Source organism: Gopherus flavomarginatus, chromosome 11, assembly GCF_025201925.1.
Source record: "Gopherus flavomarginatus isolate rGopFla2 chromosome 11, rGopFla2.mat.asm, whole genome shotgun sequence".
Lineage (NCBI taxonomy): Eukaryota > Metazoa > Chordata > Testudines > Testudinidae > Gopherus > Gopherus flavomarginatus.
This window is the reverse complement of record NC_066627.1, coordinates 48,729,865-49,018,222: the sequence shown is the minus strand read 5'-3', so window position 1 is coordinate 49,018,222 and position 288,358 is coordinate 48,729,865. Positions and strand designations below refer to the sequence as shown.

Genomic DNA, 288,358 nt, shown 5'->3' with positions numbered 1-288,358 from the left:
CCACCCTTCATCTGCTCTCTTTGCTTCAACTGTAAGCTCTTTGGGGAAGGGACACAGCCTCTCATTACATATTTGTGCAACAGCTAAAACAGCATGGCCCCAGTTCTGGTTAGGGACCCAGGCACTATAACAACTTGTTTGGGGTCCCCAGGCGACATAAATAATTACTAAAAACAGACAGCTGGAAATCAACTAATTTTAGATAAAAGTAAGAATTCTTGTAGCACAAATCAAGTGTACATAACAGACTTCTTTCTTCTTTTGGTGCTTTCTAAATTAACTGTCTGTAATCAGTACAGCTGGTACCATGGCTAAATGCACACAAGAGGGGGTGAACTGCCCACACTCTTGCTGTCTTCAGGAGATGATGCTAGCTGTGCTGGCAGGATTGAGAACTGTGACTAGGTCTGAATCCCCAAATATATGTAATTTCCTATCTCAGCTCAAAGAAAAGGGGTTTCCTGAATAATTCTCATCCACTGTAATGCAGCTGACCACCACCACTAAGGCATTTGAGCAGATAGAAACTGTGGGAATGTAACGCCAGACTCAACAAAAAATTCTCTCGAAACTTTATATCTAAGAGCAACACTTCCTCACAGTCAAGCACTCCACTCCAGCGGCACTAAGCTCTCTGATGATTTCTGTTTCTCAAAGTCCAAGGCAGCTGGGAGTATCAAGAACACAATGCTTCTAGTCTCAGAGTTAGGGTGTTTGAACAGACTGTAGTCATTCTGTTTAGCAACACTTACGGATTATGTTAGGTTTCCCGACTTGGGTAAGGTGCATGAGAGGAGCAATGGAGTAATTAAAGCAGGACCAATTTCTCACTGCAAACATGCTGCTAGGGGTAAAGAAGTGGGCAGCCTCTCTGGCCCTGTGATGGGCCCTTATAAAGCTGCCAAGAGATACAGCTCATGGGTGGGGAGTGCAGGCTCAGAAAGCAGCTTGCTGGTCCAATCTGTGCGTGTCGCCCCTCGCAACACACAGCTCAGTTGTGAGAACAGGCGCGTTGGCCACATGAAAGCAGTCAATATTCACCTCCATCACAGGCAGCGTGTAGCTTTCTGGTCATTGATGGAAAAGACAATGGGAACAAGGGGAAGGGAGAGAAAAAACCAAGAGAGCAAAAACTAATAAAAATGGACAGGAAAAAGGAGGAATGGGAGTAACAGGAGGAATATAAAACAGAAACAGACAAAAAAGAAGAGCAAAGTGAGCAAACAGAAAGGTTAGAAGCACAGTAACTCAATCAGAAGATAGCATGGAGACATAGGGAGGAACTGCCCATATACTGTGTGTGCTCTTGACATAGTTGCATATAAGATATAGCTACTGAAAGGGGGACACAGTGGCCCAAAAACTTGTAGCAAGGACAAGCATAATCACACCTTGGGAAGTTGAGATCCCTTGAGAAAAAGTTGGCTGAGGACCATGGACCACTTTTAATTGTCTGCTAGCAGTTCTCACGGTGCTGGCTCCACTTCCTTGCTCCCAAAGGCATTTGGGCTCATCAACGTAAAAAATTGTTTTTACTCAGAAAGGCGGCCAATTAAGCACATTATTAACTGAGTCACAGAAGATCTACATTTCCTGGATCTGATCACCAAACCAGTTGTTCTATGGCAATTCCTATGTTCCTAAAGGTATCTGGAGAGAGAAGAAACTGACCAACTTCACCCACTCAACATACTGCTAACGAAAAGTTAGGGCTTGTCTACACTTACCGGGGGTTCGATGACCGCTGATCGCTTTCCCATCGACATCGCGTAGTGTGGACCCCGCAGTAAGTAGATCTAAGTTAGTCATCTTCAGCTACATTAGTCACGTAGCTGAAGTTGCATAACTTAGCTTGAGCTCTCCCCATAATGTAGACAAGACGTTAGTCATGCTTCTGCTTTGATCAGCACTGAGTTCACCAAAGCCGGTGCATTCTTACTCCTATCAAATCACACGTTATTCCATGCTCTGAAATATTTTTCAAGATGGGTTCTTGAAAACTATTTGAAATACTACTGTATTTATTACCATAGGTATATGAAGCAAACTTTTTTTTTTAAGTTGGATAGTAAACCCCTGCTAAAGAAGGGATCTTAAAAGCCATTTAAAATAATCTATGCTGCATCCATGTATGCCAGTCTGTGTTACTGAAAAGATTTTCAGGAGTTAAAACATCAGCACCGTCTCGGGAGAGGGCAAAATAGGTGGATGAGGTCAGGGCCTCGAGGCCAAGAGAGCATGAGTCAGAAGTGACATAATATGCACCAAAAATGAACCATAACTTCAAACAGAAAACTGACCAGCAGCCCAAACTTTTAAATGATTCTTCTTCTCGTTCCCCCCCCCCCACTCCTTTTCTACATGAGATAGTCCAACTGGAATACTCAAAGTGACCCACCCTAATGGATTTTGCCATCAAAACATACTATTTCCATTCCCCCAGTTAACTCAAAAGATGTACTTTCTAAAACAAAGGCAGATATGCTGCTTGTCTTCACTATTTGAAATTGACCACTTTCCTGATAGACAGACTCTATTCTTATTGTATTTGATAAATGATATTGGAGGAAGGGATAGCTCAGTGGTTTGAGCAATGGCCTTTTAAACCCAGGATTGTGAGTTCAATCCTTGAGGGGGCCACTTAGGGATCTCAGGCAAAAATCAGTACTTGGTCCTGCTGGTGAAGGCAGGGGGCTGGACTTGATGACTTTTCAAGGTCCCTTCCAATTCTATGAGATAGGTATATCTCCATATATTATGATAAGGATATTCACCAATATTTCAAAGGGGAATAACTGCCCTGGCTGCAACTTCACCAAATCCTAGTGTGAAAAAGAAATCTTTTCCCCCACAGAACTAAAAAGATCCAGGGAACCAGCTGGTATGACAAGGTGTCTACAATGGCAAAACTAACAACAGACCTTGAAATCTTTGTGTCTGCAGGGGACAGAGCCAACTGCTTGGATGTACCTACTGAACACCAGAAGACTAATGCCCAAAGGAAATAATAAAGGGACATCTCAGGGAGCAGTTGGTCCCAAGGCCAGATGGCTGGGCACTCATCTGAATGGACACATACTCATGGAAGGAAGTAAAAAATGGCAGGGTTTTTGATACCACAGCAACTGATAACATAAGTCCCGATCGTTCTGGTTTAAGTGGTATGGGCTAACTGCCACTCTGTGTATAAACACCACCATTTGGCAAGCTAAGACAGGACACTGGCATCTGCTGTAGACAGACAACTGCCTACCAACTGACTACATACAACTCTTCCCAGAAAAAGGAACTGAACATTGTTTCAGAATGCATGTGTGAACCAATCAAGCTGCATTCACAATGTAATTTCTATACTAAAAATGTCATATTTATATTTTTAAAAAGCTCTAGCTTCTACAAGGAGTTGGGTGCTCAGCAACAAGGGAAACTGTTATTTTTCATTCACAAAGCCACTAGATTTAAGTAATTTCCGGTCACTATGGACACTGCAACTAGCAGGGGTCAGAAAATGTTAGCAAACACGGGGACAATCCAAAGGGAAAAACAACAAAACAAAAACCCCAAGAGCAAACAACAGCAGATCAATACTTTTTGCTGAAGCCGTTTAAAAATAGGATTATAGGACTTCACCTTTTCCTTCCAAGGTGGACATCCATTTTTGGATACACAATGTGCATTGCAACCTCAAGGAAAGCGAGTGATAATGTAATGTTAACTGATACCACATTATCCACTGGTTACTTTTGCTATTACATCTAAGCTCTCCAAAGTAAATGGTCGTTTAAAAATAAAATAAATGAACCTCATTTAGAGTATGTATTTCTCAGTACACATGTGTAAATCAAATAGAAGAAAGGAAATATCAAAGAGTTATTTGCCATCTGAGGTCATTTGTGTGTTTTTCAGAAGCACAGCTGCTGATTTAACTCCTCTTTAGACAGAAATCACACTGGTAAAACTAACTTTTTATAGACAGTGTTTTAAAGAGACAATATCTGATTTAAAACCATATTTTTAAAAATTAATGTCCTTACCTATGTTAACATTGCACACATTACTAAAACTAGAATCTGTGCTATTCACACAGTTTGTATTTCTCTCAACCTGGACAATGAAAATATATCTGTCATTTCTGTTTCTAGTTAATTTCACTTTCAGCTTCTTATGCTCTAATACAGGAGTAGGCAACCTATGGCAGGCGTGCCGAAGGCAGCATGTGAGCTGATTTTCAGTGGCACTCACACTGCCCGGGTCCTGGCCATCAATCTGGGGGGCTCTGCATTTTAATTTAATTTTAAATGAAGCTTCTTAAACATTTTAAAAACCTTATTTACTTTACATACAACAATAGTTTAGTTATATATTATAGACTTATAGAAAGAGACCTTCTAAAAACATTAAAATGTATGACTGGCACGTGAAACCTTAAATTAGAGTGAATAAATGAAGACCCGGCACGCCACTTCTGAAAGGTCGCCAACTCCTGCTCTAATACAATGGAAAAGTAGCTGAGAAGCAAGAAATGAAGGGAAAATCTTATTTGTTTAAAAACTTGCTCTGGATTTTAAAAAGCTACAGCATAGAAACATTTCTATAGACCTGAGGTTATGTAAAAGCTTTTTTTTTTTTTAAATCTTTTTAAAGCAAAAAATTGGGCTAAACGTAAGCTAACCCAGGCCCTTTAAACCTTGCCCATTGATTGAGGAACTGAAAGAAGCAAAGGCTTTGGTGGTTTAAACACATTTCCTTTTCTCTATTTCAACTTTTTACTCTGAAATGTATGTCTGGAAGTTATTTTTATAACAGGTGCAGTCTGCATTTGATGCACATCCACATTCATCTCCACAGTTCTACCTGAAAACTGGCACTAAGAAGCACAAATGTCTGAAATACCAGGAGAATAATGTTACAAGACAAATAAGCACAAGGCACAAGATCCCATGGGTTTCCCTACCCATATTCAATTCACACAACCCACAACACCTCCATGTAAGTGAAGATCAAGATACTGATTGAACTAGTAGCCTGTGGAAAGGGATGCTGTGCTAACTGGAAAAAAAATCCGATGAACATAAAACTATCCATTTTCTTGAGTCTTATATACGATCCTTCCCTGTAGGGCTCCCACTTTTGTGAAAATATTCAGTCAGTGGGTTCTTCTATGGAGATTTTTCTCAGAATACCTGATGGGTCCATATTGTAACATCCAAAAAACAAAGTGCACCTACTTATTGCCTCTTCATAGAAGGAACTATGGTCTGAACACAGAACCAATTATGATTTTTAATTTATTTTAATTGTGATTTTCACTGTCCAGTTCGGGGCACCACACCTTAGGGAAGATATGGATAAACTGGAGAGACTTCAGAGCAGAGCAACAAAAATAATAAAAGGTTTAGAAAACCTGACCTATGATGAAAGGTTAGAAAAACTGGACATGTTTAGTCGTGAAAAAAGAAGACTGAGGGGGAACCTGATAAGCTTCAAGTACGTTAAGGGTTGTTCTAAACAGGACAGTGATCAACTGTTCTCCATACCCACTGAAAGTATGACAAGAAGTAAACCGTTTAATCTGTAGTAAGGGAGATTTAGGTTAGATATTAGGATAAACTTCCTAACTATAAATGTAGTTAAATTATGGAATAGGCTTCCAAGCGAGGTTGTGGAATCCCCTTCATTGGAGGTTTTTTAAGAACAGGTTGGACAGACATCTGGCGGGGATGGTCCAAGTTTACTTGGTCCTGCCTCAGGCTGGAGGCTGGACTTGATCTCTCGAGGTACCTTGCAGCCCAACATTTCTATGATTGTTAACTCAACCTTTAACTGATTTATAACTAAACTGATAAATTCTTTGGAATAACTTTGATAAGTAGTAATGTATTTTTATTCCAATGTGACACTTTTTCAGGACTTTATTCCTTGCCCTACAAATCTGCACACACAGTTGGTACTTTCAAAACAAGCCATAACTGAATTCCGAGGGACAGATTCAACTGCACATGAAGAAAAGTTCTAGATCTCACAGAGATGTCTGATACACCTCCCAATGTATATACTAAAATCATTTAAACTCCATTTCAGTAGACCATGGTAGTGACCTGAATGGTCCTTCCTTATAGCAAAAATGGCGATCTAAGATGGATTTGTACAAAACTACCTCAATTTCACCTCTAAAAGACAATGTAGTTTGCTTCCTGTGCAAGAGAAAATAAAAATATGCTACATTTAACCTGTTTAAAACTATCCATTACAACAGGAAAAAAAACTTTGCAGGATATTTCAGGATATTCAAATGTGTTATATTTAATTTAAACTATAATTTTAAATCACCTTTTCAAAACTTGGTGACGGGAGAGAGGACTCTTTTGTGGATATCTGCCGTTTGAATTAAAACCAGTAAAACATAAATCAGTCTCAATTTATCTTTTATGATACCTTAATTTACATGTACTTCACATGGAATCCACAACATCCAAAAGGAAAAACTGTCTCCAGCTCCAAGCTGTCAAAACACATTAAGGTAAGGGTCTTTCTTAGCCTGGAAGATTTTAGTCAGGCTTATAGCCCACAATCAAGAACTATTGTTTCTGAAGGCAATATATTCCATTGAATTCTCTAGTAGTTCTATCTATTTGCAAATTAAAAATTAAAAAGGTGATAAAAGGTAAAAACAAACAAGTTATTGAACAGAGTCTAATAATTTTTTTCAGTGATTTATCAGCCCAGCACTCTTTTTCCCTTTCTCTCCCACAGTGTTACAAACCAGTTGATGTATGAGAAAGTATTACTATGAAGCCGCTACCATCCCTAAAATTAAAGCAGAAACTGGTGTTTGTGCTACAGACCTGATTTAAGAGGGAGACGGACAGTGCTTGTCTTGGCTGTTGAAACTATTGTGCTAGAAGTTGACATAAAATTTGTTCTTTTTAAACTAAAACTATTTCAAGGGTTTCTTGTTGTTGGAGAAAAATGTGAGTTAGTTTTACATTCCTTTGTGTCAAATTCTAGCCCATTCTGCTTAAAAATAAAATAAAAAATAAACTTGGCAAGTGTTAGATTCTAGCACTTCTAGTTTGCGTGTACTGAATTTATGATAATAAACAGAAATTGCCAGGATATTAAGGTTTTGAAAAAGTAGCTAGTGAGTATGAACAACAGTTATTTGCCTCAATGATATCTAATTTCACTATCACCAGATGGGACTTCATGTCATCTGTACTATCCCACAATATCACCCCACACCATCAAGGTGAAGGCCTGTCAAGTGCAAGTCTATAGAAATGATGCTAACAAATACATGGAAGGGAAAATATTACCACCTAAGAAGGAAATTTGACAAAAAACCACACAGACAATGTCGTGTGTTATAACCACACTGCAGTTGAGACAAGCCAGCAAGTTACAACAGCACACATTGACCTTCTAGCATAGGGATCGGCAACCTTTGGCACGCGGCTTGCCAGGGCCGGGTCAGTTTGTTTACCTGCTGTGTCCGCAGGTTCGGCCGATCGCAGCTCCCACTGGCTGTGTTTCGCTGCTCCAGGCCAACGGGGGCTGCGTGAAGCGGTGCAAGCCGAGGGATGTGCTGGCCACGGCTTCCCGCAGCCCCCATTGGCCTGGAGCAGCGAACCGCTGCTAGTGGGAGCCGCAGCTGGCTGAACCTCTGGATGTCGCAGGTAAACAAACTGGCCTGGCCCACCAGGATGCTTCCCCAGTGAGTCGCGTGTCAATGGTTGCTGATCCCTGTTCTAGCAGCTCTCTGAACAGCAAGCAATTTTTAATGAAATTATGTATTAAATGATAATTAAGCACAACAGGATAGTGGTAGGCCTGGAACAGAATTTCCTTGCTTTTACTGGGTGGTGTATTACTTCGAAAAAATTTGTTCCTAATTATTCAGCCTTTAGGCCAACGATCCTAAAGATAACATTGCCTCTTGTGGCTTGAAGCACCAAAGCCTAATAGGTCCTCCACAGCAGTCTATGTTGCATTAAAAAGCAGTTTAGTGCACTAGGAAGTGAGGTTTGAGATTCCAGCTCAGTCCCTCACCTTGGGGCCAGGAGCACTAAACAGGCCACTTCAAATAGTTCTTCAGCAACTCCTCTGGCTGAGTTGGAGGACCTGTTGTTGAATAACTCCAGAGGAATAATAAGCAAGACACTGGGACTTTTAAAGGTGGAGAAAACCGTAGAGAGATCTTCTGCATTCCATAAAAGACTCAGAAGAGCACCAGGGGAAAAACAGAACACAAATTTAAGTCAGGTGAAGTTCCTTTTCTCCTTAATCACAACAAACCATCTTTCTGTTTTCCAACTACTTCAAATACTCCTACTTACCAAGGTGTGCCGTTTCATGTGCTCCCTGCGTGTGAATTTTTTCCCACAGATTTCACAAGGATAGGGTCTTTCTCCTGTATGGGATCGCATGTGTCTCTTCAGGATACACTGATGCATGGCTGAGAAACTGCAGTATGGGCACTTGAATTTTTTTCTGATGACTGTGAATTCATTTACTGAAAAAGAGCAACCCAAGAAAGCAGGTTACAACTTAAAACATTTCAAATAATCCATTTTCTTGCTTAATTTTCATTAATGTTTTTGCTGTCAGACCACATTCCCACTGTTTTACGCTCTGCATAAGGAAAACATTTAACAAGTTCAATTATGTTACACTGTCTTTCTAATGTCTGCCTTATTAAGCGGCAGATTTTAACTAGGGTACTTATACTGTGTCAACACAGCTGGGAACTTCAAGTATTTTCCCCAGAGAAACTTGTTGATAAGATAGTACACCAGGCTGTCAAATGTTTAGCAACAGCAAAAGAATGACCCAATTTCCTTAATGTCTGTTAAAGTACAAAACAAAAGGGGACTATAATCTGGTATAATGCTAAATTATTTTTAGGAATTAGTTGGCCAACAGAGAGAGCTGTGAAATTCAAGCATAGTTCTAGTTAGTGACAATGCCCTGATGTACTGAAACAGCTACATGCAGAATCAGGTCAGAAATAACTAGCTGTGAAGAGAGGATCACAAATGTGACCTGTTGATAGCAGTATGTAGAATTTCTCTTTAAACTCCTAAGTAAAACAAATGAGTGAAATGCAGTTTATAATAAACCAGGTGCCATGGCAGTATTTCCATTGATGTTCAAAGATTGAGGGGCATCTTGAACAAATACAGAGTTCACCATGCAAGCATTTAACAGTAACCATCTTTAAAGTGGTATTACTATAGCTGCAAGTATAGAGAATCACAGAAAGCAAATACAAAATGTTGAATTAAAGCACAGTTCTTGAAAGAGTGTTCACAGTCCAAATTGTATAATCTTTGCTAGATTAATTTTCTTATCACATTCTCCTGAATGATTTGGAAGAGAAAGAATTTTTATAAGCTATTCCTGTGCTGCCAATATTTCTCCTTTTGCCATCCTTTTAGAAGTGAAGTGCACTCAAACTGGACTCCAGGGATACATACAGTATTGACAGCCTACGGGTCTAATTTGCCAGCAGAATGCACACAGAAGCTGTGTTGATGTTTTGCCCTCCCAATAAAAATGAAAGTGGAACGTGCAAAACAAAGCAGGGAAGACAGAAGATCTGCTACTCCTTAATGGAACCCACCCATTATACATTTGGAGGTCTTCGTTCTTGTGTCTGTAGTGTTTGATATCTTCCCACTAGTAATTCTCTTAGTTGCCATTACTATATGTTAAATATTACCCACTTCAATGATCATCTTTGCCCCAATGAGCATCTTTTATTGCTGGCAAGGACCTGGATTCTTAATCTTAAGGATACTGCTTTGCATTCAATAAAAGTAATTTCTAGTTGACATCTTAAACCCTGGTGGGCTTAAAATATGCTATTGTTCTAGGTAGATGGCAAACCACCGTTGTGTTTTGAAATGAAGCGCTGCATGTAGGAGAGTGAAGGAAACAAGGGAAGTCTAGTGTCTATTATGGTCTTATGTCATTGAAGGTACCGAGTTAAATTATAGGCTACTAACTCAAATATTACATCCTGCAAAGATCCCACTAGCTATGTCAACATTGAGAGCTCTCAGCATCTTACAGACTCACGCCCTTCAAGTGCAATTGTACTCTGAACAATGATCTATTTTAAAATGCCTTTTTTTTTTTTAAACTCATCGGCTTACTCTGGTGACCAGTTGTTTTTAAAGATTTACTTTTATTTGCATTGCAGAACAAACGCAACGAGAGGGGGGAACTAGGTTTGACTCCTCATGCAAACAGAGTGATGACAATCCCGTGAAACCCCATTGATTAGTATGGGGTTGCACAAGTGTAACTGAAGGCTTAATTTGAAGATTGTGGAGTTGCACAGGAACACATGGGAACAATTTTGGCAGAATTTTTATTACTGGAACTGATACAAAAGAAGAATAGAATTTAACTTGACTGTCTCATTGTTAAATTTCTAGGGCTAGTAATTGGAGAACCAGTCTTCTTAGTTGTAAAGTGTGAAATTCAAAGTAAACATCAATTAAACAAACATGGAACCACAGTGGGTTGTTTCCCCCGCCAACAGAGAGACTTTTTAGGCTAGAACCATACTCACATGCAGATGGTTACTTACAATCTATGTAACTTATTTCTAAGCATATAGATGGAAAATCCTTCACTTGTTTTGGTCCACATTTAACTATTTAAGTGCTGTGCCCTTGATGACTGAGGAAGAATCATATATCCAGCAGAACAGCAGCAGTTGTGCTATTCAACATAAAAAGATATGTCTTGATGTTCCATTAATTTCAATGGAATAATTGAAGAGTAATGCAATTTTCTCCTCTTCTTCTTTTTAAAAGCATACATAATAAGATTATAACTGGGCCATTTGTTATATCCTTGTAACTAAATCTGATATGTTATGGTTTCCTATACATTTAAATGTTACTCATTGGTTACATTCTTATCTCTAGGCCTGAAGGTTGTGGATTCAAATAAAACTCAAAGATGGAGGCACCTCCCAGTGTTGCAATACACTGTAGGATTAGAGAAGGAAGTACTATTAGAAACATTATCCCTTAGGGGATCATTCAGCAACCCTTTCTAACTTTTGCTGACCGCCCAGGTAGAAGTTAGAACGCACAACACTTTAAATAAAAGAGTAGGAAATGAACATATTTCATCAGATGCCAAAAGCTAAGCAAGGTCACGTTTGTCCAATACGTGAACAGGAGACTAAGCAAAATACTGAATTCTGTAAATTTTGGTGATTCAAAACATTGAACATTTTTTGAAATTAAATGAAAAAATTGGCATTTTTTTTTGATAAAAGGGATTTGGATGAAAAATTTAGTCCCACTCTCGTCCTAACTGATGGAGAAAAAATCTTCTCTGGGCCAGTACTGAAAAAAAATGCCCCAGAAATGTGCTAGGGGAGCTGGGCTACCACATGCCATTTTCCAGATAATGCACAAAAGTGGTCCTAACAAGAAGTGGTTGGAACATTTTTGACTAAATGTATTTTCGTTATCAGAGACCTAACAGTTTTCTAAGATTTCTAAGGTCCAGGGCTTTCTGGTAATTTCTGATGAGAGAGAGAGAGATGCCCAAACTGAAAATCTGATCTCTTCGATAAAAAAAATGGACATTTCAACACAATTCCATTTTGTGGACACATCTGGAAATTTTTCTTTTTACTCTAACATGGACATGGAATGAAATCAGATTTCAACAACTCAAATATTGCCATGAAACAGAATTGTCATCCTCTGGCTGGCTCTAGTCCCGACCACTTAGAGAGACAATCCAAAGTATAGTTTCCTGCTCCAGCAAATGGGGCAGTTATTTTTAAATCTACCTCAATCTCCTCAAATCAGCACTTTGAACTTAATAGTCTCCATATCTTGCCCTAAACTGTTGCTCTGTTGTGTTCTACAGCTTGTGTGTTCCACTCTGAAGTTATTTAAAGCAGCTCTGGAAAACTATCATGAAAATTTACCAATCCAAGCACAAAACTTATTCACCTACCTGTACCATGGTGACTATAATAATAATGAAAAAACAAAAGACTATTTTATTCATTTGTCAGAAAAGATTACCCGCTCCAGTCAAGCAGAATTCCCTAAGGTTAGTTTAAAGGGATTACACACATGCATGCAAACTGCTTTGGGAACCTATGGGACGAAAAGTGCAAAATAAATGAAAGATTAACACTGAGTTCCCAGCACAATTCATTCTCAATAAAACATGTTCTAATATCCATTGCTCTACGCCAGCTATTGTTGACAAAACAATAGCAACAGCTTGCTTGCACAGTCACTGTGCTACCAGTATTTAACTTCTTACTTGTAAAGCACTGTTGAAATAAACTAGAGAATGAAAAGATATTCTACTCTATTTTATTTTTCCAACTTGCCTGGGAGAACTTAAAGTAGATGAAAAATATTTTGCCTTTGCATCATATCTAACCCATTTCCCAGTCTATTTCTTTTATGAGCAATCTTTAGCAAGTTTGAATATTGTGAAGGACAAAGATATTTATGATAATCTGTTACCAATTTGAACAGGGGATAAGATCTCTCAGCTGCTTGACCACTAACAAGAGGTTATACAAACAAAACATCTGCACGCCACAGGATCACCATAACCCAAATACTACAGAATCTAGACAAGGTAAGCAAGCTATAAGCAGATCAGGTAAGATCAGCTAAGGTCATCTAAGCCTCCCACAGCTCCAAGGCTATTTTCAGTATTGTCTAACAATTTAAACATAACATATATAACTTAATAAAATCCTTATGTAGTTCTCAGCTATGCAGCTCTGTTGGATTCCTTCAGAGGTGGTTATTTACAGGAATCAAAATAGTCAGAGGTGCAGTCAACAAGGCTCCTGCAGGGCCAACTTTGTGAACAGGAGATGTTCCTTCTCATGTACAGTTAACCAAATCAGTTAAAAAAAAAAATGCTGCCCTAGCATGGCATACTAATTCAAAACAAACTGGGTCCTTTCAATGAAAATGCCTCCAATTAACAGCAAATTTGTGATATTTTGGATTAGCTTTCACCACCACCTAAAAAAATAATTAATAGTAATCTACTGGTGAAATACACTATAAATAAATGCAGGACTTGATCCTCTCACCAATGGGGTGCAGGAAATTTTCCCCTGTGGCTGTGTGAAGGAGTGATGAAGCTATCCATTTCTGCAGAATTTAAGATGTTCTTAAGAAAAATCAAGTGTAATCCTTGAAGTTGCAAAGAGAATCTTCCAAATGAGAACTGATACAGTACTGCCCTTCCTGAGGACTTGTCTATATTATCTGCTGGATCGACGGGCAGCGACCGATCCAGCGGGGGTCAATTTATCATGTCCAGTATAGCTGAGCGTTCTCTCATCGACTCTGGTACTCCACCGGAGCAAGAGGAGTGAAGATACCGCGGTGAGTAGATCTAAGTACGTTGACTTCAGCTATGTTATTCATGTTGCTGAAGTTGCATAACTTAGACTGATCCCCAGCTAGTGTAGACCAGACCTGAGTCTGCAAAGACAGACAGTTCTAAGCACCTTTGCTGCTGCTGCTGCTGCTGGCATTACCAATTTAAGTGGAGACAAGCTGACAAGACTATGGTTAGTTTCACTATTGCTATTCAGAATCCTGACAACAATAATGAAACTGTGTATCAGTTTCACACTGTCGACCAAGAAACCTCTTACCAGCAACAGAAATAGGTACTGGAGCTATTCAGAAGAGGTAACAGAGAACAGAAATTGAAAGACTGGAGTAAGTCACAACAACAGTACGTGGCTGTTTAGAACAGCAAATGAAGAAAAAATTGCTGGTGTTTCAACTACAGAACTTCACGTAAGCAGAATATAGTTAACAGAGTTACAATTAGCCAGGATGCCACCTATACTTAGTGCCATGGGAGTACTCACAGAAATTAGGTGCCCCCATCGCCATTCTGCAATACGGTTTCAATTCTGATTTGTAGATTACAAAGGCAAGAAAAGAAAGGATTATTGTGATCCTTTTGGCTGACCTCCTGTATAATTCAAACCATAGGGCTTCCCTGAATTAATTCCCATTTGAGCTACAGCAGATCTTTTAGAAAAACATCCAGTCTTGATTTTGAAATTTCCATTGATGGATAATTCATTACAACTCACTAAGTTGTTCCACTGGTTAATTACTCTCACTCTTAAAGATTTATGCCTTATTTACAGTTTGATTTTGACTAGCTTCAACATCCAGCCATTGGATTTTGTTATACTCTTTTCTATTAGACTGAAGAGCCCTCTATAATCCAATTTTTGTTCCCCATGTAGTTACACCTCTACCTTGATATAACGCTGTCCTTGGCAGCCAAAAAATCTTACCGCATTATAGATGAAACCGTGTTATATTGAACTTGCTTTGATTCACCGGAGTGCACAGCCCCTCCCTCCCCCCCCCAGAGCACTGCTTTACTGAGTTATATCCAAATTCGTGTTATACCGGGTAGCGTTATATCGAGATAGCGGTGTACTTATAAACTGTGATTAAGTCACCCTTAATCTTTGCTTTTGTTAAACTAATTGAGCTCCTACAGTCTCTCACTCTAAGGTATATTTTCCAATCCTTTAATCATTCTTGTGGCTCTGTCTTGAAACTTCTACAACTGATCATCATCCTTCTTGAACTGTGGACACCAGAACTGGACACAGTATTCCAGTAATGGTTTCATGCGTCCCAGATACAGAGTAATATAACCTCTACTCCTACTTCAGATTTCCCTGTTCAGACATCCAAGATTCTCAGTCTTTTTGGCCACAGCCTCACACTGGGAACTCAAGCCCAGCTGATTATCCACCAGGACCAGCAACACTTTTTCAGAGCCATCATTTCCCATGATAGAGTCCCCTCTCCTGTAAGTGTGGTACATTCCTTGTTCCTAGATATAGGTCTTTACATTTGGTCATATTAAAACTGCTCTGTTTCAGTGACTTTTCCCATTTTACTATTCCTCCAAACTTTGTACCATCTGCAAACTTTATCAGTGACGATTTTATCTTTCCTTCCAGATCCTTGATAAAAAACTAAATGTTAAGCGCAGTAGGGCTAAGAACCGATCCTTGCATGTCTCCACTAGAAACATACCAACTCAATAATTTCCCTTTTACAATTACATTTCGAGACCTGTCAGTTAGCCAGTTTTTAATCCATTTTATGTGTGCCATATTCAAAAACAAAACAACAACAACAACAACTAGATGCAAAATTATTGAAATGTTATGTGGTACCAAGTCAAATCTCTTACCAATATCTAGGGTATATTCCACCAACACTATTATAATCTTTATCAACCAAACTTGTAACCTCTTTTAAAATACAGATATCAAATTTGACTGGATTTGTTTTCTGTTAACCAAAGCTGACTGACAATTATATTATTCTTCTTTAACTCTTGATTAATCAAGTCCCATAACAGCTATTCCATTAGTTTCTTGGGATAGACATCAAGCTGACAGGCCTATAGCTACCCACATCATCCTGCTTACCCTTGAAAATATTAGCATCACATATGTTTTCTTCCAGTGTTCCAGAACTTCCCCAGTGTTCCAAAAATTATTTTAAAAAATCCATGTGAATGGTTCAGAAAACTCAGAGGTAAGAATACCACTTACTGTACACATTACTTCCTCCAACACTAAGATGCCCCCTGGAGGTCTTCCCTCAACTTATTGTCCAGACAACATATGGTTTAAGTTTGTGAAGCTAAATAAACTACAGTGAAACGTTGCATGTGTTATTGCAGACATAAAAGTCCCCAATTTGAAAGCCAAGGTATACATTTGCAGGAGTTAACCAGGCAAACCCATGTACAAATGTTCATTTACCCCACTTTGGGTGCACTATCATAGCAAATTCATGCAAATAATGTGTGTATTTGGATACCTAAACAGTATGAAAAAATCAGGCACAAAAGCTTTAAAAGAATGGTTAAAAAAGATTAAACCATTTTAACTATTTCTGCTTACCAAGAGAAAGACATGAACGTTTTATGTTAAATTCAGTTACAAACTGTTTTAAATAACAGATACAGAACATTTTATGATAAATGTCCCTCAAATTTACAGCTTTGGGTAGTACAATGAATCTCAGTGTAGATGACGTTTTTTCAGCTAAGAAACTCTGTTTACTTAAGTTTGAACAGACACAAGACAATAAATTTGTGCAGTTATAATTTTATTAAAAACTAAATATTTTGTCAAATATCCACATTTTTATTTCTGCATCTATAAAACTAAAAACTTGAAAAATAAAAGCATCATCAGAAATACAGTTTCATGTTAGTGTTTCACAGCACTCTCTGTTAAACACATATGCCTATACGCATGTATATTTAGTCAACAATATATTAACCTTGGTATGGACAGACAAAGCTTTTTTTGTCTAAATGACAAAGTTTAAATGTATAGACTATTTGCCCTAAATAAAAAGGCTAATATTAAACATTTACAACACTTAGAAATAGCAGTATCTGTAAACAAGGAAATGATCATTGACCAGATTACCAAGATCATTACCAGCAGCGATACATGGCAAATCTCTAGATGAGGAATAGCACCAAGAAGTGAAATATGCATTATGAACAGAGCTGTATTTTTAAACAAAAACAAATAATTTTATAAATATATTTATATAAAATGAGTATTTTTTTAAAAAGTATCCAGCAACACTACAAAAACTTTGGCATTACTGTCTTAAGTTATCTATCTTGTTTCACTGAGGTAGATTTTAATTGTTTTAGAGTTTTAGAATTCTCTCCTTGCTAATACGTCAGCTCCCCTACCGCTTTCCCACCTGAAAAAGTGATGTATAGGTTTAACAGTATGCTAGTTGTACATGCATTTCTTGCATACAATCTTTAAAAAAATCTGTTTGCAAATCTAAATAAACGCCAAACAAATCTGGTCTGTCGACTGTCACTGTTAAACACTGACAAATGCATAGATGATTTAGGAAAAAAACCTGTTGTGCAAAGTTATGCATTAGTCCTATCATGTAACATATTCACATCAACTGTTATTTCCAAGCTAGTTTAGAATATGCACTTCAAGTCAGTGATAAAGGGAACCCATTTCATTTAGCATCACATTGTCTACAGAAGAAATTTTATTATAAGGTTTGTCTGCAGTTTGGAAGATTTGTAGACAACTCCCTCCCCTCACCAACCCCAACAAAAAACCCCACAGCTAAATTTATGCTTTCTTAATATCTTGCTTATCTCGTTTGCAACAATTATTCATAATTATTTCTCTTTTTTGCTGATTGCTACCATCAGGACTCCCAAAAAGATATGTTCATAATTCAAAGCCCAAATTGCAGAGACAGCATTTCTGGAATCCTGAGCAGTAACTAGATCACTTCTGTGCCATATATTGTTTGGCATTCCCCTGCTTCAGTTGTCCACCCAATCTCAGTCTCATTACTGTAAGACGTCACTGTATTATTCCATTTGGTGTGTTATTAGAATTGCCATCCTTAAGACAAGATGTTAAACCAAAAGCCATTAATTTCCATAGAATCAGGAGTAAAGAGAAAACTTGTTTCCTGACCAAAATTCTCCCTCTCAGGGCTTGTCTACATTACCCGCTGGATTGATGGGCAGCGATCGATCCAGCAAGGGTCGACTTATCGCGTCTAGTCTAGATGCGATAAATCAGCCGCCGAGTGCTTTCCCATCAGCTACTCCACCAGGGCGAGAGGCGCAGGTGGAGTCGACGGGGGAATGTCAGCTGTCAACTTACCACAGTGAAGACACTGCGGTGAGTAGATCTAAGTACGTCGACTTCAGCTATGTTATTCGCATAGCTGAAGCTGCGTAACTTGGACTGACCCCACCCAAGCGTAGACCAGGCCTCAGAAACAGTTGCTACATTTCCTACACAATTACATCAATACGAGTAGCTGTTTGTACAACACCGCATAACTATTGCATAAAGGTGCTATATAAAACTACATTTTAGTCTATAAATCTGTAATTTATGCATATGCTGTGTTACTGCATGACAATACTGACTCTTTTGGATGCCAAGAAGTATTTCACAAAATAACTTGAGGCAAGTTTTTTCCCCTTCATTTTTTACACATTAGATTGCATTTTATATTTTTAAAATCAAACTGCAATTTTATTTATATGGTAAAACCAATCATCCCTATCACATCTTCTCCTACTTCTGAATTTAAAAACATAAGTTTAAGAAAGTTTTCTATTACAACTATATAAACATCTATTATATTGTTCCCTGAAAGTCTAATGTTTGTAGTTTTTTAAATTAATTTGCTCCTATCCGTGAAGACAAGAACTTGCAAGTCACTCAAGAAATTTAATAAGTATTTGCACAGGTGTCAGGAATCAATACCATCGGTATTAACTGTACATATTACAATAAAATGCCTACGTAACCTGTCTAATAGAAAATAATTTCTTACACACTTCTGTGATCTCATTTGGATGTTAAATCAATTCAATTAAGTCCCTTAAACATCAGGGAAAGGAGAGGGCTAATCTAGTTGAAAGAATATTATCTAGACACTTTCACAAAGAACACCACAAAATAATAAAGGACAAACTTAAAAATCTCAAAACAACAAACTCTGCAGAAAATGCTAACAGAAAACAGTAACAAAATCAGAGAACCAACAGGGGCGTTGGTTAGAATGAGAAAAAAGAGGAAGCAATGATCAAGGGTCCTCTTTCATGATCCACCTACTTCTTCTATTTATAAGATGTATTCAGTGACCTTAACAGTTTCATATGTGTTTCACTACATTTATTATCACTGTGGCAATTTGAGTTCTAATGAATGTTCCTAGTAACAGGGAGAAACCCCTACCCCCAATAAGTATTTAATATGGCCATTATATCTGTCTGTGGCACATAACAGTCTAACTTCCGATGGGTTGTAATACTTTGGGTTAGTTGGGATTAGCGTGAGGGTCACTGCGATAAAGAGGTCAGACCCTTTAGTATCCCCCTGATGCCTTAAACTCTATAACTATGACTCTGTCATGAGACAACAGTCCTTTTAGGTATGCTGTGGTTACTCATGCTCCCTTTCTGATATGGTCTAGATAAGCCCTCATTTGCTGCTTCCATAATGCCATAGAGAGATTTTTCATGGGGGCAGAGAGATTTTTCACAGTTCCCTCTCACTGCTCAGTTCCTTCCCACCTCCTCTCCCATCTGCCAAAGAGCACAGTAAATTTACTTAGCAATTGCCAAACATCAAATAGGCAGATTAGTCATGTGCATAACAGGAGGAGCAGGTTGATTCCAAGGCATATTCATACATATATCAATAATCAATAAAGGGAAAGCACTATATGGACAAAAGAGTGTTTAATATGACTTTCTTGCTATATCAATTAACAAGATATGTGCTATAATAGTTACATAGGAACAGACTCTCAAACTGTGATCTGCTCAGACACAGTGGGGGTGGGGGTGAGGTTGGTGGTGTTTGTGGCTTCCTGGCCCTAAGCCACCTAGCTCTGGTGCAAATCAGAGCTGCAGTGAAGCAGATTTATTTTAGACAAAAGGAAGACTGTGTGTAGTGGGTCAGTGCTCAAGTGCCACTTCCCCTCCATGCTGGGGGTGGTAGAGCCACTTCTTCCAGCTTTTCATTGGTAGACAGTTCCTTTGCATGAGAAATTCTCCACTGGCCATCTCCAGCTGTTTTATGCCCACTTTGTGCAGCATGCAAAGTGGATTTAGCAGGCTAAAGAATCTGGCCCTTAATGTTTAATCATCCTACAAGTATACAATATTGTTTGTGCAAAACTAAGCATTTCCCTGCTTTGTTTTCCTGAGGTATGGGCATGCTACGAGAGAACTACTTTGGCAAAATCACAAGACTACTTCTAAAAGTTTTGTTATTGTTTCCTAGTTATGTTGTCACACACATCAAAAGAACCAATATACAAATTAACCCTAACACAGTACATAACACTTAAGCACCAGACCAAGTTGCTGACAACTTGTGCATTGTGCACAGAGTATTTGAAAAGCACTACTCACTCTTAAACTACAGCAATTGTTAGAGTAATTAAATTAATATGTATTTGTATGAAAATAAATTGGAAACTGTGAGTTAAACAGTTCACAGCTTTCAAATAATTGAACCAAAGTAATTAAATGAGAACTATAGTTGGATTTCAACCTTCCAGTAACAGAGTCTGATGGTCAAGCTCCACTGTCTCCACTATATAGTATTAGGCTTTTTGGAGCAAGAGGATATATTTTTATGTACATTCAATTTGGCTAGCTCAACCACAATGTAGAGACCAAATTGATGGAGTTAAAAGACTTGAAGAAACTTAGTTTTTGAATGCCACACTCTTACTCATAAATATAGAAAATAACTCCAGGTAACATTCAGCAGCATACTAAATAATCACATGTTCTTAACCCTGCAGCAATTTCTAAAAAATCCTAGTATAGAACATATGCCCACATAGCACAGAGCTTCTAAATATGATACAGAAAACTGGACTTTATAAATAGCTTGTGGCATTTGGTGATAGCAAAGTACTTTCATTCACTGGTAGTTTGGGCCACAGATGAAACTAGCCACTCAGTCCCACAGTTGTGCAATTGCAAAGCTCAGGTCTTTTGTTATTCTGTTTCTTTTATAATTTCTTTGATGCAATATAAATGTAAGTCTTTGTCCAATAGCATTCCAGAAGTTTTGCATGGTTTTTAAAACTAGTATAAATGGAGACATCATTAAGCAAAGCAGAAATACTTGTCACAGCGGTTCAATAGAGTTTCTCACCTAATACAGGCAACAATCAGAATATTTTAAGGAAGAGGAGGTGGCTGAGTGCACATACATGATACATTGGCAGGACGCCAGAGGAAGTTTAAAAAAAAAAAACAAAACTCAAAATGCCATAGTCAAATTGTATTAAACAGCAGGCCAGCTTCACCTTTTCTAGTAGGACTAAAATCCTCTTCCCATAGGACATCTGCTGGAATTTGTACTTCTCAGAACAGATTCACTTCAGCTGCAGTACAGAACAAGCTTATAGTTTAACTGTGTAATGCCTAACATCAGAGGGGGAAATCTTCAATGACAAAGTTGACACAGAGACACACCCTCTTCCACTCCCAAATGCAGTTATCCTGTATACTTCTCAATAATCCCTTTGAGACTATTTTAAACCAAGGAAATGTTTACAATCACTGATCATTTCCATTCATACAGATCCTCACAGTACATAGGGACAGCAAATAACATATTGCCATAAATTGCTATGTTTACAAAAGAATCTTTGAAAACTGCTTTTAAAAATAAATAAATTAATTATCTTTAAAACCATTATCTCTATATAACAAATTAAATCTTCTTTAAAGGCTTAAGCTTATATTAAAAAAATACACAAACCAAAAGTTCTTAATCATGACATGTAAAAATGTAAAAGGAATGCAACCTCTAATCATGAGTAATCCAAAATACCATTATATTATCTATCAAAAATATTCTAAACACAAAATTGCATCTTGATTCTAATTAGAGATTTTAGTTTACAAAATCTAGAACTGAAATAATGACTGACCAATCTGTCCAATATCTGGGAATTATTATAGTGTTATAGCTTATCCAATGGTAAACCCATTTTCAGCAAGTAACAATGCAGCAATATACTCCTCTTAATTTATGGATTTAATAAAAAATAAATGCCGAAAATGTGATCCCATCTCCCTCCAATCTCATGATTTTCTCGTTTCCTTAATACAGCTTTGATAGACCTCCTCAGGTTCCTGATTTTGATCCACACTATCCAGAACTTCACCGATTGGCTGGGCAGAGACCAGGTAACACACTTTCATATGAGTAGTGAGATTCTTTTGTGTACCAAAACCTTTGCTGCAAAAGAGACACACAAAGGTACGTTCATCTGAGTGCACAGACATTAGATGCCGATTCAGATCTGTCTTGTCTCTAAAGAGTTTTAAGCAGTCAGGACACTGCATCTTCTTGTGGTTAAAGTGGATTGTCTTTTCATGCCTATCCATATTTGATTTTAGTGTGAAGCTTGCAGGACACTTAGAACATTGGAAACGGGCAAGCTGATCCTGGGACACATGATCAGTGAGGCCAATGAGCACAGGTCTGGCACAGTCAATTAAGTCAAAAGGAAGAATCATGGAAAAAGCATGCTTGTGTATGTGCTCCTTCAACTTTTCAGTGCACTCAAAAACCCTCCTGCAGAAACCACAAGTCAGTCTCTTGGTTAAGGTTGAATCCAAGAACAGGCCTTCATTCATTAAGTCCATATCTTCAGATCTTGAAATGTTTATATCTAAAACAGAAACATACACACGCACATTAATGACTTTAAGCAGAAAATAATTTTTAATTAAAGGTATTGTTCTCTCCATTTACCTGTGTCAGAGCTGTCAAACTGCCACAGTGCTAAAAATCCATCATAGGGGGCCTGTAAATGAAAAGTGTAATTAAGTTAAAATAAACACACAAAGAAAAATATTTCTCACCCACCCACCCTCCACTTCTTTAACAGAGATCCAGCATTCTATTCAGCAATACTTAATTTCTCTTCTACAAACTTTTCATTATTAACAACATTTAGAGATTGCGGTCATAATTTTCAAGTTTGGAGCACAAAGAGGGGAACCTAGATAGGAATTTAAAAATTCCTATTTGGGCTCGTAAGTAAATGTGGTTCCATCTTCAGAGTTGCCTAGCACACACAGCTCCCTTCAACTTAATGGGAACCAGGGGTGCCGAGCAATTCTGAAAGTCAGGCTACTTTTATTTAGGAGCTGGCATATGGATCCAGGTACCTAACTTTGCCCTTAACTCTTTTCTGCTATTTTTCTTTCCATAGAGAAATATCCGTACCAAGCAAAAGCATGCTCTCCTCCGTTTCTTTTATGTTAAGACTACATGATATTACTGATTTGAATTACAAATACAAGCTGATTTTTGCACACGCAGTTTGCACTATGCCATTGCATGGCAGATGGTGACCCTGTTTATGGAACAGAGCGGATGTTGTAGTCTGGGCAGGTTTCTCAGAGACTGGGGACAGGATGGGATGGTTAATTAACCTTTCTTACCATGTGATTTTTTTCTAAGGTGACTGCAAAAGAAGAGCTGTATTTTCCTCCATTTGTTTAATAAGGAGGCAAATATCTCATTCAAAAATATTTAAAAATGTAACTCATTACTGAGAGCTACATATTTTAGTTCAGAAACTTTTCCATTATGGAAAGCAATCCCTGCTTCTATCCATGTTTAAGTATTGAGTAAAAAAGCACACTGGACACCTGTGTATTCAAGCATCCGTATATTGTATTATAAAACTCTTAATGGTTTTTAGAATAAAAAGCACACATGCCATTTTTGTAAAAAACACTCATTACTTTCGGATGTATGTTCCATTGCGGAAAGAAAGAAAAGGGAAAGGGAGCTGCAAAATTAGGGAAATATTAGCTCTTAACCCAGCTCAGGAGCAAATCTGGATTTTTTTTTCTGAAGTTTTAAATTAACTATATTTTGAAAATGTAATTCTCTAGTGTGACATGGCAAAAGTATAAAATACGATGGTCACTGCACATTTTTCTACTAAGGAGAATGTGTGTTAACACCCCTAACATTTACAAATTTTTGCAGCTATCTCTTGATCTTACCTGAGCCGAGGAAGACAGCTTTCCTTTTATCATGGTTTCTGGTGACATTTCACCAGAACAGGAGATCACAGGGGGGCTCTGAGTGGCAAGGTGTGATGAAGGCAGCAGGGGAGATGGTGCTTCCACTTTGCCATCAAATTCGCCCCTTGAACGATTCAAGTTGGCACCAGGCCCTGGGGAACACAGGAAACGAGTCTCACCCACGTGAACTAGCACCAGCTGGTGGTTTTAAAAAAGGCCCTGAAAAGGCAGTGAATGAGCACTTGCAGTTTATCTTCTGTCAGTGGGAGGGAACGCAGCAGTGTAGTGATGCCAGGCCTTTTGTGTTTTTAAAACCAGCCTCCCCACCCAAAATGTCAGTTGCCTGCATGCGATGTATGTGGTGGGGGTTATATCTCAGAGCAGCAAAATGATCACTAAAGAGTCACATGGGAGAAAGAAGCAAAAGGTAGCACAAATATTCCAAACAATTACACTTCTGAAATACATTGCTTTAACAAGTACTATTTCAAACATATAGCTCTAAATTTTCCATGAACATATACAAAAATTATTTATCCATTATCCTTATAATTGTCTTTGAGAATTCTGTCAAAGTCTTAAGCCCAACATTTAACCATAATAAATAAATAAAATAATTTGTTTTATATAGTATCCTTAATCCCAGATCTCAAAGTGCTTTACAAAGGTGAGAAAGTATTACCTACATTTTATGATTGGGAAAGCAGAGAGCTTAAGAGACTTGTACAAGATTGAACAATTAAACCCTAAAAAGAGTTACATTCTAAACCTCTACTAAAGTTTAAGGGAAAAGAAAATGACTGGCCACTAAAAGGCCAACTTATTTTTGCTGTGCCAGACAAAAAGTAAAGTGTATTCCTTTGTTCATGTTGTGACAGCAGCTAAGTGGTATACAGTACTCAGAAAGTATGTTCACAATCAATGGTGAAAATATAATGTTTTGACTAAGATAAATTGCTATACAAGTTTTAAATTGTTAATTAAACCTTAACAGTCATCTTAATTGTTGCCTCATTTCAACCTCACAAACAACTGCTTGTGAAAAGAAAGTGGACAAAATCATCAGGAACAAATACTGTATATGCATTGTTAAATATGGTATTTGTAAACTAAGCTGTAAAAAAAGCACAATTTAAAATACTTCACATCCTTTCAAAGGCTTTTCATTCTTATTACAAGAGTACAATAATTTGCTTGCAAGATAGCAAACAAGCTGTATAAAAACTTAGCATAATTTTAATCAAATTATTAAATACGTGCAAATGTTAAGTCACATGGCATGAACAATTATTTCACAAAAGATACAACTTAATCAAAATTACAATGGAGCATTCCACTGAAACGTAAACCACCCACCCAACATTTTATTAAATACCAAAAAAGATTAAAGTGACTTTAAGATGCCTTGTAACAAGGATTCCCCATTACTTCCTCAGTTCATTTAAAACACCAGTGCTACTCTTGCACTTCTTACTATCTTCCAGTTTGGTCTCCTCTGTTTTGGTCTTCTGTATTAGAGTTACTCTCACAGTTTAGTGAGTTACGTTCAGGAGCAATGGGAAGAGAATATTTTCAAGCTTGCCTTCTATTTAACAATAAACATTGCAGGGCAGTGGAGAATGCCAAAAAAACCCTAAATGTAGGGAGTAATGAGGCAAAATTAAATTAAGTTACTATCTCCAGTTATAAACAGGTGGATTTCTTGTCTTAATTTACCATTACAACGTATGCGATTTCCTTGTGAATAGGCAATGATCTGTGCCCGGTTCAAGAACACATGGAGAGTACATACAAATGTAAGAACGGCCACACTGGATCAGATCAATGGTCCATCCTGCCCAGTATCCTGTTTTCTGACAGTGGCCAATGCCAGATACCTCAGAGAGAATACACAGAACTGGTAATCATCGAATGATTCGTCCCTGTTGTCCAGTGCCAGCTCTGGCACCCAGATGCTAGGGACATCTAGAGCATGGGGTTGCATCCCTCACCTTCTTGGCTAATAGCCATTGATGGACCTACCCTCTGTGAACTTATCTAATTCTTACCTGAACCCTGTTATAGGTCTGGCCTTCACAACAGCCCCTGGCAATGAGTTCCACAGGTGACTGTGCACTGTGTGAAGAACTTCCTTATGTTTGTTTTAAACCTGATGCCTATTAATTTCACTGGGTGACCCAATTCTTGTGGTATGTGAAGGAGTAAACAACACTTCCTTATTCACTTTATCCACACCATTTATTATTTTATAGACCTCCCTCATATCCCTTAGTAATCTCTTTTCCAAGCTGAAAAGTCCCAGTCTTTTTACTCTCTCATCATATGGAAGCTGTTCCATACTATTAATCATTTTTGTTGCCCATCTCTGTACCTTTTCCAATTCTAATACATCTTCTTTGAGATACAGAGTAAAAAAATATTTTCAACATTCAAATTAATCGAGGGGAAAAAAATCAGGTTTATAGTATTACACCACTTTAGGTAATTGCACAATCACTGTCCACCTACACAGATATGAGATTAACTGGTGTTCTGATTAAATCTACCATACTGATGCAGATTGCCCTGTTTACATTGCAGCTCTGTATTGTGACTCTAGAGAATTTACATACGGAGTCCAATTCAGGCTAGATGTAGTCTGAACTTTGGCAAGGTAAGAAACAATGGTTTAGCTTTTGGAATTCCCTTGCTAGGTCCATTAGTAAGCTATACTTGGTAATAAATATTACGGAAACAGCTGCCCACTTATTAAACCAACAGCAAAGGCTGATGGAATGGGCAATTTTTTGGAGCATGAGGGGAAACAATATGCCACTCCTGAAAATGGAATGGAAAGATATGCAGCATAAAATAGATATTAATTATTGTTATGTGTCTACTTGTTTGTTTCCACCAATTGCAAGTATCAAATTAAGGTATATTATTGATGTTTTGTACTATGCATGTAAGTAAATAGTGTCTGAGTTTAGGTTTTAATCCATTCTGATTAATATAATAAGAAATATTAAGATTATTTTTTTCCTTAAATTCTTTCATGGAAGCAAGACAATTTTCTTAATCAGAAGTTAAAACTATCAATTGTCCTGTAGTCCACACTGTTCACGGAAAAATATGCACAGAAGTTCTCAGTGATAGCTACCTGAAAATAGTATCCTCCATTGCCAAGAACACTAACAGCTTTAACAGTAAACTCCTGTAGAAAACTTAAATTGAAATGCCAAGATCATTATGAGATGCTTAAAATGACATCAACTCTCCTCTAAATCTTGTAAGAAAACATTCGTGCCTACATGAATACCACTTGGGAAAACTGACCACTGTGTAAATGTATTCCTTTAACTTTTTGTTAAAGTATAAATTATTGGATTAAATGAATATCTAAAAATAAAATATTAATTGGTTAGCTCAAGAGAAAAAGGGCCATTTGTACCATGGAATTTGTTGTGTAACATGCTTCATAGGAATTGCTTCTATAAACAAACAGAGAGTAAACAGGAAGAGCTGAACAGACATATGAAAAACTTTATAACAGACTAATCCGAAAACATGATAGGAGTCTTTTTTTTTTTTTTTAAAATGAGAGTTGACTTCAAGCACCAGAAAACTGAAAACTTAACTGACTTTTTAACTATGGAAAATATGGATGAAGTAATCAGATAAAGTTATTTCCTATAGCATTACCTGAAGAGCAAGAAATGAAAATTTTTTTATTACTTTTATTTTTAAGCTGATTCGAATTGGTTAAGTTTAAAAGTACTGCATTACCTTCTGCTCAGTTGTTCTAAACACAATATATGAATATCCACTGAAACAAGAATCATCCTGTATTTCCATTGTCCATTAACTGAGTATTAGGAATTTCATGCCTCTCTTTCAGTGTCATAATTACAAAAGGTACAATGCTTTAAAATTAATGCTCATTTACACATAACTTTTTACTTTGTTTTGTTAGCTTAATGTTTACAAAACAGAACCACATTAAAGTTGACATGAAACTAACCCTTTTAGTAATCAGCAGTTCCCTTTACTCACCACGCACAAAGATTTCTTAGGTTTAAAATCCATTAGAAAAATCAGCAAAGGTTTGATGAGCACCTTTAGGTATTCTCAATTAGCTTCTTACAACAGTATAAACTATGCCAGAGAAAAACTAAAGAAGCCCTGTATTTCTACAGCAAACAGGAGTGCAACCAGAAATGTCCTAAGGAGGGAGCCCGAGAGGTGCATTTGTATGTATGCATCCCCCACTCTGCACTGTCATGACCTCTTCCCACTCTCCTCCCACAGGAGAGACTGACTGACTGAAACACTTTCCCCTCCTCGCATCACCCAGAGAGTTGGGACCCCTGTCCTCTCCCCATCTATGGCCGAGGGCAGGGGGGAAACCCTGGGCCCCCTGATTCTCTGCCCTCATTGCATCCCTAACAGTGACAAAGTTATAACCCCGTTAGAAACCTCATGAGTATGTCAAACAAAGAAAATACACTCTTACAACCTGTTCCTCCTTACCTCAACCTTACTCAGAAAATGGACAGCAAATATTACCAACACTATTTAGGTAATCTTCTTACAATACTATTTTCTGGGTCAGGAAGACAACTGAATCAACAGATGGTTAAGATCCAACACACTTTCTTTTCTTTTTTTAAAGCTTCAGGATGAAAACCATTTAGAAATGCTCGGTGTTACTGCATGTCATTTTCAGATTTGACAAAACAGAAAACAAAACTACAATAAATAATTTTTTTAAAAAGAACTTTGTTCATTGCCTTTTTTTTTAAATTTAAGTTCCAAAGATTTAAATGGCAAAATCCTCGACTCATGGGTTTAAGAAAGAAAGTAAAGAACTGAAATAATGGGAAGGGGAAAAAATCCAAAGATCAACTACTAACCTAAATTGCATGTTCTGAATGTATTAGCAGTGCCCTAATCACTTGATACATTATAACTTACGAGTTTAATCCTAAACACGGATTTAGAAACAAGTTATCACTTATGGCTTTTTAACAAAAACAACAGGATATAAAGTTTAATGAGAAATTTTAGTGTATAGAGTTAAATATCACTAAAGAATTAACATTAAAAAGATACTCAAAGTGAAGGGACCATTATAAAACAAGTACACTCAAAATTATGACAGCAGCTCCTAGTGATACATTAACAAACAGCAAGGAGCCTAATCAAATATAAAGAGGAGATTCCCCCTCTCCCCCAATTCCCTGCTTCAATCAGCTGTAAAATGAGTCTCCCCAGGCTTTTGGGCATAGTTGTGGCAAGAACTATAGACCAATTATCTTTTGCTTGTAACTCCAGAAGAAATTCATTTCACCTGCATGAAGACCAAGTAATTAGGGACTATGTGGGTGAATTTCATGTGCTGGTGAAAGCGCCAGGATGTGAAATCAAATACCTGCCAATCTAGGGCCAAGATGAAGGGCTGCAGTGTGGCATCCTCCCAGAGCTGTTACTCTTGCCCATGAAGGCAGAAACTGCTTCATCACGCTATTACTCCTAGAAGCAGTGGCCATGACATATTGTCCACGTAACACTGATCCCAGGTCCCCTCCCTTGACCTGCCCTATTCCTAGCCTCCACCCACCTGTAGGCCTGGTGAGGAGACCCTTCCTACAGAATGTAAGGAGGGCAAAAACTCCCCTGTGCAAAACACTCTGCCTACAGGTTCCTCCACACAGTTGCAACAAGAGTTTAGGTGGTACAAAGGGCCATGTGCTGCTTCATTGCAATGGGGCCATCTGCATTCTAGGAGTAGTCTGAACAACAGAATATTCTAGCTATTTACTTAGAGAGATTATCAAAGTAAAGAAACTACTCTAGCAATTAAAAAAAAAAGCGAAACGTCACCCCCAAAACAAAAACAAATGAAACACAACTCCAAGTTGCAAACAAACAAATGAACAACAACAAAAAGATTACAACCGCCAACCCCCTTCAGTTTTTTCACTTTTAAAACCAGACTAACTTCAACAAAAAATTAAATTATTTTCATTTTGGGAATGAGAAGGAATATTAAGATTTGCCATTATGTTATTTTTAATTGCATTGCCACTGCACTGTAATTCATCATGCAATTCGGGTGATTGATTGTTAGCTTAAAGGTGAACTAAACATTCTGGCCTTCAAAAATAAAAATAAATAAAAATCAAATGTGCTAAATGTTCTTTTTGCTTTGTTTATTTGAGTCATTCGCTGCCTTAATGATGGTTTTTTCCTCCCCCTTTCTGGAAGTCTGAACTGCATATACTGCTAATGGCCATCTTTTGCTTTGTACGATGCCCCAGGCAGCGTTCTGCTCCCCAACTACTGAAAATACCATCTCAGTACAGCACATATGGTTGTTATTTCTATTTTCTTCAGCCTACCAAAAGTTTTATTTAAAACACTTTACAAAAGACTTATGCATAGAAGAAACTATAGAACTACCTTACAACACAGGAAAGCATATATACTCAAGTTCTTATTAACGGTGTGTACACATAACTAGTAGAGCATAACCTGAAGCAACCAGGAAATCATCCTATGAACTATGATGTTCCCACATACTTCAGACTAGAAGAAAGTATGTTTTAATTTATGAACAAACAGAATGATCACTTTTATCCTGAAAATGAGCATGGTGTAAGCTCAAAAGCTTGTCTCTTTCACTAACAAAAGTTGGACCTATAAAAGGTATTATCTCACCTACCTTGTCTCTACCATCCAGGGATCAGCACGGCTACAGCAACACTGTAAACGCTTTAACCCTGATTATTTGCAGATACTTAGCAAATGTGCAAGTGACTAGTTGCAAGATGCTATCAAGAATTTCCCTTCCTTCCTCAATTCCAGTTTTTGTAATCATCAAATATTTAGTCCGAAAATAAACCCTCCGAAACAAACAAGAAGTATCACTCTTTGTGCATAAGCATAGTGGAAGTCAGTATGGCTATAGAAACTGTATTCGTTCATTATCAAATACAGAAAATCGAAAGGAAGAAGCAAAAAAGGATTAGGCTTGTTGGGTCTACAAACAACTCTCATTTTATTTTTAAAATTTACTGGAGTGGCAGTTCCTTCCCATCTGGATTTAAGATTGATTCATTTTTTATCCACATCCTACACAGCATCCCTTCTTTAACTGAAAAAGTCAAATATTCCATATTCTCTAAATACGTAAAACCATGCTAGTGATTTGTCAATAAGCACAATGTCCAAATCAATGTAATAAATATCTCCTTAATACCTTTTGTATTTCCAACAATGGGTACTAGAGCTATGCTGCGTAACACTACAGACAACAGGATTCTAAACCTCGTGGGATGTGCATTTATACAGAAGTTTAACATAGATATAAATAGTAAAGGAGTAATAAATTTAGAGTGACCTGAATTTCCTCCTTTTTCCATAATTAGTTTTTAAATTAATCTTTAAGCAAAAATATAAAAGTATAAAAACTTACGAGATAAAGAATGTGTGCCTTTGGGTAAGTACTCGAATAGCAGAGAACTGTCCTCTCCCAGCATGTCAGCTTTCAGAGATAACAAGCTGTTCTTACTCATGAGGGCTGCGCGCAGATTAGCAACTGTCGCAGCCTGAAGTGCATCATCCTTCTCCGGGGTAAGAGGCTGAGATAGGTAGCTAGCATCACCTCCTAGGAGTGCTTCATCAACATTTGCATAAAGGTCTGATCTCTCCACTCGGCTGTCTGAATTGCTGGGTTCTGTCACATCAGCACCTATGTAAATAAAAACACCATTAGAGAAACATACAAAGAATTCAAACTTTCAAGGTGAGATATCTACCGCGCGCATTTCTAATCTTAAGACTAAACAGCTAGGCAACAATAGTACATAGGAAGAGGACCTATTGGTTTTGCTTTCATAAGTAGATGGTACAGAGTTCTGGTTTGGGTCTCAACTTTTATTGTCCGTTACATATTTTAATTTAAAACAGTTACACATTTTACTCAACCCAAAACATGCAACTCACATGCTTCTAATGTCCAGACTACACAAAGATTAAAGCAAAAACTCTTAACATTTTCTGTTGCCAATCACTAAAGACTTATTCTAATACGTGGTGAGAAACAAATTTAGTGTGAGTAACTCTTCCATCCCTTGAGAAAGCCTGAAGGTGAACTGCAATATTATACGACCCATAATCTTGAAACAGAAATTGTGTACACGCTACAAATTACAAGAGATACATCAGAACCAGTTCAGTTAAGGTTCTCCACCAGATCCTACCAACTTGGATTGTAGTCTTCACTGTTGTCCTATGAAGCAGCTGGTTATATCACAGCTATCACAAACAATGTAGATGGATAGGCAAATATAAGATAATAAATGTAACTCACTGGATTATACTGAGCAATTCATATTTTGTACTACAGCAAGAGTTTCACAGACTATGACAGTTAAGATTTTATCATAGCAGGCTAGTACAGAAACTGTTTTCAACCACTTTAAATTGTGGCTTTCCAGCTGAAATTTTCCAGGCTTGGTCTTTTCCCCAAGATGAAGATTTTGGAAAATCTGAGCAACAACAGGTCTACTACAATTCCATGTGGTCCCTGACATCATTCACATTAAAAGAATACCATAGACTACAGTTGCACTTCTATTATAAATGAAGTTTAACATGAGTACTTGTGAAAAAACTCTGACAGAACAGATCACCTGACATAGTTAATTGCCTCAGAAGTAAAAAATATAATGGACTATTACAACAATTAGCATAAGTGCAGAAGAACGAAAATAATATTAGAAAATAATACACATGTATGTAAAGTTGTAACTATTACATTTGCATGTTTTTTATTCTACTAAAAATGACATCCATACCTTTAGGCATCATGATAATTATTTAAAATATTCCACAAAGGAATAATCACCCAACAGAGCAACAGTGACCACACACACAACAAAATTAACTAGCCATCAATTCAAAATAGCCAAACATACCCAACAAACCTAAAACCCAATCTCTCACACACAGCCATTGCCAAAATCCTGAGCAAATGGACAGTCGGTGCAGCATTTCCTAAAAGTCAACAGATTACGGCTATTTTCGAAAGCCAGCAGGACATCTCTGAGAATGCCCCATCCAGGGGATTCTGTATCTCCGCAGAGTGCACGTGTGGCTGGATCATATAGGGAGAGAGGCAGTTTTTCCAGTAGACAGGTCCCAAACGATTTATTACTTTATAGGTCAAAACCAATTCTTTAAAATTCACTCAAACCAATAGGCAGCCAATGCAAATCAGAGTGCTGATGCTGTGTGCTCCCCTGCAAGATATACCATTTAACAAGTGAGTTGTAGCATTCTACACCAACTTCAGTTTTCAAATGGATTTAATGTGTAGCCCCATAGAGAGCATATTATAATTTATATAGCAATTTCCATCACTACATCTCAAAGTGCTTTACAAAGGAGGTCAATCTTTATCCTCATTTTACAGATAGGGAAACTGAGCACAAAGGTGAAGTGGCTTGCCCAAGGTCACAGAGTAGGCTAACGGTAGAGCTAGGAATAGAATCCAGCTCTAGAATTGCAATCTACTGTTCTATCCACTAGACCACACTGCTCTACATTACTGTAATATAATTTTGAGGTGACAATGCTATGAATAACAGCAGCAAGATCCAAATCGGAGATCAAAGGTTGCAATCTCCCGTCTGGGAGAAGACCAGAAAATGACATATTGGTCACTGCTGTAATATGGAGTGTCTAAAAGCCACTGTGTTTTAAATGATGGTCTAAGACCATTCCAAAATTAAGAAACTAAGGACAGATGAATACTGTGACACTGTAACCCTGTAACCCCCATATTCATTTGTACATAATTTTGATGTTGCATACAAGGTATCCCTTGAAAGGTATCATGGGAAAAGTTACGATCTGCTGAAACCCATTGTTACATCTAAATATATATTATTAATGCATATGAAGTTATGAGAGTTGTGTTGTATGATTGTCACTAAAATATGCTATGGGTTTGGGAAGTGCCCAGATACTAGTGCCTCCAAAGACAACAACCAGGGAGACAACCAACGCCTAGGCAAGTGTAGAACAACTATCAACAGCCATTGTCCAGCAAGGGAGCTACAATGCAATGACTCACTTGCACAAGGCCACACCAGGGGAATTGCTCAACCTTGCCTGGGGACTCAGCAGTGATCATGAGACATGCCTGGATTTGTCTTCTCCAAGCACATAGGACTAGGGATACAAAACAGAACAGAGTCACCCCATGCTGGGCCCTTTTTCCTCCCCCACCTATGCTGCAAGCAACAAGGATGTTGAGAAGACGGAAGATTTCAACAGAGGAGACCGGCCCATGTTTAAGGGACAAACTTGTATATTAAGGACTGTAAGAGCCAGTGGAATGAGAACAGCGCTTGATCTAAATACTGCCTAATGTGATAAGGGTTAAAGTTTAGACTGCGTGCTTATATTTTATTTTGGTAACCACTCTGACTTTCTGCCGATCACTTATAATCATTTAAAAATCTATCTTCTGTAATCAAGAAACTTGTTTTACTGTTTATCTTTACCAGTGAGTTTGCTTGAAGTGCTTGGTAAATATGCTCAAGTTACCAAAACTCATGTATGTCCACTTTCCATTCATGAAGTGGTGAACCAATAAATAAACTTGCATTGCTCAAGAAAGGGTCCTGAGCAGTGCAAGACGATATATGTCTGAGGTACAAGGCTGGGAGCTCGGGGGATTTGGCGGGTGCCTTTCTCTGTGTGATTCATGAACGGCTCTGGGAGCATTCATGCAATTTAGCTGGGTGTGGGGCACCACGTGCGGTTGTACTGAGTGGTAACAGCACCTGCAGGGGTTTGCTGCTTGCCACTAGTAAGGCATTGTGAGAGACAACCCAGAATAGGGAGTAAAGAGGGCACAGCAGTTCCACAGTTCCAGGCTGCATCCCAAGGATTCCGTCACAAATACCTTCAACCAAAGGGGCTTATGTTATTTCTCCATATCATCCTAAACTGGACATCCTACAATTTAGCACCACCTGAGGTTTGTCTAGTTTGAGCTTTAACTCACCTGCCCTCCTCTATGACCTCTCATCTCAACCTGACTAAAACTGGCTAGAAGTGTTCAACAGCATTGTCCAGAGAAGGGGTTCTCAGCCTTTTTCTTTCCGAGCCCTCCCCCCCCAACATACTATAAAAAAAACTCCATGCCCCACTTATGCCACAACAACTGTTTTTCTGCATATAAAAGCCAGAACCAACATCAGTGGGTAGCAAGCAGGGCAACTGCTCGGCCCCATGTCACAGAGAGTCTTGTGAAGCTAAGTTGCGCAGGCTTCAACTTCAGCCCCGAGTGGCAGGGCTCGGGGCCCCAGGCCACAGCCCCATGCGGTGGGGCTTCAGCTTCTTGTCACGGGTCCCAGAAAGTATAATGCCGTCCCTGCTTGGTGGACCCCTTGAAACCTGCTCAAGGCCCCTTTGGGGGCCCCGGACCCCTGTTGAGACCCACTGGTCCAGAACACACAAGACAAAGCTGGCTTTCACCCTCATAAAAAATACTTAAAATACTGTACTCCATGCCATCTTCATGGCCTTCCTAATGGCCACATGAATAAGAGGGGTGAAAGAGGAAACGCTGCAATACCCTACACTTGAGAGCCCTATCTGAGAAACACTGTGATCATGAGACTAAAGACTATTCCAAAACATCTGCATAACAGCAGCAGAATTAAGGTTAATCATATGGATATCTTGGCTTTTAAGTGCTTAACTATGCAACTTGAAGTTTCTCTTAACAGTTTTTTAAACAGAAGTGTATCTGAAGTTAGTTATTTGTGATATGCTCTGATCTTATATTTACCTCTCAGGGCACTTTAGATTCCTTATCATACTTTGAGGTTTATTCTGTTAAACTGGATTGCATATATGAAGAAAGAACAATGGCCTGCTGTTGTCCCATACCTACATCTTCCACTTCCCTCAAAAATGACAACTATTCACTACTCTGTAGTACTCAATCAACACTGTTGGAGATTTAGGGGAAATTAAAGGATGGCAATGCAAGTTTTGCAACAAACATGACAGCAGTGTTTAGATTCAGCTGGCAGATATTCTCTCTCTCCCTCTGTAAAGCAGAACTATTTCTGATTATTCCCTCCCTCCCTCTCCATATTTTATTTCTGGAGAGTCAGCTCAACAGTCTTAGTTTCTTTTAGAAAAAAGTATTTTAAAAATTAGTTTTCCAAATTTAAAATGTTAATATTTAGCCACATTTTTATTAGTGTTTATAATTAGAGGATAAAAGCATTTTTTAAAATGTCCCTTTAATCAAAATGATTAAAAAATCAAGTATCGCATGAAGAGATAAAGAAATGAAGAGAATTATGGCTAATTAAAAAGGCAATTTAACAAACATCTTTAAAACCTATTACTCCTACCAGCATTGTTTGCAGTGCATTTTGCATGAGGTGGCAAAGAATTCAGGCCTGAACGGATGTTTGACAACGATTGTTGCCAAATATTGGGCAGTAAAACATTTCCAGTTTTCTCACTTCTTTTCCATAGCTAATTACAGATGCTGACTGACAGTTTCCAGAATGTGTTGCTGCATGCTGCACATAAACACTAATTGCCAAAACACAGGCAGATTAATTGTAACCACAAAAAGATATTAAGTATTCATAAAAAGCCAAGATTACAGGCAGCCAATGAAATAGTGACTTTAGGGCTTCCAGTATTTATAGTTGAAATGACCTAATCAAATATACATTAAGGCAAAATAACTAATCACACTAACGTAATTACTAAAAAAATATAAAATAAAAATACACAACAAGAAACCCCCCCACACACAAAGTCCCTCTTAATTAAGTTTGCAAAATCCCTCTCCCATCTGATGTAACAGTTCTTCTAATCTGCTAGCAAAGAATCATATGAACCTAAAGTATCCATCGCTGCCCAATTAACTAAGGCAGGGGTGGAGAACTTATGGGAGGCAGCCCAGATCCAGCAAGCTGCTGCATTTCATCTAGCCCGCGGCTAGTCTCCACACTGCAGGCCAGAAGCCTTGGGTCTCGGTGCCCCCCCGGGGGTCTGGAGCAACGAGCACCAGCTCACCCAGCTGCATGGGGAAGCTGGGGTTGCCAGGCCATTAAAAGTACGGTCGGCTCCGCACAGCTCCCAGAATGTCCCTGCGACCCCTAGGAGCAGGGGCTATCAGGGAAGCTCCACATGCTGCCCCCGCCCCCAGTGCCGGCTCTGCAGCTCCCATTGGCTGGGAACTGTGACCAATAGGAGCTGTGGGAGCTATGCCTGCAGGCAGCACGCACAGCTCCCTGGCCCCTCCGCCTAGGGTCTGGACATGGCGGCCACTTCTGGGAGCATCACGGAGGCAGGAAGCCTGCCTTAGCCCTGCTGCACTGCCATAAACATCTGCACCCTGAACCCCCTGCCCCAGGTCTGAACCCCCTTCCACACCCTGATTCCCTCCCAGACCCTGCACCCCCACCTGCACTCCAACCTCCTGTCCTGAGCCGTCTCCTGCACCCAAAGTCCCCCTGCAGCCCACACCCCAACCTCCTGCCCCAACCCTGAGCCTGCTCCCGCACTTCAAACCCCTTGACCCCAACTCTATCCAAGCCCACATCCCCAGCCGGAGCCCTCACCCCCTCCCACACTCTGGGCTCCTCATTTCTGGGCCCACCCCTGAGCCCAGGGGAAGCCACAAGCCTCCGCACCCCCCGCAAGGCTGGAACTGCAAGCACTGGCTTGCCCTGCTACAGAGGAAAGCCCTGAGCCTCCATGACCCCTCCCCTTCCTTCCCCCCCCTCCCCTGCAGGGCTGTGTGTGGCCCACAACTGATTTTTCCTGTGTGTCAGTGGCCCTGATAGAAAAAGAGTTCCCAACCCCTGAACTAATGAGTTCATCAGGGCCCTTCAAATTCAAGTCAACCAAATTCCAGTAAATGTTGGTTGTTTTTTTTAAATTATCCAAGGAGAGGAGGAATGTAATAAGCCTTAATTCACCTAATGTTTATGGTATGTGTATGCTGCAGGTGAAGGTGTGACTAAGCATACCACGCTAGCTTTTATCTAGCTAGTACTGCTGATAATAGTCATGTAGATGTGGCAGCAAGGACTTCAGCATAGGCTAACAACCTGACTACAACACATCAGGAAACCTGGGTACATACTTGAGTTAGTAGCTTGAGTTGCCATGTCTTCACTATTATGGTTATCCATGCAAACTAGATTAAATCTAGCACAGATATGCGACTCTATACTTTGATCTTAGCTCTGACACTCACACCTTCACTTATAACGTAGACACTCCCTCAATGAGAGCTTAAATGACATTTGCGTGCCAAAGAGGCATTTCTCTGCATCTTTTTGTATTATTCACAGGAAATCCTGGTTAGCACCAGCAAATTACACAGGGAATTAAAATGCTATTCTGAAAAACTGAGCTCATTAGTATCTGCTAATAATTCTCCCACAATTATTCCACTGCCCCACCCTCGTTTCCAGACACTAAAGCTTTCAGAAAATCTTTATTAGGAAATTCAGTCTGCTCAAAGATTTTTTTTAAGCATAAGGTTCCTTTTAACAGCTTCTGCTATACTGTAGGTGATACACTCCTGAAATTCCAAAAGCAGTGTTTAACTGGGAAAATCCTTATTTACACAGGAAGCCCAATTACATGCATCTTGTTTGGAGACAAGACCACACATTCTAGCTGAATAGTGCACGACACACACACTTCATCCCTAATTATGCTGACCACGGTAAGCATTAGGACAATTCTAGAAACAGTGTTTAAGCAGTTTAACAGAGTGGCTGGAGTAGCAGTTTCCTAAACCAACACAGACAAAGCCCTCTGCATATACATTTCTACTTGGATAGAAGTGAACTAGACACTATTTTTGCTGAGGAGTACAAGTGACAAGAAACCAGTTTTTTGTTCTTTGGTAGGTACATACTGCACACTGAGTGGATGTTTTTAGAGAACTATCCCCAATGACTCCAAGATCTCTTTGAGTGTTAACAGTTAATTTAGACCTCATACTTTTATATGTATAGTTGGTATTATGTTTTCCAATATGCATTACTCTACATTTATCAGGGACGCCCAGAGGATTCAGGGGGCTGGAGGTAAAGCAATTTCGGGGGCCCCTTCCATAAAAAAAAGTTGCAATACTATATTTTTTACATTTCCAAATACATGATACTAACCAGTGAAATACATTCAAAAATTAATTTTAATCATTTGAAAATACACAAAATACATTATTTAAAAGATTAAATGCTTTAATGGTATGTATACATTTGCAATTACATAATGGGCTGTCGCTGGGTGATGGTTGGTGCCAATGGGCTGTTGCTGCCTGGGGGTGGCAATGTTGTTGCCCAGGGCTGGGTGGGGAGCTGGGCTCTGGGTTGGGGGGGGTGCCCGGTTCACAGGGGCTGGGCTCAGAGCTGTGGGTCAGGGTTGGTGGGGAGGTGCCCGGCTCAGAAGGGCTGGGCTCAGAGCTGGGGGTCAGGGTTGGTGGGGAGGTGTCCGGCTCAGAAGGGCTGGGCTCAGAGCTGGGGGTCAGGGTTGGTGGGGAGGTGTCCGGCTCAGAAGGGCTGGGCTCAGAGCTGGGGGTCAGGGAAGCGTCCAGCTCAGAGGGGCTTACCATGCTGCTTACTCTCACCTCCCCACTCTCCCTGCGCCTCAGCGTGCTGCGTCCAGAAGCGGCCCTGGACAGAGCTAAAGCGGCGTGGCTTCATGGGACTTGAGCTCCCACCACTCAGCTGCAGTTCGCAGCCCACATGGCTCCGAGTGGGAGAAGCTCAGGCCCCAGGGGAGCCATGCCACTTTAGTTCTGTCCAGGGCCGCTTCTGGTGCCGCCGGCGCGCTGAGACACCAGGGGATGGGGGAAGGCAGAGGCGGGCGGGAGCCTCCGACATTCTCGTGGGGGCCCCTGCAGGGCCTGGGGCAAATTGCCCCCACCCCCACGCACCCCTGACATTTATCAACACTGAATTTCATCTGCCATTTTGTTGCCCAGTGACCCAGTTTTGTAAGATCCCTTTGTAACTCTTCGCAGTGATCTTTGGATTTAACTGTCTTGAGATACAGCGCCCTAGGGGTACTGTATCTCAGCAGCATGCCACTGCTGTAACAAGGGTTTTATTTGAAACTACTACTAAACTGGAAATTCCTACAAAACTTAGGGAGGACAAAAAATTAAAACAAAAGAAGATGGAGAAGTTACAAATACAAACACAAATTAAATACCCAAAACAGAAAAACGTAAGGCAACCTTCTGTGTGCGGAAAATAATCCAAAATTGTTATGTGAGTGACATACTTGGAAGGCATGAATGCAGCAAACTACAAAGAACTATAATAAAAACATACTAGCCCTGGCAATATAACCATTTATCCACTCTTTACACCATGACAATTAATTATAATTTTAAAAAACCTGTATTTTATTCATCTGCCATAAAGCTTGTCTAAGTCAAGAAGAATTTGTCATAGTTGGCTAAAACACACCTGGGGAGGAGGCAGAAGTCTATAGGCAGATAGATATTACTTTGTTCTGTGGCATGTGACAATTTTAGGTTGTATAATCAGAAACAACATACACTAGGAAAATAATCCTTCTATATTGCATTATTTACACTAGGAAACATACCAGTCATTGACATTATGTGTCACCAATGGGGGTAATTAAACTAGAGCTGAAAATAACTACAAATGTACACAGAACAAAAAAAACCACATTCATCACCGTTTCATAAACAGTGGTTGAGCACCACTTGGTGCAAAGTTCAGCTACTATTTCTGAAACTGTTATGACACATTTGGTTCTGTTGTTGGTTACTAATTTGGAAGTCCATGTCTGAAGTCTGACCGTTTACCAACTCCAGGTAAATCACAGAATGATATGAATGTTGGGCTGGAAACAATCTTAAGAGGTCACCTGTCCATCTCCCACACTGAGGCAGGATTACATATACCTAAGAAATCCCTGACAGATGATTGTCTAACTTGTTCTTTAAAACTTCCAGTGACAGGATTCCAACGCCTCCACAGGTAACCTGTTCCAGTGGTTAACTAACCTTATAATTAGAAAGTTTTTTTTCTAATATCTAACCTAAACCTCCCTTGCTACAAACTAAGCCAATTACTTCTTTTCCTACCCTTGGTGGACATGGAGAACAATTGATCACTGTCCTCTTTATAACAATCTTTTCTGAGGAGTTGTGTCACAGCCATGTGATTCAAGATGCCATATAACTGAGATCTCAGAATATTTTGAGTGTATTATGCAAAAGGATACCACAAGAACAACAAATGCTGTAGTGACTATTAGGTTATAATTCTCAGTATGGTTGTTGCAAATATCTTCTAGCTGTTCTTTCAGCATTCCAGCCAAGTAGATCTGAGCTCTTTGGACTGAGCTATGTCTAGAAGGGCTGTAATGTAACGTTTCAAAGGAGCAAGCTTACACTTTGAATAACTTCCCTAGAAAACCTAGTGTCGCTACTGAATCCTTTTCCACAGGGATATTTGATCAGCTAATCTCCAGATAGAACACACAATTCTCATTCTGTGCAGCTTATATAGTTATCTTGAACACTTAGCATGACATGTTCTTGATAACTGTAGCATGAAAGAAGCAAGAGCCATGTCAGAACACATTACTCAGGTGTCACATCAGGTCAGACTGAGAACACTATTGGGATTTGGTACCTCAAGAAAATGTAGCTGATTCAAAATGGAGTATGGTCTTAACAATCACTAAGGCTGTGTCTACACTGCCACTTCCAGCGCTAAAACTTTAGTAGTTCAGGGGTGTGAAAGACGACACCTCTGAGTGACAAAAGTTTTAGCTCTGAAAAGCGCCAGTATAGACAGTGCTTGCTCCCAACGATAAAGCTACCACCCCTCATTCAGGGTGGTTTTTAATTGCCAGGAGAGCTCTCCCCCCGGTGATAAAGCGTGACGACATGTCAGTGAGGCCACGTGTACGGTGTAGACATACCCTAAACCTCTCCCTATATTCTGCACAAGTCCAACCACCAAACTGAAGGTTTAGAGCCATAATGGAATGGCACTGAAATGCAGCTGATACGTTTGACTTGAAAGGCAAGGAGCTCAATGACCACTTCAAAACTCTCAAGTTGCTAATTTGGGACCCAATGCAAAAGATCCTACACTAAAAGAGGATGATTCCAATGGAGAAAGTCTAAATACAGTCACTAACCTTTTAAGAATTTCTTTGCAGACTTCCATGTTAACTTCAGAATAAGTCTAATGGGAAGCTATGGAGGATGACAGGTATAACTTAACTTAAGCCTCCTGGGACCTGATAGCTTGAGTGACATCTGTGAGCAGACAGTAATGTATTTACGTCAATCATGCTACTTTGAAAGAAGACAGGTAGTGCTCATGTCTGTCCATGATTGACATCAAGATGACACTTGGGTTAGAGCATGTAGCTGTTGGGTTGCTTCAAGTCTTCGGACAGCTTATAATAATTGTAATTAATAAAATATACAGGTTTAGAACCCTTAAAAAACGCAAATTCCAAATATCACATCAATTTTTAAAGGATCAGAAACTCAGCATTAAACACTGCAGACCACACGTGAGATGCAAATTTATTTAAAACATTTTGCTCCAAAAAAAATCGCAACTTGACCTTCGACATGCATTTCTCACTCAAGCCATATAAAAAGTCATTACTTTTCCCCCCTCTCTTTGTTTTATAATCACTGCCTACATATTTGGATCAGAAAATGGTATTACTATGCTCCATGCCAAAAAAAAAAGGGGGGGGGCATGCTAATATTTCTGGACCATATACAAAAGAATGCTACAGGAGAACAGAATATTTTTAGTTTAGTTATCCTGTCTCAATAATCATCCATCAAACCTATGTCATGTAACCAATGAACCAAAAATTGTTCTGTCCTTGATTAAAATTTACTGCTGCAATAAGGAGAAGAGCAAGTCCATGAACTATGTTACAAGGCTGATAGAAGTTGACAAAGATAAATGAAAAATTTAATTAAACTGTGGGAGCGGTATCTGTGAGAGCGAGCATTTAAAACCCACCTCCATCAACTAAAACATATTAGCATCATGGACAATTATTTGAAGCAGAAGTCAGATTTAATAAGTTTTTTAGATAAGGCTCTATTTATAAAAAGAATGTACTGTCCAGAAAAACATGAAGTATTTACCCCTTGAAGTTTCCAGTGAAGAATTAAAACAAAAATAAGATGTGATAAAGTGACCTTAAAAATATCAGAACAAAAAACAAGAAGGATATGTAATTCCAATCTTCAAGAGCCTGAAAAATGTACCTGATGCTTTTAAAATAACTAAACCTATTACCCTGGATGAAAAATACTTGTGCCACCACCTCTCAGATGCAGATCATATGCCCTAAGAAACAGCTCCTGCAATTTAAACGTTGAATACAAATCGTGTACTGTAATTAACTAACTTATTTCATTTAAGACATTTTAAAAAATCCAGTTCTTGCTTTTGTTATACATTTATCTTGTCATGGCTTCACTCCACTTTTTGTTTTTCTTTCCTATCATGGTTCAAGGTATATCAGTATCATGTTCTATTCAGCACCTGTTTCTTCTTTTTCTTCTCTCTACACCAATTTCTCTCTTCCCTACCCTGTGTTCTTTAACTCCTCCTAAACATTTTTCTATCACGCTTTTCTTTTTTCCCAGGCTCCTAGTACCATTCTTCTCTCTCTTTTTTAAATTTGTTCCATCAATTTCTTCTCTCTCCCTCCTGAATATTGACTTTCTGGAAAATTTTCAAGCCATGTGTGTGAGAAGGTAGGATATTGATATACTAGGAACCAGCAAAAGGGAGTTTGATCCCTCTCCTGTAAGTCCCTCTTTGGCTGCCTGAATGAGAAAGAATAACTGTTTCCCCATCTCAGTCTTCAAAGACTCCTAGATGATGAGACTGAAGACAGACTGAAGATAAAACTCCACTGGAAGCTGAAGCTAGACAAAATTCAGGCTGGAAATAAGGTGTAAATTTTTAACAGGAGGGTAACTAACCATTGGAACAGCTGATCAAGGACTGTGCTGAATTCTCCATCACTAACCATTTTTAAATCACTATTGGATATTGTTCTAAAAGATATGTTCTAGGAATTATTTTGGAGAAGTTCTATGACCTGTGTAATGCAGGTCAGACTAAATTATCACAATGGTCCCTTCTAATCCTGGAAACTATAAATCTGTGAATAAATTACCTGATCATTTTCTCTGCTTGATTTTTGGGTTCCTAAGTCAGTAACTCCAGTGCCTCGGCTTTTACACCAAAACTTTAGGTGCCGCGGCAGAATGAAAGCACCCCATCACCTTGGCAATTTTATTGCTACTCTTAGGGTTCTGATAAGTAACATAAAAACTGACATGACTTTGGTCACTTTCATTCTGCTGAGGTCTGGCAAAGCTATAAGCAACACCAAAGTCACTGGAACTGCCTGCAGACTCAGTAAGATGGAACTGCATCACTTAATACTCTGTTCATATTTGGAAGGTATTCTTCAGCATAAGAGCTAGAAACTACATTTCTTTTAATTTAAAGTTTTGATTCTCCAGAAGCTGGAGGCTAATCACCCAAGTAAATGAATTTATCAACTTCTATGTATCATATGCATTTGTAACACAGCCACTACCACAATATCTGGACATCTAATAAAGATATTCAGAAGAACCTTTAATAACTGATTGTGAATGGACAACTAATCCCACTTCTCCTAATAAAGAAAGAGCGTCTTATAACATGTGTAATATGGGAGGGAGACTAGGAATTTTGATTTTGTGGGACTGGGTGTGCCTCTGAACCATACAAAACAAATGGTGAAAATAGCTTTTTGTTCAGAAGTTGTTGGAGTCAATATTTCTGTGGTATCATATTTTATTGAAATGTCTTTTTTCTAGGTACAATCATGTTTTAGAAAAGTATAAGAAAGTCTAACGTACAAGATGACAGGAGTGTATAGTCTAATATCTGGAAACTAGTTGTAATTACATGTGCAGTTTTATATAAAGAGGCTAGATGAGTACCTAGCACACAGTGGGTACTACTGGAAATAAATATTTGGCACAGCAACAAAACAGGCATCTGATTTGTATTTTACAGTTAATTTCTAATGTAGATATTTATCATTTAAAAATCCATTGTTACATTTAAGAGTTAACTGAGTTATTCATAAAATGTTGCTGTGCGCTGTAACAGTGAATAATCTATAGAGTACCTCTCTTACATCTGTATGTGATCCACAGATAACATATTAAGTGGCATATTATACCTTGAGGGGAGGTGGGAACCCACAGGGGGTAGGTATTTTAAAAAAATATTCTAGAAACACTATCAATAATATTTAACTTTGCATTTTAAATGCAAGTCACATTTATAAATTACTGTTGTGTTGTGTGTGTGTAACCCAAAATTAAGTATATAACCATCCAGTGCTAAGGGGACATTAACTTCACAAGCATGCATTGCAGCTGCCACAATTGCCTGCATCCACCCACCTTCAGAACAAAATAAACCAAAGTTTTTATATTTATCGTGTTCTAGTGGATCCTGGCCTTCTACTTTGTCTCCCACTCAGAGTGCAGGAGCTCAGGTTTGCACATTGGGGAAACAAGTATTAGAAAGCTGTCAGTGCCACATCAAAGATATAAACACAAACCCTTCTCTAATGAACATTTTAAAACAAGACTGAAGGAAATTATTGTTTAAAATGGGGCTGTTAAAAGCACATTACCTCCAGACAAGTTTAAGTGGTCAGAGTAGACATGGAATATTTTAGTTACCAGCATATATATTCTTGGGCGCTTTATATCTGGTAGAATACGAGACCTATAGACAACTTCAGACAAATAAGCTTACAGAACTTTAAAGAAAAAAGGGGGAAAAAGATAAAGGTGGGCACTTTAAATAAACGGAAGGTACTGAAACACTAAGTTATAATTCACTGCAAAAAAAAAAAAAAAGTCATGTATTTATATAGCACTCCCCCCACAGAAAGACCGAAGCTACTTTAGAGCTATAGACCAGTATAAAGATAGGGCCCATATGCACATTCTCGAGTAAATAAATAAGAGTTCAATATAAACTTAACTTTTGTGTCAACCTCTGTTTTAACACTTATGTAAGAAAATAACTTGGACAGTCTACAACTCTGTTTTATCTTCAGCCCACAGCTGAATAATAATAATAAAAAAAGATAGGATTCCATAATAAAAAAGGTCCAAAATCCAAGACATTTTCTTTCAAATACTTTCCCTAATAAGATGCACAATTATCATAGTATTATATTAAGAAGTTCCATACCTAGTATTCATGGCCAGCCTATTGTTGCTGGAAAGTCAAGCAAGTTCTAAAATATTTAGGCCCCAAGTCTGTGAACACATACATGTTTAACATTATGAAAGTGAAGTCAATGAATGGGATTGATGTCAGGGAGTCTACTAATGCGCATAAAACTCTACCACATGCAAAAATATTTGCAGGATTGAGACCTTCTGATTGTATGGTTCATTATTTGTAATACAACATTTTTTACACTGTTATAACATGTTATTTATAAAACATTCTTACCATTTTATTGCATGTTCTTTAAAAACAGACAAGTCTAGAAGAACTACTAGAGAACTTAGATTGTAAATGCTAGTTTAAAGATAGGTGACATTAACAGATGACAGTTTAACAGATGACATTGGACTGATATTTAGAGTACAAGCCTTATTGTATCTTGATAAATTCATCTCATTTTGGGGTTTTCTGATATGTAAGCCAATTTACAGAAAGGGACATGTCCTTTTCATCCACTCCCAATGCTCTCTATATAATTATCTGAAGGCAATTTACAAACTTGTGTGGGAGTGGGAAGTGAAAATACATTGGGAGGCAGGGGGAACATATCTGGACTGCCAAAGTCAGACTTTCAGTGTATGAATAAATCAAAAAGATTAAAAATGACCTCTGCATAATCGTACTTGCAAGATGCTAGCAAGCAGCACCCAGGAAGTTGGACGGAGGAATTCTAACACTATAAGGATTGTAAAACTGCCCTCAAAGGGTCAGATTCTGATATCCTTCACCATGTTGAATAGTCATTTATTCTAAGGTAGCCCTACTGAAGTTAATGGTACTTTTTGTGGAGTAAGGCATTACTCAACATAACGGAGGGTATCAGAATCTGGCCCAAAGTCAGCATCAAAGCTGGATGCCAAGTGAACTGTGACAAACACTGTCAAAAATGAATACCCTTGATGTTGGAAAAAGACAAAGGACAGCTCTTTGTACTTATAATGGTAATTCTGCAGACAAAAACAGGAGGTATTTTATGGGAGCCAGTCTGATAACTATATGAAAGTAGCATCCTTTAAGGTGCCTTTCAAGTCCAAAGCCCCAAATCAGTTGAGAGAGAAAGGGCAGGAAAGACAAGAATTAAAATTAGTCTTTCAGAACTAGAACTTTCTGATAAAGCTGTTTGATGTCTGGAGGTCTGCAATGGGATGAAGACAGTCTTTTGGTATGATTCTGAGACATTGCCATATTAATTTACTATCACCAACCTACTTATGGGTACATGATGAAATCTTAATAGCATGGGTAACACGATGGAGAAGTTCTCTCTCTCAGTTATATGACCCAGCTACATTACATGGTCTAATGCCACTAGGAGAAAGTTTCATCTTCTGATTCAGTGAGGTTTCCTGATCAATTAAGAAAACTGGTAAAACCTCAATGAACAAAATTATGTCTTCACAAAATAAAGAGTCTTCACATTAAATCTGATATTTTTGATATTAAACGGTGATGCATCCAACTCTCAGATGACAGACTGAAGGTGGGCATGGGAAAGGGAGAGTGTTGTCTGTGGGTATGTTAAAAGCTTTGAAGAAATTTGACTGAATTACAAACTCAGGAAGAGAGCTGAAAACCCCTTCATAAAATGCCTAAAAAGCATAACATTGTTACACCAGAAGATATAGACCCTGGAAAATAATCTTAAATGCTGTAATCTTAGAGAGACTTAAAGAAGTGAGGGATAGCAAGCGTGTAAAGTTTTACCTCATTTGACAGAAATGTCCTTTTGATAAAAAGCTCTGGCTCCCTTTGCAAATAACAAATGCATTTAGAATGCCTTATAAATTTATAAATTTTATAAATTACTGTTAGGTACTTCATCTAAACCAGCTTTATGCCACACCTTTAAACTTAGTTATAACTGTGGTTTTGGATAAGTGCCATATTACAAGTGATATTTGGAAGTACTGGGGACATATTTTGTATCAAGGGAAGAAAATACATATTTTCCCAATACTGTTTGGAAAGTGCAAACCCAAAGGAAAAGAGTTAATATTCTTGAAATCAGTTTGTTTCTTTGAGGATTGATGCTAAGGCTTTGTTTCCTACTAAACTGCAATGGTAGTTGGAGGAGGTAAAATTAGATTTAGACACTAGAATTTTTTTTAATCTGCACAATCCAAGCAACACCACCAAGAAAAGACAAGTATAAGACTTAGATTAAGAGTCTAATCAAAACCAGGAATGACAAACTAAAAATATGATTTGTGTGTGCATCTGATGTATAGTTATTTCTCATGTTAAAATAATATATGATACCCTGTAGATCTGAGACTAAATTAATATTACTTTTTTCTATTTCTGGTTAACTGAATTATTTTGGTATATTGATGAATACCTTAGACAGAGGTGTGGACTTTTCCCATCTTTTTTAATCAATGTGCACACTGTATTAATTTATTTTAGCTATAATAAAAATAAAACTTTTTTAAAATAATGTTCTCTATATTTTGGAGAAATGGAGGGGAAAGATGATAAACAATAAACAAGCTTTACAGAAAAAATAAAGCATTAATATGGACTCCTTTTATGGCTAAAACTGTTGCCACATCCAACTCTCAAAATCAAGGTTAGACCCCAAATATGCTCACCCTGATATGTAAGGCTCCTCATTATAACTTGACTGTTTAAAAATGACATCATGCCACTTAGTAATAAGGAAACATGTGCCATTGTCCAGCGTCTGCTAATTTACAAATAGAAGTCCTTTGATTGGCCAGTGAGCATCCAATGTTACCATAAAGGAGACTGACTGCTGTCAGTGGAGAGCAAACACAATCCTACCACATGTGCTGTATGAAAGTCTTTGTTGAAAGTTCATGTGGATCCTGATTGAGACCAGACAACAGAACGGATATTGAAGGTGTGTGTTGAGTTCTGAATTTTATTTCTGTTAAGTTTCTTGGAAAAGTCAACGTCTATAAAATCCTCATGTTTGCGTAAAACAGAACTTTAAATTGGAATTTAATGTCAGTTCTACAGGTCTTAAGCAAAGTTTCAAAAACCCATTTATTTATTTATGTATAGATACATACATACTAGCAAACCTAAATTTGGGATTTATATTGGCGTCATGTCCCTTTAAAAGCATCAGAACATATATTTTGGGGGTGTATTTATGTTGTTACCTCAACCAAATTCAAGAAGCAGAAGAAACCCCCTTTAATTGTTCCAAAATGCACTTAACTGCTTATTTTAAATCTGTCAAGTTTTAGGAGAACAAACTGTCCAGAACTGGTGAAAATCTGCAAGATACTAGACTTATTCAAGGTGCCGAAGATGAAGCCGGTCTGGAAAAACATGCACTCACATTTCCACTTTTAATCTACTCAAGAAGAACAAACTGCAAAAAGAGCTAAATTGATATAAGGCAAGACTGATTTGCAAACAGCCAGAAATCAGTTTTTGATTTGCAAGTGCTTTTTGTTTCTTTGACTCCCCACCGCACCTTTTTTAAAGGGGATTGGGCAGGGTGTGTGTGTGTGTGGGGGGGGGGGGGATGACACAGTAACTCCTCACTTAAAGTCATCTGGGTTAACATTGTTATGTTGCTGATCAATTAGGGACCATGCTCATTTCAAGTTGTGCAATGCTCCCTTCTAATGTTGTTTGGCAGCTGCCTGCCTCCCCGCTCCCCTAAGTTCCCTGTGCTGCAGCCGCCAGGAAGCTAGCAATTGCAGCTATCCCTCTCCCCACTGCCATGTGCTGCTCCTGCCCTCTGCCTTGGAGCTGCTCCCTGAGCCTCCTCCTTGCTGTGTGCAGGCAGGGGAGAGGTGGGCTAATGTCAGGTTGTCCCCCTCCCCCCTGCTCATACACCCCGCTTACCCCTTCTTCTCCATGTATAGCAGGGTGGGGACAGGGATGGAGAGAGAGAGAGCGAGCCTGAGGCAGCAGCCGCTGTCTCAACTTCCTGATCCACTTAAGAAGCCAATGTACTTAAGAGTGAGTCAACTTCCTTAAAGGGGCAGTGTGCATTTCTCTTTCTCTTCCACACAAGGTGTGTCTCTGTCTGATATGCTATCTCCCTCCCTGAATTCCTGCTGCCTTGTAGAGTGAGAGGCTACATTAATGTGTTAACCCTTGAGGGCTCAGCCCAGAGCTAGTTCATCATTTAGCACAGGGGTACTCAAACTGGGGATCGGGACCCCTCAGGGGGTCACGAGCTGTCAGCCTCCACCTCAAACCCTGCTTTGCCTCCAGCATTTATAATGGTGTTAAATATATAAAGAATTATTTTTAATTTATAAGGGGGAGGGCTGCACTCAGAGGCTTGCTATGTGAAAGGTGTCACCAGTACAAAAGTTTAAGAACCACTGATTTAGCAGCAAGGCATTCCCAGGGAAATATCCCATCTGCTTCCATCCTCTAACTTCACCACCTCAACCAAGTTTCACAATCATCATAGCGATGAACAGTATTAAATTGTTTGTTTAAAATGTATACTGTGCGTATATCTATATAATATATATGTTTTTGTCTGGTGAAAATTTTTTTCCTGGAACCTAACCCCCCCAATTTACATTAATTCTTACGGGGAAATTGGATTTGCTTAATATCATTGTGCTTAAAGTCGCATTTTCCAGGAACATAACAACAACGTTAAATGAGGAGTTACTGTATTTCACCTCAGGATGGCTCTCCAGGGTGAGGCAGCAAATAATCCTTAGTTGACAAAAATGAAAACTCCTAGCAGACATAACTTTTCTACAGGTCACTATTTATTAAGCAAAGCTACTAATTTCATTTACTGCAGTTTATTTGTGTGACAGAATTCAGGCACATCCTTATGCTGGATTCTTGGTTATCACACTTTTGAGTTTTGTTGGCTTAAAGTGTGTGTGTGTATATATGTATATATACATACATACATACACACACACACACTTAAAGAGTTGCGAATAGGATAAAAATGTGCAATATGTTCTATAAAGATATATTCCTGGTTATTAAAGGAAAGCAACAAAAGCCTATTTGCATATCAATTCACAGCTCTATTACAGAAAGGCCCAAGCCAACATGAATATTCAAGCACAAATTTATTCTACAAACCTCTTTTAAACATGATATATCTTCTGAAGTACGACTACATTTAACTGAAAGAGTAATTTGACTAAGTTATCTCCTTGGGGCTGTACTTCACTTTTCACTAGGTTATGGGTTCTACAGAAACTTTTTACTGTGGTCCATGCTGGGATGTGGTGCACTCTCTCATCTGCACCGCAGGCTGGCTTTGGATAATCCACTAAGTATCATTTTGGAAAATGTAGCTAATAGCTTTTGAAATCTGCCATCTATTGCTGGGGACCCAGAGGGAAAACATCAAAGCTTGTTAGGCCAGCTACTCCATTTATTTTGTCTTCGCTAGAAATTTCTAGAGTGTCCTTTGAATAAATTGAGAATGCACTGTAGTACCATCTCCCTGAGTATTTGAACAACTGAACTTCTAGAATACAAGTAGTTCAAAGTGCATGTCATTTGAAAGGTAAAGTTCTGCTCTATTTGCAATAAGGTCTTGAATATGGTCTATGAATTGGCTGCCATAGGTCATTAATTTCCGTATTACCTATGCAACAAATATATTTTTATTAGAAAATCTAAAATCCTATTCAATTTCTAAAATGAAAGGTGTTCATGTGGAATATACTTATTATTTCAATACACAGCTCCAGATGTCTGAATGAACACAAAAGCAAGACAAGACAATTTCAACAACTCTCCAAAATCTAGATTTGTAGAGTATCTGAAAACAGTATTTCAAATTCTAACAAATTTTAACACTAAGCCTTTTTGAAGCATGCTAAAAAGATTTGGGTTTGCCCCTAGACTGGGCATGTTCTAGCAGAACTTTAGTTTTTAAAGGATATTCATTTTAATATAAGATGCATATTTTAGGACAGATCACTTAAATACCAAGTACTTTAGCCCATCTGAGGATAAGCTGATTCCCCCTATAGACACATTACAGAGCAGCTCAAATATTGGCAGGAATTATATTTTCACATGCAGAATCACAGAAATGTTGGGCTGGAAGGGACCTCAAGAGGTTATCTTCTAGTCCAGGGATAGGAAACCTATGGCATGGGTGCTGAAGGCAGCACACAAGCTGACTTTCAGTGGCACTCAAACTGACTGGGTCCTGGCCACCAGTCTGGAGGTCTCTGCATTTTAATTTAATTTCAAATGAAGCTTCTTAAACACTTTAAAAGCCTTTTTTACTTTACATACAACAATAGTTTAGTTATATAGACTTATAGAAAGAAACCTTCCAAAAAAGTTCAAATGTATGACTGGCACACGAAACCTTAAATTAGAGTGAATAAATGAAGATTCGGCACACCACTTCTGAAAGGTTGCCCATCTCTGCCATCTCCTTACACTGAGGAAGGATTAAGTAAACCTAGACCTAGATATTTATCTAACCAGTTCTTAAAAATCTTCAATGGTGGAATTCCAGCACCTCCCTTAGAAGCCCATTCCAGTGCTTAACTACACTTATAGTTAGATAGTTTTTCCTAATATCTAACCTAAATCTCACTTGGTGCAAACTAAGAAGCTTACTTCTTTTCCTACCCTTTGGTAGCCAAGAAGAACAGGTTATTCTGCTCTTTACAACAACCCTTTACGTATTTGAAGAAATCTCCCCTTAATCTTATCTAGACTAAACATGACCATTTCTTTCAATCTTTCCTCAGATATTCTGTTTTCTAACCTTTTATTTTTGTTGCTATTCTCTAGACTATCTCCAATTTCTTCAAGGGTGGTGCTCAAAACTGGACACAATACTGCAGCTGAGGCATCACCAGTGCCAATTAGAGCAGAACTATTACCTCCTGTGTCTTACAATACAACACTCCTGTTAAAACGTCTCATAAACTCTAGTCTTTTTTGCAACAGCACCATATTGTTAACTCTCATTCAATATGAGATCCACTAAAACAGATAGATCCTTGTCTGCAGTACTGCTGCCTAGCCAGGTATTCTCCATTTTGTATTTCTGCATTTGATTTTTTTGTCCTAAATACATTACTTTATACTTGTCTTTACTGAATTTCATCTTGTTGATTTCAGACTAATTCTCCAATTTATCAAGATCACTCTGAATTATACTCCCAGCCACCAAAGCATTTGCAACTCCTTCCAGATTGGTATCATCCGCAAATTTTACAAGTCAAGTATCAGAGAGGTGGCCGTGTTATTCTGGATCGGTAAAAGCAGCAGAGTGTCCTGTGGCACCTTATAGACTAAGTTCATGCTCCAGTACGTCTGTTAGTCTATAAGGTGCCACAGGACTCTTTGCTGCTTTTACAAATTTTACAAGTGTGCTTTCTACTCCATCATCCAAGTTGTTAATGAAAATATTGAATAGGATTGGACACAGGACAGCCCCCTGTGGGACCTCTCTTGATATGTCCTCACAGTTTGAAAGAGAACCATTGATAACTACTCTCTGATTATGTCTTTTCAGTCGGTTGCACATTCACTTTATAGTACCGTATATACTCACTCATAAGCCCAATTTCTGTAGTGAAAAAGGGAAGCACCGGAGAAGGGGGTCGGCCTATAAAAAGGTCTAGAGAGGGAGAGGTGGGACACAGCCTCTCCCCGCAACAAAGGGAGCAAGGAGAGGCAGGACAGCCAGCAGAGACAGAAGGGAAGAGGTGGGGCCAGAGTCTCTCCACTTCTGGCCACGCTGCTCTGCCCCCAGCCTCCAAAACAGCTGCAGCTCCAAGGCTGGCAGGCTGCAACCATGCCAGTCAGCCCCACCCCCCAGAGCAGGCTGTGGCCATGCCACCTGTCCCGCTGGAGCACGCTACGGCCGTGCCGCCTGGCCCAGCCCACTGAAACATGCTGCGACTGCACCACTTGGTCTGGCCCACTGAAGCAGGCTGCGGCTGTGCTGCCCAGCCTGCCGAAGCAGCTCCAGCCAGGTCAGAGGCATCCTCCCCTGACCCTCCCCAGATAAGGTGGGAAGGGATGGGATGGGGAGAGTGTGGGGGTCCTGGGCTAGAGGTGGGGTCATGTGGGCGGTGGTCACAGGGGTTACTCCCCTGACTCCCAGCTTCTCCCCCCCCCAAATTTCCCCACCAGTTGCTGTCCCGGCCCATCAGGGAAAGCAGCTGGCGTGCTGGGTCACTTCGTTTACTTAGGTTTACCTCCGTGCCTGCGGATTCTCAAGGTAAACAAACCATCTTGGCCCCCCACCAGCTTACCCTGATGGCCCAGGAGCCAAAGTTTGCGGACTCCTGAATTATAGGGTCATCTTATGAAAGGGTTATAAAAAATTTCCAGTTTTACTTATCTATCTTTGGGGGGGGGGTCATCTTATAAACGAACCGGCTTATGATCAAGTATATACGGTATTTATCTGGACCGTATCTCCCTAATTTGTTTATGAGAATGTCATGTGTAAAAGCTAATGTCTTTTAACACAGTCCATGATTATTATTACATATAATAATCTATTATAATTACATGTTTCGTACATATAATATCTGAAAAATAAATTTGGTCAGACACACAAGTCTCTTTCCACACTACAAAACTAAATTATGAAAAAAATTTATTACCGGTCAAGTACCAATGATAGCTTGATTGGCTTTCAAAAGGAAGACTCCACGTTACAGACCACAGACCTTTTCACCAAATTAGAAAACTTCCTTCAAGACTCTCACAAGACAGAAAATTTAAATTCTGGTTTAACAGATTAACAAATAATCCATAGGAATTTAAGGATAATTCACCCTCCTTTAACATGACATGGTACCATTCTGCAATATTGCAAATGCTAGTTTACTACTGTATGTTTATTTAATCCCTTGACTCTTAAATATTTCCTAAAATTCTAGAGAAAGTGTATTATATTATAAGTTTCTAAGTGTTGAGACCTTGTCTGCCTTTATTTTTGCACAGGACCGCACAAAGCTATGATAAAATATAAATAAATGATATTACCACTGAATGACAGATGCACTAGGGCTAACGGCCCCCACTGGATTAGCATTTTATCTCAGAATGTTGAGATTTTCAAAATCCTTTTTCAAATAATTATTTTGTTTTAAGAAGTGATCAAAACTCAGAAAAAGCAGTAGTAACTACACTGTACTTATAGATGTCAGATTTTTTTCAGATTGCAGACCACTGAATTAAAAAAAAATGAACTCCTACATATCATAAATAAATGCAAAATTGCCCCTTCCATTATAAAGATGAAAATACTGAACAGTTTACAGGAATGTGTGATTCACAAAACATGAGAAAATACTTTAACAGTCTGAACACTTGACTCACATTTTAAAATATTCTCTATTCATTCAATATTCAAAAAAGGTTATAACTAAGAGAAAAGGCTGGATTCAAAGATTAAAATGGTAATATAATTTTTGTTTAAAAGTTGGATAAGTATAGATTAGGGAATGGTATAGCCTCAACTCAAGAGGCAAATACATTAAAATTGCAATAAAGACACTCAGAAGGGAAGTGCTCTCTGATCTGTGGAGTTAAAGCAGATTAGCAGAAACATGGCTGTTATTATAGGGGGAAGGAGGAGAGCTTTGGAGCCTGGGGAAAAAAGAATGCAGGGAGGGGAAGGGAAAGGGACAGATCTTTGAACTAAAGCTGGTTTAGGGTGGAGCCATTTTAAAGCCAGGGTGTAGCCAGGGAAAGAAAGTCTGAGTTTAACAGTTTCCAGACACTTGAAAATAACCTGACCTAACTCTTTAATAATGGAAACTTGAAACTGCTATTCCTGTAAAAAGATTGAATCTCATTAATTTCATAAATTTATAACTATAGTTAAGTGAAGTATCTGAACTCTTCCCTGAACGTTCTAGGATGAACTATTCATTGAACATTCTTCAGACCAATATAGGATTCATTGTATTTCCTTTGTTTTGCTGCTACTAGCAGCTATTTAAAGCCAATTTCCTTGCATATATTAACATTATACATTTTATACATTTAAAACAGAGCGTGTACCAAAAGAATTTAAAAATCTGGGCATTTTCCTAATTCAGTGGAATGCAGAACATGGACTAAACTGATTTAGATTTCAGGAAAAGAATTCTGGGAGTGGTACTGGAGCACTGAAACTGTAAACCCTACAGGTCTGGTTTTAAAGAGAGCCTAGCTCTCCAGTGTATCGCCACCTATCCTCTGGTGTCACAAAATGCACAATTGTTTCACAAGTTGATTAATCGTATTGCCAAACACATCTAAATAGTAGCAAGGTAACCATAATACCCTGTATCATAACCCTGGCTTAACTGCTAAATTGCCAATCTGTTTTTAATTAAGTTACTTTTTTGAGGCGGCATCTTGTTTGAAGCTCAAACTGGAGCAAAACTATTACTTTGTTCTTCAATATAAGTATACACACACACACACACCCTGAAAAATTCTGATATCTTTGCAAGATTCTTAACCTCTAAGTTTCCCAAGAACCACCTTGCACCATAATTCTGTCTATCCAACTTAAAACAAGAACTGTTGTGATCTTTCACAAATTGAGTGTAAAAGCGGCATAAAAGCAGTCTAAATAATGAGGCTCTAATCTACTTAAAATTTGAGCCCAAATGTTGCTTTTATAATCTAAAACATTCCAGATTACTCTAACAGCTCAACTTTTCACTAAACCAGTTTTAAATTAACTAAATGTAGCAATACTCAAACACTAATGTTCAATTTTATATTTAACACTGGAACTAAAAAAATAAAAAGGAAACTGATGGGTTGCAGCTTCATCCTGCTCCAGTAACACTGAGCATTACTGTTGCAGATACTTGTGTCTTGGACCAGATATTTTCTGTCCTCCTTTTCCACATCTGTGCAACAGCAGTGCTAAACAAAAATAATGGATCTACAACAAAGAAAGTATACAACCTACAACATCTGTAAGGGGTGCAAAAACCTCAAAATACTATATTACAAATTTTATTAAAAATTCTAATAAAGCCTGTTCTCCATCTCATTAGACACAATGTCCTTTGACATTCATTGGACAGATAATTGTACATCAAAGTCTACTTAATAAAATCTACAACAGAATGACTGAGGCTTTGGTTTCCTTTAAGGAGTCCACACAAAATACAAAAAGGATAGAGTCTTAGGATCTTTTCAAATAAAACTTGACAGAACTAACAGCATAAACCTCTTTTGTTAGCTAATTTATAGAAAATTACTCTGGAAAGCAATCAATCAGTCTCTTCCAAATTTCAGTTGGTTCGACTGGATAGAATTGTATTTTATAAACTCCTTGTAAAAATTTATTTACATAAAAAATACATTATATAAACCTAGAAGACTTCACTGAAACTTATGGGCCCACTCAAAACCCACCACAACTGCCATCTTGATGGTTAGAAAGAGAGACCAAAAACAAAGGTCCAAAGGGTCCCTTTGAGCATAAATATATATTTCAAAAGCCCCTTTCATACAAAGACTTTATTAGGCCAATACTAAAAAAGTAAGTGACAAGAGGATGGGAATTCACAACTCCATTAACGGCAGAAACCTCATGGGGCCATTGGTACAAACAAACCCTGTCTACACTACAGAGTTAGGTGGACATAAGGCAATTTAACTGTGTAAGTGTCTACACTAAAATGTAGCTCCCATCAATGTAACTAGAATAGCTCAGTGTTTTGAGCATTGGCCTGCTAAACCCAGAGTTGTGAGTTTGATCCTTGAGGGGACCATTTAGGGATCTGGGGCAAAAATCTGTCTGGGGATTGGTCCTGCTTTGAGCAGTGGGTTGGACTAGATGACCTCCTGAGGTCCCTTCCAACCCTGTTATTCTATGAAATGTAGTGAACTAGCCCACTACATTGACTTAATAACTCTACCTTCACAAGAGGAGTAGCATAAGGCTTAGGTTGATATAGTTAAGTAAACACAGTGTTAGTGTGACAATGTGTTACTTACATCAACTGTTGCTGCCTTTCTGAGCTGTCCCACAATGCCCCTTCCTTATAGTTAAATGAGTGGAAGTTCTCCACGAAAGGATGCAAACCACCAACACAAGAAGAGTAGTGTGGACATGAAAAACAATTTAATTACTGTGGAGGCAATACTTCACCATAACTTAGAGTTGACTTAATTTTGTAGGGTAGATTTGCTCTAAGTAACGGGTGAGACGCTAGTACCTCTACAATTACAATGTCAGTGAAACAAAACACTACTATCTGCCTGTGACATAACGAGGCCTCAGCTGATGATGGCTTGCACCTTCTTTTTCTACATTTTACATACTACTGTATATTTTGGTGGCTTGCTGGAAAATAGGTATTTTTGGGAGAACCAATGTTTAAAATTTTATAAGAATTCAAAATGGATACTTACCATCAGCAAACAGGCAATCTCCTCCACTCACTAATTTTTAAGTTAATCCAGATATATTCAGGGGGACTGATTCAGTTTACTTCTTCCAAGCAACATCCAAGGAGCACAGACTCTTCAGTAATTGTCCTTGAATACCAAATATGAACTACTGAACCCTTAAGTATTCCTGTTAAATGGCCCTCCACCCTCAAATTTGTTTCCCCAGAGCAGACTCTAGAGAAGCTTCACTCTCCACGATGATATGTGCCAGTTAGACTACCAGTTCTGCAGACAGATGCCCGCCATCCACATTCTACAGGGGAAGTGTCCCTTTGGTGTCCCACTCACTAAACAGAGTGTTCTGCTGACTAAGGTTAACAATCCATATTATGAAGGGTTAGATGAAGTGCATCCCACTCAGATATACAGAAGACAGGAAGTCATATAAAGGAAAATTATCTTACACAAAGATCTCAAAATAACTTTCTTGCAGAAGAATTTCATATACAAGGCCTACTTAATTTGCAATATTGCAGATCCCACAATATTAGGCTTCCACTGCAATTTTGATTTTAATAAGCTTACTTTGCACAATTTAAATACATTTTAAGGTTTGCAACACACTTTTTTCCCCATTAGTACAGTAGAACCCCATTTCTCTGAGGGGTTCTACTGTACTAAATAAATAATTTCTAACCTTCAAGGAGGCAGGGACAGAAGGCTTAAGTAGCAGCTTTAACACTAGGTCAAAAAAGGTTGCTTATTCCCTTAACTAACTTAGGCAAGAGGTTAGAAAAGGGATAGGGGGGCATTATTATTTTTCAAACTTCTGCAGTACTGTACAAATTCTTTTAAGTTGATCTGCAAATATTTAAGAAAGAGTGGAAGCTTATTTATGATGGAGAGTACATGGAATAAGGTTAATTTTTCTGCTGTAAAATCTCATACTTTTGAAGTTTGCATCTTGATCAGACGGAAAAAGTATCTTAGCCATCTTAGCCATCTCATCCACGTACAGACTGAATCTCTCTGGTTCATTTTCAAAAATTTCAGACACTTTGAAAACATTATCTAAAATGGGATTTTAATGCATATTACTAGCTCTTCTTCCTTGCAGATACACTTCTTATATCCTACGGTGATGGATTACGTTATTACAGAAGGGTTGCATACCCATTTGTGTGGCTGTAATGGGATGTGGGACTACAGAAAAATTTAGTAGCAGAGTTGGAAAGAGGGATAGCTGTTTGGAAGGATGGGCGAGTAATAGCTTGGAGAGATTTTGAAAGGCTAGCACGCCTGGGCATTTTTAGTAGAGCTGCTGTTACTGTGGAGGGGTAAGAATAGCTTGCAGGTAGGAGACTTCATATCTGGGAAGAGGGAAAATAATGAACAGAAAAGGATTTCAGTGGGGTTTTTTTGTACTACAACAGCTGTTAGGGTAAGTATACACTACAATCAGAAGTGTGACTGCACGTGTGATGAAGTTATCTTGAACAACTATAGCAACAAAGAAGAAACAGCTGTAAATGCCTATCCAAGGACCTTGGGCGGGTACATATTCTGGCAAAGAACAGAGACCATTTGTCCTTGATAGCAAAAAGGTCCATCACAGAAAGCTCCATTTGCTGGAATATAAGCTTGAGAACACAGGTCCTTCTAGGACCACTCATGGTTGGCAGTTTACCTCAGTAAATAGTATTCGGCAAGATCATTGTTCCTGAAAGGTCACTAGAAATGACCTGTTGCCATATTCATCAGTGGTCACAGACTCCCTAAGGCAGCAGTTTTCAAACTGTGGGTTGTGACCCCAAAGTGAGCTGTGACCCCATTTTAATAGGGTCGACAGGGCCAGTGTTAGACTTGGTGATGCCCAAGGGCTCCAGCCTGGGGCAGCAGTACTTGGGCTCCACTCCAGCTTCGTCCATCCCCCCCCCCCCCCGCCCAGTCACAGTCACTTTTGTTGTCAGAAGGGGGTCATAGTGCAACGAAGTTTGAGAACCGCTGCAAGGGAAGAAAACCAAATATTAAATTCCACTTGGACTTGCAGTGTAAATGCAGTTGGTACATAGGCTATCGTCAGCTAAGGCCCCATCTGTGAAGGGAAAAATTGTGGCTTCCACCTGAGCAGAGGTAGACACTTGATGGGGTACACTCAGAAACCAGAAAGGAGACAGAGGTGCATCTATCCTTGTAACCATGACAGACCTGTCTGTCAGGATCTGAAGGCTTTGGATATCAAGGTCAACGTGTGATGGGAATCCTGACAACCTGTAGAAAGACATTCTTGCAAGCCCCGAAAAATACTGAGAAAATGTTGTGAACTAGGAACCTAAGCGGGGTTTAAACAAGGTTGCTCTGTATTATGACAAAGTATTTTAATTTTCAGAGATCTCATTCCTTCACGCATCTAGTGTACTATCAAAGGTATTCAAGTTTTATTCTTCAGTTCAGCCAGTCCACCCTTCACTCCAACGTCATGGAACAGAACCTATACATTGCTCTATTCACTCTCTTTCTACTCCTATAGCTATCTTAAAATATCTTCAAGTAGTGTTCAAGGTAATGTGCAAAATAAGAAAGTTAGTACGGTACTGCCCTTCCAATTATTAAAATCTTTTAGGTAAATAAGTTTGACATTTGTATTCAATAGCAGTTTTGCTCAGAAGTGCTACACTAATTTTTTGTTGTTAGCTTGATAAAGAAATACTTCTTGAGTTTTTTTTAAACATACTCAAACACTCTGAACAACATTTCATAGACTATTTCGCAGTTATACATACCACTCCCCACAGAGACCAAACTGAACATTTACTTCAGAACCAAGGTTGTCTTTGTTTAGTAAATATTACCTTAGTAGCTTAAATGAATTAAAACTGTTTTTTTCCTAGGGTTTCTCTTTTCACTTTATGTGAAAATGGAAATAGTTTGTTGACATTTTGACACTTTAGTTTGAAAACACACCAAATTCTTGCACTGCTCTGGTAGCCTACAGGCACTTTCTCCTCCACTCTTTAAAGAAACATATTTAAATAGTGAAGTTGATGCTCTATGCTTAGAGATAAAATATTGTATGAAAATATTAGAGAATGAAGAGACTGCACGTTTTCTCTTGCTTTTATTCTTGTTCAATTTTACAGACACCCCTTTGAATCTTTTAGCATTCTTGCTTTCTCTTCAAAATAGAGCGTGCAGCCAGCTGAATTCTCCACCAGGATTACAGACGACAGTCCTCCAATAGCAGGCAGCAGGATTGTGTGAAGTTCTAATCAAACTATGTGGCTGAGCCTTCCGTGCCATTGGCAACAGTTGATGTTTCACAGCATAAAGGGTTTTGACTGGAGAGTGTTTGGGTTTCTCAGGTCCCAACCATTTTAAGGCATTTTAATATTAATTAGATAATAAATGCACAACATATATCTTGAAAATATGACTCAGTTGTGATGGTAGATTACTGTGGCCACAAAAGGTAGCAATATCCCTTTAAACCCCCATAAAATTAATCTAACAACCAGAGCCTCTCATTCAAAACACAGCTATTACTTGTGCTAGCTGCTGAAACTTTGTTATAAGTTCCACAGACTCTGTATCTTGGAAAATGAATGTATTCAGTTTTGGTTTGAAAAATTATCTAATGCTACATGACTTATTTATTTTAAACTATTAACAATCATTCCATGCTTTTGGGAGCAAAGATTCAAAAGATGAATGGGAGTGTTTCCTTAGAAATAAATTTCTGAACCAGAATTACTGTGCTTGAGTTGACATGTATTAGCAAAACCATTAATAAATTTCTCAAACACACACAGAAAGAGTGGCAGAAGTTTCCATTATATGAGAAAAGGAACACATCTGTTTTACAAGGCTAACAGCATTTCCTGAGAAGATAACTGACCTCTGTGAGGCCAACCTTTAATACCATCAAATCCTATAGTCCAGAGTCTGACTCTATTTAATCCTCAGAGGGGTAGCCGTGTTAGTCTGGATCTGTAAAAGCAGCAAAGAATCCTGTGGCACCTTATAGACTAACAGACGTTTTGGAGCATGAGCTTTCGTGGGTGAATACCCACTTCTTCAGATGCATGTGGTGGAAATATCTAGGGGCAGGTATATATATGCTATCAAGCAAGCTAGAGATAACGAGGTCAGTTCAATCAGGGAGGATGAGGCCCTGTTCTAGCAGTTGAGATGTGAAAAGCAAGAGAGGAGAAACTGGTTCTGTAGTTGGCAAGCCATTCACAGTCTTTGTTGAATCCTGAGCTGATGGTGTCAAATTTGCAGATGAACTGAAGCTCAGCAGTTTCTCTCTGAAGTCTGGTCCTGAAGTTTTTTTGCTGCAGGATGGCCACCTTAAGGTCTGCTATAGTGTGGCCAGGGAGGTTGAAGTGCTCTCCTACAGGTTTTTGTATATTGCCATTCCTAATGTCTGATTTGTGTCCATTTATCCTTTTCCGTAGAGACTGGCCAGTTTGGCCAATGTACATAGCAGAAGGGCATTGCTGGCATATGATGGCGTATATTACATTGGTGGATGTGCAGGTGAATGAACCGGTGATGGTGTGGCTGATCTGGTTAGGTCCTGTGATGGTGTCGCTGGTGTAGATATGTGGGCAGAGTTGGCATCGAGGTTTGTTGCATGGATTGGTTCCTGAGCTAGAGTTATTATGGTGCGGTGTGCAGTTACTGGTGAGAATATGTTTCAGGTTGGCAGGTTGTCTGTGGGCAAGGACTGGCCTGCCACCCAAGGCCTGTGAAAGTGTGGGATCATTGTCCAGGATGGGTTGTAGATCCTTGATGATGCGTTGGAGGGGTTTTAGCTGGGGGCTGTATGTGATGGCCAGTGGAGTCCTGTTGGTTTCTTTCTTGGGTTTGTCTTGCAGTAAGAGGCTTCTGGGTACACGTCTGGCTCTGTTGATCTGTTTCCTTATTTCCTCGTGCGGGTATTGTAGTTTTGAGAATGCTTGGTGGAGATTTTGTAGGTGTTGGTCTCTGTCTGAGGGGTTAGAGCAGATGCGGTTGTACCTCAGTGCTTGGCTGTAGACAATGGATCGTCTGATGTGTCCGGGATGGAAGCTGGAGGCATGAAGGTAGGCATAGCGGTCGGTAGGTTTTCGATATAGGGTGGTGTTAATGTGACCATCACTTATTTGCACCGTGGTGTCAAGAAAGTGGACCTCCCGTGTAGATTGGTCCAGGCTGAGGTTGATGGTGGGGTGGAAGCTGTTGAAATCATGGTGGAATTTTTCCAGAGTCTCCTTCCCATGGGTCCAGATGATGAAGATGTCATCAATGTAGCGTAGGTAGAGAAGGGGCGTGAGTGGACGAGAGCCGAGGAAGCGTTGTTCCAGGTCGGCCATAAAGATATTGGCATATTGTGGGGCCATGCGGGTGCCCATAGCGGTGCCACTGATCTGGAGATATATATTGTCATCAAATTTGAAATAGTTGTGTGTAAGTATAAAGGCACAGAGCTCAGCAGCCAGTTGTGCTGTGGCATCATCAGGGATAGTGTTCCTGACAGCTTGTATTCCATCTGTGTGTGGGATGTTTGTGTAGAGAGCCTCTACATCCATGGTGGCTAGGATGGTGTTTTCTGGGAGGTGACCAATGCATTGTAGTTTCCTCAGGAAATCAGTGGTGTCACGGAGATAGCTGGGAGTGCTGGTGGCATAGGGTCTGAGTAGAGAGTCCATATATCCAGACAGTCCTTCAGTGAGAGTGCCAATGCCCGAGATGATGGGGCATCCAGGATTTCCGGGTTTGTGGATCTTGGGTAGTAGATAGAATAACCCTGGTCGGGGCTCTAGGGGTATGTTGATTTCTTCTGGTGTTAGTGTAGGGAGTGTCCTGAGTAGATGCTGTAGTTTCTTAGTGTATTCCTCAGTGGGATCTGAGGGAAGTGGCCTGTAGAATTTGGTATTGGAGAGTTGTCTGGCGGCCTCCTTTTGGTAGTCAGACCTGTTCATGAGGACAACGGCACCTCCTTTATCAGCCTCTTTGATGATAATGTCAGGGTGGTTTCTGAGGCTGTGGATGGCATTGCGTTCTGCACGACTTAGGTTGTGAGGCAAGCGATGTTGTTGTTCCACGATTTCTGCCTGTGCACGCCGGCGGAAGCATTCAATGTATAGGTCCAGACTGTCATTTCGACCCTCAGGAGGAGTCCATGTGGAGTTCTTCTTCTTGTGCTGTTGGTGGGCGGGCACCTGTGTATCAGTGCACTGTTCAGTGTTGTCCTGGAAGTATTCTTTGTGTCGGAGACGGCGAAAGTAGGCTTCCAGATCGCCACAGAACTGTATCATGTTGGTGGGGGTGACAGGGCAGAAAGAGAGTCCCCGAGATAGGACAGACTTTTCTTCTGGGCTGAGTGTGTAGTTGGATATATTGACGATATTGCTGGGTGGGTTAGGAGTACCATGGTTGTGGCCCCCTGTGGCAGGTAGGAGTTTTAATCCTATTTAATCCTGTAAAGGGAATATTCCTAACACTAACTGAATAGTCTAAAAAATAAACAAGACCTTGTCTGAAACTTCAGATGCTTTTTTTATATTCAGAATAATCCAAGAAGCAGTATTTTAATTCTTTACTAATGCTAAAGGGTTTATAACAAGAAGTTGAAAAATAAGCCAGCCAAGTTCTTAAGCTAAATCTCTGTAAAAAGCTTCTTCTTGTTTAAACAATTGTACAAAAAAGTTGCAATGTGAAAATACATTTCTCAATTTACCTTTTAAAAGTTGCGATTCTAGTAAATTTTGTCAGAAAAGACTTAAAGGAGCATACATCTTTCCACAAGTCTCAATACTTTCTTAAAGGAAGAGCGGAGTACTTTATTTCTAATAAATGACTTGCAGAAAAGAAACTAGAGGATTAACCAGGTGAAGATCTAGTAATCATGTGAAGGTGGTTGCTCCTATTAGATATCCTATACAGATATGAATACAGTGTAGAGACGTCAGTAAACAAGAACATCCCTTGAACCTTACCCCCTTTGCTCTGCCTAGCTACAAGAATAACTAGAACAACTAAATAGCATACACTTAAAAACACAGAGCAAATAGTATAGTGTTTTTTTCCCCAAACCAAAAAAAGGAGGGGTGCATTGACAGGCACCTCATAGGAAAGCAACTGACAGGTAAGGCAATTAAAGTATCCTAAATTATGAGAAAAAAATCCAGCATATCCCAGATATGAGGAAAGGGAAAGAGACTGGCAAGACAGTAATCCAAATAGCAATGGGATAAGAAACACAGCAAAAGCACTAAAGAAATCTGCATGAAAGACCCTTTCAGCTAAATAAAGTGTCCACAGATGCCAGGAAACAAACTGGACCACACAACTGACCTAGCATAATTCACCAAGCTAGAACCTTTTTCACCCCTTGGATACCACCAAAGAGCTCCATGAGAGGGGATGCACAAACATTTTGTGCAATTAAGGCCATCCTTCAGAAACTGCAACTTATCTGATTCTGACTATGACACAGTTGTCACATTCTCAGCAGTCTAGAATCTCAATTTACTCCAGATTCTTTTACAAATCCTGTTTCTGCATTCCTTCCTGGAGAAAGTGGATCCAGACTTCACTGCAAACAGTAAGAATCCTTTTCCCCCATTTGCTATTTCTATGGTAACCAAGTACCATGGTGCCCGTGGCCAATACAATGGTATCACAATTACTCCACACCTTTGCTTTATTTATTTAACTGGCCTGTGGTGTAGTGGAATTCAGGGAATCAAAGCAGTGTCTCTATTCACCTCTGGGATCAGGAGCCAACAGATCCATGGATAATTCTCTTAGCCTTTTCACCAAGAAACTGAATATTTTGGGGTTTGAGGCTCCACTCAATGGGTTTAAATACAGCCCGCTATGGTATTTAGGACCCTTCTGTCATAAACAGATAGCTAAGGGTTAATGTCTCTTTCACCTGAAGCACCTGACCAGAGGACCAATCAGGAAACTGGATTTTTTCAACTTTGGGTGGAGGGAATTGAGTGTCTGTGTCTTTGTCTTTTTTCTTTTGTCTGCCTGCCTGCTTTCTCTGAGCTTTGGAGAAGTAGTTCTATTTTCTAGTCTTCTGTTTCCAAGTGTAAGGACAAAGAGATCAGATAGTAAGTTATATGGTTTCTTTTCTTTGGTATTTGCATGAATATAAGTGCTGGAGTGCTTTGATTTGTATTCTTTTTGAATAAGGCTGTTTATTCAATATTCTTTTAAGCAATTGACCCGGTGTTGTATCATCTAATACAGAGAGAACATTTGTACTTATTTTTCTTTCTTTTTATATAAAGCTTTCTTTTAAGACCTGTTGGAGTTTTTCTTTACTTCAGGGAAATTGAGTCTGTACTCACCAGGGAATTGGTGGGAGGAAGAAATCAAGGGGAGATTTGTGTGTTGGATTGCTAGCCTGACTTTGCATTCCCTCTGGGGGAATAGGAAAGTACTTTTTGTTTCCAGGACTGGAAGCAGAGAGGGGGAGTCACTCTGTGTAGTTTCACAGAGCTTGTGTCTGTGTATCTCTCCAGGAGCATCTGGAGGGGGGAAGGGAAAAAGGATTATTTCCCTTTGTTGTGAGACTCAAGGGACTTGGGTCTTGGGGTCCCCAGGGAAGGTTTTTCAGAGGGACCAGAGTGCCCCAAAACACTCTAATTTTTTGGGTGGTGGCAGCAGGTACCAGGTCCAAGCTGGTAACTAAGCTTGGAGGTTTTCATGCTAACCCCCATATTTTGGACGCTAAGGTCCAAATCTGGGACTAAGGTTATTACACCTTCTAATATGCAGCGCCTGTATTGACAAAATGTATGTTTCCCACTGAAATAAGCTCCATTACCCTGAAGGACTGGTATCTCCTTTACAGTTCAGTTGTGTACACTAGCAAAGAATTTCAGAAAATAACTTACTATATAATCAACTCCATAACAGCATCAAAGTTTTAATACATGAATTATTTCTGCAAAACACATGAGGGGTTTCTGGGCTAGCACTTATTACTTCAATTCCTAACAAGAAAGACAATTACTTTCATTCTTTTCCTATGTCAACCCAGCAACTCTAAAATACCCACCTGTCAAAAGTTACCAATAAATTAAGGGGACTTAGCAATGACAGTGAAACCCTGTATTACTCTCCTCCCACTCCAAAATCCACACAAAATCATGCTTCTTTCTATTTCTATAGGGTCTAGAGAAAATTCTAGGGAAGAACAAGTGCAAGGTATCAACACTTTCAGACTATAAACCTGTAATGGCCTTCAGGGAATCATCATTTTAGGCTGCCAGAAGGTCTACACTAACCCATGGCTTGACATTATTTGCAAATATTGTTCTAAAAGACCTGATTCCAGGACAAATCAGATGTCTCAAGATACTTACAGTCAGATTTGAACAAGATGAAGAGGAGATGGGGCCTCAAAATCTGTAGCAAGTTTAAAATTTTTTTTTCTTCTAGGTATCCCAAACACACACACGACGATGGTATATCAAGCACCAATTCCCTCAATATTGAGGTAGTACTTTTCCCACCTTGGCTATGGACTGAATAGGTAAGACCACTTCCAGATTAGCGAAGAGGACAGAGAACCTTACATAAAAAGCTAGGGACAGTTGGAAAAGATTTTCATTAGGGTGGAGACTATTAAATTCACAGTAAGGAGGGGGCTGGAATTTGTTAAAAGGTAATGGTAACAGAACAAGCTAAACATTACCTCTAACACTTTGCTTGCATATGGCATGCATTTGCCATCATCACTTGTTTTTAATCTATTTAGATGATCAGTTCTCTGGGGCTGGGGCATATCTATTACAGCTTTGTGAGGTGCTTAGCATATTTTTGGACACTAAATAAATAGGTAATTAAGAAGCTAAAGAAACCAAAAAATATCAGTGACTAACCTAAGCTCAGCTCTGAAGCCTAGCAGTTTATTAAATTTAGTAGCTAGCAAGAGGGTTGCTTCCACCTGCTGGAGATGGAAAAAATTAATTTGAGGCAGAAAGCCCTGTTACTCATAGGAGTGGAGGAAGAGGTCAACTAAACTCTGATTTTTTCCTATCTCCACCCACTGGAATGGTGAAGTGAACTCATATGCATAGCCTATTTAATTAGATTTCATTTCATCTAATGTACCTGCAGAGTTGGGCACAGGAAGGAAATTTGCAACTGGCAAGCATCCTAAGTATCAAATATTAAGTTGTAACCAGAAACAGAAAGCAAATACATAAGGTGTGAAACAGAAAAACAGTATCTCTCAGTCACTTAAAACACTTTTCGGGAATGATTCTGGCACTATAGCAGATCACAGAGTGCTCTCGCAGAAGTGTGCCAAGCAGCATTCAACACAAGCCCACTCTTGTGGCAGGGAACAGAGTCTTGTGGAGAGGTGGTACATATGCTGCAAAGGAGCAACATCACTCTGCAACAGTAAAGGAGAGGAGAATTCTGTCTCTGATCAATTCTCCAGCTGGCTTAAGTAGGAATACCACAAGCTGGCCAGCCTTCAGATACCTCCCTTCTTCAATAAGATTGCTTGTATTCAGGACCATAGTGTTTGTGGTGCAGCAGACAGATCTCTGTAGGTCCCTATCTGTGCTGGCATCACCCTGTTTGTTTATTTCTGGTATTTCACTCAATTTCAACAGTGAACAATTAGTAAGAGTGTTTCTAAATAGTTTCTCTTTCTGATCTACTGGCATTACTGGAACGTTTAGGTTTTGTTTTTTTTTTTTAAAAAGATCTAATGAAACAAGTTCTAGTGATTAGGGTCTGTGTGTGTTTTAACTAGAGCTGTCAGTTAATCGCAGTTAACTGATGCGATTAACTCAAAAAAATTAAATGTGATTAAAAACTAATTGTGACTAATCACACTGTTAAACAATACCTACTGAAATTTATTAAATATTTTTGATGTTTTTCTACATTTTTAAATATATTGATTTCTATAACATAGAATACAAAGCGCACACTTTATATTTTTTATTACAAATATTTGCACTGTAAATAGCATTTTTCAATTCACCTCATACAAATACTGTTGTACAATTTCTTTATCTTGAAAGAGGAAAACACAACAAAAAAAAAAAATCTACATTGTAAGTTTCTCTTCATTGTGAAAGAGATTGCACAACAGTACCTATATGAGGTGAACTGAAAAATACTATTTCTTTTATCATTTTTACAGTGCAAATATTTGTAATAAAAATAAAGTGAGCACTGGGTACACTTCGTATTCTGTGTTGTAACTGAAAACAATATATTTGAAAATGTACAAAACATCCACAAATATTTAAATAAGTAGTATTCTATTATTGTTTTACAGCATGATTAATCATGACTAATTTTTTTAAATCACTTGACAGCCCTAGTTTTCAACACAAAATGTAGATTTAAGGCCATCCTAAACTATTTGATAGTGTCCACTGAAGCAGATGTCTGAAGACTGCACTGAATCAATGCTGGAAATCTCTTTTGGGTGGGAGTGGGGTGTTTTTTGTGACCATTTTCAAGTTAATACTGTGCAGTACCTTAATAATTAGGAATTCAGTGACAAGATCCCATTAATTCCAACAGCAGAATCTCCTGTATTATGCCACTGAATATCTCTGACATATGTTTTAAGAAACTATACTTTTAAAACAATCCTCGAACATATCCCTGCAATTAGTTTTGTAGTTCCATTTTTGCAGCCATTCCAGCATACTTGTATTTTACTCTATAAACCAGTCCAAAAATGTCCGCAGTGTGAATAATATAAATGCTTGAGTGGTTTTTATGGGGTGGTGTGCAAGTCAGAAATACTTATGCTTGAACAACATCACTTAGCTGGGAACAACAGGCTTTATTCAAGTATACTCTGAAGTTTGAGAACTATAAATCCAAAATTCATTATAAGCCATTATCATCATTTGGCATTGTTGGTTTTAAATTAAAATTGTTTAGGTTTTTATCATTAACTAATATGGATGATCAAAATTATATGCAAGCTTTTTGCTACACACAACAAATTAAATCCAAAAATATTTCTAGACTGTTACTCTTTCCATCTAATTTGACTTTCCATGACATTTAACATTCAAATTCCAGACCACAAATATTTCACTAATACTGCCCTTCAACTTCAAATAGTATCAATTATGTAGCACTTTTTCCTCACATTATAGTTCTGTTTCTTACAAGATACATGAAAACATATAACAGTATTTACTTTATACATTACACCTCTCTCTCACACACATCCCCCTCCCACTTTCCTGCCTTTATGTACCAGCATGCAGTAATGTAGATTTGGTTAATAACTCATGACAGGCTGGGATTTCCAAAGAAGGCCAAGGGAGTTGAGCACCTTGTACTCACTGAAATTCAATGGCAGTTGGCACTTAACACTTAACACACTCAGGCTCCTTTGAAAATCTCAGGCATAATTTTGACAGGCAAATATTTATTCTTGAACCTAAATAACTGGTGGATAAAGTGAATATAGCTAGACAATTTTCATATTATTTTAAAGATAAACAATGATGAAGATTCAAAAGAGTTGAAGAATGTGTTTGTCTCCCTTGCAATGCATTTAAAGCTGCTCATCTGAAAGACTGCAGACATTCATAATAAACTAATAGATGGTCTAAACCATAAAACTACATGAGGACTTTCATTCTCAAAGTCACTAAACACTTGGCTGACAGTTGATTAAGGAGGAACGTGGATGCTACGTTGTCCTTAATTGCCCCCTCTGTCAACACCATAGCTGTTCCTCCATTGAGCAGTGATTTAAGTAGGCCATACCAGTGAAACTGGTGCTCCTGTAGGTACTAGAAAGGAGTGTTAAAAACAGTAGTCTCATTAAGATGCAGCGATTAGAGCACATGCAGTAGCAATTAAAAGAGTCCTTTCTCTATATAACCAGTGCTCCTCAGCCCTGACCTGAAATGATTATTCTAGCACAGTGGTTCCCAAACTGGGGTTCATGAACCCCTGGGGGTTCACGAAATGTCACAGGGGGTTCTTGGGAAAAAATTCTCTAATGGTGGACAGAGCTGTCCCTAGGGATCCCAGGCACCACAGGGCCAGCCCAGACCCCAGGGACTTCCAAGACCTATGCAGATCAAAGCAAGCATATCTATCACACTGAGGAGATTTAAACTTTAAGACTCCTTATAAGAAACTGAAAGGGAGGTGGATTTTTTTTTGTGGTTTTTAAAATTAAATAGGCTGCCAGTATTGTTTTTTTAATTATGATGAAGAACAAGTTTAAGCTTTGTGTAACTTGTGTCGTTTGCCTGGACTGCTCAAGACCTGAATGTTGTGTAGGAGGAACTCTGAGCTGGCTTTTTAAATACCTTCATGCTGTTTCACTCTGATACTCCTTGATGAAACCTAGAAGCTTTGTCTTATAATAGGCTTAATCAAAGTGATACAAGCTGTCAAAGTGACATCTTAGAAGAGTGTTGCCATTTTCATAATGTAATAAAATATTGTAATGATAAATAATAAATAATAGCGTGTAATAAGCATATCATAAAAACAAATTTTATACTTCCAAGATCACTGCTTTTATACTTTATTCTTAGGTAATGGAGAAAATCCCTGAAAATATTCATTTTTGGGAGGGGGTTCACGAGACTGACATTTTAGTGAAAGGGGTTCACGCTTTGTTAAAGTTTGGGAACCACTGTTCTAGCAGATGGTCAAGTCCAATTTCAATCCTTTACCAACACTGCTAGTAAGAATGGCAGTTTTGGTGGCGGACAATTGTACATCAAGGACCTGACTTAAGCCACTATTTTATTCACAAATTAATATCTATCAGATGACTATGACTTCAGTGCTCTACTATCCAGAGATAAGTTTGGATAAATGACCTAAAGATATAAGGTTCTATATTCCATTATCAATCCCCAGAAGTTCTTAATATTTTTATTTCAGTTAATGACAGTGTGCTATAAGTAAAATACTGTTTATATTTGCATTACTACAGCTACTCATTGCTGAAAATCAAAAGACAAAAAAAAACCTTACTTGGGTCACGACTGTTGTATGGCCACCCTGAGGCAGATAAAAAAGATGGCACTGGAGAGCTTGCCCTGCTGTCAGTCTCTACTTGCTGTGTAATATGACGCACAGTTTCTTTATTTTTTCTGTTCTTTCTGCGTCCAGTGGGTTGCCAGCCATCCCCTGCTCCTTGTTCTGAGAAAGTGTTCTGTATTGCACTATCCTTGGCAGAACGCAATTCATTCCCTCCATAGTGAGATGGTGAAATTTGCTCCTCTTTGATACGCAAAGACCCATAGCTCATGTCACTGGACCAAAGAGACTGGGATGAAATGTCATCGTGGCTATCTGGTTTTGGTTCTTGATCCTCTTTTCCATAACTGCTCCCTCCTTCATGACAGCTAGCAATGGCCGAATCTCCAGAAGAGTTCGCTGGACTTGTTCGTCGAGCTAACCACGGAGAAATACTCCTACCAGCCACCACTGCTGAAATCAAAGCATCTGTACTACTGCTGGAAGCGGCCCCAAGTTCATAATCAACTAGATCATCTGAGGCATCAGACTTTATACTTATGTCAAGAGCCGCTTTTATGAAATTGTGACAAGCTTGTACAATATCAGTCATTTGAAGATAGCTAGCAGCTGACATCACTTCAATGACATTTCTGCTCGTCAACGCTAAGTGTGCAGAATACATAAAGTCAATGATGGCTTTAAAGCCCTGTGCAGTTACAATGTCTAAATGAGTGACTGTGGCCTGGTCAGATGTCTTCTGCACCTGGCAGTAAAGAGTCTTGAAGTAGCGGCTGCTCCCGAGCAGAACATTTTTGTGAGCCTTAAAGATCTTCCCCTCCACTATAATGCAAACATCACAGAGGATGCCATGCTGTCTCTGCTCATTGAGCTCACGAAGCAGATGACGGTAATGGGAGGCAATCTCCATATCTTCCTTTCGGTTATTCATTTGGGAATCTTTGTGTTTTCTCGTACACAGACTCTGGAGGAAGAAAGGAAAAAAAGTGTTACCTCAAAATGCAAAACAAACATAAAAATGTATTTTGTCAATAGCACTGGTGAAATGAAATGAAGCTGCACCACACTAAATGCTCTTCTAGGATTATCTTGTCACCATAAAACAAAAATTATTGCCTAGCACAGACTGTGCGTTCCTTATGTGATTAATCTTATTCATAATGCTAGTATTCAAATAATTCACAATATTAAGAGTAATCAGAGTGGAAGTTCAATCTCAAATATACAGGAACATCTCAGACATTATTTTACATGTACCATTGATTATACTTTAAATTAACACAGGATTATGGTGGAAAAGTTTGTCAATAAGGGCTTGTCTACACAGTGGGATAATGCACACTATGAGGTGTGATTTCTGAAGTGCAGTAACATGTTGTGCATAAACTATTGCGTGAATACCCTGCTGGTGTGCACTAAAGGTTCCCTATTGTGCTTTAACATAGTACTGTTTCAAGCAGCACTGAGTCAGAGAACACTAGGGTATCTTTAGTGCACACCAGCAGTCAGTATGGTCCAATTAATGTGAAACACATTAGTGTTGTAGACAAGCTTTGTGTTATTAAAATGGTCCGGGTAAAATACGTCAGTTTTTCATCATTTAAGTTTTGATAAAGAAGAAGAAGAGTTGAAACTATGCTAATGGATGCAAACCACTGAATAGTATCCTGTAGCATTAATATTTCCTTGGGTTGGGGTGGGGGGTTGGAAACTTATGTATAGCACACTAAATATTCTAAATCCTTAAACAGTAAAAACCAATTGAAAGTAGCCATTTATTTTGCTATATTGTTGCTTTGGGGCTATAATTCTGTTACGGTGTCAGAGAAAAATCACACAAAGATCTGAAACGACATTTCGGAAAATTTTAAATCCCCATTCAATCAAGTTGTAATGTATGAAGACTATCAAATTAATTTCATCTGAACTTTAACTCCTTTTCTATTTACGATCAAAACATTTTTAGTGACATGATAAATAGTATTGTATACAATTTATCTGCCAGGCATACTTTTTGAACTAATGGATTTGATTTATTCTCTATATAACCACCCTTTTTTCAATCAAGGGCCCCTAAAACACTATTTGTCTCCAAATACTGTGGATGTATGCATAGTAAGGGTTCTCCGACTCCCAAAACAGTATCTGTTGCGTCAGACTTGGACTTTTACCCACCAATTCAGAAGACCCTCACAGCAGCTTCCTGCCAAGACTGGATGACGTTAACTAGCTTCGCCAACATCAGTATATTTTCCCTGACTATCTTTAATTAAAAAAAAAACAAAAAAAAAAAAAAAAAAAAAACTAACTGCCAGCAGAAGTCTCCCCTCAAAGCCGCTAAATGTTCAAGCTTGTTTCTTCTAAAGAAATTCTTAAAACAAGGTTTGTTAAGGTTAACATTTTATCCATAATGCGAGTAGGATCAAATTCACAAGTGAAGTGATAAACTACTATTTAATTTTCCAATATCAGCATGAACATAGTCCATATATGATTTCCATATTGCATTAAAGAAGTCACTTCTGTCTTATAGTCTGATTGATTTTTCTTCTGTGATGCCAGGAATTAAGCTCATTATCCATTTAGCTTCTATCAGATGTGTGTGTTGTCCTTCCAGGGTCTTGAGAGAATTATTTCTGTTGACATTATGCACATTATCTCTGTCTCTCAGGTGAAGTAATTCCATCTTCAGAAAAATTATTTTGAATGCTGAGCTGACAGAGCCAAGACAATCTCCTGAAGCACTCCTCTCCAATACCATACCTCAGAATTCACTAGTTTTTCCAAAATCTCAATTGTATGTGTAATTAGTTCCATACTTATTTGAAGGCTTCTCCATCTCATGAAAGCAGCTAGTATGCAAAACGAAGTCATCTCCGATTACTTTCAGAAATTGGGATGTGGAGGTATTCTAGATCAATAGATGTATATTATGCTATAAGACCTCTCCATTTCAGGGACCACTCTAATGACTTCAAACTTCAGCAGGTGAGCTACTGTTTCACACATTGCTTTGTCTGCAGAGGTTCCTTGAGGTCTGCAAGAATATAACTGTCTCGTCAGGAATATGAAAATCCCATGGTGTAGTATCTTCTGGTACCAGTCAGATGATCTTTGACCAGTGATGCTTGAAAATAGTACCCTCTTCCAAGGGCAGAGGAATCCTTGGACAGGTAAAACTGGTAGCCATGTGTTATTTTCTGTGTTTAAATTCCAGATGGAGTAAGCCCTAGATTTTCCTCCTTGGGAATATCTATCCTCTTCCTTGGGAGTAGCCAGAAGCTCTTTTAAAGAAGCAACGGGGAAAACAAGACCTATAAGAGGGCTAGCCTTTCTGGCATGAATTAGAAAAGGCTGATGCTATGTACCTGCAGAATATCTGGTTGACATCACTGCAGATAGATTTCCAAAATCTTAGCCCATGTCTACCCTACCATGGTAAGTCAACTTAAATTACACAACTCCCGCTACGTGAACAACATAGCTGGAGTCGATGTAGCTTAGGTCAACGTAGGGGTTGACAGGAGACACTCTCCCATCGACTTATCTTGCTCCTCTTGTTCCCGGTAGAGTACCGGGTCAACCAGAGAGCGCTCTGCTATCGATCTAGCGGGTCTTCACTAGACCCGCTAAAATCGACCCCCGGTGCATTGATCGCCAGACCATCGATCTGGCTGTAGCGCAGACATAGCCTTAGAGACCCTATACAAGAATTAGACAGAGTCTTCTCTCATTAAAGTGAGAGAATATTTGAAAATCAGTTCTTCCAATGTTTGGACTTGGAAGGAACAAAAACTGTTTGATCTGTCTAGGCTAGAAATACTACGATTGATGATTTGAACATGACTGCCACAGCTTCAGAATTTTGTACCAGTGGGCTCCTGAAACCCCCTTCTGAAATGGAAGGACAGTATTTTTCATTAAAGAGGCAACTGCTGCATCTACTTTTAGAGGCTGTAGAAGTCAGCTTTGCCTTTTAGGAAATTGGAACAACCATATAGGATCAGATGAGTGGTCCATCATCCATCCATTCATTCAAAGGAAGATGCAAGAAATCTCAGTTATGAAGTGAACAGGGTTTTTTTTTTGTTCTTGTTTTTTAATGTGTCTTCTTTCCTTTTGGTGTTCCCATTCCAACATGAAAGTTTACATGAAAGGGAGCAACTTCTTGGACTTCGCTGGAAACAGGCTCCCCTTGGAGTTATTATCCATAGCAAAATGAGAAAAAGTATCAAGAGTATTTAGCAACATTTTCACCCATCTTGAAGAATTTAGGCAGCAGCAGCCGCCTTTCTTGGGTTTCTTCTTCAATGCCTTCAATCTGAAGTTCAGATAATTTCCCTAGCATTTGATAAGGAAGACCTCTGTCACTACTTGTGTTTCCTTCAGCTTATTTTGGCTATATGTATGTTTTTCTTTGTGTGTTGTCTGCCTTCTGGATATACATCTCATTACTAGTTATCTTACATCAGAGAAAAGCCATTTGTACCACAGTGATGAAATCAGTGTAAGGGTCTAGATTGAAGATGGCTAGGATAAAGGAACCTGTGCTAGCTTGTGACGTGAATCTCCTGCTGCTTTTCTTCATTTTGTGTGTTTGTTTTAAATTCAAGCAGGGCTTCTTTGACTAGACCCTTTTGAGGCTGAGCCCCTGGAGATACCCTGAATCAATCTTTACTAGCCTTGTCCTTACAGACAGAGCACTTACTAGTCTCACTGGATGAGCAGAGCTTCTCATCTCACTGGATTTGGCTATTTCCTGTTCGGTATATTCTTACCAGATTCTAGAGTCTAGCAATAAAGGACCAAGTATTGCCTTCCCTCCCACTCACCAAGACCTTGGCAGAAGATGCAGCCTCTGGGCAGGATGAAAGAATCTCTAACCAAAGAAGGGCAGGAGTTGAATGATCCTAGTTTGCTTGCCCATATTTCTAAGGGCACTCAAGAGGAAGAAGGTTGAAGGATACATGGGGGGGGGGATGAAACGCTGGACTCTCCCCCAAAATATTTCCCTATGGGGCAGGGTCTTTGGAGTGTAGGCCATGCAAATCTTCCAGGAATCCTGAGGCACAGGGCTGACAGTAAGTAGCTGTGGTATTGTCAGACAAGATAGATGCAGACTGCATGAGAACTAAAGCCAGTTTGGAGTGAGGACTGGCCCAAAGAAAGTTGGGGAGCTCAATTTTCCTGCTCTGAGTTCAGGCTCAACTAACATATTAAGTACAAGAGTGGTAAGAGTACTGGAAATCAGGCTTTGCAGGGCCATGAAAAGTGGCTTACTGCAAAAGCACCGTAGTTGTATTACTGTAGCACCTAAAAGCATTAGTCATGGACCAACATCCCACTATGGTAGAACAAACGAACAAAAAGACAGCCCTGTCCCACAAAGCTTACAATCTAAGGGTAACCCAAGAGACAAAACAGAGTAAAAGTAAACAATGAGACAATATTGGTCAGCATAACAGACAATGGTCTCAGCACTTAGACCACTGCTGTGCTATCAACTTTTTCTAGGTATCATGGAAAAATAAAAGTTTAAGGATCGTTTTGAAGGAGCATCTTTCGATAACTTTGCAGATGTTTGGGGGGGGGCAGGCTCCTCCCAAGTGTGATGGACAGCATAGGAGAAAACATAAAAGTGCTTGTTTAAAAGTTTAATAAGTAGGAAATGGAGGGTGGCATCAGTAACCAATCAGAGGCGGGAGTCAACTTCCCAATAGACAACGACATAACAAGTAGGGTGGAGATAGGCCGTGAAGGGCCTTGAAAGCGAAGACAAGTCTGATGCAAAGAGATGTGCTGCGTGCTGAGAATTTTCTAATCTTTGGGTTCTGAGATTCATCTACTTGAGAGAAGGGGAGGAAGCTAGCTCTGAGACTAACAAAAATCACTCAACAGTAAATCTGAATCTGGCAGAATAGCTGCAAAAGAAAAGTGGAAAAAACTAATAACACCTCGCTACTGGAAAGAAAGACTGAAGTTCTCATTCTTGTCTCCCTAAATTGAAGAAAGTCTGGAGACTGGTATTTTAAGTCTTTGGAAAGACCCACAAGAAGTTTCTCCAGATGGAGTGATAGGCAGGAGGAGACAATAAAATTATATATATATATATACACACACACATACACACACACACACACACACACACTCTTTCTAACATCAATTTGCAAGGTGGTGAAAATATTTGTGAGGACTAGTGGCCATCGCACCAAGAGAATTCCACATTATCTGTCACCTTCAAATTTGTTGGCAATAATAAGAACATTGTGTTCAGTTTGATTAATAAAGTTTAACATCTTCCAATTTGAGAGAAACAGTTATAAATTACTTGATCTGTGTCACAGAACCGGTCACTTTATATACTTTGTTCCACATTCACCATGTTTGTAACATCATTGTACTTTTTATATAAGAGGTCTTTGGGGGAGAAAATTAAATATGCCTCAAATTCAGAAGAATTTGTTAGTTTTTTGTCTACCTATGTCAAACTAGAGCATCTGTTTTATGTCAAGGATCACTAGGGAATTAGCACAAGTTAAAATTAAGGCAATTTGCTAGTAGTTAATTCAGTAAGCTCCAAAATCCTCCTCTCCCGTGTTCCAGTTTTACACACTGCTTTGTGGTTTTAAGATTTTGGGTTTCTATCCTCCTTTGTGGTTAAATATAGCTATTTATGAGAAATAATGGGGAGTTCTATAGAAATGTAGCCCCTCCAATGACTAATGAAAGCACCGGAGACTAAAGAAATATAAATTGTGGAGCAGACGTCAATTTTAGAAAAACGGATCATCACATAGACAAAACTATTAAACTGTGAGCTTATCAAAGCTCTTTTTAATACTCTGAACAAGATCTCAATTAACTCGGATTGGATTATTTAGGCCTGAGTTCTACTTAGTATTTAAATGTAACGTGGCTCTTGAAAGACTTAAATAGAACTATTTAATAAGAAGAGTCCTAGTTTTGAAGAAAATAGCATTTTTTAAAAAATGAAAATATTTACCAGATGAAGTCATACATGTCCCCAACACAGTTCTACTAACCCAGATGAAAGATTTCAAAAAATAAAATAATCAATAACTGACAACTTCCAGAATGATTTCATTAACAATAATAGGGTCATTAATAGATGAACAAAACTAAATGAACATAGCATCAGAGTATTAAAATTCAGGTCTCAATTAAATTAACAAATTTTGAAGTTTTACTATAAAGTGTATGGATTAGCATTACTCTAACTTTGCACCATGAGCAGTTTTAGTTTTATATTTTGAAATATCTACTGCATGGTCTCCACATCTCTGTGTGTGTGTGTGTGTCTCTCACACACACACACCGAACGATCTCTCTGACATGCTTTAATTCTCCAAACTCTAATGTTAGTAAGACTCTTGAAAATGTATCTCTTTTTGTTTAATCGGAAGTTATCCACAGCTTCGTTTATTCTTCACTAAGCCTTTACGTGTATCCTGCATATTTCAAAGATGCCTTACTACTTTTAAATTTGTCCCAAATTTGGAATACATGCATGTGTGCATAACTTTACACGTGGTTAGTAGCCCCATTACAGTCAATATGTAACCAAGTTACCCGCACACGCAGTCTTTGGTTATCAGAGATTAAGGCCTCATTTTACAAACAGGATCCATCTATAACCAAACTTTAGTATAGCTACCTTCCTATCAAGATACCCATAAACACATAAGGAAGCAGCCTTTAAAGAAAGCATGTGAAAAGTACAAAGAGTTGCTGAGTTTGGAGAGAATACATGATTTAAGATTTAGCCTGTATCTCAGACAAAAAATAGAATACCAAGAACGGATAAGTTCCAGTTTTGGATCAGAACAGTCTGCACAGTTATTAAAAGCAAAATGTAAGTAAGAGCTGTATTGGCTTTTTTGGCAGACATTCTGTTACCAATATTTCACTCATCGCAAAATAGTATTATCTACTTATATAATTACTGATGTCATTAGAAATATTTTCTGAAGCTATATTTAGGAAGTTAACCTCTTTACAAATCCTTGCTATGTAAATATCAGGAGACAAAACAATCATTACAACAATGAGCTTTAGAGAAACTTAAGGTAATAAAATAAAGATCTGATGATTAAATAAGGTGTTACCATATTACACAGTGAGCATCTTCATACTACCATAACATCATGTTTTGGTGATTTTATAAAACTGAGAGAAACTTCTGATTACACATTTAACAAGTCAAGCAGGTCTATCAGTTGTTAATATTCAAAGAAGTGCTTTTCTTTTTTCTTCTTTTGGTGGGAGGGGAAGAGGCGAGTATACTCTGAGTACTGAATAATTCACAACCAAATAGCTAAGTAACTAGAGTATTTGTCCTCTGCCTATAGTGTTGGGTACACAATTGGTGCATCAAATTTTATTTAACAGCTTCTCACATTTTTGAATGATTCCTCTAGTGTTGGACTATTTATCTTTTTCCAAGGCTACCAGTAACCTTGCAGCTACTAGCAGATGACAGATTAACTCTTTACTTCCTTGTGTGCGACCATTTCTGATAGAAAGCCCAGGAGGATTACCAAAGGATTATTTGGTTATAAATATCCAACAATTGTGGTATTTGGTAATAAGCTGCATCCTAATACTCTCTAATGAGTGGATATGTCCACCATATATGCATAAATCTTCTCTCACTGCACAATTTCTTCCAATATGAGGTACCCTTGAAAAAGCATCTTCGTCTAAATCTCAGATTGAGAATGCTGGTCCTCTTTTCCAGATCAAATCCCATTTTTCTTGGGTAACGTGTCTACCCAGCTCCTTTCACCAGTATCTCATATGTGATGTCACTAAAATTTTAGTTTCATAAATTCTACCTTTGCGCTGCTATGTATTCCTCCTTAATTCCACGGAATTTTACTTTACGCAACCCGTTTCCAATACACAACTATCACATGCAAACTTCCAGCCTTTAGGAAAAACTTCAAATAGAATGTATCCAAGTTTAAAGTGTTGTATATTTTCCTACTTGGAAAGTATTCATTGGGGTCACAACAGAAACAGAGATTCCTCAAAAAAAAATAGATATTAGCAACACATTTATAAAATATCCAACAATGTGATATGAATCGAGGTTGAAAAAGTAGGGCACCACCAACCCAGATCTCCATCTACAACAGTCTGCCTGATTTCCTATGGTAGTTACATAAATACTAACAACCAACCCACTGCTTACCTTTACTGTAGTGTTAGCTTGCGTTAACTGCACTCAGGTTAGCCTAGTTCACATGGCAGCGGTCACACCACAAAATATTTGAGCTGCACAGAGTGTATTAGCAGCACAGAATAGCTGAGCTCCCACTCCATTATTAGCTAAACCCACACCTCCTGCCCCGACTGGCCAGCTAGCTACAGTTTAAAGCACCACTTCACTCAGTCTAGAGCAGGGGTCGGCAACCTTTCAGAAGTGGTGCGCCAAGTCTTCATTTATTCATGCTAATGAAAGGTTTCGCGTGCTAGTAATACATTTTAACATTTTTAGATGGTCTCTTTCTATAAGCCTTTAATATATAACTAAACTATTGTTGTATGTAAAGTAAACAAGGTTTTCAAAATGTTTAAGAAGCTTCATTTAAAATTAAATTAAAATGCAATTGTCTACCACTTTGACAGTGTTATATAACAGATACTATGGTGATCAGGCTATTTATAGTTTTTTGATACCACTTTTATTGTACAAGTGAATAAATTATTCTGCTACTCAATCTGAGCAGAGAATATTTTAATTGATAAAAACAGCTAACAAACCTTGGAGAGTTCATTTCCAATGGTTTAGAAAATGTACGTTAAATATACCATTCAAAGGCTTTAGTATTTTACCAGGCTGAACTTTGAAATATGGTCAATTCCACCACTGCTCTGCATTACTATGCCCAATTACCACATTAGTTTCCCAAGTACAGCCTCTCACTTTCCAGGGAACAAAGGAATAAGGACCCTGCAGAGACAGCATCCCCAGTCTCTGACACAGAAAGTCTCTCTAGTCTACAGGATCTTTCTGATTGATCTATCAGTTATTATAACACCCTCCAGAGGGAGGAAACATCTGTACTCTGGTGAAGGAAGGTTGCCACAACACTGCCTTCCAAGAGGCCAGTGAACCATGAAAGCTCATCTGTAGGGACACTGACAAATCCTCCCCCACCCAAACAATAAACTGTAGTCTGAACATATTTTCTCCACAAGCTAATGTGCAAATATAGTAATTTGATTCTACTGAAAGCATATTGATTAATGGACTGCAAAAATAGTATAGAAATTGTTTCTAAACAAAAATGCACTTACACATAGTAGTAAAACTATTTAGTTTTCAGACTGAATTAGTATCTGAAATTTAGAACCTTAAGGGCACAACCCTGCACTAATCTTATCTCCACTGTGCTAAGTACTCTAAGCAATTCAGAAATTGTTGATTTTACACCATCAATACCTAGGCATACAGGTATGCCCTCAGGACAGAGTAGCAGCCTTACCAAAACTCAAGAATCATCAGTTAAGTTAGAACAGTCCTTCAAAAAAGGAAATGGTTATAGGATTATCCTGTCAATGTTACATGAGTAGTCCCAAGATTAAGATTTAACCCAACTAAAATTAAAGTGTTCCAAACAAAAAAAAACCCAGCTACATAGTATTTTAGTCATGAATAAAATGAGAGGCAGAAAACGCACTTCATGGTTGCAAGGTAAGTCTACAGAACTGTCCCCCATAAAAATCCTGGAGACAAACAACAATTCTCAAGTATTTTGTTTCTTTTGCTCAGAAGGAAAACAGCAACAAAAACACAGATTATAAAATTCTTTGATCAATCCAAAGCATCATCCAGGAGAAAGATTTTTTTAGGACAAAAACCAACCAAAAAAGTGTACAAATAATTTAGCTTGTGTAAAATTAAGTAGTACATAGCCTTGAGAGTGAAAAAACAAACTAAGGACATATTTTATAGTAGCCTATTATTTATAAGAAAACAACATAAAAACGGCCATACTGGGTCAGATCAAAGGTCTGTCTAGCCCAGTATCCTGTCTTCCGACAGTGGCCTATGCCAGGTGCCCCAAAGGGAATGAACAGAACAGATAATCATCAATTGATCTAACCCCTATTGTCCATTCCGAACTTCTGGCAAACAGAGGCTAGGGACACCACCCCGTATTCATGTATGTATTATATGCCATACTAAGAACAACCTACCATTCCATACTACCCTGGGGGAAAAGCTTAACTGGACTATAGACAAAAAAAATTCAAGTGTTGCTCACAGACATCAAGATAAAACAGATTCAGCTAACAGATTAAGGAAGAACTGAAACTCAGTCCAAAAGTTCACTATATAAAATTAAATGAATGCATCCCATGTTTCTCTTTCCCTTATCACCTGCCCATGTCCTCACACACACACACAGACACCCATCCCCCAGCATTCCAACATTTTTAAAATTCCAGTGCAGACGAACTTTGCTAGGTTGGGTCACACTTTCAACTCTGCTGCTTGCAGAATAGGACACAGGATGCTTGTCAATTTCACTTGGCTCTAGCTGAGAACACTGGAAAAATAAAATGTACAGGAAGGCAGGCATAGGTGTGTTCTTACACTACTACAAATTAATTGGAAAACAGAAAAACAGAAGAGGATTGTGTCTGTGCTTGGATTACTCCACCTACTTAATGGGTCTGAAAAAGCAGTAGAAGGAAAGCGCTAATGGATGATGATTCCCAGTAATCACTCTCTGTTACTCATGCTTGCAATGGAAGAGCTCACTCTCCAGAAGCAGAGCCTACTTCTGTAAGGATGTATTTCGGAGGGGGGGCGGGGAATGTACGGAAGGGATCTGTATTGATTGCTCCAACTTATTTGAGTTCTGGCTGTTGGGGTTTTAACGTGTTTTTGTTTATCTCCAGCACTGCAGTATCATGGTCTAAAGAATATAAGTATTTCTGGCCTAGCAGACACCTTCAGCTCTCCTCCTAGAAGAGGTCATCTTCTAACTGTAGACTCCACTGATGTCTAAGCTCTCATCTTCTACTATATTTTGAGTTTCCTGACTTAATCTGCACCATACAGGTTGAGACTTTGAACCTGTTCTCTGAGGTAGAGTGCTTGGAAATAGCCTGAGTGAATCAGTTGACTCCCTCCCTCATCCACTGATCTGTTAGAACATGTAAATATGCCAAGAGTGTAGTTGCCAACCATTCTTGTATTGATTGAATTGGGTGTCTTTCTGTGTTCTTGGACACCCTCTATCATAAGAATCTCTAAAAGGAAGAAATTTTCCAGCAGTTTGAAATTAGTCTCAACTCGGTGCCAGAATTCAGTTGCATATTCCTCAACCAGATTATGCTAATTATAGTTGCAGGTTCATTACACCATGACTATTGAGAAGAAGTGGTCTTAATGGACATGATCAACATGGAGAGGCTCAGGGCTATGACATTATCTGTTTGTTTTTCTAATTATTATTTTACAAAGCAGTAGTTTCGAAACGTTTCACAGGTGTTCACTTTGTCATTGTCCCATTAAGTATAAACTGCCCTGAATGCTACTTGCTATAGTTACTTTTCCTTGGAGTTTGGTAGAGTTTGCGATAGTGAAGATCCCTAAGCACAAAGCTTCCAGATGTGGGATGCTCTTGGAAAGCAGATTTATCAATCAGTGATGTTTACATTCAGATTACATACTAGATATTCACAGCCAAATTTAACTTTAGGTCTCAGTTCTGCAAAGATCAGCTTAATTTACTGACTCAATTGAAATTATGGCATGTGCTGGTCTTTGCAGGATCAGGCCTAAACTTATGAAGGAAGGAATGTTTGCCTCATCACCAGTGAGAGCCCCAGTATCTTAAAGTTAGTGCTTGCAGATTCACAGAGAGACAAAGAATACCTCTTGTAGTCTGTGCGTGCAGAGGAAGCAGTTCTCTCTTTAAAAAGAAATTAGAAACTGATAAAGGAAAAAGGGACAAAAGACAGGCTGAAATCCTTCTGATGAATGTCTCCCAATCCTACACGTCCTAAGGATCCCCTAGTTATGAAAAGTTGCTATGTCAAAGACTTACACTTTTGTTTCATCACTGCTATTACTTGTTCTTGATACTTAAGTGACTTAGCTGAACATTCTCTGCTTATGTAAAAATCTAATAAAAGTAAAGATCTCTGCCTTATCCATAATGTTTCTCAGATTAGAAGACAGTGCTTTCTAGGGGTAGAGATTGCAGGAGTAAAAATAAGGGCAAGTCCCCATTCTGGTCCTTAACTAAATGTCTTCATTCTCTATTATCTATAGGGACAAGATGGTATGATGAAGGCACTCCAATATAAGTCATGTCTAGTTCTCAGTGACACCACAGGTCCAAAGATCCAGTGTGTCCTTACCACAGATACTGGTCTATATTTGAAGGAATCTGGAATTCACAATTTTTATTTTTTTTCCTGGCCAAAAGGACTTGTTTCTTGAATCAAATTAAGGGTGATTACTTCTGCCTGATAACTGTTTAATCAAGCAGCAAAGAATCCTGTGGCACCTTATAGACTAACAGACGTTTTGGAGCATGAGCTTTCGTGGGTGAATACCCACTTCCTCAGATGCATCTGAGGAAGTGGGTATTCACCCACGAAAGCTCATGCTCCAAAACGTCTGTTAGTCTATAAGGTGCCACAGGATTCTTTGCTGCTTTTACAGATCCAGACTAACACGGCTACCCCTCTGATGTTTAATCAAGTTGTGCTTTTAAACATTGTGCAAACCAAGTGTGTCTATGAACATCCAGTACAAAAACATAGGTCCTGATCTTGCAAAGACTCATCACGCACATGAGTAACTATACAGTGTGAGTACTCCCACTGAAGCCAATGGAGTACAGCTTCCAGGATCAGGAACTTAGTTTATAGATGATGAAGAGGTGACTTTCAGCCAATTTTTTTTGGGGGGTGGGGTGGGGGGACAACAAGGGGTTAACAATACGAGGTGTTAAATCTTATATATGACAGTATATTTATTTGTTATGACTTCGTCTTCTTAAATAATGTGATTCACTGTTATATTTTACCTATCTCCCTGCTATAAAACATTATGAAGAAAAAGTTATTCATTCCTCTTAAGACATTTAAGTTTTAATTATAATTCTTCACTCTACCTTGTTCTAAATTTAGTTTGTGTGCTGTAACTCCATCATAACAAGATATTTTTCAGTATATTCCTCAGTCATAGGTGTACTCTCTTTTAAAAGGGCTAGCCACTTTCTGAAACTCACATATCTACGTTCTAAGAGCTGTGTTCTGTAGAGTTATTAGTCACAGACTAGCTCCCTAAAGGAAGGGAATCAATTTTCAGATCAACAATACCAGTTTTTTTAATGACATGGCATTAAAGCCATACTATTTCAGCAAGTCTAAGGAAGTTTGAGGAACCACAGCTGTTTTTTCTAAATACAAAAGAACTACAAATGTCCACTCTGTTGTTAAGGTCCATCACTGCTAACTCTTGTTTGCACCTGATCATGGCTAGGCTTCATAGAACTGAGGCTGAGCTAGAATAGGAACAGTAAGAGCAGTGAAGCTCCTACCTTTCCTGCTTTTGCATCACCACTACTTTTTTTTTTCTTTTTTTGAGTCCTGTGATAGTCTCTCTTCCGGCTTCTCATCTACTCAGAGAGAACAACAGACTAATCAGGATTAATGAAGGTGCCCATGCCAGAAGTTAGGAACAGTACAGTAGCCAAAGAAATTTGCGTCAGGTTTTAATTCTGTGTTAAGTTTTTAAATTAACCTTCGTTATTAATGTTATGTTAAAATTTAAAGACAATTTAAAGTCATCACGGTAATGCTTTCTCTCCACCACACACAAACTAAAAAGCAACTTTCTTAAGTGTTCAGAACTTACCAGTAGTTGAAAATTGTTTTCTTTAGTAAAGATAAATGCCACGAGGTGTCATGGTACACCATACATGTTTTAATGAACAGAGGGAAAGCGTTTCTGGTAACAGGCTTTGGAAAGTTCATCAACTGTCCTGTAACTGGGAATGAAGAAGAGAAGAAAATATTCATTTTAAGCTATTTAAAAGTCAGTAAGTTTTAAGTCAGATATTACATATTATGACTTGCATGTTCTTAAAGGCAACAATTAAAAAAAGCCAAGCCTGGAAGTTGTCTAAGTAGTAAACTAAAAGTTATTATTTAATAATAAGAAGAATGCATGTGCTTTAAACTGGTATACCTGTTAAATCATGCAAAATACTATTATATTTACCATATCACGAAGAGAAATATTCCTGAACAATTGCATAAAAATGTTAATGTCTAAAATCAGCTGCATAGAAAGCAAACTTTATTAAGTTTGCAGATGATTTTTAAAATACTGATTCCAGTCTTAATTAACTAAGGATTGTATACTATTAATAGACATGTGGTCAGCAGAACTCATTATGAAAGAAATCCTGAACCCAATGCTTCCAAGCCCCTTTCAATACAGGGGCTGAATCTTTATAACATTAAAGAAGTGGCCTCACAGCTTTCACAAGAGACCAAAAGAATCTCTCTGTTATACAGAAGTTCCTTCTATCTGAAGTGTGACACACTGCCAAAGAAAGGTATTTAAAAATACATTGATATTATAACAATAAAACAGAATACAGTTACTACAGTGATCAGGCAAAGGAAAAATTTACAGTACAAAAACCTCACACTTCCAGCACACAGGAGTACAGTGAAGGAAGCTGCCTAATGATCTCAATAAACAATATGTCCCAAAAGTAAGTAATGTGAAAAAAAAATTAAATGCATTGTGAAGTGTTTACTTTGGTGGTGTTACACTTTGCATTTCCATTACACCATCTATCCAAGCGCCTCAATAGTCTTAATAAACAAACATTTCCACTCCCCCCCATGAGATCTCTCTAAAATGGATTTTGCTAAGGCAACTCAGTTTGACAAAGATTAAAATGATCTGTCCAGTACAATACAGGAAGTCTGTAGGAGACATGGTTCTATTCCCAGCCCTATTGAATCCATCTTCCATTTAGACCAAATCACAGTTACAGAAAAGCACTGCACAAGGCCCACTAAATGAACTGTTGCCCTTCAGCAATCTGAGAAACTTCTGAAAAAACAGCAAGGATACAAAAGGAAGTACAACTAGATACTTAACTGAACTTAAAGAAGCAGTGTTTTTTTACACCAACACAAACAAAAATTAGCAAGAACCTCCCTATTCCACTTGATAACATTGCTGATACTTATAGCTGGATGGCATCCTCCCTCACAGGCCACTAATTAAATCAGTCTTTTGTGATATTAGAAGTTACCATGATCTATAAACCTCTCGACTTCAAAAAGCTTCAGTGTGGGAATACAATGTAGAACACAATATTCTCCTTATTATTTCTCCTCTCATCCCCTCTCTCTGCATTCCCTTTGTACTTGACTTCTAATTCATTTCCTCATATCCTCCCACCTCTATTCATTCCCCTCCTTTCTCTCCATCTCCTTCCCTCACCCCCATGCCACAGAAACACTGCTTATCTGCCACATCTCTGCTCCCTCAGTCTGTAACCTATGTAGCAGAGAGAGAACAACAGCTCCAACAGCGTCTCACACCACTGGGGCTTGCATCACAGAAGTAAAAACAGGAATAGCAAATAAAGCATCTGAAAAGCAGGATACCTTAGTTAGAGGATGCTTGAGAAGTATGTCAAGCCCCCAAAGGCAGGTCAAAGAACAGCAAGCACCTTAGAAGGAATCCCAATGTTAGAGACTATATCTCATCCGATATTGCGCCTAAAGAGTGAGATCTCCTCACCCTTCTTACTGTTTTTTGGCTGTTTCGTTTAGTACACTCACTATGGGATGTCTGACAAAGTTTCCAAGTTCAATGTGAAAAGGGGTGGGTGAAAGAAAGAGGAAGAATTCTGAGACATTAGAGAAGAGAAGTATTGAATTGAGAAGTATTTTGCAGGAGACAAGGGAGAAACAAAATGTAAAAGTTGAGGTAGAGAATTTAACATAAGTAAAGAAAGTCAAGGATGATAAAAGAAAGAGAAAACACTAGAACACTGCAGAATTGTATACACCATGTTTGGTGTTTTGTGGACAGTCTGTTTTTGTTATTTACTGTAATTTAGCATGGTAGACAGACATCCCTTTCTATTTTTTTTTTTTGGTATAAATAAAATTTAATCCAGTAATCTATCAAAAAAATAAAAGGAAATGGAATGAAACCAAGAAGGATATGGTGATAGTAAATTAAGATTTTTTTTTTAAATCGTAAATAGAAAACTGTTTGACAATATGTTACAAATAATAACAATTCACACCCATTTCATTATTTAAAACATCGGGGGCATAGTTCTGACGGGAGTGGCAGCACAGGTATTTTTCATCCAGGCTGTCTGTCTTAGTCCCCAAATTAGCTGGTATTGGGAACGCTTTTTCCAAATACCAGACAGACATACACACTAATCAATCCTCATGCTTCAGCCAGGCAGGGTCAGGAAGAAGTTTCTCCCAATGCTACAGTAATGCTTGCAGAGAAGATGCAAAATCTTAATTGTGCATCTTCTCTGCAAGCATTTGATATCAAGTGCCAAGAGCAGTTAATAGACATTAGGATCAGCTGCCTTTTCTGATATGTTTTCCTGACTCTACATTGCTTAACTTGTGACAAAAAGAAGACTGGCTTGGATGGAACACAGCAGGTCATTTATATCCGAAGAGCTTTAGTAATAATGTAAGAAAAAATTGTGAAAGGTAACTGGGTAAGTGTGGAACTACTCTCAATTTTAACTATTCCTCAGTATGTGAGCCCCTGCTCAGTTTGCTAAATACAGTCAGCAGCTAAATTCTTGGCACATATACCCTGCTATTCTAGTTACTAAGTATATTTCAGCACATACACCAGTAACTGTATGTGTAGAATATTTTAAACTTCTTTGCTGCCCCATATCTGAAAACTCCCACCCCAACCTCATTATATAAGTGAATTTTAGATAACTAATATGAATAGTTAGTATATAAATGTCCAAGTTAATAAAATAATTGAACAGGAACAAACTCCATAATAATATGGGAACAGAGTGCAAGTATGCATCTATTTAAAGGGAAACTGTACCAGTTACTTTTCAACTAGCTACTGCACATATCTACAGACATATTGATCATTCCTGGGCATGCGCGCGCGCGCACACACACACACACGTATCAAACTTTAACATCAAGCAGATCATGGTTCCATCTAACTGGAGTTCTGTTAATGATCCCATCTTCAGCAAAGAATTCAAGAGTAATGAAAAATCCACACTTCAATTTAAAAAATGAATGTTTCCTTAAAGTGTGCTTAGGTAAGAAAATTACAACTGTAATTTCCTCTAACTATATTGCTGATGACTTTACGGAAGAATGAAATACAAACCTCTTACAGAAATATATCATAATGTTTGACAAATGTACCCAAAATTTCAGACTATTTTGCATTAATTAATTAAGACAAAAGCATGCTGTGTGCTAATAGAACACATCGTCTATGAATTTGGAAGCCCTTTAAAGAGGTGGGTAAGCATTAGTATCAGCGTTTTACAGATGACCAAAGATATACATAGAGATTATGTGACTCGTACACTGAGTCATAAGCAGATGTGGGATCAGAACCCAAATCTCCCAACTGCTGTGCACTCAGAAACATCAAGGCAGCATCAGATAAGTAATTTAATACTTTGGGCTGTGGGAGTCAAAATTCTTCTCTCCCCTGCCCCAAGACTGATAGAACACCAGTGACAACTAATCCAGCAGAAGGTCTGGGGAAATCAAGTAGATTGGGAAATAAGAGCTAGCCAAGACCATCAGAGAATATTATTTTGATACAACCCCCCTAAAATAATGGTTCGTTAAAAAATTAACACTTGAAAAATGTCCATGTCTATATCTTAAGGTAAGCAGCATGAAATATCACAGGCATCATTAAAGAACCAGTATCATCATTGCACTCTAAGCAAAAATTATGTATCCCACAACTTTGTTAGGTCCTTTTTATTGTATCTGCAATTTACAGACAACCACACAGGACATTTTCCATTATCATTATTGAACTGTAAGATACGTAAGTGTTAAGAGACATATTGTATAAGTACACTGCACATTCAGAAAGTTTAAGATAGGTCAGCAGTACACTGACAAAATAAAAATTAAATTAATCCTTTTGTGTAAAGTGTCAGAATTTTCTACTGTAGTTTGTTGCCAGTAATGGACAGAAACTGCTGGCTCCAGGGAATTACAATGAGTATAAGGAATAACCATTAGAACAGCAGGTAGCTGATTCAAAGATTTAAACTAAGCCCTCTCTTTACCCCTTTGTTTGCCCATTAAACTAAGCATGTAGGAGCAAGGAAAACCCATGTGAGTGCTTCACACCAGAGCAAGACAGTTCAGAATACATCATGGAGTGCTCCAGAGTAGCTAGCTAACACAGGCAAAAATAGTCACTGAGAAAGAAGCCTTAGAAAAAGTTGGGCTGTTGTAGGAAATACTAAGAACAAAAGTGTGGATTGGGTGGTAGCCTTCAGCCGGCAAGACAGGAAACATTGTTAAAAACTTCAAGCATATGTATATAATAGATCAAAATGGGTGTTATTAGGAGAAACTTCAACTGGGAAGCGAAGGCAAGGCAAAACAGTTTCAAAATATACCCCATCTCACATCAACGCAACACCATGCCAGAGCATGAATGAATATAAAAACAGTAAGTAACAGGCTAAAGACCTTTCCTTTTTGCAAGGGGAGGGCGGAAGGCTACTTGCCAAACTGGTTTTCCTCTAAGCTTTCCAATTATAAAAGCCTCTTGCATAGAACATATCCACTGCTGTACAACTGTCCCAGAAAAAACACAGACCACGGGGAGAAAGTGGCCCATTTTCTTTAGTCTCTAAGAATCATGTGTACAGGTCATATTTTCAAAGGTTCAACTTATTAAAATATATATCATCACATTAACAGAAATTACATTAGATAGCTTTTAAAATATGAAATTGTCATGTTCACTCTTATAGTCTGTAAAATTTACTCCCGGTTTTGCACATAGCACTATAAAAATATAAAACTTTATTTCCATCACTTACATGAAAACTAACAAAGTAAGTGAAGGTGACTGGCATCTAAAAAGATGCTATTTTACTATAATAGTGAAGTTGGAATATGAGGAAATGTCCCATCAGAAAAACAAAAGTCTATAATTTTCTCTTTAAACTGCAATTATCCCATTAGTCTATCAAACCAAATCATAATTTTCAGGAATATGTGTATGAGAATTCCAGAAAACACAAATATGATGTAGTTCCCAGCATGGCCCATGGGGCAATCTTCTTTATCAGATTCTGTTAGCTCCCCAAAACACCTCAAAGTGATAATTCTTCACCACATGTTGAAAATGCTGTGACTAATAATACACTCCTCCACCCATTTTTTCCATCACTAAGATGATTTAAAAATAGAGAACTTGACAAACAATGGCTAAATTCCATTTCTTTTAATTCAAATCAGTAAAGCCAAATTTAATCCACAATAAAATAGAACTTGCCATTAGAAGTAAATGCATTTTCGCTAGCTCTTGCAATAATAGTTATGAAGATATACAATAAAATATACAAGTGGAAAAAATATCCAGTAACTGTAAGCTTCTTTTCTAAAATTATACCCTCGTTTTTGTTTGTTTTTAAAATCACCTTACCTTGTTCTTTCTTTCTGTTCCCCCTTCTCCCTGCACCATTCTCTCTTTGGAAAAAGTCCCTTTAAGGTAGGTAATTTAACAAAAATGGAACTAGACAGAAAATTTGAACATGTAATAAATATTTTGTTGAGGACAACTGGGAGCTAGACCCATACTAAATTAACTAAATGCAAAAAACAATACAAGTGAGGCAATTAAAATGCATGTAAGAACTTCGGTACAGGTGTCTGCAATAGCACTGTTGGCAAAACAAATTTGCTAATTAGCATATCTTTAAACAATGCTGATAATAATCTTGTCCCTATAATCCATGCCGAATGAATCGCTGAGATTGTAAAATAGAAAGCATGTGGAAAGTCATAAAAAGTCTCTGTTACACCTTTCTTTGTTTATATTTTCCTTGCCAGGTGTAAAAAATATTCTTCTACTTATTTCAATTCCTTCAGAGTGTTCAATTACACATTTTAACACAAGTTCTTTAGTGGTGCCTTAAGTATCAACAATTTTTTTCCATCAAAAAGAAATCCTCCCACTATTACAGTCTCAAAAATCTGCTCCATTCTCTACTTGTCATCTGGGATTGAGTTATCAGACACTACTTGTATTACTTTGTGAAACTGACATGTCTATTTACAGGGACACAAAGGCAATCTAGTACCACAACCTCCTATTTTACAAACACCTTCATAAACACCTCTTCTCTCCCCCCTATTTTTACAAATACTTGGGTTTTTTTCGGTGGGGAGGAGAACGTTATGTACATTAGTTTTTCACCCTGACAAAACAATTTCAGTCACTTTTGCACTTGTTACAAGTATATTAAAAATCACCTACATCTCCAAAGAGGAGAGGCATTGTATGGAGGTTGTTATTTTTTTTTAATAGGGTCACTTCCCCCATTTCAGCCTGCAATTAAAATGGAGGCAAGGCCAGGCGATCTGTGTCTGGCTTTAGGGGGAGACAATAACCCAAAACAGGCCTGGCTTTAAAAAGAGAGAGAGAAATACAACATGCTTCACCAGTATTATTACCTCATCCCTTTTTCCAAGCAGTTTTGAACCACACTCTTGACAAACTCTTGGTCCAACTTGCACAGATGCTGATTTTTTGGGGGTGGAAAGATTTTTAATTCTGGAGCCAGAATTCAGGCTTGTTATTTGCAAGTGGAGCTGCTGTTAAAATGCCCCCTTGTCTCCTCTCCTCTCCCTTGAGCTGGGTGTTGACGCAGCAGAAATTACCAGCTGGAAAATTCCCCTTTTGGAGGTTACAGGGAGGGGGGAGAGGGAGGAGGGGGGACGAGTCATGGGGGAGGGGGGGTTAAACCCTGCCACTCACCTAGTTAACCCATCCACCCACGCCAAGTCAGTCACGCGTGCCCAAGGGGGCTCCATACCCCTTCCACAAAGGGAAAATTTCCCCATTCCCCCCCCCCAGTGCAATGGGCTTTGCCCAGCGCCCCTCAGGGGGCTCAGAGAGATTCAGGGATAGGGAAGGGTGTTTTCAGGGCAGAGGAGACATTTGGGCTCAGACAAACCCCAGCTGTCAGGACCCTAACACCTGGGATCGCGCACTGACACCCCCCCGTTACCCCACTCCCGGGGGGTGGGGGGGAGCAGCTCTCCCCCGAGGCAGCCAGGGAGGGGGTGTCCTCGGCACCGGGTGAATCAGGCTTCCAGCACCGCCCCCAGCCTGCCCCCCTGTGCTGCCGGCACCCCGGGGGGCGAGGCGGGTACCTGCCTCCCTCAGCTCCTGGGGCGGGGGGCGCCTCCGCCAGGCCAGCGCCGCCCACCCCCGAAGCGCCGCGCGACTCCGGTGCTCAACCCCCCGCCCTGCCGAGGGAATGGGGGCAGCTCCGTCCCTAGCGACCCCCCGGACCACGAGCGGCTCGTGCTCCCCATCGCCCCGGCGGCACCTGGACCCCCTCCCTAGCGGGACGCGTCGCCGCGCTGCCCCGGGACCCAGCGCTCAGCCGAGGTGCGGGGGGGGAGCGGCCAGTGCCCGCGGACAGCCCGGAGCCCCGGACCAGGCTGGGGAGGGCAGCTCGGTCGGGGTGGCGGGCTGAATCCCTCTCCCCTGAGGGGCCGCGAGAAGCGGAGAGAGCGGGCGGGGGCAGTCAGGCCGGAGAGGAGCCCCACCAGCCCCTCTCCTCAGGGGAGGGGGCGCCGAGCCCCCGGGGTGCGGGGGGAGCTGCCTGGGGGGTCTCGCTTACCTGGGCCCCGGGCGGGGGAGCGGGGTCGCGGAGCGGCCGGAGCTTTGGCTCCTTCGGTCACTCAGTGTCTCTCCTCACGGGTGGGGATGAGGGGGGGAAAGCTAGAGGGGGGCGGGGCGCGCTCCCGCTGCTCCCCCTGGCGCGCGCTCCCAGGCGGGGGGCGCGCGCCGGCGCGGGCCCGAGACCGGTGTGGGGGCGTGGCCAACGAGGCTCGTGCGGCCTCCCTTCCTCCGCTCCCACTGGGTGACGCCTGACATGGGCCTCCGTAAGCCCCGCCCCTAGCCCCGCCCCCTCCGTCTCCCTTGCGCCAGGGGATCGGGGGCGCAGTCAACCGCTGCCACTGCCGGACACCGGAAGTGAGGGGAGTGCGCGGAGCATCATGGGAGACACCCCCAGAAGGGGGTGGGGTGCGCGGTTGAGCGTTGGCCTGGCTGAGGGGCCGTTCTCCCCGCCCCGCCCGGGAGGCCCCTTTGCCCGGGCCCCTGAGGTGCCTTCTCGGGAGCAGCCCACCGCCCACCTGGCCCGCAGGTGCCTCAGCCTCCCCCCCGCCCCGCAGTCAGGCTCTGCGCCCTGCCGGGCAAGCGGGGAACTGGCGGGGCGAGCTGCTGGCCCCCGCGGCGGCTTGGCGGGGTTGGAGGTTTATTGGTAAATGTCAGCAAAGGTCAGTGTCACCCCCACGCTCACAGCCCACGAGGAAATGTTTCCGTCGCCGGTAATCGAAATTTGCAAGGAAAACGCCGGCTGAGAACTTATTTCGTTACCCTTTGGTTGAAGGAGATTGACTTGGATATTTGTAGCTCTGATGTGGACCCCGTCCACCATCGTGCTGTAAAAATTTAAATGGATAAAAAATGCTTTAAAATAAATATTAATGTTGTAGAAAAATTAATTCCACTATTTGCAGTGTTGTTGTAGCTGTGGGCTGTTAGGATCCCTGGATATTAGCGAGACAAGCTGGGTGAGGTAATATCTTTTATTGGATGAGCTTCTGTATATACACATAGGGAGATTCTGCAAGCTACTCTCTGTACGTTAGTTACACATGAAGGAGGGACGGCTCTTAGAAAGGCTAAGCTGCTCCCCCAAGAACAATACAACCATGCTCACTTCGGAGACCCCTGACTTCGATGGGATTGCAAGTGGGCAGCTGTGGGTCTAACAGATCATGGCTGGAAGTCAGGAGAATTGGATTCTATCACTCTGTCACAGTAAAATGGAGATAATGCTTCCTTGCTTATGTTGGATGCTTTGGGATCTACAGCTGAAAAACATTATTTAAGTGCAAAGTGTAATGCCCTGTGACTATAACACCAAAAGATCAAAACTCTGCTATATGTCATGGGATGGAGCTAACAGCTCTGGAACCTGCAGGACACCACACTCTTGAGATGGCTTTAACAGGCAAGACAATGGGTCTCTGAAGCCCATGGAGTTGTACAGTTGTAACAGGGCAGAATTTAGCTGGAAAGATTAGGACCAAATATTCCAAGTATTGAAGTACATGCACTTATTGTGATTATGAACACAAATTGGGTAATTATGTATGTAAATAACTGGAAGTGGCTGTTTATGTGCAGTTATCTGATTTCTGTGTGTAACCTCAGTAATTGCACAGACAGTTGTGTGCCTAAGCTCTGAGAATCTGCTCCCTAATTTCCTTTTCCTCAAATCATGGTACATAGACTATTTTCCCCCATGCAAACAGATATTGGATCAAATGGAACCCTGGAATAAAGAGAACCTACTCCACTGAAATCAGTCAAATTACACTACTGCTCCTTACTTAAGTGCATTCCTAAAAGGATCTTTTGATCCCTAGTAAGTTTTAAAGTGGATGAACAGGTGTTCCAGCATGTCTTTCTTCCTACTCCATCCCACCCCTCAAAAACCCAAACAATTTTATTTTAGAAAAAAAAGAATGCATCTAATTAATGAAAATGAAATGTCTTAACTCCAGTACATTTTTCAATTACCTTTTCTTCTGTATTGCTAAAGGAGTCCAACTACCATCTCCCTAGAAAGAATTCCATTAAAATGCAAATCAACAGTTTGCAGTAGTTGTCTATGTATGCATTGAAGGGCACAATTCTTAGTTTAGGGAATACAAAATTAAAAGTAATGGACCTGATTTTTAGATCTCAGCCTCCTTTTATATAAACCCAGTCTTGTGTGTGCACATCGCTGCACAGTCAGTTGAAAGTCTCTGTCACCTGCACACAGGTGGCAGAATTTTAACACACAACTCCTCATTGTCCATCTTAAATTATCAGATGGGTTTTACATGTGAACATATCCTCACGTGTACATACAGATATCAGAATATTTCCACTGTGGTTGCAGCAATTGTATGCTTTAAAGAGGAATCACAGTGCCTATAATTACAGGTGCACAAGTGGAAGCTGGGTTGTAGGGGAGGAACACAATAAATCAGGCCATATAACTATATCTCAGTATGTTTGGAAAACTCTGTGTTATCCCTGAGTTTCTCTGTTTCTAGCTGTAAAAAACCATCCTATTATTCCTTTCCTGGACTCTTCTCTTTCTAAGACTCCTCTGATTCCAGGCAGGAGAATTCCCCTATAGCCCCTGGACTCCTTCAATTCCAAGCTTGCATGCCGTAATTCTACCCCTACCCAGGGTTTCATCCTCCTCTCTTTGTTAGAGGAAAGTATTTAGTTAGTTAGTTGTGTGTGTCATGCTGGACTCACTCCCCCGTGAGCTGCAGCAGCTGCAGACTGGGCACTGCCCTGGGGAATGCTTTCAAAGAGGGGGAGGGTGGAGAGAAGCTGAGTTTCCTGAAGCAGCACAACACAAAGGGCTGGGGAAAGCTGGATGGGTTTAATACACTTGAGCCTGTATTTTGCTGTGCAGAGATAGGGTTTTTGTTTGTTTGTTTTGATGAGCAGTTTGTATTGCGTTTTAAGTAAGTATGAAATTACACAATCTGTCCTCAGAAGAGGGGAAGCTGTTCCCCAGAAAGAAGGAAAGAACTGACAGTGGGAAAAGAAGAGAGAAGGAGAAAAGAAGGCAGGAAAGGGAGGATGGTGTGGTTAGGGTGACCAGATAGCAAGTGTGAAAAACTGGGATGGGGATACAGGGGGTAGCAGGCCCCTATTTAAGGCAAAGCCCCAAATATTGGGATTGTCCCTATAAAATGGGGACATCTGGTCACTCTAGGAGTGGTCCAAGAGGTGTTTGGTGAATGAAGAGCACGTCAACTGGAAGCATGATACGGAGTTAAACAGTGTGTAACAGTGGACCATTGATGATATATGTCAAGGATTAAAGGCCACGTGTTTTCAGACTGAGTGTAACTCTTCTGTATCTCACCCTTTCCAAGGCTGCCAAATCACAAAGCTCATAAATTCAGACCATATGCCCAGGGACGCTGAGGCTTCTATCTCTGCAGCCTTAGTTTTTAGCACTGAAGAAGCATTTAGAAGTCACATTCTTGCAAGCAGTTCTGTTGTGATAAGGAATATATGAACACTTTAATGCATTCATATTTGCATGCTCACTCTACATACACAGTCATCATATGGGCATGTGCAAATGCTGAGCATCTCTTCACAATAACTGTGTACACAAATTAGGCCCACACATTTCACACATGTTCTGGGAAACTGAGGTACAGGGCTACGCGATTTGCTTGTTTTCACAGAATGATTCAGTTGCAGATCACATGAGTACTTCTCAAGTATCTTTATTCCCAGTTCCCTGCTCAGCTCTAGACACATCCGTCCCCTTGTCTATCTATAAACCATAACAGACATTGCATTTGATAAATGCGAAGTAATTTCTTCTAACTCTTCGTAATTTTGCTAATTTTCAGAATGTGTTGTACTGGGGACCAAGACAAAATCCCAAGTGGTTGAATCACTCTTTTTCTCTATGTTTTGTACCCTAAAACAGATGTCCAAAACCAAATAACAAGCATTCTGAGCTGATAAGCTGCTTCGTCAGTTCTCATTTTCAAGAGGCCATTCTGACAGGGATTTCCATGCACCCTACAAATGAATCCCAATTCTCAGAGCCAATTCATTTCTGTCCAGAGCTGAAAGAAAGCAATTTGACTGGGACCCATTACCGCCTAACATGGTGGTTCTGGTTGCATGAAAATTCCAAGACTCTCACCTTTTCCAGCCAATTTCCCTCCAAACCGCTGATGTTAAAAGTATGGGTTAAAGGACCTATATTCCTGTCCATATTACACTGAATCAAAGGTCATCTGGTTTCTTTGTCAAGGGACCATAAAGGAAAAAAGGGAGGTCATGTGCAACCCTGACCAGGTCATTTTAGGAGTAAACCACATTTAAACGGACTAATGAAAAATTATTTGTCTCTTTCTCTCTCTCACACACATACTCCCAGCCTGTGCTTGCTTGGTGAGTGAGAATTCCTTCTCTAGTGGGAGTCAACATGTCAATTGTATTTTTTTTCCATGATGTGTAAGGAGGCATTCACTAGGTTGTGGGAGTAAACACATGGGAGAATTCTCCATGAGCTAGCAAGGGCAAGTCACAATCCTACTAAATATGGTGAAGGAAGATTAAAAAACCCCAGGAGAATAAAATTTCCTCTCTCCCTTTCCCATTTCGTCCCCCACCACACACATTTTTTTTCTCATTACCATGTTCTGATGTTTAACTGCTTGAAAGTTAAATCTATTTCTATTTGTGTTACTAAATGCACAATGTTGGTTTAGTTTTATTCTGTGCACTGAAGGGCAGAACTGGGGCAATATGTTGCTTCTTCATTATTAATCAAGGCACATCATTAGAGAGGAGCAGAAACACAAGTATTCAAGTAGTGGGAAGCCACAGGAAATGGTCCTCAGCTTTGTAAAAACGCAAGGGGTGGGGGATGATGATCATTTATAACATATTTAACCAGCCACATCCTACTGACCTCCTTCAGTGCAGTTCTTGAAAGGAACTGCCCTGACTCAAAAGATGTTTAATGGTCCAAAAATACATTCCCCTCAAAATGTTGAACTTAAAGAAGGACCCAACCTGCAAAATTCAGGTCCTATTGCAAAGTCGTCATAATCTGGAAGTGCTGAGCTCTAGGGTATTTGGTTGTGTCCATCTTTAGTGCAGACTGAGAAGCCCAGTGGTCTTTATTATGGATAACTTTGCTGTAGCAACACAGGCTTCCTCTTACAGTCATTCATGTAAATAGTCTTTGCTTCCCTTTTGCAAGCCACTTTGCCTCAGGTTCACTTTCTATCTAATTTTATACATTGGTGCACTGGGTGCGAGTATATTCTTTTAACAAGTTTTCTACTTTGATTGGGATCAACTTCCCTCTATCGCCGTGTTTTGGACTGGTGGGCTCACAATTTTTTCTTTAATCAGATCTTTTCTTTTTGCAGATCTTTATTTAAGATGGACTCACTGTACATCTAGAGAGAACAAGTGATGTGGGCTTTTCTTTTTCCTGGAGTCCACCAGTCCAGTGGTGATACGTTTAGAATAAATTTGATTTCTCCTTTCCCTCTCCAACCCATGTCCCTTCATGCTTGCAAACTGTGATACAGTTTACAGTGGTTCAGATGCACTGTATCATTTTAGGATAGGCACCTTCATTGTCTTTTTATTGTTATGAGATACAAACAGGTAAATGCCCCTAACCAAATGCTAATATCTACATTATTAGATAAATAAACTAGTTTTCCATTAAGCTAACTCCATTTTGCTACAATCTCTCAACCAGTCCATTTGTATAGGAAGGACTCCACTGAGGGAGCTCCTTGTTGTCTGCAAAGAAATCTTTCTGTTTTCTGTAGAAACCAAACAAATTGCAGAGCTTGTGTACAAGCCCTTTGTTTCATGCAGATTGCATAAATAGTGCACCAGTACAATATCTACATAAAAAATAGAAGCAGCAGTTAAACTATATATAACTCTTCTGAAGAGGCTGTGCAGTGTGGTTTGGGGTTTACTCAGAATATTTGGAGTTTGTACAACAATTGAGGCCACATTCTAGACTTAAATTATCTAGGTTAGATACTATGAGCCGAATTTTGCTCTCATCTGTGCACAATGATGGTTGAAACATCAATGGGACTTGCACCATGTAACTGAGAGCACAACATGGTCCCCTAAAATGCTTCAGTTAATTATGAATGAACTAAAAACTAAGAACTCCTCATCCAATCCCTTCACTTCTCTGCAATGAGCATAGACAGATATCGCCTCATCATTCTAGTACTCCGGCAAATGAGATTACTCAGACTCTCCAGAAATTAGCCAGAGTGTGATCAATGCTTCAGGTTACATCTACTTATGTTGACAGGTGAACACACCTGAGCCAAACATTTCTCTAGAGGATTCACTTGTTCTGCTCAATGAATGAAGTCTTCTTAAAACAGTTTGGTGCAAACATTCCTGGTATAACTCCACTGAAATCAATAAACTTTGCTATTTGTGAATTTGAAGTATACCTGCTCTAAGAACAAGTGTCTCTTACCTTCACTGACCTGGATTTACTACAGTGTCCCAAATCGCAGGGCACTTTATCAGTGTCCCATAATAGCACAGTATGTGCAATTCAAAGTATTTGGCGAGGAGATATCTAAGTGCTTGTCATTGTAAAAAATGGGAAAAGCCATGGCAAAAAATGCACAGAATCACAGTTTCGGTTTAAATAAATCAAAGTCATTGCACATAATAGTTGAAAGTCAAATGAATGACCTTTATTTTACACTATAAGTTATTTAAAACCACGTAATGATATTTAGCAAATAGTTTACCCACATTAAAATATATTCCAATACACGGGGCATATTTAGAGCTAAATCTGTGAGGAATCATGCAGAAATAAATCTTGCTTAATTGGAGACAAGCTGGGGTGTAAAGATCATAATTTTTATGGAAAAAAGCTATAAAACACAAAGTTTATGCCTATTAGTCATAGGCCCCACTCCTGCAAAGATTTATGCCTGGGTGTAACTTTATGCATGTGAGTTGTCCCACTGAAATCAATAAGAAGACTCCTGTGTATAAGGTTCAGTACATGTGTAAGTTTTTGAAGAACTGGGGCCTTTGTGATATCACACAGAATACTGCCAGCACCATCAGCACCACAGAAGGCCACCACATGGTAAGGGCGACATTTTTAAATGACACCCAAGTAACTTGTGCGTGCCGATAACAAAATGTATTTTTACATAACTTATTTGATCTGCCAGTGGGGTATGCGAGTGAAAAGTCTAGAATTTGCATGCCCAACTGATAGTGCAAAAAATAACGATGTGCAAGAGCTTGTGCACACATGCACACAAACAAACTATTTTAAAGTTTGGTTCACAGGCTGACATTTTTAAGCTAGAATGCCTAAAGTTAGGCCCCTAAATCCATATTTAGCCTGATTTTCAGCAGTGCTGAGCAACCACTGAAATCAGTGAGAGCTGCAGGCAGTTAGCATTTCTGAAGAGCAGGTCATTTTTGTTTTATATGCATAACTTTAGGCACTCAAGTTGAAAATTCAGTCAGAGGGCATGTCTACACTGCAATTAAACACCGTGCTTGGCCCATGCCAGCTGACTTGGCCTCGGGGGGCTCAGGCTGAGGAGCTATAACATTGCGATGTAGACCATATGGCTCCAGGGCTGCCCAGAGGATTCAGGGGCCCCTTCCCTTAAAAAAAGTTGCAATTCTATAGAATACTGTATTCTCATGGGGACCTCTAGGAGCCTGGGGCAAATTGCCCCACTTGCCCCTCCCTCTGGGCGTCCCTGTATGGTTCAGGCTGCAGCCTGAGCTCTGGGAACCTCCCACCTTGCAGGGTCCCAGAACTTGGGCTCCAGTCCGATCCCAAACATCTACACTGCATTTTACAGCTCCAACAGAACGAACTCGCGTCAGTTTACACGGACCAGTTGCGGGTGTTTAATTGCAGGGTACATGTACCCTAAGTGACTCAGCCAAGAACAGAACTGAAGTGTCCTTAACTGAAGTGCTGCACCCTATCCACTGGTTTACAAAAAGAATGTACAGTAATTTCCATTCAAACTTTCTCCCACATGACAACAGCTGTCATATGGTATTGAAGCAAAATGCAAAAGTCTAAATGCTGAGGTGATAGGTGCTGACCACAGGCTGCCAGAGGGCGCTTGCATCAGCTGTGAGTGATACACAGTGGTCACCGTTAAAAGTTGCTCAAACCAACCACTCAATACTACCAGAGGTTACCTGTTTCCCCCTGTACTCAGAAAGGTGGTAGTAATGCCAGCTGTGTGGCACTTGTTGGCAAAGTCTATCAGGTTACAGGGAGATCAGTATCTGTAACCAGGCTGTCAACTCACAGAGACTTCCTATCTCCTCAGAAATCGGCAGCATGCAATGTGAACCAGTGCAGCCTTTTTCTCCAGGTGGGTGGGGTCCACCGGGGACCCATCCAAACTCACTCAACCATCATGTTTCCAGCAGCTGGGTGCAATTCCCACTGCAATTGGACCTGCCCATCTCTGACCCCTGCCAGCTCACTTCAAAAAACTGAACCCTGTTCCCGGGCCGATAAGCTGCTCTGAATAGGAAGTGCTGACTCCCACATTGGCTGGTCATGCAGGGGTGGGGTGGGGAGAAAACAAAGGGCAGAGGATGAAATGGGGAGGTGCAGGGGGAGTTGTCAGATAAGCTCTAAATGGAAACACAAAACGGATACAGCCCTCTGTTTGGGAGGGTGAGCACTGGAGCCCAGTCATTTCCCTCATGCTTCCCTGAGTGCAAAGCAAGTAATGGTTACAGGATCCCAGAGATGAAATTACAGCCAGACTGATCTGTGACATTCTATATCTTGGGGGAGCGTCCTGTAACCCCCATATTCCTCTTTTTGTAGAATGGTGATCTTGCATATAAAGCATGCCTTGTAAGGTATCCGGGGAAACGTTATGATCTGCTGAAAGACATTGTTCTATCTAAATATGTGTATCACCAATGCATATGAAATTAAAAGAATTGTGTTGTACAGTTTTCACTAAAATATACTGTGGGTCTGGGAGGTGCCCATATACTAGCTATACAGAGACAATGACGAGGGAGGTAACAGGTGGATACTTGGGGGGGGGGTGTTGAACAGACATCACCAGCCATGGTCCAACAAGGGAACTCCAATGCAATGACTTGCCTGCATGAGAGCACACCAGGGGATCTGCTCAGCCTTGCCTGGAGACACAGCAATGCCCCCCAGACATGCCTGGACTTGTGTTCTCCAAGCACATGGGATAAGGGTATAAAGCAGACTACAGGGGCCACATGCTTGGCCTCTCTCCTGCCCCCACTTATGCTGGAAGCAACAAGGACACTGAGACGAAGACTTAAGACTCCAGCAGAGGACACTGGCCCAGGTTTCAAAGGTTAAATCTGTGTACTATGAGCAGCAATATCCAGTGGGGTGAGAAAAACTGCTTAATCTAGATGTTGCCCAGTCTAATAGGGCTGAGAGTTTAGACTGCGTGCTTATATTTTCTTTTCTTTGTGTAACTAACTCTGACTTACTGCCTATCACTTAAAATCTATCTTTTGTAATCAATAAACTTTTTAATTATTTATCTTTACCAGTGAGTTTGCCTGAAGTGTGTGGTAAATCTGCTCAGGTTTTGCAAAGGCTGGTGTATATCCACTTTCCATTGATGAAGTGGTGAACCAATTCATAAATCTGCACTGCTCATCTTGAGCAGTGCAAGAGAGTATTTTCCTGAGGTAGTGCTGGGAGCTGGGGGGATTTGGCTCTGGTGCCTTTCCCTGTGTGATTCGTGAGCAACTCTGGGAGCATTCAGGCACTCTAGCTGGCTGTGGGGCTGCACATGTGGCTGTGCAGAGTGAAGGACTTGTTGCTTGTCACTAGCAAGGCCTTGTGAGAGAAAGCTCAGGCTGGAGAGAGTTAGGAGGCATAGTGGTCCCACAGTCCCAGGCTGAACCCTGGGGAGCCCATCACATGATCCTACACCTGAGCAGGGGATGGGCTGGCCCTGTGCAACCTACACCAAGCAGGCAGCAGGGAAGTCTCTGCCTGATCCGATATTCTTCTGCAGCATGTTACCTCCTCCCCAGCAAGCACTTCAAAATCCTTTCAGGTGTGGTGTGGTGGGGTGCAGCTTCGCACTGACCCTAATATTCACAGTGAGCAGTTAGGAAGGAAGGGTGGTTCAGAGGTTAGAGCAGTGCATTAGCAGAGCGGACTTCTAGTGTTGGTTCCCTCTGAGACCTCGTGCAACTCACTGAGGGTCATATTTTTAGTCTCATCTCTGGTACCCTTTAGACCTGTTCTAGAGGAAGAAAGACAAAGACGTGTGTGGTCTGAATGCTGTGAGCAGTGGTCTGGGGGTCAGGAACTTGCCAGTTATCAGCCTCGCATTGACACTGACTTCTTTTGTAGCTTCAGGTAAGTCACTTACCATCCCTGCGCCTGGTTTCTAATCTGTAAAATGGGCTGTGAACTTGCCTGGAGTGTTATAATTCTCTGCACAAATCTGTCCACGGGAAATTTGTTCACAGCCATGGGCGTGGAAGCGAGAGATCTCTGATGTGCGAGACCCACACATGCACCTAGAATCATAGAATATCAGGGTTGGAAGGGACTTCAGGAGGTCATCTAGTCCAACCCCCTGCTCAAAGCAGGACCAACACCAACTAAATCATCCCAGCCAGGGCTTTGTCAAGCCAGGCCTTAAAAACCTCTAAGGATGGAGATTCCACCACCTCTCTAGGTAACCCATTCCAGTGCTTCACCATCCTCCTAGTGAAATAGTGTTTCCTAATATCCAACCTAGACCTCCTCCACTGCAACTTGAGACCATTGCTCCTTGTTCTGTCATCTGCCACCACTGAGAACAGCCGAGCTCCATCCTCTTTGGAAATCCCCTTCAGGTAGTTGAAGGCTGCTATCAAATCTCCTCTCACTCTTCTCTTCTGCAGACTAAATAACCCCAGTTCCCTCAGCCTCTCCTCATAAGTCATGTGCCCCAGGCCCCTAACCATTTTTGTTGCCCTTCGCTGGACTCTCTCCAATTTGTCCACATCTGTTCTGTAGTGCGGGGACCAAAACTGGACGCAGTACTCCAGATGTGGCCTCACCAGTGCTGAATAGAGGAGAATAATCACTTCCCTTGATCTGCTGGCAATGCTTCTATCAACACAGCCCAATATGCTGTTGGCCTTCTTGGCAACAAGGGCACACTGCTGACTCATCTCCATCTTCTCATCCACTGTAATCCCCATGTCCTTTTCTGCAGAACTGCTGCTTAGCCAGTTGGTCCCCAGCCTGTAGCAGTGCATGGGATTCTTTCTTCCTAAGAGCAGAACTCTGCACTTGTCCTTGTTGAACGTCATCAGGTTTCTTTTGGCCCAATTCTCCAATTTGTCTAGGTCACTCTGGACCCTATCCCTACCTTCCAGCATATCTACCTCTCCCCCCAGCTTAGTGTCATCTGCAAACTTGCTGAGGGTGCAGTCCATCCCATCATCCAGATCATTGATAAAGATATTGAACAAAACCAGCCCCAGGACCAACCCCTGGGGCACTCCGCTTGATACCAGCTGCCAACTAGACACTGAGCCGTTGATCACTACCCATTGAGCCCAATGATCTAGCTAGTTTTATGTCCGCCTTATAGTCCGTTCATCCAATCCATACTTCTTTAACTTGCTGGCAAGAATACTGTAGGAGACCGTATCAAAAGCGCTCTTTGTAAATGTCAAATGGCATGACAGCATGGTTTGCAAAGTTGTTCCCTAGATGCTTTACTAAATCAGGGGGTTTGTGCTGACAGCAAAGTGAACTTCCCAGACCAGGGTAGTGTGAGCTCCCATTAAGCTGTACAGTAACACTGTAAACTTTCCCTGCCTGATTTACAAACACAGTTCACACACTGCGTGTAGTACAAACTCTCCTCTTCCAGGGTCTGGCTTATTAACACAGAAATCAACAATCAAATAACATCATCATAGTTAGCAGAGATCTTCTCTCCAGGCCTGGCCACTCCTAGGTTTCCTCTTTCAGGTCTGTTCACCTCACACATTAGCCCCTCTCTCCCCAGAAAGCCATATCCACCTCCCTTATATCCAGCACCCACCTCAGTAAACCAGCTGGCTCCACTTAACCCTCTCCCAGCGGGATCAGTGCTTACTAACGATGGGGTGTTTCAGGCAAACACGGCTGGCCTGCTGCAAACTCTTGTCTACACAGGGTTGTTGTGAGGCTTCACTAACTAACGCTAATATGGAGCTTTGAAGATTCTACAAGCTGAGAATTATTACTACTAGGAACGCATGGGAAAGCCTGTGATGTCCCAGAGAAGCTCTCAGGAGCTCCAGTGATAACGGCAAAAGAGGAGGCTATTTAGTGCCACCTCGTCAGTGTGTAGAGAGTTAGAAGTTCCAAATCCCCTCCCCACCCCAAAATGTAATACACGTCTCAAAACTCCTTTCTAAACCTAACCTTGTTGTTCTTATTACTCCCTTTGGTGAGTCTGTTCCATATACTGTATTAACTACTCTCAGCATAAAGAATTTCCACATGAATACCTTCAGCGTCCAACCCTTCCTGAGCTTTAATTCATGCCCTCAATTGTTGCATTTGACACCAGTTCAAATAGCCTGGTATGTCTCTTCTCTCTTTTCCCTCTGGAATTCTGTACACTTCAGTGAGATCTCGCCTAATCTTCTCTTTTCTAAAGAACAGAGACCTAGTTTCTCGAAGCTCGCTGTTTAACTAACTTCCCTGAGTGCCTGCCCCAGTCTGGCTGCCTTTCACTCTCTCTTCTTCATCTCAGTCATATGATCCTTTTTGAGACTGAGGTGAGCAGAGCTGTGCGCAGCATTCCAGATGTGGCCTCAACAGCCCCTTATGACAGGAAGGTCACAAGTCGCCAATGCAAACTGTATGAGCAAAAGAAAAGATTTCCTCTTCGGGCAAGAGGTTAGAGGGGGCATGTCCTAATCTCCAGAGCGTGGAGGTTTTATAATGAGATTCCACTTTGTGTGGAAAGGTTTTACCATGATGGTTGCTGCTCTGGACTAAGAAGGAAATGGTGTACCCCTCAAATGGACACTTCATGGTAGCGTGCAGGAAGTCAGAGCCTGTGCTTAACTCTGCCACTCCAGAGTGACTGCAAGAGCCCCCCGTCCTGGAAAGGCAGTAATGTTTGGGTCGGGCCCTTTCTGGATTGGGGATCACTTTTGAAGAGCCTCCTGCTCAGACACCTTCCATCCGAACCACAGGCCCACGCCTCCCCTACGGGATAGCACTTGGCTCTGTGACAAAGCCACAGTAAGACCATATAAAGAGACCAGAGGAAAATATTCAGCTCCAATGAGGCAGGCGCAACTGTTGAGTTGCACCCCTATGTTCTGCATTTGGGCTGTTGATTTCCTCTCCCTGCATGGAAGACTTCATGTTTTTTAGTCCCCAATATCCTGCTGCTGCCTGCAGGCCCCAGTACTCCAACATTTCCCTCACTTGACTTTGGGAGCATTTGCTGTCATCAGCTAGTCTGAGCACAGTTAAATTTATTCCATGAAATACCTGATAAACACACAACAGAGAGTGCAGAGCAATTCTTGACTTTTTCTTTTTAGTTCAGTTTGTTAAAAAGGCCTGTAGGAGCCCTTATGGAGCTTTGGCTGCTGCTAGCAAGCATCACTGCTTGGAGGTTGCCAGATGCATCCTCATCACCACAGAAGATACCCAGACATTACTACAGTGAGGAGTGGGGGGCGGGGGAGAGAGAGAGAAAACCCGGAATGACTCCAGCTCTTTGCAGCCCATTGCTTGAAGTGGGGAGAGATAGCTCAGTGGCTTGAGCATTGGCTAAACCAGGATTGTCAGTTCAATCCTTGAGGGGGCCATTTAGGGAACTGGGGTAAAAAACTGTCTGGGGATTGGTCCTGCTTTGAGCAGGGGTTTGGACTAGATACCTCCTGAGGTCCCTTTTAACCCTGATATTCCATGAAGAATGACAGCTCTAGTAAATGCCTTCTCTAAACTGAGCAACCAAGAGCTGCCTTTGCAATCCTTTCCTTCCTATGCCCTTTCTAACATCCACAGCTGAGCAGGAGTCACCTCTGAGCTCAGAATGGCTTCTGAATGTGCCCAGATGCTGCACGTCCAGAGCTTGGCTCTCTACTGCCTTACTCTTTGGGTCATCATTTACACTAGTGCAAAATGCTACCTCTCGTATTCTGCTGGTGAGACATGCCACTTTGCACTCCCTTTATGGTGACAACACAAGGTGAGGGCTATGGGAGGGTCATGCCTCTGGTATCTTTGCTTTCAGAGCACTTTGGGATCCCTGGAAAAAGCATGATACCAGCCCAGATTCTGTTTTATTTTATCTGGCAGGGCTTAGGTTACAGAATAACAGACCCAGTGGTTTGTTTGTTTGTTTGTTTATAATCTGAAGGGAAATCTTCACACCTTCATTTGCTCTCTTCCACATCAGGCCCTCAGCCTGGCAACCCAGCACTTCAGTGTGAGCAGTTGCCCATCTATCTACAGTTGCAGTTTTTACACTTTTCTTCCCCCGTCTTCTTCTCTTCTGCTAAGGGCCCATGAGTCACCTTCCCCTCTTCAGCAGCTGACCAAAGATGGCCCCCTCCTTACTTTTCCAGGCTGTCTCATTGATACTATAATGCAAAACCAGTAGACAATAATAAGTAACAAGGGAAGGGGAGGCTCAGTAGAGCCAGTCTCTGTAGGGATAAGCAGAGCGTGGTACATAGCTACCTGGGGGTCAAGTCCATCCCTGCTGACCTCTGCTAACTTCAGTGGAGTTTCACTGAGAAGGAAGCAGGGCTCTGTGTTCAGTCACAGAGAATCAGGGGCATGAACCATTGTACACCAACAGTCACCTTCTCCAGTCTTCAATAAAAAGGCCCCTTGATCTACCATAGAGGAGGGCTGATACAGAATGCCCTTGGCCTCCTCTTTCTTGGGGGCAGTGGGGGCGTGAAGGGGTATTGGCTGCATCCGTGCAGATGGTGGGTTGTTTGTGCTTACCAGATAATTTGATGACTTTATCTGATCACAGGCTTTCCTGAGGAAGGAAGAGAGAGTCTGAGTCACTTGAAAATGAGGGCCCTTCTTCTCTGGGTATGGCTAGCTGGACCACAGAGTGCCGTTAGAAGAAAACAGAGAATCTGGTGTCTTGGGCTGAAGAGAGTCCACTGCAGTTCCTCTTTTTAATTTCCAGCCAAAACTGACAAGGGGCTCCTGGATGTATTGATAGGCAGCTCAGCTCCTTTAGTCATTATTAGATACAGTGAGTAGCTGTCCAAGTGTGTGAAATGTGTGGTCTGAGAAGAGAACTGGGAACCATGAGTTCAGATCCCAGCACTGACAAAAACTCAGTGACTAGCTCTCTGTGCCTCAATTTCCCCATCTGTAAAATGGGTTAATGAAATGTACTTGCCTATCTCATGGGGGAAGGGACTTAATTAGACTAGCATTTTCAAAACAGCCCAAGGGATTTAGACACGCAAATTTCTAACTCCCTTAGGCTGCTTTAAAAATCCCAGGCTCGATGTCTGTAAAGTGCTTTGAAGATGACAAATGTTATTAAGCATTGTTCTTGCTTTAAATTTGAGCAGGTAAGGGGAGGAAGGGGACAATTCTCCCTCCTCTTCCCTCCCAAATTCTGGTATGTGAATTCTGGCATAGAACATCTGAAAATTTAACCCTGTTGAACCACAAATAAAACCCTCCCCATTCTCCGGCCAACCCATTTGTATTCTAAACTGCTGCGAAGGCTCAGTCCTCGCCAAACTGGGCTGAAATAAGACTCAGCACTTACACAGCACCAACATTCTTCCAGAGCACTTTACAGAGAGGAGCTGCAGAAGCAGAGCAGGGATGAAAACTAAGGAGATCCTGTCTTCCAGCCCTGGACTCCGTCCACTAGACCGCACTGCTCTCTGAATAATTAACGTGAACATTTTAAATGATGCCAGGTTTAGAATCTTTCAGGCCCATTCTACTACCTAGGATTCAGGGACTCCCCTTTGATTATCAAGACTGCTGTGCGGTAGTAAGGATATTTCCCTTTAATCCAAGGATCTCACAGCCAAAGCTTTACAAGCCCTTGTTCATTAAACCTCTCAACCCCCTGGTTTTACACTCATTCAGTGTTTTTCAAGGCAACTATGCAATGGTGTTTGTCATCACTAATGCTGCTGCTCCTGACTGTGCATCGTTGACTCCAGGCCCATCTCTTTCTGTAACTCCCCCAAGGCATTCTAGTTCGGATGGAGTCCAAGCGACAGAACATTCCTCACCTTCCTTCTGCCCCAGTGAGAGCAAAAAGGAAATGCCGAAAAACAGATGCCATGGAAGAAAGAACGAGAGACAGCACTGACCATTTTCATCAGGAGAGTGAATAAAGGAGTTACTGACATGATGCCCGGGGTGCAGAATGCACCATCACAAGAAAATTGAAAACAAGAGATAAAAATCTAGCAGCAGTGGATAAATTCAACAAAGAGACAGGTTCATGCCCTCCTAGAAGAAAACCCAGATAATTAAACTCCATTACTCTGCTAACATCTTTGGTGACTGGCTTGAGAAACCAAGTACTTTAAACTAATCTTCTTTTTCTTTAGAGAACATCAGCAATGCTGACCATGAAATGGTGGAGGGGCAAGGGGCTGCTACCACTGAGTACTGCTGAAACGGCTTGGGGTGCAGACCATGTGCATGCGCCAACCTTTGATGTCTGCAGGACGGGTACCACAGCTTGGCTAGGCCACAAGGGAAATGCGTTGGATGGTTTCAGAAGGGTCCCTGGTGCATGTTTATATTGTGAAGAAAATAGCTCAGGTTGACTCCCTTAAAACTGTAAATCTCTGCTCAGGGCAGGCTAGCAGGGAGGGCTGAGTGTCTGGATTGAGGCACATTGGTGGAGTAGTGTTGGGCCCAGGAAGTGCAGCCAGTCAGGACTGTGTTGCATTATCAAAGTTTATGGCAGGAGACTGGACTCCACTCAGATCCCAGACTTTACTCAGTGCTGTTAGTCCATTGACGTAACCAGTGCCACTGTTCTAGAAAACAAGTGATAGAAAAGCTAGATTGGCCTTATGTCTATTTTTTAATAAAAGTATGTGATTTTCCGTAAAGTTCCCCCAAAGTGTTAACACACTGCACCTGGGATTCAGATGAGCTGGAGGATTTAAAACTTTTACTAAACTCAGCCAGGATTACTAGAGAGAGAGGAAGAGAGCAGCAAGCTGCTGAATCCACATATAGAAAGGCCTCTGGGATCTCAAATTAATAGGCTAGAGAGGGGGCTGTTCCCAGTGTGTTTTATTTATGGGAATCAGGACAATTAAGTTCTATGAATACACAGAAATAGTGATCAATATCACCCACAGTTTGCACTGCCCAGGACCACAGCCCTGGTAGATGTATAAGTGTGAGGTCTTGGAAGGTCAAACGCTAACTTTAAAACCGTGTGTGTGTGTGTGTGTGTGTGTGTGTGTGTGTGTGTGTGTGTGTGTGTGTGTGTGTGTGTGTGTGTGTGTGTGTGTGTGTGTGTGAGAGAGAGAGAGAGAGAGAGAGAGAGAGAGAGAGAGAGAGAAATTTCACCTACTTGACTTTTTATCTCCTTTTTTGGACTAAAGTAAAATTAACTTGTGTAGAGCAGGAAATTAAGCTCCAGTTACTCAGAGCCTGACTTCTTAGCCCTCCAATTGTCCCACTCAAGTCACTGGGGCCACATGTGGAGTAAGATGCTACAATCTCTGGGCACAACAGTCTGGCCCATATTATATTATTCCTTTACATCTGGATTTAACTCACCTTGGGTGAATTTCACCCAGTGCAGAGGTGCACTAGGCCTAAGCAGCATTTATGCCCTATTCTGTGGGCTTAAGTGTGACTTAAGAGGTGCCAAAGCCTTGTTCTGGCCCCTCTGCACAGAGGTGGATTTCACCCAAAGCGATGCTGGGACTCCTAAACACAGAACGTCTCTGGACACTTCCAAAAATCTGCCTGTGTTCATATGGACACACAAGGTGAGACTGGATGGTCTTGACACATTGGTAGTGAATGCAGTACTGTGAGTGCGTGAGCCCTCTTTAACCTACAGAGCCCCAGGAAGTGGAAGATTTGTTGAATGGGTGGGATGTAGGGCATGGGCCTGCACTGGAGAAGAATAAATGCACCTCCCTTTTACTGTTCTCCTCAAGGCTAATCAAGTGCAGGTGAAAGGTGCTGGGAGCTGCATTGATCAGGGAAAGGCAAGAAGAGAGAACTCCCCACAATCCACCTATGAGAGTGAGAGGATAGTCTAGTCTCTCTTTGAGACGCCAACACAGCCACCGGTCAAGCTCACTGATACGCACAAGTGTAAATGCCTGTAGAGAGACAGGTAACACAGATACTGATCCACTAGGCAGTGGATCATTAATTTCCTACAGGCCACCAACACAGCCATCAGATGTCAGTTACCAGCTTGACCCAGATGGGAACCAATGACCTAAAGGAGGAAGCTGCCCTATCCCATAACCAGCTTCCCCAGCAGCTATTCATTTTCCTGGAGGAGGAAGAACCTCTTTGGTGGAACCAGCTGCACTACATGTCTGGAAACTTATATCCATCTCGCTTTGCAGGAGAAATATGTCTGGTGAGCAGCCTGGAGATGGAATATGGTGACAATCTGTCCATATGTAACCCAGCAAAGGCTGTTGTGGATCAGAACTAAGGGTTCATGAGCACAGCTACGTGAGGGAAGCTTACACAGTGTTTGACTTCTCTGAACCTGGCTCCAGCCAATGCTACCAATCTCCTTACAGAAGGTCACAAATTATAGTAGCAAGAAGCGTTGCAAGGACCAGCAGAGGATAGCAGGAGGGCTACCACCTTTTAGTGGAAAACTAGGCATGACAGAAACTTTCCCCGTGGCAAGCAGCCAGGGGCGGCTCTAGACATTTTGCCGCCCCAAGCACGGCGGCATGCCGCGGGGGGCGCTCTGCCGGTCGCCGGTCCTGTGGCTCTGGTGGACCACCTGCAGGCATGCCTGCGGAGGGTCCGCTGGTCCCGAGGCTCCACCGAAGCCGTGGGACCAGTGGACCCTCCGCAGGCATGCCTGCAGGAGGTCCACCGGAGCCGCAGGACCAGCGGATCCCTTGCAGGCACGCCGCCGAAGGCTGTCTGCCTGCCGCCCTCCCGGCGACAGGCAGAGTGCCCTCCTTGGAATGTCGCCCCAAGCACACGGTTGGCGTGCTGGGGCCTGGAGCTGCCCCTGCAAGCAGCAGACCTAGGATATTGCAATGGAGGGAGGAGTTATGGTTGGGGCATGGCTTAGTATGTAAATTGGTATTCAAAATGTACTAGCAGGCTAATGTCAAAAACAGAGCTAATTATTGTCAAGAAGATGCTTGAAATAAACTAACACGTTAAAACAATGAAATCTTTCTTTTCCCTTTTTGCAACTGAAAATTATTCAAAATCTTTCCTGACCCTAAATTTCTGTATGTATCTTTTTAAAACAAGAAATGTCCTTTTCCTTTATTTCTTTGGAGTACTGTCTGTATCCCAGGGGGCTGAGTTCAGTGCTTTCAGCAAGAAGCATCTTTGAGTGATAAGACTAAGTTTTTCAGGGCAGGGACTGTGAATTACTAGTGCCTAGGGCACTGGCCTGGACCTCAGGAGAGGTGGGGTCTTGTCTCAGGTCAGCCATTAGCCTGCTGGGTGACTGTGGGCAAATTATGTCACCCGTCAGTGCCTCAGTTTCCCCATCCATTAAAAAAATAGAAGTAATGTGTCTGTGTCTGAACCCCTTTGTAAAGCACTTTGAATTCTACTGATGAAAAGCGCTCTATTAGAACTAGGTAATATTATTATTATTATGTCTGTCTAGTGTTCAGTTCAGTGGGATCCCAGCCTGGCTGTCCTTTAGGTGCTACCACGCTATTAATAATGGATGATAATAATGAAAATAATAATAATATCACCTTTCTTTGTCTTTCCCTCATGAGATCCTATTTGGGGTTTGGTTTTGCTTTGTATTTCTGGCAGGATTTTCAAAAATAAATAGTAATACCTGATTTAGGAGCACAAGTCCCACAGAAAGTCAGGGTCTTAGTAGCTCTTTGAAAAGCCAGCCCTCACTGCCAGTGGGTTAGATGCTCTGTGATACAGTCAGAAATATGTCATTGATCTTTAACAAACTCCCCGAGTACCTGATAACAGAAAAGGTCGTCTTGCCACAGGCAGTCTTTAAACTTGTCCCCAAATGTCCCAGGTTACACACAGACAGCTGTGCTGGGGCAGCATGAAGCTATTCAACAGTTCTCCCTTGGCTTTCTTCCTCTGCATAAATGTAGATTGGGCCACAGGACAAAAATCCCCAACAAAAGACCCCAGACTTGTCCTATAGTTCTGAGGCCAGATTGCAAATCTAGGGCCTGGGTTTCCTCTTACTCACGCTGGTGCAGTAATCCCAGTGAAGTCAATGTCATTACACCTGTGTAAGTGAGAGGAGAATCAAGCACCATACTCTGCAGGTCAGTTATGAATGCACCATAAGTCTGATTCTGCTCCCTTTGAAATCAGTGACAAAACTCCCATTGACTTCAACTGGAGCAGCATCTGGGCCAATGTAGAGAAAGACTTGCACATCTCCAGGCCATAATATGCTGGTGATGTTAGCCCTATGCAGGCAAACTGATCAAAAGGTGTTTTCTCTCAAGAATTAGAATGTAGCTGCTATTGACCAGAGGCCTTGAAATAGGAACAAAAAGCAGGTCAATTTTTCAACATGCATTTTTATGAGTTTCCTAGAGCAGGGTTGTTGCTTTGCTAACTCTTCACCAGATTCACCAGCTGGGAATGATGTGGCTCTCTCTAACTCTCCTACAATCTGTCCAGGTTTGCAAGGTTTTTTCATTTTTGTCCCTTTAGGTTTCTTTCTGTCCTAACAACAGATAAAGCTGCCAGCTGCAGCCCAGAGAACAGGAAAGGCAGTCTCTAAAAAGGCATGCAGGAAGTGGAAGGAGCAAAAGGTGCTACAGCTGCCTGTGGAAAACAGAGACTGTGGGCCAAATTCTGATCACAGATCAGTGTAAATCTGGAGCCATCCCATCAACTTCAGTGGAGAGACCCTAGATGTATACCAGCTTATGAAGATAGCACTTGGCCCTGTCTCTTTACCTAGAATAGACACAGATCTCATTCAGGGAACATGGTGTTTCATTTCACCTGAACAACAAGACATGCCGGGCAGTGACTTTGGGCTGATTAAAGCACAACTCAGGTGGCGTTAGTGTCATGCTGCAGATGCCAAAACCAGGAGCAGACACGTCAGTCAAGAGGCAGAATCAGCTAAACAAATTTCCCATTAAAAAACAAACGATCGCACTGTTTCTCTTCTTTGCAATTTAAGTTCCCCCACTATGGCAGGAGGAGTTCAGAGACCCAGCTTGCAAACAAGGAGGGACCACAGTCTAAGGGCCTATTCCTGAGAACTCTTACTCACATGAGTGGTCCCATTGGGCCTGATTCTGGTCTCAGTTACACCAGGGTAAATCCAGAGTGATTCCACCAAAGTCAGGGGAATGAATGCCTCCTCATTCATACTGATACACGTGAGATCAGGACCTGGCCCAGTGGGATAGCTCACATGAATAAGAGTTGCCAGGATCATACCCCAGGTTAGAAATAGACCAATTATATCCAGTGTCTCATCAATATAGGAACAGCTGCACAAAATGACAGTGTGTAAAACTACATCACATGCACAACACTTTCTCTGCTAAAGGAACATGGGTTCAGACTGATGCAGTGAAATGTACCTTCACAACTACCCAATGCTGAATTTAACACCAAGTAGAGAGCAAAAATGCAGCACCTGTACCTGTGATCATTTCTGTGCATTTCCCCAAGCAAGCTCTTTGGCAACACTTTCCCCACTAAATCATCATAATAATCATACTTTGTACTTCTCGAACATCTTGCATCTGAGGATGGCAAACAGCAATTAATTAAGCCTCCCAGCGCCCCAAATGGCAGATGCAGTACGTATTGCTGTAGAAAGTGAGGATTAATGTACTCATTTTATAATTAATGAATTAAGTGGCTAGCCCAAGGTTGAACAGTGAGTCAGTGACAGAGCTGAGAATAGACCCAGCAGTTCCAGCCATCTCTTCCCTCCCTAGCCAATAATTAGTTCAGTCACATTCTGTTTCAACTGTTAGCCTTGCTTCCCACCCCAGTGACTTCTTACAACCCCCACATTTGCTCCTGCTGTTAAGCTGAGCTCAGCAGAGTAGAGTCTCCGACTGTATTTTACCCCTTTGAAAGTTTTGTTTGCACAAAAGCAGGTACAGTATTCTCTAGGGCTTCCCCAAATCACTAACCTGCAATTGTTAGCCGCGTATTTGTAAAGTGCTCTTTGCAGTGCCAGTTAAAACACATAATGTATTTCATTATTGCTATTATTTATTTACTATTCCGATTATTCTCCCCTATCAGCTACTCCAGAGTACAGCCTACCGGGAGGCCCATGCTCTCTCCGTATGTTGCTCAGGAGCCAACAAACTGGGATACCTTGGCAGGTGGACAGTGCAAACAGTAATCTGATCAACCAGGGCTGAGAACTTTCACCAGCCACTTGCTTCTCAATAAATCACCAATCCAGCGAACACCAAGAGCTTCCTAGAGAGGAAGGATGGCCCAGTGCTTAGGTTGCTAGCGTGGCACAAGGGAGATTTACTACGTTCAAATCCCTGGTCTGTTACTGGCTTTGTGTTTGACTTTGGACAAGTTACATCTCTCTGCTTCAGTCCCCGCTCAGTAAAATGGGAAGAATAGCCCGGCCTCACCTCACAGGGGTGCTGGGAGGATACATACATTTAAGATCATGGGGTGCTTAGATACTATGGTAAAGGGTGTGGTATGAGTACCTAAGACAGCTAGAACAAGTCGAATAAAAGGACCAGTCATTCCTGTCCATGAGAGGGGGGCATTTCCATAAGGATCCCCTCCATAGTGATGTCTGGGCTGGGAAAGGGAGGTGTGTTTGGCAAGTGTCTTAGCTCACACCTAGTAATGAACATATTTTAAAGCAGAGGTTCTCAAACTGGGGGTCGGGACCCCTCGGGGGGCAGGAGGTTAATACATGGGGTGGTCACGAGCTGTCAGCCTACACCCCAAACCCCACTTCGTGTCCAGCATTTATAATGGTGTTAAATATATGAAAAAGTGTTGTTAATTTATAAAGGGGGGGTCACACTCAGAGGCTTGCTATGTGAAAGGGGTCACCAGTACAAAAGTTTGAGAACCCCTGTTAAAGCATCGCTGAGCACCTAGTGAGGACAAAGGCAGCGGTGCTTCGAAGGAACGAGCGTGCGTTTTTAACAGGCGTGCATTAACATGTTAAAGTCCTAGCGTAGACAAGGCAGTTGTAGTTTTAGAATGTGTTAGATGGTGTGATGAAGTGGGAATTTTTTTGTCATATTTTTATGAGTCCTGTTTGTGCCTCAGTTTCCCCAATATGCTGCATTGTTATGGGAGAGGGGGGACAGGACTATTTGTCCTTTGGGCAGAGTAGGAGAGAGAAGTGTGGGTGCCGCCTTGATGTCTGGATCTTAATCCCCATATCAGCAGAGCATCTGGAAAGACAACGGCAAATCCAGTTGCCCAGACATTGATACCTAGCAACCAATGATCCAGAGAGAGATACAGACTTCCCTGCCTCTCAGCGAGGGAGTTAAGCAGCATTTCCCTAGCTCCGGAACAAAGGACTGGAGAGGTGTGAGGTGGGAGATAAATAAGCGTTGGCTGCTGGAGGCAGTGGGGGATCTCACCTGGAGTCTGAGGAAGGAGGTCAAATGGAGAGACAGACAAAGGGTTCCCCAGAGGTTGGCTGGGCTCTGGGCTGACCAGAATGGACTGTGCTTTAACCTTCAGTTCTCTGTGCTGCCTTCAGGACTTCCTACGCCCAGTTAATGAATAAACCCAACTGGTCTCACTGCAAATGCCTGGCGACGGCAAGGTGCATTAGAATGGACAGGTCACCATCAGTGGTCTGCCTCAGTTGGACTCAGAGCTCCCGGTGTGAAGCAGGCAAGCTGCAGGCCCAGAGGTCCAGTGTAAGGAGGTGGTGAAGCCGTATGGCTTACCCTGGAGGAAGAGCAAGACCCCTCGGGGGTCTGGCACACTGAAGGGTTCCTCCTAGAAACCGTTCCAAAGCTGGGGCCATAGCCCTGATCCACTGGTCATGGCAATGTCAACCACCCCCTTGAGGTTTACCTCGACCAGCTAACACAGATTAACACTACAACTTGCCCAGTCTATGATTTTAACACCTCCTTCTCCTTCTGTAGACATGCCCCTAGCAGCAAAGGATCAGAGAGTCCACTGCAATCAGCGTTCTGCATGGAATTTAAATACTTAAAATAGGAAAAATAGCAAGAGGGACAGCCTGAAAACAGGGGCAAAATATAAAATCCGCCCCCCAGCATCTTGGTGTTTTAGTCTCAGCCTGTCCCCAAGGAGAATCCCTCCTGGCTGGGGCATGTTCAGCTGTGCAAGAGCCATTGCTGCCACTAGCTGCCCTGTGAAAAGAGGGATGTTCTTTGTGTGCCAAACTTGCAGCTCCACCTTCGCCACATCTGTCATCGCTCAGAGTCCCAGCGCGCAGAGGGAAGCAGGGAAAGGCCTTTACCTTGGAACGGAGGAGACCTTGACCTGCTACAGTACTGGGCAGCAATGGCCCAGCCAGCATGGCAGAGTGCAGCCTTTGGAGCCAGACCCGCGGCTGAGGAGGGCTGTCCCTGAGGCTCTGGGGCAGGGTGAGGGAGGGTTTACCAGCTGGGACCAAGGAGGCAAGAGCTTTCACTGCAATTTCCTAGGGTTCTCAAACAATGCACTGAGGAGGGAAGATCTGGAGGCCTCAGCTGAACTCCGGAGCAGCTGTGGGGCTGGAACTGACCTGAATTCCAAAGTTTTCAGCAGGTTACAGCCCCTCAGCATGCCTAGGCCAGGCCTCTCCTCCCGCCCCTGCTCCATCCCCACCCCCGGCCTTTCTGTGAACAGAACGAAACCCTGACACTGAGCTCTGTCAGAGTTAAACCCCAGCTTTATCTCGGCATAACACCGGAGCCTCGTGGGGCAGCAGACGCAGGGCACAGCCCCTAACGCCCCCACCCCGGGCCCTTGTCTGAGCCATGGAATGTGACCTCGGCTCTGCCCTTTCCGCGAGGGCAGAGGAAGCTTGTCCGTAACAGTCATGCTGTGTATGGCGAAGAAGGAACTCTCGCTTAGCCGGGAGGTTAGCGACTCCCCTGGGCCAGGGGTGCTGTAATCTGAAGAACCCAGCTGGGACTGGCAGCCAGGGGGTTATTTGGCCACTTCATGGGATCATAGAAATGAGGGGTGCTAAAGCAAGTAGCCTTCTCCGTCCCCTGCCCATGTGGGATTGCTCCCGATTACACACTCTAGTTTGAAATGTCTTAGCTGATGGGGCTTTTGGAAAACTATTTCCCAGCCTATTAGATCTCATGCTTTTCTCCTGCGGTTTCTCAAGGTGAGATCCTGCACTAACTCCTCTCCTTCCCTGAGGCTGACCCACCTCAGATATTTATACACTCAGATTGTGTCCCCCTGTGGATTGTCTCTGGGAGATTGTCCTTCCCACTCCCTTTCTCTGGTGATGAGAGAAGGGTCTTGAATTTGTAAGAGTCACTCCTGGGTGACTTGAGCTTCTATTCATGAGGCTGAGTAGACCCCTGTACAAATGCTTCACACTACAGCAAAACACCCTTAGCAAATATTGACTCAGTGACCACAAACTGGAACTAGAGCCCATCTTCTTGCTAGATGATATGCCCCATCTGCAGCCTCACCCAGGTATCATTATCATCTCCATTTTACAGAGAGAGAAACTGAGGCACCGAGTGGTTAAGTGACTTGCCCAATGGCACAGCAAGGCAGTGGCAGAACTGGAATTAGAACTCCTGTGTTTCTGATTCCTAGCCCCTGTACTCATTCTGTGGTAACACTGCCTCTCTGACATGGACACATCCTTTGGATTACTGGAAGGCTTTTAAATTAATTTTACTACCTCTAGGTTAGATAAAAAAAAAAAAAAAGAATATAGCCAGCAATATGAGTACAGTTTTTCACCTGAAAAGCGGTTTGCCTGGTTTCAGGAATTGTTTGGCTCTAGCAGAGGTTTTTACAGTAACCCCTCCGCCCCTAGACCCTACCCAAAAAGGGGAAAGTTTCTAAACTGGGCATTTAAGGAACAGAAAAAATAATAAAGTAACTCACTCTTCTCAACCTGTCTAAAATACCCATTTAAACTGTGCCTAGCAATGAATCTGTATAGGCTATTGTGTTCTTTATCGCTGTATCCTTCCCAACATGGCAGGGATGCAAGGAAAAGCCAGGAATAGCCTGTATTGCAACACACTAAACAGCAGCTTCAGATTCTTCAGCATGACGCAGAACAGACCTGAGAGGTTCTAAGCCTCTCCTGGCTGGACAGCTGGGAAGGATGTCTCTTCTCTCTAGGACACCAAGGTCAGGCCCAGAGTTGCCAGTGTAAGAGCACATGTCTGCTCCTTCACACACCTTGACTTAGGTTCAGCTCATCCCTTTTTAAAACACAAACCAGCCAACTCCATTAACCCACTGGCCCACAGATTATTCTGGGCACTATTACAGCAAGGGATAATCAAAATCAAGGATTAGTCTAGACAATCAATAATGGCAAATACTGTTCTCTCTCTCCCTGATTAGAACAGACTTCCTCACTCCAGGTCTCAGTTTGCCAACCTCGGTCACCTTCCAGCATCTGGCTTATGGCAATTTCCAAGGACACAATAATCCCTGTTACGTGTCTGAAATAATTTCATTAAGACTACTAGGCTGTGTATTTCCCTGGTCCTGAAGGTGAACTCAGCTCCCAGTGCCTTCAGTCCCTGCGGGGAGAGGGAGCTGGTTCTCCACATCTGTGCCTAGTTTAACACTGTCTCTAGTAAATTCCCACCCTGTTGCTATATAGTATTGATGCACTTGTACCAAATGGCACTGATCCTTCCAAGGGCTGACTGAGCCCCAAGTGGCTAAAAACTTGGACCTAATCAGTGCATAACCAGTATCTAGCTCAATGTTTTGTAAAGAACATTGGAGGGGACCAGATATTATTCTTCTTTCTTTGTATTGCGGTGGCTCCAAGCAAGGTTCCTGGCCCCATTGTGCCAGGCGTGGTGCACACATATAACAGAAAGGCTGGCCTTGCCCAGGAGAGGTTGAATAACGGGATTTGCAACGAGCTACAAACCCTTCCCTCTCTTGGTCGCTGATTCAAATCTAGCTCATGTGAGGAGGGGTTGTAACTGTCTGAATGTTTGGTGGGCTGTGGGAATTGAATTGGTGGTCTCTGTCTAATTCTTGAAACCAAGCAGCGATCCATGGGTCGCACACTACATAGCACATTTGAAGCCAGTGGTTAAGAATTTAAAAAATGGGGACCCAAAGTGAGGCTGAAACAGGGTGGCTTGCCCCATGGCCTGAAGAGCATGGGGCTCAGCTAACCTTGATTACATTATCTAAATAAGTGGCCTGACTTTCAGAAGTGTTGAGGACCCACCAGCTTCAGCTGACGTCAATGGGAGCAGCTGGAGGTTCGGCTTTTCTGATAAATAAGGCCTTAGGAGCCTAATTTGAAGCACACGTTTTTTAAATCTTGACTAGGACTGGATGAGCAGGGCAAAGCTACTACTGTCTTCTCCCTGAGAATGGTCCCTCCAAAACAGGATCACCAGCAGACTTGCAGGGAACCAGGATTGCAGCTGCCCATGATATACCTGGTCTGTGGATGCAGAGAGGATTTAATCTCCAGACCTCCATCAGGGATGCACCTTCATCAGCGATGAATTCATTATAAGAGAATGAAGACGTGTACAAAATTTGGGGATCCTTCAAGTCTGAAAAGTGCCCTACAAATTCCAAAATCAATGGTTTTTCTATTTACAGACATCTCTCGGATACTGGGAGTGAGCAGAAAATAAACACAGTCAAAGTATATTTATTGGATCAAAACTAGCATCTGCAGTTCCTAAGATGGACAAAACTACAGGGCCACCAATGCTGCTGCTTTAGGGAATGAGCTAATCACCAGCTGCGGACAGGAGGATTTTTCATCCCCATGGCACAGTCTTGCACAATTAGTTGCATCATAGGGCTTTCAAGCTTTCTTCAGGAGCAGCCAGCACTGCCGGCTGTCAGAGATAGGACACTGGACTGGATGGATCATTGGTCTGTTTCACTGTGGCAATTCCAGAGTGACACATTTGCTTGCGGAGAGTTTATTGCTAAGATACGGAAAGGCTTTCAAGCTGGATGGTGGTGTGAGCTCTCTGCTCCTTACCTATTAATTTGTAATTGATAATTGGGACATTCTGTAACCACCATTCCAAAGAGCTCAACAGAATCACAATGTGTGGTGTACCTCATCCAGTGCACTAAATACTCCGATAACAATGACCAGACAATCACTGCATTCTCGAATGAACTCACACAAGAAAAGGAGAAAAGACAACATCACCACATCACCTGTGGGGGAACACTTTTCACAAAGGGCTCACTCCATATCAGACCAGTCCTTGTCCTCACAGGAAACCTGCATGCACTGTCTAAAGACGAGCCTGGGAGCTTAAATCCATAACTAGATACTAAAAATCATGGCCTTAATAAAGATGCTGGGTTTATGGTTTATTACAACAATCTGCAAGCCACTAAGCCCCCTTTTTGTCCTATCACTACAGGGGCGTTAATGGCCCACTTCACCTAGAATGGTTCCTTAGAATACGTGCTGACTACTTATGCTGAACTGTCTGTTTGACCTGGTATTTAGCTGTGACGTTCTGAGTACCTTTCCCAGACCCAAAGAAGAGCTCTGTGTAAGCTCAAAAGCTTGTCTCTCTCACCAACAGTAGTTGGTCCCATAAAAGTTATTCCCTCCCCTACCTTTATCCGGTATGAGGATGCTGCTGCAAACTTTGCTTCCTTGCCTTGTGTATCTTTATGTATGTCTCTGATCCACTGCTTCTCACACAGGAGAGAAAAGACAGGGCTTGGCTGTAATGCAAATGACAGTGATAGACAGACACCTCCAGCTCTCACACTGTGGGCTTGTCTACACCAGTGGTTCTCAAACTTTTGTACTAGTGACCCCTTTCACATGCAAATCTCTGAGCGTGACCGCCTTTATAAATTAAAAACATTTTTAAATAAATTTAACACCATTATAAATGCTGCAGGTGAAGCAGGGTTTGGCGTGGAGGCTGACAGCTCGCGACCCCCCCATGTAATAACCTCAGGACCCCATGAGGAGTCCCAACCCCCAGTTTGAGAATCCCTGGTCTACACAAACACAGAGTTTGCGGCAAGCTGGCATGTGGGTCTCCCCTGCACTAGCCTGCCGCAGAACCACTGTCCATAAGGATCTTGCTGATGTGCATTAACTGTTTGTTAGTGCACTTTGAGCTACTTCTGTTTCAAAGAGGTTAAGAGCTGATGCAAAAGGCTGCCAGAGGAAGCTATTTGTAGTGCTCAATTTTATAGGTCCTACAAAATCCAGGAACTAGGCTACATATTCTTGAACACCATTTACTGGCAGCTTATCTATTAACCCACTACTTACACATATGCAGACCACGAGCACTCCTGTGTCACCCATCTCTGGGGCATAAGGGTGCCAACCTGCCCTTTGCGTGGAGAGAAGAAACTCTGTCACCAGCTGCTCAGTGAGGGGACCTGGACTGGAACAACCTGCATGGAACTGAGGGAGACATTTAGAGAAGCCCAGGAAGTCAGTCTGCATGCACGTGGCTGGAATGCTAGCTCAAGGCAGCCCATCTGTAGATCTTTTAATAAAGAGCCAGTTTAGTTTTAGAAACACAGAGTCCTCTCACACTATTACCTAGCATGCAATGCGGTGCATGACCATGGATATTGTAACGGGGTACAGTGACCCTGTAAGAAGGAGAGGAATCAGGGACGGGTGAGATCCAGGCTACTGTGTTCCAAGTAGACCTGGGGACAGCAGGGACAGAAGTGTGGGGAGAGTTAAAAGGGAAGACAAGAGATGACTATTTCTTAAGGGCCAGGACCCATGTAATGTAGCATGGGGCAAGGCTCCCCTCTCTCAATCAGTCAGTCAAGACAAAAACCCTAAGGGCAAAACAGTACAAAAAGCTCCCTATTGTTCTGTAGAGAGGGCCTGTTTGCTGATGGATCTTCAACCCCGGGAGGGAAAGGGTGACCTGCAGTCTTCTCCCACACACCGTGGAAGAAGAACACTGGGAGGAAGGACTTTTGCCATCAAGGTTTTGAGCCTGAGGTAATTTTATTTTGAAAGATTTTTCTGGCCAGCCTGGAAGCTGGACCAGGGAACTTGAAAGGGCCTGCTGAGAAAGAGAAGGAGGGAGTGACTCCAGCTGTGAGCCTGCCACAGATACATACTCATGTCAGAATCACTGTTGTGTAGCAATAGCTACAAGGAATATTTGAAGTCTAAAAAAAGCTGAGTACAAACTAATCCAACTAATAACTATTTACTGAAAAGGAGAATTTGTCAAATAAAATAACCCCAGAGTGGTTGTCTCCTAGTGCCATGGTATATGGGGACTGTGTAATTAACCATCCGTTATTTACAGGAGTGACAGCTTTGTTTGTTTGCTACTGAAGTGGGAGTGAAATGGTTTTCACTGGCCCCTGTGTGAGTTTCGGAAGATGCCAGCTCTAGTGCAAACCATGATTTTCTGACCCAGCAGATGGGGTAGAGTGGTCCTAAAAACAGCACCTCCCTCCTTTTGAAAAGACGTCTGGCTTCAAGGGCGAATTTTCCATCCTATGATGCTCATTCACATGTGGTTTGCTTGCACCATCCCCTCCTCTTGAAAGTCAAGCAATCTGGTAGCTCAGGGTCGTGCAGAAGGGGTTTATCATTCACTGCTATCGAACCAAGGGCCAAATTCATCTGTGGGGTAACTTCAAAGAGTGATTCCAGGGATGACTGTCCAAGGCAGTGTAAATGAAATAAATAATCAAAATAATGCCTAGCACTTCTAGAGCTTTACATCTTCAAAGCACTGCTAAGGCATAAACTAATTAACACAGAGAAATCTACTTCCTAGTCACATAGGTCCGAAAGATGCAGATCTTCAGGCCAATGAACCATAACATATTGTAATAAGAAATAGCTGCTGTCAGTGGGGCATATTGTCCCTTGCGCTGAGCAACACAGAAGGAAGCTTATATGGAGAAGGGAACTGGGGTAAAGGGCTCAAGGGACTGGGAATGGTGGCTGCAGCAGGCGTGTCAAACTTACTCTGCGGAGAGGGTCAAATTATATTCATTATGGTTTGTGGGCTGGGGCTGTAAAGTCAGAACCTTGTACTCGCCTTGATCCATGGTGAATCCCACACTGGCAGCAAAGGGAGAATTACAGAAAAGTCGAGGGTAGAACAGGAATCCTACACAATCATTAAGGTCCCAAGCACATAGCACATAAGTAGCCTTGTTGTCTTTTACCAGGGCGAAGGTTAGTTGCTTGCTTTAGTAATGCTGAGTAGGGTTCCTGACTGTTCTTTGGTAAATCACCCTTGTGTTCAGAATTATGCAAAGGGGGAAAATGAGTGTAGTCGCTTCCAGGAGCGGTGCTATTTCTGCTCTTTAGTTTGCCATCTGCACAGGCAGTTACCCAACTGTGGTCAACATACAAATTAGAGGCACCACTGCATGCCTAAAATAGGTGAAGATCTGGCTCTTTAAGTGACCTCACAAGGTGTAAGAGCTGACACTCCAATCAGAGGGGTGGGGACAGTTTCCCATCTCCCAAAGCTGTTGTTACAGGCTGGCTGCAGACTCAGAAAGGCAATGCTGCACTGGTTGCACTCAGTTCACATTTGGAAGCTAGTTTGACTGGGATTTTTTCCATTACCCTAAAGCCTTGGGACAGATTTTCAAAGGCATTTAAGCACCTAAAGATGCACATAGGTGTCTAGTGGGATTTTCAAAAAGGCACCTAACCTGCTTTATATCTTTAGCTCAGGAGTCGGCAATCTTTCAGAAGCGGTGTGCCGAGTCTTCATTTATTCACTCTAATGTAGGATTTTGTGTGTCAGTCATACATTTTAACGTTTTTAGAAGGTCTCTTTCTATAAGTCTATAATATATAACTAAACTATTGTTGTATGTAAAGTAAATAAGGTTTTTAAAATGTTTAAGAAGCTTCATTTCAAATTAAATTAAAATACAGAGCCCCCCGGACTAGTGGCCAGGACCCAGGCAGAATGAGTGCCACTGAAAATCAGCTCACATACCACCTTTGGCACACATGCCATAGATTGCCTACCCCTGCTTTAGAGGCTTAAATACTTTTGAAAATCTGGCCCCTTTTCTGTACTTATAAATGTTGCCCCTGTGTAACTCCATCAGCGCTGCAGCAGTGCAGTGTGGGCTTCAGTTTAATTCAGAAAGTGACTTTAAGTGAAAGTTTGTAACTGCATGTGCTGGGGGCTGGATACAGTCCTCCTGCAGTGAGGTGTCTGACACCAGGCATCTAGGAGCCTTCACCTGTAAGCTGCTAGGAGGAACACAAACCAGAACAGTAGTGATCTGATAAGGTTCAGTGGTTTATGTGATACAAGTTGGGTGAATTTCAGTCTTGTTTCCAGTCAATAGGTGCCTACATTACAAAACCCACCATCACGCATGGCAACCCTGGCAGTATGGTGATGGGTACTGTAAAAATTCTTAGATAATAACCATGCCAGCATGCTCAGGTGAAAGACCAACAGCTGGGTCAAAGCTGAGGCTGGCCTAGTGTCCCACCCCCAAGGGTGCCCTTGAGGTCAGGGCTGAGGCACACCGGTAGGTGAATGTGGAGGAAGCTTGCACTGTCGTTAACTCTCCACGGCCTCTCACTTTTCTCTGTCATTCACTTCTGCACAGAGTGGGGATAAAACATCTCTGTGGAGATCTGGCAGCACTTCCTATGTACCTTGCCCTGGTGGGAATGAGAACATGTGGTGCAGAGCAGGGGAGGATCAGGCACTTTAAACAGAGTGTTGTGGCCTGATTCTCCTCTCCCCTCCACCAGTTCCACTCCACTGTAGCCTTGTTACTCTATGGGGAGTGGCTCCTGACTTACCTGTATGCGAAGGTGAAGCAGCCCCTCACTCTCCTGGGTTCTGTCTAGCACCTTTCACCACCACTACATTCACACTTTGAAAAAAGCACTGAAATGAATAACAGGCTGCTCTCACTACAGGGGAAGGCTGATGGCCTGGAAAATGGGTCCCAGTGAAACAATACAGAGTTAATGGGGCTCCATGAGGGGGGTGGAGGGACCCAGACCCAGCAACCACTATAGGAGAAGAGGTAGGAAAGCAAACTGCAAGAGCACGGCAAGAACTTGCAGTGGGAGTGAGCGCTCTCCTCTGAAAGTCTGTAATCCCCAAATGCTACAAGGTCTCTGAGCCTGGCAGCTTAAGAAGCCCTTAATTAAAGCGACTTTCTGTGCTGCTTCATAATATTTGTTTAAAATGAGCAGGAGGAAATAGCAAGTTGCAGGTGGATAAAACGCAGGGATGATGGTGAACTGGGAGGGAATGAGCACAGGGTAACAAGGGGAGAAATTAAGGATGACTGAATGAGTCTAGAGAATTGACAATTGCCAATAGCCTGAGATTGTAATACAGATAAATGCAGGCTAATGCAATCCAAGGGCACTAGTACCATACCACGTAGCAATACCTGTAAAAGACGGGAGCTTGCGCTGGCTAGAAGGCAGAGATGCAGAGACAGATTGGTGGTTGGGAAGCTGATCCAAATAAGGCCGGTGCTAGACTAGGGGTGTGGGAATACAAGCAGCGGGTGTAGCGTCCAGACCTAGCGTCTGGGCTGTGCCTGTCTAGGCTGCCTTTTCATTTCAATTCACCACCATTGCCCCACACCCACAGTAGCATTAGTTTAGACCAGCTGCTAGGTTCTGGTGACCTGCTCCCAGCAGGGCTACACAACAGAAGGGTAAAATTGCTGGTGAGCCCTGTTGGGCCGAGCACTCTAGTCTTTGTTCCTGCTGGTGGAGTGGCACCAGGGCTAGTGCCAAGGCAGGAGGATTTAAGAGGAACGCCGGTGTTGACAAAGAGTGGGAAGCGTTTGTCTCAGATCTCCTGGACTAAGCAGGCTTGGGCTGGATCATTATGATTGCCCACCTCCAATAGTCTGCAGGAACGAACAGAAACACCCTGAAACACCTCAGACCCTTCCTCTGAGACTAAACCCAGGGGGCCATTAGGAGTAACCTTCTGTCCACCTCCAAAGCCCTCAGCTATGGAGTCCCATAAGGCCCAGTCATCTCCCCCACATTACCCATCGTCCATCTGTATGGAGCCCTTGGGACTCAGGCTGAGGTGTCAGCAGCGGGTAGATGACATCCAGCTCAACATTCCTTTGAAAGGAGCTGTAAGCAGCATCCCTCCCAGCTCTCGCAGGGTATGTCCACATGGCAATTAGACACCACGGCTGGCCCATGCCGGCTGACTTGGGCTCAGGCTCAGGAACTGTTTAATTGCAGAACAGACATTTGGGCTTGGGCTGCAGCCCGAGCTCTGGGACCTTCCCACCTCCCAGGGTTCTGCAACCTGTGCCTACGTCTACACCGCAGTGACATAGCCCCATAATCCGAGCCCCGCCAGCTGGCACAGGCCAGACACGGGGTTTTAATTGCATTGTAGACATGCCCACAGTGCCTGGCCTTAAGCATCACCTGGCTGAAGTGCACCAGTTACCGCTGATTCCTGACAGAGCTGCAGTGATGCCAGCAGACAGAGGGATGTGCTTGGAAGAACATTCCTCTCTAACATTCCCTGCTCTCTAGGGCAGTGCTACTCAAAGTGGCGGTCCATGGACTGGTGCTGGTCCGCGAGCCATTGGCTGCTGGTCCACAGCGAGTTTCCAGGAAAGAAAGAAAGAAAGAAATAATAGTATAATTTAAAAATCACACCGGAATTCCACCCAGAATAATTATCAGTCAATAAAAGTCCACAATATTAAACAATATGTTTTCAGAAGCACATATTATAATATTGATAAAATAAAAAATGTCTGCCAATTTTATTTTATTCATTATATTGTTTCTCATATAAATTAATATTACTATGAATGTTCAAATAATATCTTCTTGGATCTAGTCATTTTATACTATCCGCCCAGATGCACAGCCTTTCAGTCAGTCTTCAATGTATTTAAATGGGAACATCTCCGCATGTACGCCACACTCCCATTCCAATTAATACAGTGAAGAATATTGGTTTTTCTGATCTGATGTGCTACGTGCCTATGCAAAAACGATAATAATATGGCACAAATATGGTACCGGTCCCTGAGAAATATGGTACCGGTCCCTGGCACATTGGGGGAAAAAACCTGCCGGTCTCCTATATCAGATACTTTGAGAAGCTCTGCTCCAGGGCACCTGTCCCCAGCCTCCAAGTCCTTTCAGCTACCCAAAGAGCCGCAGCAGCAAACATCTCCTCCTTCCATCAGCAACGCCAGAAGAAGACACAGCTGTGGCCATGGTGAGCCATGCATTTGTGACCTTGGGGCTCAGTGACTGCAACTGATTCTAGCTAAGAATGAGGGGCGTGATAGCTCAGTGGTTTGAGCACTGGCCTGCTAAACCCAGGGGGTTGTGAGTTTAATCCTTGAGAGGGCTACCCAGGGATCTGGGGCAAAATCAGTACTGATTCCTACTAGTGAAGATAGGGGGCTGGACTCAATGACCTTTTGGGGTCCCTTCCAGCTCTATGAGATAGGTATCTCTCCATGTATTATATTGTTATTATGATGACACTTGCCCCCTAAAAGCTCTGGTTGGTACAGAACCCATCAGCTCAGCAATAGGCTGCTGTGAATACCTCACCCTAGGGCCACAGTCTCAATGCTGGCTCCCTACTAAACATTGAGTTCAGTTCAAGGTCTCTGTCCTGCTAATCAGACTTCCCCAATGGCCTGGCCTGTTGTACCTGAGAGACACCCCTCCTTCCACAACCTGGGCAATGAAACTATCCACCCAGGGGGGGAGGCTTGTGAGTGTGGGAGACAGAAATTTCCTGGGAGATGGACGCTGACAAGGGAACAAGAGCTGAGCATCACCGTGAGCTAACTGCTTCCAGAACTCAACACAAAACCCACGTCTTCAGCTTCATTTCCCCCTCACTAATTTCTTCACACCCACTCACTCATGCACACAAATAAAAACAAACATGTTGAAAACAGCCAGAACAGCCTCTTGCCAGCTGTGAAGAGAGAGATTGTTACAGTTATTTCTATATTTCATTACTCGGAAGGTGCTCAGGCTCCAGCGCCGAGGGCCAGGGAAGAACCTAGACAGTCACTGAGGTTCCATAAGTAGAGATGTTCCTGAATAGACTAGATACATTAAGGCAGTGGTCGCCAACCTTTTTTGTCTGGCGGGCGCCAGACGACAAGCCATGGAAGACCGTGGCAGCGGATGAGCTTCCGCTGAAATCCCACCGACAAGCAGCAATATCAATAGGTGTCGCTGCCGAAATGCTGCTGACAAGTAGCGTCATCCAGAGGTGTCACCGCTGAAATACCACCGAAAATCGGTGGCATTTTGGGGGAGACGCCTCTGGATGACGCAGCTTGTGGGCGGCATTTTGGCGGATGCTCATCCACTGGCCAGTACGCAGGTGGACTTAGATGCCCCGGCGGGTGCCATGGCATTAAGGGATTAGCATAAACACCAATGCTTCACCAGCACAGGGGCTTAGTGACACATGTCCCTTCCCTCTAGCATCTAAGGAGGCCATGGCTTTGTGATGGCGGCCATTTTGGCTGATACACCTGGGACCTCCAGAACTAAAAGCACAAGTTACTACAGCTCCCTCCTTGGGGCTGTAACAAACTCCTGTCCTCCGTGGTTGGGGCACTTGTAACGTGCACTCACCAGTGGACGCCAGCCTCAGCTGGAAACAGCACCATTTTCACAGCTGGTTGTTAGCAGTTGGTTTAGCTGGGCCCATGCAGACTACAGATGGGAGAAGAACAAATAGTTGCCAGCCTTGGCTCAGCTGAAACACTGGCTGAGATGTTATTTCTAGGTGTAGACAAGGCTTGAGGCCCCGTTTACACTGGCACTCTTGCCATTGCTATCACCACTGGCACTGCACCTGTGCTAGTGCAACAGAGGGAGACTTAGAGAAAAATCCTAGTGCAGACCAGGGTGCAGATTCCATGACACCCTGTTCCGCACTATGGAGGTCGCTCTGACCTCAGGCAGGTCACACAGCAGAACCTTCAACTGAGATGGTGATCTCTTCTCTGGGTGGGTCAAGGCATTGCTTAAGGGGAACAGTTGTGGCTGACATTCTGGCTTGCCCAGAGAGACTGCGCTACCGGCAGACAGGGTCACACAGAGATGGCAGGTTACCTGGCAGGCAGAGAGCTCTGGGGGCCCGTATGCCTAGAAGGTGGTGCACTCTCCACAATGAAACGGCTGCAGATAAATGCAGTTTTCAGAAATGCCTTCGGCCAGTACTGAGTCTAGTGCTGGGAGTTCTCCCTAGACTTTCTACTGTCTCCTTTGCTCAGAAATGCTTTAGGAAGTCCTGCTGGAACAGAGACAAACATCTGCTGGGAAATTCAGAACAGGCCACAAGGCGTGCCAGGGACAGGGTAACTCCAGAGGAAAGGGACTGTTTGAAACTTTCTCTTACGGAGTGTTTCAGGCACTGAATAATGGCTAGAGAAACATTCTTTGCAGTTACAGAGTTCTTTTCAGCCACAGTCCTCCAAGAGCTTTCCTAAGGTGCTAACTATCATGATTCCCTCCCACTCCAGTGATGGAGTCAGCAACAAAGCCCAGGAGTCCCTGACTTCAACAGGTAGAAGATGCTGGTTTCCCTTTGGGAGGAGTTTGCATGGTGAAATTAGGGGAAAAAAAGGAAGTATTTTTAAAGGACCTGGAGAAAAGAGTGCTTCAGACTCTAAGGGTTTGTCTACACACGGTGCATTAGCCCACCCCAGAGGGAAATGGAACTGCATTACCAGGTTGGAAACAAGACTTCCCTAGTTCACACTAGGGAGTTTTTAAGGCATGCCAGCAAGGGGCACATGGGCTCATTCGTGTGTGACATGCTAGTGTGGGCTAAAATTTACACCCCCTCAGTGGGGTTCACGTACGCCCTTTGGCATTTGCAGTTTGTGTCCGCTATGCCCCTCTCCACGGCTACCCCAGGAGGAGTTGTGCTGATGGAAATGCAATGGCATGAGATGTCCTGAAATGAGAGCTGAGATTATGGAGATCATCAGTCACTGACCCAGCCCGATTTGAGTTCTGACCCGGCCCGATGTGAGTCCTGGTACCATGCTTTAGGAAAGATGATTAGACTAAAGGCCTGATTTGTCATCGCCCTGCATCCTGTGCAAATGAGTTGGACTCTAACAGGGTACTATTTGGACCCAGTTTAGATTCTGAAAGGGGATCAGGTTCAGGGCTGAAATCTCTCAATAGGTTCCTGTAAGATTTCAGTTCTGGTTAGTGGAAATCCCATGAGATTGGATGACCTTTTTCAGCCATCTGTGATCACACGTGAACCGGATCAGGAAAATAACCCTTTCCCCTCAATTCTGGAGTTCACCCAAACCTGCTAGGGGAGATGGGGACCTGGGGACTCTACCCGATACCCTGCTGAAGTGCAGGCCCATCTCTAGTCCTCTTAGAAAGCCCCTGATTGCGGCTCCATTGTGTCCATTGACATTGCTTTCCCTTGTCTAGCTGAAGTTTTGCGGGACATTGAGGCTGGGGAATAGGAACCCAGGATGGACGGGAGGGGACCCCCCCTCCCCGCAGGATAAATGGCGTGCTGGCTGAGAGGACAAGGGAACTCTGTGCTATAGTTTATGGAGGAGGGGTGGGCAGGCTGGAGTCTATTCGGAAGGCAGCAGAGAGGAAGGAAGAGGCAGCTAAAATAATCACATGGGTGGACAGGGAGGAAATTATACTAGTGAAACTGATAAGGGCCAGGGGTGCGGGCGGGATCTGCTAATGGGGGTGGGGGGGACAGGCCTCTACAGGAAATAGGAACAAAACCCCAGAAAGACATAGGAAGGTCACTCAGAGGGTATCTAAAGGCAAGGAGGAGGACATCAAAAAACGGGGAAACTCAGACCATCTGCTCACAAAGGGCATTTCAATATCATGCACTCGGCTGGAACGTGGTGGGAATGCAGAGAGCAGCAGGATCTCAGAGTCGAGGGGGCTCAACAGTGACTGGAGAGAGCAGGCAGCTTGAGCTTGGTACTGCTTGGGGGAGATCTTGGAGGCGAGCAGCGAAGTGTAATGGGGCTGAGTCCCTGTCCCCCTGAGGGCCCTTTAGGCTGCTCTGGTGGGGGCAGAACGGGCCCTGTAACAGCCGGCTGGCTGGCATGCTTGGGGCCAGCCAACCGGACTGCTGAAGGAAGTGTCCTGTGTGAACAGCCCGTGATTAGGCCTGAGGGAAGACAGCAGATTGCCCTGTGAAGGGCAGCAGGACGTGAGATGGGGGGGAGGAGTTTGGGCAGAGGCTAAGGAAAGGCTCTGAGATTAGGGGAGTTGCCCCAATTCAGAGGATTGAGGGTAACCTGCTAGGGCAGGAGGGAGACAGAAGGCTGAGCTCCAGCCAGGGGATGCCCAGGAATGGTGAATGCTGCTCTGGGAAGGAGAGCTGGGGACTCCCTCTCTAAGGGGCGAGAGACATTGAGCTGGGCTTGGCCCTGGAGGGCCTTGTGTTTGCCAGAGGACTGAATAAACTGCACCTCGGGAGGGGAATGTTTTAAATAATGTGGGCTGTGCCCTTCTGAGGGGGCCCTGCAGAGGGGGAAACAGATGGAGGGTGCTGCAGGATGGCCTCGGGGAGGCAGCTGCCCTTGCTCCAAGCCCCAGGGATACTCCCTGCAGAAGGGGACAAGTCCAGCCAAACTTGACCTCTGCCCTGCTCCCAGCCCTGGACTGGGGGGTAATCAGGGAGGGGGGCTAGCTGCAGCTCATTATGCTCCAGCTAGTCTCTGCTTCCCATGGCCCACAGGTGGCCTGTGGGAAGTGGGGGGCAGAGGTTAAGTTCCAGGACATTAGGGGCTGCATCATCCTTCGACTAGCCCCAGATGTGGGGGGAACGCTGGGCTGAATGAGTTGAGGATCAGGGTTTGTGTCTCACAATGGAGGACAATACAGGTAGTGAGCAGGTGGTGGGAATCTGCTGCAGGTGGCTGACCTGGCAGGGGGAGCTTGGTGGGGGGGAAATGATCCTGAAAGACACACTCAGGGAGGAGCACAGGGTAGGCGGGGGGAAAGGAATTGTGTGTCCCATGCAGCCAGCAGTACCCCAACCCCATTAGGGAAGCTGGAGTGGCTGTAACTGAGGGTGAAATTCTCAGCACAGAGGAGATCCTGCTGGGGGGGACGATGAATAAGGAATCTCTCTTCCAAGTGCAGGTAAATGCCAGTTTTGTGGAAACCTTAAGGTGTGTGTGGGGGGGGAGCGGTACCTAAATCACTGCTAGAATGGGGGCCGTGTACAATACAGGCAGGCATTTCAGATTCTGGGGACTTGGGAAGGAGAGGCCAGGGAAAGAGGCAGCGACGTCTCCAGGCAGGAGATTGGGAGTGATTTATGGGCAGGAGAGGGAGATATTAGCTCCCTCCGGTGAGTTATTCATCTCATTGTTCACTAAAGGAATGGGGGTGAAGGCCAGCAATTCTCTGGGGCAGGAAGGAGAAATTGGGACCTGACCAGGAGAATTGAATAAGGCACTAAAATAACTGCAGTGCAACATGCACATGGTGCTTGTTGAGGGGCTTTCCCCCCATGCCAATCTCTTACACCTAGGGAAGAACAGACCGGGGAGACTGCAGGGGCAGCAGGGGCAGCACTTAAGCGAAGGGTCTTGGGTCCTTAATGACCAACTCTTTGGGCCAGTTAAAGAAGTGGCTTTGAATGAAGTCCTGCTACATCTTCCTTAGGAAGAAGGATCTGCTCCAGGAGCTCCCATGGGGAAAGCAGGAGAAAAAACAGCAGCTTAGCATGACTCCAGAAGAAATGGCAAAGTCACAGCCAGGGACAAGGGGCAGTGTGTACAGTGGGTAAGACATGAATCTGGGAGTCAGGAGACTCGGGTCCTATTTGCCGCTGAGGCACTGAGTCGCTGACCTTGAGCAACAGCATTTCACCTCATTGTGTCTCTGTTTCCCCATCTTTGTAACAGGGACAATGATACTCTCCTTTGTGCAAAAAAACAAACCAAACCAAAAACAAAACAACAACAGAAGAAAACCTTTGAGAGATACTGTGATTTGTGACTGCTTGGCAAATTGGAACAGTTTCATCTGGCTGCCACCTTGTGCTTCAGAATCACTGTTTTATTAATTCTTTAACATGTATGATTACAAAGAAATCCTTCAAAATGTGAACCAAATATAAACCAGTGCAGTGGCGTCTTCCTGAGTCTGCAGCCAGCCTGAAACAACTGCTCTGAAAGGTGTGGAAAAATGCTCCCTATCATCTCAATGGCTGGGTATAGGCGCCGATGGCTAACTGTGACTATTTAAATATTGTTAATTATTTCACTGTGATCAAAGCACCCAAGACAGAAGACAGAGATCCTGTTTTCAAGAGCTGCATCTTCTGCTGTGGGTAGCATCTCTTTGGGTATCACAAGTGGGTAGGAGCTTGGTCTGTGAGTGGAGAGAGGAAGCACGACACTACTCGTTGTCCCGTTTGCCCCTTGCCTTAAGTGCTCGGTGCTATCGGAGTTGGTGGAGGCCCTACAGTCAGCTTCCTGGCATTTCTGTTTGGATGTAACATGGTAACTTTTGAATGTCACATCCTGTCAATTCCAAAATCTCAGGGAATGTTCTAGACACCAATGGGCAGAGCCTTGTAGATTTTGGTGAACATCGGAAAAATGGAAGGGGGAAAAGGGGGACCCACTCAGCCCTTTGCAACTGGCTAGCAGACCCACCAGCTTCAACCACCTCTGGAATTCTTTCCAGATCAAAGAACAGTTCCGTGGTGGCCATTAGCACCCTTCAGCACAGCACCACCCACCCCATCTCAGCACTGTGCATCCTCCCAACAGCGTTTAGCATGGTAACCCCCGACTGACTTCTCTCCCAGACAGTGGGGGTGGCACATAGAGTTCTCGCCCTTCTCCCTCACAAGCCAGCAGCTCTATGGGGGGAAAGGTGGGGACCCAGATCCATGGGGGAGAATTGGAGTGGAGCACACAGCATGAAGGGAAGGAGATGGGCACACAGAGCCCCTGATGTGAGGGAGGGGGTATGTGTGTGTAGTGGGGGAGGGTTTGCAGGGAGTCCCTGAAACAGAGAGGGATGGGACGGGGGGACGCAAGGAGCCTAGGGCGGGGACGAGTGGCAGGGAATGGAGGGAGACAAGGAGCCCCTGCTGTATGCAAGGAGCTTGGCCTGCAGAAGCGACAAAGTGTGTGACCTGCTAGTTATTAAAGAGCACCAGACATGCTCTAGCCCCCACCCCCCAAATACTCAGGGGGGGTTGTATCCAGAGCAGTAACCTGAGTGGGGGAGGAGGAGAGAGAAATAGGGGCAGCAAACGTGCGCCATGCAAAGGGAAGGAGGGGGGCAGAGGCTGTGAAGGAAAAGAAGGGGGGCCAGCCAGCTAGCCAAGCCCAGAGGTGCGTGTGAGCTCCAAGGCAGCCTGCTCTCCCAGAGTTTGCAGGTGGAGGCTGCCTGTGTCGCCTGGCTTGGGCAGGGCCTCTGCTCCTGGGTCTTGGAGCTGGCCCAGTGCAGGAAGAGGCTGTTTCGCTGGACAGCAGGATACACAAGGCCACTCTGTCTCTGCCCTGGGAGTTTCCACATTAACCACATACTGTTTGCATTTGAGCATTTTCCCCTCTACAGGGCTGCTGCTGCCAGGGGGTTATTTCCTGCCCTTTTCGCTCTCCCCCCACCCCCTACCTTCCCCGGCTTGCAGAAGCCTGTCTGCTTCCTCTCTTACGCCCCGGGGGCTTTCCATGCTGCCAGAAAATAAATCTCAAGCTATTTTTAACAGAGGGGAAAATGCGAAGGTCTCCTGCAGCCTGGGTCTGCTGTGCTGATAACTGCAGCCAGGCTCCCCTGGTGAGATGAAGGAGGGAGAGGAATTCACAGGGAAGGATGTGGGAGGCAGGCAGGCCGGGCATGCTGCAAACTGAGCTTTAATCTCTCTGCCTTTGGGCAGGATATTCAGGGGAGGGACAAGGCAGGAGGGCACAGAGGGTTTCTCACGCTCAGATGGGGGCCGGAGGCATGTGGGGCTGTTGAAATGAGAGCCCTGGGGGATGGGAAGATGAAAGGGAGACGGGGGCAAGGGGAGGCTGGGGCAATGCCAGTTGCGGGGAGGCGGGTGGGGGACAATTCTTTGGAGAGCTCCAGTTACACTGAGGCAAACATGCAAAAGGCCTCTGAGGAATTTGCCCAAAGCATTAACCCGTTTGCATCCGCAGGCGTGGAGCGCACCAGTCTCCCTGCCTGGCTCATCGGCCCCCTTGCACAGCCACAGCACAAGGGCCTCCAGGGCGGATGAGCTGGAACCCAGCCCCAGCATCGAAACAGCCCAGAGCGCTGAACTGGACCCACGACCTGGCTCCCGGGGTCAAGCGTGGGGCCTGCGCCGCTGGTGAGCAAAGCTCCAGGCTCAGGGGGGTTTGCATCCACGTGATGCTAATGCTATATCCCCACACTCAGCTCTCCACGGTGGCGATGGCTGTGGCACAAGTGAGGCCGTTTTCCTGCTGGATGGCAGCGACGGAGAAGCCCCCAGCGAGACACCAGGCTCAGTCGCTGTGATGCCACCTCCGGCCCTGCCCCTTATGGCCCACTGCTATTTTTGTCTGCCTTGCTTTGGTGCCTCTTTTCCCCGGGATCTGAGCACAATCGACCATCAGATGCTGAGCAGCGTGGGCCCGAGAACAGGGCCTACCCATCGGCTGCAAAGCGCCCTGCGCTGCTCAGGAATCGCTGCTGAGAGCAGGCTGGGCACTGGGTGCAGCAGGGCTCAGTGTGCGCAGGTCTGTCTGGCGCATGGTTAGCAGCTCCTGCTGCACAGGCCCATCAAAGCAGCCCAGGGCCCCTTCTGCCTTTGTGGTCGCTTGGCTAGTTCCTCTGCAGGGAGCTGGGGTGGGCGCCCGGAGCGCCAGCCTGCATGCAGGCAGCTGCAAGCTGTGCTCCCTCCTTGGCCCTGCCTTACAGGCGAGGGTCCCCAGCTCATCCACTCCAGCCAGTGGGGCTTGAATCCCGCTCAGTGGGGAACAAAGTGGGGGAAGGTCTCTTGTGCTAGAGGAAATTTACACAGCCCCCCCGAGGCTGCTTCCTCGGGGCCTGATTCTGTAGCCCACGTTCACTCTGCGTGGTGCTTGGAATTATATGGGACTGTTCCCACCTAGCAGGGCCAAGCCTTGGTCGGAGCCAGCATGGCCTAGTGGAGTGGGTGCCAGGCAGGCTGAATCTCAGCTCCGTGTGCCCCTGGCAGAGTCACCTCTGTGTCTCGTCTCCCTGCATTGTGTCTCACAGTGCTGGGATCCCTTCCCCAGCCCCGCAGGATACAGGCATGGTGCTGTTCATTATCTGCGATGCTGCCCCTCCTGAACCAGACACCAGCAAACCAACAACAGGGGTCAGGGGGAAGAAGGGTGTTACCATGGCTACCACAGCGATGAACTCTCTGGAAATACCCAGTATAGAAAACTCCAGGTTCCTCTGAATCCTGCCGTCCTCTCCATGGGAAAAGCAGAGGGAGCGCCCCCCCCAAGCAACAGCTCCCCCAGCATCGGTGCAGAGCCTTGGGATCTGCCGGAGCTGAGAAGCTGCCAACTCCCTTCCCATGGGTGCCCAACTTAGGGCTACAACTGGAGCCACCTTAAAATGTTTTCTGCTGGCAGAGGCTGGGGGCTCTGCAGCCCCTAAGTATTCCCTGCAAGGGGGGGTGGGAGGAGGCTGCACCTCCCCAGGCACAGAGGGCAGCTTCTGGTGGCAGCCTGTGGTGTCCCAAAGGGGCCTGGGGGTGCAGGCTGTCCGTGGGGGCCTGGGGAGATCCAGGCATGCAGAGTCCACCCAGCCTCCATTGTTCTTGGGAGGTGCTGGCAGCAATGAATGGACCTTGGGTCTCACTCCTCTCTCCTGCCGCCCCCATCTAAATATCACATCTCAGCACCCATGGCGTGTAGCTACTGAGACAGCTTGAGAATGCTGCTTTCCTGGTCTTCAGTCAGCTGCCTTCAATATATTTGTATCACTGCCACGCTTCGCCTGCCCCAGGTGGCTCTGAGAGCTGTGGGGACATGGTACAGCACCTCACAACACCCCAGGGAGGTGGGTGAGGGAAGCAGGGAGGTCATTCTGCCTGCCACTGAAATGCACCCACGTCTGGGGTGGCCCAGACCAGCGGTTTAACCGTACATCAATACTGTATCCATTTGAGGTTTTAGGCGGGATGTGATTGTCTGAATGGTGTACATGTCCCTGGCCATGCACAGGGCACTCTGTCAGTTTCTCCTGACACAGGGATCATCCCATGTGTCTGTCCCCTGCTGTTAACTAGAGAAGGGGCTGAACCTAGCCCCGGATCCAAACCCATTCCTTCCCCCATCTCGGTGGGGAGCGGGAGTTCAGTCTGCAACTCTGGCTCAGAGCTTCAGAGGGCCAAGTCAACCCCAGATCCAACCCCTGCTCCCCCCCAGCTTTGGGAGGCTCCCAGTCCAGCTTTGGCTGCGAGAGAGAGAGTGAGACTTAGGCCCCTTGCTGGCTCTGACGCTGGCGGGTGGGTCAGGCGCTAAGAGCTTGCAGGCCAAGCCTATGGTTGGGATATGTGGGCACAGCTCACAGCAAAGCCTTTAGGAGCTGCCCTCACTTATGCCACAGCTGAAGCTGTTGTGGGTCATCTGCCCTTCTGTGCTGGGGCTGGATCTGGGAGGGGCTGCAGAATAGGGTGACCAGATGTCCCGATTTTATTGGGACAGTCCCGATATTTGAAGCTTTTTCTTATATAGAAGCCTACCCCCCTACCCCGGTCCCGATTTTTCACACTCGCTGTCTGGTCACCCTACTGCAGAAGGTAGCCTGGCCAGAGCCTGCAGTCCCCACCCCCCTCCAATAGCCTCCCACTTCTGCAATTCCCCTGCTCCCTCCTCCAGAAACCACAAGGATGGAGACGATAAGGGTGGGGTCAGCTTGGCTTCCATGGGAGGGGATGGCTTTGAACACTGAGATAATGCTTGAGGCAGACCCCTCACCGCCCTCCAGCCCCAGGCGCTGTGTGGGGCAGCAGGATGAGGGGGGAAGGGCCGAGTGGGATGGCAGCAGCCCCCAGCTTAAACTAGAGAACAGAGAGTACTTGTGAGAGGAGCTGGGGAGGAAGCCTTGAATGGGGTCTCCTGGGGTCAGGGCTGGGACAGTTGCTGTTTTTAATCTGGGTAAGTGACTTAGAGAGAAAGAGTTTGCAGACTAGACCAGCTGGATAATGCCACAGGCTGGGGAAAGGGGAGCCCTGGCTGTGGGCGTGGCTGGGGCCTGGATCCTCTGGCGGTGGGTGGGGGTGACATAAAATGGGAGCGGGATGTTCCCTCTACGAGCCTCTGTTCCGGCTTGATACTGCAGGGGCCATGGGAACCGGAGACTCCTTTCACCTCTTTAATTTCAGAGCAGGAATTGTGAGTGCTGGTGATCAGCCTTTGGGGGTAGGGGGCGGGATTCAGTATGGGCATGGGATGTTCCTAGGGGTACCTTGCACAAGTCACCAAGGGGCCTCAGCTCGCCATCTGTACCACAGGGACAGAGATACTTCACCCACAGGGAACAGAGGGAGGACCCATCTGTGACGCCTGAGAGGCTCAGGGTCCCGAGAGAGGGCTGGATTTTATCCTGGTCCCTGCAGAGCTGAGGCTGGCAGCATTGCCTGGGATCTCTAGCTCTGACACCCGGTGCCTGACGCATGGGCTGGCTCCTTCCCAGGCTTTTCCCTAGCACTGAGTCCCCTCAGGGGTGAGGCCATCTGGTGAGATTCCTACCCTCCCGGCCTCCAAAACACCCTGCGATTTGCAAGCACACATCACCCCTGTGGCAGCTCCTGTCGCTACCCGCTCCTCCCCTCCCTCTCAGAACCAACCTTGCCCCCTCTCCCCCTCCCTTTCCACTCACTAGCAGCCCCCCTTCCCCAAAGCCAATTATCATCTGCCCCCTCAGTCCATTACCTCCCCAGGCCAAATCAATTCTCCTCATTCCCCCCATTTAAAGAAATTCTATCCCTGGCACATTCACAATCAGCACTCCCCCCAACTCCCATTCCACCATAACCAGCCACTCCTCCCAAATACATCAACCTGAACTTCCTCTCCACCTTCAAAACCTGCCCCCTCCTCCCCTCCTGACATTCCAGTCTCTTCTCTCCCCCAGCAGAGAGGGTGCCCTTGGCAAGGGCAGGGAGCTCTCATTCATTTACTGACTTAGAAATATCTGGGGACTGTGTTTTTTTAAAAAAACCACTTTCCTTGTTTTCTCCCACTTCTGAGCTGCAGCCCCCTGAGGTGGAGACCAGCCCCTGCTAGGAGATAGCACTGGGGGTGGGGGAAGATATCTGCAGCCCACCAGCAGGGGATCATGGCCCTGTCATGGCTGCTCAGGTCTGGAGGTGGACACTGACAGCGGAGCTGGCAAGTCCCTATGTGTATGGTGAGAAAGACTGGAGACTTCTCAGAGTGGAGAACTAAAGAGGGTGGTGCTCTGCCATGCTGTGGCCACAAAATAAGCTGAGATTCTCCTGTTTTCCCATGACTCCAGAAGCTGGGGCTTTAAGGAAAACACTTATTTTATTTTATTTTATTTTTGCAAGACATAATAAAATCAGTAGAGTTGCCGACACTGCTAGAGAGGTACAGAAACAGCTTTTTCTTCCTGACACTCACCCCACAATATCTCCCCTTTGTTATCATTTATACCTGACACTGCCCTTTGTCTTTCATAATATTCTTCTGGGGAGCATTTGGGCCATTCTAGTTCTTCTGGAAGACACTGCACAAAGTCAAGGGCTTTGGTACGGTTCAGCTGCTGCCACTGTGACTCAGGTCAGTGCAGTAAGAAAGGGGATGAATAGAGGGGGAATGTTACGAATAAAAGCTGTTTCCAAGCATTGATTGGGAGGGGAGCAGAAAACTGGGATTGGTTGAAATGTCTCTAGCCTAATACAGTTGCAGCTGCTGGGCCGGCCCTGGCTCCCTACCTCCCCAAGGCAGAGCGCCACGTTCCTCTAGAGAGTTAGCACTTGTGATCAGTTCATCCTCCCAGGCTGGGGAAAGAGGAGCCGTGCTGCTCTGCCCTATTCCTCATTTTTCACTGCAGGTTCTTTTGCCTCTGGACTAGTTTGTGGCTCACCTTTCACCAACCCCGGCTGGATTTCAGGGCTCTGACATTGAGTCAGTCACCCGTTAGGTGGTGGCCTCAACAGAGAGTGACCATCTGGCTCCTGGCCTCGCCTATGTCAAGCCAACGGGTTGCAGCTGCTTCTACTGTTTGTCCAATGCCAAAGGTTTCTGGGTGAGCTACGCTTTGAATTGATACCTCCTGAGGACCCCTTCTTTAATCCCATCCTTCATGGCTCTTTCTGTTCTGGGGATACAGCAAAGGAGACACAGAAAGTCACTGCTGCCCTGCAGGTGACTCATGATTATTAGTGATGCTGGTGATGCTTTGTACTTAGCCCAGTACCCTCCAAGGAGCTTTGCGGGCCAGAACTCTCCTCCCGCCTCCCAGAGGATGGTGAGAATCATTCTTATCATGTCAAAAATGGAAGAACTGAAGCACTGAGAGACTTTCCCTGCCTGAGGTCCCTTTGGGGCTAGGGTTTCTCAACCCCTTCCTGGGTGTTAGTCCTAGGCAGCTGGCTCCTTTTGGGGACTTCTTTCAAAGTCAGAACATAGGGACTGGTTCAGGCATGTTATTAGCTGCTGTGAGAAAGAGGAAGCTGTTTCCCAGACACTCGCTGTGATAGGATTGCCCCCATTCACTTGAGCCTTTCTTCTGACATAGCAGGAAAGGACCTGGGAGCCTTCCCCTCTTCCATCATGTAAGGTGTCACAGAGTCCCCTGGCAATGCTCTGGAACTACTCCATATGAAGCCAGTCAGGACTCTGGAGTAGCATGTCTCCTCTCTCTGAGCATACTGTGGCCAGGGCAGGAAGCTTACACAGATTCAACCTTCCTGGGTCTGACCTCGGAGCATTCAGCATCCCCTTCCACCCCGCGCACTTCCCGCAGCGAGTCTGCCCAGGCAGGGTCCTGGGGAAGCCAGAGGGCCCTGCTCCCCAACTCCGCAGTCAGACATGACTCTTAGCCAGCCAGTAAAACAGGTTTATTAGTCAACAGGGAACACAGAATAGAACAAAACTTGTTAACACAGAAATCAGTGACTTTCAGCCAAGTCCATCTTGGGGAGTCCTGGGCCAGAAGCCCTGGATTTCCCCTCTTCCAGTCCTCCCATGCAGACTGCCAGCTTCCAGCCACCTGACCTCCGACATCCCTGTTGCTCTTCCTCCTTGTCTGTGTGTCGCTTCCTGGGCAAAGAGTCACCTGGTCGTCACCTGGTTGCATCCCCCTCCTGGGTCTCAGGTTACAAAGGGCATACAACCATAGCATATGTGCAGAAAGCTGGAGCAGCATCACCTGGCGCAGAGGTCTCAGCCAAAGTCACACACCCCTATTCCCCCCACTGAGACATTGGTGCAGCACACAGGGAAACTGAGGCACACACTGTATTCATGCAGAACAGTAAAACTCACATAGGCTCAACAAAAGCAACACAGAATCCTGTGACACCTTATAGACTAACAGAAGTTTTGGAGCAAAAAAACTTCTGTTAGTCTATAAGGTGCCACAGGATTCTTTGTTGCTTTTACAGATCCAGACTAACACGGCTACCCCTCTGACACAAAAGGCTCAACAGTAAGACTCACATACAACGTAACAAGGGAAAATCCCCACTTCATCTCATAAGGTAAAACCCCACTGTCCTTCAGGCTAGCAGTTCCTGTGGGGGATTGTTCTGAGTGGAAGGGATGTGTGCGTGTGTGTGTGGGGATTTTTTATCAAAGCGAAATGTTGATTGATGACTTAGCAAGATGAGATCTGGCTGGTTTGATTCTTTGATTACTCTTGGCATCGCTGTAGATCCCAGCAGCCCAGTCAGCGTGATGGACTCTGTGCAAACAGCCCAGGCCCCAGAGGGCTTCCAATCTACCATAAAAGGAGATGTGACATAGACTCAAGGGAAAGCGACACTGACAAGAACATGCAGAAGACAGGCCATCTCTGGATGTGATCCAAATGCTGCTGTCAGCAATTGGACTAGGAGGAGAGGGTGCTGGCTTCCTGGACCTGTGTGGGGAGGGTGTTCCATGAACACGGGAGGACATGGAGGATAAGTGCCTGGTGGAGAAGCAGATGGATGTAACTGCAGCACCTTGGGCCCCGCCTAGGGCCCTGCTCCTGTGCTGTGTGCCTCGTGAGCAGAGAGTTTGCCCAGGCCAAGCTCAGTGCAGCAGTGGGGCCTGGTACTGCACGCAGATGGGCTTTTAGCACTACCACCTCCAGCCTCCCCGGGAGCTGTGGGAGAAAAGACCCTCCTGCTCTGAGAGGCTGTGGGATGTCAGTCTCACCCCAGAGATGTTCTCCAACTATTGGGGGTGGGGTGGAAGCCTGAGGCTACACACGTCCCCACAAGACTGCCATAGGGAGGGAGCAAGTGCCTTTACTGGCATGGGTAGGAGGGAAGGGAACAGGGCAGGGCCGCTAAGAGCAGGTTTGGGCCCTGGTGAAAAAAATTTTCGGGCCCCCCAGCAAGGGTGGACCAGCTAAACAGGGCTGACGAAGCCAGGCCCTGGTAATTTGTACCAGCTTCCCTCCCTCATCGGCCCTGGGGCAGAGCACACTTTTCTCCCCGAGCTGCAGCAGAAACTGAGGAAAGCGCCATGGTCCTGCCTCCCATGGCGTGTGGCCGCGTGGGCCTCTGCGGAAGGAGCAGCGTGACTTAGCCTGTTCCCATAACCCACCACCTCTCTACTTCCATCTGCCTGCTCTGCTCCAGCAGCCCAAACCCTGCCCTTCCTCCCCGCCTGCAGGAGCCTGAACTCTCAAAGGGGAAATGGCCTGTGAGTCACTGGGTCTGCTGCCAAGGAGCAGGGGTTTGCCTTGCTTGTGCCTGTGGCCAGCTCTGCTGGGCTGGAGAATGTAGGGCTGAGCCCTGGATTTAAGCTCAGATCCTGCATCCTTTGTTTGTCTGAGCTCGGCCCACATACCGGGGCTCTCCCAAGCTGCAGACACCCCACCATTGACTCAAAATACAACCCAGGAGAGTAAAACCAGAACAGCAGAAACTCCCGCCTCCATCCACACCATGCAGCCAGTCAGCCAGGGAAACACTGCAGCACAAACTCTCCTGACCCCTTGGGTTTCCACAAAGGTACGTCTACACTGGTGCTGGAGGTGGGATTTCCATATCTGTGCTAGCATCGATTCAAAGAGTGCACTACAAATAGCAGTGTAGCTGCAGCAGAGCAGATGGCAGGACAGGCGAGTCGCCTAGAGCACAATCCCGTCTGAAGCCCTCCAGCGCCGGTGTAGACATTCCCCGAGCATGCTCAGCCCCCTGCCCCAATGACACTGGTTCACAAAGGTGAGCTCTGAAGGGCAGCAGGTTCCATCCCCGCAGGATCAAGGGAAGGGAAGTGAATGCCAAAGTGAAGGTGCCTGGAGAACCCCCTGCCATCAGCCCCCTCTCCCTGGAAGTTCCAGCGTGAGTGCCTCTGCTGACTTCAAGCAGTGCTAGATGGGGTGATGGGGGACACAGTCTCTCAGGCAGGATGGCCCCAGGCCACTTAGGGCTATATACGTCAATACCAACACTTTAAACTTCACTTGGAACCAATCGGCAGCCAGCACAGATCTGAGGACATGGTTGTCACCTGCCCCCGGCCAGATATGCCTCTTAACAAGCCAGTCTCCACATTCTCCACCAGCTTCCACATGGATTTAAGGTGCAGCCCCAGGCAGAGAGCATTGCAGTGATCCAGCCTAGAGGTGATAAAGATATGGAGCATGGGCCCATCCAGGAAGAAAGGACAGTTTCCTGGCTGGACGAGGATGGATAGAAGCTGTGCTGGTCAGTGCTGTTATGTGATGGGAATCTAACTGGACCCTCGAACGGTGAACCTCGATGGTGATGGATGAGTGAATACCCTCAGTCAGGGGCTGACAGAGCCTAACCCAGGACTCTGCTGTCGTTGCAAAATCAGGGCCCTCACCCTTTATGGAATCAAGGGTGGCTTATTTTTTATTTACCACTCATTTTGCACGTGACAACACAAACCAAAGACCAGAATCCCTGCCTGTCACCTGACAGATGCATATGGAACCAGGGCACCTAGACTGGATTTCTTGCCCTGGGTTTCTGCCCCACACACAACTGTCTCCTGCCTTTCCCTTCCCCTGTCCACAGTCACAGGAACTGAGAGCCCCAAACTGCCACAGTCAGGGCTCCCCCAGGCCAGGACTCGAAAGCCCCCACTTTATCCTACCCTCTATGCCACCCTATAGTGACCATCAGAGCAAGGCAGCTGCCATACACCAGCTGTCGGCCTTTTGCGTGAGGGGAGGCTGCTGATTGCGAGGTGAGTCTTCATCCCAGAGACCCGACTAGGCCTGTGTGTATGTAAAGGCCTCTGGGTTGATAGGGACATGAGCAAGGAGCCCCTGCTTCCTGTGACTTTAGGGAAATTCATCTCTCCTGCCTCACATGGGATCAAGGGAAGATCAAGCACTAGCTGTGAACAGTAGGGAAATTGTGGCTAATCAGTTTTAGGGTCAGTGCTGATGAGCTAACGCATCAAGGATTAAGGCCACGCCAAGCATTCTGGGTGAAATAAAAAAACAGCTAAAGCTGGAGACTCTTAAGGGCTGTGAAGGAAGGTTAGAAGCCCTGGTAAAATCCCAGCATCGTTTGTGTTCCTTCGAATCTTTCCCTTGCTGCTGTGCCTGGGTTAAGATTTCAGCTAGGCAGTGACAATGAATAGGAGATGCAATTTGCCTACAGACAAATCCTGCTAGGATTGTGCTGTAGGTGAACGTTCAGATGCTTCCCCCTGTTGCACCCCTGGGATTAGAGAATAGATGTTTTTAATTTAATTGTATTCCTCTGACTTTAACTCCCTATTTCTTTCCTTCGGTGCTACTATCGCTCTTGCAGTAACCCGACACAAAACTCCCGGGGAGCTGAGCCAATATGACAGAGCACAGATCGGAGCAGTACATTTGCTAAAGGAACCTTAAATACTGATCCGGAAAAAGAGGAAGCATTCCCTGAGAGGGCCTGGCCTTTCACATGAAAATTACCGCAAGCAGGGTTTTTCCACTGGCAGCAGAAGCCCCAAGGAGAAGGGGACAGTCCCCTGGAGGTGGGGGTATACCACCAGAATGGCAAAGATAGATAGGCAGGGGAGCAGCTCGATTCTCTTTCAGGGAAACCTGCAAATCTCCAGGCTGGGATTTACCTTTGACTGTCCTGTGGGAAGCACGTTAGTTAAGTCTTGCATTAGGGTTAAGAGAGGTAGAGGACTCTGGCAGCCTGTTTCTTCATGTGGATTGAGGTGGGGAAAATCCTGCCCTGGATTTCTGGGACAATCTGAACTGGCCTCTAGGGACTGCTCTAGGGTGGAGAATAACTGGATTTCGGAGGCCATCTGGAACTTTGACTCTGTTTACAGCCTAGAGAGGAAAGTAACCTGAACTGGACTATTGGCCCGTCTGGAATGGACTGTGTGCTCAACCTTGGTTTAAGCTGCTACACAGCAGGTTGTGCGGATGCCCTAGACTGATGGGAAACCTAGGTTAAATGAACACCTGATAAAACAAACTGATTGGACCCCAAGGAGTAAATGCTCAGCAGAGCAAGGGGATTTAGTTTGCATAACTCCCATTAACACAGTCTCCCAGGAGCACAGGACCGGTCCTGCTGGGACAGCTAGACCGGTATTCAGTCTTAGACAGTGGCCCGTGCCAGATGGCTCAGAGGAAGACATAAGCTCCCCATAATGCACCTAATTGTGCAATATTGTAGGGGGAAGAGTGTCCTGATCCCAGCTGGTGATCAGTTTAGTCCCTGAATCATTAGCTGTGGTTATTTTTTTTTCTGAGCTCATTTAAGGAAAGAGGCTACTTTTAATTTGTGTGTCTAACCCTTCAACAAAAAATCTTACCAAGCTGTTTCCTACAATAATCATGTGGCAGTGAGTTCCATGGGATTACTACCCCTTGTGATAAAAGGCATTTCCTCATATGTGTTTTAAATCCACAGCCTTTTCATTCCAATTAATGCTCTTTCTCCTTTACACTGTTCTCCGTAATACAGGGGCAGCATCTGACTGGCCTTCTGACCTGATTTTATCCACTACCAAAATTAATTCCTTGTGGGAAGGGAAACAGCTGCCATTTCATAGCGCTTGGCAGCACTAAGCAGCCAGTCGGGTCTGGGAGCTAACAATACTGTATCCAACTGAACCAACAGGACAGAGTATGAGTAGCCCATGACAGCATCCAACTCTACAGACGCTAACTACAGTATAATGCTTACTGGCCTGCGTTAGTGCTTGCTGTAGAGTGCAATCCCATCGCAGGGAAGGGACTATATCCCACAGGCAGTGGTTCCAGGACTGGACCCTTAGGTTATGCACATTTCTGCAAGACAGCACTGCCTATAGCACAGTCCCACCCCCAGAAGACCATGCTTGGGGTGCTGGCTAAACTCCAAGTGGAGGTCAGGGCTGTGCCCAGCGAGGAACCTTGGAACCAGAGCTCACACAGTGTGCTGGGGGGGCGGGAGGGAGTGGGGCTCAGCAGGAGACCATTTCCAAGGCCTATAATGGCCCCAAGGCTCCTAAGCAGATAAATGTTTGTTACCCAGAACCAACAGGAGACAACGAAACTGGGCTGCTGCCCCGAGGTCACGTGGCAGTGGGAGTTTGGTTATTAGTCTGGGGTACTAGGAGAACAGCTGGAATGTTACTGTTACTGGGGCAATGGGGAGAGGGGTGTTTCACCCAAAGTTGTGGGGCATCACTCTAAGGTAATGGAGGCAGCGGGGGGCTGGAGGGGAGGTTCACTTTGGGGTTATGGTGGCAGGGGGAGCAATTCTCCTTGGGGAAAACGGGGTGGGGGAGTCTCCCTGGGATGATAGAGGCAGTGGGGGCTGTTTTACCCTGGGGCTATAGGGGGAGTGTTTCACTCTGGGTTGGTTGCATCCGCTGGGATTACAAGTGGAGGCTGGTGCTAGGCAAGTGTTTGGAGGCAAACAGACGGCTGGGTGGAACTATTCACTTAGCATGAGGAAGGATGCACCAAGAGGGGCCACCTGGCCTGTGCCCCTCCCCTCGCCCTTTGACAGCCCTCCCCAGAGAAGCACTGGGGAGTCTCGCACCCCATCTTCAACATGAAGGGGGGGTTGGGGAGCGAACAGGATGAATGGAGAGAAACATCTGGTAAACAAGGACCGTGCAGGAAGTGGAGAGCTGGAGGGATCCACCCTGCTCTGCCTGCCTGCCAGTCACACTGTCCTCTGGAGTCCTTGGGGAGTTCTTTCTGCTGCCAGATGTTCTGCAGCTGCCTCAGCTGTTTCCTTTTCAGCCCCTACCAGTCCAGTATCCTGTAGGAAGATCTCCCCTGCATTTCCTCCGAGGCTAGAGCCTCTCCCCACCTTTCCTCCAGCCCCCACTTCCTCAGTGGCACAGTTTGCACAGTAATTCAGCTCCTGTCCCTCTCTCTGTGCTCCTCTCTCCCTCTGTCTGGTTCCCATCTCTCTTTCTAATTCCTTCCCCCTCTGCCTTTCTGTTCCGGCTGCATTTTGCTCCCCATTTCCCTCTATCTGTCCCTTTCTCTCGCTCTCTATTGTATCCCCCCTCTCCAGCTCCCTGTAGGTCTCTCTCCTGACCCTTCTGTTCCCCTCTCTCCTTGGCTGGTTCTCTCGAGGGGCCAATCCTGTGCTCTGGACGCGAGGTGGCTGAGGGTTTTGCCTGTTGAGGTGCTGCAGGCTCAGGCCTGTGTCTTTGCTTTTGCATGATACATTTCCCATGAGGTACTCTGGAAAATGGACCCATGTGAGCCAGCAGCTCTTTGCAGGCCCTACCCTGTCTGACCTCATGTTTGAGGCAGATGGGTGTTTCAGAGCTGGAGGGAGGGGGGAATCTGATATTCACAGCAGACTCCGGCAGAATTGGGAAGCAGTGTCCAGAGCTTTCGTTCAAAGTCAACCTTGTAAAAGGGGACGCTATCCTGCAAGCAATGTGGGGGGATGGGAGAGAGTCATCTGGCAAAGCAGTGGGAGGCCCCATATGCCTCCATAATTACAGGGATCATTAGGGGATTAGAAGTGACACTAACTAACCCTGGGTGTTGGGAATCATGGACTCATTTGCAAAAGTAGCAAAGGGAGATAGAATGCAAGCAAAGGTCACCCACCATTAACCCAGCACAGCCAAGGCTCCCCCAGAGCAGCTCTCTCCTGACAGCCGTGCCTGGAAAATCCTTTTGTTGAGGAATCAGCAGAGGTGGCAGACTGGGGGGGCGGCGGAGAATGAAGATGCTCCAAATGCTGGTACCCAATCTGGGCTGGCATTAGACACCTACTTGGAAAAAACGAGGCTGGTTGGTTTAAAACTGAACTTGGCTGAGAAAGAATTGACTCAGGGAGGAATTCAACCTCCCAAATTCTCTCCAGACTGCATGGGCTTGAGCTGAGCTCCCTAAAGCATAAGCAAGCATGATTAGCTGTCTCTGCTGGAGCTTGAATAGCGGGAGGTGCTGTGGGTCAGGTCTGAGGTGCATCTGCAGACCGGTGGGAGGCTAGGGCTGGAGCTGCGGGAGGTGCTGCAGAATCAGCAAGGAAGTGCACAGGAAAAAGTGCCTGTCATGCCATATCGAACCATTTTCAATGTGATATTAATGCAGGGAACTAGCCTTCAGCAGCTAATTTTCAAACACAAGGGTAGGATCTTCCTCTGAGACCATGATGTCAATCCAGAGGGACTCAAGGGTCCATGGAGAATCAGGCCTTAGATGTGTGGCTTGATTAGTTAGAATGACTGCTCAGACTGCTTTAAGCACAACGGGACAAACAGCCTTGCAGCCCCTTTGCTCTGGTGAGGCTGCAAAAGAAAGGTGCCACAAAGCTCCAAGAATGATGCTTAAAGATCAGCCCTGACATAGAGCAGAGCCCAGCACATGCATAGCTGGAGACAGCTAGCCTTGTGCCATCCCACGTGGGAGCCCTGGGGCATGAGGCAGGGAGGGAGGACACATAACTGGGGCATTCCTACGCCCTGGCTGTTCCCGACAGCTGGAACAGCCCATAAGGGGTATTGCAGCTAGGGTGTAATTCAGGGCAGCTCCTGGCATGTCCCAGAACAGAAGATCAGAGCCTCACTCTGGGGAAGGGATGAACTGGCCCATAACCGTTTACGAAGCATTGATTCCCATTGGGGGAAGAGTGTGAGGGCTGAAATCCAGAGCTGCGTTTCCTGCTCTCAAAAAATGTCTGCAGAATTGATGTCCAGTTTTTTTTGGGTTTTTTTTTACATTAAAGCGAAAGATGCAGCTGGCGGCCTGTGGGCTCGGTGTCTGCGAGCTGCAGATTGGGATGCTAGAGGTATTAAAATAAAACAAGCTGACCCTCTCCCTACACCATCCCATTTATAATGGAAATGCCAATGAAACTTTAATTGCAGCTGACACTGCAGAGCCCGGCAGCAACGGCAGAGACTACACCTGCGCTCCCTGGGGATGGCTTTGAAGAGCTGTGGCTGTCACTATTCATATATCCCAGCAAACCTGGGCGATAGCTGCATTTACTTCCATCAGACTGCCCGGCAGACCGTACAGACTGGAGGAAGCAGATAGGATTCAGAGAGCTTAGAGCTGATTAGCAGACAGGGTTTTCCCAAGAGGCAGATGGTGCTGGATGGCTCCAAAGGTGAGGTGAGCTGGATGGGGGAGAAGGCTGGAGACCAACCATTGCTCTAGACCAAAAAAGAGGGGGGGAAAAAAAAAGGGAGAAAGAGAGAGAGAGAGAGAGAGAGAGGAAATGGATTCAAATCGAACAAGTTCTACAACAGGACATGCAAATGATGGTTTATAGGGCATTTCCCTGAACCTCCTGTAGTGGGTGCAGATGTTTTGATACCTGGAGGACCTCCAGACGCTAAGGGTCACATTTCAAAACAGCCTAGAAGTGACGTAGCACTAACTTCCTAGTGCCTAGGGCCAGGTTTTCAAAGATAGTTCGATTCAGACAGGTGCCCTGAGGGAGTTTCAAAAGCACCTTGAGGCCTAACTCCAACTGATTTCATCAGCATCTTTAGGTTCCCTAAATTCTTTTGAAAATCTGACCCTAAATCACTTCTGGAAATGTGACACAGGCTCCTAAATCTTCCAGGTGTTTCTGAAAATTTTACCCTATTTACCATATTAGGCCAAATTTCCAAACAGGCTTCATTTGGCCTCCATTTTTGCACTCCCAGCCACTGATGATACAGCACGTGCACGTCATAGCATGGCTGGAACCACCTGCGCAGAATTAGAAGACCTGGTCTGAAAATGTGGTCATGGGTTCTCCGACTCTCATACCATGACTCAAATTCAACTGCTTACCACCTGAACTCATCAGATGCTCGCCGTAATTGCTGCCGCAGTGCCTGACCCAGTGGCTTCTGGTACCTGAGACTGGACAGGGACAAATCAGCTGCAGATCTCAAAGAGCTTTACAACAATGAGCATCACCCCATTTTATAGAGGCACGGGGAAATGAGTCATATGCCCAAAATAACATAGCTTGTGGGGGTAAAGTCAAGACTAGCACCCAGCCTCCCCATCTGATGGCCTAGCTGCAGAGTCACACTGCTTTGGATTTATGAGTCTATCATTTATTTCAATAGCATCTAGAGGCTCCCACCGAAAGCAGGGCCCTTGCTGTGCTAGGTGAGAACCAGTCCCTGCTCCTGGAGCTGATGGTTTTACTAGACAAGACAGACCAAGGGTGGGAAAAGGGAAATGTTATTGTCCTTTCCCTGTTTTACAGGCATGGGGAACTGAGCCCCAGGACTGAAAGACATTTAGGCCTGCTAATGAGTCACATTTTCAAAAACATGGGAGGCCCTGTAGAAAACCCAGTCCTAACAGTGGGTACGGAGTACTTGGAAACTTGGTCCCATGTGACTTGCCCAAGGGAGGCTGGGTCTGAGCCAGAAATTGACTCCAGCTGTCCCATAGCTCAGGCCCGTATCTTGACCCTGCCACCATCCTTTTTCCTCTTTCACATTCTTAAGTTTAACTGGTTTTAGTTTCTCCTGCCTGCCACTCTCTGTGCCCCCCGCTCCCTGGCCTCGCAGGAGCCATGCGGCTGGGGAAGAACGGTCAGTCCAGGATGGTTTACATTTTATTTTTTCCTGTAGCGAGAGGTAACTCGGTTCATTCCTTTAGGAAAACATGTTTTTGTTGCATGCGAAGTAATTTCTCCAGGGGGAGAAACAAGGGCTGGTGATAAAGCTCTAAAGATTTCAGGAAGCCCCAGCCAGCCTCCGTTCCCAGCCCCGTCCCTGGGGAGAATCACTCAAGGCACCGGTGTTTTCTTACATCATTTCACTAAGTAACAGTGACCTCGGTGACTTCTTTGGGTCCAACCTCAAAGAATGATTTTGGGGCACCCAGTACCATGTTCAGGCCTGAGAACAGGGTTTAGGGGAGACCTCCCCTCCCTTCTCCTCCCCATTGAACTCTTGTTTCTTTACTTTTTCAGGTCAGATCTCTCATTTTCCTGCTAACTTCCCATCCCACTCCCTTCCCAGCTGTCACGGTGAGCCCTGCTGACCCTTCCCTCTCTTTCTCTTTCGCCCCCATCAATTATCCCTCCCTCCCCCTGATGAATTTGATCCACCCATTGGCTTTTTACCCTTTGAACCCATTTTGCTCTGTTCCCCTCCTGGCCTGGTCACCCCCACAGCTTCTCAAATGATGCCCCCCCTTCTCTAGTTAGACAGACTTCCGTGCTTTGCTTTGCTCCAGGGAAGCTCTTCCTGGTCCCAGCAGCTGCCCCTCTGTGGAGGTGGAAGGCTCCCAAATGTGGCAGGATGGACACGGATGTGTGGAGATCGCACGGAGGGGTTCCCCAAGCCATTCGCTCTGTGGATGTACTTCTGCTCACAGCTGCCTAGGGACATGGCAGAGAGGGGTGAGGGGAAGTTGCTAGTGGATCCACTGCCATAACCTCCTGCCCAGGCCACAGCTACTATTTCAGCCCATACCTGCGGTGGTAACAGAGCAGCTGCCTCGTTATTAATTATTATTATTTATTATTTGTATTATTGTAGAACCCAGGAGTTCTAGTCATGGACCAGGGCCCTGTCGGTGCTAGGGGCTGTAGAAAAGTGTCCAGTGGTATGCTGTGGGGGGGATTCCTTCCTAGGCCCAGCCCATCTGTTCAAAGCTGGTTGGCACAGGGGCGGGGAGGGGACAGCAACATTTGTCCCTGTATTTTCATCATGCTTTGAGGGCAGAGGCTCCAGGGTTGACATTAGGCCACCAACTTTCCATTCTGTGAGAGAAATACTTTGATGCTCAGTTGCTCAGTGGCACCACCCCACTGGTGTCGGTGAGGGAGGTTGTGGGTGGAGCTGTGAATGGGATATGACCCAGCATGCTCCTGGCCTGTGCCTTGGGAGCCCCCTCACAGACTGCGGCCTGCAGCTCAGACACCAGCATTCAAACACAGCCTGGGGTCAGCCTTTGAAAGGGAGAGTTCTTCTGTTTGGTTACTTTACCCTTAACCTATAAACTGTGAAGTAAAAACAATTCCCAGGTCTGGACAGTGACGTTTGTGAAATTCCTCAGGTGGGAGGAGGGAAGAGACACAAAAGTCTCAAAGCTGGGGAGAGCGGTAAGTAGCATCCACGCCTATATAGATTGTATAGAATTCGCGTGGATGTATGTGCACCATCACCATCTACTGGAGGGAATTAGAACTGCTCAGCTGTGTGTCATAGTCCCTATACTTTTAACAGCTAATGAATGTTCTCCTTTCACTCAAGATTGCTATGTCTCTTCAGCAGGAAGATCTGAATTCTGTTCCTGCTGATGCCATGACTACGGTGTGCAGTGTAGTACCAACTGTGAATTCCTTTGGAGGCATATTTCAGAGTGGTAGCCGTGTTAGTCTGTATCAGCAAAAAGAACAGGAGTACTTGTGGCACCTTAGAGACTAACAAATTTATTTGGGCATAAGCTTTCGTGGGTTAAAACCCACTTCATCGGATGCATGGAGTGGAAAATACAGTAGGAAGATATATAGATACACAGAGAACATGAAAAGATGAGGGTTGCCATACCAACTCTGAGACAAATCAATTAAGGTGGGCTATTAGCAGCAGGAGGAAAAAAACTTTTGTAGTGATAATCAGGATGGCCCATTTCAAAGAGTTGACAAGAAGGTGTGAGCTCAGCCCCAGGCCCTGCCCTCAGTCCATCTCTTCCCCCAAGTCTGCACACTCACCTCGCCGGAGTCGGTGCCTATGTTTGGAGGTCAGGAAATTGTTACAGTATTCACAAGCCTGGCAGGATTCTATTTAAACCAGCCAATTTCTATGTCAACCTCCCTTTGAAAACTGATGGAAAAAAATACCCCATGGCTATGAATGGAAATGCGCAGCCATCAAATGGGTAAAACCATTGAAAGGCTGCAAAACAAAGTAAACTAAATCAGGAGGAGCGCAACCCCCAGACAGGGGTTAGGAGTAGGACACAGGAGAGTTATGAGCAGACAGGCTGGTGACAGAGAGAGGGGCCGGCAGACGCTTTTTCCAGCAGAAGCAGTCTTGTTTGCAGCTGAGAACCACTGAAAAATTTGTCTTGGACACAGGGCTAAAAATAGTTGTGATAATCAAGGAGAAATTAGGGCCAACACCTGCAAAGTTGGCAGACTAAAGTTAGACTCCTGAATTGCCCGTCAATAAAGGTGGCCTGGTTTTCTGAGGTACAGGAGCACCTGCTGAGGGGAGGAGCTTCTATCTGGTTTTTGGAGGCTGACTTCAGGTGCCCTGATTTGAAAGTACCCCTCATGAGCGCCAATATTATCCACGACAAATGAAATAAGAACAGAATCCTGCCAAGGGCTGGTAGTTAGCAAAGGAAAACACAAGCTACTGAAAAATCTCCTGGGGCTGGGAAAACACAGGCCCGCGCTGGGAAGTTATTGAATCTTTTCATGGAAGAGATGGTTTCACCGAGGGAACTTCTTGCTGTTCCCCAGGGAGGTGTGAGGGTGGTTTTTGGTGTCTTCCTTGAGCAGGGTTTGGAATGGATGTGAGGTCTCAGTAGGGCCCTGCATATTCGGGGCAATGCAGGTGCCTCTGACCCTGGGGATACTGCATTTGCATGAGTCACAAACTGGAGATCTGATAGAAACTGGGCAAGACCCAGTCGCCTGCTGCACAGAGACATCCCTCTTAGGGAGCCAGTAACCCACAAATCCTGCTGCAGGAAGGTTTGCCATGTTTCACCTGACCTCGGACGCTGGAGCTACACTTTGTTTTATAGCCCCCTGTCCCTCCCAGTGTACCCCTTCGCAACCCAGATGGAATTGCAAGGGTCCCCATCAATGGTCCCCTACAATTATTCCCCATCCCCCCATGAGGACCCGTGTCTCAGGCAATACTGTCTGATGGAGGAAGCTGTAAGCCACCTTGTGTCGGCTCAGGGTTAGCTCCTTCCCTCCCTCGTTGTTCTGGGCCCGCTTGATGATCCTGCTCTTCCCCCATGCTGGGTGTGCCGAAAGAGGAACCGTGACCCCCAGCTGTCTCCCCAGTGGGGCTTGGGGTTATTTTAGGTTTTGAGAAAAGAGGAAGATTGCGTCTGGTGAGCGGCTGTTTTGAGGAGTAGGAAGGCGATACCCTTGCAGTGGAGTGGTGAGGGGTGTCAGAAGGTCTGAGAAAGAGGAACGCCTCTTGCAGTCACAGAGGCACTTCCCTCTTGGCTTCTGCCTGAAAGGTACAGAGGCTACAGCCTCCTGGCATGAAGCAGAGAGAAGTTTGGGCGCTAAACAAAGAAAAGAGGATCTGGCTCACCTGACGCATAAGTGGGGTTTTCCAGCCAGTAAAACCTGTGACTTCCCAATAGATCCAGCTCGTGTCATCTCTGCTCAGTGTGAAGGCTCTTGACCCAGGGTGACACAATGATATAAGCATCAGGCAAGAAATGCCTAGAACCTTTAGCATCTCTGGCTGAATGCCAAGTATGAGTCTCTCCCTCCTCCAAAGGGAATTAAATTGAGTACCAGGCTGGATGAGCAATTAAAAACCCAGTTCCTGTTTGTTCACTGTGACCTTTAAAGACATCAAGGTTTTGAAGAGTAGGGTTTGCTCCCATGTCCTTGGGCAAAATGTTTCCTTCCCCTCCTAGCATGCTGTGTGCTGGCTGCTACCTGCCACCCCAGAGAGGGCTGCATTCCAGGGGCACTTCCTGAACATAGGGCCTGATCTTGAGAGATGCCAAGCGTTGATTCCAGTAGGAATTGGGGGTGATCCTTATATCTGAGGATCATGCCCTTTATCTGAGCACAAATAACAAGGCAGTTTCAAAAAGTGATGCTTTCTTTTCTTTTCTTTTCTTTTCTTTTCTTTTGACATCACAGCAGCAGGCACCTAAGCAGCTATGAGGAGCGGGGAACAATAAACGTGTTTTAAAAAATCCATTTTTAACTTTACTTCTGTTTTCCTGTTGAGTCTAATAATGCCTTCCTTACTGATGCACAGAGGTACAGGGGGTTCTGTGCAGCAGCATTACATAGGTTACAGAAGGTGAATGCTCTCTTACACTCGACGGGGTTATTGGAGATCAAAGAAAGAGGTATGGTTTGTAAATATAATGGGCTTCTTTTGTCATTAAAACTGTCTCTGATCTGCCAGGGATGTGCCGGGAGCGGCTGTTCGGCAGTGAGGGGCAGTTTTGCATTTTGTTGTGATAGATAGATAGATAGATAGATAGATAGATAAAGGGGGTGTATAGGGATAGATAGATCGATAAAGGGGGTGTATAGGGATAGATAGATGGATAAAGGAGGTGCATAGGAATAGATAGATCGATAAAGGGGGTGTACAGGGATAGATAGATAGATAGATAAAGGGGATGTATAGGAATAGACAGATAGATAGATAAAGGGGGTGTATAGGAATAGATAGATAGATAGATAAAGGGGGTGTATAGGGATAGATAGATAGATAAAGGGGGTTTATAGGAATAGATTGATAGATAAAGGGGGTGTATAGGAATAGACAGATAGATAGATAAAGGGGTATATAGGGATAGATAGATAGATAAAGGGGGTGTATAGGGATAGATAGATAGATAGATAGATAAAGGGGGTGTATAGGGATAGATAGATACATAGATAGATAAAGGGGGTGTATAGGAATAGATAGATAGATAAAGGGGGTGTATAGGGATAGATAGATAGATAGATAGATAAAGGGGGTTTATAGGAATAGATTGATAGATAAAGGGGGTGTATAGGAATAGACAGATAGATAGATAAAGGGGTGTATAGGGATAGATAGATACATAGATAAAGGGGGTGTATAGGGATAGATAGATACATAGATAGATAAAGGGGGTGTATAGGGATAGATAGATAGATAAAGGGGGTGTATAGGAATAGATAGATAGATAGATAAAGGGGGTATATAGGGATAGATAGATAGATAGATAGATAGATAGATAGATAGATAGATAAAGGGGGTGTATAGGGATAGATAGATACATAGATAGATAAAGGGGGTGTATAGGAATAGATAGATAGATAAAGGGGGTGTATAGGGATAGATAGCTAGATAGATAAAGGGGGTGTATAGGGATAGATAGATAGATAGATAAAGGGGATGTATAGGGATAGATAGATAATCTCCTGTATAGTAACTCTTCTGTAACCACACCCCACATGGTAGTTCCTTTAGAAGACACCTAGTGGTGCTCAGTGAAAACTGCACCCTGGTTTGCCTGTTGCTAGCTGACCCTAGCCCTCAGAGAAGTGCTTGCTCATAGTGGAGACTGACCCCACTCATTGTTACGCTGCCTTGATTACCTGGCCTGTGGAGACCATGGAGGAAGTGCCCTGTGCATTTCTCAGGGACATTGCTGGGCTTACATCAGCTTAAAGGGGCACGTCATGGCGGAAGGGTTGTAACCCAGCTAATTAACCTGAAGCTGCCGCTGACATCCTCTCCAATGGAGGCCCTTGGCAGCAACTTGTCCTGTGATTTCTAGCTTTCTTGGAGTGCCTCTCCTTGTGCCCTTTCCATTTCCTTCTTGCATGAATGAGGTCCTCAGCTCCCCATGTGCATTATATGCTTCACTAAAGCTCTTGGCCATGTGTTTAAAACATATTTGATGGCCAGTTACAACTTTGAGTTCAGCAACTGGCCCGTGGACTTCCGATGGGATGAGGCAGGCGGCAAGGATAGCAGCCCTGGCCACCAGGCTGCGTCCCAGACCACAGCCAGAGAGGGTCTGCTGAAATCAGCTCCGCACAGAGGGCCTAGGACTACCCAGTGTAACTACCTCCGCAAGATGAAGCAGTTGCCTGGCCAGCTGGTCTGTTATATGGTGGCTCACTCCTTAGGCCGGTGGCTGCTTTACCCAGGCTCCCTGTACCTGATGCAGAAAGCCCTGCTGCCTTTACTGGTGAAGGGGCAGGCTCGCCTGCTGGAGGAGTTTCACGGGAAGCGGGCCAAGCTGGTGGCTCGCGATGGGAACGAGATCGACACCATGTTTATGGACAGGAGAAAGAGCTTGGGGATGGAGGAGGAGCAGCGAGGGAAGCAGCTGGTGATTTGCTGCGAGGGGAATGTTGGTTTCTATGAAGTGGGGTGTCTCTCCACCCCACTGGAGGCTGGCTACTCGGCCCTGGGGTGGAACCACCCTGGCTATGCTGGGAGCACGGGCCTGCCCTTCCCACAGAATGACGCCAACGCTGTAGACGTGGTGATCCAGTATGCCATCTGCCGCCTGGGTTTCCAGGTGCAAGACATCATCCTCTATGGCTGGTCCCTGGGGGGCTACACAGCCACCTGGGCTGCCAAGACCTACCCGGAGCTGGGGGCCCTAGTGCTGGATGCCACCTTTGACGATCTGCTCCCCCTGGCCCTAAAGGTCATGCCCAAGAGCTGGAACAAGCTGGTGGTCCAGACGGTGCGACAGCATTTCAACCTCAATGTGGCCGAGCAGCTCTGCAGCTACCCAGGGCCAGTGCTGCTGATCCGGAGGACTGAGGATGAAGTCACCACCACCCGCATCAGCGCCACGGACCAGCTCACTGACATCAGGTCCAACAGAGGCAATGAGCTGCTCCTGCAGCTGCTGAAGTACCGCTACCCCGAGGTCATATCCTGGGAAGGGGAGGCGGCCGTCCGTCACTGGCTGCGAGCCTCCAACCTGAGGCAGGAAGAGGCTGTCTGCAGACGCTTCAAGGTGGATGATGACTGGTGTGTCAGCAAGTTGCAAGGCTACAAATCCCATCTCGGAGGTGAAGACAGCTTCCCCTGGAGGGTCGGGAAGGATGTGACCCCCAGGAGAAGGCAGCAGCTGGCCTTGTTTCTGGCCAGGAAGCACATGAAGAATGTGGAGGCCACACACTGGTCTCTCTTACTGCCCAATGAGTTCCAGATGCCCTGGAAGCTGTAGCTGGGGAGTGGTGGGGAGATTATCCCAAGAGAGAGAAAGGCAGAGGCCAGGATTTAACAAGCCGGGTTTCCCTCTTCAATATGCTCATTGTGTGTGTTTCCAATCATTCCCAGCTGAGCGCCCAGTAAAGGTGAAATGACAAGCTCTGCAGGCTTCGAGGGGCTTTATTTCGCCCAGGGGGGAGTGGATGGATGCAAAATAAAGTGGGTCAAAGATTACACAACATGGAAAATGATTAGCAAATAGTAGCAGGTCTCTAGGAACGTGTCACAGGCCGGGGAGGAGAAGCTGACTGGTTTTTCACCCTGTCCACCTACCCACCTTGTCCACTTCCCGCCCTCTCAGCTGCTGCCCTGCGGCAGGGCGTTGTTGAGCATGGAGCTGTGACTCATAGACCTGAGAGGTGGGATTGTGACATCACTGTGCTAAGTCGTGGGACTGGGACAGCAGTGGTGAATTACCCCACCCACTCTGTCGTCCATCTGCCATTCCCCTGCGGGTCCCTTCTCCCAGTGGGCATGTGGGCTCCTGGGAGTGGGACAGCAGAGATACATCATCATCCAGCCTTTCTTCTTCTCACCGCCTTCTCATTTGCATGCTGCAATCTCATTGGGTGAGTCAACAGACGCTGCAGGCGGACCAGCTCTGGCGCTTAGACATAGATCACAAGGTATGAGAGGTCTACGCTGTATGGGACGCCCATCGTGGCTGGAATATTTAGCAGCTAATTGTTGCATTGCATTTGAAGCACCAGTCAACATTTACTATAGATGGGAAAGAGACGAGTTTGTCCTCACTTAGGGACTGTCATTCGCTTAACCGCTCCTGCAGCATTGGTGTGGGACAGTGGGAGGTGTTTGCGGGTGGTGGGGGGTGGCAAGTTTTAAAGCCTTGATATGTGGGGTGAGTTTCAGTGCTCAGCACAGGGGTCTCGGCGAGAGGAGCAAGAGCGCTGATCTCAGGGGATTAGAGAATCTCTGTAGGGAGAGGAGTGGATGATCTCTCTGGGGAGAGATGGGGAGAACTGGGGTTCTCTAAGGAATGGGATGAAGGTCTCAGGGAGGTGGGGGGAGGATTTAGCTTTTTAACACCAGACAGGGTGACATCAAAAGTCACGTTCATGTTAAACTGCTCAGTATTGCTAGACATAACTGATGGGACACCCCAGGCACGACCAACACCCTGGCAGCCTCTGCAGGGCCTGAGGGAGGGGGTGAGTGTAGGAGGCACCTTATAGGAGCTGCTGCTGTCACAAAGGGCATGGTGAGTCTCCATGGGGGTTGGCTGGCCCCCAACGGGAGCCGGTGGCGTAGATGCAGCTGGGTTGCCAGAGGGGAGAGCAGTGTGGATCGAGAGCAGCCTGCCACATCTTTGCCCTCACTGCAGGAATCTCGTGTTGCAGCCAGCGAGTAGGTACAGGCAGCGGGCAGCTCCTTGGAACCCACCAACCCATCTTGCTGCCTTTTCTGGGGGAGCAAAAGCTACTCATGTGGGGAATCACACCCCTGCCCCCACTGGGCAGTAGCAGGCAGCTGCGGTTGCTTGCCCCCACCAGGAGCAGCAGACGTGGTAAGTGTCCAAGAGACTGGGGCTTTGGATGGAAGAGGGCAGGGACACTAGAGACCCGTGGGTGGAGCAGAAGGGAAGCACCAGTGGAAGGCAGGGTAAAGAGAGTGTGACTTGGGTTGGAGAGAGCATTTGGGGTTCCTGGCTGGAGGGCAGGGTGCGAGGAAGTCTGCAGGGGACAGAGGATTGGGCACAGCCGGCCTGGTGGCAAGGACTGCTGAGTTCCGCTCCTAGTGCTGGGCAAATTACTTAGGGCCAAGTCCTGTGGCCCAAACAGAGACTGCAGCAGGTCCAGAATGCAGCAAACATGAACCGTGCAGATCTCCCAGCCAAACCATCCCCTGGGGGAAAGGGACAGAAGCCTTAGTGGTGGCTGGGGAGTAGCTCTGCTGCCTTGATGGGGAAATTCTGATCTCCCCAGCATGCAACCCCTTCCCCTGGACTGTGCGCTAGTGAGAAGATATGACCATCCACCACTGTGTGCCTCAGTTTCCCCATCTCAGGTGGGGATAATAATACTTGCTCCCCCACCTCATGCTGGTGTTTTAGAGATCTCGAGTTAATTGTTAGATGCTTCAGAAACGTGCAGTGCCAGGCAACAGTGATATGGCCCTATCAGCCGACACGACTTGCTCTATTTGCTTTTATGAGTGCAGGCCAGGATGGCTTTACAGGTCCCTTATCAGGCCCTCGCCCTTTCCAGCAGAGGGGGAAGGATAGGGGAGAGCGGCGAGTGGGCAGTGAAATCTAGATCAGGGTTTTCTTTTAGAGGGGCGCTAAGCCCAATTCATTTCTGATTCCAAGGGACTCAACAGACTAGAGGGAGTCTATCTGAGCGCAGAACAGATGAGGAGAAATGACAGACTGGAAAGGTTTGTGCCCACCCGGAATGGATTCTGGGTCTGTCCCACGTTCCGGAAGCAGCTGGTGCCAACAGGAGCCTGAGCTCTGGGCAAACACTGGCTTCTGATTTCAGAGACGGGCAGCAGGTGGCAGAAGCAGCAGCAGTGCACATGTACTCCTAGGGCTGTGGGTTTCATTTGCTGCAGCTAGTGCAGCTAGAAAACAAACAGGTCTCACATCTGCTGAAGAAGGAAGTTTTGTGGCTAGACTCTTGCTGAGCAGGGCTGGCATAAGGTGTGCTGCCCCGCGGTGCCCCCTGCTTTCTCTAGACATGTAGCAGGCCCATGGGACGTAGGCTCGATTCCACCTGCCTCCCAGAAAGCAATGGGACATTCCCTTTGCCCTTCAAGGCTTGCCTCTCCCCCTTCTCCCTCTCTTCATTCCCAGCTGCTTTTGTAGTGCACTGCACGGTTGGGAAGCACTGTGTGTGCATGTGTGTGTCGGGGATTAGATGTGTGGAAAGGGAGAGTACACGCTGCTCCTGTGGGGGCGTAGGAATAAATCTATCAATTATACATGCTCTGCTCATGGCCCCATGCACAGGGAACTGAAAGACAACAGGGTCCAGGCCTGATGCAAATGTCATAGTTTGCTGTTGAATAACAGAAAAGACGACAAACCCACACAGATGACAAATGCCACAGCAGTAAAAAGGGAACTCCCGGACGGTATGTAGTGAGCTGGTCTGTAGTGGCGAGAGTGAGCTAAATGCTTCTGCAAAGGGCTGTCTGGAAGTTTAGAAATGAACACATCCCAAAGGGGAGGCACGCACACTGCACAGCGCTCGCTGCCCTGCGTCCTGGGCGCTGCTGGAGTAAATTCTGCTCTTAGGAACCAGCATTAAAGGGACCCTGTCAGGTTATGCGGTTACAGCTCTAGCTATCAATATCAATATCCATCCCAACTGCAGAGGTGAGCCAGACAGCAAAGCCATGGGATACACTGTAGTTACCAGGCAACTTGGTTGGGTCCCCTGCACTCTGCCCACAAATTCATTTCCAGCCCATCTAGCAGCTTTGGATAGACAACATTTCAAATACAACAAATCAGCCTGGCACAGAAATGGTTTCTTCCACCCCCCAGATGTGGAGTTGCACCTTCCCTCCCTCAAAACTTCACCATCTAGTGGGGCAGAACAGGGACTAATTAGTGCAGCACCAGCACCATTTAAGGCCCAATGTCTTGAGATCCAGCAAAACTGGAAACAGAAGCTTTATATCGTTGGGAGAGAGTCCCAGCTTCCCAATGGGGGACACACAGTCTTGCTCCTACCTCTGGAAGGTCTGGAGATATTGGACTTTAAAGTCATATATTTATGTACAGCAAAGCTATCTGAGGCTATGGTAGGATGCTTTATGGCTCCTCCTGAGCCTTGTACATGTGTGTTCATGTGGCCAGATTTTCAAAAGAGCTCAGTTCCTGACTAGGCACCTCAATAAAATGGCCAGATTTTCAATAGGGCTCAGCACTCAGTGACTCCCTCCCATTGTTTTCATTGGGAGCTTTTGGGTGCTGGATTGTTTTAAAATTTGGACCATACTAACTCAGGCACATACCTACATCGATGGAGGGATGCAAAAAATAGTCCCAATACAAAATGTTAAGCTCCCTTAAACATTTTTTTTAACAAGTTTTCTGTAAACTATCTGGCATGTACAGGATATGTGATTACGTGGCATAATGGAGTTCTGGGCACACATTTGGGATGACCTTCATAAATTCTTGACAACCTTTGAGCATTGGCCTGCTAAACCCAGGGTTGTGAGTTCAATCCTTGAGTGGGTCACTTAGAGATCTGGGGATTGGTCCTGCTTTGAGCAAGGTGTTGGACTAGATGATCTCCTAAGGTCCCTTCCAACCCTAATAATCTTTGATCTCTATGACCTCTTGTGAATAACAGGGTTATTACAAACTCATCCTGAGAAAACTTTTATACTGCACAATACAGTAGTCTTGCATGTGTTACTATTGGAAATAATTTTGGAGAACGAATACACTTTCCACCTTTTCTATTTGTTTGCCTTTTTACATGTGCCTTATCTTGGGCAATGAAAATAGACTAACGGCAGAAAATCGGAAAGTGAAACTGACTAAAAACAAAACTACAACTGACTAGATATTTCAACAAACCAAACTGCAAAATAAAGAAAAATGCAGCCGACTAGGCTTTTCCTGATCACCTTTCGACTGTTATCAGGCTCTTTTCAGCAAAGCAGAAACTGACTGAGGCACTGATCCTGCAAACACTTAGGCACATATTCAAGTTTAAGCTGGTGAGCAATCCTATGGAAATCGAAGTTAAACATATGCAGGTTTGCAGCCTAGTGCTGCCAACAGCATAAAGGGAATAGGGTGAAAATAGAGAAGAGCGTTCTTTTCCTGCTAACTTCTTTCAGTTATCAGCAAAGTGGTGTTACTTCTAACCAGAATAGAGTATTTTTAGATAGAAGTGGGATTTTCACGGCAATGATGCCCCTTTAATGTTTGTGAAGAGCACTGAAATGCTCAGCTGGAAAGTTCTATAAGTATTATTATCATTTATTATTAATAAAGCCATTCTTTTTAACAAAACCTAAATGTCTGACCTGGCAGTGGCCTCTTGGTATGATACAGAAGAGCATGTTGCTATATACTCTGTGCTCTGCTTCTCAGTAACTGGGGTATTTCCTACATATAGAGTCTCTGCATATGTCACACGCAAATGCACAAACAAATATAGAGGAAAACCCTCATTTTTCAGAGAGATTTTTTTCTCTTGTTGGATATTTGTGTGTCCTTAAGTCATGGAGGGTTAGCAAAGGGATCTGCATTTCTTAGGGAGGTCCTGATCACTATGGGAGTTCTAAATCCTCTGGCGACTAACGGGCAGGAGACTGGAAATGTTTCATTGTGTATTAATGAGCCCTCCTGAGAGTTCATTCCCTCTTGGGAAGGAAATGTAGAATTCGCCTTGGCAGAAAAGAAGTTTGTCTCCTTGCGGTCATGTGGTATGGAAGCCATATGGTTGCTAACAGCAGAGTTGTCTTGAAATGACCTTTGTGGTCCTGCATAAAGGCTGATAATGAAGGCACAAGATGTGAAGCTGACAGCCAGATGTGGGTTCTCCTTGTGGCAAGTGAAGTCCTAGATGAAGAGAGCTTTGCTATTTTCTGCTCTGCTGGGGTATGACTCCTTTGTGAAGAAAACAGGCGTACTTGTGGCACCTTAGAGACTAACAAATTCGTGGGCTACAGCCCACTTCATCGGATGCATAGAATGGAACATATATATATATATATATATATATATATATATATATATATATATATATATATATATATATACAGAGAAGATGCCAGAAAAAACTTTTGTAGTGATAATCAAGATGGTCAATTACAGACAGTTGATGAGAGGTGTAAGGATAGTTATCATACGGAAAAGATTCTAGTAGTGTAATGACTCAGCCATTCCCAGTCTCTATTCAAGCCAGAGTTAATGGTATCTAATTTGCAAATCAATTCAAGCTCAGCAGTTTCTCGCTGGAGTCTGTTTTTGAAGTCTTTCTGTTGTAGAATTGCCACCTTCAGGTCTGAGTGGCCAGAGAGGTTGAAGTGTTCTCCTACTGGTTTTTGAGTGTCATGATTCCTGATCTCAGATTTGTGTCCATTTATTCTTTTGCATAGAGACTGTTTGGTTTGGCCAATGTACATGGCAGAGGGGCATTGCTGGCACATGATGGCATATATCACATTAGTAGATGTGCAGGTGAACGAGCCCCTGATGGCGTGGCTGATGTGATTAAGTCCAGTGATGGTGTCACTTGAATAGATATGTGGACAGAGTTGGCATTGGGCTTTGTTGCAAGGATAAGTTCCTGGGTTAGTGTTTTTGTTCTGTGGTGTGTGGTTACTGGTGAGTATTTGCTTCAGGTTGGGGGCTGTCTGTAAGCAAGGACTGGTCTGTCTCCCAAGATCTGTGAGAGTGAGGGATTGTCCTTCAGGATAGGTTGTGAATCTTCGATGATGCGCTGGAGAGGTTTTAGTTGGGGGCTGAAGGTGACGGCTAGTGGCGTCATGTTGTTTTCTTTGTTGGGCCTGTGCTGTAGTAGGTGACTTCTGCAGGAGCGGCGCCAGGGTTTTTGGTGCTCTAGGCGGGGGTCCTTCCACGCTCCCGGTCTTCGGGGCACTTCGGCGGCGGGTCCCGGAGAGAGTGAAGGACCTGCTGCAGAATTGCCGCCGCCGACCCAAGCGCGGAAGGACCCCCCGCTGCTGAATTGCCGCCGAGGGTGGCAAAATGCTGCCCTACCAAATCCTGGTGCCCTAGGTGACCGCCTAGGTCGCCTAAATGGAAGCGCTGGCCCTGGACTTCTGGGTACTCTTTTGGCTCTGTCAATCTGTTTTTTCACTGTACTGTAGTTTTAAGTTGCAGTACAGATGGGTACTCTAGTTTTAAGAACGCTTGATAGACATCTTGTAGGTGTTTGTCTCTGTCTGAGGGATTGGAAGGGGTATGACAGAGGAAGAGATGGCTTACAGTAGTTATGCAATGACTAACCTGGTGTGAGGGGGCCCTTTGAAAACAGAGAAGGAAATATGGATCAGAGTCAAATGGATTTTCAAACTCTTTTTCGAGTGGTGGAAGAAGGGGGTATTTCCAATGACGAAGGATATGGTGGGGATTTTTTAAACGGAACCACATCATCGCTTTGCCTCAGGCCTAGGTCACAATTGGGGTGGAATAATAATAAAAATAACATAAATAGCACTTGTCCTCGCTGCTGTGGGCAGAGAGGATTCTCGTGCTGGTGCTGCCACCTTCCCTTCAAACAAGGACATAGCAAACAAGAATTAGAAGAGGCTGAAAGAAAAACAGCCGTGGCCAGTTCTTGTTGCTTTGCCCTTTATTCTCTGCCTCCCAATTCTCAGCCAGACCTGGCTGGAGGGGTGGATGAATGGGCTTTCTGGATGAAATGTATCTCCTACAAATGCAAAGAAAATTACACACTGGGCATAAAAACAAGGTTTAATGGATTTGGGAAGAGTATTTTTTTATTATTGTATCATCTTTAATGAATGTATATGTTGCCCTGCGGGGTACCTCCTTATTCAGAAGATGAAGTGGAAGTCCCAGTTCTTCAGACATTGTATGTCTAGCCTGGACAAAGGACTAAATAATCTATTGACTGGAACTATCTTGTACTGCCCAGAGGAAGAACTAAATGGCATAATGTATCTCTTCCATCTCAAACTTCTTTGATAGGGTGTTTTTCATAATTAGTGCTAGGCTGGGGCTATAGAATAGCAAACTGATATGTTAGGGGTCCCAACTGTGTTAGAGGGTTGTTGTTGTTAGATTTGTTTCATAATCTGGGAAATTGGCATAATTACAAAGACAGCATATATTGGGAGTTATCGATTCCCCTCTCCCTGTACCACCCTGACAAGCTGCAGGCTCACCGAAAGCTGACTGTATTTCTGATGGCACTGCCCTTACATTGGAAACCTGAAACAGATGTCCAAGGGAAGTACTACATGGCTACTGATCAGGTTGCAAGCCAGCAGAACATATTTATATTTTGCCTCTAGGCACTCATCAGTATAATGTATCTGAGTTAAGCTTCATAGCTGAGGTAGAGAAGCATTAGCACTATTCTGGAGATGGAGAAACGGAGGCAAAGACGGCTAGATTCAGCTATAGTGTAAGGAACTTTAGTGGGCTGAATTTGGTCTGCAGAGGTGAAGAGACTTCCCAAAGATCGTGCAGAGCTAGGAATAGAACCCAAGAGTTGTGCTGATTCCCCATCCACTGCTGCCCCTATTCAGCTCTGTAGTGGGGCTTGGAGTGCCATACTGTTCTGGTTCAATGTGGCCTACTCAGCTGCAGAAGGGGGCAGCTCGTGCAGGACTGGAGCCCAACTCGAGGGCACTGTGGGACAAGTTAATGGGTTTACTAGTAGGAAAGCCATGGCCTGCAGAGGCTGAAGAATGCTACAGATGTGCACAGTATTCCCACAAGGAATCAAGAAGCTCTCCAGGGTATGTCAACTATCCAGAGGTATCCCCATGTGGGAACAAACACAGCCACAAAATAGCCGCTTGCGTGGCACAGGAGCATAAGCATCCTTTGCTCCAAGTCCCCCAAGTTCCCAACACCCCCTAGCCCATCCAGACCCCCCAAGTTCCCAGCTTCCCCTAGCCCATCCAGACCCCCCAAGTTCCCAAAAACCCCTAGCCCAGGGATTGGCAGCCTTTCAGAAGTGGTGTGCCAAATCTTCATTTATTCACTCTAATTTAAGGTTTTGCGTGCTGGTACTACATGTTAACATTTTTAGAAGGTTTCTTTCTATAAGTCTATAATATATAACTAAAGTACTGTTCTATGTAAAGTAAATAAGGCTTTTAAAATGTTAAGAAGCTTCATTTAAAATTAAATTAAAATGCAGAGACCCCTGGACCAGTGGCCAGGACCCGGGCAGTGCGAATGCCACTGAAAATCAGCTCGTGTGCCGCCTTCGGCACCCATGCCATGGGTTGCCTACCCCTGTTCTAGCCCACTCAGACCCTCCAAGTTCCCAACAACCACTAGCCCATTCAGACCGCCCAAGTTCCCAGCCCCCAATTCTCTGCCCTCAAGTTCTCATTATCCCCTCAGCCTAGGATGACCAGACAGCAAATGTGAAAAACCCGGGTGGGGGCTAATGGGAGCCTAACAGGAGCCTATATAAGAAAAAGACCCAAAATTCGGGACTGTACCTATAAATTTGGGACATCTGGTCACCCTACCTCAGCCCCCCCCTGTCCCTGTCTCTCCAAGTTCCCATCCCCCAATTCTCTGCCCTCACGTTCCCATTATCCCCTCAGGCCCCCAGTCCCCATCAGACCATCATACCCCCCCCCCCCCCGTTAAATCTTTGTTCACGTCTCCTTCGCCCTGACGTCATCGGTTTTCTTCTCACCCCGCCCCCTACCCATGACGTATGCCGGCTCCTTATTTCGTGCCCCGCCCACTAAGCGGCTGTTTCCGGTCCGGGGACGTGGCGTAGCTGATGACGTGTTCTTCCCGCGCCTCCCCGGAAGCGGGCGGGTGAGGGGTCGCGCGGCGGGTTGCGTGCTGGGTGTCGGCGGCGGCGCAGGTCCGGGCCCGAGATGGAGAGCGCGAGCCAGGGTACTGCGCCGGGGCGGCCGCGCCGAGGGGGGCGGGGGCCCAGCTCTGTCCCGCCCCGGGGGGTGGGGGCCCGGCCGGGTGCTGTGGGGACGGGGGGGCCCGGCTGTGTCGCCCCTGGCTGAGCTGAGGCGGCGCCTGCTCTCGGGATTGTAGAGGCTGGGCCGGGTCTCTCGGGGCGGGGGGCAGGTGCCCTGCTGCCCGGGTCAGGGTGCCGGGGCGCTGGCGGCTGAGGCCTGTCCTGCCGCCTGGGGGGCGCTGAGCGGGGAAGGGCTGGAAGCTCCTGCTCCTAGCGCGGGCGCTTCTGAGGGCTGCTCTGCCTGCCGCCCGCTGCGCTCAGGGTGCGCTGGTAAACTTGCAGCCACCGTCGTGGCCCCTCTGGAGATGCGCCCCCTCTCTGGGCAGCAATGATAGGTGGAGAAGGCCACTCTGGGGAAGCCCATCCCTGTGCATGGCTGAGTGAGGATGTGTCTGATAGTACCCTGCTCATGTTGCTGGCATTAGGCAGAAACCCAAGAGATACTATCTAGAAGATACTAGATCCGAAGAATCAGAGCTGAACTTTGTTTGGAAGAGGAAATGTCTTAACTTCTATGACTTCTCGTATATTTGAAAACTCATCTGGAACTGGAGCCACACCTGTTTTTAATAGAATGAGAAATGGAGGATGACGCTGTAAACAAATGTATTTGCAATTATAGGAATGAGGGCATCTGACACCATTCTTTGTAGTAATTATGGTTTCATTCGGTCAATCTGTAGATGCCATGCTGTTCTAGCGCACACTTGCTGGAATAACTTCAAAACTTTCTTGCTTCTGCAGTGCTAACGGTATCATCTGCAGCACAGCACATGTAATTCACTGAACTAGTAGTTGAGGTCATGACACTTGTTAATTAAATGGAAGCTGAATTGTTGGCTTCCCTTATACACATTCTGTATATGAGAGATACTCTTCAAGCTAGTTCAGGGAATGTACTGGCACAGATGATCCCTGCAGGACAGTCTCTCTCTGATGTGTTATAGGTTCTGATGGATTGCCCAGTTTATAGTTAACTTCTGATCCAGATCTTATCACTCCTGTATAGAGAAATGCACCTTGTTTACCCTGCCTTGTATGTTAGCATTGCATATGCTCAGTGGTTATGTTACTTTAGGCCAAGGAGCTGTTAAAATATTTTTGACTAGTAAATATTTCTTCCGATACTTCTGAAAGATACTACATCTTTTATTAGATGTGAACTTTCTCTTCCTCTTTTTTCTCCCCTAAACTCCCTCTGTATATACTGTGGAGCAGCACATCTGCTTGCATAACATGCTTTGCTTACTAGCGGCTTATTTTTCGCACATTCTGCTTCTTGTCTGTGACAGATATCAACCTTAACTCTCCCAACAAAGGTCTGTTGTCGGATACCATGACAGACGTTCCTGTGGATAATACTGCTAGTGCAAGGACCTCTGCACCTGAGGGGCTGACTGATGCTGAGGAAGAGGAGTTAAGATCTGAGCTTGCCAAGGTAAATTGGTGCTACCATTTCTGTTTAAACTGTGCCTCCATATCTGTGAGAAGTAAGAGACAAGTAGTAATTCCGTTTGCTATAAGAAAGCTTAAGGGACACTAAATGTTTTAGCCTTCATCAGTGGTGTAATGTTAGTCTCTCCTCTGGAATGTAAGTCCGTCATTCCATTGCTTAAGAATAAAAGTAATTACTAACTTTGTAGGCTTTAACAATATGCTTTATTTTATGTTCCCCCTTCTGGTTTTGCTGCAGCAGTTAGCACCTTTATCAGAGTTTTCCCAACATCAAAGTTACAAGGAAAATGGTTTTCCACAAACTGAGGCTAAACAAAAAGCCATTTAATTTCAAGCTCCTTTCAGAATGAGAAAACAAGTGGAGTATGAGGGAGAAATTACTCTTGAATTATGAGGACATGGAGTTCCTTCTAATGTTCCTTCCCATGATAGGCAATGGCTTTGGATCTAAAAGCTTTTAAGATACTGCAGGTTTGCAAATTTACACTCAAATGCAAATGGGCAAATAATGAAGCTGACCTCTTTAAACGTCGGCCTATAACTTGCATCTGAAACAAAACAGGAAGTGAGAGCTACAGCTATTTTCTTGTAGTTCTTGAACTCACTGTAGAAACGTATTCTGATTCTTTGACTAGAATGCAATTTCAATAATGCAAAGCAGTCCAGATGTACTGAGTTGCTGTGGCTTGTTAAGATTGTTTGCTTCTGCCTTCACCTATTTTCTGACACTTACAGCTCTGATGCCACACAGGATTGAAACCAGAAACTAAGCCACAGGAATAGATGGATCTTAGCTTCTTAATAAAAACAAAGGAACAGAATTATAAAAATAAACCATTTTCCTTGTATGCAGGATTCTGCAGTTTTTCAGATCTGTAAATAGAATCTACTGTTAACTGAGGATCCAGCCATAGAAAAGGCTTCTGTGATTTTTTTTTTTTTTTTTTTTTGGTGACATTAAGTGGCAAGGAGGGTTATTTTTCTGGAAATTTTCCTAACTTAACCTCAAATTTTTTTTACCGGTGTCATACTAAAGTTAATCTGTCTAAAATTTTTAAATCAAATTTAATTGTGTCTATGGAATTTAGATTTTGTCTCACTTTTTTGTTAGCAGAGCTTCAGTGTATAAATGTATCAGATTTATATTGAGGGATCTGTGAAAAGTTATTGCCTATTTTTCTATGTTTAACCACTTTATTAAAAGTTGTGATCAAACTGAATTTCTGTAACACTAAGGCATGCTTCTAACTGGGAACCTGTCTTGTAGGTGGAAGAGGAAATTGGTACCTTGCGTCAGGTATTGGCTGCCAAAGAGAGGCACTGTGGAGAACTGAAGAGAAAACTGGGTTTGACCACTTTTGATGGGCTGAAGCAGAATCTGTCGAAGAGCTGGCACGATGTCCAAGGCTCCAATGCGTAGGTGTTCCCTGTGCCGTAGATTTAAATATATAACTCTGTAAAAAGTGAGGTTCCTCTGTGACCCTCTTAGTGGATAAAGGGTAAAGAAACTCACAATATTTGCTTGTCATAGTAAAATGTGACTACCAAGCAAAAAGTATGAGAAATCAGCACTTCTGATTCTCTGGGAAATGATTTGGGTAAAGCATCTTCTAATGAGTGCATGTCATAGTTCAGAGGCTGGATCATTTGGAATGGTCCTGGAGTAAGTACTTTCTTCTTTTTAAAGGTTGAAATGCTAACTATTGTTCAGTGTTTGTAATGAAAACCAGTATGTAGGTTCAATGGGGATCTGTGTTCCATTGCTCAAGCTTAATGCTAAGAATTCCATATTTTAGCAGGGATTGGAATTAGTTTTATAGTGCATAGGGCCTAGTGCATGTATACTCAGTACAGCTTACCTGATGACATACAGAAGTGAAGAGAAACAAACTGTAACTGAGCTCTAAATCGCAATGCCATAACTGCCCCATTTATTGTATCCTAAATGGCATATTCCTCCTGTGAGCTCAGGTGAATCATTACGTAATAGTTTTGCTATTAGAGAAGTTTGAGATCTCTCCTTTATTAAACAGAACAGTCTCATCTCTTTATATTTTTACACCTCTTGGAGTCCCTCTCCTGCCGACATAGTGCTGGTGCAGACAGTGCTTTTTGCTGGTTGAATTTATGTTGGCTGAGGGGGTGTCACCCCCTCCCAATCCCAGACTGACAAAAGTGGTAGTGTAGACAAAGCCTCACTGTTCAGAGAGAAGGGCACAAGGCGTTTCTAATATGTAGAAAACCACAGTTTGCTCAATCCCTGCTTAGGTCACTAGGTTGAGCCGTATAGGTAGGGCCCCTACCAAATTCATGGTCCATTTTGGTCAATTTCATGGTCGAAGGATTTTAAAAATCGTAAATTTCATGATTTCAGCTATTTAAATATGAAATTTACAGTGTTGTAATTGTAGGCACGCTGACCCAAAAAGGAGTTGTGGGGGGCTGCAAGGGTACTGTAGCGAGGCTTGCAGTATTGCTGTCCTTACTTTCGCTCTGCTGCTGGCGATGGCACTGCCTTCAGAGCTGGGCAGCTGGAGACCAGTGTCTGCTGGCCAGGAACCCAGCTCTCAAGGCAGAGCAGCCGCCAGCAGCACAGAAGTAAGGATGGCCTGGTATGGTATGGTACTGCCACCCTTACTTATGCACTGCTGCCTGCAGAGCTGGGCACTTAGCCAACAGCTGCCATTCTCCGGCCACCCAGCTCTGAAGGCAGCGCAGAAGTAAGCGTGGCAATACCATGATGCCCCTAAAATAACCTGGTGACCCCTGCTGTAATTTCCTTTTTGGTCAGGACCCCCAGTTTGAGAAACATTGGTCTCCTCTGTGGAATCTGAGTAGTATAGTGTAAAAGCATACGCAAGACCAGATTTCATGGTGGGTGATCAGATTTCACGGTCCATGACACGTGTTGCATGATCATAAATTTAATAGGGCCCTACCTCTAGCAGACTGCACCCAGGAACAGAATATAGTGAGTCACCTAAACGTCATGAAAAGATGTGAGATCATGGTTTAGATTGGCCAAGAGTCATTCCAGACTCAGTATCCCTGACTGGTACTACTAGTGATGAGACAGATTTTTTTTTTCTGTGTCTGGCAATATGAAGCACATGCAAACGAGGTGAGTTAAGAGCACCACCATTGACTGCCCTAGGAGTATGAACAAGAGGGAAGGGAAGTGTTGCAACCAAAGGAACTCTCTCTAATATAAGTGTTCTCATGTTGACTATAATTAGAATCTGAACTGACTGACAATGCCATCATGTGGGGAAGGACTTTCTTGCTCTACATCTTGCTACCCATTTCTTCTCCCCTCAGTCTCTGATTGTTGGCTGGTTTCAACATGTACCTTAAATCTCAGAAGTGTTGACTTTTCCTTATTAAATGTTCCCACTTTAAAATATGATTAATCACCAGATTTTTTGTTTCTAGTTATATGAAAACATCTGAGAAACTTGGAGAATGGAATGAGAAAGTGACACAGTCTGAACTGTGAGTTCCTCTGGTTATCAGCATCACCTACTTGCTCCTCACTCTATTCTCCAATTTGTTCTGCTTGTTCTTTTAGTCGTTAAGGGGTTGATTGTATGCTTGGGGCACAGTGAAGCCATGTTCAAGGCTCTTGCTTATTAACAGGGTACTTGACTTTCAATGGCTGCAGAGGTAATGGAAGCAAAAGATATTGCTGTCATCTCTTTAGCTGTCTGTTGCCATAGCTGAAGGAAAATTCCAATCAGTTACCAGGGCCACACTTTACATAAAATGAAGCATGAAATGTTAAGAATTACTGTTGTCTCAGCTAGCCCTTGTTAGGCAAAGTGTGAATCAAGTCCCATGCTGTATCAGAGTGAACCTTGCATTTCCTGTTCTAAAGCTAATCTGTGCTTTCTCCCCTTCACTCCATAAAAATCATAGCAAACGCTTTGGGGACCAGCTGACTGACTCCATTCTTCTGGGCACAAAGGTAGACAAGATGATTGGACGTGTTCAGTGCCAGGAGGAATGAGAGCCAAACAAACTTGGGCATATATGTATCAGCTACTGGTAGCTGCTACCATGTTAGTGTGACTTTGACAGTTTATAAGTAAGGGCCTATTGTTAACATGTTGGATGTCAGTATAGGTTAGAATGCTGTGAATTTTAGTTGGTGTGGTGTTAAGTAGAACTTCAATTACTAGCAGAAGTAGTTATTAAAATGCATTTCTTGTTACCTGGTCATCTGTCTTCAGAATATTTTCATTAGGTAGTATTAGGCATTCATTGATCTTAGTTCTAAAATAATGTAGGTTATGCATGTAGTAGAACTTCTAGCAATTGAGATTTTGTAAGTTTTTTGGACTTAGATAATTTCCTGTTAAAGATGAGGAAATGGAGATGAAAGTTACATGACTTGCACAGAGCCATGCAAGGCAGTATCAGAGCTGGAAATTGAACTCAAATTCATGGTTCCTATGCTCAGTGCTATATCATGCTGCAATGTAGCTGCTATATAGTGAGTAGACGGGAGGGAGTGGTTCCCCATAGGATGCAAAGTGGCAGACAGTACAACTTTGTTTGAACTGGCCTGATATCTGCTGTAGTCCTAGCTTAAATCTATGCAATTTCTTTGGCCAGCCACCATTATCTGAATAAAGAGGAAACCTGGGCTTGGATGTTTGCCCACATCTAAAAGAACAAAGTGTTTGATAATTCTTTCCTCTAATAGCCATCTCCTCCCCCTATCTATCACATGGGAATAGAACTTGTTTCCTTAAACCTCTAGAGGCATTAGTAATGTGTGGATGGTCCAGGAAGGAGAGCGTCTGTCTTGAAAGCATTGGCACCTTTTCTAATTTCCGTTGTATTTGTAGATATCTTTCAGCCAGCAGCACACTGGAGGACTGGAATGAAAAATTAACTCAATCAGAAGCGTGAGTGTTTTAACCTTTAGTGTAAACCAACTTTCAAAAAAGCACATTGTCACTAACCCTCTCTGCCCCAAGCTAACAATTTTCTGCCTTGACTAGTCCCATAAAGTATTACCGATAAAACCCTTTTATGTTTACCCAATAAATACACTTTTCATATTCAAGTCACTGATGTGACTCCAACTGTGGTCAGTAGTGACATCTTTACCCTCCAACAGCTGTCTACTGACCTGGGAGAAATGAGCTGATTCATTCCAATTTTTGGTGGATGGGGTCCATATCACTCTGACCACATTCAGAATTGGCGCTGGGTTTGTCAGTGTGACCTGACACACCATGGATTAAATAGACAGACTGAGCTATCTAATACCTAGATATGCTGAGGGATAGTAATGGGTCATTGTGATGCAGTATGCACTTTTTCCTATTTGGTGTCTGATCTCAGAATCAATATGGCTTCAGTTTCCAAGGCAGTCAGTATACCATTTTAAGAGCACCAAGTAAATGTTAAAAGCTTACGAACCCCACAGCTATCAAATAGCTCTTTAGTCACTCTTCAGATATTAAGCAATCCCTTCTATGGGTGCAGATTCCTCCTTTCCATGCTGTATTTAGGGTGTTAGCAGTGCTGCAGTAAAATCTAGGTCTAACCTGTGAGCTTAACTCATGTTAAAGCAGATTGTTACATCTCACTCCCCAGGAATCCTAGTAGCTCCTGTCTTCCAAAGATAAACTTTCCTTAGCTTGCATAATAGCCTTGCTGCCTATCATACTATGGGCAAAATTGCCTGCTTGCATAGTAGCTTGACTGCGGGATTTCTTATATAATTTGTTTCCTTGTTTGAAGCTGGATTTTTTGTTGCTGCTGCTTAGCTGACTGAAGTCTTCTTTGGAGTAAATGCTACCAGTAGATTATAAAAATTATTCTTAGCCCTCAAACTGCTTATTACATTTTTCATGTGATCTCCATTTGTACTGGACTGTAGTTGGGTGAATTATGAGAGGCAGATAGGATCTCCTTAATATTCCAATTTTGCTTAGATAATGGCAAATGTAGGTCATGAGTCCCTTGTAGCTGAACTCCCTTCTGTACACTGTGGTATGTAATTCAAGTTACCAGAAAAGAAACTGAATTATGTTAACTGCTGGCGTGTGTGTCAGCGTAAAGGTGGCTTCCTGTCACGGGAGCAAATGGAAGATTTTTTTCATTATGTACTAGTGTGTGTGTGTGTGTGTGTGTGTGTGTGTGTGTGTGTGTGTGTGTGTAAAAGTGTAACATCAGAACTTACCAGAGTGTGAGGTTCTACTTTCCAAGTAGACTGTCCACCTGCATTACAAAATGAGAGTAAACTGACTGTTCTGTTATTTGGTGATATCAAGCACTGGTCTTTAAACCCTAGTTATTACCTAAGTCAGTGAATAACTAACTTTCTCTGGTAGCATTTAATCAGAGTTCAGTCCATGAGTGTTTTCTCATAGAATAAGAAACTTCCTGTTAGATCTGTTCCTTGCAGTCATTGATAATAAATTGCCAGAAAACAGCAGTAGGAAGCCTGCCTATGTAGCTTGTTCAAGAGCAGTTTTTTTTACACCTAGAATAGTTTTTGCATGCCAGTCTTCCAGCTTGTCTTTCTCTAGCAAGCTAAACACAAATTTTCATCCCTTCCCACTTTATTTTAAATTTGTGTTTAGCTTGCTAGAGAAAGACATGGCAGATGAGGTAATATTTTTAATTGGACTAACTTCAGCTGGAGAGAGAGAGACAAGCAAAAACTTGTCTCTTGCCAACAGCAGTTAGTTTTATAAAAAAATATTACCTCAGTCACCTTATCTCTCTAATGTACGGTGACCAACACGACAACAACATTGTCTAGCTTGCTAGCATTCCAGTTGCCGGATAACATTCTTTCTAGTGCCAATCCACGCAGGAAGACTGGCATGCAAAAACTATTCTAGGTGTAAATGAGATGAGAGAACTGTCAGTGTCAGATGCAGATGTTCTGTGATTTCTGCTTTCTCTGTGTCTGACACCGGTAGCTGGATGAACGCAAGCAAGAGGGAGGTGAGGCTAGTAGGAGGGGGAGGATTTTATGGGTCTAGGTGTAGGCATTCGCTGTGTTGAAGGGATTTGTCCAAGAGGTGTGCAGTTCAAATGTGCTCTTCAGTCCTTGATACTTCTGGATACCAATTTGACACATGCAAAAACCACCTCTCTTCAGCAGCAGCATAGCGTCAGTTTTCAGGCTCCATACCTCACGACAGTTCATGCTTTTGGCTTGCAGATAGCAATAATCTGATGTGTTCTCCCTTTTAAGACCACTTGCATTCTGCACTGGCTGTAACTTGCAGTTGCCTTGCAGAGTCAGTTGCATAGAACATAATGGACCAGTTCGTCAATACTTCTTGCTTTCTGGTTACTTCCAGGTACAATAAATGTTTTACTTTGAAGCCCAGTATAGGTTAGGTCCTTGCTCTTTTGAGAGACTTACCTCTCTTCTTGCCTTTGACCTTAGCTGTTAGGGCTCTCAAGGTACTAGTCCTCATATTTAAATAACTGATTGGAATGGGAGAGGGAGATGACAGCGTACTTACTGAAAGGCCCTACCTCTGTTCTAGAAATTGCTGCCCTCTCTGCTGATCTGACAGTGCCTGACTTTGACCTGTTTATAGTACAGTTCAAGGCCATCTTTGTCTGGCTTGTGTGAAGTGGGATGGGGTGTAACTGGGCACATTTATCGTTTGAGCAGGGCTTGTAACTCCCAGCTCATGACATACCCGTACTAGCTCTGATGGAGCTAGTGCGCTAAAATTAGAACGTAGTTGCAGCAAGAGGGGCCAGCTTCCCCGAATGTGTACCTAGTGTTTTGGACAGGCCCATACTCAGGGTGGGTAGTCCCTTGCACTTCTTGGTTACGCTCTATTTTTAGTGCTTGAGCTTGTTCAGCGGTAGTACAGGTATTAGGCCCCCAGCTCAGAGTGTAGTCGTGCCCTTATTTGAGTGAGGATGGTGTCTTGGTTGTCCCTACTGGAGGCAGTCTACTTAAGTTGTTTGTTAAACTTTATTATGACTAAAGGGTTAACAGTAAAAATGTTCCCGTGGCTAATTACACTCTGTTTACTCTTGCATTTCTGTCAACTTGGGCAATGGAAATTAACAATGCATCTAACTCGTTAGTTGGATCTTTCAGATTCCTAATGCTGCGGTGTTGGAATCCCAAACATTGCAGCATTACTTTAAAAAAGGGAGTTTACATCTTAAACATGTGGACTGCTCCCGGTGCTCTAAATTTCATAAAAATGAAATATGGGGCCAATTTAAGGTTGTGTAATAGTGCATATGTGTCCACTGCCATAATAGTGATCTTTATTAATATGTGCAACCTGCTCTCTTAACTTGCATTGGAGCCCGAGGCCTCTCAATTTATGGGCATTACTGGAGTCCAAACATTAATGTGTGGTGTGATTCAATTCTTGTCACAGTTCTATTGGATAGCACTACTGAACAGTGTGACAGCCTGCTCTGGGCTGATGCCCAGTACCCAGGAGGGTGGGGCCTGAATTTCTTGTATTCCAAGGAAGTTTTGACTGTGCAGGTCAGATGTAAATTCATTAACTGCAATAGTGCCCGCAATCCTGTTTTAAAGCTAACAGCGTTCGATACCTATCTTTCACCCTCCAATCATATAATTACTACCACTTCTTACAAAACAATTTGTGCTGTGGAGAAGGATCAGGAGTGACGCTGGAAGACCTAGATGTTAGACATCCAATATCTTGTGGATTTTAAGTCTTTGTTCTCTGAATTTGGCGTCATGAATTTGTCAAATGACTAGATTACAAAATATGAATCATTTTTGTTGGGACTGAGTGGTGAAGAAGTAAAGCTGGTTCATTACTGAGCTTTGTGAAGTACTAGACGTGCAGTAACTAGTGTAATTGAGTCAAGAGGCCTGTTCACGTTACAGAATGTGGGTTGTTGGGCTTAAAAAGGCATAATTTAACAGGACTTCTTGGAATCTGGCTCAAAGTGCCATTGTGTTATCTCCCACACTCCCATCTGGAGAGAGAGAGAGAGAAATATAACTATCAGCCTAAATTGTCTACTTGAACATGTTGCTTCTTGCTTTGGTATTTGAGGGATGAGAGAGTAGTGGGTGGCTCTTACATGTCCTGTTCCAAAATACTCTAGCACAGTTTATGTAAGAAGGATAACTTTAGACTTCAATACTCAGGTGCCAGAAAACCCAGATTTAATTTACCTCAAATTTGGTGTTCCCTTGTTGGTGTATGTAGCTGATTTTTTTTTTTCTCTCAAGTTGAAGTTGCTGTAGATCTAGATGCTAGTTTCCAACCCAGGAGTAGCTTGGCTAGGATGCAGTTGTGCAAGTGGCTTAGCTTGTATTTGTTCACCTGTGGTCCCAGAGCATGACTTGAAATAGAAAGGCTCTGAAGTGCCTCTTCTCTCCAACCCTCTTATGAACTTTTCAAATATGTGTAAAGTCAAACCTATGTAAAGCTGTCCAAGACTTCTAATTTACCTGTGGGTAAAGGTAACTGATGGGGAAACTTTTCTAGCTATTGGTTCTAAGCTGCAATTGCAAAGATGATGCTCATTCTTGCAATTCTTATCTATTTCGTAACATGTCAGTATTACCAGTTTCTTCTTCCATGCTGAACTCTGTGACAGAAATGCTTTCTCTTCCCTCAGGGCTGAAAGTTTATGAGAACAATTACTCCCTACTGAAGGGGGCAATTTTTTCCTGAAAAGGAAGAGTGGGGAGCTATAAGCACTTAAAAAAACCCCAAACTGGAAATTTTGAAATGTTCACTGAAATATCTGATAATCAGATTTAATGGTTAGAGGAAACTGAAATATCAACATGGACTAAATGTGAAGAAATATATTAAATCTACTTGCCTTTTCTTGCTAAGATTCAAAGCCATAAGTACACATGAACCAGAAGAGTAGCTTTCAGCCATGTCAGTGCAACCTGCTAACCTAGTGCCCCTCTCTTTGCCTTGGCATCTTTTCCAAAATGCTCGCGGGTGCTTCTCACTCCACTACTTGTAATATTTCCCCTTACTAACCTTCAGTTGTTGAACTTCTTCCTGTTTAGTTATAAGAAGACTCAGGAAACCCTGTCCCAGGCAGGACAGAAGACTTCAGCTGCCCTTTCCAACGTGGGCTCTGTTATCAGCAGGAAACTTGGTGACATGAGGTAAGAGCTCTGTTCCACTTTCACTGTAGCACTGGAGTCCATGATTCATACAATGCTGAGGTTTAAGCATTTGGAATTCGTGACTAGTTTTTTTCCATTTTCAGTTCTGTGCACAGCAGTTAATGGCAAAATGAATCTGATACAGCTGTGTCATGTGATCCAGTATATGTCACTCAGGTTTTAATACATATTTTTCTAAGCTATTTCTGGTGAGAGCTCCATTCTCAGGAGTCCTTTCTTCATCACTTTCCCCAGAGTGTCTGTCTTTGGTGGTAACTTTTATCGCTTTAATTTTCAACAGTTCCCAGAACATACAAATATATGATTCTCTTGTCCCACAAACAGATAAAATATTGTAGTCTCCCCCATAATGGGAAGCAGTACCATATCGTTCCATTGCAGCTCATTCATCTTGTTTGAATAGTGGTGTTGAAAAGATTTGAGGGGAACCGCTTTCTGTTCTTCTGCAGGAAGATGGAACTCCGTGTTAATGCCAGCATAAAAAGTGAGAAAATGAAGTCCATTTCTTTGGCTCCATCGAGATGTAGAGAACCTCAAGGTGGAGAAAACTGGACATATAATATTATGCAATGAAAATGTGCATCAGTTCTCTGATGTATGGAAAGTTAATATTCCTTGCTGATGGGCACAACTACCTAGCACAGTGGGGAATGGGTATTGTGGGAAGGGGGGTTTAATAAGGGAAGTGACTCAGTCCAGATGTTTGTTACTAATATGGACTAGAACTTTTCCTTTCCATGTTCAGGGGCTACAGAAGTTTATAAACCCACTAATCTGGTGAAAGGGAACAGGAGGAAGTGTTTAAAGATCTAGAATCAATGTCATTTACCCCAGATTCTTATATCTTTTAGATGTGAAAGCTAGTATTAGATTGCATAGGTTTTAGACACTTGTATTAGCTACTGTACCAGGAAGGCTGCTAATATCTCACTGTGTAGCGGAGGAGGTAGCTCCCTGGGACAGCAGAAGGTGGCTTTAGAAACGATGGATAAGCCAGTATTATATTAGCCATTGGAGCACAAAACCAACTATATTTCAGCTGTCTTACGCTTAGATCTGGTGAATATTTAACCTCATAAATATCTCTCGTGACTTGAGGTTGTTATAACCAATGAAATAATGCAAGTTAGGAAATTAGGCATTCCCAGGCATTCATGTGCGATCAACTCAGGATTTCAGTAAGCACCATCTAGTATTGGTTTGACCTAATTTTGAGGGCAGGAAGTATAAGTCAATAAAACACCTATCTCAAAGGGATGCTGACAAAGTAATTTAGTTTCTTGATGAATTTCTTCCACTGAGCTATGAAAATGTGGTGAATCACTTTCTGCTAAATCTTTTCTAGCATTTCGTTTGGCGTGGATTGCTGAACTAGTCAATTTCTAGTTCTCTTGTACTAGCCCAATGCTTTTTGGGTTCGTAGCTTTGCAAAGGGAAGTTCCAAGTTAAAACAGTCTTCACTGAACTGAAAGAATTCCTAGGCAACTTAAGTTGACAGTATCTCTAACTCAGATGCATCAGAGGTAGTGTTCAAGTTCAAGGTCAGCTTAGAACTAGGGTTCAAACTGGTTTTAAAAAAATCCTCTAGATTTTAGCCAGACTTCAATTGAAAAATTATCCATTTGGCTTTGGATGTGGTGCTGGCTCTGATCTAAGTGCTCATATTGCACCCATCAGTATGGTGTCTAATAGGGAAACCAAACCATAGGGGCAGATTTGAGTCAGTGGTTCAAATGGAAATGGTTCAAAGGTCTTCAGAGGAACAATTGCAGTTTTAGCTCGTCTCTAAATATTATTATTGCCTGTGCTTGAGTCTTAGTTGCCTTGGTCTTATGTGATCATATTTAGTCCAAACCTTCATGCAAAACTAATATCTAGTAATGGTAGAGTGTAATCCCCTCTGGGGAGGAAGGGGGAAAAGAGTCTCAGGATGACATCAGCCATTCTTCTTAAACTCTGTTACCTGTGCATTAGTCCTAAGGGAGTTAAATGGTGCGTTTTTTGTAAAGCTGTACTTTACATACCGGTTCAGTGCAAAGGTATTGTGATCATGGTGTTCGTGCTAAGGTGTCAGAACAGCAAAACCCGACTTACTCCATTCTGTGCCAGAACTGTCTTGCATGGGCCAACGTAATGGGGAGAGAAGGTCTGTTAGAAGTCTTCCAGAGAGTTAATGACAGTGTACAGAAAAGAGATCCTGTAAAATACAGTATTTAACTTTTTCTCTAGAGTTTTTTGTAGGATATCAACTCTTCCCTGGACTCTGCATACATAGCTGCCTAATTTATTAAAATAATCTTTTAAATTTACTTTAAATTTATTTTTAAATTTAAGTTAACTTTAAACATAACATTTTACAAAATTCAGATGGGGCAGTTTCTTCATCACAGCTCTCATTCTTCCCAGAGATTCTCCTTTTCCTCTGTGGCTGGGAGTACCCAGGTGGTAAGCATTTGATGTAATCTCTGATCACATAGTACTGGATAGTCCAAATTTACTCTCACTGAGTTTACGTGGTGTTCCTGGAGTAGCAGATCTTGGTGCACATCTTCAGTAGCACCCAGGTTATGTGAATTGGGCAGAGAATTAGTCCAGTTTCTAACCTTTCTAGTGTGCATTTGACTCCTCTTTCCTACTAATGACCAGCAATTTGCATAAATCTTTTTTCTCCCATTTATTTTAAGGCAGCAGCAGACTGAAATGGGCAAAATGTGGTTCCTTTTGCCAGTGTCGTAAGTGCATAGTAAATGTGGGGGTCCACCTACCAAACATGCGGCTGTGGCAGAAGTGTGTGAATTCTGTCACCTGTAAGCCCAAACACTTCACAGTCTGATTGGGAGCATTTGTGCTACCACTAACCTGCCGTGACTAAACCATGCACAAATGTTGTTTGTTTAGCAGTGTGAACTTGTTAGTTCTCAATTTAACTCTGTAACCTTATTTTCCTAGAGCAATGCCGGTGTGTCCACATCAAAATACATAGGCTGTGTAGTATGAATTCATTAAGAAAAAGTGAATAGGAAAAGGTACACATTAATTGTAATTTACATTAAAGAAACTCCTGAATTTCCTATCTAAACATGCAGTATTAACATTGTGAAAACACCCTACATTAATGCAATTAACACTTTCTTCTTGGAAGACAAAATGGTGGGTCTGTGGGTAGCTTCTCTGTCAGAAATATATAACATCAGTCACAGCATTACCAAATAACTCAGCAGGATTTGCTGTGGATTTATGGACCTATAGTGGAAAACAAATGAAAGTAACCTTTGCTTCTTTCCCTTGAAGATTTAATAGCACTTCTTCTAGTCTTCCTCTATTGTGTGTTTAAACCTATATTGCTCTCTGTCTATACTTCTCTGCTGTCTTGAGAGAAAAAATAAGTCCTGAGACTTTCAATACAGATTGAATTGATATTTTTGGAGCAAAGTCTTCAATAGCAACATTCCCTCCAAATGGAACTGTAAACTGTTGGTAGTCATGATGTGATCAGAGATTACAGTGAGTGAGTTTGGTTTATTGTAGTGAGCAGTTTTCCTCTGAATGGGTGAGATGTTACTTATTTTCAATGAATCTCAGTGCTAGCCTTTAACTGTAATTGCTTGTTAGAATGCTCCTATGTCTTTATCTCTGATTGTCCATTCAGCCTGCATTTTTATAAGAAAAGGATCCAGACATTTATTTTCCCATCTGCTGAAAGGTTGAGATAACAGAAGGGGACACTGCAGACTGTTTGTCAGCCTTTGTTAGCAGCTGAAAAATGCAAGAAAAGGGGTAATAACATAAATGTGAAGAACGGTTGATCACAGTTCCCTTGTAAAACACGTTGCCGCTACAGAATCAAAATAACTTGTGTCCGGAGACATCTTGAGTACATCAGTTAGTTGCCATGCATTGCTGGATTGTTTGAAATCTAATAGCTGTAGAATTCATCGTGTTCAATAGTTAACCTGTGGTACTTGGAGTTGTCTATGTATAAGAGGACTGATGCTGCTAGTTACTCTGCTATATCTTCCCCAGCCACCTAATCTGTGAGACTAGTCCAGGGGTTCTCAAACTGGTGATTGGGACCCCTCAGGGGGTTGCGAGGTTATTACATGGGGGGTCGTGAGCTGCCAGCCACCACCCCAAACCCCACTTTGCTTCCAGCATTTGTAATGGTGTTAAATATATAAAAAAGTGTTTTTAATTTGTAATGGGGGTCACACTCGGAGGCTTCCTATGTGAAAGGGGTCACCAATACAAATGTTTGAGAACCACTACCTTAACATATGTTGGAGGCGAAGCCACAAAGCACGACTAACTTCTTGGACTTAGGTATAATCAGAGTTCCTTGTCCTCCATGGAAAGTTTTATCTTAACTGTGTAGCGAGACTACTTAGTTTCTAGTGCACCGCACTGCTGCAAAGATGAAGCTCTGGCTGTTACATTTAAATTATATAAAATAGAAAGAGAAATCAGAGTAGCTGCAGTGTTTCTTTGTAAATGCATTTCATGCCATCTCCATGTCCTCATCCTGCCTTAGACTCTTTTGTATTGGCAACATGTAACCATTGTAGAAGCTGTCACAGGCCTGGATGGGATAGTTTAGTCTTGGTGGGTGGAGCAGTTATGAGTTGGCACCCAAGAATGGGTGGAAGGCAGTTTGGGATTATGACATAAATTATAGTAAGGATGAACAGCTTTTGTTATCATACCCTCACTAGCCGTCTCTGCAGACTCCGGAAGAAAACAGTGCCTTGTCTTTCATTTGTTTCCAGTAAGGAGTATTCACAATAGCACTTTTAAATGAAAGCTTAGCGTGTGGCCGCTGTAGGGGGAAGAGGTGGGTTTTCGGTGTTTGCTAACTCTTTGTAAAATCCAGGTGTGAACAACATGTGGGTAAAAACCTTTTTCTGATGAAGAGAAGGCTTGAGCGTGTAAACACAGCTCTGTGGCAGGGATTAGCAGTGCCCTGGCTGTAACTTCTTACTGCAGACACTACCATTATTGATCTTTGCAAAACTTCATACTCAGTTCACATAATAGAAGATCATAGGATAAGAAATGGTCTTGGGCAGCTTTCTTAATTCGTCTTGAGGCAGATTTTGTTGTAGGGAGGTGGGCTTGCGATCTAAGGCATTTGTGTGCAAGACTTACGGGCAGCTAAGCAGGGCAGTCAGTTGGACATTGGGGCCTAACGAATATTTCACTTTTCTTTCCTGCTGCTGCCAATGGGTTCTCCCAGGGCTCATCCCTTCTCTCATTCCTTTAGGTAAGATGCTTTTCAGGGGTACTAAAAGAGGAGGCTTATTTATTTTTTTGCTAACCTTTCTTGGGGACACTGCAGACCATGTGGGGCCCATCTGTACTACTAAAACAGATTAATTAGGGAACTTGGTTGCAACAGATGCCCCTGGCCTGGCCTTACAATGAGATTGCAATTGGTCGTGAGAGTTGAACATAAATAATTGCAGTGCTGTAATTGAGTCCCTTGACTTGGTCATATTTGTGTGTATGGGGCTGTAGGCAATTTACAGCAGCTTTTTTATTTGATAGCTGACCACTCAGTGCGGTTCCGTACTCAGACTCACTGCATGCATCTTATACCTCTCCCTGTTACTCCTAAATTCTGAGAATATCCTGCCTGTTAAAATTAAACCCTGATTAACAGAGTAACTTGGTACCAGAAAGCCAGTCATGGACCTTCTCAGCTCTTTTTTGTTGTTGTGCCTATGCAACATCTCTTCTCTCTGAAATAAAAATAATCTAGTCCTGGATCTTGGGCCAGATACCTTCTCTTGATGCTCCTGGGCATAGCGTGGTGTTGAAAAAGCTTTTCCTAAATTAAACTTTTCTGTGGGAGGTTTGGCTCTTTGTATTGACATAAGCAAATCTGTCAGCAGTTGAAGCACAAAGCCTCCTAAACACCATTCACTCTGTCCATATCTTGCATTCTTCAGTTAGAGATACTCAGGCTAACTATCCTATAACTGCAAAACTAGTTTGGGCTGCGGTGTGTCAAAGGGCGGGGGAGAGGGGATTTTGTGACTTACTTCTATTGCCTCCGCTATTTGCAGCAGCCTTAAATGTTGTTGGGAACAGTAAGTGTTTGGAAATTGTGCAAGACCTAACCATGCATGCTGTCGATGTCTGTTTGAATTGTCTAACTCTTCCTTTTCCACTTTTAATGCTTCTGAGTAGCAGCTATTCCATTCGCCATTCGATAAGTATGCCAGCAATGAGGTAACGTAGCAAATATCTATCAAAGTGGGAAGGTGGGAGGCATAGTTGATTCCAACCCACTTCTAGGGACTTCAAATTCAACTTTTATTATGTGTATTGAGACTGTTATCTTCAGTTGACCTCTAATGTGCATTGTGGGGTAATGTCTCCTGCAGCCCCACTAGTTCAGGGCTTTGAGGCCTGTTGCATAGGTTTATTAGTGGCTATGTTAGACTCTCTCTCTTATGAGGACTCAAGTGAAGTGTTGTAACCCTGCCAAAACTCAAATTGCAATTTTATTATTTTCAGAGGTCCCTGAAGAGAATTATGATCCTTTTGTTAGCATTTCAATACAGTTGTAACTAGTAGTGCAGATGACATCTCTGACCTCCTGCTATATTCCTGGTTTACAAGCTAATGGTCCAGCATGCCAAAATACCCTGACTTTTGCAGTAGAACAATGTCTTCCTTTTGTGGTAAAATCGTAACAGTGTAGAGCTCAAAGGGACCTCAAAAGGTCACCTAATCCATCCCTCTGTGCTAAGACAGGACCAGGTATATGTACACTATCGCTGACAGGTGTTTGCTCACCTGTTAAAAACCCCGAGTGCAAGAGATTACACAACCTCCCCATGTAACATCTTCCAGAATTTAACTACCCTTATGATCACTAGCTACTGAAGAAATTATAAACTGATTAAGAAGTCTGACTTTTCTTTACAATAAAATGTTTAATTGGAAACTTCGGTTATAACATGTGAGAAAAATGTTCTCTTAGTCGTCCTTTGCATGAGTTTACTTTATTTGGGATAGTATAATTTCCCGGAACAGAAATGTACCTTTTGTGTCTTCATCTTCATAGGAGTTAGCAGTACAAATCCTTTCCACATTTAAGTAATCTCTACGAAGTTGAGAAGCTTAATCCTGTAGTTTACAAGTCAAAACTATCCTTAAAGCTGTTCATTTTCTAATAAAAACTTTAGCTAAACTTCAGAATTTAGCAGAATCTGGTATAAATTGTAATCTCCGTTCCCACACATGGGGTTGAATGAACTGTATGATGAGAGTAGAGCTGGGCAAAGAGTGTAGACCCTTTTCACTTGTTCACATTCTTAGACGAATTTTGCTTTGTTTGTACTCGCACATATTGTGTTTCTGGCATACTAAAGCAGGTAAGTTTGTTGTATGGGTGCAAATGTTCAAAATGAGTCTTGTGTGCAAGTATGTCTAGGAACAGAAACTGAATTCTGTTCTCATGTGAACATTCTTGCTAGAAGAGCTTGTGCACTCAAGGCAACAATTCCATGTGATATATGTGCTAAATCATAACTCTTCAATACAGACAATACAGACTACTACTCCTGAAACATTTGTAATCGTTCTGTAAGCGGAAAGGCTAAATTTATCAAACAGTGGGTTAAAATTAATTGCTCACTTCTAAGCTTCAGTTCTCATACCACAGGACACACATCTCTCCCACTAACATAAGTGACTACTTCTGTCATGTGGTCAGAGAATAGAGTCCCAGGTATTCTCCTGGGGTTATAACTCTTAATGTTCCATTCATCTCTTGCACTCCGGAGAAGCCCTTCCTTTTCAGTCTAATAGTAGGTATTGGAGAAAGCTGAATGACTTTTTTCAAGCCTGTTTAAAATGTTCAGCTTCACCTTTGGACTAAAAACGTGGCTTTCTTACATAAACAAGAAACTAGTCCTATGTCTGTGAGGCTTTCCCCTCCTCCCTAGTAGGTAATCGGTTAACTCAACGGAACTCAGACTGCCTTTTAGGTTTTTAGCTTGAGTGGCCTGTATTCAAACAATGGGAAAAATATACTGTGGTATAAGTATCCAGACCTTGCTGTATGCCAAGTATGGGATGTCTAATGCAGTTGGTTAGTTAGGCCTTGGCTACACTGGCACTTTACAGCGCTGCAACTTTCGCGCTCAGGGGTGTGAAAAAACACCCCCCTGAGCGCTGCAAGATACAGCGCTGTAAAGCCTCAGTGTAATCAGTGCCGCAGCGCTGGGAGCCCGGCTCCCAGCGCTGCAAGCTACACCCGTAAGGGATGTGGTTTACGTGCAGCGCTGGGAGAGCTCTCTCCCAGCGCTGGCGCTCCGACCACACTCGAAACTTCAAAGCGCTGCCGTGGCAGTGCTTTGAAGTGCAAGTGTAGCCATACCCTAAGGAACTTTCACAGGCTTGATGTTCTCAGCCTGTTCAATTCAAACTAAAAACCAGTTGTTCCAGTAGCTTACCCCTTTTGACTTGACTTTACCTTTTCTCCTTTAAGGAACTCTACGACCTTCAAGTCATTTGAAGACCGAGTTGGAACCATAAAGGTAACTGTCTGTTCTCCTGTTGCTAAACTCCCACTTATATCCATGCTAACCAAATCCCCATGCAAGAGAGTCTGTGTGAAACTAGCTTAAAACTGTCAAAGGGACACTAGTGCTTACAGAAAACTTCAGGGGTAAATTGCTCTTCAGAGCCCCTGTTCTTAAGAATGTGCAGTCTCTAAGGCTGATAATTGGTAATAGATTAACCGGGGGAAAATAACTTTACTATATGTCAGTACACCCCTTGGAGAAGTGGTAACTGTTGGCACTGAGGACACAAGACCAGTGTCATTCTCTTGTCATCTTCAACATTTTTTCTTCCTTTTGCAGTCCAGAGTGGTGGGCAGCAGGGAGAACAGCACTGACCCCCACTCTCCCACAGGATCTGGCGACAAGCCCCCCCAGGACAACGCTCCTTTCTAATCCCTCGGTGTGGCTTTTTGCACGGCTGTGCACAACTGCAGGAGCCCCACTAGTTCTTCACAACAGCAACAGCGTGCAAATAAAGGAAGGGGGCAGTTCTCATTCTGAAGAGAAGTATCCATACATCCATACACAGACATTGCTGCTGGAGTCAAGTAAAATAAAAACAATGTTTTGTACACAAATATTTTACACTAAAGTTTGTAGATGAAATGTATCACTGTGCTGTCCTTTTGGGAGAGCAGGTAAAATGGAGTTTACTCATCCTAGTCCAGGAATAGAATTTCTGATGCTAAATGTGAATTTCTCACTCAGTGATAAGCTGTTTGAGTAGGCAAAATTGTTTCTTTAGGCAGGGTGGGAAGAGCAAATATGGAAGAAGCCAACTGCATGGGAAACGCATCTTCCATTTCTGGCAACAGCCCTCTGTTCTAAATTATTTATGAAGAGAAGTAGTTCTCAGTCTCCCATCCTGCTCTCTCCCACTACCGCAGAGGTGCAGGGCCAGAGGGTCATTGAAAATTTTCTCTTGTTAATATGGGAATGGGGTAAACAGTCATTTTCTCTGGGCTCCCAAAAAGGAAACTGTATAGCAGCTGCCTAGTTGTTACACTAATGCTCTAGCTTTAACAGAACTAAAATCTTTATTTTTAAATGTAATGAATTTCAAAAATAAAAGCTAAGTGAGAGAGCTTTAGCATCATATAGGGAAAATAATACCTTGGACTCTGAAGTTGAATCGCAAGCCTTACATCACCTTATGCTTTATTTGTTTATAATCTTTTTATATAGAGAGAAATGTGAGAGTTACAAAGTTGGGATTGGAGCACTGGAGTTTTGCATCATACAATAGTAGCAGCATGCCTGTGTGCCAGTTATTGTGTTCATTTCAATGTGCACTCTGTTGCCTGCGTATAAAACTTGCTTCTCTGTTCTTGGGTGTATGGCTTCGTCATCCTTTAAGGAAGAAGCTCTGAAGGCAGGTTAGAAAAGGACAAAGCTCTGTCTCTAGCTATGTGGGCACTGTACTGGAGAATCCTGTCTCTACCCTGCCATTGTGCAGGTGGTTCAGTTTGGAGGGTCCTAAGTATGATGGTACATTCTCCTGACTAATATCTCCACCCATAATCTTTCTTTACAGTACTTGCAGAGAATCCTGGAGACTAACTTATTCCCCAAGTGTCTGAATGTTTTGCTATTCTGCTGTCCAACACTCACTCAGGAGCCGTAGAATGAAAGGTTACTCTGTGGTGGCCTGATCTTATTCTAGGCAAAGGTGCCTCCACGTGAAAACCTAGAGTGAGCAATTCTGTGCCTTAGAGGCTAAGTGGGACTTACTCAGGTCTTTAGGTTTGCTTACATACATATCACAGTAGTTCCTCTGGTTTGAGTTCCTCTAGGATAAAATTTTTTTTTGCCCTTCTCTAGAGAAGCAAGTTTTGACATTTGAATTTGTTGATCATAAACCTCAATAACCACCCTTGTTCCCCCATTTTGCAGGTGGTGGGGGGGATGCATACTATGAAAAATTAGAAGGCAGTTGTGATAGGAAGTAGGTGGAATGTAGAGTGTCATTTACCAGGTTTTATTGTTTGTGGCTGAAATTACCCTCAATGTCGGGGAAACAGTGTCAGTTAAAGGCGGGACTGCTGGAGCGTAGATATTGAACTGTTTCTCTTTACAGATGAATATTGAGGAAATTTGTCAATAAAGCTTTCCATTGGGAAACAAATTAAATGAATTTTTGGTCCTGCATTTATACTTAGAAATCTAAATTAGTAAGTTCAAAGGGTACGAACCTATCAAGGGCATTATCCAACTAGCAGAGTAATTTGGGGAGGGAGGCTTAAGTTGGTGACTTCTATGTAATGCATATCATTCTGGCCACTAGAAGCGCCTGTATGTATTACGCTTTAGCTGATGAACCGGTACCTCTTGTCTGGTACTTCACTATAACAGCCACTGGCAAACATCAGTTGACACACACAGTATGCTTCCAGGACCTTTTTATGCAAAACTGACTGAAGGAGGCAATAGGGGGACTTGCATGCAGCTTAAAATTGGAGGAGCTGGCCCCTGTCAAGTGGAGAGACTGGAGCCAAAAGGAACTTAGTGGAATGGTATGAGCTGACAATTTCGTTATGCAATGAATGAGCAGAAAAGAGGTCAGTACATGGTATCGTCTGAGGCACAGAGCAGAACATATTTTCTGCACAAAGCACAGTAGGTGCCAAAGCAGGAAAAAATCATTCTAGTACAGTACAACTTCCATGGGAAACTTTGGGCCTCTTTTTGGGAAGAGAAAAGGTGCAGGAGCATTGAAGGATGCTAGTGCTGCATTAAAAATAACATGTAAAAATTATCAATGCTTGTCTGCTTTTCCTGACTACTGTACCCCTTTCAGGAGTCTGATTACTTGCATACCCCCACGTTTCACCTCACTTGAAAATTATTTGCTTAGAAAATCACAGACATAAAAATACAGAAGTGTCACAGCACACTGTTACTGAACAATTGCTGACTTTCTCATTTTCGCATACAATTTGTAAAATCAATTGTACTTAAATTTTTCTAGTGTATAGTATGTAGAGCAGAATAAACAAGTCGTCATATGTTTGTACTGACTTTGCTAGTGCTTTTTATGTAGCTTGTCATAAAACTAGGCAAATATCTAGATGAGTTGATGTACCCCCTGGAAGACCTCTGTGTACTCCTGGTAGAGAGCCACTGCTGAAGGCGACGCTGGCAAGGTGTTAAAAAGCTGTAGGCCAAAAACTGACTCGGGGGGGCTGAGCCCCAGGCTAGTTCTTCAGAAAGGTCAGATCACTCTCATACCCTTGCCTACTGCCTTCAGTTGTACGTGGGAGTTTCTTCATTCCCTCTGGGAATAGTTTAGAAAAGGGGGGAGGTTTTTTAAACTTCCTCTTTCTGTTCTCCCCACTGGAATGAGCCAGAGTAACCAAAGTTAACCTACTGTACATTCCACTGCCTAAAAAAGCTCCTCATTTTAACTCTTAACCAGCTAGGTCTTGAATGAAAACATTCCATGCCAGTGTGCTTCTAGGGCTGTGGCGCTGTCATTGCATGGGGAGTGTCAGTTGTTTCCTATCCTAGCCATTGATTCGTCACTGCTGTCCATCTCATTGAACTGCTCCTATTGGGAATTTATCTCAAATACATCACTCTGCTAGAAATGTACACTAAAGATGAATTGAACTTGACTTTAGCTTCCTTCCAATAATTCTTCCTCAACCTTAGTTTCGGCTTCTGTCCCATATTTGAGCTTTGGCGGCAGCAGCAGCATTGCTGAAAGTTCTTCAAGCCAGAGAAACTTGGAATATGGAAAACCAGCAGCTGAAACACTGGCGTAAATTTTTAGCATGATAATCCTGGAAAACAGCTTCTTGGAAACTATGTTGACAGTCATGTGTGACTTAAGCAGTGCAAGGAAAGGGGAAATTCTGACTGTGATTTAGTCTTGAAGTGCTCCAAAGGCTGCACGACCTTTGGAGAAGGATGAATATGGAGTAGACGTGTTTCAGGGAAAGACAGTGGAGCTCTGTGACCTCATAGGGAAATATTTTCTCCTTTCAGAGAGCAGCCAGGTGGCTGAACTGGAGACTTTCATTTGCTGACCACAAAAACCGTTTGTTTTGATTCATTTTTGCTGCCTGACTTCCAAACATGAGGCCACATCCTATCATGATCCAGTCATGCAGCCCCTGATGCCATCCACATGAATTGTGAGCAAGGGTCATGAGCATAATATTGTTGAAAGCACTTCAGTCTGCAGATGCTGATTTCTTTGGTGGTGTAGAAAAGGTGGATGGAGGGGAGACCCAGAGCACCAACTCATTTTTCAATTTCATTAAACTGTGGCTTGACCAGCTACACACAAGGTGAAAGAGTAAGAACGTCAGCCCCCTGTGTTGTCAGATGTGGTTTTGACCTGCCCAGGATGGAGTTAACACACAGGATTTGAGGTTTGATCCCATCTGTCTGTTTGGCACTACTGCTTGTATTTGATCTGGTGATTGGTTGGTACATAATGCAGTGCCATCTCCTTTCTCCCAGGGTCAAGTAGAGCTTTTCCCACTGCTCGTCTTTTAATTGGTGGTAATTTGAAGAAATAATCATGAACTTCGTTGTATTTTGGACACTGCAGTGAACAGGATTTGGCCTGTTTTCTCCAGTTCTCAATGTCCCCACCTAGCCATAAACTATCAATATATCTTTCTCATCCAAGGTCAGGCAAAGAACTTATCAGTCCCGGGCACATCTCCTTGCAGGCTGAGCAATAATGGAAGGATGTTTGCTTTTCCACAGCTGTTCACTCAAGGATTATAGTTGAAGACATTTTATGGCAAGCCTGGACTGTCAGAGTGAGGGCAGGAAGCAGATTCCAAGCAGAGAGTACAGCTCCTAAGGGGCAGCTGCTGTAGGTGCTAGCACTGATGGGAGAAGAGATTTGTGTTTGTACAATACCTCCATCAAAAGATCTTAAAGTGCTTTACAAACACTCATAAACTCTGATTACACCTGTGTCATTAGGAAATTGTCCTCGTTTTGCAGAAGAGGAAATGGGACTGCGGGCCACATCTTTAAAGGTATTTAGGTACCTGCCTCCCATTTATTTTAATGTGAGTTATGCACCTAATTACCTTTTAAAACATACACTACACAAAGCCACATATGTGTACCCTACATAGAATATTAGAATGGCCCTACTGGTCAGCCCAAAGGTCAGTCTAGCCCAGTATCCTGTCTGACAGTGGCCAGTGCTAGGTGCTTCAGAAAACAGAATCAGGGACTCACCAAGTGATCCATCCCCTGTCGCCCATTCCCAGCTTCTGGCAAACAGAGGCTAGGGACACCAGCCCTGCCCATCCTGGCTAATAGCCATTGATGGACCTATCCTCCATGAATTTAACTAGTTCCTTTTTTTAACCTGTTTTGGTCTTGGCCGTCACAATGTCCTCTGGCAAGGAGTTCCACAGGTTGACTGTGTTTGTGAAGAAATACTTCCTTTTATTTGTTTTAAACTTGCTCCTATTAATTTTGTTTGGTGACCCCTAGTACTTGTGTTATGAGAAGTAATAAACAACACTTCCTTATCTACTTTCTCTATACCAGTCATGATTTTATACACCTCAATCATATCTCCCCTTAGCCATCTCTTTTCTAAGATGAAAAGTTCCAGTCTTATTAATCTCTCCTCATACAGAAGCCGTTCCATACCCCTAATCATTTTTGTTGCCCTTTTCTGAACCCCTTTTCCAGTTCCAATGTATCTTTTTTGAGATGGGGTGACCACATCTGCACGCAGTATTCAAGATGTGGGTGTACCATGGATTTCTGCAGAGGCAACATATTTTCTGTTCTATTATCTATCCCTTTCTTAATGATTCCCAGCATTCTGTTCGCTTTGTTACCACTACAGTGCTAGCTGCATCTTTTCCCCCTTTCTGGTCTGTGTGTGCTCCCCCAGTCAGCTGGCAGGCCTCAAGTCTAAATGCCCTGTGGTGGAAATCTGCATATCTCCTACTTTTAGACCAAGCCCTCGGCTACCACACCCTGTGTACTAACTTTGCTTTCCTAGTAGGTCTGACTGGGTGTGGTACCTGTAGTTCTTTCTTGTCAGTCTGTGACCAGTGGTATTCAGTGACAAAAGAGTCATCTTAAAGACAAAATACTGTTTCAATGGTAGGAACAAAGCATTTAGAGAGAATTTTAGAAGACAAACTACACACGTCCATCTTCCCTTGTGGCATGTCCCCCACTGATGACAGCCAAGATGCCCTTCCCCCCCCCAAGGACCTGTCTGTCAGTCTGATCTGACTGAACAACTTTCTGCTCTCCCTCTTTTAATCTAGCCAGAGTTCCTTTGTTCTTGTGACTTCCTAGGCATTGGCTCCAGTCACCCAAACAGGTTCTGTAAATTGGCTGGAACTAGGCAGTAGAATGTTCAAAGCTAATAGTTCAGACATTAAGAACAGGAGTACTTGTGGCACCTTAGAGGTTAACATTTATTTGAGCATAAACTTTTGTGGGCAACAGCCCACTTCATCAGATGCATAGAATGGAACATATAGTAAGAAGATGTATATACGAACAGAGAACATGAAAAGGTGGAAGTTGCCATACCAACTGTAAGAAGCTAATTAATTATGATGAGCTATTACCAGTAGGAGAAGAAAAACTTTGTAGTGATAATCAAGATGGCCCATTCCAGACAGTTGACAAGGTGGTGTGAGGATACTTAACATGGGGAAATAGATTCAATTTGTGTAATGACCCAGCCACTTCCAGTCTCTCTTCAAGCCCGGGTTAATGGTACACCTCTACGCCGATATAACACTGTCCTCGGGAGCCAAAAATCTGACCGTGTTATAGATGAAACCGCGTTATATTGAACTTGCTTTGATACGCTGGAGTGCGCGGACCCACCCCCCCAGAGCGCTTCTTTACCGTGTTATAACCGGATTCATGTTATGTCGGGTCGTGTTCTATCGGGGTAGAAGTGTATCTAGTTTGCAAATTAATTCCAGTTCAGCAGTTGCTCCTTGGAGTCTGTTTTTGAAGCTTTTCTGTTGCAAAATTGCCACCTTTTAAGTCTGTTACTGAGTGATGAGAGGTTGAAGTGTTCTCCTACTGTTTTTTTAATGTTATGATTCCTGATGTCAGATTTGTGTCCATTTATTCTTTTGCGTAGAGACTATTTAGTTTGGCCAATGTACATGGCAGAGGAGCATTGCTGGTGTTTTCTGAGGAGTGGTTTATTTTGAGCCATTGTTCCCTTTCTCCACCTCCCCCCAACAACTCCTTCATTAATCTAAATCAATATATTCACACAGTAAACATCCCAATAACCAGGTCACCATACCATATTCATAAATTATTGCAGAGCAGCATCACTTCTCTCACTCTCTCACAGGGGTGGGGGTGGGGAGAATCTCCTCATTCCCATTCCTTTGGTTTTTTTAAACATGATTGTTTCTTGTGCTTCCATTTAATGGTCTGCATTTTAGCTGGGGTGGATATGTATTCCCAGCAAAGCTTGTCAGAGTCGGGGGCTAATATTACCAGATTCGATGTCTTTTAGTTTCAGCTGATATTTCCTCCCACACTGCTGTTGACAGCAGTGAGCCTGCATCTTGGACCCCCTTCTACTGCGGAGAAGGCGCCACTTTCACAGCAGTTGCTGTATTTTTTTTCATTGCATCACTTCACAGTTGTAAGGAAAATGTTCATGGTGCAAAACTCGGGGACTCAATCTAATGTGCAGTATTTCTGACGCACCTACCATTGGGGCATTATTGCAATGGTATCTATTTACTGTGTGCCTCAGGCCAGGAGTTGTGATCTTGGGCCTCCATCGATGCAGCTAGAAAAGCAGACAAGATTACAGTAGTTGGATGGAAAATATTTTAGCTCCCTGCCCCTGCGAAGATCAGCAACTCACATAACAAAGATGTATCAAAGATTCATCTCAACCAGGAGAAGTAGGTACTTCATAAAACGAACGAATAAACAAACAAAAAGTTGCAGTGTCTGAACTGAGCTTTCATAGAGAAATAACTCAGGAGAGCAAAGCCTGGTTTCTTTCCTGTGCCAGTATGAAATGTAAATTCACAGTGTTGAAATGCAGAGTCCTAGAACCAGGAGTTACTACACTCATCCACCAAGGGCTGCAGAGATGGGAAACGGGAAAGTGAACAATCAAAGCAGGGTATGGCTGGATTTCCAATGGGCTGGTTTGTAACTTCAGTTTTCAACAAATCATCCCATTCTGAGAATGTTTTTAATAATTAAAACACAAGGACATTAGTAATTTATAAGCAAACTCCACCATGTATTGCAACGGTCCCAGTAAAGCAAAAGGCAGATCAAGAAATCTGATTTTTCTTTTCTTTTAACTTCCAAGTGTCAAGTCTTCTGCAGTCAGTGGAGATGATAAAAATTTATCTAGGTTCTTACCCTCAACATGGTGTTCAGATTTGAAGGACCAGAGAGAGACACAAAAAATGATTTGGAGACATCACTGAGCCATGTCTATTAAAGGGTAGGAAATTAATAACTAACCCCCCCTTACTAATCTGGCTAGAAGAGGACAAGGGGATATGACTGTTGTGTATAAAATAGTGACAGTTACAAAGGCAGCTAGACCTTTTGCTCCTCCTGTTTGTCTGATTCCAGCTGCTGAAATTAAAAGGCAACAAATTCCAAGCAGCTAAAAGGAACTACTTTTTACATACACAACTTGCAATTAAGTGTGAAATTTACTACTCCATGCTAATGTTAATGCAAATATTGTTTGAAAAAATAATTTGATATAAATAATAGCAACTCTATTTTAGACTAAGGAGAACAAAATTACAGAGGCCATCCATCTTCATGCTTCAATGGATCAAGAATGGGAGCGAGGCCCAAATTAAAACTTCTGGAGTGTAAGCAATTTGGAGCAGGATCACATCTTTGTTTGTACAGGGTTTGTTTCCCCTAATGCACTGAGGACCTCATTCTGTTGGAGTCTCTGGATCCTATAGGAACAGAAATATTATTGAATAATAATGAAGTATCTTCCATTCAGGAGCAGGCCGCAGTTGGAGACAGGATGGACCATGTATCTGTCCCAGCGTGTGATCAATTCAAGGAATACTAATGAGTGTGTACAGGTGTCTCTTCACTTATTTAGAGCACTCTAAGGTGACAGAGTAGCTCAATTCTACTTGGTGGTTCTTCAGTGCATACCAGGATAATGGGCATATTCCCATTGATATATTGAAAGAATGACACTACTGCGGTATAACAGGATTCAGCCTGTTTATTCTGTTAGTAAATGCATTATAATATATTTCTTAAAAAGGTGGGCCAGAGTAGTCAAATGGAAAAAAAGCCAGTTAGAACTGTGAACGGCCAGAAGTTGTGCTAATGCATATAATGTGGAGATGTCAGCAAGCCTAGATATCAGAGAATCAAAGATATATATAATTTGAAGGGACCTCAAGAGGTCATCTTGTCCAGACCCATGTGCTGAGGCAGGACCAAGTAAACCTAGACATAGGTACCAACTTCCCTTCTTTTCTGTGGATGCTCGACTCCCTTCTGCCTCTAGCCTCGCCCCCACTCCACCCCTTTCATGAGGCCTGCCCCTGCCTGCCCCTTCCCCAAAGTCTCGGCCCCCTCCCTGTCCCTATTCCAACTCCTTCCCCAAATCCCCTCCCTGGCCGTGCCTCTTCGCCTCCTCCCCTGAGCATGCCATGTTCCCGCTCGTCACCAGCCCTCCTGGAGCATGCTAACAGTGTGTTTGGCAGCGGCTGGGCAGGAAGTGCTGGGAGGTAGGCGGAGGAGCGGGGACGTGGTGCACTCGGGCGAGGGGAGCTTGGCTGCCGGTGGGTGCAGAGCACCCAGTAATTTTTCCCCGTGGGTGCTCCAGCCCTGGAGCACCCACAGAGTTGGTGCCTGTGAAGCTAGACCATTCCTGACAATTGTTTGTTCAGCCTGTTCTTAAATCACTGGTGACGGGGATGCCGTGAGCTCCCTGGAAGTCTATTCCAGAGCATAACTATCCTTATAGTTAGAAAGTTTTCCACTATATCTAACTAAATCTCCCTTGCTGCAGATGAAGCCCATTACTTCTTGTCCTACCTTCAGCAGGCATGGAGAACAATTGATCCCCGTTCTCTTTCTAGCAGACCTTAGCGTATTTAAAGACTGTTATCGGGTCCCCCTTCAGTCTTCTTTTCTCAAGACTAAACATGCCCAGTTATTTAAACTCTCCTCCTAGGTTTTCTAAACCTTTTATATTTTTTGTTGTTCTCCTCTGGCCTCTATCCAGTTGTCCACATCTTTCCTAAAGTATGGCATCCAGAACTGGACACAGGACTCCAGCAGAGGCTTAACAATGCCTAGTAGAGTGGAGGTACCTGCCATGTCTTACATACAGTCCTCCTTTAACACATGCCAGAAAGATATTAGCCTTTTTAGCAACTACATCATAGTGTTGGGCTTATATTCAATTTGTGCTCCACTACAGCCCATATCTCCTTTTCAGCAGTACAACTGCCTTGCCAATTATTCCCCATTTGGTGTGTGCGCATTTGATTTTTCCTTCCTAACTGTAGTGTTTTGCATCTTTGCACTTGTATTAATTGATCTCTTAAGGAGTAATAAAGGGCAAACTGGAACTGAATGGGAAGGGTGTCGATATAAAATCGTAAATGAAGCATATTCCAGGAAAAAATAATCTCCCTTTTACCTGCTCCTCTAATGTGTTCTCCATCTGAACTCCACATGACATTGGTGTATGGTGAATGCTAAGCCATTAAAGCAGACTTAAATGGAACCAGTTGGTGTGATTTTGGGAGGTGGCTTGAAAGTGATATGTACATATGTCACTGGCACCACATCCTCCATCAGGCAATGTCCCACTTTGAGGAGAAGCATCTTGCCCTTAAAGCTAAAAAGGGAGAAAGAAGGAAGGAAAAAGAAAGAATTTATCCCAGCAGGCTGCTGACCCATCAGGAAGTATCTGTACCTATGGTGGGAAGATCTGTGGTTCCAGGATCAGACTCCTGAGTCATCTCAGGACCTGTATGTAAATCTGTGGTAGAGATCATCCTCGAATTGGGGATCGCTGATGATGATCTATCTCACTGATCTCATTTCTCAAAACTGAATCACTTTTGCTCAAATTTAAAAATATGAAATGCCTGCTGAGACAGAGAGAAAGCATGAAATATTAGTTCCTAACAGTTAAAGTTTGTTAAAGTTGAGACCAAGAACTTAGCAAGACTCAGAATGGGACTGGACATTTATATGGATAACAAGAATATCTAGAGCTCCTATAAATTATGCTAACAAAAATTTTGGAAGGGATATTAATCTTTGTGGTTCAGGGCTTAAACTGATCCCTAATAGAGATTAAGATGAGATCAATGTGGGGATCTGATTATCCCACATCTGCTACTGCAGAGTTCTTACATCTTCCTCTGAAGCAGTAGGAATATGGAGGGCAGAGGCTGAAAAAGGACAGGGCAGAATGGGGAACAAGGGAGACAGCCCCAAACAACTGCTGCCCCACCAATCTCACCCTGGCCTGCCCACTCAGGGTGATGCCCCAGGCTCTGCCTCTCAGCAGATCCTACCCTCTTTCTGCCAGGTACTGACTCTTCTGTGCCCGGCTCTCCCAGCACCACAGCTGCTCCTAACTCCAGCTCAGCCCCACTTGTTTCTGGGGTGGCATGAGAGGAAAGGCTCCTGCCATCCCCCTCACCTTCTGTTTGGTTGGGGATGATGGCATTGGTGACTTTTTCATTGCTGAGAAATGTCAGGCATGGAACTGCGGAGAAATAGAACAAATTACTACTACCAGTAACGTGCTGGCTGGGCATTTTTAACATGCACGTCTGGTTGGAGGATCTGAAAATGGTTGAAAGGAAGGTGCTGCTCTTTGGAGCAGTGTATCATACATTTCAAGTATCAGGAGGTAGCCGTGTTAGTCTGTATCCGCAAAAACAACAAGGAGTCCGGTGGCATCTTAAAGACTGACAGATTTAGTTGGGCATAAGCTTTTGTGGATGCATGGATCTGAAGAAGTAAGCTCTTTTACCCAGGAAAGCTTATGCCTAACTAAATCTATCAGTCTTTAAGGTGCCACCAGACTCCTCGTTGTTTCTATTATACATTTTACTTATTTAAAAATAATGCATTTGTTGCAGACACAGCAGTGCCAGAGGCAAGCAACAGTGGTTCGTTGCCCAGAGTGCTTAAGCGCCAATAAACACACCAGGGTGGAGAAGCAAACAACCAAATTTATTTGAGCTCAAATAAGGTGCAAGGGAGAAATAACAATCTCAGATCCTGCACACCTAAAACAAGCAGTTTCTTCCTGTTATATCCCAGTTATTTACTACAAAACTTTCTTGCTGACTAGCTGATTTCTCACTCCTCCCTCCTTTCCCATCCAGCTGCAGTATCTTTTCTCATTCAATCTTTTGTCTTCCCCCTTCCTCCCCTCTCTCCGCTGCTGAGACATGTATACAGTATCTTAAAATGGCCTTGAGCGTGCTTTAGCCTAGCTTTAATGTATTACAGCAGAGAACTGGCTGTTACAACCGAAAACTAACTGCTAACACTACATTTTACAGCTCTTAAAATATTAGGTTACACAAAGTGTTTAACATGGAGGAACATTGGTTCATTGAGGCCTACAGCAGGAGGGCTTCATTGACACTTGTGGTTTACCACCCTCCCAAGTTACCTAGATTTATGCCTAGTGACACCAACACATTGCTATAGCACATTAAATGTAGGCTGAGCATTCAGTTTGCTATGTTGTACTGCAGTTAGACTCAGGCTATTAGAGAGAGGAGGTAGGTGAGGTAATAGCTTTTATTTGCCCAAATTCTGTTGGTGAAAGAGAGAGGCTTTGGGGCTTACACAGAGCCTTTCTTCGGGGCCTGCTCCAAAGCTTGTCTCTGTCACCGACAGAAGCTGCACCAATAAAAGACATGACCTCACTCACTCTCGGGAGCAGCTCTCTCATGGTGCATTATGAAAATGAAAGTGAAACAATGTTAGGAAGTTAAGGCTATCTGAGGTGTATTACTCAGAGCTCCCTGGTGGTCTAGTGGTTAGGATTCGGCGCTCTCACCGCCGCGGCCCGGGTTCGATTCCCGGTCAGGGAACATAATTTTTTTAAAGGTCCCATTGCAGCCTTCCTAATTTTAAAGCCCAATAGGTAGCACTTTTGAGGGTCGCAGCAATACACTGCTTTGCCTCATTTCACAATGCTGTTTCATCCTGGCCTTTAGCTTCTGGTGCAGCGCTCAGAGGGGCTGCTCCAGCCTTTACTTCCCAGGATTGCTCACAGGAGCACTGTGCAGAGATGGGAGGGGCCAGAGCCGAAATGATTTTTACTGGCTCCGGGGGTGCTTTTCCTTAGCGACATACACCCTTGATGAGGGGGATTAGAAGGCTGCACGAGACGAATCCCGCTCGCTGGGACCGCAGCGGGCTCCCCCAACAGCAACACACCCTTGTGCAAATGCCCCCAGCAGCCACCCGTGCAAATCTGCCCTGCAGACAGAGCAGCCTGCCCAGCGGCCCCCACTCCGCCCCAGCAGAGCTTCCCCGGAGGCGGGGCAGCCGCCCCCTGGGATTTATTGTCTCGTTAGGTCGAGATCCGGCCGCGCCGCGACACTTTCCAGCCCCCCTCCCGCCCCTATGGCCAGGCGACGCCTGACGCACAGCCCAGCGGGTCCCTGCCCAGGTGTGCTTCCCTGCAGCGAACACCGCCCCTCTCCCGGAGCGGGGCAGGACAGCGCGCGTGCGCGGGCCTGGCGGCGCGGGGACTCCCTCCTGCGCGCGCCCCCGCCCACAAACCAACCGCCCCGCCCCGCCCCGCGGGAACGTTGCGCGCTCGCGGCCGGGCCAGGGAGGGCGGCGTGCTCGTCCTCGCGGAACGCCGAGGGCGCGTGTGTGAGCGCGCACGCAGCCTCCCTATGCCCGGCTCCTCCCCTCCCCCTTCGCTCCGGGTCCCGCTCGCTTGTGTCGCTTGGCGGCGGCTGGGGCTGCTGAGGAGACGCCGCCGGAGCCCGGGCCGGTCTGTGACGAGGAGCCGCCGCCCCGCACCCCCCGGGAGAGTCAAGAGCCGCCTCCGCTGCCCTCGCCCGGCGACACCCCCCCCCCCCGGTGCTGCCCGCCCACCGCCGCGCTGCGGAGAGCGCAGGTAAGTGAGGGTCGGGGAGGGGGGGTCGGTCCGTTCGCCTCCCCACCCGGGTCTGTGGTGCCTCGGAGCCTCGTGCGCACCCAGGGCCGGCTGGGCGGCTGGAGGCCAAGATGGAGCTGATGCTGCTGAGGGGGAGGGTCTGACGCTGCAGCACAGCGCGGGGGGGGTGAGGAGAGCGGGGGGGCAGATGGAGTGAGGGGCATGAGAGGGAGATGAGCCGGGGGGTGCGGGGCCATGAGAGGGCATGGGGGCGTTGGGGGGGAGAGCCGGGGGGTGTGGGGGGGGAGAGCCGGGGGGTGTGCGGGGCGGGGGGAGAGGGTGTGGGGGGGAGAGCCTGGGATGTGGGGAGAGGGCATGGGGGCTGTGGGGGAGAGAGCCGGGGGGTGTGCGGGGCGGGGGGAGAGAGTGTGGGGGGGAGAGCCTGGGATGTGGGGAGAGGGCATGGGAGGCAGCGAGGATAGAGTAGGGGAATCTCATTAGAAAGTGGAATATCCCTCATCCCGCCCCCAGTTGGCACCACCTTGCTCTCTGTGATGAAACAGAGACAATTAAGCATTAACTGTCTTTATATTGGGGGGTTAGCTGTTGAGGGGCACTATGTGTGTATGGGGACAAGGATCATCTCAGTTTGTTATAAATGCCACGTAACTACAGAGCCTGTTCATAATAAGGTATTAAAAATTAAGGACACTGTATTTTCCCTGGGAACCTCTTGCTTTGGGAGTTGGGGAGAATGAAAAAAGCCCAGCTTCCCCTTCCCTCCTCCCATACTTGCATACCTGGTACCAGGGGGACTTACAGTGTGCTTGTGTCCTCTGTCTTTGGACTTCAGAATAACAGTAAAAAGTCCTCAAAGACGATATAAATAATAACTTTGCATTTAGGGCTTGTGTTAAGTGAGACTCATAATGACACATGACAGCTCAGGAGATTTCAGATGTTGTCTGCCCCTGTGTTGCTGCTTGGGATTTTTATAATTAGTGGCTGCTCAGAATATTACACACTTGAGTTTTGTTAAATGATGCATTAAGAACCAATGGGAAACCTAGTCTTTGAAACAGGAATTTGGAGAGAGGGGAAAACTCATTTATTTTGTGCTTCTTTTTGTGATGCTTGAATGAAGAATATTTGATTCCAGTGGCATTCTGTCTGGATGTAGTGATGTGGATGAAGTGGATGGGGTAGTCATTTTACTAACATACTTTGTTGTTTTGCTTATGCTTTAGCTATATCTTGCAATTATATGCATAGTAACACAAGGCAGTTGGCTTCTTATTGGAGTGTAATGTACAGATGAAGTCATTTCTTCCTCAGAGGGAGAGGTGAAAGCCATCCATGTCTGATGCTGGCACTGTGTGACCCACAAGGAGATTTTCAGCTTTTGTGTCTTGCTTATATTTGATTCAGTGAAGCATCAATCTGCAGTGTGTGCAGAAAGTCATTGCTATGGGTTTGTCTGTGTTTATTTAATGCTCTCTCTGAGGCTGTAATCTGTAATAAAATGTGTATGCCAGTGTGAATGACAAATTCACAATATCTTCTTGGAGAAATACAAAGATGAGCCTGAATTTACAGTGGATGTGTCTCTCTTCAGTCCATGGGGGTGTGTTGTTACTACAGTTTCTTTTGGGAAAAGAAAAAGTGAAATTATAGTGAAATTATAGTATATCTGACATTATAATCTGCTTCCATTGAAGCAAAAGCTTGTAGGTTGGAGCAAACTTAATGGATGGCTTTGGCAACATTTTAACCATCTCACTGGGTATATTAAGCTATGATAAGCATGGAAATCTAAAAAGAGCCAAGGGTTTTTTATTTTATGTGAAGTGCACTTAGGTAGGTCAAATGGCTATCGGATATTGTTAGTTGTGCATAAGAAGCATTTGTTTTAGATTTGTTAAGCAATGGAGAAATTCAGTTAAACTGTAAGAACAAGCTCATGTTTTAATATCCACCATTCAAACTGCCCACGGTCATTGTGTACATATATTTTGTTGTTAGAAGTGGCCTGGTCTTAGACGGAGTAGCTAGTGCTGGGGGATAGATGCCAGTGATGCTGATGAGTGGGCTTTGTAATAATTATAACTGTGCTGCTTTTCTTAATGCAAAGCTGAATCTGGGAAGAAATCATATCTAATACCCAGAAGGAAGATTTAACTTTAGATTCCCCATATGGTACCTTAAGAAAGCAGTGTAGGGAAACTTGTGCTACCTATGTCCATATCATACTTGTTCTGTGGATAAGTAGGTCTTTGGGCTTTAGGATTGTTGATATAGCACCTTTTTCTGAGCACTAAGTAAATAAATATCCTCCCCTTCCTTGCATATTTCATCTTAATATTAAATGTAAGCACAATGTGAGCAAAAGACTGTTTATGATGGTGGTGATGTAGAGAATAAAGCTACATGTTTTAGATGAGTCACTTTAGTCTGACACCATTTATTTTCTATGTGTTGTTGATGCATCATATTGGTAAGTCATAGGTAGCAGTGTCCAAGTACCTTGAGGCCCCCACACAGAGGTGACCTGAGAGCATGGTGTATGTGTGCTCTGTAGTTTAAATATATGTGTTTTATCAATATGTGCCTGAAAGAAACAGCAAGAGACAAAACAAACTTTACTAAGTCATTAACATGCCTTGGCTGAGCAGGGATCGGAAGGCCTTTCAAAGGAGTATGACTAGTCAGTGCATCTCCTGCAGTCTCTGATAGTTAAAATACCAAGAAACCTATATTTTGATAAGTTAATGCACTTGAGTTACAAAAATAAAGTACAGTAATTGGGGTAATTTCACTGAGTTTGTAAATGAGATGGTGAGACTGTCATACCAGAGCAGTCACTGGGGATTCATCTCCCAAAGATGATTAGCAGCCAATCAGATAGTTGCTCAGAACAACTGATAATCTGATTGATAATTAAATTACTTATTGAATGGGGCCAAGATTTTCTTCCTGTATCTGTATTTAAAGAATTTATAAAGTAATCAGTGGGAGCTATTGAGTGCTTAGTACTTTGGAAAATTAGGCAGATACCAAAAATGTGATTTTGAGGATCCTAGCTTTAGGTTTCTAGTTTTGAAAATCTTAACCTAGTTGAATTATTGCAGTTTAACGTGTTCAGCAAATAGTATTTCTGATTATTGATGCTTGTGCCTTTGGTCATCATACTTACTTACTTTATAAACTTCAAATATAGGTAACAAAAATCATAGCATCATAAAAACGTAGGGCTGGTCATGTAATGAGAGGTCATCTAATCCAGACTGTGCGCTGAGGCAGGACCAAGTAAACCTAGGCCATCCCTGACAGTTGTTTGTCAAACCTATTCTTAAAACCCTCCAGTAACAGGGATTCCACAGTCTCTCTTGCAAGTCTATTCCAGTGCATAACTGTCGTTACAGTTAGATTTAAATTAGATATCAGGAAAAACTTTCTCTCTTGCTGTGGATTAAGCCATTACTTCTTGTCCTACATTCTGTGGACAAGGAGAACAATTGATCCTCATTCTCTTTACTATATCCTTTAACATATTTGAAGACTAATCAGGTGCCCCCTCTGTCTTCTTTTAACAAGACTGAACCTGCCCAATTTTTTAAAAACTTTCCTCATTGCTCAGATTTTCTAAACTTCTATCATTTTTATTTCTCTCCTCTGGACTTTCCAGTTTGTCTGCATCTTTCCAAAAGTGTGGCACCCAGAATGGGACACAGTACTCCAGCTGAAGCCTTACCTGTACTAAACAGAGTGGGACAGTTATTTCCTGTGTGTTACATACTACACCCTGGTTAATACACTCCAGAATATTAACCTTTTTTGCAACTGCATGATGTTGACTCATATCATTTGTGATCCACTATAACCCCCATATTTTGTTCAGCAGTATTATTGCCTAGCCAGTAATTCCCCATTTTGTATTTGTGCATTTGATTTTTTCATTTCTGAATGTTGTACCTTGCATGTGTCTTGATTGAATTTCATCTTGTTAATTTTAGACCAATTCCACAATTTGTTAAGGTTGTTTTGAATTCTAATCCTGTCCTGCAAAGTGCTTGTGACCCCTCCTAACTTGGTGTCATTTTGCAGATTTTATAAGCATACTCTTCACTCATCATCCAAGCTGTTAATGAAAATACTGAGTAGTACTGGACCCCTGCAGGACCCCACTAGATACGTCTTTGGTTTGACAGCGAACCATTGATAACTGCTTTTTGAGCATAGTCTTTCAACCAGTTATGCACCTACCATATAGTAATTTGATTTAGATCACATTTCCCTAGTTTGCTTATAAGAAAGTCATGTGAGACTGTGTCAAAAGCTGTACTAAATAAAGATATATCTTATTTACAGCCTGCCCCTTAGCCCCTCCTCCCTGGGGAAGCGACAGTAACAAAGAAGGATATTAGGTTGGTTTGGCATGATTTGTTCTTGACAAGTTGTGTTGGCTATTTCTCTTAATCCTCTTATCCTCTAGGTCAGTGGTACCCAAACTTTCCTGTTGTAGAATTTGATTCTACGCTTTCTTTCACATATAGTGCCACTCTCCCACAAGCATAACCTGTTCTGTCCTTCTGATATATTTTGTACCCTGGTATTACGTGTCCCATTGATTATTCTCATTCCACCAAGTTTCTGTGATGACTATTATATCAATATCATTTAATACGAGGCACTTTAGTTCACCCATCTTATTATTTAGATTTCTAGCACTGATATGTAAGCACTTTAAAAGCTTGTCACTTTTTAGCTGTCTGCCATTACATGATGTAATTGAATGGGACTTTTTTTCTTTTGACTGTTTCTCATCAGATCCTACCTGTATATTATCATCTTCCATCCTCTCTCTCCTCCTTATTAGGACATAAGGAATCTCCATTTATAGATCCTCCCTTAAGGGATGTCTGAACTACATGCTCCTCTGCACCTGTTGGTTTTTCCCCAGCCCTTAGTTTAAAAATGATGATGGGTGTTTTATGAGTTCTGGGCAATTTATTAAATAATTTGTTCATTTTATTGTGTGCATATTATTTTACATTTTATAGTAACAGTTTGTTAAGCACCCAGAGATTAGGATCAATTTTTAAATACCAGTAATCATAATAAACTAATTGGCTTTAATCTGAAACTTGATTTGGGCCACAAGTGTTTGTTTCTTTGTTTTGCTTACCCATTAATACTTTACAGGGTTGCACCATTATGCTTTTGGGGTCAGTATAAAGGCAGGTTCAGATAAGGCTAAAGGATTGTACTTCTATCCAGAAAACTGAAACGCATGGACCTCTCCATATTAATCAGTGTTCCTTTGGGAGCTATCCAACACAGAATAATGAAAGGACAGCTGGGTTTTTTTCCTCCTAGATCCTCACTAATTGTCTTCATCCTCTTCACTTTCTCCCGTCTCCTCCTCAGCTGGCTGAATAGGTGAGTGAGTAGCACCAGGAAGAGGAATTTATTTGTAGGGGACAACTGCTATTGTCTCCTTCCCCCGAGGAATGAAGGTTTCAAAAACTGGTTGGATCTTCTGTTTGGCCAGGTGTTTTCACATTTTGAACCCAAACTTGTTAACTTTAACAGAAAGAAGGCACAGAGGACCAAGATTCACCAGTATTTATCTTGTGTAGTCATAGGAGATAGTTATGTATCCACCTGCACATAACACTAGACTGACTGGTCATGTTACTAACGAGTAGGTGATTTGATGAGAACCCGCTCAATGCTGATGAGGAAGGCAAAATGCTCCATTCCTCCCAACGTGGTCTGGTGGAAAAATGCCTTTCTTACCCCCAAATGTAGCAATGAGCTTAACTATGAAGATGTTAAAAATAATCACCATAATTAATATTGCTTATATCTGAATTCTCCAGATTAAATGTATTAATTGTATGGCCATGTATAGTGGCTAATAGCAGTCTCTTGGTCTGGTGAGATGCAGAAAGTGTAGACTTGGCCTTATTGTTGGTATTTTAACAAGAGGAACAGATATCTGTATATTTTGCTTGACTTACTTTTTAACTTGATGATGATTCTCTATTGACACCTGGCTGGAATCTGTATTTCAGATGAGCTCTTGAGATTTAAAAGTCAGTTTCTGAGGGCTGGTTGACGTTGAAAACTTGTATCAGCATATCTGCCTCTATCAGAGGCATGAAAAATACACATCTCTGAAACCTAATCCTCTGTTTAGACAGTGCTAGGTGGATGAAGAATTTTTCCAATGACCTAGCTGCCACTTCTTGGGGAGATGGATTACCTACAGTGACGGGAGAATCTCTCCCGTCACTGTAGTGAGTGTCTGCACTGAAGTGCTACAGTGTTTTAAGTGTAGACCTACCTTGAGTCTGTATGCCTGGGTGGATCTCATGCAAAGAAAGACATGTCATATATAATTTCCTCAAATCAGATTAGGAAGGAATTTGTAGGAAAACAATTTTGTACTCTCCAGATTTCTTGGTTTTCTGTTGCTCAAGCCTTACTTTGAGAAGCTAGGTGCCACTCCATGTGTAGGCCCATTATGTCAAATCTCCACTGGATGAGTGGACTGCATACATAATTTGGTTCTGCTCCTTTTTTGATTCTAAATAAGGTTATTGCATGTTACAAAAACAACTTAGGTTTCCTTAGTTGCTTCAGAAATACTAAGATGTACTGCTTTATTTTTCGTGTGTCTTACCAAAGGACACTGCAAGCATGAATCAGATAAAGATGAAGTTGAAAGAAATTCTGTTATCAGAAGTAATAATGAGCATTCTGGGGTGTGTTTTGCCCCTATTACAGGAAAATACCCAAAAAACAGAATTCTAAATAATTTTCATATTTGAAATTTGTCAGTAAAAATAAAATTTATGATGAAGTGCATATTCTCAAGATATTTGGTTTTATTAATATAATCAATGACAAAAAGTCTGATTTTTTTAAAAAAAGTCTTTACTTTTTGGCTGTATTTTTGTGATGGGTTGGACCTCTGGGGATGTCACCTGATGTGCTGAGATACCACTGAGTCTACCTGTTATGCCAGCATGGGCCCTCTTTAACCTGTCTTGCTGAGCCAAGCTATTAAAGCCTCTAAAACATACACATGCAGGGCCACACCCAGCTACAGATGAGCTCTGGGAAGACTCAGCTTCAGGGACTTTCTCCAACACTCTTGTGCTCACTCCTTTTAACAGACGCAAACTCAAAGGTTTTATGAAATCCACCTCCTCCCTCAATGTGGAGGAAGGTATGCACAACTTCTTGCCCCTCCCCCCCGTTAGAAATTACAGAAGCTTAGTTATATTATTATAAACAAAACAAATGTTATTAACTATAAAAGGCCCATTATATGTGGTAAAAGGGGTAACAAACAGAACAAAGCAGATTACCAAGCAAATGAAATCAGACATGCAAACTAAGTTAGTTTCATTAAAGAAATTGGTTACAAATAGTATTTCTCACCCTAGATATTATTGCAGGTAAGTTGCAAAGTTTCCGTGGTTCAGAGTTCCAGTTATATTCCTTTTCAAACTGGTCCCCTGTCTGTCTGGACTCCACTCCCCCGCCCCCCACACCTCCACCTCGCTCTTCCCTTCAGGTGGCTTTTGCAGTATTTCTTCTTGAACAGATAGGCCATGGAGAGGAGGAGTTTGGTTTACCTTCCTCCCCACCTGTAAATAGGATTTATGTAAGGCGGGAATTCTTTGTTTCCCAAACTTGACCCCACTTCCCTTACAGTAGAAAGTTACCAGAAGTCCCAGATAATGTTAGTATCAGGTGACAAGACCACCTGACTCTGTAGTATCACAGCGTCCATGAGTCATTGGCAGTATGGAGCTTTTGCAGGAAGGCCAAACTTTTCACAGTCCATTATTCTCACTGATGGGCCATCCGCCCTGCCTGGCTTTTCCATTGTTGTACCTGAAGAGTTAGCAGTGGGTGTTACCTAAAGTAGCATAGTTGGAATACAGATACATAGTCAATATTCCTAACTTCAGATACAGAAATGATACAGGCATACAAATAGGATAATCACATTCAGTAAATCATAACCTTTTCAATGATATCTCACAGGAGCCATCTTGCATAATGTATGTTACATTCCTATCATAAGCATATTTTCATAAAGAATATGGAATGATGTCACATTTGCAACAAAATATTCCCTTTTACGCTCCATTTTTCATATTTTAACATGAAGCCAAATGCTATTTTCTGTCTTAATAACAGTAAAAGAAAATCCTGTTAATTGATATCTTGTAACAATATTTCTCCAGCTTTGAAATATTAGACATTTGACCCATACTCTGCAATATATTTGAGCTTTTACAGATTGGGACACTCGTCAAAAGATTTTTTGCTTTCAAATCAGTTGATAATGCCATAAGAAGAAACTAAACTGTAGGGAAACAGGAAAAGTTGGTGTTTATTTTTGCTTTTTAACCATTTAATCAGCTGTTTGCAGGAAAAAAATGCTGACATACAAAAATTGCCCAGGGCAGTAAGTAGAGAGAAGAGTTTATATAACTATCTAGCAATGTGTCAGGTACAGGAAATTCATACTGCTAGTTCTTAATAGCCTCAAGTGCTTCCAGTGTGATGCTTTTATAAATTAAAATTACAGCTATCATAGCTAAAAGGGACTATTGTGATCATCTAGTCTCACCCCTTATATCAGGCAGGCCACAGAACTTTCCCAAAATAATTCTTACATCTTTAAAAAAAAATCACAGTATTTAAGGTACTGTGAAGAGTTAAAGCAAATCTTTATAAGGCTAGGGGAAAAAAGCATGTTAGAGGATTTTTGTCCTTTTCCTCCTCCATAGTCATGGGTTCTGTAAAGTTTGCTTGGTTCACAGTTCTGATAGAAACATGGGAGAAGTGCTGTCAGCAGACAAATTGAACATGTAAGATCTTGCTCAAATATTGTACTGGAGAGTAGCAATCTACTTTCTGCGTGGAAGGCATGTGATGATCAAGAGATCTGAGGGGCAAACAAAAATAGCTAAATGTTCACGTGTCTGTGAAAACCCGCAAGGAGCTCTTGCAGTCAATGTAAAATCACCATCTACGTTGCCTTCCGGTATCCTAGCCCTTGGTAAAGTGTAAGAAAATGTCCCCTCCCTAATTACTGACAAACTAGATTTCTGGTTTCACTTCCTTATTCCTGACCTACTGTGTTTTATTCCCTCTGTCTTATCCCATAGAACTCCTGATTTCCATTCTCTTGTGGGGAAGAGTTCCTGTTATACTTGTAAGTACCATTTTGCTACAACACTTAGTTCATGATTTTAACTTGCAAAGTCTGAGTAGGCAAGTGGATTTTTGTCAATCATTACTTGAAGAATAATATGTTTACAATTGTACAATACATAAAGTATTGTTGAATTAAGGGATTCTGGTAACGATATAAACTGTGAGCAAAGTTAACTTTTTTTGTTCCTGTCACCATCTCTCTTAGAGAATTGTAACGTTAATTTGTGTACATTTGAAATGATAAAAATCCAACTTCTCTCCTTCCTTTAATCTCTTGCTGTCATCTCATGTGCACCTCCCCACCCCAACCTCCTGTGCCCTGTCTTATTTTAAAACACGTTCCTTTCCTTAGGTCCTTTTCTTGGTACCCTTTACTATAGTACCTTAATTGTCCCTCCTAAGTGGTTTTTTTTAACAAAGCCTACAAAAGAGATTTCACTCACACTGCTACATGACAGCAAGGAAGGAAATGTTTAAAAGAAAAAAAAATTAATATGAGGTTATGTAAAGATACTATTGTAAGAGGGATAGTAGGGGAAAGTGGGTTGTGCATTGCATTTTTCCCTTAATGTGTTTGGTCTATCTCATTTTCCCTCCTGCCCTAGTTTGACAGTTTGAATTCAGTAATACTTCTATGACACCTTTCATTTGAGGATCTCAAAACATTTTACAAACAAGAAATTGATGTGGGTTCTCTGGAGGTACTACTCTTCTTGGGGGGGATTACCAGTAAGTTAATATATAGGGGTGATGCTTGCTTTGGTGGAGAGCAGTGTGGCATGAGGTTATAGGATGCTTTTTATGTTCTAGTATTGGTCAACACCAAAAAAGTAGATAGAAAATTTCGCTCTCACTCAAACTAGTCTCAAAACAGTCATTATTTTGACAGTGTGATCTCCCTTATTTTCTTTAGGGGAAGAAAAGTTTACATGTAATAACTTGATACCTTACAGTACTAAAACCAATATAAATTGAGAATGGGAGTGACTTGTAATGATGCAGTAGAGTAATATAAGTGCTCTTATTATAAACCCCTGAAGATTATTTTAAGTGTGGTTCTGCTCTGAAAACTGAGTTTATAAAAGTGGAATCTAAGGGTTCCACAGCTTACTGTCCCAATGATTTCTATATCAGATTTGATCATTTCAGATGCAGAATATTTTTTCTAACTACCCAGCTTGCAGACTGAAACTGGGATCTGAAATTGGAGATGTGCTACTTCTTGATTATCACCAGTAATAAAGATTCTCAGCTACACGATTGTCTTTAATTTATGCCCTTTGTTACGTTGTGAAACACAGTTGCTGTCATTTTTTCACCATGCATGTGTCCCCTGGTCTCTGCACTTGCCAGGCAGGTCTTTGGTGACCTAGCCCTCTGGCTGAGTCGCACTCTGTCCATATGTGAAACAAACTCACTCCTTTCATGGTATACAGTGCGAAATGTCCTGCAGCCCTCCCTGGGCTCAGTCTTTAACCCATCACAGTACACTCAGTTGGTCCAGCTAGGTTGAAAGGTTCCTATTCTAGTACTGAGCAGCATCCTCGGGGAATCCTTGCCTCTACTTGAGGCCTCAGTGACGCCAGCCTTCGTGCTGAGCCACCCCTCTTGGACTTGCTAACCACAGCTCCCTGCTAAGTCAGTCTCAGTAGTGTGGCTCCCTTCCCCGGAGTGCCACAGTTCTAATTCCGTTCCTTAGGGGGTAGCCACTTTTCCCCAGTGGTTGGTGGGAAGGAGGCCTGTCCCACCTCCTGCTTCGCGTCCTAACCCAGGGACCCTTTAAGTATAGCAGCCTCATACTCTGTCCCTTTACTAATTGCTGCTCTGTTTCTCTGGGCTACTTCCCTTCAGCCTGTCTTAGTTGAGTCCTGGCAGTGACTCAGGAGCTCCTTCATTGCTTCCCCCCCGTCCCCCCGCCGCCCCCCAGTCCCAGCAGCCAGCCAGGAGCTATTCTTGGGCTCCCCTGGTCTCTGCCAGCAACTGATCTGTCCAGTCCTTTCAGCCCTTGCAGCCAGCCACGAGCACTTCTTGCTTCCCTGATCCCTGCCAGCAGACTGAACTCACTCTGGCCCTGCAGCTCCTTTTTATACGAGCCTACTGGGACTTGATTGGATGTTCCCTGCAGGCTCTTTCCTGATTGGCTGTGTCTCAAACAGCCTCTATAGGCAGCTTGGAGGACCCTCATGGCAGAGTCCTCAAGGCCTCCAGCAGGGGGCTCATAGTCTAGTGCATGCCATCACAGTGTCATAGGTGACATAATCAGATCTAAAACATTTTTGAAGATCATCTGAGTTACAGCAATTTGGCTTATTATGACAGACATACTATGCAAATATTTTTCAATATTCAGCATTTTTCAGTGTTTCCTTGAAAGCAGTTATTTTTTGAAGGATATGAGAAATATTACTAAGTTTTAAAACCTTTGTTACAATAGTGATGGCTCTGTCTTGGTGTGGTTTTTTTTTTTTTTTCCAGCAAGGAGAAGAATGTCTGAGTGACTTCTGTTGAACCTGTGATACTTGACTAGCAGAGAATGGCAATACTTGATATCCTTACTCCAGTGACTTGTGATCTGGAATTGCTTCATCTCTGCTTTCTTAGGTACTTGCACAGAGCAATTGACCTGCCTCAACACACAGAATACATATTCTGTTCCTCAGATCTATTAGCCTCATGGCACTTAATGTAATCTTAAAAGCGGGTGAAAGGGTTGAGCTTTTTTTGCTTGTTTATTACATTTTAAAAGTCTTCAAATATATTTGAAAAGTCCTTATTTTCTGTTTGTTTGTCTTTGCATGAGAAATTCAAGTCTGGTCTTTTCTGAAAGTCTCTGTAGTGCCTAGAGATCTGGTGAAATTGTGACATTACAAGAGCTGGGAGAGTGAAAATTGAGAGGATGGGTTTTTAGACATACTGATCAAAACTTAGATTTTTGGTATTTAACACTGGTTAAGTTGAGCAACTAACATTTTGGAGAAAGATACACTTCAGCATTCTCACCCCTTCATTTAAGGTGTGAGAATTAAATATACGTCCTCTGAGACCCTTGGGAAGACCAGATTTGATTTACCAGATATTTCTGAGGTAAAAGAAAGTGAGTGGAACCCAACCAAAAACCATACCCACACTTTTAATTCCATCTATTAATCATGAAGAAGCAAAACAGAAAATAAGCCATATTTTAAAATAACCCTGTTCCAGACCGTCTTTAAGATTGTTGAAAATGCAACTGTTGTTCAGAAAAATTGACTTAGTCCTACTATCTAGGAATCATTTTGACCGTTGCCTTTTTACAACACAAACTGCTTAATAGTAGTTATGAAATAGGAAATGTTTGCGTGGGAAAGGGAGGGTGGGGGCAAACTCATGGTCTGTACATGAATAGTTGCGGTAGATTCCTGGTGACTTCTTAAAGACACGTAAGCTATTCTGTTTCTAGAGCTGGTTTCTATGTGAGGGACCAAGTTACCAGACAGAGAGGGGTTGGACGGTGAGTAGCTTTTCCTGAGTCCACGGGTTGTCTCTCTCTTCGATCTTGTTGTATCAAGGGAGGATCACTACAGCCTATCATCTCATGTAGCGGGGAGACCTTGTATAGGCCAGCATTAGGGGAAGTAATTGCTTGTGCTTAAAATTGGCTCTGTTGGTCTGAACATAAGAACATCAGAAGGGACATGCTGGGTCAGACCAATGATCCATCTAGCCCAGTACCCTGTCTTCTGACAGTGGCCAGTGACAGATGCTTCAGAACCAGTGAACCAGAACAAGGCAATTTATTGAATGATCCATCCCCTGTTGTCCAGTCCCAGCTTCTGGCAGTCAGATGTTTAGGGACTCCGAGAGCATAGGGTTGTGTCCCTGCCCATCTTGGCTAATAGGTCCATCAATGGCTATCTTCCATTAACATAATTTTGAACCCCATTATAGTTTTGGCCTTCAAAACATACCCTGGCAATGAGTTCCACAGGTTGACACTGCATTGTGTGAGTTTGGTCTCATCATGCCTGCTCAAAGAAGCCTGGGACTATGTCAGGGCACTGCCCAAGATCCATGAAAGGGTGCTATCGGAGACAAGACACCCAGCAAATTGGACTAGAGGGGCCACGCCACAAACTGAACAGGACCCCACAAGGTTCAGGGGTCAACACACACAGGGCCTTGGGCTGGGACCCAGTGGAGAGGGAGGGCCTGGGTCTCCCTACCCACTGCTGCCTTAAATACTGAGGCTCCTCAACCAAACAGGGAGCAGAAAGCCAAGCATGCCAACCACTAAGCCACCCGCCCTCCAAGCCACCCGGTAAAGAACGATTTTTCCTTTTTAACCAAAGGGATACTAGTATTGTGAAGCACTGTGCTTCAAGCCACTAACTGTTTGACCTAAGTGTCAAACTGAACTGAAGTTTGTGTTTTAAACATTAATGCATAGACTATTTTTCTATTACAGAAAGTGAGAAATAAATGCCAGTGACTGAGCCAGACATGGCTGCAACAGACATCCTCCAGTTAAATCCTGATTTACAACTACCCTTCTATTCTGGTCATGAACTTCTCAACACAGTCTCACTGTGTTAAATTTTGTGATGGATCTTGGGCAGTGCCCTGCCATGGTCCCATCCTTCTTCGAGCGGGCAAGTTGGTGAGGCCAAATCCCACAATGTCTCTGAGCTTTTCTCACTTAGTTACCTTAGATGCCAGGTTCTCCTAGGTTTCCTTTGCAGTCTCCCTTGGCTGAGGAGACAGTAGTTACTCCCAGATGGCTACCTTGGCTGGCAGGCTAGCATCTCTTCCCCTCAGGTAGGGAAGGCTAGCTCCTGCTTCTTCTCCAGGCAGCCCTGAGCTGACCCAGGTTCTCTCCTTCTCTCCTCCCTCCATACCTGGCATTGGCTGCACTTATAGTGGGGTGGGGCTAGCTGAGCTCTCTTTAACCCTGTGCTGTGTTGTCAGGCAGTTTGTTTGCTTCATCAGTTTCCTCTTGTGTATATAGTTAAGATCTATCCTCTCTAATACACAGGAACATAGTACTTAGAGTTGGAAGAACCTAATAGATGTTGCATCCTCTTGCAAGGGCAGCATCTATTCCTTGATGAAGGTCATATCAGATAGCAGACTGAACACTAGGTCTTAGTCAAAAGGCTTTGTAAGGTGATTTGGAAAAGGACACTACTATGGGAAGTTATAAGTAGCACTGCAGAAGAGCATGTGGAAGTACTGCACTTCGAAGTTGCAATGAACCAAGCCATCTTCTCAATCTGTTTATCAATATACTTGCAGTTACTATTTTAAGGCAAATAAAACTGTCTGTATCTAGAGTGTTTTAACAGTAAGCCTTTCTGTGCATGGTGTTAGCTTTTAGCAATTTGTTTAATCTGTAATCTGTTTATCTGACAATAGTGATCCTTTTTACACTTCATTAGTCAACCTTTTTCATCTTTTCATCAGACTTTTGACATTTACAGATGTCACCTCAGAACAATATCTAGTTACAGTAATAGTTTTATCTAATCTAATATCATGCTTACCTGGTATAGACTGATCATCAGTGCAGTGTTATATGAAAAGTGTTTTCCCCAAAATCCATGTTTATGGTTGGGAGTTTCCCTGTATGACAACTCAGAATTATTTGAATAGTTAATACAGTCACCTTATTTGCACTGAATCCATGTGAATTTATCCTGTTCTCACTGTGCTGACGTATCACATCACAGTATAAGATATTTAATGATACATGAACAAAAAGTGAAGATCAGGGTTTGGACTCAGATTGACAACAGTATTTTATTAAAAGGAGAAATTACTTAAAAAAAAAACCCTCTTCTTTTGTGTGGGAGGAGAGTGGGGATATGTTAGAAATAGGCATACTTTTTCTTTCACAAGGAAGTGGAAATACTAAAGAGAATCAGGAACATGACAGGAAAACTGATGGACTCAGGAATCTGTAGAAAAGCTGGGAACGTATGGCTTGATTGATTGTTCGAAGAAGAGATCCTGGAAACATTAATTGGGGTAAAGCACAGAGGGGAAGCCGATAATTATCTTTTAATGTGCAATAGTTGCATTGATTCAAATAATTAGGGCAAATGAGGCAGACAGAAATTTTTTGAATAAATACACACAGTTGACAGGACAGGGATACTGCCCAACCAAAATTCATGTGGACTTTAAAAAACTTTTTACATTAATATTAGTTATTATTGAATTTTGCTTTGCTATTTTGTACTCTTGCTTGCAGTTGCAATCTGCCTGGCTCTGGCATCCTTGAATGTTTTTGTTTGATTTGTATATCTGTTCATCCATCACATGCCTTTTAAGCACTTATACATTCTCACTGGCCTTTCTTACTCCTCCTATGTCTTTAAATGGGACAGACAACCCTGGAGCATATGTTAATTTTGTCTTTGAACATTTTCCATTTCGTTATGGAGTTCTTCCCTTCTGTTTCAGCTCCATTTGTTTTTATTCTGAACTCGAACATGTAATAATGAGGGAAGGTATTCACAAGTAATTACAGGCTGGGTATTATGTAGATCTCTGGGTCAGTGGATCTGGCCTGTTGACTAATGGGATTGGACATATGGATCAAAACGTTCCTGAGTCACTAAATTAGAGTTACCAGTTGCAACAGAAACCAAGCAAGTAAAATTCCAAAAATTTGTACTGCAGATGGCCACTGAACTGAACAGTGCTATGTGTAAGTGAGAATAGAGATATGATTTCTGGAAAGAGAAGATTGTAAGGAATATCCAGGACAGGGATTGTTCCTATGTTTGTATTTTACCAGAATTAAACCTGTTAGTAATTTATTATGTTGGTTTTGATAGTTTCCAGCTGCAAATTATTTTTTCTGCTGCTAAGGGATTTTTCTTGATGTAGATAGAATTGATGCTAGCAAACAAGCTCCATGGTTAATTCTTGAAGAAAAGAAAAACCATGAAAATCTTGTTTTCTCTTTCACATATGCTCTTTGTGTTTTCCCCAGCTAGCTTTTTTTTGTTTTATTTCAGAAAAATGTTTCTCCTTGCCAGCATGTGGGCAGGTCTGTGCTGGTATCTTGTATTTGCCTTGCTTGGTACTCTTCTCCACTTGTCATTGGCAGTCAAACACTGCATGCACTCTCATATGTGGTAAAACTTTTGTCAAAGGCAGGAGAGTGAAAACAACTCCTATAGACATCAGTTTGATGCATCTGTCTTGGCTTGTTCATAAATTTTAAACTGTGTTTTAGTGCTATACTGCAATTTACCTGATCTCCTAAATGCCCCAAACTTAATTTTTAAGTTGAAATAGATTTACTAATTACAATACTTGTGGGAGTAGAGCTTGGAAAAATCTTATGATACACCTAGCTGGAGGCTGGTAGGATAGATTTTGGGTGTGCCACATGCAAGGTGCATGCCCCATGCCCTAATGAGAAGCCCATCCTAGTTCCTAAAGATCCTGGGAACCCCAATCCTAATTAACAACATTACCAAGTTTCATTAATCTTAGCAGATTTCTGAATAGCACCTATGAAACATCCTATGACATTGTACTCCATTAGATTGTATGAAAATATGCTAATGAGTGTGAATATAGTGTAACTGGAATATGCTTCATGCATGTATGAATGTATCATTCTTGTATCTGAAACTAGGAATATAAAATACAACTCTGAGGTCCTATTGTATTTATGCAACATATGGGCCATTAATGGTGGTTTAGAATCTTGATGGCTCCCATCAACTAGGACAATTGACTGTAGATGGCTCTGTTTACTTGGGCCCGGACGAATGAAGGCTTGGGGTCTCACAGGACATGTGACCATGTCACCTGGTACTGGAATCCATCTTTAACCTGGTGCTTTTCCATTTAGAAGGAGGGGTGGGGACCCAAAGAGACACATGATTCCTGCTTTGTGCCAAAGGTATATAAAGGGGTGGAACTGAATAAAGGGGGTTGCAGTCATGAGAAATCCTCTGGCTACCACCTGAGCTGAAACAATGACTGTACCAGGGAAAGGATTGGGCCCAGACTAAAAAGGAGTCTAGTCTGTTGTTGAAGCTTATTGGAACATCTCTGAGGGTGAGATTTTTATCTGTATTAGGTGTAGACTTGCATGTTTTGTTTTATTTTGCTTGGTAACTTACTTTGTTTTGTCTATTACTTGGAACCACTGAAATCCTACTTTTTATACTTAATAAAATCACTTTTTGCTTATTATTGAACCTAGAGTTAGTGACTGATAACTGAGGGAGCAAACAGCTGTGCATCTCTCTCTATCAGTGTTATAGAGGGCTGACAATTTGAGTTTACCCTGTATAAGCTTTATATAGAATAAAACAGATTTATTTGGGGTTTGGATCCCATTGGGAACTGGGTATCTGGGTGCTAGACAGGAGCACACTCTAAGCCGTTTTCAGTTAAGGCTGCAGCTTTTGGGGAACATGGTTCAGACCTGAGTCTCTGTTTGCAGCAGGCTAGCGTATCTGACTCAACAAAGCAGGGTTCTGAAGTCCCAAGCTGCCAGGGAAAACGGGCTCAGGTAGTCTCAGCACATGAGGTGGCAGTCCCAAGGGCGTCTCTGTGACTGAACCTGTCACACATCCATCTTGTCAATTCACTCTTTTGCTTGAGGAAACTGAACAGAGGCACTGGAACTGCTGTCAGGTTAAAGGAAACACCATGTCCATTTGTATTTGGAATGTTATCTTTGGCCATGTCTGCACTAAAGGTGCTACAATGGCACTGCTCTAGCACCATAGTTAAGCTGCTATAGTCTGTAGTGTAAATGCTTTTTACAATATGGGAGGGGTTTTTCTGTTGCTGTAGGTAATTCATCTTCTTGAGTGATGGTAGCTTGGTTGAGGGAAGCTTCCATTGACTTAACCACATCTTTACCAGAGGTTAGGTCAGCATAGCTGTTTTGCACAGGGGTGTGAATTTTTCACATCCCTGAGCACTGTAGCTATGTCGCCCTAACTTAAGTGTAAACCAGAGCTTTGCAACAAATGCTAGAAACGCTTTCTAAAGGAAAGTTTTATTCTACTGATAGCGGCGGCTTAAACACTCTCATGTCCCCAAGAGATTTTTCTACCCACAACTATCAGGTGAGCAAGGGGATTTATCAAGACCAGGGTAGATGTTTACTGGGGTTCTTCATTCTTCCTTAGTATGGGAGTGCTATTAGCATCATTTTTCTTAATTAACTATACTCAGTGTTTGTGAAAGATTGACACGTATAAAGAATCTGTCTTCTGTTGTACATTAGAATTGATGCTGCATGCCCAGCAGTGATGTAAGGTTCTTTCTGTAGTTTTGCTAATAAACTCCAAGTTTGATGTAGACACACACCTCTGGGGCAAGTACGTAGTTCATGCTCAAGCTCATTCAATCTTTGGTTTCTTGGTGTCTGTCAACAAGAATTTTTGGTTTTGAATGATAACAGATGTATACTCTTGCCTGTTGGAGATTGGACTGAGACCCCCACCTTCCAGTCATTTAACAAAAGCTACTATACATTTTTTTGGATGGCAGCAACTTCCAATTGACTTGGAAGAGATTTGCCTCTAAAAAAGGCTACTTGTTCAAAAAAAACCTCTGTATCCCATTTTTATTTTCATGAGTCATTGTCATATTATGTAGCATCCTGCAGCTTCTCACATCCATTCACTCTAGTTGGTGTTTGACTTTTCTCTTCCTTATCACTTATGTGTGTGACCAGTGAACAGCAGCAATCTTTGCACCTTTCACCTAAAACACTGAAAGAGAAGCAGCTTATGTTGCTGAATCAATTTTTTTCTCCTTGTATGCTAAAGCATAAGTTACTGAGAGCTTGTCTAAACTTAGAGTGCTGCAATGGTACAGCTGCAGCGCTTAGTGAAGATGCTATCTATGCCAACAGGAGAGCTTCTGTCACTGTAGGTATTCCACCTCCCCAAGAAGCAGTAGGTATGTTGATGAGAAAAGCCCTCTTGTTTTGGGGGTTAGGTTGGTATAACTATATGATTTGGGTGTACAAAATTCTCGCTCCTGAGCAACCTACTATACTGACAGAAGTTTGTAGTGTGGACCAAGGCTGAGACTGGTTCACTTTTCGCTATATGTAATCTGCTCCAGGAATTATGTTAATAGAAGCCCTGTCTACATGAAGGAAATTTGCACTGGCATAACTACATTGTTGTGGAGTCAGGGTGGTCCTCACAGCATGAAGCTACAAACTGCTTGTTACTGATACCATGTAAAATGGTATTAAAAATGTCATATTGAAATTCAGTCACTCTATGCATTTGCATGGGTCTCTTTAATTTCAATCAATGTTGTACATAAACTGCCAAGAAAGGGGTGATACCGCAAGTAAAATACTGCTATTATTATGGATGGAATTTAAAAATTAAAGTTGACTTATTTCTAACAGGTCATATCATATGTCGTGACCTTTTTTGCATTTTTTTAGAACAAATTTCTTTACTTGTATTTGTAACAATGTTTCAGATTATTAAAAAGGCATCAACTTTAAAGTAGTATGATTTTTAAGTTGATTTTAACTATTAGTGATGCAAGTAACACATTAAATGATAATTATTAGAAATTTTTTTACTTTGTGCATTCCACAAGATTTTGTCTTCAGTCAGTTTTATTGTGGTTTCCTCGTGTGTGCGTACATGTGCGCGCAGGCCTTTCATGTAGCAACTGGGTAGAAAAACTTTTTTCAAGAAAAATGTGATTTTTTTTTTATAACTATAAATATTGATGGGACTACGGTAGATATTTGCACATACCTGCCTCTGACTTTCTAAAAAGTTAATGGGGTTGGTTTTTTTTTTAAATTTATTTCACCCTTTTATGTCATTCACCTGCGCTTCACTAAGCTTGGATAATGAAAATAAATTAATCTGTTCTTTTCTTTTTTTTATGGCCTGCCACAGTGAGGCAGTGTTTAGATTAAAGCATAATGGGAATGTTTAAATGCAAACCAATTCATTTTAATAAACATGCAGATATCTTGGGTTTTGTAAACCATTTTTACACGAAACTTAACATGTTTAAATGCTCTGACAATGTCCCTTTAATCAAGAGTTGAGCCAATTATTTGCTGCTGACTTAGGTAGTTATACATTCAGTAAGCATATACCCAGATAGCTATTTCAATTGTTATCCTATTTAAATGGTCAAGGGGAAAATATTTCTTTTCAAAAGTGAAGTATAAAATCCTCTTTGGCATTTCACTTAAATCCATTGTCTCTAGTATACCACAAAGGGTAACTGTAACAAGGTGACAGGGATATTTTTTTATTAAAGGTTTCAGGGATTTAAAAAAACACATAGGAACAAAACAGTATTGTAGCAGAATGCTAATACACAAATGGTTTGCTTGTGTTCTTCCCTTAGGAGGATTCAGTTTGATTTCTGTGGAAACGGGTATTAGACTCCTAGGATCTAGTTCGACCATTTATTAAGGTAAATAATGCCTTTTTGATTTCTTGCAGAGTTTGCAAATCTCATTTAGTTGGCAGATACTGCAGAAGGAACAGAAGGTTCAAATATAGTGTGTAGAGAAATTTCCCAACATCTTGATGGCGGTGGAAGGAGAAACCAAAGTTTAGAACTCTTTCCAGACACCATAAATCATACTACAGTCTGGTACATGTGGGTTTTTCCTTTAGAAAATATACATGAATTTAGTTCCCTAGAAAGATGCCAGATTGTGATAACCAACCGCTCTTAATTAGCGTGAAGCAGATGGACTAGATGTGAAGGCCAGTGGTGGTATTACACTTACAGTATAAATCAATATTTACTAATATGTGTGCTGATGGTTTGGGGGTTTATTCAGTAAAATATTTTATCGGTAAATATTGGTTGAAACAGAACACTTAGTTTAAAACTAATGCTTTGAATTACATAATCTGCTGCACTGGAAAATTTGAGATTTCACATCCTTTTTCATTTGGAAAGTTGACTTTTTAAATATGTGATTGACATTTAGATTTTACAAGGAAGGCAGCCTTGCCGGACAGTATATCTGGGATAGCTTCTTCATTTTCATGATGATGTTTGTAAAGGATGGCAAGTAGATTTTTTTTGTGAGGGCTGATACTTTCATGACAGTTTGACAAGCTGTGCTAAATGTTCCCATAGGATAGCACTTTCTTATTTTACTCTCTGTTATTGTGATGATTTTCTACCATTCGCATCAGATCACTTATCATAGTAGCTGTTAATCTTGCCAGTGGGATTTTTTTCTTTAAGTGGAGGAAAAGATAAGATAAGTATGGACTCAGTTTTAAAACGTGGATAGTTGATAATGCTGAGATCCTTGACATGTAAAAGGCTGAGGGTGCTTAATTTTCAATCCCTTCTCTGTTTTGAGTAGTTAAAACTCTCTCCTGGTCTTACTTACAAAACAAGCGTGCCCAAGAAAGAAAGGTAAGAAGTGTACTTGTGAGCTCTCTCTAGCCTTGTCTTAAACTATGTCCTTTCTGCTAGCAGAGCTCAATAAATATTCTCCAGAGTGGTTGTATTGCCATTTTTACAAGAACTAGCTGGGGTCCCCTTTCATGGCTCAACTGCAAATCCACCTGAGTAGCAGCCAGGTAGTAAGATGCTCCCTGAAGCATCTGTGACTGATCTCTCCTACTCCAGAAACTGATGATCATTTGCAGCGCCTGTAAATGACTTCTTTTCTCTTATCCTCGGGTGCTTTGATTGGTGTCCAGATCCTCTTTCTGTTCTCCTGGAGGCAATCAAGTGGAGGTTCTTCACTAAGAGAAGGGAAGCTGTTGTATTTAGGTCCTTAGAGCTTCAGGGCTCCTCCTTTTGCCTAACTATCTTGCAGGGGAAAAGCTGCTGTTTGACCCACAGGAAGATGTATCCAGTTGGCTGTTTTGATAGAGCCTTTCGTTATTCCTTTCCCCGCTTCTTCTGTATATGAATCAGCTGCAGAGAGCATAGTCTTACAAAGGCTAGGATGAGAAGCTCTTATAAAAAATAATTTTTTTTTCTAAATTCATTGACTATTTCCTCCCCAAAGGTGAGAGAGTGAGAGAGAGAGAGACGTTATTAAAGGACTCCCTTTTTCCACAGTAGTTTTGAGGATCTGCACAAGTCGCTTACCGAGTACCATAAAAAACCTAGTTAGGATAGAATATGAATTCCTCTGATAAAGCCTGTCAACAAGCAAGCAATGAGTTCTAGAAGATTTCTGAGAAAAATGTTGTTGTTTCCAGCTTCATATATTAGATATGTTGTTTATCCATCCTCACCAAGGATGTATTTGCCTCCAAGAGACTTTTCTCAAAGAACCTTCCAGGTTTTTTGTGATTTAGATTCTGTTGAAATTGGAAGCAGTTGATCTGGTTAGGTGGAAGGGCCTTTTATACCTTAGTTCCAAAAGGCTTAGAAACTGAGTGAGATGCATGGATTCTGTAAACTTTTACTTCTCTCAATGGTTCAGATGCTTCCATGGCATGCTAATCTTATAGTGTGGATCTGCTGAGGCACACATTTTGAACTCCTACTTTCTGGTATGTAAATGTCCTTTACAGGATTCTTTTTTTCATTTGTCACAACTCTTTGAAGCTTATGCAGTTCTGGATAACCTAGAATCCAACAGATCTGCAACCCAGCATAAACTTCTTAGGCCTTAGAATAGTTTGTTATATATCTTTAAAATACCGTACTGCATGGTGGTGTTAGACAACAGTATATTTGTAGCCTCGCTGAAAAAGCAGTGACACCAGAAATATTTGAGTGTTTGAGAGACATGCAAAGGAAGTTGCTTGAAAATGTTAACTTGATCCAAACAATGTACATTAAAATGGTTCTTAACACCAAGGCATGTTGATTAAGCATGAGAGTCTTAGATTACGGGGAAAGGTCCCTTCTCGCAGACTTAATTGTGAAGAACAGTTGCGTACCTTTTGATAGATCTGGGTCACAGAAATGTCTATAGGACGTTGAACAACTAAATCCTTGTTAGAAGTTTCCTTCTCATCAAAAGCTTATGCTAACTGCTCTTTTCCCTGTTGGACCCTTGATCAGAGATATTTCTGCAGAACTGTGGGAGAGTCTAATTTGCTCCACATAGCATTGGTTGATTGGTAAGATGTGTTTCAGCCTCACAAGAGGAATAGACTATCTGCAGATATATGGGTTATTCATACGTATTCCGTGTCCCTTTTTGATTTGTTCAGTGATGTCAGTCCAGTGTTTGTGACGTCACAGTTCTTCTTTGAAATGATTCTGAATTTCTGTACTCAAGAAATCTTGCAGGAGGAGCAAATTAATCAGAAAGGAGAGAGCTTCAATTTACGTAAGTATCATAGTAATCACAATTGGCAATATTAAGAGAAGTTGCATAAGCCAAATGTGGTGTTTCAGTGTTTCCACTTAATTTGTGTGCCTAGAAAATTACTCCTAAAAATATCTTACCACTAACAGTACACCACCATTTTTATTTGCAAAATCTGCACAATATAAGCTATGCCCAAAATTTTCAGATTTGGGTGGCAGAAGTTTTCAAAGGTGCTGAGCATTTTCAATTCCATTTGACTCTCTTTGAATGTACTATAAAGCAGTATCTCATCTGGGGAATTGCACCAAAGCAATCAATCCATTGGTTACTCTGCTCTGGGACCATGCGAATTTAAATAGAAAAGAAATACAAAATTAATTTGAAGTGTATCAAGTAATATTAGAGGCAACTTTGTGCTCTCCAGTTTGCAAATATTTCACTAATAAATATTTAATGCCCAAGTCTAGAAGCTAAAGGAAAAGCTGCTGTTGTTAGAATGTGCATTCAGGTTAATGTCTAGTGACACATGGAGAATGTTGTCCATTGAGTTGGCAATGAACTGATGCAGAGCTTCAAGGCTGTTTGTTTCTAGCCATGATCTGGCTCTTGTGAGTCCTATATTGTTAAATATATGTATTTTACAATGTTGTGTAACAAGAACCGGGGGATGGGGGGGAAAACTAACCCCAAAACCACTGAAAGGGTGAGTTTCCAGCTGTCTGTTTCAACTCTGAGGAGAGGATTTTTTATTTGTTTTAGCTTAGGATGACAAGGTAAGTTTTTCAGCTGGGACTGAGAGCATTTGGATTCTATCAACGAGCATAACTAAATTGGTTGGAGCATATGTCAGCAGGGTCTCAGTGCTGAAGATTTCAAGCAAAATGACTATTTGCATTACCCACACTACCTTACATATATAGTGTTCTTGCTGATTTGTAATAATAATAATTTTGACAATAGCTCTTCCATAAATAAAATTAGGTCGGGCTTCTCTTTCCCAATAGGGACATCTGTGGTAATACAAAGAATTATTTTGATTTGATTTTGTAGCAATTCTAGTTTTTCACAGTTTTTAAAATTGAAAATGTTATTCGAAGCTTGTCCACAACTTGCACAGCCTCTTGCAGGCATGGCATCACTTCTCAGGTCCTTGACTCTTACGATCAGGTTTGAGTAATTCTTGAGGGTAATGATTCTAGCATTTCCTTTGATAGAGCACACAGTGTTTTGGCGATGATTTAATTTAGTACTGTGTGACTACGTCACAAAGCTGTCATTTTTCTGTGGCCTTCAAAATGAGCTGTTACTTGGTACAGAACAGGACGATGGCTTTGGTGTTTCCTGAGAAGCTAGGATGTTTACTATGAAGTTCTGTTCACAAAATTTACAGAGAGTATCTAAAATGAACGGCACAAATCCAGGTTTTAACAAAAAATCAAGGTGCATACAGAGACACCTACTTTTAACAATTTATTATTTATTTGTATTACTGAAGTGCCTAGGGGTCCTAATCATGTACCAGGACCCCATTATTCTGTGTTTGTATAGCACCTGGCACAAAGACAGTCTCTGTCCCAAAGAGCTTACAGTCTAAATGCATCTGTCTCTAGAAGATTGCAACCTTTTGTGTCTGGTGTGGATCTTGCCACCATAATTCACATGTGTGGACAAGGGGGATCCAGTGGATATAGTGTATTTAGATTTTCAGAAAGCCTTTGACAAGGTCCCTCACCAAAGGCTCTTAAGCAAAGTAAGCATTCATGGGATAAGAGGGACAGTCCTCTCATGAATTGGTAACTGGTTAAAAGATAGGAAACAAAGGGTAGGAATAAATGGCTAGTTTTCAGACTGGAGAGAGATAAATAGTGGTGTTCCTTAGGGGTCTGTACTGGGCCCAGTCCTATTCAACATATTGATAAAAGATCTGGAAAAAGGGGTAAACAGTGAGGTGGCAAAATTTGCATATGATACAAAAATACTCGAGATAGTTAAGTCCCAGGCAGACTGTGAAGAGCTACAAAAGATTCATAGATTCTAGGACTGGAAGGGTCCTTGAGGGGTCATTGAGTCCAGTCCCCTGCCCTCATGGCAGGACCAAATACTGTCTAGACCATCCCTGATAGACATTTATCTAACCTACTCTTAAATATCTCCAGAGATGGAGATTCCAAAACCTCCCTAGGCAATTTATTCGAGTCTTTAACCACCCTGACAGTTAGGAACTTTTTCCTAATGTCCAACCTAAACCTCCTCTGCTGCAGTTTAAGCCCATTGCTGCTTGTTCTATCCTTAGAGGCTAAAGTGAACAAGTTTTCTCCCTCCTCCTTATAACACCCTTTTAGATACCTGAAAACTGCAATCATGTCCCCTCTCAATCTTCTCTTTTCCAAACTAAACAAACCCGATTCTTTCAGCCTTCCTTCATAGGTCATGTTCTCAAGACCTTTAATCATTCTTGTTGCTCTTCTCTGGACCCTCTCCAATTTCTCCACATCTTTCTTGAAATGCTGTGCCCAGAACTGGACACACTACTCCAGTTGAGGCCTAACCAGCGCACAGTAAACTGGGTGACTGGGCAACAAAATGGCAGATGAAATTCAATGTTGATAAATGCAAAGTAATGCACATTGGAAAACGGAATCCCAACTATACATATAAAATGATGGGGTCTAAATTAGCTGTTGCCACTCAAGAAAGATCTTGGAGTCATTGTGGATAGTTCTCTGAACATATCTGCTCAATGTGCAGCGGCAGCTGAAAAAGCGAACAGAACGTTGGGAATCATTAAGAAAGGGATAGATAATAAGACAGAAAAAAGCATATTGCCTCTATATAAATCCATGGTATGCCCACATCTTGAATACTGCATGCAGATGTGGTCAGCCCATCTCAAAAAAGATATATTGGAAAAGGTTCAGAAAGGGACAACAAAAATGAGTAGGGGCATGGAGCATCTGCCATATGAGGAGACATTAATAAGACTGGGACTTTTCAGCTTGGAAAAGAGGCAACCAAGGGAGGATATGATAGAGGTCTATAAAATCATGCCTGATGTGGAGAAAGTAAATAAGGAAGTGTTGTTTACGCCTTCTCATAACACAAGAACTAGGGGTCACCAAATGAAATTAATAGCAGCGGGTTTAAAGCAAACAAAAGGAAGTATTTTTTTCACACAATGTACACTCAACCTGTGGAACTCCTTGCCAAAGGATGTTGTGAAGGCCAAGACTATAACAGGGTGCAAAAAAGAACTAGATAAATTCATGGAGGATAGGTCTATCAATGGCTGTTAGCCAGGATGGGCAGGGATGGTGTCCCTAGCCCAGAGGTCTTAAGCCAGCCCTCAAGCTCCCACTGGGGAGTGTGGTCTGGGACTTGCCCCACTCCAACCGGGGAGCAAGATTGGGGGGAGCTCCATGCTGCTTCCAGAAGCAGCAGCATGGTCCCACTCCGGCAGCTACATGTAGGGGCAGCCAGGGGGCTCTGCTCTGCATGCTGCCCCCACCCCAAGCGCTGACCCTGCAGCTCCCATTGACTGGGAGCTGCAGCCAATGGGAGCTGCAGGGGCAGCGTGTCAACTATCAGTTTCTGCAAAAGCAAACAAGACACGTTATCTTTTTTGAATTCTAGGTAGTGTTGGAAAAGAAGTTTTTTTTAATTGATTTTCAGAAAGAAACAATAAAAAATACAAAAAGGTAAATGACTTACAACCAGTATTTATATCTAAATACTGCATGCTTCACGAGATTGGCAATGTAATTGCATAAATCTAACACTTTACAACTTGTCAAAACTACAGAAACAATTATGAACCTGGAACCCTGATGCATATTCTAAGGACTGTTCATCAATCAGCACCTTTGAAAAGAGGTGAACATGAGAACTCTTTACTTTACTACTTCTGTGTAACAGATTTTTGGGGTAATAATATGGCCAGGTTTTAGCACAGCACCAAAAGAATTCATACTAAGGACCACTTACATTAGAAACATAGAATCACAGAACTGGAAAGGACTTTGAGAAGTCATCTAATCCAGTCCCCTGCACTCATGGCAGAACTAAGTGTTATTTAAAGTCCATCCCTGACAGGTGTTTGTCTAACTTGCTCTTAAAAATTACCAATAATGAGATTCCAGAAGCTCCTTAGGCAGTTTATTCTACCCTGACAGGAAATTTTTCCTAATGTCCAATTTAAACCACCTTTGCTTAAGCCCATTGCTTCTTGTCCTACCCTCAAAGGTTAACAAGATCATTTTTTCTCCCTCCTCCTTGTAATATCCTTTTATGTACTTGAAAACTGTTATCATGTTTCCCCCACCCTCCCCCAGTCTTCTTTTCTCTAGACTAAACAAACAGTTTTTTCAATCTTTCCTCATAGAAAATGTCTTGCGTACAACACTCCTGCTAATACATCTCAGAATGATGATCGCTTTTTTTGCAACAGTGTTGTACTCCTGACTCTCATTTAGTTTGTGATTCACTGTGACCCCCAGATCCGTTTGTGCAGCACTCCTTCCTAGGCAGTCATTTCCCATTTTGTATGTGTGCAACTGATTGTTCTTTCTTAAGTGGAGTACTTTGCATTTGTCCTTATTGAATTTCATCCTATTTACTTCAGACTATTTCTCTAGTTTGTCCAGATCATTTTGAATTTAATCCTGTCCTCCGAAACACTTGCAACCCTGCCCAGCTTGGTATTGTACGCAAACCTTATAAATATACTCTCTATGCTATTATCTAAATCATAATCATTCTGCAGTAATCCAGTATCTGTCAAGGAAAGATCTGATTTGCATTAGTATGGTGGTTATTGAAGATGTTCATACATTCACAAATTTAATACATACATGCTGCCTGAATGTGATTCACTTTTGGCTGAGCAATTTACTCTCATGCATGCTATAAGAGAAACTCTGATACAGATAAAGTATTGCCAGGTGACTGGACTTCAAAGATTGTGATCAAAGGTACCAAGATTTGGTATGCAAAGGGTAAAACTCAGTTTGATACTGCAGAATCCAAGTCTAGAGTTGGGTATATTAAAGGTATTGAGATGGATTAACTGTGTTAATGAGATCGGGCCTTTTAGGATTTGACAGTTGTGTAAACGTGTAACTGACCTTTTGATTTCTGTGTGAATTGTAAAAGTAGAACTATTATATTTGCGAACATTTACCTTGCAGCAACAGTAGAGCTATTTCTGGTAATCTGCATTCTAAACCAGAGGTACTAATTTTGTAAATTGCTTGGTTGGCACTTTAGGGAATTAATTCTAACAACACTGATTTGTTAGTGCTTTAAATTTGAAAAATTTAAATACAGTGAGAAACTTGATTTGCTTAGTTTTCTCCTCAGTTCCCCAATCTGCTGTATTATGTGGGTCTTTTAGTGTGGGAATGGGTTTTAACAAAAAAGAAGAGATGTTCTGATGGCTCTTCACTTTAAAAAAGAATATTTGAGTCCCTGTAGGGATCCAACTAATCATCAGAGCATCAGTGAGGAATTGAAATGGCTGTTTAGATAAATTTCTATCTGACATAATACACTTAAAAATATCTGGGTTCAGAGTAGCAGCCGTGTTAGTCTGTATCTGCAAAAAGAACAGGAGTACTTCTGGCACCTTAGAGACTAACAAATTTATTTGAGCATAAGCTTTCATGGGCTACAGCCCACTTAATCGGATGCATAGAATGGAACATACAGGAAGATATTTATACATACAGAGAACATGAAAAGGTGAAAGTAGCCATACCAACTCTAAGAGGCCAATCAATTGAGATGAGCTGTCGTCAGCAGGAGGAAAAAAACTTTTGAAGTGATAATCGAGATGACCCGTAGATGGTGTGAGGATACTTAACATGGGGAAATAGATTCAGTTAGTGTAATGGCCCAGCCATTCCCAATCTCTGTTCAAACCTAAGTTAATTGTATCTAATTTGCATATTAATTCAAGTTCAGCAGTCTCTCTATTTGGAGTCTGTTTTTGATTTTTTATTGTAAAATTGTCACCTTCAAGTCCCTCACTGAGTGGTTAGAGAGGTTGAAGTGTTCTCCCACTGGTTTTTGAATGTTATGATTCCTGATGTCAGATTTGTGTCCATTTATTCTTTTGCATAGAGATATATGAAATATCTAATTAACATAAACACACAGAATTTTTAATGAACAAACCCCCAGTGAGAATGTGTTTAGCACAGCAAAAAATACATAGGCATACTTTTCAGTAGAGGTGACTAACACATGATGATGTTCTTAGTATCTAGTGTGCAGATGGTTAAAAGTGATGCTGTTTAATCCAAGGGATTACCTGTTTTAGTAGCCTTCTGAGCGAAACCTCTTCAGGGAATCCTACCTGATTAGAATATGTAGCAGGTGGCGGATGAGTGTGTGGGGATGCCACACTTTTTAAAGATACAGAGCATCTCTTAATATTGTTAATCAGAATACTTGAAAGGGAAGATTCTGTAGAATAGACAATAATGTGGTGCATTCAGTTTTACAGTGTGTGGTAACCTACACTTGGGGGACTTCAGCCTTTTAAAAAGTAAAACTCTTGCTGTGATGCCTGCAAAAGTCTCTTTGACCATGGTTAGGCTGCAAGTAAAAAAAAATCAAACTACAGGAAACCGCTTAACTTATTCTTATACTGATGTGTGTTGTTTATGATTTCAGTTATACTTGTCTTTGTTTAATTGAAGCTTATAAAGTTTGTGTTTCACCAGTCTCATCTTTTTAATTAACTCTGAGTAGCCATCTGAATAAAGAACTTGTTAATTGTAACTAGTAAATATTTTTATATTTGCAGTAATCAATCAGGTTACACTTTGTCGCTGACTTTACTAATACCTCATTTATAGGCCTGTATGTTAATTGCATTTCAGTCTTGAAAAATAAATACAAATAGCAGTCATTTACTCCAGGTTCTGAACTTTGTTAATTTTCAGATGCTTTAGTCATTTTCAGCCCCAGACTTTTAAAGATGATAAACTATCATTCTCCTTCTACACCCATATTTTTCTTTATTCTTTATTTATAGGCAAGGCTATAAATAAACACGCATAGGCTGGTTTCAGATTTGTTTCAACTTTATTAACCCTATCTCCAACTATGGAGCAGTTACTAAATGTGGTGTAGGTCAGTATACATTTGTGACCTATGCTGGTGTGGGACCAGCTGTATAGATCTGTTCATATTGGTTACTGGTGAGTCCCACCACACATTTGGCTGCTGATACCACAATAATGATTCAACCTGCTGTAGTAAGATTTTTGTGCAAGTATACGCCCTTTCATTGTAAGTGGTGCAGCTTTGTCATGTGGATGCTATAAAATTCAGCCATCTTACTTCATATGCACAGTGAGGGTAGGTTACTAGATCCAGTAGTTCCCCCACGATCATTCTCTGACAAGGTTTCACCTTGCTTGATTAGGGTCATAGTGTGTTGAATACATGTGGCATTTTTTTTTAAATCATCTTTAGATTGCCAGTAAAGGTAAAAACCTACTTGATAGACCCATTCCTTCAAGAGCTAAATTAGTGTTTAAAATGTTAATGGGCCAAACCTTCCTGAGGCACTCAGATCTAAATTCCACAGATCTCTGCGGGAAAGTTTGTAAAAGAAGTAATGGGACAGTGAGAGGTGGTAAAGAAGTTTCACTTAAGATGAAAGTGCCCACTGATGAGTACACCACAAAAGAAACTAGACAAAAGGGGAACTTGTAGGAAAGGTGCAAGGAGAAGGTGTTCGTCCTCAGGTGAAAAGGGGAGGAGAATTCCTTACAGTCAGTGGGGTACTGGTCAGTATCATTAGCTAGCTACCAGATTGATAGATTCAGGACCAGTAACCCCGACCTCGGCAGTAAGAGTATTCTTAGGATATGTCTACACTGCAATCGGTATGATTGCAGTTTGTGTAGGCATATCAGTGCTAGCTTTAACCTAGCTAATGTGGCTAAAAATAGCAGTGAAGACGCAGCAGCATGAATGAGGAACGTGAGTATACCCGGGGGATCAGGCGGGCTTGTATAACCTGTGCCATGGCTGCATCTTCACTGCTATTTTTAGCTTCACTAGCTAGATTAAAGCTGGCATGGGTATACCTATATGAGCTGCCATTATATCTCTAGTTGCGGTGTGCTAGAGGGGGCAGGGTAGGCTACAGCCAGGTTGGCTAGTGCCTGCAGATGGGGGGAGCAGCTGCACCAAAGGTCTCTTGTATGGCTGACTGTGCCATATAACACACTCTTCCTGAAAGTTTCTCCTACTTTTCACTCAGCCTAAGATAATTCCCAAATAAACAAATCTGCTGTACTTTGTGCCCAAGAATTTTCTTCACACATTGAGATCTTTGATGGTTTACCACTATCCTTTTTCAGAAAATTACGGGTTCTTTCCTTCCCTGCACCCACGTTTTACTCTTGTGTGTTTATCTCTTGCATCCCAGTTTCTTAAAGAAAATATTTTAGAAATGGATGTGTTTTAGTCACTGAATATTGTCTATCAAGGAAGCTAGAAATCAGTACATTCATTAATTTCTTAAAGCTGCTAATTATTAGAATAAAGGAAATTAAATATCAGGTTGCTGGTTTAGCAGAGAGGATCAAAACAGAGAAATTGCCCTGAAAATAGTTTAATGAGGTGTAGGGCAAGTTTGAAAGACCAAATGGACAAGCATGGTTAATCCTTGACACTGACATAAGCAGGCAGGGCCTAAAACCCCAAATGGCTTGTGGTCATTGACTGACAGATTGGTTCAGGTTATATATGTGCTTTAATTATGCTTGTTAATGTCATTTGAATTCTTACTGGAATACTGGTTTTGGATTAAATTTTCACATAAAACTTACAGTTTGTAAATAACAATAAAAATGTATCAAACTATCAACAAAATATATAGCATTGTTTATTTTGTATATTTTTCGTCTTTCAGAAAACTATACTGAATGCTTATTGTAGATAGCAAGATTCTTAATGATTTGTGATTTTTCATAATCTTTCCCTTTTATTTTTCATAAAAATAGCATATGCAGATATCAGAGCAAAACTGTAACACATTTTTAACATCTAACTTGTTTTCTCATGTGACGCATTTGTCTGAATAACACTTAAAAGAATTTCAATGTTATCTTCAGTTAATTCAAAGGTACCACCAAGAAGTACCCAGGAAGTAATGAAGTAAATAACTTCTTAAAGTTTATTTCATATAAAACTTATTGGTGACTTTTACAACTAATTACATCTTGAAAACATTAAGTCTTTGATTCTGTTCTCAGGCTTCCTGTCACAGTGATGTTGCGGGAGTCTTTTCTTGAGAGGTCTCCTCATTTGTGTAGAGAAACACTCATTCTTGTTCCAGTTTCTCTGGACCCAGCATCTGTAGCAGGGGAACAGCTGTATTACCATAGTGAGAGAACCTAAAAGATATTTAAAGGATTAAGAGAGGGAGAATGGCATTTATATCTATTTTTGGCAGAGTCCATGCTGCAGTCAAATAGTGTTGAACCACCTGTCTAGAAATCAGGGAAAGTTCTTCTGTCCCTGCCAGTTGGTCAATTATTCCCATGCATCAGCATACCTATCTATGTGTAGCAGTAGATCCAGTGTTTTGTGAGGCAAATTAGCAAGAGTTCTTGCTAGGCAACACAAAGCTGTCTGTGTTTGTACTAACTGATCAGATGAGAAATGGCAACTAGTATTTGATGTCTGGTGTATCCCCCAAAAGTGGATTATTTACATTGCTAATATACACTTGTAAAGTAATAATAATATGACTCCGTCCTTCTGTCTTTGTTCAACAGTACTGAATTTCAGATTTGCTGTACACAATGGTTTATAAGAGGGACTCTAATGCAACTGTTCTAGTTTTACAACTGGAGCTGTGCTGCCGTTCCCCCCCAGTGATACTCATGCAGGACTCTCGTTAATATCAATAGTAGTTACATATGCAGCAAGGGGAACCCTAAATATTTTAGCATTTGCTATGTGTGAGGCTTTTTTGTTTGCTATGCTGTGATATCTAGCCCAAGAAAGAAGCAGACCATAATTTTTGGTTTCAGAATACAGCTCTGGGGCTGCTGGGTTTGTAGAGGGAAAAGTTATTAAATTTTTTTTTTCCTAGGGAAGAAGTATTTCAAAATTAAAATGTCTGCTCTGTTCACAGCATTTTAAAAATTCTTTTATGTCTTCAGTCTTTCTAATGTGAAATGTCTAGATCAACAGTAAATCTTTACTACCAGCATATTATGTACATTTATGTACAGGAGACGCATGGAAAGTGCACACTTCTGTTTCTTCCTCTGTAACTTGTAATTGTAATCATGGAGGGGAAACTAAGTTGTATTGAAGTAGACTAACAGAAATTTGTAAACTAGATTAGTGAGGTTGAAATAAGAACTTGATGAGTGTTCAGAAGCAGATTTATAGAGACATTCTGATAAAGACTAATTGCCTCAACACTCTTTTAGAAACATGTCTAAATGATAATAATTAAACAGTGAAACTGAAATTTAGATGTAGTTATCTTAATTAGCTATTACAATATCCTGCTTCATAGGTGGAAGAAACCAGCCACCTGAGCATTGTGTTCTTTTTTCACCGCTACCACTACAATTTAAAACCAGGATGATTGTTCATTGTCATTTTTGTTCGCCTTGTATCTTGTTGGTGTGTATGCAGATAAAGGAATTTGCAGAATTCTTGTGCTTTTGTTTTAATTTTGCTGTCTCAAGTGTTTGTTTTCTCCTTTGGAATCTGCTACTGAGAGACACAGTGCCCCGGAGTGGAATAGAACATGATTTGAGGGTACTAGGAGATTCTCTGCTGTGGTTTCAGGCTTGATGATTTTGCCTATGGGATGGAAATCCATCCAGTCCTTTCTGTGGAATTGACCATGAAAACCAAGTGATGAAAGCTGCAACCTCTCAAACGGTATTTGTTTTTTATTATCTTCTATGAGCTGAAATTACTCATTTCACTGTAGAAGGTAAAGGGTTTAACTGGTAGAGTGTGTGAGGCTTTAAATACCCATTTCAAAGGCCTATTTAATCTGGTGTGGGTTAGTTGTAATGACATAATCCAAAAATAAATCTCTCTATGCTCATCCTTGCTCCAGGGCTGCAGCTAAAGGATGGCAAATGCTAATCTCCTAATGTTAGGGCCATGACGTATTTGTCAATGGTTTGCCACAGCGTAGAATTCCATTGGGGGTTTTCAAATTTGTATATGGACTGAGAGGTTAAGTCAGGTTCAAATATTTTGATTCAACTAGAACAGCGGTAGGCAACTTATGGCATGGGTGTCGAAGGTGGCACGCGAGCTGATTTTCAGTGGCACTCTCACTGCCCCGGTCCTGGCCACCAGTCCGGGGGGGTTCTGCATTTTAATTTAATTTTAAATGAAGCTTCTTAAACATTTTAAAAACTTTATTTACTTTACATACAACAATAGTTTAGTTAGATGTTATAGACTTATAGGAAAAGACCTTCTAAAAACATTAAAATGTATTACTACCATACAAAACCATACAAGTGAATAAATGAAGACTTGACACACCACTTCTGAAAGGTTGCCGACCCCTGAACTAGAATATATATTACATGGTTTGGCCCTTAAATGTACACCCTTAAAGGGGAGACTGCCTCCTACCTAATGGTCAGGCAAACTCTCTCTCCTCCCCACTCCTTTCCAAAATCCTTCAAAGGAAATAGTTTAAATAAAATAAATAAATAAAAAAGCCACCCACCCCCAACCGCAACCATATAATGGCCTGCTAATGTACATGAAGCATAAGGGGGTGTGAGGTGGGGGGAACCTCAGTTGGACTAATTTTATATTTCTTTACTTTTAAATGAGTCATCTAATGGGTAGTGGTATCCTCTGGTTGCCAAGAGATTATTCAGTTGGACCTGAAGCACCTCTGTTTATCTCATTTCTGTATTCCTATCAGTGTCTGATCACCTGAATTCTCCCATGCAACTGTCCCAACCTGAGGTTGCGTTAGCAATACCACTTGAGGAAGGGCAGTCCCTTTCCCAGTGAGTAGCTCCAATGCCATTACCAAAAATTTATGAAGCACATGAAATAAGTGAATGTTAATTTTTTTCCAAGGGAGGTAAGAGATGGGAATACTGCAATACTTAAAACTAGCATTTGCATATTCAGTGTAATAAAATGAAAGAAGATATTTACTGTTTATCCATTCCAGGTTTATAGAAGTGTGACATGCAGTGTAAGTACTAGCAGACAACTCCTCTATTTTCTTAAGTGGATTGGCTGAGCAGATTGGATAGGACCACAGGAGTGGCATCTTCACCCAGCGGTCTTTCACTCAATAATCAGAGCCCTAGGTCACCTATCACTCAGCCTCTTTGCTTCCATATTCAACATGAAGATTTCCCATTTCTTCTCTAGGTGAAGGAACTGCTGACCCCGTAGCCACATATATGCTTTCTTGTCCATGGCTAGAAGGATTGCTGTATCCTTTCCTCTTGTTTGCAGTACTCCTCGAGACAATTCAAAGAATAAAGGAAAGGGCAGAGTAATTCTAGTGGCCCCTGTTTGGTCAATAAGGCCGTCCCTGGTTTTCAGATGTAATTGAGATGGCATCTTACTATCCGCTACTTCTCCCACACAGGAAGGATCTTCTATTGCAGGCAGCTAAAACAAGGATAGTCAGAGGATCTCAGATGAGCATTTTAGCTTCTAGGAAAGGATTAACAAATAGGACGTATTTGAGGACTTGGTTTAGATGTAAGACCTGATGTGAAGATTTCATGTAGAACTGACCAAGAAAAAGGCAAATTATGTATTGGAATTTCTGCAGAGAGGTCTTGCATTTGCTCTTGACATTTTCAGTTGCCATGCATTAGGCCAGAATTAATACCTGCTCTGCTGCAAGAAATCTTACTATTAAGTTTCTGGTGTTTCAGTAAACTGCTAATCCTTTGAGAATTTAATACATGAGCAACAGCTGTAAAAGCATCTTGAACTGATGGAGTTTGCAAGGGGATAGCCACTCCCATCTTGTCCTGATGGGTCTGATTCTGCAATAGAAAACCACGGTAAACGGTCTGATCTCAGTGGAGAGGCCAGGGATTTAGTGAGCAGGGAAGAGATTGAAGTAGTCCCAGCCGTGTGTGTGTGTGTGTGTGATCAGGGTGAGGATTGACATACATTGTTGGAATGATGTGGTGAAGCTTACACTGCACTGTGCATGCTGTGGGTGACCAGAGGAATTCGTCTGTTCAGGGCTGTCAATCTGACACCTTTCTTGAGTCTTTAAAGTTCATTTAACCAAGGCAAGTAATTTATTATTTGTATTATCAGCACCTAGGAGCCCTCGTCATGGACCAGGACTCCATTATGCTAGGCACAGTACAAACACAGAACAAAAAGATGATCTCAGCACACAAGCAGCCTAATTATCGTCAGGTTTTTTTGTAGGCATTGTGAAAAAGGAGAGTTTTTAAGGAGGGATTTGGAGGAGGATAATGAGGTAGTTTTATGAACATTTAATATATTTACATCAGCTGTTTACCTCAATTCGTTTCATGGTTCTGTAGCATCTGACTTGTTCCATTTCATTACCTGGATTATAAATGAATGTGTTTAAGTAGAGTCTGAGTATATGTTCTATCATCGTGTTTATGTTGAGCCCCAGCTTCTATTTTTTCCCAGTTCCAGAAATGTGTAGTGATTTTGATTTGCCTAGATTTATCCTGATAGTTTGTTGTTTTCACTGACACTGCAAAGCTGCAAGATCTATGAAAGCAAGGTAAATAGTTTTGTTTGGAACTTTTAGCATCTCTTCAAAGCCCACTTATAGTTTTTTAAAGAAAAGATTAAAGTTCACACAACTCTAGTGGAGTTGACAGTTAATCATTTAATGAAGTCAGAGGTCTGGACTTTGGTTATAAGCATCTTTGTTTTAGATGGAATTTTCAGTAGCTCTGTCCTAATGCATGGGGGGTTTCTTCCACTCAGGTTAGTTCAACATGGCAGACCAGAGGCAACGTTCGCTGTCTACCTCTGGAGAATCATTGTACCATGTTCTAGGACTGGACAAGAATGCCACTTCCGATGATATTAAAAAGTCATACAGGTAAAGTTTCAAAAGTCTGGTCCCTGACACTTCACAGAGCATGTTTGCTAACCTTTTCAGATAGAATGTCATGTTCAGTGTGTTATGTAGTCTGTGCTTGTATTTATCAATACTCCTTAGAAGAAAAAATATCTGCACTGAAAACATCTAGTTTCATTTTATGTCAACTGGGGTGAGACCATATAGAGTGTTTCACATGAGCTGTTAACAAATTTTGAAAATTCAGATACTGGAATTAAACTGTTTGCTTTTTTGATAATTGAATTCTTGCAGATCATTTCTTTCAGTGTTCAATTTAATCATGTTAACAAATGTGTAGGCAACTGTGTCAAAAGTTAAACTCTTCGCCTAGAAGTTATGCAGTTTCTTGCCAGCCCAACAAGAAGCATAATTGTGTCCAATCATGTCTAATTCCCTGAGCAAAGGAACATGCACTAAAGATACAAATGATGTACATTAACTTTTGTACCAGCAATGTATTTTAGTGTCTGTAAAAATCAGTTCACATTTTTTCACATTAAACTTGAAATACTGATTTTTTTAAAATCCAGGTTTGACTTTTAACCTTAAAAAACAAACACACAAACCTGAAACAGCTTTGCATTGTCCAATTTTTTAATTTTTTTTTGGAGAGGGGGAGACATAGTACTGTTCTTGCGTTTAATTGCTATTCATAAATATTGTGCTACAGTTCAGTATGGTTATAGGTAGCAAATGGCAGTGGCTTGAACATTACACTAGGGGTCAGTAGTAATCTTTGCTTGTGGATGCTCGAAATAAAAGTTTTCCTTTTATTTTTGTCACTTTAATTTTGCCTTTTTGAAAAAAAACGTTACTTTTGTGGTACTAATATTTACATGAAGGTAAAGATGACTCACAAGTATCCAAAGATTACATAAAATGATCTCAAAATTAATTGAAAATTGACACAGTAAAAGCTATTAGTCTAACACATGAAACAAGTTTTACCTTACTGGGAAAATGACAAACAGTTTTTCTTTAGCATGATCACTTGTAAGTTAGTTTCTGTAAGGAAAATGAAGCTGCTTGTGTAGTTTGTTTTACCGACTGTCCTCCTATCACCACATGCTTCCTGTTCTGTTCGTGTTTATAAATTTGAGACTTATTCCCTCATTTCATTTCTCTAGAAAAGCAGATCTCTTTCCCAGCCCCACTACACAATGATGGTTTCACATGAATGATGGTGATGTAATCTACATTAAACTATAGAACATTGTGTAGTGGAGCCATCATCTCAGAACTGCTTCACCGTCCCATGAACTTATTATAGAATGTATATATAGGAAATGGGAAACATCATCTTTATTTAACATAAAGATGCAGGAGTAAGTCTGTTTTATAGATTGTTTGGAATCTGTGGTATAGCTCAGCTTCACTGGGACTGTGGCATTACTGGTGAAACCGGGAAATAGCCCTCCAAGTAACATTTCCATTTCTAGGATCAAAGTTTCTAGTACATGCTCATCTCAGATGTGCACATGCATGTCAAGATTTATGTACACACATGTTCCAACCCTCATTTTTCAGGTGCCCATCAAGGGGTTGCCACACCTAAGTCTAGCACATGCAAAAGTGTGTACAGCCTGTGTTTCTGAAAATATGGCAACTAAGGTTCCATATGGTAAATTTCCATATGGTAAATTTCTGTAGCAGGTTAAACAATCATTTCCCCACACCACAAAAAAGGGCCAAGTATAGTTCGGTGGCATTACTCAGATTTTGTACCACAGACTTACAATGGCTCAAACGAAGTATGGAAGATTGGTTTCTCTTTTCATATCTATTAATAGAGTATTTTACCAGTTTTTCTTCAGATTCTTTTTATTCTCTTCTGAGTGTCTGAACTTTCAAATTTAAACAGCATCCAAAGATCAAAAGAACTTTTTTGTTCCTGAATTCAGTGACCTCAACAGGCTATATAAACTTTCAGATCCATTGTAGCCACGTTGCTGAAAACTTAATGGAGTCTATAATGATTTTCTGATATCTGGTAACTGTGACAGTTAATTCCTCCACAAGCACATCTTGAATTGAACAATAGGCTGTTTCAGCACAATGATTTGAGCACTGATCCCAAATAATTGTCAGTTCTATTTTTAGTGTTGCAGGTTAAATGTGGCAGCATTCTCAGATGTGGCCTTCAGGACCCTGTCATAGATTTGTTGTGCTTTCTATACTGTTACGTATGTCCTCCTTCAGTTAGAGCATTGCTACTCGGAACGTCACAGTACAAACTGCTGGACCAGATGAGCAGAAAAGAAAGCTTCCACTGTCTTTGTACTGAAGTTTCAATCTGAAACTCACCCTGTGAGCTCTGCTAAGCTAGTGGGATAGACCATATAGAAAGATTATGCTTTTGTTACCATCTAAAGGAGACTCAGTGGGGCAATGGAAAGGTAGAAGTGAAGTAAGTCAGAATTCTGTAAATACTCTTGCCTGAGACTGGAGAGTCTGTCAGCTTTGATGAGAGGTAAGATGGACAGGTCAATCTACCCGTTGTAGTAGGATGAATTGCAAAAAAAAAAAAAGCAGCTGAGAAATTTTTCTCTTCCCACCCCACAGGAAACTTGCATTGAAATATCATCCTGATAAGAACCCAGATAATCCAGAGGCTGCAGATAAATTTAAAGAGATCAACAATGCACATGCAATATTGACTGATGCCACAAAACGAAACATATATGATAAGTATGGCTCCTTGGGCCTGTATGTAGCAGAGCAGTTTGGAGAGGAGAACGTGAACACATACTTCGTCCTATCCAGCTGGTGGGCAAAGGTAAGTGAAATAAAGATTTCTTTGCACTTATTCTGAACAGATGCGTAGCCATTCAATAGGTGCTGTACTACTGTGGTAATTGGATATTCATGGTATTTTATTTCTTTTATTTGATATTTCTGGCACCTATCTAGACAGATTCCAACATTTAAAACACTATTAGAAAATCTGTTTTCGTACAATACTTTGATCCATCAAATTTCCAGTTACAAATTCCCAGTTAATACTCTTCCACAAAAAACTGCACACCATAGCTAGTCATTTAATAGAACCACACCTCAGTCACCTTCCAGTTTCCTTTGCCTGTGAACCCTCAACCTTCCTAAATGATTAAGAGAAAGATAAGATTAGCAGTGTGCCCAGGAAGATTAACAAATCTAAGATCTTGTAGACTAATGAGGGAAGCAAATTCAAAAGCTGAGGACCCCCTCATGGAGAATGCCCTCCCATTTGTGTTGAGGTCTCTAGCTTAGGCATCTGCATTGATTTGAACTGTGACAGCATGGTCAAGGAAAGAGAGGCAGTCCTTTAAGCAGCCGGTTTCTGAAACGTTTTAAGGCTTAATAGATAACTTCCCAGAAATGTACTGTTCATCAGTATCTCTCTGTGTATTGACGGTGTGTGTTTCCTGAGTGCTACTCAACTGCTAGGCAACAATGTTCTGCACTATCTCAATCTTCCACAGGTTCTCAATGTGCTACTGCAGGTAGTGCCTATCACAGTTATCTGTCAAGTGACACAAGCACAAATAACAGTAGCCAGTTCTGCATCATAGTGAAATTCAGATGGAAAAGATGTTTGTTTTTAGCGTTTGTTTTTAGCAACAGCTGCTACTAAATTTTACAAAAACATCCCTGGACCTAATAAATTCCAAGATTGCAAAGGTGAGCCACAAATCAGAAACACACTCCCTTAAATAGGCAAGCTCACTAAGTATTCCCATCTTGTCCCGCAACACCCACCATTGCTTCAGCCAGTTTGCCCTCATCCACTATTCAATTTAATAGACAATGGATTATTTATTCTGCTGCACCCAGCCAGTTCTGAAGTGATGGAAACAACAGAGCTGAATATTATTGTAGTCAGTAACACTGTAGCTCGTGTCCTCCTGAAGTTTCTTAATAGTCTCATATGCACATTGCGCAGGAGATGTAATAAATGTTATGTTGAGTGTTTCTGGGAATAAGCATTGCTAGTTCCCAAGAATCATTGTGTTTTACTTGATTCATGTTTATATTGCTGCACTCACATGCATGCAAACCCTGATAAACAATTGTGAGATCTTTACCACTCAGGAATTTAGAGTGTTTTAAAAGAAAATATGAGATGTGAGTTATGTATGATCTATAAATCACTCTTGTTTTTGGATGGAGGAGAAGGATGTTTGTCATATGGAAATATATCATGATTAATTAATTACATTTCTTAGGAGCCACTTGAGTCTTAGTAGGAAATCTGAACTCTTCTAGCTCATTGTGCTTTAGTAATGACATTGCTTACCATTCTGAATGGTTGATTAAGATTGTTTTCCAGTCTTGATGATTTAGGCATTGGGTATGTTTTCCTGCGTAGTTGCCAACACCTTCATCTCCTGACTCCTTTGGGGTGAGAAAATAGTTTTATCACTGATGGATCAGTGACTGGATAATTGGCTGAAATAAAAGAACCCTCCAGAGTAGCAATGCAAAAGGAGTTGCATTTTACCATCATTGGGTGACACTATGAACACCACAGGCACCTGTTGAGGGGCAAGAGAAGACGAACTCCTATTAGTATTTTGTGAGTGGTTCTTAGCCCTATGTACACTTTAGGATGCAGCTGAAACAGTAACTCAGTATAACCCAATTTCAGGAGTTTCTTTGTTCAGGATGCAGTATTCTGCTGTAAATAACGTGAGATTCTTACCTTAAAGTAGTGTTGCTTTGTCCCTTTGTATCTTGACCCTAGGCCCTCTTTAGGGAGTGGGTGGAGAGGAGAAGATTCGTTTCATAAGGTTTGCCTCTAGAGTGCTTTTTCCTCAGGTTACTCTTCCTGTATATCCAGTCCTCCTCAGCAGCCCAATGTTCACACTAGGCTAGAATGTTAATGACTATTTTCTTAATTAGGAAATAAAATATTGCATATTCATATTTGTTTGATTCTGTTCCAGTGATGAACTTTGTCCAAAGCAGTTGGATCTCTGTTTAAATAATTAACCCATTTAAACTGACCTCTTCTACTGTAGTGAGCTCTCTAGGTTAGGTAATAGGAGCTATCCACTTGGTTAGAAGATGCAGCTTATGTGTTGTGTACATTCTTTCTCTTCCTCTCTTTTCTGCAGGCCCTGTTTGTGTTCTGTGGGCTCATCACAGGCTGCTACTGCTGTTGCTGTCTGTGTTGCTGCTGTAACTGTTGCTGTGGAAAGTGTAAACCTAAACCTCCTGAAGGCAGCGAGCAGGAATACTATGTCTCTCCAGAGGACTTGGAGGCACAGTTACAGTCGGACGAAAGGGGTAAGTTTCATTAACAGCAGGTGAGGAGTAGGTCATTGGAGATGTGGTAGCTGAAGTAATAATCCAGCCAGATTCTTGTGCTTACGTATAGTGGCCCTTTACACCAAAAGCACATTAAATTAAATGTCAGAGCAGCTTTGCAAATCTCCTCAGGCATGTGGGAAGAAGGATGCTTCCCCAGATAAGCATGTCCAGTATGACCAATCAGTCACAGAATCTGAGCTTGCATTTTAAAATTGTTTATATCGGTGCAAACCTTGCGTTCTGTTCATGTGAGCTATGTAAACTTATTTCTTTGAGGTAAGACAATGATTTTGAGTTAAAAGGCAACAGCCTGAGTTGGGTATTATGATTTAGCTCACTTAGTCTGGAATTAATGCCTTTAAGAGAGAAAACAATAATGGCTGCTCAGTGCATGCATGGCTCTTGATAGATAAATTTAAAACACCATTCCTTCAAATAAAGTACCTAGCATGCAAGTGTTATCTCATTTGATTTGAACTCCGACTGAAAAATAATGAATTAAGATAGTGCTTCAGAAGAGAGGGTGTGGAAGTGTACTGTTGATACTGTCACTGAGAAGTGTGATTGCCTGCTGCTTGCCAAAAATCCATGGAAACTATTTTCCCCAAAGCAATAAAACATTGCTTTCACTTCTTTTCAGAGGCCGCAGACACACCGATTGTGATACAACCAGCATCAGCCTCAGAGACTACCCAGCTCACAACCGACTCTCACCCCAGCTACCACACTGATGGATTTAACTAAGTTAAGGAAACACTGGTTTAGAATGGATAAATAAATACATGGCCAACTCAACACTAGAATCATGAACATTAGAAATAGCAAATGGGGAGAGGGAAAAGTTTTGCCACAGTAAGAAGGCAGCCCCCAACCTGCCGAGAATATTTTGTAATCCCTTCAGCCTTTTGTCACCTTCAGTGTCGTATCTTGATGATACATGAAGTGCTGTAGCATGCAGTATTTAAAGCAGTTTAGCTATGGTCTTTTGTTTTTTCCCTTTTTATAGCATGTGTGGAGTTCTGTTAAATGTCTGTTTGTGTTATGTATTGAGGAGTTTTCACAATAAGAGTATGATGGAGACATTCTGCATTTTAAGCAGTGATACCAGCCTAAAACAAGGTCTTTTTTAAAGTGAGTGAAATTAGTCACACACAAGCTGCTCTGCTTCCATACAGTTGCACAGAGTTCATCATTTTTATGTGAGTGCAACAAAGATCTTAAGATCTTTGTTTTTAGGCCTTCCTGTGTCTCCCTGCACCTCTATCTAAGCAAGTTACAATGCAAAGAACCAAAAAATGCCAACATTGTAGGGCAGGAATTCTTTAATGCTGGTTTTCAGCCTAAATAAAACTACCCTGGACATGCTTCCCTCATTTATGTTTTTAACTCTTCAGACATTAATTTGATGGACAGCTCCTTATGCATACTGGGAATTCTTTGATAGTATAGGCCCAAAGTGTAGGTTATGACAAAAATCAAATGTTAATAGAATTATTTTTAGGGACTTCTTTATTTCAAGCAGAAACTGTTTGTTTTGAGTTTAAACATTCCCCTGCAGTGTTTATAACCAACTATTGCAGCCTCTTATTAGTGTATGAGAATCTTAATGTGAAACTGATTAATCTGTTTTCATTATCCAAGTGAAGGAAATGCAGAAAGTAAACAAACAGCATCAGTGGTGGAAAACAAATTAGATTTTTAAAATTCTCTTTTAATAATCTAAAATGCTATTAGTAAGACCATTGGGAACATTTGTTTTCTAAAAATGCTTTTAACATGACAATGTCGCTTTAATTTTTGTCATGAACCACTTTTTGAAATGTGTAAATGGCTATTTAAGAACAAAACACCTCGCTTTGTGTTTATATCAAATAATACTTTACACACAGTATTTTGTTTAGATTTGTTTACTTAAACTTTTATTTTTCTGCACATAAATTATTGTGGAAGCTATTAAACAGTTTCCTGTGCTATCTAGAAATCAAATCATGTCTGAATAATGTTTGAAACCGTGGTTTAGTGTATGAATTTTAGGTTTACTCAGCTGTCACAGAAACATTTACTTTGTAGTTGAATGGCTGATATATTTTGCTTTTAAAGATTTCTCTTTAGAAAATGTTGACTAAGGATTTAGGGGAACAACTAGTAAACTTATACACAAGGAGCTTTTGGTAGTTAGTCTGCTTTGATCTTTTATATCTACATCACTTCTCCTCTCTTCCCTTTGCATCTGTTTCTTCACATCACATGCCCCAGCCGCACTTTTTTCAGGTCCTACAAAGTGACTGACATCCTTCCAGCCAACATTCCCTTTGGGACTCTTCCATGCTGCTCTTTCACAAGGCAGAGGGGTCACTTCAGAGAAAGTGCTTAGCACTGCTCAAGTGTCCCTGCCAGCCTATAGAAGAAGAGCCCAGGAACTGAACTAAGGTTTCTTGCCATAGCAGGGCAAAGCACTATGATTGGGCTAACCTAGCATAGTTTTTGTTATGAAGGTTGTAGCTTGTGCCTTGTCCAGATGTGCAGGATTGTCCATGTGAATGTCTTTCACTATAACCTTGCACATAGTGAAATATTACTTAAAACCTCTGGCTTGAAATCCTGCCAAATATATTAGGCCAAAAAAAAATAAAATAAAAAAAAATTCAACTCTCCATGCTGAATCAGGTTGTTCTAAAAGCAGTCTTTCCTCCCCCCACCATAGCTGCTGTTGCATGAACACAATTGCATGCAAGTAAGTCTGGTGCAGGCAGAAGTGTGCTTTTGACTGTGTTGGATCCTGGTGTAGTATCAAAAGGGAATCTTTAACACTACTTAACTAAACAGATTTTCGATAGCAGAGTCATTTATGAGCCATTTTCCCCCTTTAGCATTTGAATAAGTTGATAGTCCTACAAACATGAAGTTACTTGAACCCTATGACAAGCATATCTTGGGCAACCAGTGATTTACTGCTCTGCTGTTTGTTTTAGTATTTAGCATCAGGAACAAAAACTGTTTTGCAGTCTCAGGAGATCAGTCACAATCTGATCTTAGATCCTTGCTTAAGTAAAGTCTTTATTTAACCCCTTTGGATGGGGAATAAATTTCCTGCTCAAAAATAGGGTCACAATGGCCTTGTATAGACTCAACCTAAATCTGTACTTAATGTTATGTTCTACTTTGGAGTACATTAGGATATATATGCAAACTTAATTCCCTAGAAGCTTACTGGCCAAAGCTGCTTTTGTGGTCTGTACATGTCAGTGAATGCTACTGGGTAAAAGTTAACTACGTTTATCTGAATAGCTGACAAAGGGGGCTGGTAAAATGATGGAAAGACTCTTTCCGCATGTATTAATTACACTTTAGAATATTCTTTCTTCCTCTTGTCTAGAAGTACTGATGCAAAACATCAGTTCATTTGAATTGTCACTTTAATGTGAAGAAGTTGTGACTCCTTGTATCAGGGATCCAAGTTTAGTGTTAATCTTTAGTTCTTTTTGATATTGCAGATACTACTATTTAGTTTCTGTAGCACTTCATTTGCATTAGTAAAGTCATCAGGATGTTTCTGTGTGCAACGTGAGAATTAAATGCAGGATGAGGCTTTTTAACTCGAGCCTCAAACGCCACTGAAGTCAGTTGTAAGAACTTACTGCATTCTTTGGAACCAATGTCACCATCTAGGAGCCCTGTGTACTTTTAAATACAAACTAATCTTAAAACTGTGAAATTGGGGAAGAAAAGAAAAACGAAGTTAAAGATGACACCTCAGTTCATGTTCTGCACTGTTTGGAAAAAGAGCCATGAGAGGGTAAATTTAAAAGAGCATCACGATGGTGTTGAGGGGACATGACAAGATTCAGACTTGTAACACATTTATATATACTTGATTATCCACTGTATAAGTCCATAATTTCCTCCTTTTTAATTACCTAGCAAACTCAAATTCAGAAAACGGTAGTTTCCTTTCAACAGTTGGTGTCCACATCTATCTACAGTAAATTAGCAGGCTGTGCATCATTGCATGTGGTTATGTTGTAAGGGAAACACCAGAACGCTGATCTCAGGACATAGTGCACTCCCTCCCTTACTTTTTAACATCTTAAATCTTTTCAGTGTAAGATTTGTTGTAGGAGTGTCATCCCTCTGTTTTTCCTGACTTCTCAGTTTTTATATGAAACACATGGTTATTTTAAATGTAGTTTATTTCAAAAAAAGGATGTTAAACTATATTTTCTAACCAGAAGACTTGAAAGTTATCCATTCTCCTTTTCATCTTTGTTTTTATTTAAAAAAGGGCCCTGCCAATAAATAACTTGCCACATTTGTTTTTATTTGATATATATATTATACATAAACACCCCAAGCTCTAAAACTGCTACTTGCACTTTTATAATTGCAAAATGACCAAACTTTGCACGCACACACCCAGTGAGTACAAAATGTAAATAGTGGCTCCTTAGCTAAAATCTTACATGCTAAGCAGCAGCAAGCATTTCCAAACTTTATGGGATGCCTGCATTGTCCTTACCAGAATTGGAATAGCAGCTTCACTCGGAGGCTACAGCGGGCACCAAAGCCTGGGAAATAAAAAGGGGAGTGAACTTAAAGGCCATTGTTACTGTCTTAGATGCAGAATGTTTCCTTCCAAAACACTTAACCTAAGCAGCGTTATTCTGAGTTAAATGCGTTGCCAGAGTTAAACTTAAACTTAAGTTGGTTTGTTTTTAAAGTTACATTATAAGAGAAATTTTCTGCGTTTCCTGAGGTCTTTGTTTAGTGTTTTTAGTCTTTCCCATCTAGCTCATAAAATCTATTCAGAACACTTGCTCCCTTAGCAGATAGAAACATAATCGCTTGGTATCCAGGAGGTGGGATTTTTGAGACAGCCCAGTCTGGAGAGTACACTAGTGACTGATATTAAGGGCCACTGACTTTACTTCCAAGTTTTGTTGTGAATCCTAGAGAAAATATATAAACAAAGCAGCTGCTTCAGTATCAACAAATACTTAAATGCCATCCATTTTTCATAATGGCAGAACTGCCAGTGAAGTAGCTGGTGATGGATTTATTGTGCACCATTCTTTCTCTGGGTGTGAAAATCCCCAAACTTCAGCTAGTGCAACAAATGGCGAGTGAAAATCTTCACTTGAAGTGAGTGAAGGGGCACTGTGCCTGTTAAATGCCAGTTTAATGTCATTGGTAATGTATGTAGGAAGTTAACTATTTATCTGTATATAAATTTGTTTATGTAAACGTCTTAATGGCATTTGATGATGTGTAGATGTCTGCTAATTCCATGCAGTGACATTTTAGAGCCATATCTTCAGTCTTATTTTTAGATTTGTAACATTTTTAAACTGCTTTAGATATTAGTGCTCAGTATCTAAAATATATGATGCTCTTTGAGATTACGTGCAGAACCTGTTCAGAAACAAGGTGTTAATGTGGTACTAGAACAGAGACAATGGTTTTTAAAACCCATCCTGTCAGAGCCAGTTTACACTACAGAAATAACTAAGTTAGGGAGTTGTTTGAAGTTTTGTTCCTGATCCATTTTATACTAGAGTCGTTTTATGTAATGTGGGTGGGACCTGTGTGTGCTTTTACAGGGCTAGACTTGGAGTATTGGTGGTGTGCACCAGCCATGAGAGAGGTGCCCGGTATCCTTAACTAGTCTGTGCCCTTAGAATCTGTCTGATCCCCTTCAGTGTTCTTGACGTTTTCAAATAATTTAGGAAATATGTTTGTGCTGCAGTTTTCCCTACCTAGTGCAGCTGCATATTGGCTCAGCTTTTACAAGGGATCCTTGCTAGGTAGATGGATAGGCTTCTGCTGCTTTGCAGTTCCTCCAGCTTACTGACAGCTCCGGGTGCTGTTCAGCCTGCATTCATCCTTGGACGAAAGCACTGAAACCCAGCTCCTGTACAGTTGTTCATAGCGTGAGGTTGGTACAAACGGAACAGACGTAACCATTTGAATGCCACTGCTCCTTTCTATAGAGGGAGCCTTCTAGTTTATCCACCTTAAAATAAATTCCACTGATAGCTTGGAAAGTTTAACTTTGTTGGCTAAATTGGGAAGGGAAAAGGCAGAACACTTGTCAGTGTTTAAGTCTTATGAGAACTGATAGTCTGCTTCACATACCGCGTTTGGAGACTTCAGTGTTATCGAAATGAGAGACTACAAGCCTGAAGTCCCTGCTTCATTCCAAGAAGATGCTTTCCTCGAAGGCTAAGCTACATTAGGGCAATCGTTTGTCTCTTGCCTGCCACGCCAAACTCCATAATTCGGGAAGACACATTTTCATTTGAAAGTAAAATACCAATATTACATGCACCATTCTGTTTATTGCTAGAGGGGAATGCTGGTATCGGTCAGTTACATACAGATATAACCCGAATAGACTTCTCAAGAATTAATGGCTGTCTTCTTCCCTACTACATTTTCATAACCAACAAAGAATGTTTCCTTGTTGTTGTTTCTGGATAGTTGCTGATCATATTTTGTGTGCAGCAGTGGTTTCCAAAAGATTGAAAGACTTATTTGAATCCTGTCAACTGCCCTTTGATCCTGTCCCATGAGACTGTGACTGGCAGTGTAACAAAATACATGGATAGTTCCTGATTCCTGTGCCGGTTTTAGCTACACTGTACCCTCTGCAGTGGGGGATTCAATGTAGTTTGTAAATCAAGGAGGTCCAACCCTTGTGCTGTAAGTCTGGGATTGCAATATCATGTGTATGTATGTCTGTATGCACATATGTGTATAGATATACAGCATGTGTGCCCTTGGTACTGCTGCTGTCTGTGGTAAAACATTACATGTGCTTCCCAGCACTACTCTTGTGAACTCTCAGCCAGACAAGTGAAAAAGTTAGTTTTGTGTGCCCAGAATCACAACTTCTCCTTTCAGCGGCAGGAAAAAGTAGATCTGTCAGTGAATGGCAGGTGAAGACAACAATGAACAGATCCTATTGTATAAATAGAATTAGATAAAGTGTTTGAGTAAAAATGTCATGGAATATATAAGGGGGAGGGGGGGCCGCGGGAAATCCTCTCAGCTTCTGTGTGTCCACAAGTCTTCCCTCCTTGCTAGAATAACTGTATCTTGAATAATAAGATGCCTTTGCACTGTCTGGTTCAGTAACCCAAATTTTTGTTGCTTACAAACAGACTGAATTCAAAAGGGTGGCATGGAATTGATTATAAATTAAAACTAGTGGTGACTTCAGAGCCGCACAGATTATGCCAATGTTCATGTTACTACCACCAAATTACGTCTCGTCATCTTGGTTAGAGAATGCCAGGTGGTCCTGCTTGGGCCCCGTTTCCCTTGAGGTGTTGCCTAACATGAACACAAAGTACATGCACAAATCACATTTGGTTTTCTATTTGCTAATAGCAGTCAGCACAAATGTGAAGATCTATGGGGATCAAGGAGGGATTCCTTTTGCTACTTAAATGTTTGAAATGACATGTGTCTGTCACAATAGATGAACCTTGACATTTGCCAAGCTCAAAAAACTTTTACTGTTGAGGTTTATTTGTTTTGTTTTTTTCTTTTGGTGCATGTGTGCCATTTAAGCCAATTGCTGTCATTCCATTCATTCTGCCATGTCCCCTCCTTCTCCCACTTTTTGGGGTAGGAGAGGAGGCGCTATTGGTTGCCTTGTCACAGACATCCAACAAGGTTTATATTTGTTTTGCATGTGAGCAAGGCCCTGAGAAACAATTCACTGTGGGTTTGTCATATCGGCCTCTTCTGAAGCCTGTGGGAGCTGAAGATGTAACGAGAGAATGCATTTCACATTTGCACTGTTTTTCAGCTCTGGTGGGGTGAGGGAAAAGCCCTTGTTTTAAAAAAAGTTAGTTGTAAAAACAAGGATTAAAGCATCTGAAAAGCAATTATATATGTATAGACATATATATATTTTGTTATGTAACTAAAGGACCATACTTTGAATTGTATGTAAGTAGATGTGGCTGTCTGAACTTTGTGGATTGTAACACTCGATACTACTGAGCTCCTGTACATACATACGGTTAAAGCAGAAGGAATTATTTTATGTTTTAGCATGGTAATGTGTAATGTGTGTCTCAGTATAAACTAAAATAAAGATTGCTAAATTATCTGAAACCACTGTTGTAAAATAAATGTTTTCAATGCAGAAACATTTGTTTGGGTTTTTTCTTTCCATCTTTAATGCAGCCTTCTTTGGCTACGAAGAGCATCACTCTGCGACGTCAATCACAGCACAGAGGGTGTTAGCCTAGCTCCTTTGAACACTTGTCCACATCATGAACATCACCACACACTTGGTGGTTGCTACTCAGAAGAGCCTGGAATAGTAGAGGTATAGGTTGGATTTCAGGTGAAGGGGGAGTTTTCCTGTAGTTGATTTCACTAAAGATTTTACCATTATTGAATGTGCACAGCCCTGTTAGCTCTTGGCTCACTTGACTATTTAAATCTCCTTCTTGAAATAACCCGGGTTAGGATTCCTGTACACTGGTCTTTCTCAACTTTTCTTCACTTCGACGCCCAAATCACCCATTTTTTCCCCATAACTCTACATCCCAGAATCTATTGTGCTATTTTGGTTCAAAAGGCTTTTGTGATATGTAATGCAACATTACATTTTAGTTCCTTGTATCATACATGCAAAAAGTAGGCAAATTTAAAATACTGAACATGTAAAATTCGTGAAGATAACTTACATTTTCAAAAGGAAAAGAAAACTCAAAACTTGCCATAAATGTCCAGAATTGTTTTATATACTCATAAAGCTTTACCAACAGACAGTTGGTTTTTCCAGAATTACGTATGGAAAATAAACCCCTTGACACACACTTGTTCTGTTTGTTCGCTTTTATGAATTATTTGTACATGTGCTTAGATTGGATTCTGTTAATCTTTAACGGAGTAATCCTTCATAAATGTTTTATCATAACAAGAGACCATTTCAATACAACGTGAACTAGCATACATCATGCGAACCCTGTAAGCTAGCACATCATATCTTTGCCTTGATAGAGCTAAGAATCCATAGGGTGTGGAAAACTAAGTCTGCATGTCTGTCAAGAACACATTAAAAAGGTGAGGTTTCCTCTTCTATCTTACGTACGTGGTTGCCGATACCATACTATCTGAGCACCTCACAATCTTTTAATGTATTTATCCTCGCAACACCCTGTGAGGTAGGGCAGTGTGATTGTCCCCCTTGTACAGCTGGGGAAACTGAGGCAGAGGATAAGTGACTTTCCAAGGTCATTCAGGAGGGTTGTGGCAGGGACTTGAGCTCAGATCTCCCAAGTCCTAGGCTAGTACTCTAACCACTGGAGCATCCTTCCTCACTTTGAAACCTCTTATTTAAGTCACAGTAATGGATGCTGTGCAAGATCAAGATTTATCCTGCAGTTAGTCTACTGCTTCTGTGGTAGGGGAAGTAGCCATTATGCAACCCTGTCTCCATCCCATAATCAAACTGCTGAGCTTTTTCTCCTGGCTGTTCTTTTAACTGCTCTCAATCTCGCATTGTTTATAGTTCTGCAGGACTCAAAGGTCCTCAGTCAGATTTTAGGGCTTCTTTGCACTAGGGAAACCCCTGTGCCAAAGAGCTTGTGCGTACTGGATGCCTGGATGTGTGCACCCTGGCTCTGTGTGAACAAATTAAAATGTGCTTGAGTCCTTTTTAGCTTCAACACCTATAGCGGATGTCTCTGTTGGGTAATACGCTGACACTGGACTGTGAAGTCAGACTGAGCCTCCTTTCCTTCCAGAGTTGAGCAAGATCCTTAATAGTAACATGAGCTATTCAGCCTCAGCCATCAAATTCCTGGAGTCCTAAAGTGGAGCTGAAGCAGAGCCCCAGAGACCACCAGGCCAACAGCTGCATCCAGCACTTAATCTGTGTGGCAGGCTGCTTTCCCCTTCCATACCTCCCTGTGCTCTTCTTCGGTGCTTACTTGTTCTGTTGCTTGAGTGCTGGGTTTGGGGGAGCAGGGAGAGTTGAGGGCTGCATTGGCTTTCTTGTCATGTCTATTCAAATGGAATACAACTCCTATCGGCGGGATCACCCCATCGACAGCCTGGAGAGGCAGCTCATATGCCCTATTTGCTTGGAGATGTTCACCAAACCTGTGGTAATCCTGCCTTGTCAGCACAACCTGTGCCGGAAATGTGCAAATGACATATTTCAGGTGAGTAATCCCAGTTGCAGCCTTCTGCTCCTGGCGAGAGGTTTTTTTATTTATTTTATCCAACTGATACTGCAGGGTCCTGCGTCTGTGTTTCTAAGTAGGCAGGAAGAGTCAAATGGTTGGAATATGGATCGATCAATTGGGTAGGAAAGGAGAGTGCCCCCAAATTGTCCTCTTCATCAACCCTTTCCAGCTTCTGCTGAATTTCCACACACAATCCTCTCAGGAAAGGGTATTAATCCACTGAACTCCTTTCCCGCTGGTCAGGGCCGTATGTGTTCCCTCTGTTAAGGGACCTGGAAGCCTCAGAAACATTAATGATTTTAACAACCTAGTCTGCTGTGAGGTAGGAGTGAACAATCCTCTGTTCACAGGTGAGGAGCGGTGGCAGAGAGGTGAAACCAATTGGCCAAGGTCACACCGGGAGCCTGTGTGATGCCAGGACTAGAAGGCTGATCATCTGAGTTCCAGTCAAGTGCCTTGACCACAAGACCATCCTTTTACATCTCTCATGTTTCCCCATCCTGCACCCCCTCTCTCCAAACAAGGAATAGCTTCTATTTATAAAATTAATGTATAGAAAGCTTGAGCAGAAAGTTGGGAGGGACCCAGCTAGTGTTACTCATGCATCTGATTCCCCTGCTCAGGGACCAATGTCCTTTTTAAATGTACCTGAATGTCAAGTGCTCCATTTCTAAGGCAAGAGACTATAAAGAGGAGATCTAGTAGTAGCTATGATGGTTGTCTGCTCCGGGCAGTTATAACACACACCTAGCAGTGTTGTAGAGAAGTTTGTGCTTACCTGGCCTCTGACAAAGTGACTAAAGTTTCCCTGAAAGTCAAGCAATGTCTTTATGCACAAGAAGAGCGAGAAATGTGGATGAGCTGTCAATAGACATGAGGGGCTGCTGATGCCAAGCGTGTTAGGAGAAACTATTCTACTGTGTTCATAAGGAATGGGCTGGCATGTTGGCAGCTCAGTAATACATTTTCTTTGGTAGCAATCTGGGCATTCATAACACATGGCATTTTATTAAGAAGCACCACCGCACCTGAGACAGGTCTGTCTGACTGTCTCCATTTTACAGATGAGAAGATGGAGTCACTGATGGGTAAACTGACATGCACAAGGCTATGCTGGGAGTCTGTCTGAGCTATGATTGCAATATAGCTGCTCTTAATCCTGTGCTTGGGCCATTGGATCAGGATCTCCCTCAGCATAAAATGTTAATATTCTCACATCACAGCATGCAGGAATGTTGGGTATGGTGATAATTCACCCTGAAGTTTTAATAGCTTTTAACTCCTTCATGGCTCTTTGCTGCTGATCACCACTGACTTTGAAGGGCTAATTCCTTATTTGATTGAAATTAACTGAGAAGAACTGAGTGGAGTAACAACGTTTCAAGAGGAGGTTTTCTTTCTGGTAGCAGTACCAGAATGATCTTGAGTCATGTGCAGATGGCTCAGCATAGCTGAGGGGTTATACATATTCTTATTCCAATCCTTCTGTTGTCCTGGGGGATTTTCATCACCTGCCTTTGGGCTATTAAATATCTTGTGTTTACACTTAACTACTGCACCACAATCCCTCCCTTTAAAAGTACACGCTCTTCACACTTTGCTTCCCATGTGACAGGTTTGCAGTGTGCTTCAGGTCATGTGATTCCTATCAAACCAGTCTGTGGCTGGCTGAGCAAACCACCTGTAGCCACATCTAATGAAGATCCTTTTTGTGTTTCAGTCTCGTGGGACAACCTTGGGCTCCGCAGGCCGCTTTCGCTGCCCATCCTGTCGCCATGAAGTGGTCCTGGACAGGCATGGTGTCTATGGCCTGCAGAGGAATCTACTAGTGGAGAACATCATTGATATTTACAAACAGGAGTCAGCAAGGTGTCCCAACATGTTCAGAGTGTGTGTGTGTGTGTGTGTGTGTTGTGAGAGAGAGAGAGAGAATCAGTACAGGCTGCACACTCTGTAATGTGTCTCCTTGCAAAATATTATTCAGCCATTAGAGGTCTCCGTGTACTGTATAATGTTCCAGACAGGCTCCAGTCCCTGGTAAAGAAAGAAATCAAAGCTAAAAATCAACTTGTGTGGAAGCCTGGTTGTGTCTATAGTTGTCGCTGTTTTCTTTAATCAATGTGTCCTGCGTAAGAGCTTTGATTCCATAGATTACAACAGACTCGACTCTGCCTCTGTGTAAATGAGATGGCAACTCCAGATCAAATGTGCCCACTTTATAAGTCAAAAGAAGTGTTTTTTTCTAACTGTTGACTCACTATGAGATCTGAGAGAAAAACTAGGGTCTTTCCTTTTCATGCATCATCACCTCATACTAAATGTCTTACAGGCCAAACTGCTTTCTATAGTATCTTTGCTTCCGGGGAGTTTGCACATCTGCAAGTAGAACGTAGCAAACAATTCTGTTGATGACCCATGAGCAGGAATAGAACCTGCTCCCCATTCTCAGCTGGGTTGGCTCTGCAGGGCTAACAAAAGTAAAAAAAGGTGGGGGAAGCTTCCTTACTAACATCAGCAGAGCTGGGGTGCTGATGGGATAGATTGGTGGGGTAAGAAGCTGTCATTTATGCAAGTGCCCCATTGGTGTACGTATGCATTGTGCGAGACAGTCCCTGCCCCAAAAAGCTTACAGCATGAGGAGACAAGACAGACCAAGGGTGAGAGGGGCACAGAGTGGGAAGTGACAGGCCCTCAGCTGCGGGCTGGGAGCAGAACCCAGATCTCTGGACCTCCTTCCGTCCACTTGTTCATTTCCTGTTCCTGCTGATTTTGATAAGACAGAAATGAGGTGAGCCTCTTTGGTGCTAACACCAGTGCAGAACTCCTAGCAGAGGGTGCTGCTCACCTAGCTTTGCAGCTGGTTGATTTCCATTGCCCTGGAGCAGGGGTGGGCAAACTTTTTGGCCCGAGGGCCATGTCGTGGTATGAAACTGTATGGAGGGCCAGGTAGGGAAGTCTGTGCCTCCCCAAACAGCCTGGCCCCCGTCCCCATCCGACCCCTCCCATTTCCCACCCCCTGTCTGCCCCTCTCAGAACCCTGACCCATCCAACCCCCCTGGCTCCTTCTCCCCTGACCACCCCCTGTTGGGACGCCCCCCGGGACCCCACCCCCATCCAATCCCCCCTGGCCCCCCTGAACCTCTGCCCCATCCAACCATCCCTACTCCCTGTCCCCCGGAACCCCCTGCCCCATATCCAACCCTCCAGCCCCGGTCCCCTTACCATGCTGCTCTGAGAAGCATGTCTGGAGCCACTCCTCTCACCGGAGCCAGACACGCTGCTGCACTGCAGGAGCGTGCAACCCCGCCACCCAGAGCGCTGTCCATGTGCCAGTGAGGCTGCGGAGGAGTGGGGACAGCAGAGGAGTGGCCGGGGCCTAGCCTCTCCAGCCAGGAGCTCAAGGGCCGGGCAGCACGGTCCCACGGGCCAGATGTGGTTTGCAGACCATAGTTTGTCCACCTCTGCGCTGGAGCCTGGGTCTCAGTACTGACTTCTCAGCATGTAGCATCTACTCTATTGGGCTTCAGGTCTCGGCACTCGTAGGGGGAAGAAAAAATAAAACCCCATCTTGACTTTCCACCTTTCTGCCTCTCTCTCGCATGCCCTCTCCCCACATTTAGCTCCAGACCTCTGTTAAAGACAGGACACCCAAGCTGCGAAGAGCATGAGGAAGAAAAGATCAACATCTACTGTATGACGTGTGGGGTGCCCACCTGCTCCCTCTGCAAGGTCTTCGGGGAGCACAAGGGGTGTGAAGTAGCTCCCCTGTCCGACATCTACATGAAACAGAAGGTTGGCCTCTCCCTGGCATTTGCTCACTGGGGTGCCTGGTACCTGGGTCATTGCTACCAGGTTGGAGAGGAGAATGTTGGGCATCTCGTTCTTACAGATTGCAGACTTTTATCCTCTCCAGGCTCTGCTGCGAGGCTCCCAGACAAAATGAAGATTTAAAATTATGCCTATATACCAGCAGCTCTCCCACTGCATCCACTGTAGGTCTTGTCCACTAGAGAAGACTGTTCAGAAGCTTCAGGTGCTGAGTTCAGTGTTACTGTTCATTCACTCCACTCGGACATAGGGACTATATAGAACGTGCAGCAAGCTAGACCAGAGGTTCCTGAGGGTACAGAGGAGGTAGGGAGATGGTGCACACAGCATGCCAGCACTGTCCACCTAAGGATCTCAACGACTTTTATGCTCATTAATTAAGGCTCACAGCACCCATCAGGCACATGTTATCTCCTCCTAACAGATGGAGAAGCTGAGGTATGGAGGTAAGACCATGACTTCCTCAAGGTCACACTGGGATCAGGGTGCTGTGGGTCTCCTGATTCCCATCCTACACTCTAACTTGCACTTGGTGAATGAAATTCAAAGCCAGACTGTGTGTTTTTTTGGGGGGGGACAGTGCTGTCAACAGATATACAGAGACTTAGATGGGTCTTGGGGTGGCGTGGGAAGATACTGGTGTCTTATTTATCCAGCATTCCCTGGAAGAGGTGCTTGGGAACACTACACAAATGGTGACAGCATGAAGCCATTCCCTCTTGTCTCTGAAAATGTGACACTTGCCTTCTACCACATAAGACACCTGTGCTGGGAACCAAGGTGGTAGTGAACGAGGGAATGGTCTGTCGCAGTGGCAGGCTCTTTGGAGCCTGGGCCATCTTCTCCCGATGTCTTGTGTGTTTCTGGTCATGTTCTCGGTGCTGAATGGTAAATGATCTGAGCTCTCTCTCTCTCTCCCCCACAGTCGGCGCTGACAGATGGGATTGGAGCCCTGGTGGCTACCAACGACAGAATCCAGGCCTTCATTGATAACCTGCAAGGCACATGCAGGAACATTGAGGTAATGCATGCAGGTCCTCAGGATCCTTTTTGGGGAGGGGGAGCCCCATAAAACAGTTCTGAGCTCAGAGAGGGGCAGCCCTTTTCGCCCAGATAGGTTGGAAGCTCCTGCTGTTGGCACAGATGCATTTTTCCTTTACTTTGCTGCATTTGAGGACGACCTGGAAAGCCAAAGTCCTGGTCTGCTCTGCATGGACACTCCATGACGAAGTTTGCTATTATGTCCTAATAGTTTTTTTCTTTGCACTGTGATAAAATGAGTGATGTTTCTCTGGCTGGCTGCTGTGGGGCTGCATTTCAGTGGCCAAGTGCCTAAGATATCATTCTAAGGTACCTTCCATCTGAGGCTGTCAAAGGGCTCTACTGGCAATAATGAATTAAGCCTCCTAACCTCCCTGTGAGGTAGAGAATTTCCTTATCCCCTTTTACAGTTGGGGAAGCTGGGAAGCAGTGGGGATGCATCTTGATCACACAGTGGTGGATCTGGGATTAGAACCATGGAGTCCTGACTCCCATAGCTAAGCTGCTCAGGAATTTTTTGTCAAAATGACTTGTAGTTTCAGCAAAGTCAAAGGTCTTTGCTGATTTTTGTGTTTGCTCAATATTTTAAATTTTCTATTGGGATAAAGGATATGAAATACTTCATTTTGCTTTCAGTCAGCCCAGCTTGAAATATTTTGGTTTGGTGAGCTGACCTGAAACATTTCATTTTGAGTCAATCCAACATTAGACTGTATTTGCCTATAGAACTGTGGAGTCCCATGTGAGATGTAATTTGGGTGTTTTGTGCTCCCATTCACTCATATGGGGCAGGCTCCTTGTCTGGACTGCATCTCCCATGATGCATGTTGATTTCAGCTGACTGATCAGCGTAGTCCATTATGGGAGTCACTTGACTGTGGCACAGGAAATGAACTCCAGAAATGTTTCCAAACTGGCATTTTTTGGAATGTTTCATTGGGTGATTTTTTTTTTTTTTGGAGATTTCAACTTCATCTGAACTAAAACAAAGGTCAAAATATCAGAATTTCCCATGGGATGGAAATTCCAATTTTCACTCCGACTCCGGTCTACCCAGATCTTTGCTTTAATTACAAAATCATGCTTCTTCCTATATAGCTTTGGGGGGCTTAGGAATCCATTTTTTAAAAATGCTGAATACAAATGTCAGATGATCCAATATTACTAATGAAAAAGTATATATTCAACCCAGGCTCCTCGCCTCATGAATCAACTGTCCAAACCTATGTCTAAGCCAAGCCAATTGAGCTGGTGACTGTACTCTTTGCATCCTTCAAGCAGGACAACAGCAAGGCCCAGAAGCAAGCTCTGTGTGAGAAGTTTGACCGCATGTATGCCATCCTGGAGGAGAGGAGGAAGATCATGCTGCAGAGGATCACCTATGAACAGGAGGAGAAGACCCAGCACCTGAAATCCCTCACCAGGTCATACGGTGAACACATTGAGTCATCCTCCAAGCTGGTGGATGCAGCGTTGCAGTCCATGGAGGAGCTGCAGATGGCCGTCTTTGTGCAGGTAATGTGGCAGGAGGCTGAGTGGCCGTTGTCATCTCGTTCAACCTTGGGTCTCCTGTTGCAAAGGAGAACCAGTAAGCTTTGTTTCCCAGAGCCAAGAGATAAACAGGGTAGGGGGAAGTCATGAGTAGGACAAGACTGGCTTTAGAATACAAGCAATCACTGCTTTTCAAGGCAGACTTGCAACTCAGTGCCATGGGAGTTGAGTCATATCTTCCTTTCCCACCAACACCTTGATAGCTTGGAGTCATCCACTTGCTTGAGATCCTTCAAGTCCAGGAAGGTGTGGCTCTGGAATAAGGAGTTGGCACCACTTTTAAGGCAGAGGAAATCTAGGCCCTTGAGCAAACAGCTTCTGTAGGGAAAACCCTAAGAACAGTCAGGCTTGAGGAGAGCGGCTGGGCTGGGCTTTGTGCTTGTTTGGGTTCACAATTAAGCCAAACCCCAAATGTGGTATATAGGATTTATACACAGTGTGTATCCTTTGTAAGGAGCAGGCTGGGCAGGGATGGTGTCCCTAGCCTCTCTTTGTCAGAAGCTGGGAATGTGTGAAAGGGGATGGATCACTTGATGATTCCCTGTTCTGTTCATTCCATCTGGGCTCCCTGGCATTGGCCACTGTCAGAAGACAGGATACTGGGCTAGATGGACCTTTGGTCTGACCCAGGGTGGCTGTTCTTATGTGGGAACCCCACTGTGTGTGTGTATGTGTGAGAGAGACACACAAATGTGCGCACACTCGCCACGCTTTTGTCTTGATTTTAGTTCTAGTCCCATAATCTCGTCTTTCTTCTCTTCTCCTTTTCTGGCTACTCAGAATGCCAAAGTTCTCATACAGAAGTAAGTAGAACTCCTTATTTTTACATTCACATTCTGACCCCAATTTCTCTGAGGGACTGGATCATCTGGGGTCGTATCTTCATTTCCTTTCCCAGAATTTCCGAGGTGACCCAGAGGTGTGAAGTGGAGGCACTGGAGTCTGGTTATGACAATATGGAGCACTATACTGTGGATTTCAATGCTGAGGAGCGGGTGCTGTATCAGTTGGACTTCATTAAAGGTGAGAGGAAATGATCTGGGCTGGTCAGAAATGGGAGCCTTGGAGAGGAGGGTTTGCTGGTCTGTCTGTATGTTCACAATGCTCCATTCACTGTGGTATCAGGGGCTACTTCAACCAATATAAAAACCTTCCTTCTTTTCTTGACTTTAACGTCACTTGTGTCCCAGTTCTGCCACCTTGTCCATTTCACTGGTGGCTGATTTCAGTGGGACAATGTGTACTCCTGAATATCAGCAAGGGTGTCAGAATCCAGCCATTGTCCTGTCTTTGTCAGGGAGGAGCCGAGAGCCTTTTCCCTTGCATTGGACACTTGTGCCTGTTACACCTACCAGAGGCCTGTGGCTGCTCCTCTGGAAGCCGCCTCCTTGGGGTTCTCCACTCTGTGTCCTGGGATGGACGCATTGGAGGTGCAGTGCTGTGTTCATTGGGTGCATTTCTCATGAATGAGTGAAGGAAAGAGACAGGGAGGAGGGAAACAGCTGGTGAGCAAAGAGAATGAGAGAGACACTGTAGGATGCCACAGAACCAGCGCCTCATGGTACCTTTGTGCTGTGTTCAGTTGGGGAACCTTTTCCTCCTACGGGAGAAGCACCTAGGGTTGAATCTAAAGCCTGCTGAGCTCTGTGGAGATGTTTCACCTCAGTGTGCTTTGGATCAAGGTTCTTGTCTCTATTCCATTCTGGGTGCAGAAATCCAGCTGGCTTACTCTGACCCCAAAGTTCCTTTGAGAGGGGAACAGGAATCCAGCTCAGCTCCTTCCCCTTCAGCAGAATCCCCGTTCGAGCTGTTCTTCTCCAGAGGCCATCCATGTATTTTCAGTAATTCTCCTATTTCCCTGTAATCGATAGAGGTTGGGGTTCCCCTGCTCTGAGACTTCCTCAGTTGACAGTTCTGCTGACAGCCAGCGTCTAGGAAATCTAGGTGTCTGTGCCCATCTGGACTAGGTGCTGTCTGCCTCCCTTTCACATTGCCAAGGCTGTGTATTATCCTTGCAGTTGATGAGTCTGAAGAAGGGGCAGAGGAAGGAGAGGAAGACGCTGTGTGGGGAGATGCTGAAGGTGCAGCAGGAGAGTCTGTGGCAGAAGGGCAAGTGGCCAGCGGTGAGGGCAGAGAGGAGACCCTGAACGTCCTTGTGGATGGAAAGGAAGAGGAGGCCGAGGGAAAAGCCCTGATGTTGAAGGAGGCTGAGAGTGAGAGTGCTGAGGAAGCTGATTCCATGGCTAAACTATCTGGTTCAACTCAGGCTGCGGAGTCGGATGTCCCAGCTGGCAAGGAGGGAGCCGAGAGAGAGCTGGGCACCGCCCAGCAGGTAATGGCTCCAGGACTCTCCTGATCACTACAACAGTGAGTGATGCGGAAGGACCCAGGACACACCCTTGATGTGGTTGGATTGTCCTCTCAAAAGCCAAAGATACACACTCATGCATGACGTACAAGTGAGGTGTGTATGCACAGCCAGGCGTGTGTGACATGGCAGTGCACACGTGTAATATAATCCCTGTTTGGGTGGGCTAGGCCAATGGCCCTCCTCTTCTCCAGACCAGAACCCCCACCCCCATTGAGCAGCCTGGTGGCTGTGGCTGTCCTGAGACCTGTTTGCACCCCTCCAACTTAACCCACCCATCCTACGCCATCATGAAAGTGCTTCACAGAGGAGCTGCAGAGACGAGGGAGTGGAGGAGCTCAGGATTAATGAAATCCTGCCCCCAGCCCAGGCTTGTCCAGTGATGGATGGGGTCATTAAAGACACTGGCCCCTCCAGAGACCTTGTGAAGCTGCGTTGTTCTGACCTAGGCAGGCCATTCGGCCCGTCTCCCCCACGTGTTCACAAGGTTTCTAGAAGGCGCCTGGGATAAATCCCTTCCCCACCCCCACAGCTTTTCTCACTGCCTCCCCCTCTCCTCCCCGGTGTTTGCTTTTTAGGAGGATGCGGCTGGGCCGGACGGGGCTGCTGCAGACTCTCAGGGGGCCGGGGCAGAAGCTGCAGCGTCCAGCAACGCCTGGCAAACGATCGCCCCCAGTTCTGCCCTCCAAAATACTCCCCAGGGAAAGGCCCTCGACAGCCCGGCGGAACCCGCAGCCCAGGGCAGCGGAGCCGTGGAGCCCGAAGAAGCCGCTTGCTTTGGCCCATCCGAGACTTTCAGCACCTCGGACAGCTCCGCCGGGGCCAGGGAGGAGGTTGGCCCAAGCGATTGCGGGGCCAGTGCCGCCAGAGGCAGCGCGGAGCGGGGACTGGCTGGGGCATCTGGCTCCGGGCAGGTCAGTGAGAGCCCGAGCTGGGGGCTGTCTGGTGTCACGCTGATTGCACGGTTCGTGCGGGGGGGTTAGCAGCAGGTGTAGGGCTCCGGCAGTCTTACACCCAGCGCCAGAACGGGCCGGGAGCTGGGAACACGTTTCCATCCACGTGGTGGTTTGTTTTTTCGTAATGGGGAGAAAAATGCAGATTTGGCAACGAGATTTGGCAGATTTGTGTCAGTTTCACCTCAATTGTTATGGCGGGAATTCCCTCCCCCCCCCCCAAATAATCCAAATCATCCACATTGGATTTGGGCGTTTTCAAAATGAAACGTTTCCATAGTTTTGGTCTGAAATGACATTTTTTGTTTCGAAATGTCTTTTAATGTCGTTAAAGGAACATATACAAAAAGACTTCTAAAGAGCCTGAAACTGAAATGAAACATAGACTCATAGACTCTAGGACTGGAAGGGACCTCGAGAGGTCATCGAGTCCAGTCCCCTGCCCTCATGGCAGGACCAAATACTGTCTAGACCATCCCTAATAGATATTTATCTAACCTACTCTTAAATATCTCCAGAGATGGAGATTCCACAACTTCCCTAGGCAATCTATTCCAGTGTTTAACTACCCTGACAGTTAGGAACTTTTTCCTAATGTCCAACCTAAATCTCCCTTGCTGCAGTTTAAGCCCATATCATTTTGAGTTGAAGCAACACACTTAGTTTGACCCCGATATGATCTTTTTATGGACTTTTTGATTCACTGAAAATTTTGGACACTTTTTCTTGAGTTTGACTTGACTCTCTCCAATTTGTCTGTATCTTTCTTAAAGAATGGCACCCAGTTTTGAACACAGTACTCCAGCTGAGGCCCCATCAGTGCAGAACAGAGTGGGACAGCGACCTCCCATGTCTTACATACAACCTTCTTGTTAATCCACCCCAGAATTATATTAGCCTTTTTTGCAAGTGCATCACATTGTTGGCTCATATTGAATTTATGATCCGCGAAAAACCCATATCCTTTTCAGAAGTACTACCACCTAACCAGGTATTCCCCATTTTGAAATTGGGCATTTGGTTTTTCCTTCCTAAGTGAATTACTTTGCACTTGTCTTTACTGAATTTGATCTTAATGATTTTAAACCAATTCTCTAATTTGTCAAGATCATTTTGAATTCTAATTCTGTCCTCCAGCGTTCTTGCAATGCAACCCCACCTAGCGTGGTGTTATCCACAGGTTTTATAAGCATACTCTCCACTCCATTATCCAAGCCATTCATTAAAATATTGAATAGTACTGTACCCAGAACTGGCCCCCTGGGACCGCACTAAGTATGCGCTCCCGTTTTGACAGCAACTCATTGATAACTACTCGTTGAGTACAGTCTTTCAATCAGTTATGCATCCACTTAATAGTAATTTCATCTTGACCACATTTCACTAGTTTGCTTATGTGAATGTCATGTAAGGCTATGTCAAAACCCTTTCTAAAATCAAGATATATCATGTTTGCTGCTTCCCCCTCATTTCCTAGGCTGATAACCCTGTCAAAGAAGGAAATTAGATTGGTTTGGCATGATTTGTTCTTGACAAGTCCATGCTGGGATTGCTTAGAACCCTATTAAAGATTCATAGATTCCAAGGCCAGAAGAAAACATTGTGATCATCTAGTCTGACATCCTGGGTAGCACAGGCCAGAGAACTACCCCACAAATAATCCCTAGAGCAGAGCTTTTAGAAAAACATCCAATCTTGATTTAAACATTGTCATTGATGGAGAATCTCACACAACGCTTGGTAAATTGTTCCAATGGTTAATTACTCTCACCATTACAAATGTATAATTTATTTTCAATCTGAATTTATCTAGCTTCAATTTCCAGCCATTGGATCATGTTATACTTTTCTGCTAGATTGACAAGCCCATTATCAAATATTTGTTCCCCCATAAAGATACTTAGATGTCACCTCTTAACTTTCTCCTTTATTATTATTATCCTCTAGCTGCATACAAACTGATTGACAGTATCTTTGTTGAAGTTATCTAATGTTGAAGTTAGGCTGACTGGGTTATAAATCTTCAGGTCCTCTTTGTTCCTCTTTTTAAAGATAGGCACTAAGTTTGCCCTTCTCTGGATTTCTGGGACCTCACCCATCCTCCAGGAGTTCTTGAAGATAATTGCTAATGTTTCCAAGATTGCGTCAGCTAGATCCTTAAGTATCCTAGCATTAATTTAATCAAGCCCTTCTGATCTGAATATATCTAACTTATCCAAATATTATTTAACTTGTTCATTCTCTGTTTTGGCTTTCATTGCTTCCTCCTTGTTGTTAATATTAATTGTGTTGAGTATCTGGCTCTGTTAACCTTTTTAGTAAATACTGAAGTAAAATAGGCATAAAATCCTCAGTCATCTTGATGACATCAGTTATTAGCTCTCCTTCTCCACTAAATACAGGACCTACACTTTCCTTCACCTTTCTTTTGTTCCTAATGTATTTAAAGAACCTCTGTTCACCTCGGTATGGATATTACACTTCCAGGTCTTTTTGAAGATCAGCCTTTTCAAAGAGAACCTGTCCAGCATCAGGAAAGCAGCCACTGGCTCCCTTTTCATCCTTCTCTCAACTGTGAGATAGTGGCTCAGATTCTATGTAACTATTCACCTACGGCCATTAAGAACTTGAGGTGCACTCATGTGAAGGGTTAATATCACTGACGACTTCTTTGCCAGCACAAACTATGCATAAATGGCCGTGTTTTAACAATGAAACTATTCTTCCCATCCCCAGTGGAAATAGCGGGTTTTAGGTATTTCTTACATTTTATTTTACAAATGGGAAAAATGTACTTTTAAAAAAATAGCCCAGAATAACTCCCAAGCATTATCCCTGAAAAGCTTCTTGATGATTAAACTTTATTTCCCTTCTAGGCTGGGGAACCTGAATTGCTCTTGCTTGCTCCAACTAAGTGTATTTTTAGACACTCTGTTCCCTTCCTCCTTCTTTCTGAAGGACTGTTATGATATAATGATGCTCTGCACTTGTGCAGCACCTTTCATCTCAAAGGCTCTTGCAGAGATGGGTGCTAGTTTCGCCTTCTGTAATGGAAATAATGAGGCCTTGTGATGACAGATTTTCAGACAATGGCCCGTGCATTCATCAGGTAATTGCTAATGCAAATCACTATTCGGACGGATTTGCACCAAGTTACTGAATTTGCACTCGCAGATTGAGCACCCAATCTGTCCGAAAGTCCATTCCACCATGAGCTATCAACCTGGGGTTGTTTAGATCCCAGCTAAGTGGAAGGGAGTGGAGGGGGCAATATGGATACAGTTGAGAACCACTGCTCAGGGTCATCTCAGTGTCCTAGTCTCTGTAGCTGGTTCTCTGAGAACAGACGGTGAGAGAGGAGCACTCCATCTTTCAGCCTGCTGAGGCCAGGGGGGAGGTAGGATACGATAGGGCACAGACACACAATGAGGGTCACCACCAAAGTGAATCCTGTAGAAAAATGAAAATGGGGTGAGATTCCTAAAGGCCTATTTTGATGAGTCTTGAATGCTGCTGTAAGCAATTTTCAGCAGCCAACGAGAGGGGGCTCCACATCTCTGTGACATAGGGGGCTTTGGTCCTGGAATGTGTGAGCTGCCTCACGATGAAGGGCAGTTGAGAGGCCTGGGGAATATGGCATATTATGATTCATTGTATTACTCTAGCTCCTAGGAGCCCTACTTATGGACCAGGACCTTATTGTGTTAGGTGCGGTACAAACATAGAACAAACAGATTGTCCCAACACCAAGGAGCTTACAGGATTGACCGGAGCCAATGGACTAGCACAGGGGTAGGCAACCTATGGCATGGGTGCCAAAGGTGGCACGCAAGCTGATTTTCAGTGGCACTCACACTGCCTGGGTCCTGGCCACAGTCCGGGGGGACTCTGCATTTTAATTTAATTTTAAATGAAGTTTCTTAAACATTTTAAAAACCTTATTTACTTTACATACAACAATAGTTTAGTTATATATTATAGACTTAGAGAAAGATCTTCTTAAAATGTGTGACTGGCATGTGAAACCTTAAATTAGAGTGAATAAATGAAGACTCAGCACAGCACTTCTGAAAGGTTGCCGACCGTTGGACTAGCACCTGCCTTGCTTGTGTCTGTTTCCTACAGAGAGGGTGCCTCTTGCTGTCTGTTGTTCATTCCCACCTGATCACAGCATTGTGTGTGTGTCATTCTCCACCAGGCTGTAGCTTTCTGCCTTTCAGTGCTGGCCTGGGTGATCATCCTGACACACCTTTGGAACTCAGCGGGCGTGTGCTTTCTCCGGGGCTGGGACTGTGGCATTTCAAGCCAGGTATAATACCCTGAACCGCAGATGGTTACTGAACTTCCTCATTCCCTCCCCTTCTGTTAGAGAGCAGGTTAGAGCGTTACCAGGGATGGAATGAGGAGCTTGCCTCTGCTCTCTGGAGCGACACTGAATATATGCTCCTTCCTGCTTTTCCAGGACTCCTCTGTGGTGGATGGGAAGAGTGAAGAAACCAGTGAAACTCCATTTGGGAGTAACTTCAATCCTGCTCTGTGATGTCAAGGCAAGGTGGGTGCAGAGCTCCTTCTGCTTCCTGGGGTGGGCGATGCCCCACTGCCCCCAATCCCTTGCTCTCCTTTTTCCTGGGAAGAGCCACCCTTGGCTGAGACTGGGCAGGGAGACTTTGGGTAATTTGCACTGGTTTCTGACCCCAGTAATAGTAATTAATACATTAGCATCCTGATATTCAGAGACACCGAACACCTACAAATCGGACACAGGTTGTAGGTGCTCAGAAAGGCTGCAAGTCAGGCTTTTTGCTTCTAATTTGTAGTGAAGTTCTTGGCCTGTTTGGCTAGTCTGAGCTCCTGCTCAGCAGAATGGTCCATTCTGGCCCCACACAGCTCTGACGTTTGTGCTCTCTATTCAGAATGCTTTGGAGGGAAATGTGCCAAAACGTAAAATCTGTAAAATCCTTAGCTATTTCTTGTCTCTGCCTCTGCCATGCCCAGTCTTCCCCCCTGCATTTCAGAGCCCTGGTGTAGCAGGCGAGTTTGGGGAGACTAAAAAGTTGTTAGATGCCCAGCACTGGTGTTCATTTGTTTTTAGCATTAAACTCCATTTCCGTGAAATGTACTCTCGGGACATTGATGTTGCTGTGTGAATGTCTTTCATTCAGACACTGTCTGACCTGGGTTCTCTATCTAACATGATTGTGTTGGTTTTTCCCAGGGCCACCTTCCAAGCTCAGTAGCTTAAAACCAACAGAGTTATAGTGTCTTAATTCCCTGGTGAAATTGTCTGATCTGAAACCACACGTCCACCCATCTGGATTTTTGTTTGGAAAAAGAGAAGGCAGCTGGACTGGATCATGGGAGCAAGTGACCGGTGGCACAGTGCCAGCAGGGGACTGTTAGAATCTGAACTGTCTACATTTAGAATAGCAAAGGCCAGCGTGGTCACTTGCCAGGAGCCCCAGGGCTACATGTAATGTGCAAAGAAATGTACATGTAAATAAAACCCAAAGCGGACGCACACTCACTGCCTGCCTGTATCGGTGCTAGTGGCGGCGGATAGGGACTGCGGCAGCTAGCTTGATTCTGCACCGTCAGGAAGCAGAAAGTGAAGGACTCCAGGAGTCTGCTGCGTGTGTTTCGGGCAGCCCAGGATTGGAGAAATGGGCATGAAGGGAAGGGAGGTTGCCAGAGTAGGGTGGCTTTGAGGCAGCCCTGGGTTTCAGCAAGGCATAGTCTTCTGGCATCACGTCGGGGATTTTGCCTGAAATCTTGAGGATGGTGGTGGCAGGTGGAATTAGATGCTAGTTGAAAAGCACTTGGCGTCCCAGCGTCTCACTGGGAGAGCAGATAGGACATCCCAGCGGGGGCTGCCCCAGGCTGGGGCGGGGGCTCTTTGGCAGCCTTTCGCTGTAGTTTTCCAGTTAGCTTTTGGGGGTAAGTCTCTGCATCTGGGAACGTGTCTTTCTAAACAAACACCTCCCCCGCCCCCTGACAGAGGACACCCTGAGCTCACCCAGCTCTGCTTTGGGTAGGCGCAGTGTCCTGTGTTGTGCAGCTGCTGGCAGCGGGACCACGGGGGGCTGGCGCCAGAGCTGGTGCCAGGGAGCATAGAACCAGGGCAGATGTTGGTTTTGGCTGGGCAAGGCTCCCTGCCCCGGCCAGCGCTGCCTGCCTGGGGCGCAATCTGGGACTCGGCTCACTCTGGTTCTGAACAAGGGTCGTGCGGAGCCAATGGAACACCGGAGTCAAGCCGGGTCTGAAATGCCAACAAATTAGTTTCAGTGTAAATCCAGCCCCTGTAGCGGGTTCGAACCTGTCTCCCTAGGAAAAGGTCTCCCCCCCCCCTTTTTGACCTCCTTGGGGGCAGCCCTGGGGAGCCCCCCCTCCGTGCGTCCGCAGCACCTCAGGGCGCTGCTGTGAGAGGCCGGCCCTCCCCCGGCATCGTGTCTGCGGCAGGCTCGGAGGCTCCAGCCGGGGCCAGCAAGGGGCCGGCGGGCGTTAAGCGAAGCAGGCTTGTTAAAATAGAGTTTATTGCGAGCTCGCCCGCGGCGATGCTTTAATCCACGCACACAGAGAACACAGCTAACCGCGGCGCGGGACGGAGCGAGAACCCACCTGGCCCCGTGGGACGCACACCTGGCAGGGACCCCCCGCCGCCCCAAGAGCGCAGGAGGAGCAGGGGGGTTATACCGCCCCTGCTCCTCCTGCCCCCGCGCTCCGGGTCACCTTCGCGCCCCAGCGCTTCAGGGGCGCCGGACTGATCCCCCCCTTGACACTTGTTACTAGAATAAATTTAAATGTTCAACCTAAAAACACCCCCCACCCCTGCTCTGCGCCCCCCGCCCGCCCTCACTTCCCTATGTTCCGCAGCAGCATCTTATTGCTCAGCGCTTTCTGGGCCAGTCTCTCCCCCCGGGACATCTCCAGGAACTCCCGCAGGAGGTGGAAGGTCAGGTCCAGGGAGTTGGGTCTGCCGTCTTTCCGCCTGGAGGAGTGGGGCGATCTCTCCTTCCTTCGCAGCTCCGAGGGGCCCTCCGCGTCCCCGGCCCCGCAGGGCCCCAGCGGTCTGTGGAGAGAGGGGGGGCCCGCTGAAGGCACCAGGGGCTTGGCCCCCAGCCGCGGTCTCCGCGGCCACAGTTCCCAGGCTGGATCGGTGACTGGAGCGAACTGCGGGGCAGCTCCCCGGGGCCGCTCCAGCGGGGCGCCCTTCTCCGACGGGAGAAACAGCAGGACGAGGACGGAGGCAGCCGAAACCATCCGGATCCTCATAGCCTCTGCTTGTGGGGCTGGGCGCCTGCAAGGAAAGCCGCGGGGCGGTTACCCAGAGCCAGCGGGCAGCCCCGACCCAGGTGCCTTCCCCATGCGAGCCGCATCGCGCTCCCGGAGCTCGCAGCCCGCATCCATCCCTGGGGCTGTTCCCCGCGCGCCCAGGAGCCAGCCCTGTCCCCAGTAGAAACTCCCCCACTTCTCCGCCCCCCTCAGAGCCAGGCTCCTAAGGCTCGCCCCAGCCAGGGCAGAGGAGCTGTCACCCCGCGCGGCTTTGGGAGATCTCTGCCAGGCCCGCCCCCCCCGTGCCCCCCAGCCCTGCCTGGGGGGTCCCAGCCACCCCAAAGCTTCGGTTCCAGCTCCCAGGGAGAGGCGCCGCTTTCCTTTCCCGCTTGCTCAGCTGCGGCCGCTGGACTAGGAGCTTCGGGAGCAGGAGGGAGCCAGGGCGCGCCCCGCATGGCCCTCGGGGAGGCTGGAGGGCTGCAGCCCGGCCAGAGTCCCCCCGTCTGCCGGGCACAGCGCGGGGGACTCACAGTTGCGGGTCTCTGGAGAATTCAGCCGCTGGTCCCAAGCGCAGCAGGTGGCAGGATCCCCCTACACATCAAACCCATTGCGAGCCATCCAGGCAGGGCTATATATACCCCCGCCGCCCCCAGGCCCCCCCCGCCACGTGACGGGCGGCTCGGCTCCTCGGGCGTGTGTTTGGGGGGGCACAGATCTACCCCCCCGGATCGAGGAGCCGCTGGAATCGTGACGTGCTGGGGAAGGGGAGCTGGGCTCCCGCGGGGGTGGGGGGCGGATCGCCGGGCTGCACTGGGGGAAGGGGGGCGCTGATGGATGGGGGGGGGGGTTAATTAGCGCAAACATCTGCCTGCGCAGGGAGGCGGGCGCCGGCCTACGGCGCTGGAGCTGTCCCAGGTGCTGACTAGGGTGACCAGACAGCAAGTGTGAAACATCCAGCGAGGTGGGGGTAATAGGAGCCTATATAAGAAAAAGCCCCAAATATCGGCACTGTCCCTATAAAACCAGGACATCTGGTCACCGCGGTGCTGACAGGCCAGAGGGTTGTTCCCAGGAGGATCCTGGTTCGTGGGTTCCCAGCGTGTGGCCCTCACAGCAGGGAGAGGCTGGGGTGGGACAATAGGGGGTCTGGGGGAGCGCAGAACCGAGCAAAGTGGCGTTTTGTGTTTGTTGTCTTGGATAGTCCACCTGGGGGGGCAGGCTGCCTCTGTCTGACCTACACAGCAGCCGCTTTCTCTGCCCCCTTTCCTTAACAAATACACTGGTACCCACCTCTCTCTCCCCATCCCCACCCCAACATTCAGTGCCGAAAGTCAGGCCCTGAATTCCCTTCATGGGCACTCGAAAGGGGCCTGGTTTTCCACCCTGCATTGGAGCCCATTGTGTATTTAGTGCTTTTGCAAAGAAGCTACTGAGTTTGAAGGAGTCTGGCTAAGGATTTGGGGGCTCAATTTTAGGCATTCTTAAAAAAATCTGTACCTCTACAGCCCCCCCCACCATGCTGCTATGTCAGTGCATGTGTTGGGTATGCACAGGGGTGTGTGTGTGTGCCCTGCAATAGAACAAAAGGTCAATATTATTTCTCTCTCTCTCTGCCTCTGTGCCCAGTAAATGTTGGAGCCTGCCCACTAACATGACCTGCCCACTACTACGGCCTGCATTGGATTAAGCCAGTGGTTCTCAACCTATTTACCACTGTGGGATGCATATGCAGCTCTCTGTCTGTTATGTGGGCCCTATCCACACAATAGCTCTACTACCTGTCTGGCCCTGAGCATGCCACATGGGCTGAAGTTGTTTGCTGATTGGGCTGCAAGCTGTCCCGCCAGCGGTAGGTCCAGAACCACTGGACTAAGCAATGAAGCTTTGCAGATTTAGTTGGGTAAAAATGTGAGCTGAGGTGTCTCTTTCATAAATTGTGAAGCTAAGTGATTTACCTGACTAGTGTGGCTGCAATTCTCCTGTTAGAGTGATTCATTTTATGAGCTCATGGAGATTAAAACTTCACTTATGCTCTTGAAAGCAATTTTCCTCCTTTGGCTATGTACAGAGGTAAATACTTTTCTTTGCCTAATCACCCACCAATGTATATGCCTCTTAATGCAAATTGTGGCTTGCAGGGTGGTCTCACACACACGCACGCACGCACGCACACACACACACACACACAAATTCTTGCCATGCCAGAGCTTGGCTGCATGGAAAGAAGCACCATCCTTTAGGCAACCCAATGTGCAGGCTCATTTTGAAGACAAGAGGGAGGCTGCTTTCTTGCTATTCATTCAAAATATTCTAAGCAGAGTTTGCCTGCCTGTCTGCCTGAACACCACTGCCTGAAACCCATTCAAATGCAAACTAATTTTAAAGCAACAGCAAAGAGTGTAATCCGCCAGAGAATGAGACTGCAATGTAAATTTCATCTTTCCCACTTTCCCTTTATTGGAGTTCTTTGGTATCTGCTCCTTCGTTAGTTTCAGTTATTATCCAGGGCTGTAATTTAGGGTGCTCAGCTTGAGACTGATTTTCAGAAAGTGCTGGACAGCCCCTTCCCCCCAGAATCAGGCCCCCCCTTTAAGCTGTCTCAAGTCTGGTACCCAAAATTAGCAGTCACTTTTGAAATCTTGGCCTTGCACAATGAAGAGTCCAAAGGCAGCTCTGTTAGCTGGTCCAAAGAGGGAGGCCTACCGAGGGCCACAGACAGCCAGCTGTACCATGAATTGTCACGTTTTTTCCTGGTGTGGATCACGTGCCAGAAGATGGAGGCCTCCCTTCCCATTTGTGGCCATCTCCCCTCTCATTGACAACTGAATAACATCCCTCTGGCAACTACAACAGTTACTCACATGGCAAAGTCACTTCAGGAAAGTATTTAGGGAGAGGTTTTCAAGGACACACATAAAAGCCAGGCACTCAGCGCCCAGGGGGAGTGGGTGTGGAACTGCCCTTCCTGCCTTTGAAAAATCTCCCCCTTAATCTCTTTTTAGCTTCTTTATGCCGTTTAGCAGCTAGAAACAAGAACTGTGTCACCAGCCATCTCTCCATGGACCACAATCCAGGGGATCGAATGGTGGCTTTCTGATTTGGACATATATAGGGATAATATACAGAGTCCTCAGTTCTGGAAGGGATATTAAACCTTGTGCTTCAGGGATTAAGACAATCTCTAATGTAAGGGGACCAGAATGAGACCTAAGGTAGCAGATAGATTATCTCACATCTGCTACTGTGAGGTTCTTAGGTATTCCTCTGAAGCATCTGGTGCTGGCCAGAGATGGGACACTGGGCTAAATGCACTGTAGATCTGATACAGCCTGTGAGTTCCCGATCCACTTTCTTGTCAAGCAATATTAGGATCTGACGTAAGTTTAGTCAAAAAATGTGAATGTCTCCCTTTTCTGTTTGAATGTGAGGCTCAGAGCTCTAGAAATGGTGTCTGTGAGAGAAAGAGAGGCTGAGTCCCATTTGGGTTGTGATCAGGATTGTAAACTGAAGTCAAAGCTTTGATGGGTCTTCTGAACATAGAAAGAGTTAACAAGAGAACACATTTCACCTGGTTATGGGTAGCACCCTGTCTCACTCAGATAATAAAGGCCAATCTACAGTGATTACACCTTATAAAATGCAATTCTCCCTAGGCAGACGTAATGACAAGTAACAGACACAGATAACAACTGCTACTGTATGAAGGCATCATCTATAGGAACTCCTAGTATAATGGAACCGAGCAATCATTCATAATGGCATCTTGCCGCTATCATTACCTAAAGAAAAGGAAGATCTGGTGATAGAAGCCTTTTATCTTCATTCTCCCTCCTGGTTTAAATGCAAGGTGCTGTTCTGTACAGATTGCCCGCGTCTTTCATAATGTTTCGCCTTTTTCTTTGTGTGATATCCGATTCTGCGAATGGTACAGAGGAGGCCTGAAAGTTAAATAATTGATATGGATGGTTATTCCTGAGGGCAAATGCTCCCGTGACAAATTTATGACATTTAGCAAGTTCTTAGTGTCATAAATGAATGGAGATGCCCATAGATAAGAGTCACCTGCAATCAGACGGGTTGATTCTGCCAACACTTACACATGCGAGTAACTTTACTCAAATGAACAGTCCCAATTAAATTAATGGCACTACCTGCATGTGTAAAGTTACTCAGATGCACAAACATTGGCAGGCTCAGGACCCTAGTTTGTCTGATGTAATTACATTTGCCAAGGGGCAGTACATAGTGACACTTGAAGTTCAAATTTATTTTCTAGGTTTTATTTTGTGTAGATGCTCAAAAGCTGTGAAAACAGCAAAGAGTCCTGTGGCACCTTATAGACTAACAGACGTTTTGGAGCATGAGCTTTCGTGGGTGAATACCCACTTCATCAGATGCATCTGACAACGTGGGTATTCACCCACGAAAGCTCATTCTCCAAAACTTCTGTTAGTCTATAAGGTGCCACAGGACTCTTTGCTGTTTTTACAGATCCAGACTAACACGGCTACCCCTCTGACACTTGAAAAACTGTGAAGAAACAAGTATTAGGATGATTAAACCATCTATTCTCCTGAGAAAGAAGTGTCAGAATATCTTCTAAGTCTGCAGTTGTGGGTCACTGGGTTTTTTTTTTCTTTTTTGCCATTCAAATTGCTTTTGTGGGGAAGAAGTTGCAGCTGAGATGAGAACATTTTATAACTGATTCTAAAATGAAACCATAGTATTTTTTTCTCTTTTTGAGAGGAATGAGCTAGTCTAAGGGCCCAGCATTGAGCACTGGACAGGCAGACCCCCCGTAGCTGCAAAGAAGACCATGGACAGCAGTGGACCTCTGTGCAGGATCAGGCCCTAAATTAATTCACTAGCAGAGGGTCCTGCTGAAATCATAAGTGTGAGATGGAGCATTTCCCGCTTTTCTGTGATTAGCTCTCCCTCACTCCCCAGTGCACCTGGAACTGAAACCAGCAGGGAGCTGGCTGTTGGGACAGTGGGCTCTGGTTCCTCCTCTGAGTGTGACAGCAGTTCCCTGTCCCGCTCCAGCTTGCACCTTACGCTGTTGTGCTTTTTGGTTCTGGCTCTTTGGGGAACAAGTATGGCAAGGAGGGGTGTGAAGGGAGTCACCAAACTGCAGGCCTGGTGTTTCATTCGTATGCTTGTTTATGAGAAGTAGTGTAGCCCCTGCAGAGTGAGTAGTGGGGAAGTTGAAGATTTTTTTTTTCTTTTAAATGGTGGTTCTGGAGATGGATGAATTTCCCAGGTGTCAGGTTGCAGCATTGCTCCAGATTCAAAAGGGGGCCAGCTGGCTGGTGCCGCTCTGTGAATGGATGCAGCCAAATCTGTCTCAAATCTAGATTCGGCCAGAGACACTGATGGCATGTGTAGCAGTTAATCAGCTTAGAAGTAGCCCTACTTGAGTGCTAAAGTGTAGAGAGAGCACAGATTCCTTCTGGAGCTGGTGTGCAGGCTGTGTGGAATTGCAAAGGTTGTTAAGTTAGTGTCAGCTCTGCAAGGAGTGTCAGGCCAGATCTACACTAGCAAAGCTTTCCCAGCATAGCTATACCAGCAAACCCACCCAGGATCAAAATGGCTTATTCTAGACACAAGTGCTTTTGGTAGTGCAGCTTATACTGGTTCAAGGAGAGAAATAAGATCTACCGGCAAAAGCACTTTTAGGCTCATCTAGCTGCATCTACACTATGGCTTTTACCCGTAGAGCCACGACATTAAAAATCACACTCCTAATTGCTATACTGGGAAAAGCCCGAAGGTAGATGGAGCTTCACCAACATGCAAGTGCTTTTGCTGGCATAGCTTATGCCACGTGGGGAACTTGTCTACGCTGCACTTCTAACACACTAACCATGCTGACAAACCTTTTCCTGCAGACCTGGTCTAAGGGATTTAGGGGGAAACGGCGGCTGGATTTCAATGGGACTTGGGCACTAACTCCTTTAGGCCCCTTGATGTATATTTTCGGTGACCTCTGCTTTAGCTAACACAGGCAGACACTTCAGCCTGTGCCCTGCAGCATCACATGACTCAGTGATTCAAAGCCCCTGGTTTATGTCCTTTTACTGGTGCTATGGGGTAAAGCTAACCATGCTGAAGTACAGGCTTCTCTGCCTACCCATGCTGGCGGAGCAAACAGCACCAGCTGCTGAGCTTGGTTGATTTGGTTTTCCCCTCGAAGATCCCTGGATCTCTTACAGGGGAAGCAAATGGCTCAGGTTGTCTTTTGTTAACGTGTCTGAATGTGTTTGCTTGATCATCTTAACCTAGGCTACATTGCACCGGAAGGTATTTACATGAGATAGCTGGTTTGCCTCCAGCATCCTCTCTTGTCCCTGCTGGAATTCAGTTCTGACCGGAGCTCGTCACACCTGCATCGCTATGTTATATACTTGCTGTAAAGCTCTCTAGTCTCATCTCTTGGAGTCACTGAGGTTTCCAAAAGCAGGTCATGGAATTCTTTACTTTGGCATTGCAGTAAGAGCAGCTCTGTACTTCCAGAGAGCTTGAGAATCTACCCCATAAGACCTCTATATCACTGGCCCAAAGTTTCAGACATGTTCTTTTTCCAGGGCCTGGTTTTAGAAACATGCCATGAGGCCTGATTTTCAATGTGCTCATCACCCACAGCGCTGAATGACTTTCAGTGGAATTGTGGGTACTGCAGCTCCGAAAATCAGCATCAGGTCTGTCCCCAATCTGGTCGAGAAGGGGAAACTGAGCTACAGTAATTCAGAGACTTGTCTGAAGTCTCCCAGGAGTCTGTGGCAGAACAGAGAACAGAACCCAGTCATGGTCCTGTGCCTTAACTGCAAGATCAGACACCCCCAGCTCACTGTCACACAGCAACTGAGCTGCTAACACCCTTTGTCACTGGCCTTCTCTGTCTGATGGTCTGAGTGGTTTCAGCTCAGTTTGAAACTCAGATGCTAACTTGATGAGGAGAGATTGTTTTGCAGATTACATTTATCATGCAGAGCTGTCTCAGGACTGCAAAGCTAGTTTTGTCCCTCGGTATCTCTGTTTTCCTTATGGCAAATCCTGCATGATAATGCTTTGGAACCTTTTTCTTTTGCCCCTGGTGTTTTAGGATTAGTCATTTAATCATAGGAGAGACATTTAAAACTTTACCAACAGCTGAGTCTAATAAGTAGTGTGTATAGTATTTAGAGAACTTGTCGCAGGATTTTTTTAAACATTTTTGTTCTATCACAGAATCAATGACACATTCATAGTTGAAAAGCACATGCAGACGTGTTGCCTGGGGATTAATTATTGTTTTATTTTTAAGAATGTCATTTTGTTTTCCTCTAGTAAAAACAGAAGGCAGCTAAGTGTTCATGAAGCTTTCAGTGATGTTAAACTCATCCATCAGCTCCATTCATTGGATCATCCAGGCGGTCCCATGGCTCTTGGGAGTCAAAGAGCCTCCCAATTAGGGGGATGTCTTGTCACGGGAGCTTTCCCTCTCTTGAAAAACTAGACACGGATGTGGCAGTTCTGAACTAGGGACCATGAAAGTTCAGCTCCAGCAAATCATGGATAACTTTCACTTCTTTCTCCTGACAAATGGGTGTTTCCTAACAGCACTGAAAACTTTTCTCCGCTTGGAATCCCTTTCCTTAGTTGTTACTAACATCTCGAGGCTGGCGGCCCAAAGTGGTTTTGATTCTTCCTACGCATGATGGGGCCAGGCTGGGACCTGATCCATACAGCCAAATGAGAGACAATACTTTTGTGATGGGTCCCCATGCCCTTTGGGTACCTGGGACTGGGGTACCACTAAGCCCTCCTCTATCACTGGCCTGTGCCCCCTTTCCACTGTACTGCTATGCAGCCTATCAAGCCCTTCCTGAGGCTTCAGACTGCACTTAACCAGCACACATAGAGGTAGGGACACACCCAGCTGCAGCTACACACAGAGGCCGAGATCAACTCTGCATGAGAAGGCTCAGCTAAGGAATTGCCCAATACTGAAGTGCACCCCACCCACCTCTAGAGAGTAAACCCACAATTGTACCATCTTGTGCTGCACAGAGATTTGTACAGAGTAAGCTCATGAAATTCACCCCTCCCTCCTTGTACAAAGGGATATACACAGCGTTCTGCCCTCAGTTATGATTTCCACACACACTGGTTTTAGATAAAACAAAAGCAAATTTATTAATGACAAAAGATAGATTTTAAGTGATTATAAGGGATAGCAAACAGATCAAAGCAGATTACCTAGCAAATGAAACAAACACACAAACTAAGCTAATATACTAAAGAAACTAGTTATAAGTACCAAATTCTCACCCTAAATGTCATTTTAGGCAGATTGCAGAGATTCTTGAAGGCAAACTGCACCTACTTGCAGCTTAAAACTCCAGATCTATCTTTCACAGGCCAGACACCTTCCCAGCCTGGGCTCAGCCTTTCTCCCCCAGTTCAGTCTTTTTGTTCTTAGGTGTTTCTAGCAATCCTCTTTCTCGGGAGGGGAGTCATTGAAGAAAGAACCACGATGATGTCACTCCCTTGCCATAAATAGTCTTTGCATATGGCAGGAATCCTTTGTCTCCCAGTTTGATTCCCACCCCTGGTTAGTGGAAAAACACTACTATTATCATGGAATCCAGTGCCAGGTGACTTGGTCACATGACCTTGTAGCCATAACTCAGAGGCTGTTTGTAGTGTCCCCACAAAGACTTCTCAGTGGGTGATTAGCATCTTCAAAGACCTGTTGTTCTCCCTAATGCCCCTTCCCAACGAGCCAAACTGATTCGCTCTCTGTCTAGTGGGAGTTCCCTAGGAGTAAACACATTTGTAATAGCTGCATAGACAATATTCCCAACGTCAGCTACAAAAATGATATATGCCTACAAATGGGATAATCATATTCGGTAAATCATAACCTTTCCAATGATACCTCACATGCCTTATCTTGCATAAAATACACAATAGTTATGCCATAATCATATCATAACAACATCTCTATGAAGAATATGGGGGCATAGTGTTGTAACTCCCAGAAAGTTTTAATAAACTAGCTGTGTAATGTTCAGAGCAATGAGAATACCCAGAAACATAGGCTCAGGAATTTGTAGCACTCATTCCCCAGCAAACTCATCAGGGTACGTCATGTAGGTTCTCCTCTGTCCTGGAGGTGGGTGTTCGCCCCACTGGGCAAGGGCATGGGTTGGTCAATGGGTTGCTTGTGGGGCAGTCTGGGCTCTCTCACAGAGGGGAATGTTCTATGTGGGCATGAGGGGAGGCGGGACAGAGCGCAGCTGTGATTGTTCTCACTAAACCTGCAGCAGTGTCTGAACCCATTTCTATGTCTGGTCTCTCCCAGATCTGCATGGCTGAGCCAGCTACAGTTCACTGGGAGTTGGGTGACCAAGGTGAAACACTCCAGGGCATTTGTCCTTGAGCAGCAAGGGTTGCTTTCAGACAAGAGCACAGGAAGTTTGGCCACCTAGTGGGGAAAAAGAAAAGAGAGACTTCTCCCCACTCCCCAGCTGAGCAACCCCCCACACCCCTTTGAGATTAAAAACTAGGGCAAAGAGTGGAGCTATGTGGAGCCAGCATTGACCGCTTTTCTCCCATCTCCCAGCCGGAGCCTGCTGAGAAGAGCTAGTAAGGTGCGACCCTGGCTGGACAGAGCAGTGCCAAAAAGCTCTGCGATGGGCTGGGATGAGCCAGGTAGGATCAGCATGGACTGCATCCCAGCCCTGGGGGAGACGCAGTCAGTGCTGCTAACATTGGTGGGTGCTGACGGATGGCCAAATAGAATGGCAGAGATGAATCAACGCCCTTATCTCTGCTTTCAGAATCAGGGGAGAGACTGAAATGAACTTGTACTTGTGAGTGGAAACTCTGCCACTGCGAAGCAGACGTGCGCTCACTGTAACCGGAAGAGTCTCCTGCACTTACACAGCACTTTCCACTGGGGCTGGTCTGATGGTAAGCCTCACTGCAGCCCAGGGACAGAGGTCGTCTCATCCTCATTTTACTGTGGGGAAACTGAGTCACAGAGCAGTTAAATGACTTATCCAAGGTCAGATGCCAGACTAGTGGTAATGTTGTTGCGACCCCCCCCCCCCAGCTAAATTAATGTGGGTCTTTAGCCCCATCTAGTGGATGGTTAACCAAGAAGGCTTCCAGTTCTGTTACTGCTTAATGCTTATGGACTCGGGCCAAGCGTTTCAGAAGGGACAGCTACGGTTAGGTGCCCCCATTTCTGGGTGTCCGTCTCGAGGCACGTCAAAGGGTTTGATATTCAGTAATTGCTGGGAAGCCACCCTCTGAAGCATCAAGCCCTTTCAGGCACCTCAGGTTGGGCAGCTAACCGGAAGCACCCACGATGACGAGTCACGTTTGCAAATCTAGGCCTTAGCTCTTTAGCTTGGGCAATAGAGAATCATATTGTTCATGCCGAATGTCATGGCTCCAGTTCCCTCTGTTGGGCTGGTTACCCGGGGTTAGAATTCACGCGTTCCCATGCTTGGAGCACTTCTACGAGTGCCTACATGTTAATTTACCACACCAGGATGTGGAACAGGCACATATATATATATATATATATATATATATATATATATATATATTTTAAATTCCACCTCTAAACACCATCCAGTGCGCTCGGTGCCCAGCCCACACATTAGAAAGCCCAGCCCTCACCACACCCATCCATTGTCCATTCATCTCTCCACCTCCGCCCCCACCCTCATCAGCGGCCTTAGCAATGAGGGGAGAGAGATGGCTCTTGCAGTGTGCAGGGAAAGATTACACACCTGGGCCAAGGTGTGTGAGGGCAGGGGAGTGACTCCCCCACTCAATACCCCTCCCGGAGAAGCACCCTGCCAGAAGATCCCTCTGGTTAATATTAAGAGAGTCTATGCTGGTCTCGCTGTGGTGTAGGCTACAGGCAGAGGGGTTCTCTCAGGTAACCAGGCCTCAGGGCTTTATAGGGTCTCACCAGCGCCTTGACCTTCACCCATAATGTTTCTGTTGTTCACCTGAGAGGCTGCGTGGGGCAGCTTTGCGCTTCCTGCCCCGTTCTGAGAGGGACGGGGTGAACCCACACAAACCACGTGGAAATATCTTACCCCAGGGATGGGTCCAGTCACCAGGCCGACGTGAAGGTTTTGTGCTGCTCCTCCAGCTCTGGAGAAGGCGTTTCATGGGCTGACGAACCTGAGATTGACCTTCATGTTTCACCATTCTCAGGTTAGACAGTCCTCGAAACACCCCTCACTTGGGCAGCGGCCAGGCTCCTCCTGTGGGACATCTTCCCCCACCTGGCCCCTGCAATGGAGATGAGAGCGAGAAGAGTTATACATTCCCCTCCCTCTTAGACAACGTCTACACACCATGTCTGCTCACCATATCGGAGCTTTTTATGGGCTAGAATGAATTCCAGTCCTCCCCCGCCCCATGCCAGCTGCAGGTACTGTGCCATATTAATAACCATTCAGGGGGCTAGTTCTCAAAACAGCAGCCAGCTGACAGCATGAGTTAATGGCAGGAAATTGTGTAGCTGTCTACCATGGTCTAGGCCAGAAGCAGCTGCAGTGAGAGCCATATACCTGCACTGGAAAGTTTCCCTGTTGTATGTGTCAGAGGGGCTCCCTTACTGCCCTCTTCCCACTGCATCGGGGGGTCTGCATGGATGTATTGTATTGATTTTAGGCCTTCTCTGCATGCAGTGGCACCTTGTTGCTGTCACGGCACACTGGCTGAAATATCACATGACTGGTCTCCTGCATTGGGGGTCGGGGGGAATTGAGTGTTCAGAGCCTAAGGCCCATATGCAAAAGAGCACGTGCAGATGGTTACCCTGAGAGCACGGGCAACTCCTGGGCCTGCCAATGGCTACAGCACATGCAGTCATGGGAACTACATGAGCACGTCCAGAGGGTTGCAATTGTGCCGGCGTTTTTGCACGTGTAATCTCTGTCCTCCAGTTTTAAAATTTGTCCCTTTTTATCTACGGGGAGAGAAGGCTCCCATCTCAATCTGTTGCAGCCCCACTC

General features: G+C 43.2%; 6 protein-coding genes and 1 non-coding gene across 26 annotated transcripts in view; 5 read left to right on the top strand and 2 right to left on the bottom strand.

Moving 5' to 3' along the window:
* ZBTB46 (zinc finger and BTB domain containing 46) overlaps nt 1-95,535 on the bottom strand; it is a 103,101-nt gene extending 7,566 nt beyond the window's left edge. Inside the window, exons 1-8 of one of the 5 annotated variants that reach the window (XM_050918277.1) lie at nt 95,375-95,535; nt 94,197-94,419; nt 87,337-87,469; nt 72,420-73,389; nt 31,148-31,423; nt 23,671-23,843; nt 22,403-22,454; nt 16,177-22,319 (exon numbers count right to left, since the gene is read on the bottom strand). In XM_050918277.1, the coding sequence (XP_050774234.1) occupies nt 21,727-22,319; nt 22,403-22,454; nt 23,671-23,843; nt 31,148-31,423; nt 72,420-73,356 (2,031 nt within the window). In that variant the 5' untranslated portion in view covers nt 73,357-73,389; nt 87,337-87,469; nt 94,197-94,419; nt 95,375-95,535 and the 3' untranslated portion in view covers nt 16,177-21,726. Of the gene's footprint in view, nt 1-8,336; nt 8,513-16,176; nt 22,320-22,402; nt 22,455-23,670; nt 23,844-31,147; nt 31,424-72,419; nt 73,390-87,336; nt 87,470-93,165; nt 93,256-94,196; nt 94,876-95,374 lie in introns of those variants that run through there. The other 4 variants (XM_050918278.1, XM_050918279.1, XM_050918276.1 and 1 more) reach the window with 4 other exon arrangements.
* A 65,310-nt stretch (nt 95,536-160,845) lies between these two features.
* On the top strand, nt 160,846-162,215 carry ABHD16B (abhydrolase domain containing 16B). The gene is given in 2 exon segments (XM_050918345.1): nt 160,846-160,861; nt 160,864-162,215. Coding segments are annotated over 2 exon segments (1,368 nt in total).
* Nucleotides 162,216-171,713: 9,498 nt separating this feature from the next.
* On the top strand, nt 171,714-194,212 carry TPD52L2 (TPD52 like 2). 12 transcript variants are annotated; one of them, XM_050918395.1, is made up of 10 exons: nt 171,714-171,827; nt 173,223-173,341; nt 174,626-174,774; nt 176,791-176,850; nt 178,209-178,268; nt 183,383-183,484; nt 188,736-188,762; nt 189,692-189,733; nt 192,003-192,051; nt 192,379-194,212. In XM_050918395.1, the coding sequence occupies exons 1-10, from the start codon at nt 171,809-171,811 to the stop codon at nt 192,469-192,471; spliced, it is 720 nt and encodes a 239-aa protein (XP_050774352.1). In that variant the 5' UTR covers nt 171,714-171,808; the 3' UTR covers nt 192,472-194,212. The 12 variants fall into 12 exon arrangements, with proteins under 12 accessions (XP_050774352.1, XP_050774351.1, XP_050774356.1 ...); XM_050918394.1 differs by having other exon boundaries at nt 171,715-171,827; nt 173,196-173,341; XM_050918399.1 differs by lacking the exon at nt 176,791-176,850 and having other exon boundaries at nt 171,715-171,827; nt 173,196-173,341.
* A 9,300-nt stretch (nt 194,213-203,512) lies between these two features.
* On the top strand, nt 203,513-274,518 carry LOC127030993 (tripartite motif-containing protein 55-like). Its single transcript, XM_050917671.1, has 12 exons — nt 203,513-203,632; nt 205,970-206,203; nt 261,040-261,188; nt 262,940-263,111; nt 264,073-264,168; nt 265,470-265,703; nt 266,520-266,542; nt 266,638-266,762; nt 267,758-268,071; nt 268,686-269,021; nt 273,523-273,612; nt 274,276-274,518. The coding sequence occupies exons 1-11, from the start codon at nt 203,513-203,515 to the stop codon at nt 273,598-273,600; spliced, it is 1,881 nt and encodes a 626-aa protein (XP_050773628.1). The 3' UTR covers nt 273,601-273,612; nt 274,276-274,518.
* On the top strand, nt 205,089-205,160 carry TRNAE-CUC (transfer RNA glutamic acid (anticodon CUC)). The gene has a single exon. It is a non-coding gene; the product is annotated as a tRNA-Glu (tRNA).
* On the top strand, nt 206,175-257,267 carry DNAJC5 (DnaJ heat shock protein family (Hsp40) member C5). Of its 5 annotated transcripts, XM_050918422.1 has the most exons (8): nt 206,189-206,203; nt 215,380-215,426; nt 226,793-226,861; nt 240,528-240,623; nt 243,678-243,795; nt 246,379-246,592; nt 248,913-249,084; nt 249,749-257,267. In XM_050918422.1, exons 5-8 carry the CDS (start codon nt 243,689-243,691, stop codon nt 249,850-249,852), a joined length of 597 nt encoding a protein of 198 aa, XP_050774379.1. In that variant the 5' UTR covers nt 206,189-206,203; nt 215,380-215,426; nt 226,793-226,861; nt 240,528-240,623; nt 243,678-243,688; the 3' UTR covers nt 249,853-257,267. The 5 variants fall into 5 exon arrangements, with proteins under 5 accessions (XP_050774380.1, XP_050774377.1, XP_050774382.1 ...); XM_050918423.1 differs by lacking the exon at nt 215,380-215,426 and having other exon boundaries at nt 206,175-206,203; XM_050918420.1 differs by lacking the exons at nt 215,380-215,426; nt 240,528-240,623 and having other exon boundaries at nt 206,175-206,203.
* A 1,391-nt stretch (nt 274,519-275,909) lies between the features above and the next one.
* LOC127031526 (corticoliberin-like) lies at nt 275,910-276,345 on the bottom strand. Its single transcript, XM_050918438.1, has one exon. The coding sequence runs from the start codon at nt 276,327-276,329 to the stop codon at nt 275,910-275,912; it is 420 nt and encodes a 139-aa protein (XP_050774395.1). The 5' UTR covers nt 276,330-276,345.
* Nucleotides 276,346-288,358: the final 12,013 nt, after the last annotated feature.

Coding starts and splice junctions, on each gene's coding strand:
- LOC127030993 (XM_050917671.1), top strand. CDS start 203,513: ATGGGGAACAAGGGAGACAGCCCCAAACAACTGCTGCCCCACCAATCT. Junction 263,112..264,072: donor ACATCTACATGAAACAGAAG/GTTGGCCTCTCC, acceptor TCTCCCCCACAG/TCGGCGCTGACAGATGGGAT. Junction 266,763..267,757: donor TCAGTTGGACTTCATTAAAG/GTGAGAGGAAAT, acceptor TTATCCTTGCAG/TTGATGAGTCTGAAGAAGGG.
- TPD52L2 (XM_050918394.1), top strand. Junction 188,763..189,691: donor CCCTTCTCTCATTCCTTTAG/GTAAGATGCTTT, acceptor GCTTCTGAGTAG/CAGCTATTCCATTCGCCATT. Junction 189,734..192,002: donor ATAAGTATGCCAGCAATGAG/GTAACGTAGCAA, acceptor TTCTCCTTTAAG/GAACTCTACGACCTTCAAGT.
- DNAJC5 (XM_050918420.1), top strand. CDS start 243,689: ATGGCAGACCAGAGGCAACGTTCGCTGTCTACCTCTGGAGAATCATTG. Junction 243,796..246,378: donor GATATTAAAAAGTCATACAG/GTAAAGTTTCAA, acceptor CCCACCCCACAG/GAAACTTGCATTGAAATATC. Junction 249,085..249,748: donor GTTACAGTCGGACGAAAGGG/GTAAGTTTCATT, acceptor ACTTCTTTTCAG/AGGCCGCAGACACACCGATT.
- LOC127031526 (XM_050918438.1), bottom strand. CDS start 276,329: ATGAGGATCCGGATGGTTTCGGCTGCCTCCGTCCTCGTCCTGCTGTTT.